The sequence below is a fragment of the Xenopus laevis genome, chromosome 7L (assembly GCF_017654675.1).
Source record: "Xenopus laevis strain J_2021 chromosome 7L, Xenopus_laevis_v10.1, whole genome shotgun sequence".
Taxonomy (NCBI): Eukaryota; Metazoa; Chordata; class Amphibia; order Anura; family Pipidae; genus Xenopus; species Xenopus laevis.
Window position 1 is genome coordinate 38749460 of NC_054383.1, and position 254946 is coordinate 39004405.

Genomic DNA, 254946 nt, shown 5'->3' on the forward strand with positions numbered 1-254946 from the left:
AATCAAGCGTTTGCGATAACTTGCAACGAGTCTTTTACAGCGCTCTGGAGGAATTTTGGCCCACTCATCTTTGCAGAATTGTTGTAATTCAGCTTTATTTGAGGGTTTTCTAGCATAAACCGCCTTTTTAAGGTCATGCCACAATATCTCAATAGGATTCAGGTCAGGACTTTGACTAGGCCACTCCAAACTCTTCATTTTGTTTTTCTTCAGCCATTCAGAGGTGGATTTGCTGGTGTGTTTTGGGTCATTGTCCTGCTGCAGCACCCAAGATCGCTTCAGCTTGAGTTGACGAACAGATGGCCGGACATTCTCCTTCAGGATTTTTTGGTAGACAGTAGAATTTATGGTTCCATCTATCACAGCAAGTCTTCCAGGTCCTGAAGCAGCAAAACAACCCCAAACCATCACACTACCACCACCATATTTTACTGTTGATATGATGTTCTTTTTCTGAAATGCTGTGTTACTTTTACGCCAGATGTAACGGGACGCGCACCTTCCAAAAAGTTCAACTTTTGTCTCGTCGGTCCACAAGGTATTTTCCCAAAAGTCTTGGCAATCATTGAGATGTTTTTTAGCAAAATTGAGACGAGCCTTAATGTTCTTTTTGCTTAAAAGTGGTTTGCGCCTTGGAAATCTGCCATGCAGGCCGTTTTTGCCCAGTCTCTTTCTTATGGTGGATTCGTGAACACTGACCTTAATTGAGGCAAGTGAGGCCTGCAGTTCTTTAGATGTTGTCCTGGGGTCTTTTGTGGCCTCTCGGATGAGTTGTCTCTGCGCTCTTGGGGTAATTATGGTCGGCCGGCCGGCCACTCCTTGGAAGGTTCACCACTGTTCCATGTTTTTGCCATTTGTGGATAATGGCTCTCACTGTGGTTCGCTGGAGTCCCAAAGCTTTAGAAATGGCTTTATAACCTTTATTGAAATTGAACTCAGGTGTGATAAACCACAGTTAAGTTATTTTTTAACACACACTTTTTCACACAGGCCCATGTAGATTTGGAGTTTTTTTTCTCCCTTAATAACGTAAACCTTCATTTAAAAACTGCATTTTGTGTTCAATTATGTTATCTTTGACTAATAGTTAACGGTTTTTGATGAGCAGAAACATTTAAGTGTGACAAACATGCAAAAGAATAAGAAATCAGGAAGGGGGCAAATAGTTTTTCACACCACTGTAGGCAGGTGTTGATTGTATTAGCATGATTGGATTTTGCGGATTATGATAAACATAAAGATTATGCTGATTGGAGCAACAAAACCACAGCAAGTCCAGTTAATTTGTCTTATTTCTACAGATATACCATGACTTGGATGCATCAGAATCTTCATAATCATATTCAACTTGGCATGTTTGATGCAATTCTGCATTTCCCCCCAAATTCCATATGCTCACTAAATTGCACCTGTTGCAAGTAGGGATGGTGTCACTTCCGGGATTGCCTTGTTTTAAGCACCCATTGCACTTGCTGCAAGTCAATAGCACATATTGAGTCAACCCACTAGTGGAACTGCAGGATCCATGCTGGTGGTTATTCCAGTGTTCTTTTGCATCACTGCTGTATTTATCACAGCACTTTCTGTAAGTAAGTACATTTAATTGCAAGGAGCTAGTTTGGGTACAAGAACCTTTCATGAATTTCATCAATGCATGCTCATTGCTGTGTCCATTTTAGTGCCTTGTGCTTGAGATCACAAATTAAGCTAAGGGGAATACTTATTATGCGGTGTACAAAACGGGGATAATACACCGCACATTACGAGACTTCTCTGTGTAAAAAATGGTGTAAAATTTTTACACATTTTGCGTGACTTCCACTGGGAGCAATGTAGAATAATGGCGGTTAAATCTTTCATTTACATGGCATAAAATTGCACGCACCTTAATGTTTTCAATCTTTAGTTAGGGTTAACCGTTTTACTAGATCTTTCTGAAGCAGTTTCTCAAGTTTACCAAGTAAATGAACTAAATGGAACTTTGCCTTTTCTTCTGCAAGTGCAATTCAGCCGACAGCGCAGCTACCCACTCATGCATTTTTAATGCACATTATTTTTTTCATACCCAATTAGTCAGTTTAATTGCCAAAATTAGAGACCGAATAGGCTGCACATTTGAAGCCAGAAGCAAAACAAAAGCAAATTGCTCCACAAGTCCCTATTCAGGATGAAATTAGCTAATGAAAATAGACTAATGGAAAGAGTCCCAATTGCCTGTGTGAATCTTAACGAACGAAGACCAGGTAACCATCCAAACAATTAAAGCTGATTACAGAATTATTGCTAGAAGGTAAATGTAAGAAATCTGATGTTAATTAGATTGGATTTATATTTGGTTTTATATTTTACTGTTGAAGCAGTTGCACCAGTTCTCCACTCTGTTTTGCACTAATTAACTCAAGATAGCTTTAAAAATAATGTCTGACATAATAAACTGTGCCGTAGGAGAATGACTTCATTTTGCTGTTTGCATATTTAGTGGGAGTAGTTTGTGGCAGATCCAGAATGTTAATTGCTTAATAAGGCAGCACAGTTTGCCATTGGCCTAGCTGTAATACAAAAGTTGTTGCAGATGTGACTTTGTAATAACTGGGAAGACACAGCTTTTTATTTTGCTAGCATCCAATGACTTTTTTTCCACTATATTTACTTAATTTGCAGTCAAGAAGCAACTTGCAGCTCTAATTCTAGACAGTGCATCACTGTAGCGAGGATGGCTCAGAATTTAGCTTTGTTGCTTTTAATGGTTCTGCAAAAACAAGCAGTGCATTATGTCTGAGAGCTCATGTTTATGGATTTTACAAGCAGCGTTTTGTATCTGCATCTGGAGGAAAAATACAAACAGAAACATGAGGAAAAAATCATGATTGCCAAATGTCAATGAATAACTTTTTTTTATTTTTTTTAGTTTATGCTATGTTTAATTCCTATAGCAAATGTCAAACTGGTATTCATTCTCCCCCAATTTTTACATTCCATGCTTGTTTGACCTTGTAACCAGTGGAATTGGAAGCATACAGAATTATTCTGATAGATATTGTAGGGTCTGACATTCTGAACAAAATTTGTAATTTCTGGTGCATGATTTATTAAAAAACTATATTTTATTATTTTCTTGTTTAGTCTGCAGCATGTCTAGTGCTTCATTCACCACAGCTAGGCAGAAGTGCATGGTCTAACGTTTGTTAGTTGTCTTGTAACCCATAGCAACCAATTAGCAAGCAGTATGTACTGGTCATAGCTTGAAAATACATATTGGATTTGTTTGTTATGGGTTACTAGAAGAGACATAAAGAGACCTATACACTATGCCCCTAAGTCAATGCCTTGCCAAGTGTGTTCTGCTTTTTGCACCATTGCTATATTGAAAATCAGGTACAAAGCACAGCAATAACAGGGGCAAGGTGGCAAGTACAGGGCTCCATTGCACTTTGTGTATTCTGGTGCCCCTGCCTTGCATGTTCTAAATCAGTGGTCCCAATCAATGGCTCGCAATTAACATGTTGCTCATCAACCCCATGAATGTTGCTTCCAGTGACCTCAAAGCAGATATTTATTTTTTAATTTCTAGCTTGAAGGTGAGTTTCGGTTGTCAAAAACCAGATGTACAGCCAGAAAGATGCTCCTGTGGGCTACCAGACCACATAGGCACTATCAAATAGCCAATCACAGCCCCTTGGCATTGCCAGGGACTTTCATGCTTTTGTTGCTCCCCTACTCTTTTTAGTGTGACTCACGGGTATAATAGGTTGGAGACCCCTGTTCTAAATGATGTGCAAGATAGGAAACCCTTAGGTGTCTCCAGCCTCTCCTGTATTTAGTGGTGCTGGATGCAGGCAGCACTATGTACTATTACGTTTTCGCACATTTTACAACTCTCTTTTTTTGTTTTCTCACCAATTGTAATTCATTTCAGATTTTCCCAAACCTTACCCCTCATTTTCCCACATTAAACATCTAAATTGTGTTCCTCTTATCTTAAAAATGCCTGTTTGCCCCATGAATGTTGTTTCTAGTGAAACTGAATTGTATTGATCTGGGTCCTTATATAAATACTGAATTGTAATTAGTTTGCATGTTTAATGGTCATCCACCAATTATTTATTGCATTAGGATATGCATCTGACTTTCATTCTTATCCTGCAAAGGCTGGCTGTACTAGCTAATGCTTTTTATCTTAAACCTTGTCATTAACATAGTAATGTTTCCAATAAACACTAACTCCTGTTAGTTGGCACCTCCAAGTGATTGTATTTACTTACCTGAAACCCCTAGGCTGGTGCTCCTATCAGCAGAAAACTGCATCAGCCCGGGGTTATTCCAGAGAGCACCATGGAGTGATCGTCTTCCTGCTTCTTCTTTTTTCTCACGGCGGTGCATGAACAGTAGAGCAAAAAGCCGAACTTTAACGAAAAAAATGGCCTTTTTTATGTTAAATGGCTTATTATTTAAAAATATCCCAGCCACTCCCACTCAGTCAGCAACAGCATCCAAAGAAAGCAAAATACTCACAGCTCAGGATCAACCGCACTTTCTCAAAAATCGTAATAAAATATTGCTTCTTTATTTCGTCCATTAAAAAATAGCCCAATCAGTTTTGGTGGTGCTGTAGTTTTGCTGCCTTCAGGATTTAGCTATTTTTCAATAATAGTTTTTGCGCAAAGAATCTCTGTGACCATTTGTTTTGGTTAGTGTCAAAGCTCTGTACAATAACAGGAGGGGATGATATTTTTTCTCAGCCTTAAGCTACCACATATCTGCAATTGCCAGACATCCTCTTCTGCAGATGTTTTAGAATAGCAAACGTACAAAAAGCTTCCAAATGGGCTGTTAGAATACATTTTTGCATAGTGATTTACTACATAGATCCATCTTGTAATATGTAGTAAAATCTTTACTAAGATATAATGTAGAAATAATGATCCCATTTTGAGTGTATTAACCATAAGGAAATTTTACATTGTTACACTCAATTTGCCTTACACATTTATTTCCCATGGTTGCAGGTGTCCCTAACTTGGATATGTTGACAGAAATAGGGTCTGTTTTTTTTTATAGAAGTAAAAGGGATCCCCCACTCAAAAAGAAAATATATTTCTAAGCAACATTCCAATATACATTTGACAAATGTTCAATGGTTTTAAAGTTCTGTGTAAATGTAATTACAACTGACCGCAGTATCTTGACTGGCTGTTTTTCATTCTCTTCTCTCCTGCCTCTGTCTCCTGAAACAATGTTACAAGCCAGTGGATCGAAAAACCTGGAGACCAGGTTACATTTTTGATTCATTACAATTTACAAATAACTTTAAAACAATTGGAAAATTTTAATTAATTCAAGTTGGAAAGTTGCTTACAATTACATTTCTTTCATTATCCAAATAAATCTGTAAAATTCTCTTTACTAGCGTTCATTGACATTTTTTTCCTCTTTCTTTGCTTATGCATTTTTCTGTTTCCATACCTACAATTTGCTTTATGAACTGCTGGATTCTGTAGTCCCTATGACAAGTAACAAGGCAGCAGTTGGAATGGTAGACCTTTTACTATTCAGTATCACAGTGTACCAGTGAAGATTGGATATCCACCTACATAATATAGTAGAGAATATAGCCATACTGTTCTGATCACTATTGAGATGCTCATACAGTTCAGGGATGATTAAATTCTCTACACTTGTGTCAGGTCTAGAGTGGGAAAGGAAGAGCTCTCACACACCCGTACTTACAAATAAGTCTAAAGTTGCTTGGTGCTCAGTGAAAGAGGTAACAGCAACCTCCAAATATCTATAGATAAAAAGCACACTGGCACACAAGGCTGTTGTTGCAGCAGGTAAAACCTTGCAAAATTTTGAATGTGGAAGTACAATGTCTCTTTAGTTGTAGTTTCCAGTGTTATAGTCCAAACTCCAATGGAAAAGTTACAAAGTAACTAAATGATCAAATTTCCAATTGATACAAAGTGAAGCACCTGAAAAAGCACATATTAGACTCATAGTTACATTTTGTTAAAATTAATAATCTTACCCTATATATGAAGGGGAATGAAAGAAGATACCTGTCCCTGTATCAGGATTACATATAGTTTTCTTATCTGAAAGGAAATAAAAAAACTATTAAAGATTTATAAGAAACAAGACATATTGAACTCTTTATTAAAGGAGAAGGAAAGCTATGGAGGGATTTTATTGCCAATAGATTAGCTGCAATAGTGCAAGCTAGAATGCTATATTTATTCTGTAGAATGTTTAACCATACCTGAGTAAAAAGCTCTAGAAACTGTTTGTTTAGGATAGGAGCTGCAGTATTAACATGGTGTGACATCACTTCCTGCCTGAGTCTATCCCTGCTCTGGGCTCAGATTACAGTAGAAAAGGGAGGGGGGTGGGGAAGAGGAACAAACTGAGCATGCTCTTGCCCAGGGCAATGAGGTTTAAGCTGAAGGCAGGAAGTCTGATACAGAAGCCCATGTGTAAACAATAGAAGGAAAGAAATGCTGTGTTTCTTTTGACAGAGGACTCAGAGCAGCATTACTTTGGGGGTTTACTGGTATATTTAGATGGACCTTTCTGATAAGGCTTACTTAGTTTTAACCTTTCCTTCTCCTTTAAGGCCCTTGTGTTATTTAGACTGTAATATCCAGAAGCATTCCAAACAATCTTTTTTTGTCCTGACCAAGTTTCTTTTTTTATATATATATATATATATATATATATATATATATATATATATATATATATATATATATATATATATATATATATATATATATATATATATATTTGCCTGAATCAGTTTTTACTTGTGTATTGTTGATTTATGTTTGTTTAATCTTATTTTAAGTGGTCTGTAAATTTACCCCACATAAGCTAAGCTGCAAGGGCACGTAATAAATAACACGTAGTAAATAACGTCTGAGCTCTCACATGTAAAACATCATGTTATTTCATTTAGTTTAGTACCCTGTTGTGCATGCGGTATGATCCCATTGCAGTGTCCACAGTTTCTGCATGGGAATGTGCCTGTGATATGCACCAGATTCCAAACCTTCAATTTTTGTTTATTAGGTTTTATCAATTGCCCAATATTTCTACCCCGCCTATATGAAAATAGCAGAGGAGCTTGGAACATATGGCCATATTTCGGGTCAATTTTTTATATGTCCCACTGTTTTGTGACGATAATCCTGATGGCTTTAGAATTATCATGACCTTTTTTTTTTCAAAAAGCAATTCATTTTTCGTACCTCTTCAATTTTTTCCTTGGAGGTTGTCCATATTATAACCCTTTTCTCTATATTTAGATATCATTTTAGTTGCTTCCGTTTCTTATAATATATCAGTGGATGCAATGCGCCTGATCCGTAACAATTAACTTTTTGGGAGGCCTTTAACCAAACCAGTGAGTGGGGCATCTTAAAACTGATATTCTTACAGTTTTGTCACAAATGCCACAATTATATGTAAAAACTCTCCTATATGACAGGGTTGTGTAGCTGTTTTGAAGATGAATTATTTGATCCTAGTTGATAAGACTTCTTGTTGCCTGAGAAACTGATATATGTGAAACCTTGGAGACCAATTATTTAACCAATTAAGGGAAAATGTGAGAGCAAGCAAGGCTCCTATTTGTGAGTGGCTGCAAGGTACAAAGCCTGCACAAGCATGGGGTAACGGGTTCCATGGGATTATACTAAAATATGAAAGTGCAAAATGCCATAAATTTGCTAAAATGCCTGCAGACTTGTATAAAAGCCCTATAGGAGTGGTACACTACACAGAACACAAAGATCAGATTTCTGGGGAGCTGAAGAAAACATTAAAAAATAAACTTAACAATCTAAGGGAACCTTTATGCAAGAAATGGTGGAATTAGATTTGAGATGTCACTTTTATGTGGTCTTGTTTGTCTGTTCTCATTCATGTTTGCTACCCTTTATTCTGGAAGCAAATATTTCTGAAAAATATAATGGCACATGTACGTTTTTGCAATTCGGTTGCAATTTGAAGCTAGCCTTTTCAGACTAGGAATTGTGTCACTTCCGGTGTGTGGCATTATAACAACATTAGTATGTGATTTTTTTTCTTACTGTCTAAGGTTCCCCAGCGCTATTAGGTACACATGCACGTATTTGATGCAGAATGGATGGATGGATGCAATGTTGCCTGGCACAAATATATATGGAAGAAATTTCAATGAATGACTTCAAACTGTGCAACTTTTGCATAGAATTTAATGCAGTTGTACTCATAGTCGTAAATGAGGTTTTATGTAAGTGTTCAATCAAGATCTGGGGTTTGGCTGTGTGAATGGTGAAGCCATTTCAGACTGCTTGTTAAGAATATATATCCAGCAGTCAACCTCAGTTTCTTATCTTCCCAGCCATAGTCCCTTCTAATGTTAATAGAGATATATATTCTTTTTAACATAATAGTCCTAGGCTTTCCAGATGTTGTGTACCTGGATGGTTAATAAAATAAGCGCATATTCCTGTAACTATGCATATGCATGATATGTAAATTTATTATATGCTACTTTCTACTTCATCAATTTCCAAGGCTAAAAATCTACAGGCAAATAGCAATGCTGGCCTCTCTTTCTGATCATCCTTCATCAGCCAATACATAAACCTTAATTAAACTGTAAGCTTTTTCAGGTTGGAGATCTGTTTAGGATATTTACTTTGTGAATAATGGACCTAATAACGTAATGGTTGTTATAACGCAGCTGCACTTATAGTTGCTTTTTCATTACAGTAAAACCCATATGCTCCTAGGAAAATATCTGTATTCATTCATGTAGTTAGACGTTAAAGCTGGAACTGCCTACACAATGTTACTGTGTACAATGAACCTTCTTCAAAAAGGTTTATGCACTGAGACCTATTTCAGCTGGTTATACATTCCATCACAAATGTTTTGATAAGATAAAGTGGGAAAATGTTTTTTGTGCCAACTTTTCAAAGTTTATATGCTTTAATAAATCCCAACTATTCAGGGGTTCAGAAAAATACTTGTGCATATTTTCACATTAGTGTTATTTCTCCTCAATATCTGATAAATATGCCCCCCTTGGTTTTGGTGTGTGTTTTATATACAGTTATGGGACCCATTATTTGAAAACCCATACACAATTTCACTCAAATAATCCAAATGATTTCCTTTTTCTCTGATGTAATAAAACAGTACCTCGAACTTACAGGGCCAGATTTTCCCCTGAGGATGCCCAGAGGCCAGTGTCTTGCAGTGCCCCACTCTCCTACAGGTTTTTGACAGTCAAGAGGAGAAGTAGGGGACAGAAGGGTAGGGGGTGGTCTACAGCTCCAAAACAACAGATTCACCATTTTGGGTGAAGATGCTGGGGAGGAGAGCTCTGAACTGGCATGTATGGGGCAGACTGACTCTCAGAGCACCCTGGGAGCCAGTATCTCTTTTATAGATGGTGGGGGGAGTGCAAAGAAGGAAAGGCAGGTTTTAGTTATAGGAAATTCAATTATTAGAAAGGTGGATAGGGTAATTGTAAGGACCCTTCATGCTGAACAGTCTGCTGCTTGCCTGGTGCTAGGGTTCGGCATGTGATGGAACAAGTGGAGAGATTATTGGGGAAGACCCAGCAGTCTTGGTACACATAGGTACCTATGACAAATTTAGAGAGGGGGTGAAGTCTTCAAGAATGATTTTACAAAACTAGGTGAAAAGTTAAGGGCAAGGACGTCCAAGGTAATTTTCTCTGAAGACAGCTGGGTCTTAAGGAGATTAATGCATGGCTGATAGATTGGTGTAGGGAGAATGGTTTTGGGATTCTGGAGAACTAGGCTGATTTCTCAATCGGCTACAGCCAGATGGGCTGCACCTCAATGATGATGGTGCATCTACTTTGGGGGAGAAACATGTTTGAATGATTCGCATGACTGAGCAGTTAATATCAGTGGTTATACTTTGTTTTGGAGGGACATATGCAATAGAAAAGGAGGAGGGGCATGTCTGTTTGTTAGGCAGGATTTAAAAGCTAATATAAAGGATGAGGGGATGTTAGAAAATGAGGGGACTGAAGCCTTATGGGTAGAACTCTTCACAGATTGTAAAGAGTCCAACAAATGCATTTTCGGTATTGTTGAGCAAAATTTTTAACCAAGTTTCACGTGAAAATGACACCCATAGACGCTTCAAAATAAGTTTAGGAGGAATTAAGAAAAGCCATTTAAAAAAAAATACAAGTTTGTGGAGACAGAAGCTGCATTTAACAAATATAACCACTATAATGTGTAAAACCAGAATCTGAAAGGTAAAGATAGGAAATGAGGAGTGCATTGTGGCAGAGCTAAGACTAACACCAAAAAGTTCAAGTATATTATTAGTAAAAAGATGCGGGTTGAGAGTGTTGCACCTTCAAATGATATTGCCAGTATGATTGTAACAGATACAGAAAAGGCAAATGTGATAAATCAGTTCTTTCCTTCAGTGTATACAATTATAGGAGTTCCCAGACCCACCTCATAGTTGCACTCAGCTGCTCAGCTCAATCTAGTCATTGGTTGACTCAGGATATGGTTCATAAAGCTTTACTAAAAATTAATGTGAACAAGGCACCAGAGCCAGATGGAATGCACTCACGGGGTAGTTCAGTTTTAGATCGTCCTCTATTTCTGATTGTTTCAGACTTTCTTTCATCTAGGATGATACCTATGGATTGGAGGAAAGCTGATGTCATTCCTATATTTAAAAAGGGATTAGAATCTCAGCCTGGCAATTATAGACCAGTAAGTTTGACATTCGTGGTGGGCAAATTATTTGAGGGCTTGTTAAGGGATCACATTCAACATAAATGGCATTATGAGCAGCAATCAGCATGGTTTTATGAAGGATTTGTCATGTCAGACAAATTTGACTGCTTTGTATGATGAGGTAAGTAGGATGCTGGACAGCGGGGAGCAGTAGATATGATCGATTTGGATTTTGCCAAAGCGTTTGATACTGTGCCCCACAAATGACGGCTTTCTAAACTAAGGTCTGTTGTGCTTAATAAAGTTGTTTGCACATGGATAAAAAATGGGCTACGGGATAGTGTACAGAGAGTGGTTGTTAATTGTACATTCTCTACTTGGAGTAAGGTTCTTAGTAGGGTCCCTCCGGGCTCTGTATTGGACCCACTTTTATTTCTTTTTCGTAATGACTTTGGGGAGGGTATAGTAAGTAATGTATCAGTGTTTGCAGACGACACAAAACTTTGCAGGCCAATTAATTCCATCCTGGATGTGCCGTCCTTGCAGGAGGATCTGAACAAACTGGTTATCTGGGCGACTAAGTGGCAAATCAGATTCAATGTTGATAAATGTAAAGTGATGCACCTGGGATGTAAAAATATTCAAGCTACTTATACCTTTAATGGGACTGCACTAGGCAATGGAAAATTACCTTGGAGTCCTTGTAGATAATAAACTTGGCTGTAGCAAGCATAGCATGGCAAGCATGGATGGCTTTTTAGCAAGTGAAGAAATACAAGGTTATGGAAGATAGCTTATAGTACAAGTTGATCCAGGGACTGGTCCGATTGTCATCTTGGAGGCAGGAAGGATTTTTTCCCCTGTGAAGCAAATTGGAGAGGCTTCAAATGGTTTTTTTTTTTTTGCCTTCCCCTGGATCAACTAGCAGTTAGGCAGGTTATATACAGACTTAAGGTTGAACTTGAAGGACATGTTGACTTCGCCACTTCAGACCAGATGAAGTGCTTAAAAGAAGCTAGAGCTTCCTCAATCTTCTGTCACTTACATCATATCCTTTGTGCCAAAAAAGCGGAATTGCCTGCAAAAGTCCTGACATGAACTTTTTTTGGGTAACCAGTTTTCTCCAGACATTTCATAACATATGAAACATTCATTTTACAGTGGGCTCAGGTGTCGGGCATTATATTAACTCTCTTGTCTTTATTAAGGTTCCCTGGACATGTATTTGAAAAAGTCGTAGCTTCAAGCATTTGCACCAACATTTATGATAAAGACCTCCATACAACTTTAAATTACCCGCCGTATGCAAATTGACCTAAGCGCAAGATCACAAGCTAATTTTCGCTAGGCACAGACGAACGCGAAAAGTTGCATTTTAGTGAATTAGCTTATTCGTAGAGCATTTGCTATTGGTGCGAAGCTGACGAAAATTCGTCCATTGGTGAATCTGCCCCTAAGTGCTCCAGAATCAAGCAGACTACCTGTGCGGCTTGGTCTATTAGACTTTCATTTATACTTGTATTGTATTGTCCAGGAATCATGAAGGGCAGTTCTGTATAAGATCAATAAAAATGACAACTTTCTGGACAATTTTATTGTCACTGTGAGCATAACTAGGGACAAATTAATAATACATATGTACTGAATTCACCTGCATTCTAAAGGAATAGGATGTTGTAAAAGAGGGAAATATTTTTCAAGGTTACAGCAACGATAAAAGGAAATGTTTTTTTCAATCATTCAGAAGGCAGATAGAACAAACTGAATCATCAACATACCAGTTGCTGCCTGATTTGCATTCGTTTATAAGGAAAAATATGCATTAGTAGCATTTGGACGCCTTCATTGTTATTTTTGCAGTTATGCAAGCAGATGCTTTTGGGTTGTTCATAAAAAAAAAGCAAAAAACAAAAAAACAGCCATGCTATGATTATTTGATTATCTATTAAAGGAGGCAAATTGCTGTTCTATCTTTTCACACAGTATGGAATATTATTAGGTTGTGCAATAGGTTTATGGCTATTTATCATATCAAGAGAGCAGTTCTCCCAGCATGCTTACATTACAGTCTGTCACAATAGGGTCATAGTTGAATCAGCATCTCCAGGAAGCTGTTAAAATGATAAATAAATGACCCATTTAGCTGTAACACATTTTTTTAAAATCTCTAAATTGCAGGGTTGTAATCTTATTTCTCTGTTATATCTATATATATATATAATCAAGCCAACAGCATGGGGCCCACAGCTCTCATGTTCAAAATAATTTCCGCCTATTCTTTTCCTTTCAAAAATGTAGTTTTTCTTCTATTTGTATTTAACAGAGCAAGTAAAAGAAAGATTTGTTTTTAAGCTTTGTTTTAAGCTTTGTTTGCTTTTGTTTTTAAGCTTTTTGATCTGAAATCTGCTACATTGTAAGTTACATGAGCAAAATATAATTTGTTGTCATTGCTGACTGATACAATTTGCTGCCTGTTTGGGACATCACCAATTTAAGAAGCAAATCTGTTCGCGTTTATGTTTTTAGTACAGGTGTGGGATTTATTATCCGGAAACCCATTATCCAGAAAGTTCAGAATCACGGAAATGCTGTCTCTCAGACTCCATTTGATCTAAATAATCAAAATTTGTAAAAACTATTTCCTTTTTCTCTGTAACAATAAAACAGTTCCTTGTACTTGATCCAAACAAAGATATAATCAATCCTTATTGTAAGCAAACAGCCTATTGGGTTTAATTAATGTTTACATGATTTTTTAGTAGATTTACAATATAAAGATCCAAATAATGGAAAGTTCCATTATCTGTAAAAACCCCGGTCCCAAGCATTTTGGATAACAGGTCCCCTACCTGTACTGAGGAAGCATGCAGGTGGCTTTGCCAAATGTCAGGGTTGCAGATAAAATAAGCAACAGAGGTCAGAATGCTACAGGTATGGGCTCTGTTGGGACCTACATTTCCCAGATAATAGATCATTCTATAATTGTGATCAAAAGTCTACTAAAATATTAAAACTGAAAAAAGATAGAATTGTTTTGCCACCAATATGGATGTTTGCAGTTTAACTACTAGTAAGTACAGGGTACTGTTCTATTTTTTTCTGTTTTACAGAGAAAAAGCAACAGTATTCAATTAAAAGGGTGGTTCACCTTTAAGTTAACTTTTAGTATGTTATAGAATGGTTAATTCTTAGCAACTTTTCAATTGAGCTCCATGTTTTCTTTTTGTTTTGTTTTTTTATAGTTTTTTAATTATTTGCCTTCTGACTCTTTCCAACTTTTAAGAATCTGGACAGGCAGTTTGTACCCGGGCAGCCCTCCGCATACCAGCTGTCTGGATGGCAACCCTAATCTGACTCTAATTTCCCCTTCTAAAAAGAAACTCAGAGGCAGGGCTGAGGTTTGTGGGGGGTGTACCTGAAACTCTCGCTCAGCGCATTCGCAGTATACCAGGTTAAACTGTGCATGCGCCGATTGAGAACTGAGGGGTCATGGCATTCTTCCCTCCTATTCTAAACACATCATAACCACTATCTGCCTTCTTCCCACTGACCCCTGTGATTTCTTTGTTTCAGTTGCCCTAAATAATTGACGGCTATGGTTCCCCTTATGAAACTTTGTTCCAATGTGGAGAATAAATTGTAAAATTAAGTTGTGCACATCGGTAACCTGTACCTATATACCAAATGATGATAAATCAGTCCCTCGCTATTCACTTTACTGCCAGTTCTGACTACATATACCTTTGATAAATAAACATAGATTAGATTACATATACATGCACTGACCATTGTTTTCACCAGAAGAAGGGTCTTCTCCCCAAAACGTTTTCTTACAAATAAAAGTGACTATAAGCCTTGCACCTTCCTCACTCGTGGCCCCCAATTCCTATTTTTTTTTTTTTTTTTTTTTTTTTTTACTACGGGGCCCATTTACTTAGCTCGAGTGAAGGATTAGAGGAAAAAATACTTAGAATTTCGAATATGGCTACTTCGACCATCGAATAGGCTACTTCGACCTTCGACTACGACTTCGAATCGAATGATTCGAAGTAAACATCGTTCGGCTATTCGACCATTCGATAGTCGTACTGTCTCTTTAAAAAATACTTTGGCCCCCTAGTTCGCCACCTAAAACCTACCGAGGCCAATGTTAGCCTATGGGGAAGGTCCCCATAGGCTTCTTAACAATTTTCTAATCAAAGGAAAATCCTTAGATTGATGGATTAAAATCCTTGGAATCGTTCGATTCGAAGGATTTAATCGTTCGATCGAACGATTATTCCTTTGATCGTTCGATCGTAGGAATAACGCTAAATCCTTCGACATTCGAAGTCGAAGGATTTACATTTGGCAGTCGAATATCGAGGGTTAATTAACCCTTGATATTCGACCCTATGTAAATCTGCCCCTACATGTACATTTGAAACAGTGTAGAACTCTCCTCTAAAAGAAAAATACGATCCGGAACTTTTTGCTCGTTGACTGTTATTGAAGCAGGCATATCAAAGTTGATGTACTTGGAACTCTTATATTGTATATTGCATATTGCATGCAGATCACACCCAAAATGTCTTTGGTTTTCCACAATTGATTAAAGCATGAAGTCTTTTTATTTATATGGCACTATTTAAAATTTTTTAATAAATGTGTATTTCCTACTACCCTTCATAAATATACCCATTTGCCTAATTACTTTTTGCTAGCAAAGCAGTTAGTCTCACATATAAATCATTAAAGTCTTTTGCCTCTTTTCTTTATTTTCACATATTTTAATATGAGCATAGAATAGACATAACCATTTTCTAATTGTTGAGTGCATGTGGCAAGGAATGGGTGAATACTTCCTATTCATTTAAGTTGATTACATTTCCTGTATGTTTTATTCAGCTTCTTCGTGTGCTCAACAAGTTTACCATCTGGCAGTGTAAGCATTATGATAATGAAATGCATTTTGGATGTGATAAATGCAAAAGAAAACAACATAGTTGGCTCTAATGGTAATCTGAAATGGAATTGCAATTGAAGAATTGAGACCACTTATTAAAAAGGTGCTTAGACTACACAAAGGGGCTTTTGCTTTGTAACATTTTGTGCATTTTATGCGTTTAATTGAAATTTTGGCCATTGGGTTTGTTTGCAATTAATTAGGTTGGCAAAACAGACTGTGTGGCACAATTGTATTAGTTTTATAACATACTTTGTTATGAACATCAGGATGAGAGAGTTAAAGAGCCTTATTAGGTACAGCAGTACTAATACACCCATATTGTAGGTCTTGCTTGTCATCTGGGTGCTCCTTGTCATTTACTGAAACTTGTGGTGACTGTTGTGGTACTGTATTCTTGATTGTGACTCTGCAACTGTCAGGCACATTTATCAAAGACAGAGTACCACCAAATACTCCCATGATTAAAAAAAAATACTTGCAGAGCTGTATTCCAGAAACCAAATGAGACTGCTGAAAATGTGGCTTGTCATATATTTAGGTTCTGGTCAGTTAGGCTTCTGTGGCCCAGTACCTATTTACACAACCAGAGAAAATGTTCACAATATATATATATATATATATATATATATATATTCCAGTAAATGGACCCGCACTCATTCATTCTGGTGAAATAAATGTGCTTTATTCACAAGTTCATCTCCTATATATATATATATATACATATATATATATATATATATATATATATATATATATATATATATATATATATATATATATATATATATATATATATATATAAAGTCAGAAGAATGTGCACTCGCAGGTCTTATAATGCAATAAAAACTTTTATTGTGGGCACAACTAACTCCTATTGAGGACTGCACCCAGGAGTGATTGAACTCTATCGTGAGTCCCGGCATCTCTTCAACTGTTTATGTATGTATGTGTATATATATATATATATATATATATATATATATATATATATATATATATATATATATATATATATATATATATACACATATATATACACATATATATATATATATATATATATATATATATATATATATATATATATATATATATATACACACACACACACACTGTATATATGTGCACACATGGAAACCCGTTATCCAGAAAGCTCCGAATTACGAAATTACACTGTCTCCCAGAGACCTCATTTTATCAATTTTTTAAATAATGATTTCCCTTTACTCTGTAAAGACTATGCCTATTGGGTTTATTTAATGGTTACCTGATTTTCTAGTAGACGTATGGTATGAAGACCCAAATTATGGAAAGATCCATTATACGGAAAACCCAAGGTCCCGTGCATTCTAGGTATATATCTGTAAATATAGATTTTTTTTTCCGCTATCAGTTTTGACCATACAGTCCACCATACCTGTATATATGGGACTGGTAGGAGGCAGATTTAACAGTCCCATCCTCTCAGGTCCATTCATTCTGCCATGTGGGTGATTACATTGGAACATATACTGCTCAATCTCTTAGCCAATTGGTTAGATCACATTGGGCTGTGGATGGCCTTGGCATTAATTCTTTAAAAAGACAATTTTAACGCAAAAACTTCAGATGCACTAACTGAGGTGTGGGGGGGGGTGATGTAATAAATTTGTATAATTAATCCTTGAAGGTGATGGGAAACCGTATGTATAACAACATTGTACACTTCCAACAGCCACATTTGAACTAAAACGTATTCCACTGCAGTGGGAAATAATATGTAGCCTCTCCTATACCTGTGAATGATGGCGGTTGGGGGCTATAACAGGCTTATTCATATACAGAAGGAGCATCAGTATTAACTGCCAGGTAATAATAGATTACTGCTAAATGAATAGTTATAGATTTAATGCCTACATAATGACTATGCGGAATACAAATTGAATGTCTTGCTGCTTGTCCCTTTCGATTAAGATCATAACTCATGAATATTACTGTATAATAAGCTAAGCATAACTTGAGTTGGGCACAGCAGTGTAGCTTTCCAAAGCCAGAAAATACCACATCTTGATGGCGAGAAAACACGACTTATTCTGCATTTTTGTTTTTCTTTGCAAATATATTTGATTTAAAATGTTGCTTAAAGGTAAAACCCAAAATGAAATAATTCACGATAAATGTGAAATTATTACTTCTGTTGTGTTGAAATAGTGGAGACTCTGTGAAATAATTTTCCATGAGCATGAGTTCAATATGACTTTTTTCTTGTAACAAATATGGTTAATAATGTGTGACTTGCCTTTCTTCCTCATGCACCAAATTGGGTAGATATATTGCCCTTAAAGGGTTTTTTTTAGCTTTTTTATTAAAGTGGACCTGTCACCCAGACACAAAAAGCTGTATAATATAAGTCCTTTTCAAATTAAACATGAAGTCCAAATTCTCTTTTTTATTAAAGCATTCATAGTTGTTGTAAACTCTTTTAAAATTCTCAGCTGTCAATCACTGGGGCAGGCAATTACTTTCACTTTCCATTCAGCCCTTCCTAGATGTCACTGCACTCCCCATATTCTTCACCATTTAATTGTGTAGCCAGTGCATGGGGATGGGCATCAGATTCCCCGTTCTGGTGCACAAACAAGATTCTGAGATGACGCAAGGCTTGTCTTAATAACAGTGTCCTCAAAATGGCCTGCCTACTTGCTAGAATTATGAATTCCCAGACCAAAGGAAACAAGATTCAAATAATTTATGTAGTGTAAAGTTTATTTTGCTTGACCTACTTGATAAAATAGGATTTGGAATATTTTTTCCGGGTGACAGGTCCCCTCTAATTTATGAAGTATTTCTTTTAGAAGATGATACAAGTCTGAGAACGAGAAGTCTTCCCAACATTATTCTGCTGCAGACCTCCAAGGCCCAGCTATATAGGTGCAAATATCAGTGCAGACTTGTGACAGTATACCTCTTGTGCCTGCTTTGCAGTATTCAGTACACTCACTTTGGCACAGGTGTGCGCTGTACTTTGCACCTGCCTTGTGCTTGTGATAATTCCAGGGTTCCCTTTAGTGTGTCATGCTAGTCTTCCAGCAGGTCTGCACTGGCCCCTATGTCGATGCAATCTAAGACATGGTACTCAACAATTGGATCAGCTCAATTTAGCAGACAACTTGAATAATCACATTGGGCCAAGATTTTTGTGTATAGCCAGATTTATATTTTTCTTTTTCTACTACTGGAAGCAAGCTTAATTCTTTCTGCAAGTCAGGACACTCAGATGGAACCCAGAAGTGAAGTTAAAATATTTTTTGGACTTCATCATCTTCATGAAAATAAATGACACCCAGGCTTTTGCTAAGTATGTAGGTGACAGCTCTGAGTAATGAACTGTAGGAGATCATTTTCCATCTGGCAGTTATTTCCCTGTTATGAATTTCAGTAATGTGTGTATTTGAGTACATTCACTGAGCTGGTTTGTTGATGAAATCTCATCTGATTTCATTAACAAACATTTGCAAAATTGCACCAATGCAGTAAATGACAGCAACCTATTTGCCTTCATCGTTCAACCTGTAGTGGGCTGATGAAAGGGAATTGATGATTATTTGGTATGAGTAACTACCCTGGGACAAATTTGCCCAAATTTTTTATAAATGAGCCCTGTAACTTTTATAGCATTGCAGCTGAAATTGACTTAATAACAGACAAAGCATTTCACCAAAACTGATTTGCAGTTACAATTGGATATTTTAAGGGGTGGGCCCTGCTCAAGAGAGCTTACATTCTATGAGGGATAGGAAGTAAAACATACAGTAAGGGTAACCAGTGTCAGTTAGGATAGTACGGGTAAGTGCAGAGTGAGAGATGAATACTAGTAGTTAATGTGTGAGCATAAAGTAGAGGGTTTAGTGGGTGATCAAGTTTCTGAAGGCTTAAGTTATAGGCTTGAATGAAAAGGTGTGTTATAAGTGACAGTTTGAAGGCCTGGACGCCCTGAGAGTGTCTAATGGGTCTAATGGGATGGGACAGATGATGAGGGCAGCATGTGAAAAGTACTGGATGTGAGAGTTAAAGGAAGTAACGAGTGAGGTGGAGAGGAGGAGGTAATGTGCAGATCAAAGGTTATGTCTGGGATGTACTTGTTAATTAGGGTGGTGTTTTATATATATATATATATATATATATATATATATATATATATATATATATATATATATATATATTATATATATATATATATATATATATATATATATATATATATATATATATATATATATATATATAAAATGGAGCATCACTGGTGAGTGCTTTGTAAGCGACTACAAGGATCTCAAACTGAATCCTTTATATGATTGGTAGCCAGTGCAGGGACTAGCAAAGAGGGGCCGCACTTGAAAGGTGTATTGGTCTGGCAGTAGTGTTCATGATGAATTGGTGTGGGGTCACTTCAGACAGGGGGAGTCTTGGAGGAGCTTGTGACTTGAGTGGGGCCCCTGGGTAGGGTTGACACCTGGTCAGTATAGATGATGGTTAATACCAATGTTATTAATAAATAAAAAATATATATATATATATTGGAGGGCCAGTATTTTTTTTTCCAGCAAAGGTGGTAACCCTACCACTGGGGGGTGTAGGAGCCCCTAAGGTGGACCTAAGAAACACAGTGGACACAGATTGTTTGAAAGAGCCGTAAAGAAGGATGTTTTTGTTTAGCTGGAAGACACTTCCCATCTGCACCACAATGTGCTGCTTCACCTTACCCTGGCCTGTTCATAACAATTCACACTTCCATCAAGTGACTTGAAAAATGAACTTCTGCCTCAGTGAAGTGTACTATTTGTGACTGGACCATACTTTTCATCTCAGTTAGTTTAATAAGTGAAGTGGAACCCACTGTGATCGCATTTTGATGATTGAATTACCTTTAATGGGGTGGTTCATCTTTAAATTAGCTTTTAGTATACCATAGCATTACCAATTCTTAGAAATTTTTCAATTGGTTTTCATTATTTATTTTTATAGTTGTTGAATTATTTGTCTTCTAACTCTTTTCAGCTTTCAAAAAAAAACAAATGGTAACATTCGCAGTAAATGAAATGCAAGGAAGGTCCATTCAGATTTTACTGGATACCTGCACCTTCTGTAAGGCTACAAATTTATTGTTATTGTGATTACTCATCTTTCTATTCAGACCTCTCATATTCATATTACAATCTCTTATAAAAATTAATGTATGGTTACTAGGGTAATTTGGACCCTAGCAACCAGACTGCTGAAACTGCCAACTGGAGAGCCGCTGAATAAAAAGCTAAATTAATCAAAAAACACAAAGAATAAAACATAAAAACCAATTGCAAATTGTCTCCGAATATCACTCTCTACATAATACTAAAAGTTAGTGAACAACCACTTTCAAACACTTTTTTCAGTTCAGTTGTTTTCAGATTGTTCCCCAGAAATAAAGACTTTTTTAAATTACTTTAAATTATTTATTTTTTTACTGTTTTTCCAAACTCTTAAGTTTTAAGTTGAATGTTCCTGTCTTTGGCGTTACAATCTGGCAGCTCAGTAATTCTGGTGCAGACTCTGAACTGTTACAACTTTGCAACATTTAGTTGATACATTCCTCAGCAGCATTTCTGGTGTATAAGCAACTATTGTATCAATTCTAACTGCTGCCTGCAATGAAACTTAGTGAATCTGCTCAGCAGGGACAAAGATAACAAATCTATCATCAACTAAATGTATCAATTTAGAACAGTTTACAGGGTCGGCAACCCCCCCCCCCCTCCCAGAGCTGCTTTAGAAGGTGAAAAACTATACTTTACACTTAAATATTAGGAAAACAGTGACATATAGAAAATAGAAAGTAATTGGAAAGTCATTATTTCTGGTGATCTATCTGAAAACTACTAGTTGTTTAAAGGTGAACCACCCCTTTAAGAGTTAAAAATGCAAAAATATTGCAAACTCCTCAAATAAGCAGTTTGGAAGATTACTCAGCGAGTCCAATTGCTTTAGACTTATCACTGCTGGATACTGTGTAGACTGTGGCTATAGGATTATAAAGCACATACAGTATAGTAAAATCTAGGGATGCACCGAATCCAGGATTCGGTTCGGGATTCAGCCAGGATTCTGCCTTATTCAGCAGGATTCGGATTTGCCCGAATCCTTCTGGCCGGTCAAACAGAATCCTAATTTGCATATGCAAATTAGAGAGAGGGAGGTAAATCTCGTGACTTTTTGTCACAAAACAATGATGTAAAAATTGTTTTCCTTTCCCACCCCTAATTTGCATATGCAAATTAGGATTCGGTTCGTTATTCGGCCAAATCTTACGCGAAGGATTCGGGGGTTCGGCCGAATCCAAAATAGTGGATTCAGTGCATCCCTAGAAAAATCATTACTGATGAGTACATCTAACAGTGGTCTTTTGTGCATGGGATTTAATGGATGAACTTTAACTGGTTTATGTTTGTCCGTCTAGCTCCACGTCTTTCCTTTCTCAGTACGTTTTAGCCTTCTTTTTTTCTAGTAAGAGACCATGGACCAATATTTTGTTATAACAGTAGAAAGTGAGGTTACATCTGATAAATAAATACATAGATTCTTTTATCCTCAGAAAAAAAAAATAAAGCACCGTGTTTTGTGTTTAGTTCTCCTTTAACCTAATTAGTTGTAATCCAGAGTCCTTTTTTTTACGGAATGCAATAGTAAGATGCAGTATATAATGAGTGTTCTCAACATGCAGCATATATACTGACAAGCATGTCTAAACAAGACATAATAAATGCTTCCCACTGCAGAGCCTGTGGTTGGTAATCATATCCATCTATTATGGACTCTCCGAGACATGTCCAACATGCCCTATATTTTCTGTATTCATCAAATGGTGATTCCCTCGCAGAATTTGACTGTTGTAAAATGTCAGGCAAATAATGTCAGGCAAATGTCCTTGATGAGAAACCATCAAAAATGATAACTGAACTTAGCGACAATCCTGTATAAACAACAATTACTAAAATGGGTTACTGGAAAAAATGTATTCAGTCAGGAATTCTGTATTCCTTCCACACTGAGCATATTGTGCTATTGAAGCAGATCTTAATAACTGTTTAAGAATGTGTTGGTAATTGTGCTCTTTCTACTGGGCCGAGAGGCCAGGGGCTAATGACATGATAATTTATCCACCCTTCTTCAATATGCAGCTCGCTTGGGTCTGTTTTGTAGCATTAATATCCAAGCTCAGTTCCCTGAGGCAAGACAATATTTTCCCCAGGTTTGAAACTGCGCTGAGTCAGATCACTTCTAAAGCCATTCCGTAAAATATGGATTATGATAATATTAGAGGAGACAGGAGAGTCCTATCTAAAAGTTAATGTTAATCTGCCTGGTGTACATTTTGTCCATTTATGGATTTTCCTTCAGTTTCAAATGGCAGTTGAAATCATTGTCTTAATGCCACTCTTTGCAAATGTATTTCAGAGTAAGCAATTCGGTTACTGCATATTTCCCTTCATTAGCGCTCACCAAACCATTATAAGTGTTATTATAGAAAAGATGGGATGTACAGTACTTTAAGAGACTAATTATGCCGGCACATTTCATGTTATTGCATGTCTTACAGATCTATTTGCACAGCGTTTGGTCTAAGTTACTCTTTTATTCTTGAGCAAATCGAGCTGAAAAAATAGCATGTGACGGCCATAAATACTTAATGTGTGAAATGCTTGGCAAAATACCACCGACGATAAAAATGTTCAGTATATTAGTGCAGGTTCATTTTCCAAAGAAACAAACCATTTCCTTTATTATTCAACACTAAGCACAAACTGTTACAAGAGGCAGGGTAAGTCCAACTTCATTGGCACAGGAACAAAGCAGAATTTTGGAGGTTCGGAGAACTGATACGGTTGTCCAGTGGAAACATATTCTGCATTTCAAATAAATGCATGATTTCTCGGCAGGGTTGTTTTTGCCATGAAGCAAGGTTAGAATGTTGCCTCAGATGACACTTTAACATTGGCAGAGAACTAGCCACTTTGCATAATTTTAAGAGAAAATTTGTGTTTTTTAATGTAACTGTTGCTCTTTTATCTGCGCTAGCAATACAGCCCCCCATGAACTGCCCTGAGGGTAAGAGTAGGCTGTAGCCTCCTACATTCCAATCCTGTCTGCAAAAAACAAAATTTTGCAACTGAAGTGGGTAAAGTCATACAAACATTGTAAAAACAAGATATGGGAAGCATTGCCTAGTCCAGTGATCCACAGCCAGTAGCTTGTGAGTAACATGTTGTTCTCTGACCCTTGGGTGTTGCTTTAAGCTGCCTCAAAGCAGGTGCTTATTTTTGAATTCTTGGCTTGGAGCCAAGTTTTGGTTACAAAAAACAAGTGTACTGCCGAAACAGAGGCTCCTGTAGGCTGCCAGTCCACATGGGTGGACCCAATGGACTTTGTCATGCTTATGTTTCTCCTCAACTCTTTTTATATTTGAATGTGACTCGTGGGTAAAAAAGGTTGGGGACCTCTGCTCTAGTGTGATGAATTCAGGTGTTGCTGGCCCATACCGATAAGAGGACCAAGTTAAAGTTAGATCCATTTTACAATATCTTAGCAGCACCAGCTGATATGGGTAAGGTAGTGGTGGGTGGGTTTATTTTGGTCAGATTAGGTCCACATTGTTGATTGCATTATCCTTTGCATTCAGCGGGGCTCATTTATAAACACTGGACAAATTTTCACCCTGGCAATAACCGATAGCAACCAATCAATGATTAGCATTTTAAGCCAGCCTTAGGTTGAACGGTGAAAGCAATCATCTGATTGGTTGCTATGAGTAACTGCCCAGGTGCAAATTTGCCCCAGTGTTTATAAATGAGCCCCACTGTTATCTGAGAAATGACACTCATTGAATTTTCATTGGTCACTCATTGAATATTCAAAATAAGCACCTTTAATAAAGGTAGAGGTGGCTGTGCCTTTTTTTTACGTTGCCTCTGTTTTTCTAACAGAAATATCAAAAACTGAAAGTCTAATTACCTATTTAACGTCCTTCTCTTTAGTTTCTGTACAAGATATATGTTATGATAAATATACAATTATTCTCGGACTGTTCTGAGACAACATCAACCCAGAGTCCTTCTATAGTGTCATAACACCATTAAAATTAGCTTGAAGGCACGGGACTTGTGTTCTGTTGTCATCAATTTGCTGATTTTAACACATGTTCAGTCACTTCTTTCTTTAACCTGTCACCATGAAACAGTTTACTGGACTGAGTGGTTTCCTTTTAATATCATTTCTATAAAGCTGTCAGCTGAGACACTTGTGAATCCAGCTGTGACTAACATCTCAGCCAAACGTGTCAGTCCAAGGGAAAATGCATAGAGAAGAGATCAGCCTGCTTTCTCCACCATGAGACAACACACACATTTTCATGCAAGCCACTTCAATGGGCTAAGCATCCAGTATAGTATACCAAGAGTGCCATCATGGACATCTATAGTTTCACTGCAGTCCATTACATTACAGATGTGTGTTTTAGGTGTAATACAATAAAAAAATAACTATTGAAATATCAAGGATTGGGCATTTTAGTATTCGGTTATATGGGAAAAATTGCTATGTTAGATTATTGGTTCCTGCATTAGTCACCTGTTAGATGTAGTTTAGACCAGAGCATCTTATTGAAGGCCTTATACTGTGTTTGTAACTTTTAATGCATACCCAGCTTGTTTAATTTTACATCGGATCATAAACCAAAGTATAGTCTAGTGACAGAAGACTTCCGAATATGGAAAACAAAAAACATGGGTACTAAAATCCTGAATCCTGGAAGCATAACAAGCTAGCATGATTCTGAACCTAAAAGTAATGCCAAAATGCAATAGCTCAGAAAAGAATAGACCATAAGCATTAGTAGTGATTGTCTAATTTTCAGTTCAGCCTATCACTAATTGTGCCTTTTGGCATGAAACTTGTAAGTCTTATTATTTTCAAAAGCACTGTATAGTGTGAAGATTTTCAACACTTGAAATGTTTACAAATACAGTATATAAATGAGATGAGTTTTTGATCTGACATCCTCAGTGTAGACTATACAGGTATTTTGTATTAATAATAAATATTTGATTCACTGTTCATACTTAGTGGCTGCCTAGAGCAAAGTTGAAACATTTTGCCTCTTAGAGAATCTAAATAATTAATTTCTATCCCCAAAACTGAAAAAAAAATTAAGGGATCTATATGTAGCCAATAAAATGTCTCATTCACTCACTCCATTACTTATGTCGGAAATATCTCTCACTCTCTCTCTCGTTAAGGTATTACTGGTCTGTCCTACACATTGAGTCAAATTTTAGAATGTGCCCTATTGTGGCTGATTCTATATCTTTTCAATGGGCTAGGTCTGCTGGTAGACCCTAGAAAATGACGGTCTAAAGTCACATGATATTAACAAATAATCCACAATCTTGTGTGTATCAGCAGCACTGCCAGGAGAACACAGCCTACTGAACCAACTGAATACCTGTGGGATGTATTGGGACCCTAACTGTGAGACAGGTCAACACCATTGGCCAACCTCACTTAGTAACAAACAGAAATGTAAAAAAATAATTTGCACGGATTAAAGGGGATCTTAATCTAAAATTCATTGGTATAAAAGTATCCAGAATTATCGTCTGTGCACTTTACATTCATTTTCTATTCTTTGATATGAGCGCAATTTTTACTGCCAGGCAGGCTTCGGCTCAACAGCTTCGTAAAGACCGAAAGTGTCAGTGACCCTGTCTGGGCACTTTCTATACATATCCTGGATTGAATGTAAATAGACACTGCAAAAACATATGCCTCATGTGGAAATTTCGGCCGATGCGTATGTTTCCCCAGCATTTGAAGGAGATTAGCCCCCTGCAGAAGAGAGGATTTATCACAGGCAATTAATCTGGTGTGCTATCAGCCATATAGACAGTAGAAATAGTGTTGCCAGTTTAGCAACATGTGGGGCTCATTTATAAACACCGGGCAAATTTACACCTGGGCAGTAACCCATAGTGGCCAATCACTGATTAGCTTTTCTCAACCAGCTGCAGGTAGAACAATTAAAACAAACGTCTGATTGGTTGCCATGAGTTACTGCCCAGGTGCAAATTTGCCCAGTGTATTTAAATGACCACACTTGTCTGCTATACAAAAGGATTGTTGTCATCATACAATGGGCAAAATCAAACCAAAAGAATTTGAGTAAATAAATGGTGTATGAAGAAATGGAAGTGTGCACAAGTACAGAGATTTGAGCTTGTGATGTCAAAATAGAAAAGAGACAGTATCACCACAACACAAGGCTGATTCTTGCTGAGAGCAGAAGTAACAGATTACTTTTGATGAGCAGCCGTTATTGAGAACGATTAGCAAGGATCCATGCGGTGACAAGAAACTTAATAGAGATGTATGGCAAATAAGAGTGAATGTTGATTGCTGGAACACGCTACAAATTAGAGAAGAAAAGTTAAGTCTGGAACAATTAGATTAAAGCAGATGATATCCAGCTTTCTGCTGCGCTGTAGTCTGTTTGTACTTTGTGTGTAAATAGCAATCTAGGCCTTAAAAAATTTCAGTTTGTAGAATTCAATCTTTCATGATTACTTTAATTTATAATGTGTATCCTAAAGGGGATGAAAACCTAAAAATAAAAAAATGCATTAAGCATTTTCAATGGCTCTAAAGTTACTCAGGGCCAGATTTACATAGTGGGCGCCTCTAGGCCCACTGCCATTCGTCGCCCCTGTGCCCTCCCCTTTATTCGTGCAAATTTTCATCATGTGGACCAGAGCAATGGGGATTGGCACATGGGAAATTTAAAAAATGATTGTATCTCCAGCACATACCCATACATTTTTGAACCAATGTGGGCAGGGCGCTCCACCAATGAGCCGAATTGAGCCACTCGCCTCAGGTGGCAGCGCCCCCCCCCCCCGGTTGCATGGGGCGGCAAAAATAAGAACGGAATTTCCGGTTTTGGACCCGGAAATTTGGCTCTTCTAGTGCAGAGAGCGCAATTGCACTAGCGACATGGACCGCCCCCGACCCCCTCCAGCGCTGAAAAGGTGAGCGCCGTGAGGAGGGGTGGGAGGGCAAAGGAAGGCCGTCTCAGGCGGCGAAGAGGCAAGGATCGCTGCTGAATGTGGGAGTGGTTGGCCAGCATGCCTAGAATCCTGCTGCCCTAGGCCCAGGCCTAGGTGGCCTTTCCATAAATCAGGGCCTGAAGTTACTTGTACCTGTAACTGCAACTGAAAGCAGTTTCTGGCTGGCCCTTTCTGTGCACCTGATTCTAACTCTTAAATGGGAACTATCACGAAAAGGACTGAAATAAATAGTTTTCTAATTCTAATCAATTAAAGAAATCTATCAAATAGATATTATGCAGAATGCTCGGGACCTGGGGGTTTCCTGTTCTTCATACCTTAAACATCATGTAAACATTAAATGAACCCAATAGGCGGTTCCAATGAGGACTAATTGTATCTTAGTTTGGATCAAGTACAAGGTACTGTTTTATTATTACAGAGAAAAAGGAAATATTTTTTTAAAATTTGGATTATTTGGATACAATGGAGTCTATGGGAAACTGCCTTTTCATAATTTCTGGATAATGGGTCCCATACCTGTACTGCTCTATACCACGTTAGATGCACTCTATGAAGCTTGTTCCATGTTGTCTCATAATACATCTTTAATTGATGCTAAAACTGTTTGGCAAACTCTGCTCTGATCATTTTACAACAACCAGGGAGAAGACTAGATTACAAGCAGAGCTCACACACTACAGTGGGCGCATCACTTCCTAGTCCTAATTCTACAATCATATTTATAAAGTGTATTTTATTTACTGTTACTGTTAAATAGTAAAATTAATTTACCTTTTGTATTAAAGACTTTACTCAAAACGAAGGTCATCCATTTGGTGCCCCATTCAAATCAGGAAAGTTATCAGGAAAATGTATCCGAATAAAACATTAAATAGCATAATCCTGTTTAATCATATTTGATGCAAGGCTACAAAAAGTAATTGGCGTCTTGGAATTCTTGTTTTCTTTCTTTGTATCATCTGATACAGTATGTAGGGACATCACTGCAATGGCAGATTTGCTATGTTATATGTTTTCTTAAGACACCTGGAAGAAGCAGACTGTGAGATCTGAATTGCAGTTGCTGTGTTAGATTTAAAAGGCATCTGCCTTGGTGTAGTCATAACACATACAAAATTAATTACAATAGCAACAATTGTTCTGTCTGTTAGTGTTTTCTTGTTGCTGTGCCGGATCAGTAGTGCTGGAAGGTGGTTTATTTAGGGGTGCATATTGTAGTGTAAGGATCTTTGGCGGTGGAGATTAAAATGAGCAATCTTGTCCTTTGACATACTGTTTTACATAAACAACATTCATATTTTGCAGCTCTTTATTTGTTTTGCAACTTCATAGAAAACAAGTGTGTCAGTACAGGGGGCCTTGTAGGCATTAGTCTCCTCCTCAGTCTTGCGTCAAATGCTTCGTTTTGGAAGCCTAAATCCAGTGAAAGGTATTAATAGAATAAAAACTGTCCAGATAAGGATAAAAATGTTGTATATGTATACTGGTTCTAATTATGCCTTTTAGGCTAAGGGCAGATTCGGGGAGATTAAGTCACCTGGCGACTAATCGCCTCTTCTGTGGGGCGACAATGTCCTCGAACTGCCTTCTTCCTGCCTTCCGCCTGCTTGAATGAGAAAATGCCAGCACAATGCACTCTCGGCGCCCTGGCGATTTCGGAAATCGAAGTGCCGCGAGTGCATTGCGCTGGCGTTTTCTCATTCAAGCAGGTGGATAGCAGTTCGGGGCTGCCAGGCTGCCCCTACACTAAAGCTCTGCCTTAGTCCAGATAAGGTGAGTCAATCATGTTTCCAAGATAAGGTTGGAGTGTAAAATGAACAACTTCTTGCAGTCAGGGCAAAGAGAGAGATATAGGTCTGAGCTAGCCATGGCACCATCGTTACAATCCTTGCAAGTTATTCTCGAAAATTTGAAAAATTACTTAAAATGTGAAAATACCACTCACACTGACTTGTCCAAGAACTGTGCCAGCTTTAAGATGCCTACATTTTTTTTATTCAAGTTTTTGCTTTTTTTTTTGCCCAAATAAATCTTGAAAATCTGAGAATTGTGTTAAAAACTCAAATTTGCATCTTGATGAATTCTGTCCCTCAAGGGGAAAATCTAGCTCCCTTTTTGACATTCACCTATGTTTATGAGGAAAAGGTGCATAAATAAATACTATCTGAACTTCCTGAAATAAATATGAATATGTTGTTTTTCCATAGAAGCTTACCTGATTTCACAAAAAAACTTGATTCTCATATGAGCAATTTTCCAAAAGCCCATAGACACATTCTGACAGCAGTTAAAAAAACAACTAATAAGACATGTATTTCTGGATTTATGGCAGATCATTAACCTGTTCATTTTTATACTGGTTCAATATACACTCAACAGGACTCGTCCTCAGGGCTCCGTAATACATAGCAATATATATTAGACTAGGTATACATTTGAACAATTAAAATATAATTTTTGAACTGAAAGTAGGCAAAATAAAACCTGTGTTGTGTGCGAATTATAAGAGGGAGAAACAATATTGATATTTAAGAGCTACGTCCATCACTTTAAATTGGTTAAAGGTGATGCTGGGGTTGCATTAATGTCTAAGCTTAAAGGGATTCTGTCATGGTTTTTATGGTGTAATCTTTACTTCTACATTTTTTACATTGCAAATAATTCCCTCTACCATTTCAAATTTTATTCTTCAACCGGCAAATGTAACTTTTTTTAGCTGTAATATTGATGTGGAGGCAGCCATCTTTGAGAAGGAGCTAGCACTTCAGGGTGGAATTGCTATTATTTCTCCACTTTTCATTATACTTCAATACGACCCAAGTCATGCTCTTTTCTAAGTCATTTAAAAACCCTGCTCTCTGGTTACCTTCCAATTGTTCTGTTGATGGGCTGCTGGGGGCAAGTGGGTGATATCACTCCAACTTGCAGTCTAGTAAAAAGTCACATTTTTGGAGGCACCTGGGAAACAGGCATCAGGCCAAAATTCTAAAAAAAAAAAAATGTTTGTTCTTTTAAAAAAATGGAATTCAGTGCAGAATTCTTCTAGAGCAGCACTATTAACTAATGCGTTTTGAAAAAAAACATGTTTTCCTCCTACAGTATACCTTTAAAGGGGATGGGGAAACTGGGCCTGTGAACAGGGACAGACTATCATGATTTCCTTTCAGTCTGTTCAATCAGGTGTAGGTGTAAAATAAATATATTTTCCTTTATTTTTGGAAGTTCAGATAGTGTTTATGCACCTTTTCTATATAAAACTAACTGAATGAGCTTATGTCAAAAAGGGGGGATGTTTTTCTGTTTAATGTGCAGACCTGATCTACCATTAAATTCAACATGTTCCTTATATCATGTACGTGAAACAGGACTACTGTCATGATTTTTATTGTGTAGCTTTTATTTCTAAATTACACTGTTAACACTGCAAATAATTCACTCTACCATGTACAATTTCATTCCTAATCCAACAAGTGTATTTATTTAGTTATATTATTGGTGTGTAGGCAGCCATCTCAGGTCATTTTGCCTGGTCATGTGCTTTCAGAAAGAGACAGGACTTCAGGATGGAACTACTTTCAGGAAGGCTTTTGTTTCTCCTACAAAATGTAACTGAAGGTGTTGTAGTGGGACATGGATTTTTACTATTGAGTGCTGTACTTACATCTACCAAGGAACTGTTATCTGGTTACCTTCCCATTGTTCTACTGATGGGCTGCTGGCGGATGGGGAATGATATCCCATCAACTTGCAGTGCAGCAGTAAAGAGTGACTGAAGTTTATCAGAACACTAGTCAAATGACTGGGGGCACCTGGGAAACTGACAATATGTCTAGCCCCATGTCAGATTTCAAAATTAAATATAAAAAAAATTTGTCTAGCCCCATGTCAGATTTCAAAATTAAATATAAAAAAAATCAATGCAGAAGTCTGCTGGAGCAACACTATTAACTGATGCATTTAGGGAAAAAAAAAAACTTTTTTTTTCCATGACAGTATCCCTTTAAGATCTTTAAATATACAAATCTGTGTACTGCTCTTGGTAAAGGAATTGTGGAGTCTGCAGTCCTCACAAACTCTCGGCGGCTCTTCCGTTAATATTTGATAGCTCATATTGCTGCATAGATATATTCCTTATTATTAGTAGTTTTATAAATTCCACTTGCTGCATTATTCTGATGAATTTAAAGCAATTTCCACACACATTTATACATATGCATGACATTCATCTATATTTTTAAGGCAGAAGGTATCTCTTAAATATCAAAATTGTTCTGAGTTATGATACACACATAACTAACACAGGTTTCATTTTGCCTACTTGCAGTACAAAAATTATATTTTAATTGTTCAAATGTATACCTAGTCTAATATATATTGTTGTAGTTCTTTTACAGAGCCGTCATCTGGGTTCTGCAATAGAGCTGAAATGTTAATTTAATAGCACAATTAATAAATTATTTATTTAGTAATGCAATCAATGAATTCCTGTTCAGTATAGATTGTACCTGGATAAATGAACAGGGTAATGATCTCCCAGGATCGTTCCTGCCATGAGGCAAGGTGAGCACCTTGCCTCAGGCAGGAGTGAACGGGCAGTTACAAGGGGCCGCCTCCTGTAACTTTAAGAGCCGAAAGCGCAGTGCGCGTTCATTGCACTAGCGGTACCGCCCCTTTTGACCCACTCCGATGCTAAATTTTAAGCGCAGAGCGGGAGAGGGGGGCGGCAGCAGCCCACGGATCGCCCCTGTGATCTCCTCTAAAACCAGAAATATGTCTTAGTGTCAGTTGGTTTTTAACTGCTGTCAAAATATTTTTGTTTTACAGTAGAACCCCCATTTTACATCCCCTGATTTTAAGTTTTCCCTCATTTTACATTGTTGTTTTTTGGTCCCACCTATACATTATACATAATACATTTCCCTGATTTTACATTTTCCTGGATTTTACACCATTTGTTTCTGGTCCCCTGAAAAACGTGCTGTTGCGCTGGCTACACTAGAAGAGCCTCTTAAAGTTACCAAGCTTTTTGCCACCCTTGGTAACTGGCCGATCCGTGCCGCCTGAGGCAAGATTCTCACCTTGCCTCATGGCCGGAGCGGCCCTGATTCAATGTCAAATTTTAGTCGTGTTAGAGCTTTTTGAAACCAAGATTAAACGCTCTTTCTCTAAAATCACGAATGCAATGAAAGTTATTAAAAAGTCAGAATATAAAGAGTGTGGACGGGAAACAGTGCTGAACGATCTGTAAGAAATACCAGTATTAGTGATAAGCGAATTTTTCTGGCGAGTTTTGCTGTGGAAATGACGCCCATAGACTCCAATGGGAGAAAAAAAATGTTACATGTCAAAAAACTGCCGTACGTCAAAAAAAATTATCTGCGTGTCAAAAAAATTTGTTGCACATAGAGTTTATTGCATTGTGGCAAATTTTCCCCTGGCGAACAGGTCAAATTTGCCCCTTCCCCAACCAGTATCTCTAAAACTTCTAAAAAAAAAAAAAAAAACTTTGCCCAATTACAAGTGAAAAAAAAATCCAAAAAGTTTGAATGGCTGAAGTTTTCATGGTTTTTACACTTTCTAATTATCAAATTTTTATAGATTTAGAGAAATAATAAAGACACATTTTTAGAGAAAAAAATATATGATTCATGGAAAAAAGGGAAATCTGAATATAAGTAAATAGTAAAAAAAAGAGATTCCATGGAAAATCTGAAAACTATCAAACGTTGTTTACTGCAGGACAAAAAGCTATTAAATCAAATCACATCAATATTTTGTGAAGTTACTTGTGTCTCAATGATCAGCACATTAAATACTCAATGCTGCTCATGTGTGCATTTTTTAGGCTTATTATCTGCCATGTGTGCATAGTGAGAAATTAAATTCAATGGCATCCTGTACTGTAAAGCTGAAGAAAATTCCATGTTGTTTAAATCTTCTGCCACCATGTTCCTACTTTCCCTTAGTTTCTCTTTATAAATATATATATTCTCTTTATATTCTGTTGGCTCCTTTTCTAACACACTTAGGGGCATATTTATTAAAGGTCGAATTTCGAATTGAAAAAACGTTGAAATTCGAATTCAAAAATTCAAAAAGACCAACGTTTATGTATTGCCTATACATAGATATTGTTGGCAATATCTATGTATTGCCAACGTCTTCCTCACTTTGCAGCCATACATTTGTGTGTGTTCTTTTTGCCATTTCTTTTTTATTGTTTCCCTGATTATCGTCTTTGCCTTTTGATCTAGTAAAATAACTTGTTGCCAATTTAATTTTGTCTCCATCTACATGGTGTCATGGAATAATGAGACACGTGACTTATGCTATCTCCTAGCTAGAGATGATATGTGACCTAGAATGAGGAGAGTGTGCTGTAGCTAACACGGTATTCTTAGCTGGCAAATTATAACAGGCAGCAGGTAATCAAGGGTTGATACTGAGTGGGCAGCAAATACATTATTTGAAGAGCGTGCAGCTAATTAGAAGATGGCACGCAGAATACTGAGCAGAGAAGACATTTGTTATCTTAACCGTCATTGTGGATTTTACAAAAGACAAAAAAGATTATTTCTATAATGGCCCACTGTTATCAGTAAACATATGCTAAACATTTTCTGGTGGAAACCACCTCCCCCCTCACATAAAATGCTTACAGATACGTGAAAAAAGACTTAACACTTGGAGGCCTATTTGGCAAAGGTCAGATTTTAGTGGCTTTAAAGGTTTTTGACTAAACTCACAACTAAAAAATATGAATACCACTGAAACCTCTAGTTTTTGGACAATTTCTAGGGGGAAAAAAATCCAAAAACGTCTAAAAGTCCGTATTTATATAAATCGGTCCAATAGGATCATTGCAGCTCTCATTTTGGGGAAAAAAAGCCTGAAAATTGTTGAGCAGTTTGGGGAAAAAAGACCAAAGAATTTTAAGCAATTCAGGAATAAACTCAAAAAATTCGAGCAATTCAGGAAAAATTCCAATAAATTAAAGAGATTTGGGGTTTTGCTCGACTTTGTAGTTTTTTTGTAATTAATAAATAAGTTACAATTAGGCATGGGAGTTTGAGTTTTTTTTTTTTGTTTTTTTCTACAGTAGAACTACACGAGTGCTTTTACCTGTGATAGCATCCGCTCCGACGCACTGAGATTAATTGCATGCGGTACGTCAGATGCCCCGAATCTAAGGTAAGTAATAGGAATGTCGGTCATGACTGTTTGAAGAAGACGCAACATGCAGCATTCGCATCCGACAGTCGCGTCGGATGCATGCAGCAACAACGTCCGACATTCCTATTACTTACCTTAGATTAGGCGCATCCGACGTGACGCCTGCGATTCATCTCAGCGCGTCAGAACGGATGCTATCGCAGGTAAATGCGCTCGTGTAGTTCTACCCTTAATGAGATAAATTCGGATTTTAATAAATTACATATTGTGTGACCTTTATTTTGAAGAATATCTAACATAATGAATTTCAAGGATGTTGATGCTACTTATGTAGTTCCGAAGTCGCCCGAAGTTGCCTCGAGGAAACTTCGGAAAGCCGAAGTGATCCGACGATTCACATTCTAGCCGGCAGGAAGGCATTTCAGGGAGATTATTGCCCCGAAGAAGAGGAGATTTGTCGCTGGGCGGCTAATCTCCCCGAATCTTGACGTGTGCCACCACCCTAAGTGAGGTTTCATCTTGATTTATGATTGATTAGCCAGTCAGCATTGTGTAATATAAATTTTGTGATCACAGTTTCTTAATCTATGTTATATTGAACTTGAATCAACTGGAACTTTAATGTTCTCAGCTCAGATCTGCTGAGATATCATATAATTCAATGGAAACTGGATGGTCTAATTTTAAAATTTAGATATACAGGTATGGGATCTTTTACCCAGAAACCCATTATCCAGAGAGCTCAAAATTATGGGAAGGCCATCTCCTATAGAATCCATTTTAATCAAATACGTTTTTAAAAATGATTTCCTTTTTCTCTGTAATACTAAAATATAAAATATCATTAATCATTATTTGAAGCAACACCATCTTATTGGGTTTATGTAATGTTTACATGATTTTCTAGTAGAGATGAGGTATCCAGAGCCAAATTACGGAAAGATCCATTATTCAGAAAACCCCAGGTCCCGAGCATTCTGGATAATAGGTCCCATACCTGTACCTTGATAACTAAAATATCACTAATCCTTATTAGGGGCACACCAATGGGATTATTGGTGTTAATTAATATCAAAATATTTTTTAGCAGACTTAAAGGGCTAGTTCACCTTTAAGTTAACCTTTAGTATGTTAAAGAATGGCTAATTATAAACAACTTTTCAACTAGCCTTCTTTTTTTTTTTTCATTTTTCTAGTTTTTGAATTATTTGTCTCCTGATTCTTTCAAGCTTTCAAATGGAGGTCACCGACCCCATCTAAAAAACAAATGGTCTGTAAGGCTATACATTTTTAGTTATTGCTTCTTTTATTACTCATCTTTCTATTCAGACCTCTCCTATTCATATTCCAGTCTCTTATTCAAATCATGCATGGTTGCTAGGATAATTTGGACCCTAGCAACTAGATTGCTAAAATGAAAACCAATTGCAAATTGTTTCTGAATATCACTCTATACATAATACTAAAAATTAATTTAGAGGCGAACAACCCCTTTAAGTTACGGTGATCCAAATTAGAGAAAGATCCCTTATCCAGGAAACCACAAGTCCCAAGCATTCTGAATAACAGGTCCCATACCAGTACAAGTTTATTCAACATATCACCTGAGTCATCAAATAGCTGAGGCCACAGATTGCTGTGTATAAGTATAATTTCTTGACTAAACTTAACCCATTCAATCATGGTTAACCCATTGAAGATTCAAGGAAATTCTTGATTAGTATATTGATCAGCTCATTAGAGGTTATGCCAGATAACGCAACATGACCAAATAATACTTGATAAATGTGGTCATGTTCTTAGTTGCTGTGTGTATTCTTTATTGCAGTATTTGCCGACCTATGAACATAATATATAATAATTCAGTTTAATTCTATGATTGAGTGGGAAAATAGTTAATGATTAACATAGCTACTAAACAGTTGATACTAGATGCTTGGGAGATGCAAGTTGCTTTGTTCAGAAATAAAACATTCTTCTGCAAAAACTCTTCATTATGCTTAGGATACTAATAATGCAGTTTTTCATAATACTTTCTCTATTAAAGCTTCCCCCACTCTTCTCTGCTAACATTAAATTGTGCATTTCTATTATTTTTATTTAATACCCTCATAAGTCAGCATTATTCTGTTTTGGTTGTATTGTACTTGTTTTGTTTTTATTTGCACCTTCCTGAATTGAAATTGCTGTACAGTAAAAACATAATAACTCTGTGGGAGTGAGTTTTATTCTTCTTCTAGAAATGGCTTGTGTTTTATGTCCCATGTAGATGCAGCCTAACAAAATGTCACACAACAGAAAGGTACAAAAAAGTAATTTTTGCCATGATTTTTAACATTGTTTTGCATATTTATAATAAAACCCATGACAAATAATCACTGTAAATTTGTTGTGTATATTATCTCACTATAGTACTTACTATAGTATATCTTGTCCTGCACTATTTTCCCCCCAATTACAGTATCAGCTTTTGCCCAAATATTGCCTGCACTAGAGTCCTGCTCTGGTCCATTTTTTGAAACCCATACCCGCAACGTGCAATCCGCAACCCGGACCTGCAACCCGCATTCTTACTTGCTTGGACCCGCAAGTACGTTATCCGCAACCCGGACCCGCTGACCATCACGAATCAGGAAGTGCTGTCATTGTAAACCGGAAGTGCCATCATCGGAAGTAGGCGTGATCAGAAAAAAGGAGTAAAAATCGCTATTGAGAAGACCCATGGCCCGACCCACAGAACCACCGACCTGCGTCTATACCCGCACCTGGAACTTCTACCCGCAACCCGCAGGGTACTGCAGGTTTTTGCGGGTACCCGACCAACTGGAGGACTCTAGCCTGCACTACTTAAGATGACCATAACCTGAATGATCTTCATGGTATCTGCCTGACTGGCCTATAAGCCTAACAGATTGTGTATAATATGTAGCAAAAGCCACCTTAAAACAGACGCTATTGGAATGCCTTATGCTACACATATGGACTGCCTTCAAACTAAAAATAAGAGGCTTTAACCCTCACTTAAGGAATTATGGGCAGAAATTTAAATTACGACTTAATATTCTTGTGGCCAACTATACATCCAGAGCTGCAGGTTTACTAGGAGAAATACAGCCATATATCCAAACTTACCGACAGCTTGTTTTGATCCCCTTAGATTCATTAGCGCAAGATATTGGAACTTGCCTTGGATTTATGGCTCTGAATTATTATGCTTTATCTGTGCTGTTGAACCAGCTGATCTGGATGCATTGTTCTCTACAGGGACATCTTTATTTTAATAAAAAAGTCAGACCAAACTAGAATCCATGATTGGAGCTTATTTATTATATAAAAAGTACTATTCAATCGGATCAGGGACAAACATGAAAAAATTTAGCAAAAATCCGAATTGTATGATTTTTTTTCAGAATTTTTTCCCGAATCGTTAGATTTTTTCCAGAAAAGCCTGATTTTTTTCCTATTTTTGCCCAAAAAATTCAAAATAGTCAGATTTTCGGCCTAATTCCAGCACGGACCACAGAAAATTCCAAATAGAATAGGGACCTCTCCCATTCACTTATATGCAACGTATGAATGTAACTAGTAGAATGAGGAAAGCAATCCAAGGCAGAAGATCTGCAACAATGTAGTTTATTAGCAGCTACAAAACACTACATGTTTCGGGCCTCAAACGCCCTTTATCAAGTGTAACAAAATGGAAACAAAGTGACTTTTTAAACACATCCTGTTTGAATCCCACCCGTTAATTACAAGGTTAAAGTTCAAAACCTCCATGTTTCATGTTAAAGTGTCTATTAACAGTGTTAGTATAAAATACAGCAGTATGTGGAATAAAATATATTAAAATTGTCGACCATACACATAAATTTTTTTTTTATAAAACTTAGTGAAAGTGTACATACAATCCTTCAGAAGTATGCTGGTATTAAGACATAAGTAAGAAAAGAAAAAATATATATCAAAAAAAGTCCAGCATTATACAAAAAATTTTTTTCCCGACGTTAGTCGATTTTTAAAGATTCATGGCATATCCAGTCCATTGTCATATCGCCAATTTCCACCTATAAATAAAATAAAAATTCACTGATATACTGCACATCACAGTGCCTACCTAGGTTTCACGAAACATTCAAAGAACTTTCATAAAGCAGAAACTAGGGTGACCTCTAGTTATACTAAATACAATACAATATTTCTAACCATTCTAGGAACTTACACGGTATTAATTCTGGCAACTTTAAGTGGTAATATTCATTATAATATATTAACTAGATGGCCAAATTCCAGTAAGTAATTAAATCATCTTTCCCTTATTGCGAGTAAGTTGCTAGTATTTCCTATTATCAGGACCTGTAATAGTGGAGACACAAAGTTAAAATCAAAGATATGGTTTTAGGCTCCCGCTATCGTTCATTCCATCCGGGGTGAGAGTGTTCAGCTTTTTGATCCATCCGCCTTCAAGTTGCAGAAGTTTTTTTTAACCTATTCCCACCTCTCTTGTCTAGCACAGCTTCATCTAGAACACACCATTTCAATTGCATAGGATTATATGCAACCTCTGACTTTTCTCATCCTCTAGGTTTAATAAATCGAATCTAAGCAGAAATAACATCACAGTTAGGGGTGAGAAGGGCTAAATGAAACAGAAAAGCACTTCATAATGGCTTTTGCCTAAAGAGAATAATTATTAAAGTCTGAATGCTAAAAACTTGAAAAATCTTCGTTACTATAAAATCTAAAGTTTTAGTGGGGATTTAATAAATAACCCCCTAATTAGTAAGTTGCAAGTTTCATCCAAAGCCTCTTATTTCTGGTTTTAAGTCAGTGTTATGTGGATACCTTCCTTTTTTAAGAAGCCATTATGAAGTGCTTTTCTGCTCCATTTAGCCCTTCTCATCCTAACTGTGATGTTATTTCTGCTTAGATTCAGTATTAGATCAGTATTGTGGTTCTGTGTGAACTAACCGTAGTCTGACTGGCATTCTAGGGCCATCAAGACAACCTGATATCCGGGATCCACATTTAAACCATTAGATATAAAATGTGCTAATTGCTATTGGTATGACTTAGCTAGCTCTGTTGATTGGTTGAAGGTTGATCAGGACTAGTAGGCCAGTCCATTCAATGATAGGGCAAACAGGTTGGCAGGTCAGTAGACCTTGGATGAATTGCATACATTAAATTTATTCAAATACCTTTACAGATCTCAAGAAAATAAAAACATCTTAAACATGAACTACTCTCTAAACCACATTTTCTCAAGTGGAACAGACTCCTTTTCCTTTTTATTGCTGCAACTCTCTCCCTTATGAAAATGCCTGTGAGTGTAATGTGACATCTATTCATCCAATTTGTCCTTCAGGGTCCTTTCCTTATTCCTTATAGCGTTGCCACCTTTTGTCAGGGGCAATACCTGCTGGCAGGGAAAAGGGACTGGTTGATGATATAAATGGCACTGTGCCGTGCCACATTTTGTGAGATGGTAGGTTACAGAGGTGTAGATTGGGTGATGAGGTTGGATCAGAGGTGGGTCAAGAAGGAACAACTGGGGATAACAAATTTATTGGCATGGTCAATGTTTGGGGGAGGTCTGGGCCCACCAGGGCTGCTGCATGAGGGGCTTGTACACACCACCTAGCCCCCCCCCCTCCACTACACCCATGGGACCCAGCCACAAACCCCTCCATATTCCTTCCCCCCCACCAGCTAGTACTTTCTTATCTCTTCATGTGGCCAAAATCAGGGCTGTGGGAGGTCAGGGGGTAGCTCACAGTCTCAGGTGGCCGTGGGGAGCGGGTCTGGGCCCACTGGGTACTTTCCCAGTGTATTGCCGGCCCAGTCTTAGTCTGGGCAAGATACTACATGACTCCTTCCAGGCCTAGAACAAAGTTCTAGCATTCAGGGTAAGGCTAACCACCCATAACCCAATGACAGCCATTGCTTGAAGGTTTAGTTCAACAAAATCTGGAGAATCATAGGCTAAAGAACTCTATCTCATTAGTCATATATTATAAACCACGTCTCAGAAAGGAATTACAAGATTACTATGCATAACTGAATGAAAGAAGCACTTTTGGCACCCACATTTTAGCACTGTTGTACCTATATTAGGGCAGTTTGTGTATATGCTTTTCATTCTGCACATCATACGTTGTTCACTGCTGTTATTAGTATGTGATGATTTCCAACCTTCCCGAACTTGGCTGAGCTCTCAACCCCTTACCACAACCAGGAAAAAGGTTTTCTTTTTGGGCAGTTGCAGTTCTGTCTCACACAATCCAATCAGAAATCAGTCTACATTTGATTTTGCAGTTTCCCTTTGATCTTAGAATATAGCAGCATAGCAACCAAAGAACAATATAAAGGTGAATATATTGCAACTGAAAATGTATTTTAAATGTTTTTTATCCACATTAATTTTTTTCTATGATGTAGCATACCACAACTTGTGATGATTCACATACATGTTACTGAAATCCCTCATATCCAATTTTATATTTGAGTGGCCATTAAAAGTGCTGATATGCAGGAAGATTAAAGGTGTTAGAAAAACTCCTCTTTAGAATTCTACAGATCTTTCTTTGATGATTTTATAGCAGTCAAATATAAGTAAATATTGAAAATCAGCTTTACAGAATGTTTAAAGGGTTCGTTAAATTTTAGGGGCCCATTTACTTAGTTCGAGTGAAGGAATAGAATAAAAAAAACTTCGAATTTCGAATGGTTTTTTTTGGCTACTTCGACCATCGAATGGGCTACTTCTACGACTTCTACTTTGAATCGAACGATTCGAACTAGAAATCATTCGACCATTCGATAGTCAAAATACTGTCTCTTTTAAAAAAACCTACCAAAGTCAATGTTAGCCTATGGGGAAGGTCCCCCATAGGCTTTGCAATGTTTTTTTGGTCAAAGAAAAAACGATCGATCAATGGATTAAAATCCCTCGAATCAAAAGAAGGATTTAATCGTTCGATCGAACGATTTTTAATTCGATCGAATGAATTGCGGTAAATCCTTCGACTTCGATATTCGAAGTCGAAGGATTTAACTTCGACAGTCGAATATCGACCATAAGTAAAGTATTCTAGAGAATGGCTCATTATAAGCAACTTTATTTTGGTCTTCATTTTTTTCTTTTTTATGTTTTTTTTAATTTATTACTTCTTTTATTTCCAGCTTTCAAATGGGGGTCCCTGACCCCATCTAAAAAAAATGTATTGTCATTGCTACTTTTTTTTATTAATCATCTTTCTATTCAGTCCCTCTCCTGTTTATATTCCAGTGTCTCATTCAAATCAGTGCATTGTTGCTAGGGTAATTTGGACCCTAGCAGGCAGATTGCAGGAATTGCAAACTGGAGATCTGCTGAATAAAAAGTGAAATAACTCAAAAACTACAACTAATAAAAAATGAAAACCAAATTGTCTTTGAATATTACTCTCTACATTGTACTAAAAGTTAATTTAAAGGTGCTCAATCCCTTTAAAGGAAAAACCCTTGAAACTGATTGCAATTTACATAAATATTTTTTTCTAGTTTTTAAGGCATTAGCAGTTTTACACAGCTAATATAAATAATTTAAAACTACAGCTCCATCTGCTGTTTATTATGCTGGACACAGTGTTGCTATGCTTAGAAGTGACCAAAGTGTGCACTATTTACAGTTGATATGTTATGGAAATTGGGGCAAATGTGCCGCCAGTCAGAAGATTTATACTGTTCATTCACAGAAGGCGTATCTTATATGTGCCATACTGCAGAATAAGGAGTCTCTGTGCTTAGCAATTATGTTTAATACGTATGGCTCATGGTATCAGAGTGGTATCATTACCTGGGAATATAGAGCTTTAAATATTGCAGCTTATGAGAAGAAAATCGCAGGGTAATCAGACACCTTCATTACTGGCATTAGGATTTCTAATCTGGAATTAGAAGTCGCTTTACAACCTCGTCTAGAATTAGAATGGCTCTATGAAAAGGTACCTTCATTTCCTCTGCATGATTTAGATGTTATTGCGGCAGTACCATAGAGCAAAGAGCCCTCAGGGAATGGGATTTTCCCCGGTCCTAATATAATGCCGTTCCATAACTTGTGATTCAGTTTATTGCAGCTGGCAGCAAAGCTATTACAATATAGACCTTATTACTGTATGTGCAATGTTAATATTGATCTGTTGCGCATTCATATATGGAATATAAAACAAAGCAGTGCAATATACCTCCAAACACACTTTACTACAGTGACATTTTTCCTCCTCTTTTATTCTGTATTAGTAAGATCTTATTCCCCCTGAAGAGACAGAGAACAGCTAGTGTCACCGCAATATTGCACAAATTCCCAGTGAGAAGCACTTGGGAATTTGATGGATTTGGCATTACAGAATGAAGACATTCATAAAGTGTCCTAGGAGGAGTATTATGTAGGTTGAGTTTATTGGAAATGCTCCTGACATGATGTAACAGTATCTTTCCACAGTTTGCTGTATAACTCAAAGACCATAGGTCGTTAAGGGGGGAAAAAACAGATAAATGATATAGTGTAGTATTTAGGAATAAAGTTATTTCACATACATGGTTAGTGAATTTTTGTGCTTAATTACACCCAGGTGTTTGTAGTTACGCTCAAATATTCCGTGCCATCGTAGAAAACATTCATACAGTGAGGAGTATTTCCCTCAGAAACGAAGGGTATTTTTATTTTATGTTTAACATTAAAATGTTAAGTTTACACCTGTGGTGTCTAGTTGTAGTTCGCAAGAAACTCCGGTTCCTAGTGTGTCTGGCAGGCGCTCATACTTACAAAAAGTAAGTTAGTAAAAGCATTGATAGTGGTACAAGCTCCGGTTCACTAAGAATCTTATTGCATCCTTAATGGGTAAAATAAAGCAACATGTGTGGAAGTGTTTACACAATTTTAATAAATAAATAAGATTACACTCACAAATGTTTCTTCAGTAAAATCGTATTCCGTATATTGCTCCGAGTTCTTTAGCGTCTTTATCAATCCAACACGTTTGCCTCCGGTCTCCGGCTGCCGCTTCCACACTCCTGTGTCACTGCTGACGCGTTTTGCCGACTGGCTTCCTCCAATGAGCGATGTCCTTACTTCCGGATAATTGCTTCCTTTACCCACAAAGTTTCAAAACTAAAAACTTTATGATTCCCGAAGTGTTTGTCCTTCACATTAAAGTTGCAACTTTAAAACAGTCAATGTACATTGTTGCAAATGTAGTATCCTAAATCCATAACGTTGTAGCACAATTCTTAACATGATAAAAAAGCCCTAAGATTGAAATCGAAATTTAGGCCGTGGGGGGGACAGGGATTTTAGCCTATGAATCCACCAACTCTCTTTTCACAGTGTATTATTCGCCATGTCACCCCCTCTCCAATTTCTTCTAACTCTTTCAATTCCAAACCACTTCAGGCCCTTTGGATTTTTATGTTTTTCCAAAAAAAACCAGTATACAGGCCTTCATATAATAGTTACCTGCTTAAAAACCCACAAAGGGTCATTTACTACAGACTTGGGGAAGAAGTCCTGAGCAATGTGGGGTATAAGAGCAAATGTTTTCCTTAGTGCTCATTCAAGCAGCACTTCTTCCCCCCAATCTGGCTGCGGTATGTACCTTCTGCCAGATTAAAGGTGAACTGTCGTAAACATTTAAATTTAATATAAGCTTCAGCATACTGAAATAAGAAGTTTTCTAAATATAATCAATTAAAAAATTCTCTACCGTTTCTGAAATAATCAAGTGCATCTTCACTATTCCTCTCTCAGCTTCTGTTTCTCTTCATTCTGTCTTCGTGCAGCAGTTGGGTGTCAGATATTCATTGACAGATAAATTCAATATATTTTATAGGGGGGGTCCTTTTGCCTAGAAGATGTAATAATTTGATGCGCGTCAAAAAAAATTTGACTCGCAAAAGTCTAGGGTTTTTTTTCGAACTTTATTCGGGTTGGGACTATTCGATCAAATTTTAGTCGTTCAAATTTTTCATAAATAACATACTGTACCATTCAAATTGTGAATAAAATCAAATTTATTGGAGTCTTAAAAAATTCACATTACTCTGAAAATCAATCTTTCATAAATAACCCCCTTGATGTTGCCAATTCTAAGCTGTCAACATTTAATTAAACGTTATAAAAGAAGACATCTGGGTCACGAATGATTGGATGCTAAAGCTAATAGACCAACAATCCCTTTCAGTTACCATAGCATCTTGCAAGAGACCTGGCCTTACCATCTGTAATTCTGCTGTACAAGTCATTGCTTTATATCACATCACTTTATACACTTTGAATGTACATAATAAGGATCGATCTTACTTTACCAATAATCGTATACTGTACATGAGCATTCTTAGTGAAGGTTTCAGATTTCCATTGCTTTACAGCTTTTAATAATGTATGCTAGCAAGGCCTTACCATCTGTAATGAGGGATGCAGAGCGGCCCATTATCTCCTGAAGGATGGATATCCGGCTTTGCTTTATAGTCTTAGTAAACAGTGCTCACCAGGCTTTGTATGGCTTCTCTAATAAAGGATGCACGTCTGCCCCTAACTCCTATAATTATTGGAATTTCTTAGCTTAAAAGGGAACACATTCAACCTTGCAGGGGTGTAACTACAGAGGAAGCAGACCCTGTGGCTGCAGGTGGGCCCAGGAGGTATAGGGGCCCCAGGAGGCCCTAATAATGAACAATTTCAACATCTATGGGTAAAACAGGACAACCTCTGGATAAATTGAGGGCCATAAAATGAATTTATTTTTTGCCCAGTAATATATAGATACGCCACTGCAAGCTTGGCTTGAGGATTGACTCCCATTAGCCCTTTTTGCTAATTAAGAATATACCTTCTGTACTTAGAGGAGCTCATTAACTAACATGGCACAAAGTTGCACCAGTGTTGTAACCCCCTACCCTATCAAGGATTTGGTTTCATCATCTGACCTGCAGCAGACTGATCACAGATAACTATAGATTGATTTCTATGTTTTGCCCTGGGCCCAATTAGCTCAGTTTTAGCCATGTGATATAGTTCAGGCCTTAAAGGGGTGGTTAAAAGCTTATTATATTATAGCAAAGCAACTTTGTAATTGCCCTTAATTTTTTATTTTTTTTTAGAGTTTTGGATTATTTCCCCTTTTCTTTCAGTTGTTAATTGGGGATCCCTGACCCCATGTAAGAAGCAAATGCTCTGTAAGGCAACACATGTATTGTTCCTGTTTTGTTTTTTTTTATTCATCTTTCTATTCAGACCCTCTCGTAATCATATTCTAAACTTTCATACAAATCAGTGACTGGTTACTAGTGTAATTTGCACCCTAGTAGCCAGATTTCTGCAATTACATACTAGAGAGCTGCTGAATAAAAAGCTTAATAACTCCAAAACCTTCAATAATAAAAAATGAAAACCAATAGCAAATTGTCTCAAAATATCTCTCCACATCATACTAAAAGTTAACTTAAAACTTAAACCCCTTTAATATACTTTGTTATTACAAAAGATGTACATCTTTAGTATTATTTTCTTTATAGAAATTTGAAGTAACCTCTCCATGGTACAGTCCTTTTTTTTGTATTATCCAAAATAAACCGGCCTTTCTTTGGAGCTTATAGTAGAACAGACAATACCTTCCAAACGCATAAAGCTTTGGCAAAACTGATATTGTCTAATTAAAAGTGTACAATTAAACCTGATGAAGGAGACAGCCTTGATTCCAAGTACTTTCATACAGGAGTAAGCGTCCTTTTTATTAGAGACATTTCCCTGTATTCCCAGTAATTGCCTATTTAAAATTCATATAAACCTGAACAAGAAAGAAAACTTTCCATGTGTTCACCAAAGAAAAAAAGCACACATATATACACCCACTCACATATACACCTGATAATAACAAACACAGCTCTGTGCAGGTCAATCAGATAAAACAATTCACTACAGAAAACATCACATCTGCAGCTTTCTTCTATCTCCTCTGTAGAGACAGATCCACGAGCACACATCACGTCTAGAAACTGTATTTTAATTGGAAATGGACTTATAGAGCCACCAGCAATACTCCTTGGATCTCCGATACAAACTCCCAGGCTGAGCTTCATATAGAACGTGATCGGCTCAGCAGGACGCCAGATATTAATTACCATTCAACAAAATCTCTCTTAAGACAATTCCCATAGTACGTTTTGTAACCGGTTACTAGCAGAATAGAAATTCCAGGGGGCAATAATAATAATAATATTCCTGACTTTTTTCTGCTGAGTTTTATTAAGAAAAGCTGAAATACCATTAATACCATGGAAACTGCAAGACAAATACTTACGTTTTTTGAACTGTTTGTGGGGGGAAAGGCACAGAATCAATTCAGGCGAAACTCGTGTTAATTAAAGTGAAGCCGTTATCACATAATTGCTCTCTTTTATTATAATGCCAGTTCATTTTTTTGTACTTGCTTTAATGGGGTTGTTCACCTTCCTACATTTTTTTCAGTTCAGTTGGTTTCAGATAGTTCACCAGAAATAAAGGCTTTTTTTCAGTTACGTTCTATTTGCGACAGATAGTGGGGCAGATTTATCAAATATTCAAATAAAAAAAGACCAACCATAATTTATTTTAAAAAATCTAAGTTTTTTTTTTTCTTTTTGGTGAATAGGTCGTTTGAATTCGAATCGTATGAATCGAAGTAACATAGTATTCGACTGAATTTGATTCAAAGCTTTTTCTAAAAAAAAAATTTTGATTTTTCACAATCCACCAATTGATTCCAAATAGGTTCTAGTCCAGTGATCCCCAACCAATAGCTCGTGAGCAACATGTTGCTCTCCAACCCCTTGGATTTTGCTCCCAGTGGAGATGGCGTCCGTGAACTCCGATGCCTGAATCTGCACCGAGGGCTAAGTAAGGAGTTAGGTGCATATGCCCAGGGTAACACATAAGCTGGAGGGAGGGGGGTCTATGTAGGGTAGGGGTTTTTAACTTAAGGGTCAGGGCACACAGGCAGATTCGGGGAGATTAGTCGCCTGGCGACAAATCTCCTCTTCTTCGGGGCGACTAATCTCCCCAAACTGCCTTCCTGCCGGCTAAATTCGGGTGACTTCAGATAATTCATCGTTCCTAGTGCCATCCGGCCAGCGATTTACATTTTAGCCAGTGGGGAGGCAGTTCGGGGAGATTAGTCGCCCTGAAGAAGAGGAGATTTGTCGCCAGGCTGTGTGCTCTGACCCTTAGGGTTGAATTCTCCTTTAAAAGTAGAGAGTCAGAAACATTCACACACCACAGACAATATATAAAGAATAAAAAAATATATATATTTTCTTTCATTAGTGATCGTACCTTGCTCTTAGTGCATTCATTTCAGTTTAATTAGCACACGGCTAAGGATTCAGGGTAATATTATGCAAAAGGACAGTTATAACTGCAGAGGGTAAAAGGGAGACAAGATAATGATGATCAAACACAGAGGAAATAAAAGGAAACCAACACACACCAAAGGAAAACTGCCAGCATCAGGAAATGTATTTTTATCCAGAGCATTTATTTATATTCTAGAGATATGAATTATCAATGAAGATCCATGTATGCCAGCAAACATACTCCCTATCATTGGGGGTGGGGGTTTATATTATAAATTGGGTCATAACATACAGAAATATAAATTGGACAGAGAGTTTTGTGAAATCTGGACTGTCCAGTTTAATATAGAATAGATAGCAACCCTATATGTGTTTATCTTTTCTCATTCCCAGCACATGCTCTGGGATCGATTCACACTAGGGTTCTGCTCTGAATCTACCCAAATCCTCCCCCTTGGCGTACCCCAACTCTTCTGCTGCCCACCGAATCCCCCTAATCTGCCTCTTTACATCACCACCCTATCCACATTTACTTTTTTATGAAAAGCTTGCAACTCGCAATATACAGTATAAAAGTCATAGTACAAGGCTGATTGCTTATGTCAAATTCTTATTACATGGCAGCTCAGAAACCAGTGACACATGGGCTTTATTTTCTGTTTGATTTCTGACAACCCCTAAATGTAGCTTCTCCACAGCTACCCAGAGCTCACTGAGCATGTGCAGTGTCACTGACACTTAAAAGATCCAAGATGGTGAGGACCTTTTGTGAGCTGCTGTTATAGCACTGCTGAACCTTTCAGCTATATACAGCATTTCTAGCCATATCACTTTTTTGTCTTAAAAGTAAAATTAGGGAACTGGACAAGGGTCTGAATACTTTTGCAAGACACTTGGGGTTACTATGTCAGCCCTTTAAAAGAGGACACAACTGCAAGTTGGATGTATGGATCAAGGATTTGTGTGCAGCATGTGTATTCAATAAGTGTCCTCTTTTAAAGGGGGTGTTCACCTTCGAGTTATCTTTTAGTATGATGTAGGGAGGGGTATTCTGTATTTTGAGTTACTTAGTTTTTTTATTCAGCATAGGGTTGCCACCTGTCCGGTTTTGAACCGGACAGTCAGGTTTTTACACCTGCTGTCCGGTTCGAAAATACCTGCCTGGTTTTCAGAAGTCTGAAAACCGGGTAAGCCTGTTACGTGCTTCCCGGACACTGTGGCCAATCACGGGCTGCCACGTCACAGGCCCGCCCCTTTGCATCACAGGCCCGTCTCTTTATGTGACAGGCCTGCCCCTTCATGTCACTGGCCCCACCTCTGATGTCACGTGTAACGCCTTTTGCCCGGATTCCGAATATGGGAAAAGTGGCAACCCTAATTCAGCAGTTCTCCATTTATCAGCAATCTGGTTTGAAAGCTGTAAGAAGAAGAAGGCAAATACTTTAAACTCTAAATAATAAAGACCAATTGAAAAGCTGCATAGAATTGACCATTCTAAAACATGCTAAAAGTTAACTTAAAGGTGAGATGGTAACCCTAATGGCACTGTGTGTTGACATATACCCGTTTTTCACTTCAAAGCTTTCTCCTGTAGTGTCAGTGCTCATGATATTTCACAGGGTCATAGCTGCCTTGCCTCTTAATGATCTTTACCTTTCAGCAATGTAAAATCACTTAAAAGATCCATAATTACCAATGCACGCCTTGTGTGAGCACTAATGGTTAATATCCTAATCTAAAAGTATCCCAAAAACATCACCAAATGGAAGCTGCAAGCACTGTGGTGTTTAACATGCAAATAGCCAATTAGTATTTAAAGAATCTAAATTTTCCCACAGGGAAACGATCCCCCAATGTTCTTTGCATACACAAGACTGAACTGAAAAAGCAAAGATTTGAACTAAACTGGCTGCGGGATTTGTACATTATTTAATCTAATTCTTAGGGAGTTTACATGACATTTTCCTTCTTTTTTTTTTTAAAACTAGGAATATTTAAGGTGTTTCATGATGTGAGCTGCCAAGTAATTTTACTGTAAGATCCCCTGAACTGTGTAGGTAACTTACCAACCATGTACTGTATGTGAACTGTAGAATACACACACTCCAACATTTTTGATGAGCTACATGGGTTAAATTCAGAAGAATCTTCACAACAACTTCCCCTTTACTTACTAAGAATTTTTATTCTTTTCCCCATCCATTGTTTTCCGTCTCTTTAACCCGAAATGCTTTCCACTTGCCTGATCATAAGCCAGAACTGGAAAGGTGAAATTCTTATCTTTCTGTTCAGAGTTTCTCCTATTCTTCTAACACTCCAACTTTCCAACACCTTGTTGTTAGGTTGAGTGGGACCCTAACAACCAGATAACCACTTAAATAAGAATTCAACCCTAAAGTTAAAAAAACCCTACCCCCCTACCCTACATAGACCCCCCTCCCTCCTCCAACCCCAGCCTATGTGTTACCCCGGGCACATGCCCCTAACATTTTATGTGAATTGTAGAATACACACACTCCAACAGATACATTTTTGGTGATCTACATGGTTTGAATTCAGTAAAAAGATAAATATATGCTATTCAGCCAGTCCAGCTCATCACCCAGAGTTCTTTAAGGGAGAGGAGATTAGGGATGTAGCGAACGTCGGAAAAAAAGTTCGCGAACATATTCGCGAACTTGCGTCAAAAATGCGAACGGTTCGCGAACGTCGCGAACCCAATAGACTTCAATGGGAAGGCGAATTTTAAAAGCTAGAAAAGACATTTCTGGCCAGAAAAATGATTTTAAAGTTGTTTAAAGGGTGCAACGACCTGGACAGTGCCATGCCAGAGGGGGATCAAGGGCAAAAATGTTTCTAAAAAATCCATTGTTGACACAGCGCTGCGTTTTGTGCTGTAAAGGGCAGAAATCACACTACATTTCTAACCCTGTGTAATAAAATGCTTTAAAACGTCCGGCGTCTACATGCCAATCAAGTCGTGTAAAAGTTACAGCCTGTTCACACGCAAAGACGAAACGCGGTGCTTACTGCAACGCAAAAAGACGCAAAGAGCTTTAATGAATGATACCGTCAAGTGAGCAAATAATAGTTTTTAATTACTAGTTGCTTGTCACCTCCAGGATGTTCGTCCTGTTGGTGGCAATATTTCTGTAGTGGTGTGTTTAGCAGTCACCGTGCTTGTGCGCACGTGCACGGTCAGGCAGAGGTAATTCAATGTACAGTGAAGCGAACCAAAAAAACACTGATTCTGCAGTGTGGGCCCAGTTTTGGTCTACTTTATTGATCACCTGCGGTGACCATAAAAGATGCGATTTTGCCACTTTTGCAGAACCCTGAAAAATTAGGCATGTGTACTTTCCTGAAAAATTATGTTTTTTTTTGTCGCAGCCACTGAACCAGAAGTCCAGAAACAATATGCCATATAAATGCTGAAAATATTAATTTTTTTTTGTGGCAGCCACTGCAGCACAGAGGCCAGAAAAAATATGCCATATAAATGCAAACAATATTAATTTTTTTTTTGTCGCAGCCACTGCAGCACAGAGGCCAGGAAAAATATGCCATATAAATGCTAACAATATAAATTTTTTTGGTCGCAGCCACTGAAGCACAGAGGCCAGGAAAAATATGCCATATAAATGCTGAAAATATTCTGTTTTTTTTAGTCGCAGCCACTGAAGCACAGAGGCCAGAAAAAATATGCCATATAAATGCTGAAAATATTCAATTTTTTTGGTCGCAGCCACTGAAGCACAGAGGCCAGGAAAAATATGCCATATAAATGCTGAAAATATTCTGTTTTTTTTGGTCGCAGCCACTGAAGCACAGAGGCCAGAAAAAATATGCCATATAAATGCTGAAAATATTCTGTTTTTTTTGGTCGCAGCCACTGAAGCACAGAGGCCAGAAAAACTCAGGATTTACCTGGATTCAAATTAAACCAGTAGGGTTTGCACCCTAGTTTGTAACGGTGGTGGAGTGAGGAGGACGCTAAAGGACAGCTGTATGTGGAGTCATGAGGCGTGCAGAGAAGGACAGCTGCATGGGGAGTCAGAATCAGAAACTCAGAACAAGTCTTCCGGCGTGCAGTAACCCTCCGAGATCCACCCCTCATTCATTTTAATAAAGGTCAGGTAATCCACACTTTTGTGACCTAGGCAAGTTCTCTTCTCAGTTACAATCCCTCCTGCTGCACTGAAGGTCCTTTCTGAGAGGACACTTGAGGCGGGGCAAGACAAGAGGTTCATGGCAAATTGTGACAGCTCTGGCCACAGATCAAGCCTGCGCACCCAGTAGTCCAGGGGTTCATCGCTCCTCAGAGTGTCGATATCTGCAGTTAATGCCAGGTAGTCCGCTACCTGCCGGTCGAGGCGTTCTTTGAGGGTGGATCCCGAAGGGTTCTGCCGCTGCCTTGGGCTGAAAAACATTTGCATGTCTGACGTTACAGAGTGGCCAAAGTGCTTTGTCCTTGCAGGTGCGCTCGTGGCAGGATTACTGGCACCTCTGCCCCTGGAATGTTGATGAGTTCCTGAAGTGACATCACCCTTAAAAGCATTGTACAACATGTTTTGCAGGCTGGTTTGTAAATGCAGCATCCTTTCAGACTTGTGGTATGTTGGTAACATTTCTGCCACTTTATGCTTGTACCGAGGGTCTAGTAGAGTCGCGACCCAGTACAGGTCCTTCTCCTTAAGCCTCTTGATACGGGGGTCCTTCAACAGGCATGACAGCATGAAAGACCCCATTCTCACAAGGTTGGATGCAGAGCTATCCATCTCCGCTTCCTCGTTATCAAGGACTGCATCATCCACGGTCTCCTCCCCCCAGCCACGTACAAGACCAGGGGTCCCCAAAAGGTCACCACCAGCCCCCTGGGAAGCCTGCTCCTGTTGGTCCTCCTCCTCCACAAAGCCACCTTCCTCCTCTGACTCCACTTCTGACACCTCTCCCTGCGTTGCAGCAGGTGCCTGGGTTCGTTCTGGTGATTCCGACCAGAAATCGTGCGCTTCCTGCTCCTCGTCACGCTGGTCTACAGCCTCATCTGTCACTCGTCGCACGGCACGCTCCAGGAAGAAAGCAAAGGGTATTAGGTCGCTGATGGTGCCTTCGGTGCGACTGACCATATTTGTAACCTCTTCAAAAGGGCGCATGAGCCTGCAGGCATCGCGCATAAGCACCCAGTAACGGGGGAAAAAAATCCCCAGCTCTGCAGATCCAGTCCTACCACCCAGTTCAAACAGGTATTCGTTGACGGCTCTTTGTTGTTGCAGCAGACGTTCCAACATGAGGAGCGTTGAATTCCAGCGAGTCTGGCTGTCGCAAATCAAACGCCTGACTGGCATGTTGTACCGCTGCTGAATGTCAGCAAGGCGTGCCATGGCTGTATAGGAACGTCTGAAATGGGCCGACACCTTCCTGGACTGCCTGAGAACATCCTGGAATCCTGGGTACTTTGAGACAAAACGTTGTACTATTAAATTCAGAACATGTGCCATGCAGGGCACATGTGTTAAATTGGCCAGTCTCAGTGCTGCCAACAGATTGCTTCCATTGTCACACACCACTTTTCCGATCTTCAGTTGGTGTGGGGTCAGCCACCGATCGGCCTGTGACTGCAGAGATGACAGGAGTACAGATCCGGTATGGTTTTTGCTTTCCAGGCACGTCATCCCCAAGACAGCATGACAACGGCGTACCTGGCACGTCGAATAGCCTAGGGGGAGCTGGGGGTGCACAGGTGTGGAGGAGGAGGAGGACCCAGCAGCAGAGGACGAAGAAGAGGAAGAAGATGAGGTAGAGAGCGAAGGAGGAGTAGAGGTGGTGGCAGAACCGCGTGCAATCCGTGGCGGTGACACCAACTCCACTGTCGTTGTTGAGCCACACATTTCCTGCTTCCCAGCCATGACCAAGTTCACCCAGTGGGCAGTGTAGGTGACATACCTGCCCTGACCATGCTTGGAGGACCATGCGTCAGTAGTCATATGGACCTTTGGCCCAACACTAAGTGACAGAGATGCGGTGACTTGGCTCTGCACATGGTGGTACAGGTGTGGTATTCCCTTTTTTGAAAAAAAATTGCGGCTGGGTACCTTCCACTGCGGTGTCCCAATTGCTACAAATTTGCGGAAGGCCTCAGAGTCCACCAGCTGGTATGGTAAAAGCTGGCGGGCTAAGAGTGCAGACAAGCCAGCTGTCAGACGCCGGGCAAGGGGGTGACTCGCAGACATTGGCTTCTTACGCTCAAACATGGCCCTCACAGAAACTTGGCTGGGGGCAGATGACTGGGAATGGGAACTGGTGGTCAAGGTGGAAGGAGGAGTGGAGGGTGGTTCAGACGGGTCAAGGACAGCAGAGGTAGAGCAGTAAGATGCTGGACCAGAAGGAGGGTGGCTTTTAGTTTGCCTGTTGCCTTTGAGGTGTTGCTCCCAAAGTGCTTTGTGCTTGCTGTTCATGTGCCTTCGCATAGAAGTTGTACCTATGTGGCTGTTGGGCTTCCCAAGACTCAGTTTCTGACTGCACTCATTGCAAATTACAACGCTTTTGTCAGAGGCACACACATTAAAAAAATCCCACACTGCTGACCTTTTTGAGGCTGGCAATCTGGGGGTAAAAGTAGAAGTCGGCGGCGTTGGCGGCAATGGCGGGTGCGTTGGCCGGCTGACCACAGGTGCCGATACATGTTGTTGCCCTACTGTTCCCTGCGAGCTGTCCTCCCTGCTTCTTCTAAGTCTTATTCTCCTCCTGCCTCTCTGACTCTCCGTCTCTCCATCTGAACTATCCTCCTCTTGCTCTCTTCTACTGGGCACCCACAAAACATCAATCTCCTCATCATCATTCTCCTCAGATGCATCAATTTCTTCTAACAGCTCACAGAAGGAAGCAGCAGCGGGGACCTCCTCGTCATCACTCATTATGTCCATCTCTGTTGTGTTCTCTGCCAGAATTAAATCTGGTGTAACGTCCTCATCTCCTTCATCTTCTTCTGCCAATAATGGTTGCGCATCACTCAGTTCAAGAAACTCATGTGAAAATAACTCCTCTGACTCCAGTGAAGAAGGGGCGCCGGTGGTGGAGGAAGTGTTACGTGGGGTGCCCATAGCAGTGGAGGATGAGGATGTTGTGGTAAAGTTAGAAACGGTAGAGGATGGGGTGTGCTGTGTAAGCCAGTCAACTACCTCTTCAGCATTTTGGGAGTTCAGGGTCATTGCCTTTTTAAAACTGGGCAATTTCCAAGGGCCACAGGATAGCATAGCAGCACGGCCCCTAGTGCCTCTGCGTGGCGGCCTGCCTTTGCCTGGCATTATTTTTAAAACAAAAACAACAACAACTCAGGTGGTGTTTCTGGAGACGGTATTATTATTGATATTTAGACAGAATGTGAACAAGCTCACAGAGCTAGATGGGAGTTGTTTGAAAATGAAGAAGAAGAAGAACACACTGGGCAAACAAGGCCTACAAGGTCAACGTATACACTACTACAGCAGTGGATACGGAATATATTATTGCTGCCTGAAAAACGTCACTCGGGTGGTGTTTCTAGAGACGGTATTATTATTGATATTTAGACAAAATGTGAACAAGCTCACACAGCTAGATGGGAGTTGTTTGAAAATGAAGAAGAAGAAGAACACACTGGGCAAACAAGGCCTACAAGGTCAACGTATACACTACTACAGCAGTGGATACGGAATATATTATTGCTGCCTGAAAAACGTCACTCGGGTGGTGTTTCTGGAGACGGTATTATTATTGATATTTAGACAGAATGTGAACAAGCTCACAGAGCTAGATGGCAGTGGTTTGAAAATGAAGAACACACTGGGCAAATAATGCCTACAAGGTCAACGTATACACTACAGCAGTGGTGGATACGGAATATATTATTGCTGCTTGAAAAACGTCACTCAGGTGGTGTTTCTGGAGACGGTATTATTATTGATATTTAGACAGAATGTGAAAAAGCTCACACAGCTAAGTGGCAGTGGTTTGAAAATGAAGAACACACTGGGCAAATAATGCCTACAAGGTCAACGTATACACTACAGCAGTGGTGGATACGGAATATATTATTGCTGCTTGAAAAACGTCACTCAGGTGGTGTTTCTGGAGACGGTATTATTATTGATATTTAGACAGAATGTGAACAAGCTCACACAGCTAGATGGCCACTGGGCAAATAATGCCTGCAAGTGCACTACTATTGGTGCACTACTATGAAGAACAGCAAACAGCACTGGACACCTTAAAGAACAGTAAGATAAGTAAAATAAAAAAAAAATTATATGTATATTAAAAAAAAAAAATATTCTCGGGTTGGTGCTGCTGAACTACTAGGAGCAGCACAGTAGCACACCAGTCCCACTCCCCAACACTGCTAGACTAATAGCACTTGGCTGTTAAAGTAGCAAAGTAAAACAACAAAAAAGAAAATAAAAGCAGTCCTTACAAGGACTATTGGGTTATTACAGCAGTCAGCAGATGAGATCAGAAGAGATCAGTGCCCACAGCAGGCAGCTACATACAGAGCACTGCAGTAGAAGGTAGATTACTAGCCAGCAAAGCTACCCTAAAATGTCCCTCAAATCCCTGCAGACTTCTGTCCCTCCAATACAGAGCAGTATCAAGTAGATTACTAGCCAGCAAACTTACTATCAACTGTCCCTCAAATCAGTGAAATCACTAGCAGCTCTCTCCCTACACTAGCTCTTCCAAGCACACACAGGCAGAATGAAAAAACGCTGCAGGGCTTCAGTTTATATATGGAAGGGGAGTGGTCCAGGGGGTGTGGGGGTGGTCCAGGAGGGAGAGCTTCCTGATTGGCTGCCATGTATCTGCTGGTCTGGGGTGAGAGGTCAAAAAAAAGCGCCAGGTAAGGCGAACCCAAAATGGAGAACGTCGCGCGACGTTCGCGAACTTGCGGCGGACGCGAACAGCCGATGTTCGCGCGAACAAGTTCACCGGCGAACAGTCCGCGACATCCCTAGAGGAGATCCTTATAGGGGTGGTTTAAGATCTTCCGGATAACTTTTAGTATGTTGTAGAATGGCTAATGCTTAGTAACTTTTCAATTGGCCTTCATTCTTTTTTTTAGTCTTTTAATTTTTTGCCTTCTTCTGACTATTTCCAGCTTTCAAATGGGGGTCCCTGACCCCATCTAAAAACAAATGCTCTGTATGGCAACACATTTATTGTTATTGCTACTTTGTATTACTTTATTCATTTTATTCTACTCATGTTTCTTTCTTATTTATATTCCAGACTCTTATTCAAATCAATGAATTGTTGTAATTTGAACCCTAGCAACCATATTGCTGAAATTGCAAGCTGGAGAGCTGCTCAATAAAAAGCTAAATAACTCAAAAAACCACAAATAATAAAAAACTAACTGCAAATTGTCTCAGAATACCATTATACCTTTAAGCATTCTCTCCAACTCCCATATCTTATGTAGAAAATTGGTTTCTTTTGACAGAGGACTTAGAGTAGCATTACTTTGAAGGTTTACTGGTGTATTTATATAGACCTTTCTAATAAAGCTTACTTAGTTTTAGCCTTTCCTTCTCCTTTAAGCATTTTGGGTGCTTCTGCCCTTAATCATAGTCCTGTAATTAAGAGCGGAGGTACTAAAAACACGTAAGGCCCTGAGCAGACCAAATAAAGACTGATTTTATTGGAAGATTATGCTGATTTCCAATTTTCTACTCAATGAATTCAGAAAAATCTTAAAAAGACTTAATTTGTAGAATGAGTGGTGCTTATTACTTCTGAAGGATTGGACTTCCAGGACCTTGCTTTTCAGAGCTTATCATGGATTATCTGAAGAAGGTATTCTTAGGTGCAAACAGCAGAGAGTGTCGTTTTTTCCGTGGGGCAAAACCTTATATTATCCATGTAGTTCATTCCATAAACTAATCGCTGTGTAGACTTTGTGATCAAAAGCTAAATAACTATTTGTAATTGTGTGGGTTATGGAAGCGACTTTGAGCTCACTGCTGGTTAAATGATCTTCTTTACTCCTTTATATGTGTGTTGTTAAGCCCAAATACTAACCGCTTATGATCACTTAACCTGAAATGTTTTTTTTTCTTACAGATTTTTGGAAACTTCTATTTTGGAGATCTCAGTCTGGATACAGTCCATCTGTCACAAAGGTTTTCGGCTGACAGTTCTGGTTACTATGCATCATCTGGTCACGTCTCTTTGTCCTGAGGAACCGGCATCTTCCAGCCTCAGTTGTAGAACATGGTTATGAATTATATTTACTCTTTGAGGCTAATATAACAGAACAAAGGAAAACATATATTACATATAGGTGCCTTCATGACACCAGGAGAGTTCCAAAGCCAAACACAGTTTATAATTCAATCATGATTGAGAGCAACCTCACTTCAGCACAATGTAGCTTTGCAGCCTCCATGTCTGACCATAGCCCATATGCATGCAGACTCCCCAGCATTGATCACTGCCCAGGAGCATGCACAACGGAAACCAAAACCTCATCAGCTTCCATTGTGCATGCTTCTCTTGGTCATCTCTGGAGAGCCTGCTCATGGATTTGAAGCCACCAACCCACTGCACTACTCTTTGTTGCTCCAGGTAGAGGCCAAGGGGTAAACTGTAGGCATTAGATGCAGTTGAGATACTTCTTTTAAACCCTTAAATCTCATATGTAGGTTTACTGCCACCTTTAGGGTTATGTCAAACTGTCAGAGCCAATTCATACAACCTGCCTAACTTTGGAACTGTTTAGATGCCTCCTGACAGTTCTGTAATGTAACCCTGTGCATCACTGTGCAGAAGGCAGCACCATATTGTAAAATACTCATGGACGCATCCATATGTAATAAATATCAATATACTGTAGAGGTCAGTGCAAAAGACAAGCTTATGGTGTAGTATTTCTTAGAGAGTTGTAGTTTAACACCTTCACCCACTTATATACTGCACAATGTTGTGTTTCTATTTTGTAGTCATACACCACCTGTGCTAGTACTCACAAATCTTTCAAATGAAGTTCAGCATATAACAATGAAATACAGATCATTGTGCAGTATATAAGTGGGTGAAGGTGTTGAACTACAACTCTCTAAGAAATACTACACCATAAGCTTTTCCTTTGCTACATTCCAATGTTAGCGCTGACCTCTACAGTATGTTGATATTTGGTTGAACATTAAGCTCGGGGAGAACGAGTATTTTGATTGGATTAAACCGAAAGCTCCAGAGACTTTGGACATTATTGCTTTTAGCATATTTTGGTCTATCCATATGTAATAAGAATGCTTGACACCATCAGAGTAAAATGAATTGACTTACAGTATCTCATTTGACTTAGATTTAACTAGATATCTGTAATTAAATATCACGACTAGTATGCTAAGAACAATATTTGCACACAGTGACCACAATAGTTCCCCTTTAATATTTGGGGTTAATTATTGAAGTCCAAATGCCAAAAACCCAAAAAATTCTTTTTTTTTTACTATAAATCTTATTTTTAGTGGGAAAATAAACCTCAAATTTTCGGGCTATATTATACCCCGAGGATGGAAAAAGTCAGAATCGGGAAAATCCAGCATCTCAGAACTGCTGAGGTTGCATATATGTCAATAGGGTATATTTATCAAAGAGTGAAGTTAGAGATCACCACAGTCCTCTAGAGTGAAATACCGCCTCTGTCCATTCATTTCTATGGGATTTTTAAAGGCGTATTTACAGCGCCGATTCTAATGAAGACGCCGCCTGAGGCGGCTCCTTAAATGCCGCCCCTCGCAGAAACACTAGTGCGGAGAGCGCAACTGCGCTCTCTTGCACTAGTAAAGCCGAATTTCCGGTTTCAAAACCGGAAATTCGGCTCTTTAAAGTGACAGGAGCGGCTTTTTGCCGCCCCTGGAAACTTATCTGGCGCTGCCGCCTGAGGCGAGCGCCTCAGCTCGCCTCATTGGCGGAGCGCACCTGCGTATTTATCAAAGGGTGAAAAAAAGTGTTGCCACATTTTCTTCCGGTGGAGACCGGGCAGGGGGTTCGGCCGTGATACAAAGGGGGCGGCCCATGAGGTCAGGGGGCGTGGTTATGACACAGCGATCGACGTGTCAATCATTGGGAATCCTGCCCGGTTTTCCTAATTTGGAAAACCGGGCAGGAAGTTTTAACCCGGGTAGTCCTTCAAATTACCGGGCATGAATGGAGAGTGCCAGTATACTCTAGTACTGTGGTGATCTCTAACTTCACTCTTTAATAAATATACCCCAAAGGGAGAAGTCCTGAAGATATCTTGATCTGCGCTGGGTTTCGTGCAATTATCCAAAGATTCGGGAAAAAATCTAAAAAAGTAAAAAAATTTGGAAAATTCAAAAAATTCATACAATCCGAATTTTTTACAATTTTTTCGGGTTTATTTCCCCGCACAGGAAATTTTCGGAAAAATCTATTGATAAATAATGGGGAAAGAACCCATGCGGATTTGGTCAGAGTAGTTTTCAGATAATAACGAGATAAATACGGACTGATTAATGGGCCTCCCCGTGTGACAAGATCCTTTGACATCACCATTACTGTTTAGTTTGGGTGAAAGCTTTGGCCACAAGGCAAATTTTATTTTAAATTCTAGGGATGTCAAAAAGTGCCTTACTAGTGGCACCAGCTCCAGTGCATTTCTCACATCTTTTAAATCTTATTAAATGATTGTTCTAGAAACTAAAAACCTCTGTCTGAGGAATGGCAGACTAGAGCAGTTTTGGATAATGGAGAGTAGGAGGCTGTCATGTCTCTGTGCTTGAAAGCTTCCTAGATCAGCCTTTTTACTTGAAAGCTATGGGAAAGAGATTCATGTGCTCATATTAACTGTAACAAGGCAGTTGAGGAAAGACATTCTGTGCATCTTCTAAATGCCACCACTGATCAAAACACAAATTCTTTCACTCGGCATCTGCTTCTGAGGGGTCAGAGTGTAGAAAAAGCTGTTTACTTTTCTTGTTATGTTTGTCATTGCTCTAAAATCTGGGAAAAAGTCACAATACACAATAAAATACTGTCATCTGAATCAGATATAAGTGTTGATGGGACTTTTTTTTTTATTTTTTTTTTATATTCTGAGACCAGCACTCCCTGTTGTAAAAAGCCAATTTCTTTATTATCACATTGTGTCTGTGCCCGACGTATCGGTCCCGATTGGAACCTTTTTCAAGGATAATACAAACACCAAAAAACTCACAATAAATAACATAGTGCTTAATTCTAAACCAATCAGCGTTTTATTTTATTGGCATTTTGTCTTGTATGTTAGAATGCAATACCTACAGTTCTGCCCCAGAATATTTCTACTATTGATTTGACTTCTGTCGTTCTCCTTTATCTGAATATGGTGATATATATATATATATATATATATATATATATATATATATATATATATATATATATATATAGCCTACTTCTATTATACTGACACATACAAGTGCCATTAATAGCCTCTGAAAGATGCAAATAAACGAGGGAATATTGTTATTGCACCCTTTGAAGAATTTTATTGCACTAACTGAAATATACAGTAGCTCCTGCAGAAACTTATTCGTAGTGATTGATAATAAGTAATATAGAGGCCTACTTGAGACCAACAATTTAGTGGTTTTGGATGTTGTGCCCTATATGTGTGGGTTCATTTTAATAGTCAGTCCAATAATGCTGCAGCTCAGGGGGTACCTGAGGGGGTTAGGGGTTAAGACACAAATTACAGGTATAGGATCCGTTATCCAGAAAGCTCTGAATTATGGAAAGGCCATCTCCCATAGATTTTCAATTTTAATAAAATAATTAAAATGTTTTAAAGTGATTCATTTTTTCTATGTAATAATAAAGCAGTAGCTTGTACTTGATCCAAACTAAGATATAATTAATCCTTATTGAAGGTAAAACAGTCCTGTAGGATTTAATTAATGTTTAAATGATTTCCTAGTAGGGATGCACCAAATCCACTATTTTGGGATTCAGCCGGACCCTGAATCCTTTGTGAAAGAGTGGCACGAATAACAAACTGAATCCAAATCCTAATTTGCATATGCAAATTATGGGCAGGAAGGGAAAAAGAGAACCCTGCACCAAATCCTGGATTTGCTGCATCCCTATTTTCTAGTATGATGTTAGAAATTATGGAAAGACCCCTTATCCTGAAAACCCCAGGTCCCGAGCATTCTGGATAATAGATCCCAGACCTGTCCAAGTTTCAGATTATTAAGGAACAATAGGGGAGTAGACTCTGCTCACAATTACATACTAAGATAACGGTCCTTCCTTATGCCTCTGCATTATGTACCTGGAGATGTTCAGCAGTAGGTTTCTGCTTTGTTTATTGTTGTACATGGATTTTTCTAAGTGAAAGGGTCTATTTTGTTTTTCCGTAACCTTATTGAGCTGTAAGATTTGTCTGTACAGCGCAGAGCCATTCAGCTCTCTAGAGAACGGTCAACTGAGCAAAAATATCACCGATGCTAAACCCGGGGATCCTGTTGTAGATGTGCGGCTGTTATATAAATTCTACATAATAAAAGCCGTTTGTCATTGTTAGAGGTAAGGAGAACCTTTTCATTCATTTTTGCTTTTGCATGATGACATGCCCATAGCCAGAAGCACTAAATATGCCTTTTTCTTGTTATTTTTATACAAGTCACCTTAAAAGTTTTCCCTGGCATCTAACCCCCCCAGGTGTCAGAAACTCTCGGCATTCAGGGACAAACATCAAAATGAATAAAAGCATGACACTAGAAATGTAGGACACTCAATTTGCATGGCACTTTAAGGGCTGCGAGGAACATTAACTGCAAACTATCTGCTGGCAGCCTGGTCTGCTGTTCCATTTCTGCTGCTGGGATCAACACATACTGTGCAATGCAATGTAGAACACAGCAGGTACAATAAACCTTTGCTCCTAGGAGCTTACATTCACAGTTTCATTCCTTGGGGAACCTAGCGGTGTGTTTGTTGAGTTCCCTCATTAGTTCCCTTACATTAGTCCCTCATTTTGATCAAGGTTTTGCCCCTGTTCTCACTGTTGGGGGTTCTCAGTGTAGTTACTAATTATGCACAAAATCATTAACTTATAGCATTAGCAAGTTTAACAGGTTTTAGATGTGTGCAAGTGAACCAAGTCCAATTTGTTCAGAATCTTGACCCAACAACACTTCTTTCAAGGTTATGTCCCGAGACTGAATCTTATTTTGAAGGGAACTAAAAATCTACTTTGTGGGTTTTTTTTAAAAAAAAATGTGAATATTTACCAAACTAAAAAGACAGACACATTTATTAGGGGCAAGTGCAGGGGCGGTAGTTAGAAACCCTCACACAAAGCACAATATATTGTTGTTAAGGACAGCACTCTCTAGCTTCCACTATCCAATGTGCCTGTATTTTGCTATTTGATTCTTGAGGCTTTTAGTGTTAGCGGTAACCAGAGCTCTGTATTGCACCTGAGGAAGGGGTTGGTCCCCAAAAGCTTGTGCTACAACATCTGCAATAAAAATAATAAAGGCTTAAGCCAATGTAATCAGTGTTCTTCTTCCCTATCTACAATCTGGATGCTAATTGACCTGGAGGCAGTCAGGGAATTATATGCATGTAAGTAAAGGCCGATAAAAGCTGCTGACAGACCGAGTCGGCATCTTATTGGCCCGTGTGTGGGGCCATCCGACTGGCTTTTCCGATCGATATCTGGCCTCTCGATCGGGCAGGTTAAAAAATCCCAATGCATCATGGCCGCATCTGTGAGTGTATGCGGTTCCGCGATCTGACCGCCCTTATTGTGGATGCATTATGATCCGACCATTGGGCCCTAGGGCCCACGATTGGACCAGCCTTATATTGCCCACTTCAATATGGGCATATCGGGGAGAGATCCACTCAGTGTCGGACTGGGACAACAGGGGCCCACCCAAAAACCTTAGACCAGGGGCCCATTCTTAGTACTATTATTCTTCATCTCCTCAATCAACCTCTATTCTCCTAGTCTCTTTTCTTTACATACTATAATCTATTATTCCATCTATTTAGCCTCTTTGTTCATATGAAATTGGGAATGGCCATGAAATAGGGCAAATGTCAGACACCTGGGCCCACTGGGAGTTTTCCTGGCATCCCAGTGGGCCAGTCCTACACTGGATACGCTCGTTTGGCAACATCAACAAACGAGCGGATCTCTATGTCTATGGCCATCATTAGTAAGTGATGTGCGGCAGATAACTTTTATTCAGTTGGTAACCAGAGCTCAGCATGCTCTTCAGCCTATAACTTTCTCCTTTCACTTGGGGTTGATGTTTCCCAGTTACCTTCAAAACTTACTGCATTAGGTTCCCAGAAGAGTATGTGAGCATGCCAAAAGTATATAGGTGGAGGAGGCTGGAGTGCAAACGAGACTGGAAAGTACAATAGTCAGTGTCAGGCACAAGGAAAATATTAAGTTATCAAATCTACAAAGCAGACACTAAAAAAAAAAAGAACCAGAACCCCAGACAAGGAACCAGACGCAGGCAAGCAAAAGGAACCAGCACATGGAACAGGGCTTTAACAATAGCAAACTCATAGAATAGGCAGAATAGACAAAATAGACAAAAAAGAACTAAAACATTAAAAAAGGGCTTCGTATTTTGTCATGACATGCCTGGAGGGTGGTTCAGTGGTTAATTAATAATACAGGAATACTCTCCAATGAGAAATCTTCTGCTTAAGGTGCCCCCCCTCCTCCTCATCATGGCACTACGTTAGTCTATTGAAGGACAAACTGCCTCCCTGATTGTTGGTGCTACAAGAGTCAAAGCAGGTCTTTGCACTCACTAATGTCACCTCGGCAACTTCACGCACAGTAGTTACTGCCGTAAGGCTTGCACTTTATTAATGATGGTAATTGTAATTTTTCTGGATAGAAATCATAGACTCAAAGTGCATATATGTGTTTCACTGGAAAAAACCCTAGCCTACCAAATGTAATACCTACAAAACCAGTAAATCTGAGTAAAGACAAACGGTTGCAAACTGCCCACATAGTTCAGGACTCCATAACGCTTTCACTATAACTTGTCCATTTGAATTTATAGCAGATTTGAATACAATCAGATTTTATTATTCTATTATTATTATTATGAGCCATGATTTAGAATACATTATGACTACAAATTCATTTAATTAGAGTTGTATAGAACATGGGTTGGCAAGTCTGTGTTCCAAAGCAAATGAACTAGCAGTAAAGCTCAAGGCCATTTTAAGGCCTTGGTGGGCCCTGGTCAAAGAGCCAAATGGTGGGTCCATTTTACTGCAACACAACCCAGATAAACCAGTATAATTACTATACAAATGAATACTGATCATAGTAACCTCAGGCATGCTATTATAAATACTACAAAAAATAAATAATCATCATAATTACCCCCGATGTGCTAGTACAATTACTACAGAAAATGTATGGTCAGCATATTAACCCTAGCTGTGCCAGTATAATCACTGTAGAAATGGCCAAAAGCAAGCCATCAATCCCAGACATGCAAGTAAGATCACAGAAAAATGGCCAATAAGCACGTTAGCTCCACATATTCCAGTAGGATCACTGGAAACTGGCCAATGAGCACTCCATTAACTCCATTTGTACAAGCAGAGTACCAGTAGTGACGTTTTCTTCTTTCCTTGTGCTCCCACAGCTGCTTGGCACGCTCGCTCTCTCTCTCTCTCTCTCTCTCTCTCTCTCTCTCTCTCTCTCTCTCTCTCTCTCTCTCTCTTTCTGCTCAATGCGCTGCAGGATATCCAAGATGGCCGTGTGTTCCACAGTGAAACGCGCATCCCTTCTCAAAGAAGAGCAGCAAGGGTAAACAGAGGGTAGTATGGCTTTAAAAAAAAAAACTTTTCAATAGAAGGGGAGTCTAAACTTTTTTCTAACAGGCTTCCTCAGTAGTGATGGGCGAATAAATTCGTAGCGAATTTCTGCGTTTCGCCGCCAGCGAATATATTTAAAAAATTTGGACACTCGTCGGAAAAGCTGCTCGCATCAAAACCATTGCACGTCAACACTATTCGGGCGCCTATTGACTTTAGCACCAGTGTCAAAATTGACGCAGGCATCAAAATAAGAGTTTCGCTAATTTTTCGCCGTTATGCGGGAAATTCTCACATTTTCTGGCGAAGCAAAACAGGAGACATTTGCCCATCACTACTCCTCATGCCAATCCTGCACAGTAAATTCTATGGGGTGGGACTCATTGCACCTGGATAGCTGTATGCACACATACTATAGAAAAAGCAATATACTGATTATTAGGTTTTGGGTTGTACTGTTACTGGTGCTACACACTGATATCACTACAGTACATGATGGCTATGAAAGACCAGCAATGGCAACTGTCCTCTTCTGATGTTACGCAATGCTATTTAGAGGATCTATAAAAGATTAATTTTGATTGAGTTTCCCAGCGGCCGTTGCATCCCTTTCTGGAAATAAAACGGTTACACTAAATAAAGATTCCGGTTTCCTTTCAGCACATGAATGCAATGAAATCCATCAGCTGCACTAACACCCACACAGCGGGTTTGAGAAAGTGACAATCTCAGCTTGTTTGGCGTGTTGCACATTCTCTCTTTAATGGAAATGTGCTACATCTTGACCACTTTCATTAGGTCAGTAACAAAATGAGCCTGCGCTCGGCTCCTACGACTGTTCCCACAGGAGATGGAAATGATTTGCTATTTCCTCCTTCCTTTGCCCTTAGCTGTCAGTGCTGTGTATTGCCGAGGGTCACAAAAAGCTTTATGGTACGTAGAACTGCATATGTGAGAGCTAGCCAGAAAGACTGGAAGCTTATTGTTATAGCCCTTTTATTGAGAAATTGATATTTTAAAGCTATCTATCTGGCAGACTCGTAGCAGTGTTCATTTGTAAAGGAAAGGAGTTTTATTCCCAGGATTTTAAACACACAGTCTCCCTGACATTACATGTCCTGTAGATAATACACCAAATATCATACAGACATAATATTTCAACTGTGCTGTGCGGCTATAACACAATTCTGTACATATAGTAATGGGATTTTTTAACTTTGAATTAATGTTTATTATGATGTAGAGAGTGATAGTCTAAGACAATTTGCAATTGGTTTTAATTTTTTTTTATCATTTGCCGTTTTTGAGTTATTTAACTTTTTATTCAGCAGCTCTTCAGTTTGCAATTTCAGCAATCTGGTAGCTAGGGTCCAAATTACCCTAGCAGCCATTTATTGATTTGAGACTGAAATATGAATGGTAGAGAGCCTGAATAGAAAGATGAGTAATAAAAAGTGGCAATAACAATAAACTTGTAGCCTTACACAACATTTGTTTTTTGGATGGATCAGTGACCCCCATTTGAAAGCTGGAAAGCGTCAGAATAAGTGCAAATAATTTAAAAACTATAAAGAAAAAATGAAGACTTAGAATTAGCCATTCTATAACATGCTAAAAGTTTACTTAAAGGAACAGTTCAGTGTAAAAATAAAAACTGGCTAAATAAATAGGTTGTGCAAAATAAAAAAATGTTTTTCACTAACATTTTTTATTTTGCACAGCCTATTTATTTACCCAGTTTTTATTTTTACACTGAACTGTTCCTTTAAGTAAACTTTTAGCATGTTATAGAATGGCTAATTCTAAGAAACTGTTTCCATTAGCCTTCATTTATTTTTTATAGATTTTGAATTATTTGCACCTATTTATCTATTTACCCAGTTTTTATTTTTATACTTAACAATTCCTTTAAAGGTGAACCACCCCTTTAAAAGAAAAGTTTAATACAGTAGAACCCCGATTTTATGGTTTTCAGGGAACCAGAAAAAGATGATGTAAAATCCAGGAAAATTGTGTTTCCTTTGTCCTGATCTATATTATAGGTATGTAGTTAATGTAGACCTATTGAAAAATTATAAAGGCAGTAAGTTGTTAGCAATACAGACTCTGCTTAAAGGGCACACAAAACAGTTATTTTTGTCATACAGTGAATAGGAATAAGTACAAAGGCACCATATATATATATATATATATATATATATATATATATATATATATATATATATATATATATATATATACAGGGCCGCCATTAGAAAACATGGGGCCCCGTACAACAACATTTTTGGGGCCCCCTGGGCCCAGCCCACCCCAGATCCCGCCCACCCCAGATCCCGCCCACTTCACACCACAGTTAAAGGAGAAGGAAACCCCAGGCGCAAAAATCCATCCCCTGTATTGCCCCCCTCCCTCCCCCCCCCTGGCCTACCTGTCCTGCCGGGCAAATGCCCCTAACTTGTTACTCACCTCTCTGCGCAGGTCCAGTCCACGGAGTTTACAGGCGCCATCTTCTCCCAAGCGATCTTCTTCCTGCTTTGACCGGCGTTTTTGGCGCATGCGCAGTAGGAGCATTTCTGCGCATGCACCAAAAGTCACAAAGTTTTCCGATTTCAATTCGTGACTTTTGGCGCATGCGCAGTAGATCTGTACCGGCGAAATGCTCCTACTGCGCATGCACCAGAAGCTGCCGATCAAAGCAGGAAGAAGATCGCTTGGGAGAAGATGGTGTCTGTGAGCTCCGTGGACTGGACCTGCGCAGAGAGGTGAGTAACAAGTTAGGGGCATTTGCCTGGCTGGACAGGTAGGCCAGGGGGGAGGAGGGAGGGGGGCAACACAGGGGAGGGGGGAGGGTTTTTGCGCCCAGGGAAGTTAAAGTTGCAAAACAGATATCAGCACTAAAAACGGTAAGCTCCCTCACACACAAGTTATAAAAAGCTATTGATGGCCAGGGCCCCCTTATAAGTTAAAAAAACTGGAGCCAGGGCCCCTCAAAAAAGTTTTTTTTTAATACAAAAAAAAATTGGTGGTCAGGGCCCCCCTACAAGTTAAAAAAAAACTTTTGCGCCAGGGCCTCCCTTACAAGTTAAAGTTACTTTAAGATAAATTAAGTGCTAATCTGACATATAATAGCCTCAAGGAAAATGCTAGGTTAAACACAAAACCAATTTCATGTACAAAACCCTGAGCACATATATCAGGATATTGCACTTTATGAGGCTCCATCTGAATTACCCCAAAACAGTAATAAGTAAAACAAAAATAGAAAATGTATTTAAAAAATTCTTAAAGCACATTTTTAAAAGGAATGGGTTAATTAATTTGCAGGGATAACACTAATGTTAAGACTAATGACAGCAAAAAAACCTTTTATTTCAGTAAGTTACCCTTAGCCCTCAGAATAAATGTAGTACCTCTCCAGAGTGGACTGGATTTGGCTGCAAGCAGATAGGAGTAAATATTTCAGCTCCTTCTTACCAGTCTGACTTCTGTCGATACCTTCAGGCAATAGTTTAGCCAGCCCCGCCTATTTCATCCCCTGATTGGTAAATTTTACTGTCTGTAAGAATAGCTGTGCTCTGATTGGATAAAATGGTGGCAGAAATATCCAATCAGAGTTCAGCTGATCGCCACAGCACAGAGCCTGGAGGCAGAACCGGAGCTTTCCTTCCCTGTTTAAAGGAGCACGCAGTCATCAAGAGAGCAGGTTTTTTTTTTTGTTTTACATTTTCTTTTTTTGTTTTACATTTTCTTTTGCCTTATTGAAAATCTGCCCGTTAAAAGGAAAGCGACGTGCAGACAGTACAACCCCGCCCTTCCTACCAGATTGTGCGGCTCTCTGACAGCCGCAGCAGGGGGCCCTGCCAGAGTGAGTACAGCCACCGGGCCCCCCCCAAAACCCAAAAAGCACCGGGCCCGGGACAAGTGTCCCCCCAGTACCCCCCTGATGGCGGCCCTGTATATATATATATATATATATATATATATATATAATCAAATGTAGAAGGTAGCAGCACTCACAGGATTTGCAACAGGTTCAAAATTGAAAAAATCTTTATTGAAGCTCAACGTTTCGATCCCTCCTGACGAAGATTGCTGTGGGGGATCGAAACATTGAGCTTCAATAAAGATTTTTTCAATTTTGAACCTGTTGCAAATCCTGTGAGTGCTGCTACCTTCTACATTTGATTCTATTATACACCGGCAGGCACCCAGGTTCTTAACAATGGAAACGGTGTGCACCTTGGGACAGTGTGTGTATATATATATATATATATATATATATATATATATATATATATATATATTTCATCACAATTCAACCACCCTAATTTATAGCCTATTTGCACAAAAGTTGGTGCACTAATAGGCGAAATAACCTGAAAATGATCCAGTTTTTGAGTGAAGTAAGCCTATCCTCTCAGCTTTAGTGGTTAATGATCAGCTTCAGACCGTCATGGCTCCTAAACATCATAAATGACCTATTTTACAGGAAAAAACAGCTCACTGGAATTATTTTTTTTTAAACTTCAAGTTTATTTAGATAATAAAATATTATAGAGACTTGGCAATATGTCAGATATGCAGAGACATATGAATGAGTTACAATCTCAAGAAAAAAAGAACAGAAATTAAAAATATGTATGTGGAAATGTAAAAAGAAAATTTAAAGAAGCTAAAGAAGGAAAAAAAACAGTGTGCTATATAGAGTTTCATGACTGAGGCTGGCCATGTAATTCTGTAACTCTGTCCCAGATGTGTGATATTGATCAAGATTGTTTGTCTCCTCCGCTGCCACCTGTTCCATGGTGTCTCGTTGTTAATTTGGGCTATGCAAGATTTCCAGCATATGGAATAATAATTTCCTAGTTGTTTTAGAGCAGTTTGCTGGGTATATTTTTAGCAGAGCTTTTTATGGGTCTTTGGGTAACCACTGTTGTAATAGTTGTGTTGTCATTTGAAGGACATCTTGCCAAAAAGATGATATTATTGGACAGTGCCACCACTTATGGAATAAGGAGCCCTGAAAGCTACATCCTTGACAACAGCTCATTGAGTATTCAGGAATGATTTTAGATTTTAGTCTCTTTGGAGTCAAGGGCCAAGCTTATGTAGGGAATTAGTGCAAAACCATTGCACTTCTCCCTGTAAGAGATCAAGCACAGAGCCTGTGTCTGTGTGCTATAAGCTGTTACCTTGCAACCAGCTGTTCAGTGATCTCAGTGCAGCAGGAAGGGACACAGCAGCTAGTGAGTGGCTGGCAGGAAGAGGAAGTCGCAGATACTGGCAAAAGAGAAAAGCCTGGTAGAGAGAACCACGAAGTGGACAGAGAAAGAGAGCAGAGAGCTGCCGGTGGACCCAGAGAGCAGAGATGTCCCACCAAAAGCAGACATTTGGATTGGGCTGGCACAGAGAAGCCAGATACTGTGCCTGGAGGGACAGAGAGTGTGAAAGGAATACAGACTGGAGGAACAACCAGCAGGAGATTCCCATCTGATTATCCAAAGGGGCTGGTAGTCGCACTGTATGTCTGAATGTGCTGGACTCACCTGAAGAGAAACTGTAAAGCATCCAAAGAGTATTTGGAGTGAGTATTCTGTTTAGAGGGACAGTAACCTAAAGAAGCGCTTGAAGATACAGAGACTGTTTTGTGGAAGGACATTAAAGGACTTTGCCTTCTTTAGTTAACTAGATAGTTAGCGCAAGCAAATTAGTTAGTGAGACTCTAATCCCACCTGGTGAGGTGTGCTAGTTGTACTAGCTGGCCATTTAATTTAAGATAAACAGTTATTCAGTTTAACAAATACTGTGTGTGTTTTATAACTGTATTCCTAGTGAGGCCACCCGTAGGTACATTCCTGGATCCCACTAGGTGGAGGCACTAGTACCAGGTACCCTGTCTCTCCCAATACCACTGCGGAGGGGCTCAGGTTTGTCCCGTACCATCAGGTAAGCACCACACATGAAGTGTAACACCGACAAAGGGTGTCGAAAGGGTTACACTTAGTATGAGCTTCAATATGACTTGTGCATTTTATGCTTCCTAAATAACAGAGATTGTAAAATATGCATATTTGTAACCTGTGAAATCATTTTAATGGGCAACATTTAATTCCATGAATAAATTAAACTGTTAGGGTTAACACTGTGACATGGAAATCCTAGAAAATCAAAAAAATAGCTTTACAAAATTGTGGATGCCGTCAGTATCCTTTGGTGCCATGATCTTGCTTTCTACCAGAAAATCCACATGAAACTAAAGCAACGTGACACATGAGGTTTGTGCAGAACATTTCAGCCAGGACACACGACTAGAATGAAATCATATGGCCATTCTCTGGCAGAAGACGGACAAAGGGAAAACGATTACATTTCTTAGAAAATACCTGTCAGAATAGGTCGGCTCTGCTGAATTAGACATAGACAAGTGTAAATGTCGACTCTTTCCCTGCAAACACAGTAAATCCCATGGTCTGCCTGACATACTGTTGACTAAAACACCTGACAAAACCTAATTTTATTTTCTCCAGTGGATAATAATTTTCAATGTGGATAGTAAACGTAGACAGACTAATCTGCCTCACAGCCATTCTTATAAATGGAAGTCATCCATCTGCCTTTCTATTCATCTTTCACCACTTCTTCCACCAGCTGAGATCTTTTCTCATACGTATATTATCAACAAGGTCAAGCCATAAAAAGCTTGCTTAGGTTTGGCACTAAAACAAAACCAATTGCTGACTGTATTTCTTTCACCACTGCATTTGCAGAAACGAATTTAGAGGTAAATCCTAAAGGGTAAGTAAGGTGCTTACAACCTGCAGTGTTGGTTACAGGGAAGATGGAGACTTAGGGACCCATTTAATAAAGGTCACATTTTTGTTGTATTAGAGCTTTTTAAAACCAAGATTAAACTTTATTTCTGTAAAACCACGAATACCATGAAGTTATTTATTTATTTTATTTTTATTTTGAAAATATTTGATTTGATTTTCCATGAAGTTATTAAAAGATGCGAATATAAAAAAAAAAAAAAAAACACTCAACGATGCACTAAGAAAACTAAAACCCTCTAAAGATTCAAGTTTTTTTGGGCAATTAATAGTGTAAAAAAAAATCCCAAAACCTCTAAAAGGATGAAATGCTAAAAAAGGTCCAATAGTATCAGTGCAGCTTCCATTAACTTCTATTGAACCTCAAAAGCTTTTACTTCGTACTTTTTACACTTAATAAATCTTACATTTGGGAAACAAATAGAATCAGAATCTTTGTAAATCGGGCCATTAAGGTCAAGGACAAAATCATGGAAATTACATGTACAGATATAGAATCAATTTTCTGAAAACCCAGAAAGCTCCAAATTATTGGAAGGTCAACTACCATAGACTCCATTTTAATCAAATAATTAACATTTTAAAAAATGATTTCATCTTTACCTCTGTAATAATAGAACAGTATATTGTACTGGATCCTAACTAAGATATAAATAATCCTTATTGGAGGCAAAACAATCCTATTAGGTTTAGTTAAAGTTTAAATGATTTTTTAGTAGACTTAAGGTATGGAGATCCAAATGACATAAATACCCCATATCTGGAAAACCCCAGCATTCTGGATAACAGTTCCCATACCTGTTAAGTGGCACTAAATTAAGTCTCACTGCAAAATGTAATTGTCCGATAACTAGATAATAGTGTTTTCTGGCAAAACAGCCCCTTTATAACTTCTAAATTTGTGCACCCGCTAAAGCCCCCCATGGATGGCCCATATTGTGTCTAAGCCCCTGCGTTCAACAACATGGAAAACTTGCAAAGTCCCAGATCCCAATATGAGTTTGGACAGAATACAAATATTATTTGTATGAAATATTAATTTATTAATAATTAATATTAATGTATTTCAAGAATTGTGATAATCTGCATACAAATACAAATGTGGGTATCATAATAGGGTCCAGGAGCAGAACTTTATAGCACAGGAATCCAACCTAGTTCTATGAAAAGCCCTGCACTTCCATTTGGTTTTTCTTGTATGTTTTTTGACTTATCCTGCTCCTGATACTAAAAAGTTGACGTTTGTAAAGTCGAAATTGGTTTGGTTTCTGAGATAATATCATAGGTGTAGGCAAGAATATGCAGGACTGGATTTGCTGCAAGATCAAAAAGGCCCGGGCCTAAGGCAGCAAGGGGTTGTCGTCCAGCTGCATCCTATATTTTTCCAATGCACTGGGGATGTGCAGGATATTTGACGGCTCTTTAAATCTCATGTGTGCTAAAGCCTTCAGGCTTTGGGAGAATCCATGCACTAATGGGGGGGGGGGCAAGAAGCAGTCCCAGGAGGTCTGGCCTGGGGGTACCAACATCATTAATCTCTGAGAGGAGACAGTTATTCCTTCTACTCTAAGTTGGGAGCAGGAACATTCAGCAAAGGGAGTGATTGGTTCCCATTAGGCACAACTCTTTTTTGTAGGGTTTAAATCTTAAATATGATAGAAAGCAAAAGGAATGAGTTCTTTTGGAACTATTTCCAATGATGGAAAAGCAATCCAAGTTGGAATAATATTTCCATCTTATTGCTTTAAATACACAGTTTTCTTGCTTTTCTCGGGTTATGCTGGCTACATTCGGAGACTAGAAGTCTCTAATAACTAATTAATTAATTAATCACTAATAAATAGCTTTATACCAAGTGCACCTATAAGAAGAAATGGGATAATGCAATATGTACATTTTGGGAACAACATATTCAAGTTAGGTAGTCAATTATTTTCTCATTTTCTTAAAACAAAGCAAACATATTACAGGATAATCTTCATGCAGTTAACCACTATTTCACTGTTTAAAAGGTTCCATTTAGCTGAGCTGAGATGAGGGACAGTCACTCATCTGGGTACAGGTAAGTGTAGGTACAGTAAGGGGCAGATTTATCAAGGGTCGAATTGAAAAATTTAATTTTTAAATTGGAATTTTGAGATAATTTTAGTGTACTTCAACTAGGGAATAGTCTAAATTTGATTAAAATTTGAAAATTCAAATATCAAAATTTATCATGTACTGCCTCTTTAAAAATTCGACTTCAACTATTTGCCATCTTAATCCTGCCGAATTGCTGTTTTATCCTATGGGGGACCTCCTAGAACCTACTTGGCGTCATTTGGTGGACTTTGAAAAATTAAAGTTTTTGTAGGAAATCCTTCAATTCATATATGATCCGAATAGAATCGAACAATCGAATACAGCATATTCACCTGAAGTTAAAAAAAAAAAAATTTACATAAATTTCGGTTGGTCTATTTATATGCAAATTTCGAGGTGATGGGAGTTTAAAAAAACTCCCATCACCTTGAAATTCGACCCTTGATAAATCTGCCCCTAAGTATTAATACATGTGGAGTGAATGATGTGTGACTGTGTGAGAGAATGTGAGATACGAAAGGAGGCCCTACTAGTTAAATCAGTGGTTTAAGTGTCAGTACTGCAGTTCCTTCACTACAGGCAAGCCGAGCCTGGGGAGAGCTACTCCCTTCTATCCTCCTTGATGGAGCTTAAAGCTGCTCTTGCTAACTAAACTCACCGATTCACTCCTCCTAGAGAGTGCTACACCAGTGACTATCCTGCACACTAGCTATCCTTGTTCACAGGGTCCCTATTCCCTGACTTCTCAAGGCCTAACACTTCTGGGGCTTTGTTGACTCCAGGCTCAATGAACATCCACCAGATCAACTACTGCAGGCCAAAGAGGAAGGACAACCCCATACAAAGTACTGCAGGAAATGGTCATTAACCTATTGGCCAATGAACTAGGTATGTAAATAAGTACACATAGTTACATGGGTTTTAACCCAGCAACAAGGAAATGAGGCACTGGGAATTGAAGACATATGGGTCCCTACAGGTTCTTAATGGGCTGCTGATGTAGAGCAAACTAACAACTAGCTATTGAAAATAGTCTTTTTATTACTTAGCTATTGTTTAAAAATATATTTAAGGTGAGGTTAGGGTCTCTAAAGCTTAAGCAGAATTGATTAACGTGCACTGCTTTGATAAAGTTACATCCCAGCCTCTAATCATAAAATTGTGGGCAGTGCCATGGGAGGCAGTTGTGGGTTAGAAATGTGGGTAATGTCAGTATAGCAAGTTATGAGGGCAACAGTGCAATAACCAGCACCAACAGACAGCCAATATGCAATTAAGTGGGCAGTCTTACTTTATATCTACTGAACCCATTCAAATTATTTTTGACCAAAGCCCAGCCACAAATACAACATCTCTAGGAGAGTACTGACTGGTGGTGAAGGTACCCTGAGCGGGTAACAAAAATTATAAAACGTAAATATCACTACAGAATATGTGCCTTCATGAACCTACAGTAGGTTTACAAAGGAGTGGAACCCTGCTGACAATTGAGGTGACTAAACCCCTGTACTAAGGTTAGTAGCAAGTTTATTCTAAGCATTGGTGGCCTTATAAGTAAATAAGACAAGAAATTGTGCACAATACACCTTTGTGTAACATAAAAATTGCTCATAATAAAGCATTGATATCCAATTATTTTACCGGATTGCCTCCGTATGCAAACCGGATTGCCTCCGTATCAAAGCACGTTCCTCATACTCTTTGAAACGTATTCGGACATCCTATAGCTTCGTAAGTGATATGATGCGGAGGCCTATTTACTAAAAAGTCTTTTTTCTGAATCTTCAATTTTTTTTTTTTCAAATTGAAAAAACACACCAGAGATGGGTGGTGGCTTCATGTTGGGTGACACAATAAAGGGTTGAACTTAATGGATAATAGTTAATTTGGCAAAAAAAAACTATCGAACAAATTAACTATGTCATCACATTCTGCTGTTCAGCCACATCCACCTACTGCTCTACCAAATCTGCATGTCCCTGCGTTACTAGTTAGATTATACAGACGAGGCAGACAGCAACACACCCAAAACTTAGACCATTTGAGCATTTGCAGCATTTTTTATCTGAAGCAGCAAATTCCTCCCAAAACTGATACAAAGAAATCAGGATAAGCCCCATCCCTTCATTTCTGCGCTGTCACTTATAAGGAGGCTGTTAATCAACCTTTCCACATAAGATGCAGACCACTAGTTAGGGAGGTGCTTTATTTTTCACGCTTTCGGGAAAACTGTTTCATGGTATAATCAATCTTATTACAGCATCTCTGGATGCATTACTGATTTATTTTACTTCTTCACATACAAAGATAAAAGTCATCATTTAGACACAGAGATAAATGACTAGCCTTTGTGTAATACAGTATATATATGCTTCAGATAGGTCAATTTTATTTTGACTTTGCATTTCTGTTAGATTGGAACAAAAACTCAGTTTTTTTAAGATGTATGGACTTGCACAAAAGAGAATATATGAATACATGGGGCCAGACTTTGGTATAACTTGGGTTACTGGGCCCCACAGCAAAATCACTTTGGTGCTCCTCAAAACTCGAGACACTTTTCATACAGATATATTAATTCTAAGTCAGCTACTCAGCCCCATACCTCCTGGCCTCCCAGCAGTTGCAGGGTCTGTTAAACCTATAGTTACACCCCTTGGGCTAGAGATAATGCATTGTTTATTTTATTTTGTATTTATTTCCTGCAATTTTAATCATATCAGTAGCATTTCTAAAGTTTTTAAATAAAACTAGATGTGTTTTACCAACCCATATTTATCCCTGTTCTGAAAGGCAGGCTAAACTTCTATCTAGTAACATCTTCCCTTTCTTATCTCTTATATAAAAAGCCTCCCCACTAAAAGGTTGGGTAGAGGATTTGTTGTAGGACCAGGGATTCTCATAAGACATTCTGATTCAGGGACGTGCTAGCAGCAAAAATATGATCAGAGATAAATAATCATGAGACATATGAACATTGGCATTAACATGGTAGCTTAACTTGTTTTATCATAGCTGAAACCCATGTTTTTAAACATGTATGTGTTTGCTGTAACATTTGATAAGCACACACAAGCGGTGTACCAAAAATGTTGGTACTGTGTGTGTGCTTGTCTTAATTGGGCGGGGGCATATAAATAACGTGTATGTGGCCCCAAAACTTCTGATTGGGTAATATGTCAACAGCCTGTGGCTATGAGCCTATGCAGGGCATCACAATGGCATTCCATTAAATGTGCAATCATTCTTTTATTGTGCTTGCCTAATTAGCAACATGTCAGTAATATTTAAATTGAATGAGGATATCCAGAATAGGGTAGAGGTGTTGGGGCCCTAATCTACCTGCCTCACCAGTTGTTCTCCCTTATTTCATAGGGTCATGGTCCCAGAAAACACACTAGAAACACCTCTCATTTTAAGAACATTGGAGCACTTTCTATACTCAAGTATATATTATAAATATGCCTTTGTCTGCTCCCATTATTCCAGAAACACCTGCAGTGTTAAAGGCCATTGGAACAGGAGTTTATACCTGTTCAACTCCATTTTCTTGGTAATATTTGCTTCTTAAGTCTTGGCATATAGTTAAAACACTTGACAAGTGTGGGGGTGAGGCCATTTTTGGGTAGCTGCCATGCCCATTTCTAGAGTGGCCACCAGGGCCTAAGGCAGTCTTAATCCATCATTGGCCCCTGATTTACACACTAGAGATGGCTCATCACACATTTAGTTCATAAGCAAGAGTTACAGCTGATCTTTTTGTATTTCCTATAGTATTGCTATGGCAAGCTGAACAGTCTGGACCCTCCAGGTAAAACGAATATTGCATTGTTTGTTCAAGGGGTAGGGTAATACCTGGCACATGTGCATTTAACAACTTGTAGGTGTCACTAAACAATCCGTTTATTTTTATTCATATGGTTTGCTAGTTGTCTTCGGTGGTACTGGTGATATGTTGTTAATAGCAGTGTGCCAATGGGGAGAAAAACAGGAATACAATACAGCAGGGCCGGAACTAGGGGTAGGCAGAGTAGGCACGTGTCTAGGGTTCAAAGCTGGGGGGTGCCAGGCACGTACCTGCTCTGTCGCCTACCCCATGTCCGGTCCCCTTGCTACCCGTCTTCTTGCGCTTCTGTGTGCACGCCAATTGGCGCTTCTGCGCATGCGTGCCGGTGCTGACATCAACTCAGAGTGGCCCAGCTCGGATTCCAGCGCAGTTCCGGATGTGTGTGTATGTGCAGTCAAGGCCATGCCAGTAAGGGAGAGAAGCAGCTGGCCAGGTTGCCTTGGGTGCCTGACTGGCTTGGCCCGGGCCTGCAATACACCAAAGATGTTAGTAAAACCATGCATGCATTTTCCATCACAAGGAATTGAGAGATTTTGTTGCATGTTCATTTTTATACTCCTCCCCTTTTTAAATCAACTTTTGTTTAATGATGTGCCTGTGTATAAGCTGCAATGACTTATATTTTCTGTAGGGCCCCATAGGGTTAACAATTTCTATGACGTTAAATCCGCTACATGTTCATTTCCCTTAGTTTCTAGGCATGTATATTATTTCTTTAATCTACATGTCAATGTTAGTGGTTCTTGGGGATAGTGACCACTTCCTGTCACACTTCCGCTGCTAACCCAGGTAGATGTGTTTGAGGAGCCTGGGATCAACAAGACCCAGTAAAGAATTCAGTCACAGAACCCTTCTAGTGAAAGTCAGGAACCAAGGACCCTGTGAACAAGGTCAAGTCAGTTGGAAGACTTGTACATACAAGGAACATAAGATAGCAAAAGCTAGGAAGAGCAGCCTGTGCTCCAACAAGGATTGACAGTAGAAGGTAGCTCTCCGTTATGCTCTACTAACCTAAATGAAGGGACTGCAGTACTGAAGAAGGATTGAGGTTATATTGTTTTGGGCAATAAACCCAGTTCTGTTATGTTTGCAAGAACCTCAGGTGCCCTATACTTATATTTATACAGCTGTAAATAGGTGTAGTACAGGCCCGGACTGGCAATCTGTGGGTTCTGGCAAATGCCATAAGATGCCATAGAAAGTCACTATTTAGTGGGCTGGTGAGGAGCTGATTGGGCCTTTCTGTATTGGAATGCCAGGGCCTATTTTGACTCCCAGTCCAGACCTAGTGTAGTTGCACATACAGGGCTGTGTATACAGGTAGTTCTATATACATGAATATAACTAAACATTTTTTTTTCATTACTTTGTTCTTTCCAGAATCTGCATATGACGTTGTCCAGCCTTTGCAATGTGCTTGAAAGAATATTTAAATGTAATATTAAAGTAACTGTGCTTCAGTACACTAGAGACTTACCAGACATCCAGTGGGGAAATAAAGGTTTAAGCTGGTTCTTAATGTATTATAATTGTCTTATTCCTTGTAGGCTGACAATGGATTAGGCACCAAATATTTTCATCTTCCACTGTATCATGAAAGCATTAGGATGGCTGCTTTGCAATCTTTTTTCTATGTTTAATTTATGACCCTCTAAATTCAATCATGCATAGTTAATTGGGAATATGAGTACAGCATCAGAGCGGCTTTAATGACCTGCACTGCTAACACCAAGGGGTCTGTGTAATTGAAAACAAATCCATTTTAACCATGTTTTACTTTTCCATGGAAATAATCCAGTTCTTCTGTCCAGACAGACATCAGATGACATACCTGACCATTTAAGACTGGGAAATAAATATCTGACATCATGAAAATGCAGTTATTGTTCCATTTAAATGGCCTAGAGATAAACTGCGGCAGTACAAGGCTTAATTATACATCTGTTTCTAAATCATTACATAAATAATTGTGTAGGGATTTGGTGAACCAGTCCTTGATCTCTCTGTTAGAGGGCACAGAATGACCTAAACACAGTTTTTACCGTTAATGAAAAACTCTTCTAAGCACAATGCTTATCTTTACCTTTAAACTGTGGCTACAGTAGTGATATGTTAACAGATTTGCTGGTTATTAAAGGAATCAGTGTAAAGTATGTCTACCTTTTCTATCAATTAAATAAGTTCACTGTTTAACAATTCTCATATGGAGGAGCATGATATAACACAGTGACACTAGAGTTGGTGTATAACACTTAGCACATTGCATTGGTTGAACACCAGATTCTTATGGGAAACTAGCATAAGGTGCTCTTGCTAGACTCCCACTAACCCTGCTATCACAATACAACATCTATAATAATTAGCAGAATCAACTATGACAGATAGAGAAGATCTGAAGAGAGGTTGTTTCTGAAGGTTCCTTTCTCAGCGCTACATGTCCCCAGGTCATGAAAGTCCTGGATGGAGAAGTGGCCCGATAAGATATACTGAAATACAAGTAGCTTCTGAAGGATTATTCATTAGACACCTTTAGTTAAAGACCATTCCAAACCTAATAGTAGATTGTGGCATTGATTTTGTTCCACTCTTAGTCTACTGCCACTATGATGGAGGATCCAGCAATAAATAAAATATGACATGATGTGCCCTCAACTATGCATCGTTGGGTTTAATTGTCTTAAAATAGATTAATGTGTTAAGTAATAAAAAAAGCCTATTTCCATTTAAGAAAAAAGCTGATTATAATGAGGGATGCCCATTGCTCGAACATTACCGCAGCTGCAATTTAATAATTTATAAACAATGAATGGCTCAAATGCAACACATTTTTATTGTAAAATAGTTAGATCAGGTGTAGGTAAAAGGCCCTCTTTTTGTCATTATTGTGTTAGGTTCCTCCAACAGAGCATAGGAGCCGCCACTTCTCTTTATCTTCATAAATCCAAATCACCACTCTATCATCAATCAAGTGATTCTTTATTTGGTAGCACTACATGTTTCGGATCTATCTGATCCTTCCTCAGGTGCCAGTGTTCACACCTGAGGAAGGTGTGTATTAGTTCATGGCACAGGAGGTGCAGGGTGTGAGGTATTTAACGTGGGTAAAGCGGAGGCAGAAGGATGTGCCAAAGGAACACAGAAGGCAAATGGAAGTTAAAGGAGTGGTTGTTGGCAACTATAGACTAGAGTTAACAGAGTGTAGTTAAACAATAACTGGGGGTACACATTGGACAGCCCTTATTTATTTGTTTTTTAAAATCCCTTAGACTGGGGACCCCACCCTTCTGCATTTCAAGGGGCACCAGTTATTTAACCTCAGTCATTATCTTGGGTTTATAATTATGTACTTTAAACTTCACTTTGGGGGCTTATGTTTTTAAAGTAACAGTAAAATAGTTGTTGAAACTGAAAAAAAGGATAAAACTACTTCTTTTTATTTTTTACACTTAAAAGGTTTATGTCACAGGAAAACATCAATTAATTGGGCTGTAAAAAAGCAAACATTTTTTTTTACATTTAATTTGGAAACATGACATAGGGCTAGACATGTTGCTAGTTTCCCAGGTGCCCTTAGTCATATGACTATCAATAGAACAATGGGATGTTAACATGATAACAGCTCCCTGACACCTGCATTGCTAAAACTACCCACCTAGTAGTACATGTGAAAACAGCACTCAATGGTAAAAATCCAAGTCCCACCGCAACTCCTTTAGTTACATTGAGTAGGAGAAAAAATAGCTTTTCTGAAAGTAGTTCCATTGTAAAGTGCTGTCTCTTTCTGAAAGCACAGGATCAGTCACAATGACCCAGGATGGCTGCCTACACAACAATATTATAGCTAAAAAATACAAGTCAGTTCAGGAATAACATTTTAAATGGTAGAGTGAATTATTTGTAATATAAACAGTGTAATTTAGAAATAAAGACTATACCATCAATTTCATGACAGAATCCCTTTAAGGACAAGGTTTAAATGATTTTAAGTTATATTTCCCTCTTCAAAAGTTTTTGTAAGTGTTTGCATTGTTTCTAGAAACATCTTTTCTCTCTCTTTTATTGTGTTTCTTGACTTCAGAAATTATTTTTACCATTACCCTGTCCTGTGATGATTAGAAGATTTTTCCCTTATAAATGTATCTGGCACTTCTGTCTATGGGCTTCTGTTCAATATATCACAAATGTGCTGTTTCAGCAGATATAAAGAGCAAATGTTTTCCAGATCAGTTTTATTTGATAATATCACCAAATAAGCACTAAGTATTCTGAGTTATCCTTCCATATCTGCACTCGTGTCCTCTGCACTCCTCAGCAAATTCCACCCATCCCCTTGCATGTCTAATTGCTTTGTCTCACCTGAAATCATTCGCAGTCACACCACAATGGATCTCAACTTCTACCTCTCAGCATTCTCTTTTTATATTTTTTTTGCAGGACAGATTGGGAACAGAGCTTTTTGTCTCAATTTGCAAAATATGGTATCACCATCTGTATCAGTGTATTTGTTTCAACAAAACTTCTTTCTTATACCACGTTAAAACTTTCTATGATCTTTAACTGTCCCTATACCATCAACATTGGATTGAAGATGGATTTCTGGGCATGTATAAGGAAATATGCCCAGCCCACTCCACATTCTCTTTGCTTCTAGATAGTACTGAATATCTCCCACTTTTATTTTATTATTATTAAATCATTTTTAATTTTATTTATGAAAACAAGCACTGTGATAGGCTTTTTCACAATCCCAAATCTTGCAATCTTTGTGATTTATATACAATGAATGCAAAGCTACAAGAAGTTTAATGGGGCTAACTCAGAATTACCATGATTTAATAGAAATCAGTGGGAAGTTATTTTCTATAGAAAATGTGAAAATTGTGAAAAAATTAAAAAATCACATTTTCAATTATATGAAAAAAAGACGTCACTTTTTATAACAGAGATTAGCTGTGCTTATTCCTCATTTTCTTTCCATAATTTTTATCCACCCCTGTTCTAATACAGGAGCTAGATGTATTAAAGCCTTATTCATTGAGTCCTCTTTCTAAACTTTCACTTGGATGTTGGCCTACCTTAGAATTCTCCAACCTAGGGCCTCCCATGCATCCATCCACACTCTCCAACAATATCGACAAATACAAGAGGTCCTCTGCACTCAACCCATTATCAATCTATTTAAGATATTGAGACATTTTGTGCATACAGCTACTAAAAAATGCCTTACCCTTTAAAGGAGAACTAAACCCTAAAATGAATATGGCTAAAAATGCCATATTTTATATACTGAACTTATTACACCAGCCTAAAGTTTCAGCTTCTCAATAGCAGCAATGATCCAGGACTTCAAACTTGTCACATGGGGTCACCATCTTGGAAAGTGTCTGTGACGCTCACATGCTCATTGCTTAGGGCCGTCACTAATTATCCAGCAGAAAATGAGGTTGGTCTGTAATATAAAATGATGCCACAGGGCTGATTATTAAATTCTGATGCTAATTGCACTGGTTTCTGTACTGGCTCTGTGCTGTCATGTAGTAATTATCTGTTTTAATTACTAATTAGCCTTATATTGTGACATTTCTATACTATGTGTACTGTATATTGTGAGTGGGTCCCTAAGCTCAGTAAGTGACAGCAGCACAGAACATGTGCCGTGAATCAGCAGAAAAGAAGATGGGGAGCTACTGGGGCATCTTTGGAGACAGCTCTTTACTGCTTAAGGGTTGTGGTTGCCTTGGGCTGGTACAGAAGCACAAAACATAATGTACATGTACAACATGTCTACCTAATTCTTTAGTTAAGCTTTAATTTTCCTTTAAACAAAACAGGGATTGTTTGACCATATATTGCAATATTTTTAAGCTGGCCAACTACGTCACAGTCATCCCATATCTGGCCAGTCCTTCACTCAATTTTCATCTGATTCATTAAGAATTCTATTGCTTCATTATACATTTTACACAGGAACTAAGTTTTACCTGCAACTTACTTGCTGCTTTCAAGGTTAAAACTCCCAAACATGGCTGCCCTTTTATTGGCCACCACTGGCATCACCTGACTGTATGCACAAAATGTCTTGAATATATTGATAATGGGTTGAGTGCAGAGGACCTTTTGTATTTGTCTATATGTATTTTGTGGTCACAGCCTCATTGCACCCCCACCTAAAGGTCTCCAACAATATCCACCCCTCCATAAAGTTCCAAAGGAAGAACTATGGGACTCCTCCCCTTTCTTTTTTATAGACTGGGAATACCCATAATACACCTGGCTAATGGCAATTAATATTCATTGTTTGTATTGATTCTATAGTTATAGTATTCTAGCTGTCCAGCTTTTTATGGTTTTAATAGGATAAATTGGTTGTTGATAATTTATTAGTGTTATTAATGCTGTCTTGGGGCAATAAAATGTGAAATAATGGTCAGATTTTTTTCCATTAACTAATGGGAAAACCTCCCTCACACAGGCCATAATTTCCTTGGGGCTTCCTGAATCTGAACCCTGCATTTGCAAATGAGCAACATTTCCCCAAAAATCTGCACTTTGCATAAAAAACTGTCATCTTCAGTTGTCCAGCAGTGTAAAGTCACAGGGGTTGGGTTTGGTTTTCCTGTAAAAATGGCTAATATTGGGCCGAATCCTGAACCAAATCCTGGATTTGGTGTATCTTAAATTGTTAAAAATGTGTGTAAAATTTACAAATAATACATATTCTCTGTGGCACTACATTTTCCATGAAGTCAAAATATAAAAATCAGGGTTTAAATGGATGGATTACACTTTATTTCTGCCAACAGAGTTGGGTAGTTCCATTTGGAATGTAGTAAATGGTTAGTGGCTCATGAAACGTGTGTTTTTTATTAGACTTCGAGCTCTGTGGGAGAAGAAAAAAACAACATACTTCATTTGTATAAACTCCTGCCGGTACCTGTAAAGGACTAAAGGGCATTGGTTTGCTGGGAAGCTATTTTTAAAATTAGTTTCTTATTAGCTGGAGATTTAAGATAATGTTCCAGCCAGTAACCAATGATAGCCTATGCCAGCTCAGTACGTGATTTCAGAAAAACATCTAGGAACTCCAGAAAGCCAACAAGCATCCATTCATTCTTCCTTTTCTATTCTTAGTATTACTGAATGGGAACCTCTTCATCAGCTTCTTCTGGCTTCCTGACATACAGGTTTCTAAAGTCCAAGCTGTTTTGCATGGACCAAGCCTAAAGACCTATTAGGATATGGAATTATACTTTTCTATATACTGCTTAAAGTGATACTGACACTAAGGGGCAGATTTATCAAGGGTCGAATTTCGAAGGTAAAAATACTTCGAAATTCGACCATCGAATTGGAATACTTCGAATTTGAGCGTTTTGCGGTCGAAGTAAAATCGTTCAAATTGAACGATTCGAAGGATTTCAGAGATCAATCGAACGATTTTACTTTGACTTCAAAAAACTTCGAAAACTGCTCTACAAGGTCCCCATAGGCTAACATAGCAATTCGGCAGGTTTAATTTTATGAAGTATTGAAGTTGAAGTTTTTTTTAAAGAAACAATACTTCGATTATCGAATGGTCGAATATTGGAACTATTTTACTTCAAATCTAATTCGAAGTCATAGTATCCTATTCGATGGTCGAAGTATCCAAAAAAAACCTTCAAATTTTTTAACTTCGAAAATTCCCTCAAATTCACTTCGACCCTTGATAAATCTGCCTCTTAAAATATTCTTGAAAATATTGATCTACATTAAGGGGCAAATTCATCAAGGGTCGAATATCGAGGGTTAATTAACCCTCGATATTCGTCTGGGAATGAAAATCCTTAGATTTTGGTCGAAGGATAATCCTTTGATCGTTGGATTGAAATCCTTCGAATCGTTTGATTCAAAGGATTTTGCGCAATTCGTTCGATCGAACGATCGAAGGAATAATCGTTCGATCGAACAATTAAATCCTTCGAATCGAACGATTCGAAGGATTTCAATCCAACGATCGAAGGATTATCCTTCGACCAAAAAAACTTAGCCAAGCCTATGGGGACCTTCCCCATAGGCTAACATTGGGTTCGGTAGCTTTTAGGTGGCGAACTAGGGGGTTGAAGTTTTTTCTTAAAGAGACAGTACTTCGACAATCGAATTGTCGAATAGTTGAATGATTTTTATTTCGAATCATTCGATTCGAAGTCGAAGTCGAAGGTCGAAGTAACCCATTCAATGGTCGAAGTAGCTAAAAAAACACTTTGAAATTTGAAGTTTTTTTTACTTAGAATCCTTCACTCGAAGTTAATGAATTGGCCCCTAAGAGTTACCTATAGGTCATGTTGATCGTTTTTCGCTGATAGTTTTGCTTTTGTAAGAAATTGTTACTTAAAGTTCCTAAACCTGACAGTTTTGCCAACCTGACTGTCCCTTCTCAGCTTGTTAGTTAGAGTTTCTAATGCTAACAGACTCCTGCTGCACAAATATGGCAGCCCTCTCATAGAGGAACATGGGGCATCAGAAAGGTAATGTAAAAGCATTGTGCAAATACTTTTATGGCAAAACTTTAAATAGCATTCAAAGACAATGTTATGATAGATAATAAAAAAGGTTATTTTCTGATGTCAGTATCTCTTTAAGTATCTATTTATAGATACTACTAGTGCTGGTGTAAACTGGCGGGTGGGGGGGGGGTGTCGGAAATAGTAAAATTATGCACAAATCTTGGATTTTTAATTTGGACTTCATTAAAGGAGAAGGAAAGCTACGGAGGCATTTTATTGCCAATAGATTAGCTGCAATAGTGCAAGCTAGAATGCTATATTTATTCTGTAGAATGTTTTACCATACCTGAGTAAACAGCTCTAGAAACTCTCTGTTTGTTTAGAATAGGAGCTGCAGTATTAATGTGGTGTGACATCACTTCCTGCCTGAGTCTCTCTCTGCTCTGGGCTCAGATTACAGTAAAGAAGGGAGGGGGGTGGGGAAGAGGAGCAAACTGAGCATGCTCTTGCCCAGGGCAATGAGGTTTAAGCTGAAGGCAGGAAGTCTGATACAGAAGCCCATGTGTACACAATAGAAGGAAAGAAATTCAGTGTTTCTTTTGACAGGGGACTCAGAGCAGCACTACTTTGGGGGTTTACTGGTATATTTAGATGGACCTTTCTGATAAGGCTTACTTAATTTTAACCTTTCCTTCTCCTTTAAGGACTCATCCATGCTGTGATTCCCTGCTATGAATGTTGTGCAGCTTTCTATTTATATGCAACTCATTAGGCAGTAGGCAGACATCAGGAACAATGTTATGGCAGTTGCAATGGTACCTACAGAATATAATGTATAGATAATGCATGCATTCTTATGTATACCAGATCAACCACATGTATGTGGAAAGGGTTGCCAGTGATAACCCAGTGATTACCCTTTATCTATGAATAACACCAAGTTGTAAAAAAGTTACTACCGCTTTAGTATTGAACAATATCATTTTCCTGCTGGAGCGACTCATTCATGTAAAGCTCTATCACCCCATAGAGAAAGCTGCTGGACTGTAGTGCCAATGTGCTGCAGAAAGTCCCACCCATGGATACCAGTATTCCATTGATGCGGCTTATTCATTCCTACTAATGAAAGCATTAAATGCATGCATATGCTTGCTGATAGAACAACTTCCAGCTGATTTAAACATACATAATTCAAATGTGTGAAATAATGATATCGGAATGGTTTAACATGTTAAATTATTTAGCTAACAGGATATTGAAAATTATCTTTGTTAGCAGCAAGTCATTTGTTCTATTGCAATTGAGAAAGAATTTATCAATGATCTCTGTGTTTTAGTGCTGCAGCTCATTTTTCCCTAAAAATAATCTATATATTGAGCAAACTAAACTTTAAAGCTTTCACTGAAATATTTAAGTAACCGGTTCATGTAAGTTGTCCTATAAGTTTACATTTTGTATATCGGCCGCTTTTTATCAAATGGTACTATCCCAGCTTAACAACGAAAGTTGGATGGTACGGTACAGAGAGAGATGCAAGGTTTACTAGCATTTATAAGAAATAGGTAGAATTGAGAAATGACCCTTTAAAAAGAATTTACAGCAGTGTCGGACTGGGCCGGCGGGACACCGGGAAAAAACTCAGTGGGCCCCGGGCTCTTGTGGGCCCAGCCGGCCCAGATCCGCTACTTAGTGTGGCGGCGCGACCCCACTTTGTCCGAGGTCGCGGTAGAATAGAAGATCTGCGCATATGGCACGAACGTGGCGCCACGCGCATGTGCACTAGCCAATTGCAGCACTCCGGAGCGGCAGCCGGAGGGGGGCCCTGGGGCAGTAGCCCCGGTGGGCCCCAAGCCCCCCAGTCCGACCCTGATTTACAGTGAGCAGGAAATATGTTATAATGCAAAAATAAATAAATACATTTTAAAGCCACACAATATACTATATCTGACTTAAAAGGATCAGGCCTACCTAAATGAACATTTAAAGGGGATCTCCATCCAATAACAGTTTTTTGCATAATAAAAGAAAATATAAATCTAAACAAGTATTCATTTTAAATTTCCAGTGGTTTTCAAGTTATTTGCTAATGAAACTGGAGTTGAAAGCTGCATTATTTAAAGGGGATGTTCAATTGTAAACAAGCTTTTAGTACGATGTAGATAGTGATATTCTGAGGCAATTTGCAATTCGTTTTCATTTTTCATTACTTGTGGTTTTTGAGTTATTTCGTTTTTTATTCAGCAGCTCTCCAGTTTGCAACTTCAGCAATTCTTCTTCAGACTCTATCAAATGGGAGTTGCTGAAAACGATTCGAACGATTTAATCGATCAAACGAACGATTTTCAAAAAAAAAACCTTTGACTTCTAAAAACTTAGCCAAATACCGACTGTAGGTTCTAGGAGGTCCCCATAGGCTAACATAGCAATTCGGCAGGTTTAAGGTGTCGAAGTGTTGAATTCGAAGTTTTTTAAAGAGATTTTCAAATGGTCCAATATTCGTAGTTTTTTCAATTCGAATTGAATTTTGGCCTATTTGATCGGCGAAATTCGAAAATTCACTTCGACCCGAAGGGGGTTATTTACTAAGCTCCGAATACCTGAAATTCCCCGAAATCCAAAAAATTCATGAATTTTTTTATAAAATCGGACTTTTAAAAAAATCACGAATTTTTCGGAATTTATGAAACCCCGAGGGCTAAAAAGCCAGAATATAAAAATACGGCATCTCAAACCTGTCGAGGTTGCATAAAAGTCAATGGGAACAGTCCCATTGATTTTTGGTTGTGTCTGGGGTTTCAGGCAATTTCACGATGTTTTCGGGTAAAAACTCACAAAAATGCAGAGATTTCGGGGAAAATTCACGAAAAAATTTTGAAAATCTGAGCTTTTCCCGCAAAGCAAATTTTCGGGGAAATGTAATAATAAATAAGCTTTAAAAACCCGAGCGGGTTAGATCGGAGTTTGTAGCAGCCGATATTGAATTCAATTCGGACCTTGATAAATAACCCCCTAAGTAAATGGGCCCCAAAGGCTGGAGGGTATGCCTGATGAATCATGTGACAATAATAGCATGTTACTGAATCTCTAGGTGTCATTATTTCTTATAATACTGTATAGGCTCAATTGTAATTAAGACGCCACTAGTGCCTGCTTTGTCATTAATAACAGTTTCTAATGAAACCTTATGAAAATCACACAGACCTATTGCGGCAAGTACAAAGGTGCACCTGTCCTTGCCCTATTATAATGCCACTGGACTGACAGCGATCCCTTACTGGATATTAGAATTTTGCCATTTGTTATATTAAAGGAAAACTATACCCCCCAAACAATGTACATCTCTATAAAAAGATATTGCATAAAACAGCTCATATGTAAAACCCTGCTTCATGCAAATAAACCATTTTCATAATATACTTTTTTAATTGTATGTGCAATTGCGTAATCATAAATAGAAAATTGCAATTTTAAAAAATAAGGGCCACCCCCTGGGATCGTACGATTTACTGTGCACACAAATATACCAAACAAACCATACTTGTTAGGTCACATGAGCCAATTAACAGACAGAGTTGTTTCATTTGCTCCCACACTTCTTCCTGTTACAGTTAGAGTTGTAGTATTTCTGGTCAGGTGATCTCTGAGGCAGCACACAGACCATCACAAAATGGTGGCTCAAGGCAAGAGATGTAAAAGGGCAATATTTACTTAAATATATAGACCAGTTTGGTAAGATTCTTTAATATGCCACTTAATATGATATAAACTGTCGCTTATTCTGTTTCTTAAGTGTTCATTTTGGGGGTATAGTTTTCCTTTAAATAACGAGGTCTGCTAGGCAACCAGCAATAACATTGTAGTTCTGTACCAGTTGCATAGTAACTGATGCTGGAAAAAGCATCAACCCAGTGAATAGCTTGTAGTTTATGCAGAGGACGATACAAAAAAAAAAAAACTACATGTGAAACTATCTCCAGTTTACTACAGAAGGGGAAAATTCTTTCCTGAGTAAACTGACCAGTCCCTGGATTAATACTTTACCAAGGCTATATGTAATCTTATAATTTCTCACTTGCTAAAACAGCATCCAACCAAGGAATCCCACAATAATTTTACTATAACATTAAAACTGTATGCACCTTAAAGGAGAATTCAACCCGTACTGTAAAAAACTCCTCCCCCCCACACTGCTTAAACGCCCCTCCTCATTAGGCGGGTGTGCAATGAGGCTGTGACCACAAAATATATATAGAAAAATACAAGAGTCCTCTGCACTCAACCCATTATCAATATATTTAAGACAGAGACATTTTGTATATACTGCTACTGAAAAATGCCTTACCCTTTAAACAAAACAGGAATTGTTTGTCCATATATTGCAATATATTTAAGCTGGCCAACTACGTCAAAGTCATCCCATATCTGGCCAGTCCTATGCTCAATTTTATCTGATTCATTAAGAATTCTATTGCTTCATTATACATTTTACAAAGGCACCCCCGCCTAATGATTTTAAAAACTAGTGGTGAGCACAACTTTCCCTTGTTTGTTATAGTTTATACAGGAGCAGTGACCAGCTCCATGTTGTAGCTCCCACCCTTCCCAGCTATAGTCAGGTGATCCCACTGGTGTCTAATAAAAGGGCAGCCAAGTTTGGGAGTTTTACTTTGAAAGCAGCTAGTAAGTTGCAGGTAAAACTTAGTCCCTTTGTAAAATGTATAATGAAGCAATAGAATTCTTAATGAATCAGATGAAAATTAAGCGTAGGACTGGCCAGATATGGGATGACTTTGACGTAGTTGGCCATTGCAATGTATGGACAAACAATCCCTGATTTGTTTAAAGGGTAAGGCATTTTTCTGTAGCAGTATGCACAAAATGTCTGTCTTAAATATATTGATAATGGGTTGAGTGCTGAGGACTCTTGTATTTGTCTATATGTATTTTGTGGTCACACCCTCATTGCACCCCCGCCTAATGATTTTAAAAATTAGTGGTGAGCACAACTTTCCCTTGTTTGTCATACACCTCAGCAACTGCTCCTCCTCTGCCTCGCCATTCTGTCAATCCCTGCACTGGCTTCCACTACCTCTCAGAATTAAATTCAAATTAATTACCCTGACATTCAAAGCACTTCATAACTCTGCCCCACCCTACATCTCTGAACTCATCTCTATATACTCACCCAACCACTTACTACGCTCCTCTACTGACCTGTTACTCATCACCTCCTCACATGCTCGCATTCAAGACTTTGCAAGGGCTGCACCCCTCCTCTGGAACTCTCCCATGGTCTGTCTGACTTTCTCCCATTCTTTCTGCTTTCAAGAAATCTCTTAAAACGCACTTCTTTCGAGAAGCCTACCCTCACTCTGCTTAACTACCAAATGCAACACCACATACAGTACCACATTTCTCATCCACTTAATTCGATCTTGCCCACTCCCACACCTTGTGTACTACTCCCTTCCCTTTAGAGTGTAAGCTCTTTCTGCATAGGGCCTTCCTCACCTTTTGTACCGGTATTGATTGTGATGTATGTAACTCCATATGTTCTATGTATAGAGTTCATGTGATTTAATTGTATAATCACATTTACTTTACAGCACTGCAAAATATGTTGGCGCTATATAAATACATGTTAATAATAAATAATAAAAAGAGTCCATTATCTCCGCAGTTCTGTTAGAGACAATAATGAAATAAAATATAGATTCCATTGCCATCTGTTTTCTTCCCTTTTGGCAGACTGAACAAAATAGTGCCATGTAGCTGTAATGCAACTTATACTATGTATCCATTATCTGATGAGCACATTTCACTGTTCATCTTTATCTATTGAAGGTAAAAACCTCCCATTAAACACAATATTGCCTAGTTGGCAGCCATATGATAATAGACTGATAATAGATATCTATCAGTGGTTTTATATGTACGAAATAATACAATTAATGGTGAAAATGTCACCTATTCATTTCAGGTTACCAAAAAAATAAAAGGCCATCATATGTGTAAATTAAATATTATTATCCTAAAAAAGCAGTTTTAGTAAGGATATGGTAGAAATACACTGACAAATATTACAGAATAATTTGTATGGGCACAGAACGGACACCCTGGGACTATAAATTAGACATGTTTTACACTACATCCATTTTGGTACAGGTATAGGATCCATTAGCCAGAAACCTGTTATCCAAATTACGGAAAGGTCATCTCCCAAAGACTCCATTTTATCCAAATAATCCAAATTTTAAAAAGTTATTTCCCTTTTCTCTTTAATAATAAAACTGTACGTTGTACTTGAACCAAACTAAATTATAATTAATTCTTATTGGAACAAGTCAAGCATATTGGGTTTAATGTTACATGATTTTCTAGTAGACTTAGAGGCACATTTATCAAAGGTCGAATTTCAAATTCATGTGAGTTTTTAAAAACTCTAAATCCTAAACCCTAAACTCACAAATTAGAAATTTGACCAAAAATTTATTAAAAAATGTATTTTAAAAAATCTATTTTTTTTATACTCAGATGAATGGAATGGACCTGAAAACTCCAATCGAATTCAAAAGGAATTTTATTCAAATTTTAAAAACTCGATTCGCGCTTCTCTGAAAACAACTTGAATGTCAGAAAGGCTGCAAACAACATTGACTTAAACAGCAGGTTTTAGGTGGCGAATATTCAAATTTGAGTTCTTAAAGGGCCAGCATATGATAAATCTCGAAAATCAAATCCAATTTTTTTTTAAACTTAAATTTTAATAACTCCCTTGTCGAATTCAAAAAACTGAATTGTCAATTTGACCCTTGATAAATCTTCCCCTAAGGTAAGAAGATCCGAATTACAGAAAGATCTGTTATCCGGAAAACCCCAGGTCCCAAGCATTCTGGAAAGCAGGTCTCATTCCTGTATTTACTATTAACAACATGGAGGTTTTTAAGTAAATAGCAGATACAGGTATGGGATCCATTATTCGGAAATATCCAGAAACTCCGAATAATGGGAAGGCTGTCTCCCATCAATTCCAATTTTTCCAAATAATCCAAATTTTTTAAAATTATTTCCTTTCTCTCTGTAATAATAAAACAGTACCTTGTACTTGATCTAAACTAAGATATTATTAATCTTTATTGGAGGCAAAACAAGCCTGTTGGGTTTATTTAATCTTGATTTAATCCGGAAAACACCAGGTCCCATATCTGTACAGAGTGTAGAACAGACTGGAGCAAAACAGAGTCGGCATAGAACAGGACAAACTGGAACTGAGTGGTGTGAGCATTGAACAGTTTCGGACTGAGGTGTGTGGGGCCCACTGGGGCTACCAACTCAGGGCTACCCCCACTGGTTGAGGGACTCCTACCCGTTGTAGAACAGGAAAGACTGAAGCAGGATGGAGTGGATGTAGATGAAGACAAACTGGAGCAGGATGGAGAAAGCATATAATAGAGCAAGACAATAATAGGGCCCAATAAAGCAAGATGCAGCCAGGGCATAAAAATGGCTAGGTTGCAGCAGGCAGGAGCAAGCATAGAACAATGTTCTGGACAGCAACTGGTAGTACCCTGGTTCAAATCCCTGCAGATCACCAGCAGTACAGAAACTGCAGTATTGTATTGTATTGAGATATGTGCTGGATGGGGTGAATGCATTGTTTGGCACAATCTGCCCACCAGAGAAATCAGTGTGGGGAAGACCCTATGTGTAAATCGTTAGTGGTGCAGCTATGTTATTCATACATACAGTACATACAGTGACATAGAAGTATGTATGATGTACTGCATTCCCCACCCACGAGATCCAAATAAAATCCATAGAGCTTCAGTGATCAAAATAAACAGAGCATAACTATAGAGACTTGGTATGATTCAGTAGTAGCAAAGCAAACTCGTTACATTGTATGTTGAGGAAACAAGTAGATTGATACAGTATGTCTTAATTGTAGTAACATGATATACAAATCGTTACATGATATATCACTGGTGTAAGAGCCTATGGTAGAGAGGAAACATTTTTAAATCAGAGCCACTATCAGATGATATTGAAAAAATAACCCCCTTAAGCTTTTAGTCAGTATGTGGGCAATGATTTATTTACAGTATAAACACAGTAAGTGGTGATTTAACCACACGACCATGAACGTAGGTCAGGTTTACCTCTCGCCACAGGTAAAATCCAGCCATTACTGACCTTTAGTAGGATGCCGCTGTGGATGCCTGACTGTGTTTTTATCTAAGTATACTATAAATAAATCATTGCCCACACACTGACTAAATGTCTTTGGGGGTTAATTATTTAATATTTATATAAAAGGAGGCCTTTCATGTCACTTTTGGATTCGCCTTTTAATTTGTTGCACCGATGCAGACCAACCTTATTAATGACAGAAATCACTTTAGGTGGGGATGCCAAGACATGGCACATCTTTTTCCATGGAATATTAGCACTTTATTGAGTGTTTTGCACCATGTTGCGATAACGTTGAATAGCTTTTTATGAAATTGTGAGCATCAAAACCAAAGGATTACTCATATAGTATATTTTAAGTTTTACAATTAATTAATCATATTGTGTAGAGGTATATTTACTAAACAACAATTATCTAAGAACAGACAGTAGTAACCCCACACTATCTGATTATTTTATTATTCCAGAATTGATTTAAAGTTTAAGTTACCCTTAAAGTGCATCAATTAGTGAAAGTGCTTAGTGCTTGGTAATTTGTGCAATCAATTCAGTGCTAGCACGACAACTAATTAATTTATCAGTATAACCAACACTTAAATTATGAATTCATGTAACCATCAACTATAGTTCATTAATTAAAGTGCCAGTGCTTCAATATAATATCAAGTAATTATGGATTCATTTAAAACCATCAATTAATTATAGTGCCAGTGCTAAAAAATATCAGATTATTTAAAAGTCATGAGCACAGATTATTTAAAAACAAAATAATCCATTAGCTAGCAATTCATGAAAAAAAGAGATTGAAATGGAAAATAGAATAGAGGTGGAGCTGTCCCAATATCTCCTAAGTAAAACTTTTTTTCTATCTAGGCCCTGGGACACGACACGAGGTGAAAGGCTGGGGACTGTGGTCTCACTTTTTAACTAATCTGTGGAAGAACTAACTAAAAAACCTCAAATCCTCAGAGTCATAGAGTAAAAGAGAATTGGAGAATGAAGAGCTGCTTTAATATTAACCCAAACCCTTGTGCGGATATCAAGAGCAGTGATCAGTGCTGAAGGCTTTTTTTTTAAAATTATTTAAATTATAAAGAGCAGAAGTTTTGCCGACGCACGTTTCGCGTTTGCTTTGTCTTTCTTTTAAAATTATTTTTATTGAAATGAAAATACAATGAATTGAATATATGAACAATCATATTATGGAATAAAAGAATAATTCATAGGAGTAAAGTTGAAGAAATGTTTTCATGTAAACTAAACCATGAGATAACCAAAAACAAATCAAAACAAAACAAAAAACAAAAAGACCCGTACTTTTATTTTTTTAAAGTAATTAAGACATGGGAAGTCAGTACAAATAATTTTAACACACTTTCAAATAATAATGACAAATGATTTGTTATGTGAGTGAAACGAAAATATAAAATTACCAAATTCATTCATTAACGATCATCTTGTCCCATCAGTTTTAGAATAAAATCTTTTTTAGAAACATCTAAAGATGAAATATACAGGGACCATCTGTTTTTAACTTTATTTCTTTGAATAGAATCATCCATCCTAAATCTAATAGCCTCCTGCATACATAACTTATGTAGATATGAAATTACATCTTTCAAAGAAGGGGGTTTATCTTTAATCCAAAACAAAAAAATAGACTTTCGAGTAGCAGCCATAACCAGCCAGCAAAAAGACAATATTTCATCTGTAATCTTCCCAGAAGAACCATTCTGTGATAACTGAAGTGAATCCTTAAGATCTAACAGTGCATATTGGGGTTTAAACAATATATCTAAATTGACCACTCCTTTAATGTAACGCGTAATTTTCTCCCATAGAGTTGTGATAAGTGGACATACCCACATATAATGAAAAAAATCCACATTTTGCTCTTTACATTTCGGACAGTAAGAGCGTTTGCTTTGTCAAGGCAGAAGAATAGCATTTTTTGTATTTAGACCCTTATATCTTGTTACAAAAGTGGAATTATACAAACATGTAAGCAGATTTAGAAATCCCAGGTTATGATGAAATAAAGGATCTATAATTTTCCTAGGTAAAATAAACCCCTCCCCAAAAAATTCCAATTTGATGGCTGACAGGTGTAGTAAGAGCTAAAGACAAATTCAGAAAAAATGTCTATAAAGTGTTGTGCAAAAGACAAAATCTGAAAACTATCTGTTTAAAAGACAAATTCACAAAAGTGGAGATAGAGGTTTGTGAATTTGGTGGGAAATCCAACATTTTTATCTCCACATTTATTTAGTCTCAATATCATCACTTTTGTGAATTCCCCCCCAAAGACCCCTTTAGTTATTTGATCATAACAAAAAGCGTTTTGCATGGAGAAGAAGAACATTGAATTCTAAGAAAAACACCTGCTACCTACTGTTACATTTGGTGGAGGTTCCATCATGCTGTGGGTCTGTGTGACTAGTTCAGGGACTGGGGCCATTGTTAAAGTCGAGGGTCAGAGGAATTCAACCCAGTATCAACAAATTCTTCAGGATAATGTTCAAGCATCAGTCACAAAGTTGAAGTTACACAGGGGTTGGATATTCCAACAAGACAATGACCCTAAACACACTTCAAAATCTACAAAGGCATTTATGCAGAGGGAGAAGTACAATATTCTGGAATGGCCATCACAGTCCCCCGACTTGAATATCATCGAAAATCTATGGGATGATTTGAAGCAGGCTGTCCATGCTCAGCAGCCATCAAATTTAACTGAACTGGAGAGATTGTGTATGGACGAATGGTCAAAAATATTGCCATCCAGAATCCAGACACTTATCAAAGGCTATAGGAGGCGTCTAGAGGTTGTTACATTTACATTTTATGTCACTGCTGAAATACTACTGTTTCCATAAGGCATGTTATGTATTAAAAGCAAGTTGCTACTTTAAAAGCTCAGCCAATGATAAACAAAACTCCAAAGAATTAAAAGGGGTTCCCAAACTTTTTCATATGACTGTATATATCAGTACACTTATGGGACCCGTTATTCAGAAACCTGTTATCCAGAAAGCTCCAAATTATGGAAAGGCTGTCTCCCAAAGACTCCATTTTATTAGTGATGGGCGAATTTGCGAAACGGCGCTGGCGCCCGTTTGTGACGCCGGCGCCCGTTTGTGACGCCGGCGCCCGTTTTTGACGCTGGCGTCCGTTTTTTCGGAAAAAGTTTTTTTGACGCCGGCGAATTTTTGCCGCGAATTTTCGCGGGCGTTTTGCGAATTTGTTCGCTGGTGGCGAATCGCGCAGATTCGCCGCGAATTCGCGCCTGGTAAATAAAATCGCCCATCACTACATTTTATCCAAATAATCAAAATTGTTAAAAATGATTCTCCTTTTCACTGTAAAAATAAAACAGTACCTTGTACTTGCTCCAAACTAAGATATAATTAATGCTTGTCGGACGCTAAACAAGCTTTTTGGGTTCATTTAATGGTTAAATGATTTTTTAGTGGACTTAAGGCATGAAGATCCAAATTACGGAAAGATCCTTTATTCGGGAAAACTCCAGGTCCCGAGCATTCTGGATAATAGATCTCATACCTATATATATATTAGGGCAATCTTTTTTAATATTGGAATGATTGGAAACTTTCAATAGCATATGAAACCAGGGAATGGAAAGAGCAGGAAAGCATACAAGTATATTTTTCTTCTGGGCAGTTAATGGGATACTTATTCTGTCTTTTTCCCTTTGATCTTGGATATAGTTTCCATGCACTTATCTGTTCTTATGGTTCTAGAATTTTTTACCTAGATTGCTGCTCAGCTATTTTATAAAAATATAATTTAAACCAATTTATGCCTAAAATGTGCTATGTACTGTACAGGTTAATATCATTATGCCTTCCTGAGCACTTAGAACTGAAAAGAGCATCATTATCTCCCAGCTCTTTCAGAAGAGGGGCAATAGTCCACTATTAAACCAAATAACCCCAGGGTAATTTTCTCTAAATATACATTTTCTTTGTTCATTTTCTGTTTCATATAGTGCATTTGATCTGCAGTAGCCACTTCATAAGTTTCAAGACAAGAAAAAAGCTCTTTGTAAAGGCTCCCAGTAAGAGGAAGGCAAAACAGCGTTTTTTCAGGGAAAAGATTACAGTGCTGGTTTGTTTACAGGGCCAACCTTCCTTCATTAGACAAACCAGATGCAAAATTCAAAGTGCGTTTTCATTGAGATTCAGAACTAATAGCAAGCATTCTGCCTTTTCTGAGAGCACACATCAGTGAAAAGAAGGTGCAAAAAGAGCCTTTTCTAGTCCCAGCCCTCAGGAGCCAGCAGGATATGGAACATAACTACAACTAATAGAGAGCTTAGAATTTCATTTGCTGTTTGTAATATAATTCTGTGAAGCAGCATCGGATGTTATAATACATTAATACTGTTTAGAGTTATTGTATCTTTACATTTCAAGATGAATACTTTGTTCATAAAGGTTTATGTATTACAGTACTTTATTTTCAGCTTCTAGAACATTGTAACCTAAACGAAATCAAAAGTCAGTCAATAAATAAGGGATACTGCCTGGTAACCAGAGAAAGGAACATGTTCTGAAGGGGAAGACTTTATATTAAAGAAGATTAATCAGCCTTTATCTAGGATTATATTTTTCCAGACAATGTTTTCTTTGGTGCATAAATTGTTTCTATCAGAATAGGGAAAAACATTCTAGAAGATCGCTTCAAATTAAGTGAAATTGCTGTCCAACACAATACAGTCATCGGATGTGATTCATTGATATGGAAAGTTGCTCTCTTGTATATTAGGGCTAGTCCACACGAGGAGTTTCGGGGAGATTTTGTCGCCTGGCGACTTATCGCCTCGTCTTTTGCGCGACTATCTCCCCGAACTGCCTCAGCGTTTTTCCCCATAGGCTGCAACACAAAGTCGCCTGTGCTAATGCACACGCGGCAATGCGTTTTCAATAGTCGCCCAAAGTTGCCTCAGTGAGGCAACCGGGCGATTATAGAAAACGCATCGCCGCGTTTTCGCGTTGCAGCCTATGTGGAAAAACGCTGAGGCAGTTCGGGGAGATAGTCGCGCAAAAGACGAGGCGATAAGTCACCAGGCGACAAAATCTCCCCGAAACTCCTCGTGTGGACTAGCCCTAATATACAAGAGAGCAACTTTCCATATCAATGAATCACATCCGATGACTGTATTGTGTTGGACAGCAATTTCACTTAATTTGAAGCGGCAGTTTCAAACTGCTGAGGCAGTTCGGGGAGATAGTCGCGCAAAAGACGAGGCGATTAGTCGCCAGGCGACTAATCTCCCTGAATCTCCTCGTGTGGCCTTACCCTACAGTGCTCACCACTGAGAGTATTTGCAACACTATAAATGACTCCTGTGTAAAGGTGTCATGTAGTGAGCTTGTTCTTTCCTAAAATGTCCGTTTGGAAAACATTATGGGCTTAATCAATTCTGCTTGATAAATGCATTTTCAGTCAATATTACTATTTCTGTCTGTAGACCATTGTCTAAAAAGTCCTAGTTCTTACAGGACAATTCAATTTTCCCATGGACAAAAGGATATTGTACAAGAATGAGAAAGTGACCAAGGGGAATTGTGGGTTTAGCTTTGGCAGATATGAACTTTGAGCAGATCCCAATCCTGAAAAAATGTGTATTTTTGGAGGTATCCAGTAGACTCCATTATTTTTTTACTTGGACATCTGTTATATCTTTTAATGTAATTCTCCCCAAGTGAATGATCAAAAGTAAATCTCGACCAGTATTCTAGCTAAATAAAGAGAGTCAATAATAAAGTATAAAAATATTTTAGACATTCAAAGGATATCATTTTAATACTAAATTGCAAATAATGTGTATCCAGAGATAGAATGTAGAACATTTTTTTCAATGTCACAACTACAAAAATGGTATAGAATGTCTAGTGTCAGTCAGAGGGCAAAAGGGGTCCATAAAGTGGGGGTAACCAGCGTTATAGAAGGACGGGATGTAACAATGCTAAACATGTGCCAAATCTTTTGGAAGAAACAATATGTTTCCAAAATTTCATTTTCCCAATATGTATGATATTTGTTTGGTTTCCTTCAGAAAACTATTATAAAACCATCATAATCAAATTGCAGCATGTTTTCGAGAATCTTGATCTGAAATCTCACCAAAACATTTTTGGCAACTGTTCAATCTTTTTTTATAACCCTACAATGGAAAATAATTTGCAGAAAATAGTCATGACCGTTCCCTGAATGTTAGAAGAACTGCCCAATAGTCTGTGATGCAGCGTGCCATGCTAAAACCCCAAGTAGCTGCCATGGAAATTGGAGTAGAATTTCATACAGTCAAGTTTTTCCCCTCTTTTTCCAACTACAACCTGCCTACGCTTCTATAAATCTATTATATTTTGTGTTGTCTCTTGTGGCCAATAAAAACAGAGAAAACTATCTATGGCCAAAGACACTCAAAGCTCCATAAAAATTGTTGATCATAACATAAGTTTTCCAAAAGAGTGATTATTTATGGGTTAAAGACAGAAGGTAGAATCAAACGCAGATTAAATCCCCCCAATGCAATGAAATGCAGGTCCTGACAATGCTGGCAGAATAAATAAAGGCTGACGTCTCAGTGAAAAATGATGAGTATGCCAGAGGCAAGTAAAATTAAGAAGACATTGCAAATACTTTCTGGCTTTTCAGAAAGGGAGTTTATTTTCCACTTTACTCAATCAATCATGCCTCTTTGGCAGTGTTATTTCTTTTTCTCTCTTTCTTATTCCTTATGTACAGTGGTCAATGTGTAGCTGGAGAAGAACAGAGCTGCCACTATTTTGCAGTGAAGTTGCTTGGAAGTATTATGTGCACTGAGAGCCGGAAGGCATGGATATTGTTTTTACTGGCAACAAAGGGTATAGACTGAAGTGAACATTCAGTTCGCTTCACTTCCTTTATAAGGATCCAAAAACATCTGTGCAGATATTTTTTTCTGGAGAATTATATGGAGACTTTTCTTTGTTTCGGTTGGAATATGCCTGTAAGAGTTACTTAATTATACTTCACACTTTAATAATTCATCTCTGTAGTTACTGGACTGGGGTGATCAGGGTCCACCATGGTTCTCAACTCAGAGTACCGCCCCGTTTTTATCCTGGTGTCCGACCGGCCCAGTTCAACCCTGACAATTGCCATTATGAGTTAACCCTAAATGTTGGAAGATGTAGTCCAGCAACATTTGAGTGAAGTAACACTGCTATGAAAGTTATACATCCCCTTTCAAGAAAATACGCTCATAAATGTGTTTGCACCTTTGTAATGCATTTCAATGGGTCTCTAAACCTCCAAAAAATGACCCACTACAGTCAGTTCTAGGTTCCTAAAGTAGACAACCAAACCATCAACAGATGAAGCAGAATTCACCAGCACTGCAGAGCTATGCAAGGGTGCAATTTTCACTTGTGCCTGGGCATTTCTACATGACTCCTACTGTTTTTGGAATGCAGTCTCCCCTCATTGATTAATGAATGGGATGCAGGGAATAAACTCATATAGAGAACAAAGATATACAAAATCAATTTCTTCGTAAAGTTCATTTTCATTGCATATAATGTATATAATAATTATGGGCAGTGTACTTGCTTTTTTTACTCGTTTGCAATAAATTAATTCTAACATAATGCTAGTAGAACATCTACGCATGATTATGATATTTCTTTCATCTGTACCACAAACAATGGGCAGCAGCTTTTCCCCTTTCTTTTCAAAGATTGTATTAATGAGATACTTAGGGGGTTATTTTAATGCAAAAAATCACACAAAAAAAAAAATCTGGAATCTGGTAAAAAATCCGAAAAAATCATGAAAATTGGACGAAAAAGCCGAAAAATCCTGGAAATCAGTTTTTTTACATTTTTTTTCCAGCAAACAATATTTTCTGGAAACTGTATTAATGAATAAGCCGAAAACATGTGCGGATTTGGTCAGAGTTTTTTCAGAAAATATTGAGATAAATTCGGACTTTGATAAATAACCCCTAAGACTATGTCAGGCATTAGCAATAATGTGCTATGCAATGACTTTTTGCAAAGAAACTACAGGAAACCTTGAGCCACTAGAAAGGGTGTGATTTATCAGTACAGGCTGACATGGTGATATCTAGGGATTATTTAGACTCTTGAGGAGTAACATACAAAGTTGCACCATAATGCTTACCAACTAATCACATCATGTATATTGATAAGTCAATAGGCAGGTATGGGACCTGTTAATCAGAATGTGCACAACCTTTAGTCTACTAGACTATCATGTAAACATTAAGTAAATCCAATAGGCTGGTTTTGCTTCCAATAAGGATTAATTACATCTTAATTTGGATCAACTTCAAGGTACTTTTTTATTATTACAGAGAAAAAGGAAATCATTTTTTAAAATTTGGATTAATTGGATAAAATGGAGTCTCTGCAAGACGGCCTTTCCGAAATTCAGAGCATTCTGGATAACAGGTTTCTGACTAACAGATCCCATACCTGTACTACTTACTGAGTTGTTGCTATAGGCAAATTTTGCCCCATAAAATAAGAAGATTTCCAAGGTTGGCCTTAGACAATGCTAAAATTACTAACATATTGTAAAATTTCTGTACCAGTGCAACCACACTTACAAATGAGGCTAGTTGGGTCATGTAATAAAAGTGGTGAAGCTAGAACCAGGTCTTGAAACCCATATGAATCTATTTACTGGTCACCTGCTTGAAGGTATGATGTGGTGCAATTTGTGCAACGTTTATTGCATTACTCTATAAGTCTAAATGATCTCTAGATATCAACTTGTCAGATCCCACTCATTAATCACATTCCTTCGTGGCGTCTTTGGGTTAGACAACAGGAGCACATGATCTTACCTATTGTTTCTCACCTTGCCTCAGGCAGCAGAGAGCAACCTGTTACCAGGGGTGGCAAAAAGCCACTTTAAAATCAGAATTCACGTTTTTTACTATGGGAATACGGTTCTGCTAGTGCCTTGACCTACTCAGATTCCCCTAATTATGGCATTTACATAAGGGTAATCCAGGCATTCATCTGGAGCCTTAATTACATAGGCTCAATACCAGGAACAGGAATCATGGGTGGGGCAGATCATAACATGGCTGGGGTGGATTGGGGGAACCGTTGCTGAGTATTTCCACAATATACTGTATATGTAGACTTTCTGCTCTTGCAGCACCTTGCATACTGAAGGTATCTTATTTTCCTATTAATGTTTCATCATCTTGATATTAATAATAATAATAATTAATTGAATGTAATAACTGAGGATATTGCATTGCGGGATAGATCAAATATTCCACCCTAGATTATCCTACCATAAAAAACTGCTCTAGTTCCTTAACTCATGGAAACATCAATAAAACATTTTTTCCAGCTTATCCCATTCACATATATTTCTTATGCATTACTTGTAAATTGTGAATGCATTGCAGAAATATATCATGTTAAATGCATTACTGTTGTCAGTGTAAGCCCAATGGCTGCGTGAGATGGCTTTTCCTAATGAGAATATCATTTCACTCTTCTCTTTATGTCTGTTCACTTCACTAATTATAAATCCATTAAATTACTTGGCGTCGCAAGCACAGCATGAAAAATGATGTATTGTGTACATTGCGCCTGTCTGCTGTGTTCTCCTTTCGCAAAATGTATTTTAAACTGGTTTAATGCCTTAAAAAAACAATAGGTCACTGTCATTCCCGATACACAAAATTGGATTTTGAAAGGCAAAAAATGTAGGTAAGTGCTACTTGTGTCTGGACTAAACAGAAATCTCGTTTCAAAGTATTTTTTTAATATAGAGCAGATTTATGCTTATTTTGAAGTGGCATTATAAGGAACAAGCACATATTTTATTGGTAAACTTAGATGTTAGCCAGGATTCATCATTCATGTTTTCTGTTTATCAAGTTTATGCTATTTCCTGTGCAGCTTGTAGCTCTGGTAATTCATGAACTTGCCGGGGTTAATTTATTAACACTTGGGAAATAATATCTCATAATATACTCATCACATATAATATATTTGCTTTCATTATTTTTCATCAACAAAAGCCATCGGCTACTGCGATGGGGCAAATATGCCCAGTGTTATTAGATGAGCCCCACTGCTATGATTTCTGTTAAAGTGGACCTGTCATCCAGACATAAAAAAAACTGTATAATAAAAGTATTTTTCAAAGTAAACATGAAATCCAAATTCTTTTTTTATTAAAGCATCCATAGCTGTTGTAAACACATTTCAAAATCTCAGCCGTCAATCAAATCTTGTCTGCCCCTCCTCTATGCCTTAAGCTCCCCATAGACGCGCCGATTCTTCTTGCCGAACGACCGATTTTAGGGAAGCCTGACCAATCCTTCGAAATTATCGCCCGGTTAGTGGTATTCGAACGATCTTACGATTTTTCGGCCGACATCTGTTGGGAAATTGATCGGCCAGGTCAAAAAATCTTTGTCGGTCCCAGTGCAATCTATCTATGTTTGCAGGGACAAGCCGGCAGCTCCCCTTTGTTTTCCTGGCAAATTGGTCTTTTTAGTTGATGGTAAATTCGTAGGATCGTAGGATCGTTCTGAGACGATCGTGGTCTCACGATCAGGATCTGAACTTTTAAAAATCTCAACGTCTATGGCCAGCTTAAGGCATATCACTTATCACTTTCCTTTCAGCACTTCCTAAATGTCACTGTTCTCCACACATCCCCCCTCTGTTCACCTTTTAATTGTGTAGCCAGTGCATGGGGATGGACATCAGGTCCCCCATTCTGGTGCACAAACAAAATTTTGAAAATTTTGCCTTAATAACAGGCTCCACAAAATGGTGCCTGCCTGCTTGCTATAATTATGAATTCCCAGACGGAAGGAAACAAGATTAAAATTATTTAAATAGTGTAGTTAAAGTTTATTTTGCATGACTAACATGATAAAATATGATTTGGAATTAATTATTAGGGTGACAGGTCCCCTTTAAAGGGCTAGTAGCTTAAAATCAGATGTAGAATATACATTTTGTGTCACTTTAGGCCACTTTTGGGATGTTATCCCCACACCCTGTGTCTCCGTTTCACCTTTCAGATTTTTATATATTTTAGGCAAAACACTCTTTACCCCTTTTATTGGCAATTGGCAGCATTGTGGAACCGGTTGGTACTTTGTAAATACATGATAATAATAAAATATTCTTCTGCCCTGGGTAACCAATTACATTGTTATATTATACTGAATGCTCTGGCATTAGAGGTAGTAGCTCTATAATACAGAAACATATTATCCAAAAAGCTCTAAAATACGACAATGCAGTGTCCGATAGAGACTTAGCTAAGCAAACTATCCTTCATTTATTTGGCCACCCATGTTCTAGGCCATATTGACCAACACATATAGAGACAGATTATTTGGTTCCTGATAGTGACCATAGTGTGTTAATGTATAAAGGTCCTTAGATTGTAAGGTCCACTGGAACAGGGACTGATGTGAATGATTAATATATGTACAACGCTGCAGAATATGTTGGTGCTATATAAATGAATAATAAAACTTTGCTGTAAGTTTTCCATTAACAGGTACTGTATTTCAGAAGCAGCACTGGAGATCCACATCTATTGGCACATCCTAATTGCACCACAGCAAGGAGCCATTATATGGCAGCACACAAGGGAGCTCCGCGGGAGATTCAAAAAGCTCGATGGCTGAGTGCTTTTATACAGGTCATGGAGCTCCAAAGTTACCTCTAATGTCCTCATATTTTCCAACAATGGGTCCTTTATTTTTTATAATACACAAGTTTTAGGAGTCATGTGACATAAATGACATAACTATTCACCGTTTATAACCGATGACATCACTAGTCACCGTTTATAAGGATATCATTTACAGGATATTCATGGCTCTTGTGTATTATATAGTGAATAAAGTACCCCCTCTTGTAAAATATAAGGATATTATATATATACTACCGAGGAGTTTCATAACCATATAAAGACATGAGGTTTTTATACAGGTCATGGAACTCCGAAGTAACTTCTAATATAATATTTTCCAACGGGGTACTTTATTTATTATAATACACAGGTTTTAGTGAGCTATGTGACAAAAATGACATCACTACTCACCGTTTATAACTGATGACATCACTAGTCACCGTTTATAAGGATATTATTTACAAGATATTCATGTATTGCAAGATATTTGTGTATTATAATAAGATAAAAGAAAGAAGTAAGATAAAGTATCATGCAAGAGGTACAGAAAAAGAAAACACAGAAGAAACAATTGAAGAGTGGATACACGTATAGGAAAAGGTGAGAGGGGCAAGCAGATGGTAACACATACTTGGAGAGGTAAAATAACTCACCCCATTTTGCCAGATAGTTCACCCTATAAATATGTCCATAAAATCCCACAAAAGTGAACAAAAAGTGACAGAATTTCCCCTCTTGTGACCTGTGGTGTTCTATTTCCCCTTGTGATAAATATGTCCCGTAGACTTGTCATCCAGCCAGATATCTATTGAACAGGTTTGAAAGAGGCATTCCCAACTTTAAAAAGATCTAAAAAGCATCATTTGGGAACAATAAAATCCGACTAAAGAGAAATATAAACAGATGCAAAGAAGTTTGCTTAAAATTGCTGCAGAAATTTAGCATACTACGGTAAATAAAAAACAGTTCTAAGCAACTATCCACTGTATGTGAAACATTTTCAATGGCTTTAAAGTTATCTGTAAATGCAATTGCACTTGCAAGTAGTACCTGAATGTCTCTTTCTGCACTGCTGGTTCCGTCTCTTGAAACAATGTGTCAGAAGTCAGCCTTGCATGCTTCTTCACAGGTCTATTAATCAGCTGCTGCATTGTTTCTAAAGTCAGAGCCACTAGTGCAGAGAAAAGAAAGGGACCGATGCTGCTTTTAATAACAATTAAATGTAATATGTTTAAAACCACTGTAACTTTGTAAATAACATACATTGAAAAGTTGCTTCGAATGGCAATTACTTTCATTAAGCAAAATGTTATTTTTTCTTTTTAAGTCTGGAAAGTCAGTAACTTCTCATTGTGGTAAAATACGCATGCACAAAGTGGAATAAAGATGTATTTGATCTGCTCTCTAACAATATGTGTTGTAATGAAAGGAAGAGAAAACTGTGGAGGATGTGGTGTGTTATGTCTGCAGATACCTCTTCTCCTTCATAAGAAAACAGGATGCTATATGAGTTGGAGGCAGTCCCTCAATACACAGATCCTTAAAAGGCTTGAGTTAGTATTTGCAATTTTTCCACATACATTTACCAGAATGATCCAATTAAAGGGACACTGTTTCCAACAGTCCTGCACTGTAATTTATTTCTCATACCATGAGTTTCACCTGCTATACAACCTCCCTATAGGATATAGGCTAGCTCTCAGCAGCAAAACACCAAATATCATTTGTATTGTTGACATTTTTACGTCAGTCCTTTTGTATTCCTATGTCCCCAAATGCACAGTGTAACAGAAAATGTTAGGATTTTATTTTAATTGACTGGTACTATATGAGAAAATTAATGCTTTGCTTGCAGAAAAGGTGCTAATGTTATTCTAACAGTGTAGTGTCTTATTGAATATTGTTTAAACTAAATACCCCACCCCATTACTCATTGTGCCCCAGCAGTGATGTAACCAAAGGGGCTACAGGGGATGTGACTGAAGTGGGGCCTCGGGACATCAAAGGCACAACAAATGTATTATTTTCCATTAGAAGTTTAATATAAGTGCAATATAATGTGGCCAATCCACAATTTGACATATGAAAACAATATCAAGTGGTCAAGTCACACAGGAGATAAGGGATATGAGTGTATAGGAGTGGTTCACCTTTGAGTTAACTTTTAGTATGTTATAAAATTACCAATTCTAAGCAACTTTTCAGTTGGTCTTTGTTATTTCTTTTTTTTTTTTTTTTTTTTTTAATTATTTAAATACTTCTACTGACATTTTCCGGTTTTCAAATGGGGAGTAATTGCCCCTATCTAAAAACGAATGCTCTGTACGCGCAGCTCCCCAGTGCTCCGGTGCGCCTGTGCTCGCTATAGTGGTGAGGACTGTGGGCGCTAGGACCACAAGCACGACCCGGCGCTAGCACCACACAGCCTAGGGGCACCCACCACTGAAATCCGGCCCTGCAATCAGTGACAGCACAAGAGTCTGCCCCACTGATGTGGTCTGCTCAGGCTTGGATTTGAGCGTTGGGGGCCCATCAGGGCTGTAAAATGAAGGGCCCTCCTGGCAGTCCCCAGGTCCCCCCTCTCAAGCTCTAAACACAGCATGCATGCTCAAAAAACACTACACGCATGCGAAAAAAGCGCCGCTCCTCACGCATGTGTGAAAAACAATGCACAGCAGGATGTCAGACGGGATATTTTTTCCCGGTGTCCCTCCAGCCCAGTCCGCCCATGGGTCTGCTAACATCAGCAGCACTGCCCTGTCTTCTTCAACAAATCACAGACAGATCCCAGTTGCAAAATTTATACTGTGGCCCGTAGGTCTCTAATACCACTCCCCATCTGCACCCCCACCCATCTATTCCTGTATGTTATTCACAGCCCTTCTGCTACTATGCTGTATATATTTCTCACATCTTGCTGCTTCTTCAGTGACAGGTAGCAATTGGTGTTATCTGTTTGGCTGAATTCTGCTCCATGTATATAAAATAATGAACCCCCAATGTAAACAATATATATAACTATATAAAGGCACGAGGAAGCAGACCATATAAAACTCCTCAGTGACTTCTAGTATACATTACCTTGTTTTTATAATGCAGAAAATGTTAAATCTCCAACTTCCTGAGGATTACAGCACTAGCTCCTTGATGGTGACATAGTAAGTTAGTTTGAAAAAAGACACACGTCCATCAAGTTCAACCTTTTAACTCTTTTTTTTAACCTGCTTAACTGCCAGTTGATCCAGAGGAAGGCAAAAAAACCCATCTGAAGCCTCTCCGATTTGCCTCAGAGGGGGAAAAATTCCTTCCTGACTCCAAAATGGCAATCGGACTAGTCCCTGGATCAATTGGTACTATTAGCTATCTTCCATAACCCTGTATTCCCTCACTTGCTAAAAAGCCATCCAACCCCTACTTAAAGCTATCTAAAATATCAGCCAGTACAACTGAGAATTCCACATCATCACAGCTCTTACTGTAAAAAAACCCTTCCAAATATTTAGGTTGAACCAGTGGCGTTATTACCAGGGACGCAGGGGGTGTGAATGCACCCTGGCCTGTACCCCCTTGGGGACCGCGACAATGAACTCTGCTCCAGTAAGGTAGTGCTACCAATCTCCTCCTGTGCGTCGCTGTAGTCAGGTGGCACTAGCTCGCTGCGCTGTTAGGTGCTATATGTAAGAATAGGAAAATATCGGCTGCACAACGGAATTGAAGGGAAGGCTGCACAACAGAGCTCGGTAGACAGGTGGCGCTAGAGCACATTCATTATGGGTTTATGGGTACAAGGTCACTGAAGAGAGACTCCAGCACAAGGGCAACATGGCAGCTCCACCCTGGGATGGTCCGCCTCCTCCAGGTCTTTATTTGCCGGAAGTTGACTGTTGCTTGGCTTTAACCCCTGCTTCCCGGGATAGAAGTAGCTCCTAGCTGCAGAAGTAGCTCCTGCTGCAGAACCTCTTGTGGAAAAACTGTGTGAGTCTCCTTGAGCCTGTAACAGCATCAAGTAGCACCATCTCTCCTCTCAGCTGTGTGGTTAACCCTTTGTGTGCCGGGCTGCCCACTAATACATGGCATGGAGCAAAGTGAATTGGTGCTGGTGAGTCTGTGTCAGTCCAACTAGTTATAAGTTCCCTGGCCAGTAAAGGGCAAATGGGCCCGGGGGATGTACAGTGCTGTGTATAAAGTAGCCCTATAATGAAAACCAACAGCAACTTCCTGATGCAACAATTATATACATCTGTTGCTATGGCTACTGACCATAGCAGCCAGGGAGTAGTTCAAATTCCAAGATGAAGGCCAACTAACTTGCAGCAAGATGTTCTGCAGCAGTGGGCACCTGGGCATAGGGAGGAATAACTAAGAAAGTAGGAGTTGTCAGGGTGAATGGGCTAAATAATAGAAGAGGGGCGGGAATAGAGTGGGGTGGGAGGGGCAAGACATGGAGTTGCAGTTATCGCGGGCGGCTGGGCAGAGGGAGATTTTACAGTGCACCAGCAGCACTCCGGCGTGCCATTCATAGGGGGGGGGGACCTGACAGGGGGTCCGGGTGCTCATACTGTACCAGTGCCCACCAGTGAGTAATTACACCACTAGGTGAACCTCTTTTCTTCTAATAGGAATGGGTGACCTTGCATCAGCTGGATAGACCTACTGGTAAATAAAGCATTAGAGAGATTATTATATGATCCCCTTATGTATTTATACATAGTTTTCATAATACCCCTTAAGTGCTTCTTGTGCAGTGTGAACATCCCCAAATTGGCCAGTCTTTCCTCACAGTTAAGATTTTCCATACCTTTTACCAGTTTTGTTGCCCTTCTCTGTACCCTCTCTAATACAATAATGTCCTGTTTGTGTACTGGAGACCAAACTGAACGGTAGTGATGTGCGGGCCAGCCCAAAACCAGAGGCAACCGTGGATTCGGACCCACTCCTGCACAAAATCTTCGGGTTGCAGGTGGGTCCGGGTTGAGTTCTTCTCCTGCTCTCCCGCCCTGACCTAGCAGTGCGGATTTGGAGGGGGCGGTTAGGGTCGGTTGCGGCTGAGATAATCTCGACCCGCGCATCACTACTGTACGGCATATTCTAGATGCGGCCTTACCAATGCTCTATACAAGAATGACCCCCTCCTCCCATGAATCAATGCCCCTTTTAATTCAATGCCTTTTCTGTATCTGTTACAACCAACACTCTCAACCTGCATCTTTTTACTATTAATATACTTAAAAAACTTTTTGGGGCTTGTCTTAGCCTCAGCTGCAATGCACTCTTCATTTCCTTTCTTTGCCTTCAGGATTGCTGTTTTACAACATGGGCAATAGGACCCGCCCAGCGATTCCGGCGCTGCAAACAATTACAAATTGATTGTAGGAAGTCCCCCATAGGCCAAAACACCAATTCGGCTGGTTTCAAACCTGGAATTCCTGACAGTGTCATTCTGTGGCCACTAAAGCAAATACAGTACTGCATATAAAAAGGCATTAACTCAAGGGAAGAAAACATAATTATGCCTCTTTATACAGTAGGTCCCTGGTAATCCCTCATCTGGAGAATGCAGTGCAGTTTTTGGACTCCAGTCCTTAAGAGGGATATAAATGAGCTGGAGAGAGTGCAGAGACGTGCAACTAAACTGGTTAGAGGGATGTAAGACTTAAATTAGGAGGGAAGACTGTTAAGGTTGGGGTTATTTTCTCTTGAAAAAAGGCGCTTGCGAGGGGACATGATTACGCTTTACAAGTATATTAGAGCACATTATAGACAAATAGAAGGGGACCTTTTTACCTATAACGAGGATCACCGTACCAGAGGCCACCCCTTCAGACTAGAGAAAAAAAAATTAATTTGAAGCAACGTAGGTGGTTCTTCACAGGGAGGACAGTGAGGCTGTGGAATGCCCTGCCAGTGATATTGTGATGGCTGATTCTCTTAATGTCTTTAAGTGTGGCTTGGATTATTTATTGGACAGACAGAATATCCAAGGCTATTGTGATACTAAACTGTAAGTTAGCATGGGGGTCCACAGAATTTTTTTCAGGGTGGGGCAAGTAGCTAAAAGCATCTCAAGCAAACTGTCTACAAATATTTTCATGGCAAAGACACAAATCTAGGAATGGAATTGTTAATACACTTGAAAGAGAGAACTATTGGTCAGCTAGAATTTTAAATAACCTGATAGTAAAAAAATATGGTGCAGAGGAAATAATATAAGAGTCATAACTCTGAGCCAATGTGGCCATCTTTATCCACTTTACAAGCAAATCCTGCCTTGGGCACACACATATACAGTAAGCAGGTGAATCAGTGCATCAGATGCAATGGTCAGTAACTGTAGTTTTTCTTACTTACACACTTGCATTGACTCACACACTTGCACTTACAGTCTCAGACTAATGAGAATCAACTGATCTGCTGGAACCCACTCACTTTTGCCTCTTCTTTGACAGGCACAGTGTGCAGATTTTGGCGTGAAACCCATTCTGTGTATATTTACCCAGGCTGAAACAGTGCCCTCTCATTGCAGAGACATAAGTAAGTGGGTTAAAGCCAATAAATCAGGTGTGGCACTAACATGAGATGGACACACATGTGAAAGGAAAATCCTGCATTATTCAGAGAAGACATTCATTTGATCCTTTACACACTAGTGGTGCTGGGAGCTCTAGTAGTAGTGCAGGCACAGGCAGAGGGTGCCTGGTTAATTACATCTATAAACTCAATTGGTTGTTTCATAGTCAAATGGCACTTCATGCAAGCACATACAGTGCCAATCTGATACATAATGCCCCAGAATAGAGTTTCAGTGCCAATATCATGCAAATTGTCTCCATGTGTTAATAGAACCAGCTCTGTGTATAATAGACCTAAATACCTCACAGTGTAAACATGGTCTCAATTTAATAAAGAATCCCCCAGAACACAGTGCAGATTCATTTTTATAACAAACCAGAAAACACACCAGAATTAATAAAGTGCCAATAACAATGGTGCCAGTTCCATTAATAATGCCCCTAGAAGACAAGGCTGGATAGATACACAGTGTCAGTTCTAAAGCTGATAACTCAGATCACATGGAAGAATAAATAGCACATGTAATAGGCACAGTTGTACAAGTAGACAATACTTAGCAAACACACACAATAATACACAATTCATTAGCAGCAGCACAAAGATATCTGGGTCAGGTTCAAACACACAAATGCAGAATCAGATATACAAAGTAAAACACACACAATCTGCACGGAGGGAGGGGTAAGTAAAAAGTTAGGGGCATTTGCCCTGGGTACCAGGTAGGCTTGGGGGGAGGGGGGAGGAGGGAGGGGGGTTTAGGTAGGGTTGAGGGGTAGGAGGTTTTTAAGGTTTGGGTTCGATTCTCCATTAATTATGCACCCAAGAGGGTGTCAGGTGCTTAAACTGGATGACCTTTGCCTGCCCTTCAGGTCTTGCATTCCATGTAAAATAAAACCAGTAGCACTCTGATAAAAGTAAAAAAGTGAATCTATAATTTATAACGGATTGACTTTTTCACTTTTATCAGAGTGCTACCAGCAGATAATCATCACATTAATACATGTCCCTCAGAGACAGCACAGTGTCATACCAGGATAGATACACCCTCAGGATCTCAGCACCGTGACCTGGATCCTCACACGTTGCATCAGGGAACTCACTAACCCTAATTCCCTATTAGGCTGTGTCCCTATACTACAGGCCAGTCTTGCCTGAGGAGAGAGCTACCTCCTAGCTATCCCTCCTAGTTGGAGTCAAGCTGCTCTTGCTACTTAACCTGCCTATCTTAAGGTGGCCAGTCCGATCGACATTTGGCTGACTTTCGGTCAGATATCGATTGGGGAAGCCCGTCAGAGGGCCCCATTACTCTCCTAGAGAGTACTATTACAGGTAGTATCTTATCTCTAGCTGGCCTCATTCACGGAATCCCTGCTCCCCGACTTATCTCTCTCTAAAGGTTCTGGTCAATCTAGGGCAAACAGGCTTTACTGGGCCTCCCTGGAAACATCCAGCTAGGTCAGCAACCAGAAGCCAAAGAGGAAGATCCTCTCCTTCTCACTCACTATACCAAAGTGTGACAGGAAGTGGTCAGAACACCTCTAGGCCAATAACTGGGATATGTAAATTACAACTAGCTACATGGGCATCTGCCCAGCAAGTAGGGAGAACATGAAGTGTAGGGATTTAAAGGCACATTAACCCTATGGGTCCCTACATTTGTCTGGAGGCTGGTGACACATGAGGGGGAATCAAATTGGGGGGTGGTTGGGTGGGTAAGGGTAGGGGTCTAGGTCTAGGAGTGCAGGCCCGGACTGACAATCTTTTGGGTTCTGGTAAATGCTAGAGGGGCTGCTGTTAGATACCATAGACAGTCACTATTTATTGGGCTGGTGGCGGCTGCTTGGGACTCTGTGTACCTGAAATGCCAGGGCCTATTTTGAGTTCCAGTCCAGACGGTGATTGTTAAGCTGGGAGAGGGCATTGGGGCTAATAGGGTGTAAATAGACATGATGCTGGGGCTGACATATAAAGAAATACAAATTATTGGCAGTAACACCACCAGCCCTGCCATTGGCAAAACAATCCTATTGGATTTTCTAATATATAAATGCTTATTAGCTTTATAAAACTGCTGCTCCAAACCACAGAAAGACTCCTCGGGAAGAAAACTCCAGGACCCAAGTATTCTGCACGATGGATCCCTCACATGTTTCTATGAATGTACTGGCGGAGAGTCAAATCCTTATTACGGGTTATTCTTACTCCATGTGCTCCGGCAGTAACCTCCTCCCCATACCCCTGTCTGTCGGTACAAACACAAATGTGTGTCATGTCTATATGTCATGTCTATATATGGGGGATTTGGGTAATTAGGCAGAAAACAATAGCAAAGCCATTTCCTGTTGTGTTTCAGGTGTCACTAGTCTCCCCCTCCCTCCTGCTCTGGCGCAGTCTCCCTGCTCTCCCTGTAGTCTCAGTCAGTGCTGGAAGCTCTCGGGCTCTCTCCAAGGCGGCTCAGTTGCAGCAGGTCTCCTCCTCCTCCCTCTCCTCAGCATCCCTCCATCCATCCGAGCCATTGCTTGCAGCAGGCAGACCGCTATCCGGCTACTCAGCGCTACACTCAGCGCTACACTCAGCGGATCATGTGGAACCCGGGGGGCGCCTGTCTCATCCTCCTGCCCCTTTTGCTCCCCATCGCCTGGGCACAGGGAGAAGGCAAGGAGGTGGAAAATACCGGCAATTTCATGGAGGATGAGCAATGGCTGTCCTCTATCAACCAGTACAGCGGCAAGATCAAGCACTGGAACCGCTTCAGAGATGTAAGTGGCGCTGGGCGGGGGTAGTAGCTAAACACAAGGCTGACAAGGAGGCTCGAGGTTAAACTGAGGCAAGTGCATAGGCAATACACAGGGGACAAGACGAGGAGTTAGAGGGAGCCAGGGATACACCTGATAGGGTTAAAGACTGGGTGCAAGGAATAAGTGCAGGGAGACTTGTATTAAATACAGCGACCCCACAGATGGGTAAGAATGAGAACGTGAAGGGGATATTCAGGGATTATATAGGGTGTGTCTAACAGGGGCTGTTTGGCCTTGGGGGAAAGGAAGGTTAGTGTAAGGTTGCTGGTAGGAAGCAATAGGGTTAAAAATATGTATCATTTGGGGCACAAGGATGAAGCAGATCAGAGGGACAAATGGTTCCTTCATAGAGAATACCTGCTGCAAGACTGGGGCATAAGCGCGTGTGTAAGTGTGTGTAAATGTGTGTGTGTGTGTGTAAGTGTGTGTGTAAATGTATATATATATGTGTGTGTGTGTGTGTGTGTGTAAGTGTGTGTGTGTATAGTGTGTGTGTAAATGTATATATGTGTGTGTCTGTGTAAGTTTGTGTATATGTGTGTGTGTTTGGGGCTGGGAGTTGATTACACATATATGCACTAGTGCAAGACTGGATAGGAATGAAAAGGAATAGAACACGGGCACTAGTGCAAGACTATGTTATGAGTGTGAGCAGGTGTTGTGGTTATGGGTCTGTGCACTAGTGTCAGGCTGGGTAGATGGGAGGGTGAAAACACTACCTTAAAATGAAATACAGATTAAAAGGCTTGGCTATACGTGTGAATGTGTGTGTGTGGGTTAAGATTAATGCACTAGTTCAGGGCTGAGTACATGAAAGGGAGAAAACACATTCTGAACAGACAGCTGGTGGTGTAAGGGTGCAGGGACAAATATGTAGTAGTGCAAGGTAGAATGGTGAGGACTAATATCAATATATAGGGCTGCAAAGCTGCGGTAGAAAGAAGGAGAAACAGCTGCAGAGTGAATAGAGTCAAGTCTGGACTAGGAAAGAAAAGGCTAACATATAATATACAATTAGTAGAGTAGTGGGGTATAGTGCTGGGCTAGACACATATGTGTACATATAATACAGGGTGCAAAGTTTAGAATGGGCAAATAATATCGGCAGTTAGAATCTAGGGGTGCAGGAATATGGTCAATAAGGGAGGAGATTATCAGCAGACTGAATACAGGGAATGCAAGACTTGGGTAGATAAATGTGTGGGTGTCTGGCCATACAGTACAGCGTAAGGGTTAATGTGATGGAATGCGATGGATAATGAGTTAACTATACGTTGAAAAGAAAATAGAGGTAGATCACTGGCATAGATAATAAAACATCATTAGGTGACTGTAGATTGAATAAAAGGATAGATGAGTCATGTTATGTGCAGGTATATTACTGGAATAAAAATGTCTTATTTTTGTGTTTGTAGGTAAACTGTAGGGGTACTAAAATTTAATAAGGGACTATATTAATGGAAGAGAGTATCAGCAGATGAGTAGTAGAGTACACATAGATTTAGTGTGCTAGGCTTGGGGGAGGGGTACAGGTTTATGACAGAGGACAAGCCTACTAGGCTAGAAGTATACAATATATGTAAAGACATATATCTCTATTACCGAGGAGAGATACTACTGCACTGATATAGGGAGAATATGCAGTGGTAGAGTTTATATGTAGTAAGATATAGCAGTTATAGTTTGGAGGTTGATAAGATGTGAGGGTTCACAACAGACTGGGCTTGGGATGTATGTGCAGAGTTAAGGTCTTGAATTAATAGAATAAATGGTTAGAAGTGTATGTGTTTAGTGACACTAGTGTTAGGCAGAAGGACAGTGGTTTTAATGGTGTTAGGCAGAAGCTGGAAGACTGGACTAGCAGTGTATATGTAGGTAGAGGTAGTAGTACTACAATGGGGAGTAGAAGGCATTGGGCTGATAGAAAAGATAGCTAGCATAATGTATAGACATATTAGTATTGGTGTGGGGCATGCTACTGTGCTGGTAGAGTAGAAGGCAAAATGACTGGGCAAGAGATTTACTGTATGTGCAGATAGATGTATTGGTACTAGATCTGTGGAGAATGGTAATGGAGGGTGGTAGAGTGCACAAGACTAGGATATAAGGTATTGTGCTGACACAACAGAGGGAGAGAAGAGTTGTGTAGAGATGGTGGTCATGGGCTGGGGGGAAGAGAAGAGATTGTGCTTATTGACAGCTAAAAGAATAGGCTATAGGTGATGCTAGTTTAGATAAGTAGGTGAAGGTCATACTTGATGCAGCATCCATCTAAATGCTTGTCACTTAGTACACACATAATATAGAGGTGGAATGCTGCTATTATTTTTATAGAAGTGCAGTGCATGAGAGGGGATTTGGGAAGGATGTACAAGAGTGCATGAGCTCAATGGAGAACTGCACAGAGAGTACCACAGAGTACACCATATGAGCATTTGATAAAATGGAACTTGCTTTTGATTAAAGGCAGTGGAAATGGGGTTATAAATATGTAAAACATGGGGTACCAGTTGAGAAAACTAGAAGAGGTATTTCACTAGAATAAATGGGAGGTGGTTGGGTTTGAGGGAGTGAGAGGACTATAGTAGGTCAATAACTTGCTGGAATTCAGAGTAAGTGAGACTCCACTAATGACATTTACAAACATGTGATGTGATGAATGGAGAATAAACCGAATAAATTTCCAGACATGGCAGGGTGGGTAGAGAATTGGAGGAGGGGACACGGTAAAGCATCTTGGGGAAGGTATAAGTCGTTAGTTAGATGATGGAAAATCTTGGGTAATGTACTCCTATGTGAGAACAATATCTGATAATAAATTCCCTATCCAAAGAGAACAGAGAAGACATACAGTATAGAGCATAATATGTCAGGGCTGGTGAATTTGCTAATTGGCTAGGAATTTTTAAGGAATAGTTTTGCTTCAGGATAGGCACTTCCATGGAAGGGATAGACGGGCCTGCTTATAATTATGATAATAGAGAGAATTATAATTTAGGAAGATGTTGATTAAATGGGATAAAATGAAACAGATTAGAAGTAGGAATTGGAATGATTTTTCTTGGGGGTGGTAATAAACAGCATCAATAAAGTTTTGCACAATGTTATTCATTACTTATCTTGATAATACATATGCCCAATACCTTATATTACATCATATTTGTTCTGTGTTACATGTTCCTCTCTAACAATATGAATGTCCTGGATGTAACGGGTCTGTAACACGTGGGATGCAGAGTGCAATAGGCTTCATGTTGGTGGCATATCACACTGTATCCAATCCACTGTGTGGCAAGGTGTATAGTCACAAATACAACGAATTAGGCTCATACCTAGAGAACTCAGATAATGAAAAATAGGAGACATAGATGATATAGGACAATTTGATAAGGGATCCAGTGCACAGACTACTATGCTAGAGACTTGTTAAGGTGGAATGTACTGTAAGGTCACTTTATCTATATTGAATACAGTAATTATGGGTGTGGTGCACTGCAGCTCGGGGCCCCGAATGTCTCTATTTATTATCATGAGATCAGTTAGAGAAGATGAGGATAAAGGTAACACAATTATGCTGTGAAGCTTTGAACCTCTGATTTTGAACAACGTCCAGCAACCCACCCATGCAGATAGTAAAGGATGTCTTACATAGTGACGGGCGAATAAATTCACCAGGCATGGGAATTCCCACGTTTCGTGGCCTGCAAATAAATTTGCAAAAATCCGCTGCAACAAAAAAAATTTGGCGCACGTCAAATTGCCGCTTGCATAAAATTTCGCACGTCTAAATTATTCGGACGCCCATTGACTTTAATGCATTTGGACAAAATAGTAATTAAAAATAGTATAATTTTGACACCCATTGACGTCAATGCGTTTCACTCATTTTTTGCCCATCACTGGTCTTACAATTATTAAAAAAAAATGAAAATGACATTTTAACAGTAACATATACTTGTCAAGGTGGCCCACTCACTCCCTGTGTAAATAGCCTCTGTATTCTAGGCATCTAGAACTGGTTCCTTATCAGTAAAGGTTACTTATATAGGAAAACGAGGAACATAGATGTGCAGCAGTTCAATATTACTACAGATGATTTTTTTTTTTTAGCAATACGCCCGCTCCAAATCTATGGAACTGTAGGTTCTACTTTAATTGCAATTATACTGTATGTGTCTGTATCAGTCTGCATTGAGCATTAACTGCATCCAGGTTTTGCTTTGGATCTGGCTGTAACCTATACAAGTTTTCCTTTGGGACAAATTAGAATTTGCAAAAAGAAATGTAGCCTTTTGTCATTGTGTCATTTTGCTGCTAAGTCAACAGAAGAGGCACACATTGGTGCTCAAACAAGCTTCAGCTAGGACAGTGGGCCTCAAATTTGAATATGCAAATTAGGCCCCTGTTTGCGATGAAGCAAAATCATTTGTATCCGATGTATTGTTTGTGAATGCAGACATTTATGGATTCTGTGCATCCCTAGTTTTTATACATACATAAACCAAGCTTGCTTTGTTAGGGTGTGTTTTGGGAGAGTTTATAAAAAGCTCAATAGGACTGCAATGCATGACATGTTAAAGGACAACTAAAGCCCTAAGCAAGTTGTGCTGTTTAATTCCTCTCATGCCAAATAAGTGAAGCCCTACTTACCTGCTAGGTTTCAGCTGTGCATGCAAAATTCACTGTATCAGGGCATGGGAGTACTCTATGTGTATGTGGTGATGAACCCCGATGGTCTACATCCTGGAAATACTTGACATGGAAGACTGTGCTGGCAGAACCCAAAAGTTAAATTAAGCTTAATGGGGGGGGGGGGGGGGGGGGGGGATTTAATAAACAACATAGAGCTGTGTCTGAAATCAGCACAGAAAGCTGCTACCATTGTTTCTTTCAGACTGTAGTTGCCCTTTAAATTGCAGATAAAACTATAACAACGTATGAACAGCTCCCTGCAGCACCAGATATTCAACCTCAATTGAATTCTTGCAGTGTTGTGGGATCAGATTTTTATAAGGGAATTTTCCATTTGTATCCAGTTACATATCTCTGGGAAGTGTGAATTTCTTAGCACCGTGAAGCCTAACGAGGCAGAAGATATAGACTTTTCTTTCCTTTATTGTCAGATTCTGTGAATATATAATGCTGGCATCTATCCTCAGGAGACATTTGATTTCAGTCTAAACAGCTGGCGCTGCATCATCACATATCATTATAATATTACATTGTTTCTCATCATACGCAGGCTGGATGGATGCAGGAGCTGAGTGTGGCGCAGCAGAGTAAATATTAATAACAACATGGGTAGGATCTTGTCCCGAGTGGCTAAACCAACCAACTTGGCAGTATAGGGGTTAATGAGCTGTTATACTTTGATTTTCAGTTCTCATCACGTAACATCAGAATGTGTCAAAGAAACAGACAGCAGCAAATTGTACACATATATTATTAGTATTCACAGAGATGTAAATAACACTTCATGTGTGTATAGGACACAGCTGCAAAACCTGTAAGGTGTTTGGAACTACATTTCCCATCATCCCGTTCAGTGGGTGTTGAGAGTTGTAGTTCTCTGTAGCCTTACCATGCCCATCCATGGTATAGACAGATACATAGCACATTGCTGTTAGTAGGACAGACAGGTTCTCATTTAGAGACAGACAGGCATTTTCTGTCCCCTTTAGCAATTTATTGAGATAATTACTGCAGCACTTAGCTCTTTCCTTTGCACCATTTCTCTTAATAACCTCCTGCTTTCTGATCAATACTGTATTATCCGTCTTTGCTTTAACTCATAAGCAGAGACGTTCTCCACTCCCCGACCCAAAAGCTTTCAGGTATGACATAGGGTTGTCCTGTCTGCAATTATTACTTTCTACATTAACACAAAGGGATGATAGCCATTATTTAAATGCATATTGCATGATGATCTTTAACTGTTTAAATAGCCTTTATTTGACGTTTGTCCTTTCAAAGTGCAGTAATGTTGAGCAGCCCCTCCATACAGTTCATAACCGCACAATACTCTGTAATAAGGAAGATTGGCTCCTGCTTGTTTTCACTTAGCAGCATAATTACCCGAGGAGTCAATACACTCAACGGAGGAACTAATAGGTAGTATTCCTGCTGCAACTTAAAAAAAGCACCTCTGTCTAGCTCCAGGGGCATAACTACAGAGGAAGCAGACCCTGCGGCTGCAGGGGGCCCAAGGAGGTATAGGTGGGCCCATGAGTAATTTTAATATATATATTGGTAAATAGGGATGCACTGAATCCAGGATTCGATTCGGGATCCGGCCTTTTTCAGCAGGATTCAGATTCAGCCAAATCCTTCTGCCTGGCCAAACTGAATCCGAATCCTAATTTGCATATGCAAATTAGGGGTGGGGAGGGAAATCACGTGACTTTTTGGTCACAAAACAAGGAAGTAAAATAGTTTTCCCCTTCCCACCCCTAATTTGAATATGCAAATTAGGGTTCGGTTCGGTATTCGGCCGAATCCTTCACAAAGGATTTGGTGGTTCGGCCGAATACAAAATAGTGGATTCGGTGCATCCCTATTGGTAAAACAGGATAACCTCTGAATATTTTGTGGGCCCTAAAACGATTTTGTTGTGGGGCCCAGTAACATCTAGTTACACCACTGCCTAGCTCCACACTTTGTACATACGTACAACAAGTAGATTACAGTAATTCATATATTCACAGCTCCTGTAAAAAGGCTTTGTAATACATAATAACCTACATGCAAAATAATTGGTTTCTTTGTGACATACAGTTGTTCTTTATTAGCTTTAAATGGCAAAATTCTAGTTGATGTTTTAATTAATCCATTTCACAATAAATCATTGATTATTGTCTTCTCATAGTTCTGTAAATATTTAGCCCTTAATGCCCTTAATTCCTTTCTGCTACCCTCAGGATGCTGGTGTTTATTAAATAAAGCTGGTTATGCTCAGGCAGACAGGCAAGTTTATGTTTATTTGTGCCACAAACACACACACACACACACACAGATCAGACTATAAGGAAAGCGCAGATGAATGTATTACCAGGTCAGCAAACAATCCTGGGCACATTGATTGGGGTCACAGCAGGATTTACAGCTATAAGTTATCAAATCATATCTGATTGATGGACATTGCAAGTGTGGTGCCAGTCTTAGTGCCAGTTATAGTGGTAATATAATGATTTCCCATATGATATTCTCTTATCGCCTGACTATTTTAGAGGCAGCCAATTCATTTCTTATTTTCCATTTAAAAGCATGTTCATTCAGCCCTAGCCATGGGGTCCCATCCGAGAAAAGCATAATTATGGACTAAAAGCACTGCTAGCATTGCAGCGTCTGGCAATTTCCCTGCTTAAGTACAGATGGATCAATAAGGAGAATTAGACTTTTTCCCATTAAATTCTTGAGTCTGGTTATCCCTGGACACAGACTTTTGTGAAAAAATAATTCCTTTGAGATAATCAATTTTTGCCCAAGGACTGCCATTAAGGTGGGACAGCCAGGACTGTTTTTGGAGCTGATGAATGTTAGGCCTGAATGGGCCCAGATATCAAAACAATTCTTGGCCCCAACCATCAGGGGGATCTGGATCAATATTTGCCACTTACCTTCTACAGGCAAGGCAGTATCTGGACCCTCATGATGATTACATTCATGCATGGAAGATTTTCTTTAAAGCATTTAAGGACTGGCCTTGTCTTTGCTGTATTTTAGAAGTTTATTGGATAATGGAATTTGTATTGTCCTTGTGCATTATATATTTACTTCCTGGTGAAGGTCTTCGCCTTTAACAGCACTAATACAGAGATATTCACCATTTAAAGGGTTAGTTCACCTTTATATTCATTTTTGTTTTGTATGATCTGGACAGTGATATTCCGAGACAATTTGCAGTTGGTCTTCATTTGTTATTTTGTGTGTTTTTTCATAATTCAGCTTTTTGTTCGGCATCACTCCAGTTTGGAATTTCAGAATTTGTCAGCAGAGGTGAATAGAAAGATTAAGTCATAAAAAGTAACAGTAACAATAAAACTGTGGCCTTGCAAAACAATTGTGTTTAGCCTATGAGTAAGTGCCCCAATAGGCACGAAACGCGTTAGGTTTCTACTTTTTACATTTGTTTCCTTATTTTTGGAGACCCTCACATCCCTTTTGGACACAGTTATTTTGATTTTGCACCTTGGGACTGAGGTGAACTGTGAGTGTTTTCTCCTTTATTCTTTACTTTATTTTGTATTATTGATCTAATATTCATTTATTGAGTGGTACCATAGTTATTTGTTATGATGTGGCAGTAGCACAAACCTTGTTTCTTTAGTCTCAGTGAGCCTCATTTAAAAGCTGATACTTATATGCCTCCTCCAGCTTGACTCTCCTGAATACAGTGCTGCCAAATGTCAGAAGGTCTGTATTCACGGGGAACAGAGAAACCTGAAAGGGCCTCTAGAGCAACATATTCCACCGCTCTATATTCTATAGAATCTTCGCTAACGTTACACACATTCTGTTATACAGCCATTTCCTTTGAAAAATGTGACATTTGAGAAGGAATGTATAAGAATAAGTATAAGAACACCTTTGAGGAGACAGTAAAGAAGGATGCCATATTTCCCTGTGGAGCTATAGCCAAGTGAACTACAGGTCCCTTCCTTGGTATAGCAGATAAGACCATACAGAATTCTTTTGCAGTTGGACCTAGCGTTATGGTGTTACTTGTTATATACAGGTCCATATCAATTTGTACTCTTCACATTGACTTCCCAGTTAAAAAAAGAGTTGCAACTTAACATTCTGCAGGTAGCTTAGAGATGTCTGTGTGTACAAAACTTAAAGAAAGCCTGTACAAATGAAGGTCTTGGGACTGTCTCCAAAATGATTGTTATGGCCCAGCCTGCCCAAGAGCACCACAGATATTTTATTGTACCTAGAACATGGGGTTAGGGCACACATATAAGTATATGAAAGTTCAAGGGAATCTTTTGTAGAATTGAGGGCCTGGTGGAGAATACAGTCCCCCAAAGGATTGGATAGTCTTCAGCCTGCTCATTTTGTATAACTAGAATCTTTTTAGTAGGTCCTATCTCTAGTGTTGCCACCTAAAATCGAACACATATGGAATGCACAGCCTGCATGGCTAATTAGCATCTAAATGAATTGCTAATTAGCCGTGCAGGCTGTGCATTCTATATGTGTTCAGTCCAAAAGCAAGCCAATAAAATAGAAGAGGGTACTAGATACAGTCTTCCAAATGTTTCTGGTACTTAGCCTGTTCAAGAACATTTAATAAAACAGGTAGGCAGGTATAACAAAAGAAAAAAATAGCTCATCCTGCATAAGGAAATTTCTCAACACTATGACCCAGATAACCAATGTTCTAACTAACGTTTTTTTTACATTTGTTTGTTTTATAAGCAGATTAAATAATTACACCAGAAACTGGGTTTATCTGAGTTTATCTTAGTGACATAACATAGGATCTTGGCCGCTGGAACAAACTCAGAACACAAATTATTGTTTAAACCCCTTGCTAAATATTTTATGCACTTTTTATTATACAGAGTCCCTGCACCTGTTCCAGCAATTAAACAAATATAAGCAGAGAAATGGGATGCCCATTGTACTGATTACAGCCCCTTATTCAGTTGGCCAGGCAACAGAACAGAACTGGGTTCAGGTGTCTCGCGATTCTCTTTTGCTTGTTAACACGCCAGAGGGAGATGTATTCAAATATATGGAAGAAATTACCTGAAGCTTCTTAATATACATTATTTGTATTTTGCATTCAGCGCAGTTTACATATTTGGGATTTAAAGTGGACCTGTCAGCTACACATAAAAAGCTGCATAATGAAAGTTTTTGCAAATTAAACATGGAACACAAATATTTTTTTTTCATTAAAACATCCATACCTGTTTTAATTAAAAAAAAACATCCATACCTGTTATAAAGGTGTTTAAATATCTGAGCTGTCAATCAAATATTATGTGCCCCCCTCTCTATGCCTAAAGCTGGCCATAGACGCAAAGATCAGATCGTACGAATCGAGGATTCGTACGATTTTCAGACCTTGACGTGGAGACTGCCGACATTTTTCGTACGGCGAAGATTGGTCGTTTGGGCGTTCGCATGTATTACTGATCATACGATTTTCAGAGGGAGACTGTTACTAGCTTCGGTCGGACAAAACTTTCGTACGATTGCTGTCAGGGGCAGAACATCGGCTGATCTGTTCTATTTGATCTGAATGGTTAGTGGCAGGTCGGGAGATGGGAAAGTCCGATCGTACGATGATTCGGACGATCGGATCTCTGCGTCTATGGCCAGATCAAGGTATAGAGGTGAGGCAGTAAATTGCTTTCACTTTCCACTCAGTACTTCCTACATATCACTGCACTTCTCACATTGTCCCTTCCCACCTTAGGCTCTATAATTATGTAGGGCACTGTGCATGGGTATTAGCTCCCCCATTCTGGTGCTTACACAAGATTTTGGGGTGATACACAAAATGGCTCCTGCCTGCTTGCTGTGATTGTGTAATTTTAAGACTGAAGGAATCAAAATTTAAATAATAAATATCGTTTTAGTAACGTTTATTTTATTCAACTAACACGATAGAATATAATTTGGAATTATTTTTTAGGGTGACTGGTCCCCTTTAAAGCCAGTTAATAATAGGGGCATTTTGGTCAATTTGTGATCCACCCAGGCAACCAACTTGATTATTTCTTAAAGCTCTGGTTCATAGTCTTTATGCACTGTATAAAAATAAAGTTAATATTTTTTGTGAACTTGACTTGCATGAATAGGTCTGCTTTTCTGCAAAACAACACCTGACAGAGTGATACTACAACCATATGCGACTTTGAGTTGCGGCTAAACTAATGAATGGAAAGTGATATATGGGATATTTAATTTGCACTTTAGCCCTTGAAACCAGAGAAATGATTCAAAATGTACCTAATGTAACAGAACGGAATGCTTAGTAACTAAAGTGGAAATACATGCATCATTTTGTCAATAGTTTTTTTTAGATTTTTATAACAGCAGTGATTTTCAGTTAGTGCTTAGATAATGACTTATTGGTTTATAGTGCTGAATAGTACCAATTACAATACACATACAATGGATAGATTCATTAATATTTCAAATTGCATTTTTTATTCGTTCCTAGCAGTGTGCCTTTAGGGATTACTATTCCTGACAAATAGTATACAAGTTTGATTTATATATATTCACATACATATTTATATAAACACACACACACATGTGTATATATACGTATATTAAAGCCGGATATCAGTGACTGATAAATCATTAGGGTTAAGAGGATAAGAAAAATCTCTTGCCTGGGTGTATTTTGATTACTGTGATCTACTGGATGAGTTTAGGTAGTTACGGTACAAAGCATTAGGTAACTGGTAATAGCAGGAATGGAATAGAGCCCCCATGGTAATGAGTTTGAGTTTGCTCAAATGTAGTACAGGTATAGGATCCCTTATCCGTAAACCCGATAGCCAGAAAGCTCCAAATTACGTCTCCAATAGACTCCATTTTATCCAAATAATCCAAATTTTTAAAAATGATTTCCTTTTTCTCTGTAATAATAAAACAGTAGCTTGTACTTGATCCCAACTAAGGTATAATTAATCCTTATTGAAAGCAAAACCAGCCTATTGGGTTTATTTAATGTTTACATTAATTTCTAGTAGACTTAAGGCATGAAGACCCAAATTACGGAAAGATCCGTTATCCGGAAAATCCCAGGTCCTGAGCATTCTGGATAACAGGTCCCATACCTGTACAGTCATTTCTAGGCTGACAACATTTTTGGGATCAACCATGCTCTTTGTCCTCCCCCCTATGTTCCATTCATCTACTGCAGTAACTGGCCAGTCTCCCACTCCCTGTTATTTGCATCCAAATCAATGATAAAGCAACAATTTAAAAAACCCTAAATCTCCCTCTAAAAACATATGGTCTGAACAGATTAGGAGGAGACATTTTAGTTTCATAAAAGAGTGGCATGCATTATCTCTTTGCCATATAGTTTCTGTTGTCCTGTAGGTGTCCAACAGCTAACAGGACAGGAAGGTTAATAGGTTAATACAATGTACTAATGGAAGAACTTTGTTATTTCTACTTTCATTACAGTCCATTGCCACTGACTTCCTGTTATAAAGATGGTGTAAAACACAGCAAGGTACGACTGTGAACGCGTTACAGTTACCTGCCCAAGATAAGGTTCCAATAATAAAACAACTCATGTTTTTCAAATATCTTCTTTTCTGCGGCAGAAATACAGATTGTTCAAAGTTACTTCTGAATTTTACAAAATTGTATTTCATGTGCAGTAGAAACAAGATATACTTGAAAGGGCACCATACACTTACACTGCAGACATGTACCGGCATCAAAGCTGGCATCATTTTAAAGCATCACTTTGTACGAGATGTAAAATAACCATAAGGTGATCTTCCTATGGAGTTTTCTATGTTTGGCCTACCATGAGTCATACTAATGTCAACAAAGACTGCCCGGATCACTACGCTCTTTGCTGTGACCCAACTGGCTTATTTAACCTAATAGTTTGAGTAAGGGAGGTTCTAAGAAGGAAATGACCACCCAGCCCAGTGGCTGCTTATTCATAATTGTGCAGTTAGTAACGCCTTTAGATAAACTGGGGAAAATAAACCATTGGGGATAATAATTATAAATAGCTTTTTGCACTTAAGTTGCAAAAAATCCAAAAGCTTTATTAAAAAATGAATAATGCCCCTTTAAAATGATGGGTTTAAAAACAAAACTTTTTATTGCTCATTTTACCATCCTGCCAACATCCCAGAAGTGGTACATGTCCCAGGTCCAACTTGGTCACACCCAGTTATGTTCAGACAATGCTAAATACAACTGAAAGACCATCCACACTTGGATACTTCTATCTCTTTTAGGGGTCCATGAATAGACTGTTGGGACTGAGTTTCTTCAACAAAAACCAACAGGCATTTTACACTTGATAATTTGGCTTCTGGAGACCACTCTTACATTAAAGTATACAGATAATGTTCTACTTTTAGTAATGTTGTCCCATTATGATCTGCATCCATTATGATAGAATTCTGTTCCATGGAAAATACTACTTTAATACTGCTTTATAAGAAAATGTATATTGCTATATTTAATAAACATCTATTTCTTATGTAACTGTTGCATAATAAAAATCTGAATGAAAAGCATGAAATTGTAGGGTGATTTAGACAAGCTGTTTGTTGACAGTTTCTTGAGATCTACTGATCACCAGTTAAAGGTCAACTGGTAGATCCCAATCTACCTTTTGGTCACCCCTGTTTTAAAGGTTATTAAATGAAGGTTATTGCAAATTTAGGAATTGGATATATATGCCTTTTATATTTAGTGTAGCAGGAAGTGTAATTCCATGAGGATCTTCAAAACAATTTTCAAAAGCTGTTAGAGATCTCTAGTGGTAAGGTAATTACTAGCATTTAAAATGTCTAAAATATGAAGCTATCCTAGTTAACCTTCAAGCTGTCCCAGCTGTTCTGACTTTGATACCCATCATACTTCTATTACTGAAGCTTCTAATAATTTAATCTGCTCAGAGACTGATTCTTAAATCTCCACTCAAAATCATGACTTTGTACAGAATTGCTTATGACACCCGTCTGAAGCTTGCTGTCACTCAGAAAGTCCCTCTTGAGCCCAACGAACACAATAGTCTCAGCCATCTAAAATGAAAGAGGTTGGCACCAAAAAAACATCAGGTCCAAGCCTTTGGCATATCTGAAATTAAATAGAGTGGAATCAAACTTGTTTTTTTTACAGATCTTTAATCTTACTATGACTATTTTTCTATAAATGATTACATCTATTATACATTTCTATATTCTTAAAGGAAAACTATACCCCAAAATAAACACTTAAGCAACAGCTAGTTTACATCATATTAAGTGGCATATTAAAGAATCTTACCAAACTGGTCAATATATTTAAGTAAATATTGCCCTTTTACATCTCTTGCCTTGAACCACCATTTCGTGTGCTGCCTCAGAGAGAACCTGACCAGAAATATTGCATCTCTAACTGTAACAGGAAGAGTGTTGAAGCAACAGAACTCTGTCTGTTAATTGGCTCATGTGACCTAACAAGTATGTTTTGTTGGTATGTTTGTGTGCACAGTGAATCGTGCGATCCCATGAGCTGTTTTATGCAATATCTTTTTATAGAGACCGACATTGTTTGGAGGTATAGTTTTCCTTTAAATAATCTAAACCATGACTTAATTTTTTTGTTTTCATCGTTTTTATTGGGGTTTACAAAGCATACATGATTTACAATGTAACAGATTATGGTAAACACGATAACATGGCATATATGCCCACGTCATGCAATTTACAATTCAGTATATAATAATTATATAAAAATGAACATGATAATTATAATATCTAAAGATAATGAGCCAATAAACCCATAAAGTATTATTAAATAATTACTTTTTATTCAATGTATTTAATTCTTCTATGTTCTAAAAAATTCCAGGAAAATTCATTCCAGTCATGGCAGCCTTCTCAGTACACCTATACCCCCTTTCAAGATAAACTAATGTGCAGCACATTGTCCCCAGAGCATTGGCACACATGGCATTTACACTGCTGTTTTTGGCGGCTGGCTTGAATAGATCATTTTGTGGGTCACATGGCAGCTGTGAGTATTGCTTTTGGCAATAAATTTGGCTTTAATAACATCATGCTCAACTAGTGGAAACACTGGGGGTATTTACAAAAGTTGAGTTATTTGGTCTTAAAGGTGAACTAAACCCTAACGTTAAAAAACTCCTATCCCCCTACCCTACATAGACCCTCCCCCCCCAGCCTAGTCTTTACTTACCCTTCTGTGCAGATTCTGTCCAGCAGAGTTCACAGCAGCCATCTTCTTCTCTTCGGTAATCTTCGGAATGAGACAGGCATATCGGCACATGCGCAGTTGGAGCAATTTTCAGTTTCGCAACAACTGCGCATGCACCCAAACGAAAATTGCAGAAGCGCTGGTCTCATTCTGAAAATTACCAAAGCGGGTACAGATGGTGCCTGTGAACTTCGCTGGACAGAAACCTCATGGAGGGGTAAGTAAAGACTTAGGGCATTTGCCTGGTGTAGCAGCTAGGCAGGAGGGAGGGGGGGGGGTCTATGTAGGGTAGGGGCTTTTTAACATTAGGGTTTAGTTCTCCTTTAAGTGAATTTCAGAACTTTTTATACTACCCTATGCCAAAAATTTCTCAAATATTAAAAAAGTTCAAGGAACTGTGTTTTTATCATTTTCAAGGTCAAGGATCACTAAATTACAAGCAGCCAAAATATTATTTGTCTCATTATAACTCAAGGCACAGCACAAGTTTGACTTTTTTCGCTCAGTTTGCTTCATCTATTGCCTTTGAAGTAGGGTGATATGATATCACTGTAATTCCACCCTGCATGTGTATGTCTTCTAACCAAGCAGTTTTGCATACTTGTCCATCTTTTAGATTCATGAGAAGGAATCATGAGAAGGAACTAAGCACTCATACAAAGATCACGTTTTAGACCTAGGAAATTTATGCAATGGATTACCAACATGGCAGCCACGAAAAGAAGTTGAAACTCTGCAAGCTTACTTAGTGTAGTGCCAGTGAGGCTTTTTAATTTTCCAGGGAAATAAGTGATTCACCTTACCTCAGTGAGCACTATTGAAAAAATACCCCTGCCATGCCTCCTGTGATATGCTTGAAGCAGCTCTGGCAGAATGCAAGGAGATTTTGGTCTAGGTGTGATTGTACCCTGGTAGTTACTGCACTGCATGTACATGCTCAGTGTGTTCTAAGATGCTGTTGGAATAGTAAATAATCTACACAACACAGCAGTAAGTCAGGTAACATTTGTCGTAGAAGCTGGTGCTACAGGGCTGATTAATAATCAACTGAAGCTGAGGTGGATTTTATAGGTTTTTTTGTTAAAGTACTAATAACTTCAATATTTATTTTAAAAAAAACTTTATTTGTACAGAACAAAATAAAAACACCAAGCCATATGTAACTTTAAAATCGCAAAGTCTTTATTAAAAAATAACTTACAGAAACTCCACTTGCACTCCTCTTCAGAAAAGCCGACAGGGTGACGATCCATCATGCAGTGCTCGAGGAGAAATCGAACGCCGCACAATGGATCGTCGCCCTGTCGCCTTTTCAGAAGAGGAGTGCAAGCGGAGTTTCGGTAAGTTATTTTTTTTAATAAAGACTTTGCGATTTTAAAGTTACATATGTCTTGGTGTTTTTTTTTCGTTCTATACAAACAAATTTTTTTCAAAAAATTGACGTTACTGGTCCTTGGTTGGTTGCCAGCAATTTTCCCTTTAATTTCTATTTGGATGTGTGCTCAAAAAATTCTTATACAGTCACCATAAAAGTCACTATTCTATAGTACATCTAAATCCTTTCTCCCGTTCTGATTTCAGGGATTAAGGATTCCGATGGGAGATATTCCTCAGCACTGTTGCTGAGCAGAGCTACAACCCCATTGAACAGAATGGAGTTGACATAGATTTCTTCTTTGACATGTTGCTTAATTATCCATTTTATTCATCACCTTGTATCTGAATTTCATTTAAGAAAGAAGTAACCCAATAACAATAAAACAAAGCCTGTCCTAGGTTGATCTTCTAAGCTAATAAGCTCTAGGCACTCTCTCTGGTTAGTTTAAATCTCAAATTCAGTTAGTCTATTTATCCTTGTCAGAGTGTTCCATACAATAGAGTCATGGATAAAGAATTCTTTTTTGTCTGCCAGCTTGATCATTTTCATCTAAACCGCCACTGGGATCATTCAACCTATATTCTCATCTGCAAATGTATTCTGAACTTCATATGAGGAGACTGTAGGACTTTAGGACCTAATATACTCCAAAAGAAAACTCAACCCCCTAAATATATATATATATCTATATCTATATCTATATCTATATCTATATCTATATCTATATCTATATATATATATATATATATATATATATATATATATATATATATATATATATATATATGAAATTACAGTACAAAGATATAGGTTTAAAGTGTAGCACAATTATTGTCAAACAATAACATGAACACAACAAGGTTGTAGAGCATTAATGTTCACCACTTACAAATGTATCTCTGAATTGGGTTTCAGTATGAAAAGTACACTGAGAACTGCCGGCTAGATCTCAAAAGATCAATTTCATGCGACCAGAGAGATAGAAACGATAAAATACAATTTAAACCCCTAGTGAAGGAGCATATTGCAGCATTCCAAAATAAATATGGAAAATGTTCCATTCTTTGAAAAACTTAATTTCATTTTCTTTTTCAGTAATTGTAGAAGATAGCTGAGTAAGTGCTCAAGAATTACACAGTTAGGGGTGCAGTGGAAAATTGCTTCCTGTTGCAATTTCCATTTTAATATGTTTGTTAATGCTGCATCGGAGACTACTTATGACTCTAGGCAGGCCTTACGACATACTGTACATCCATTTTAAAGGGATGTCAACTACAGTGACTCACTAGGGAGATAATGATCCAGTTCTGTTTATCACCTTTTGATTTAGAAGAAAATCTAAATCAGGGATCCTGTCATCGGAAAACATGTTTTTTTTCAAAACACATCAGTTAATAGTGCTACTCCAGCAGAATTCTGCACTGAAATCCATTTCTCAAAGGAGAAAACAGATTTATTTATATTCAATTTTGAAATCTGACATGGGGCTAGACATTTTTCAATTTCCCAGCTGTCCCATGTCATGTGACTTGTGCCTGCACTTTAGGAGAGAAATGCTTTCTGGCAGGCTGCTGTTTTTCCTTCTCAATGTAACTGAATGTGTCTCAGTGAGACATGGGTTTTTACTATTGAGTGTTGTTCTTAGATCTACCAGGCAGCTGTTATCTTGTGGTAGGGAGCTGCTATCTGGTTACCTTCCCATTGTTCTTTTTTTTGGCTGCTGGGGTGGAAAAGGGACGGGGTGATATCACTCCAACTTGCAGTACAGCAGTAAAGAGTGATTGAAGTTTATCAGAGCACAAGTCACATGACTTGGGGCAGCTGGGAAATTGACAATATGTCTAGCCCCATGTCAGATTTCAAAATTGAATATAAAAAAATCTGTTTGCTCTTTTGAGAAATGGATTTCAGTGCAGAATTCTGCTGGATCAGCACTATTAACTGATTCATTTTGAAAAATGTTTTTTTTCCATGACAGTATCCCTTTAAAGACAAGAATATGGTTTGGTCAGACCTAAACGTGATCATCCATGGGATGACAAGGAGTCATTAAATAGATGTTCATGTATTTACCTTCATACAACAGCATGTTCAATTATCTTGGATCAAAAGCATTGCATGTCTTTGCCCACTCCTATCCTTCCCTCAGTCCCAGCCCTACTTATACGACTGTGGGTGGAAAAATGGAGGATGACCTAAAGGTTAAATGCTTTGTCTCTGATTCTAATTCACTGATAATGGGATTGCTCTTCGAAATCTCAGTGTCAATTGCTTTTGACTTTAAACAGGTCCCAACACATTGTTTCCCACCAGTCAGTTCACCCATCATGTCTGCCGTGTCAGCCTCAATATTTACATATAAAAAGGGAATACATGGAAATTTTATTTAGAATTTTAAAACTTATTGGCATACATTATCCCTCTAATTTAAAGCAGCCCCTGTGTGCAAAAATCATCTTTTGTTAGGGTTACCACTAGGCTGGTATTTTATTGCCTGGCAAGTACAAATTATGCCTAATATCAACATTACTAATAGAGAAACATGATAAAAATATGGAAAGGCCAGTATGTTTTCCAGATAAGGTGGCAACTGGCAACCTCATGTATTTTACATAACTTTGGATGGGTTTAAGCAAACAGAAAATGACAGTATGTGGGCAAAGCAAATATTCTTTGATTGTGTTGTGTGTGTTAGGTTATAATTTGTGTGCATGGACGTAAGTGCAAACCTTAGAAGAACCATTTGGCAAGGTCCCTAGCCTTATTTATCTCCTGTAATGTATTTATTTATAAGAGTAGGAACTGCCATATTACTCCTGAAAAGAAAATCTCTTAAAATTGCATAGAGTCTAATAAAACAGTGACCTTTTGTGGCTAAAGTGTCATGGTGGGATGTTTGTTACTAAGTGATAATATTTCAATAAAAATATGAGCTAGAAAAGCTATATAAAAGTGTTGTTTTCAAAAATTTGAAATTGATAGGTTGAATGACCAACTGAATCAGACAAGTCTCAGGTTTGAATAATAGGCCTTATAGCCCTTATCACAAATGGATGTCGAAGCCAGTGGCACCTCAGTAACACATCATCTTGTTATGTCTTTACATTGCCATTGTATGACTTTATCTATTGTGATTCATGGTTTCTTTTTTGTGTTCCAGAATATTTATACACATGAGATGTCTATCTCAGCATATCTTCTCCCTTGATAAAGCAAATGTCTCGCTGTTTTCTGTCAGTGATCTTTGCTCAAAAAAAATCCTATGGTGCAGTATTTAGGTAAAATACTTTATAGTAACAATAAACATAGATTTCATGTGCCTTACTTTGTGCCTTGGCTGTGCTTTTAAGATGCAGAGAGGTCTGCTGTATGGCTGAATACAAAAGCCACTTTAGAATTGGACAAATACAGGTATGGGATCCATTATCCGGAAATTAGCTCCAAATTACAGGAAGGCCATCTCCCACAGACTCCATTTTATCCAAATAATTAAATTTTTTAAATACTATTTCCTTTTTTCCTGTAATAAACAGTACCTTATACTTGATCCAAACTAAGTTATAAGTAATCGTTAGTGGAGGCCTATTGGGTTTATTTAATGTTTAAATTATTTTCTAGTAGACTTAAGCTATGAAGATCCATTCTGGATAACAGGTCCCATGCCTGCACATTGATTCTATCACTTGACCCATAAGCTGCACACATATTATCTGCCATATTATATATCAACCGAGTAGTTTGGCCTTTAGGAAAATCAAATAAAATGTGTAGCAGATTGCAGGTAAAATTTTAGCCACTTCTGATACTACCAATATTTCCCATAGCTACTAGAGCATTGGTAAAAACCAACTGAATTGCCAGATTCTGCCATCCCATGTATAGCTAGCTTGACCTGTCAGTGTCGGAATCTGATTAGCAACATAACACATTGAAAGCTTGCAAGTACTTGTAGAATAAACAGTCTGTTTTGTCTATCTTCTTTAAAGGGTGGTTCACCTTTAAGTTAACTTTTAGTATGTTATTGAATGGCCATTTCTAAGCAAATTTTTAATTGGTCTTCATTTATTTTAATAGTTTTTGAATTATTTACCTTTTTCTTCTGACTCTTTACATATTTCAAATGATGGTCAATGATCCCCCATCTAAAAAAACAACGGCTTTGTAAGGCTGAAAATATATTGTACTTTTTATTACTTGTCTTTCTATTTCGGCCCTCTCCTATTCACATTTCATTCTCTTATTCAAATCAATGCATGGTTGCTAGGGTAATTTGAACCCTATCAACCAAATTGTTGAAATTGCAAACTAGAGAACTGCTGAATAAAAAGGCAAAATAACTCGGAAACCACAAATGATAAAAAATGAAAACCACTGCATATTGTCTCTGAATATCACTCTCTACATCATACTAAAAGTTAACTCAAAAGTGAACAACCACTTTAATAGAATAGTCATTACTGAGTGTAGATACAGATAGGGTTCCATTCAGGTCGTAGTCTGCAGCAGAGACTTGTGGCTATTTAAATAATGCCCCCTGCAGTGGGCAAAGGACTGGCCAATTACAGCATTTTTGTGCACGTTGCACACTGCGTAAGGCATTGTAAATGACCCCTTATGTCTTTTTTCTCCAGCAAGGTAACTTTTGCCACTTTAAGCTGCTCTACTTATTCCTTGCATGGCTTTTATCATCACAGACCTGTTTGTGTAGAATATGGACTGCAGCTGGCTGGGTACAGGTGGCAGAATTGGAAGGGAGATTGTATAATCTTTGTTATTAGGGAATGTGAGGTTATATATTTCAGTAAAAAGTTACATATATACCTACCGAAATATACTAAAAACTGTGTCTGGGGATGTCAAGCCAATTTAATTCTTTGACCTTCAGAAAGTTAAATTACCTAAACTGCTTACCAAACAAAAGCCCAGGGTGAATTGATTTAAAATGCAAACATTCATTTCCTTGCTGTTTTCAGTAGCATTCATGCTTATTAAGCACTTATTCCTCCTATTAATATGTTTATGTTTAATGAAGATTTTCATTCTGGAAAATGTAATCATGGAAGATTTGCAAGATCAGGAAAACATAAGTTCTAGCAAAGTATGTATTGGTTCAGCATTGTTCCCACTAAGTGATGTCCTTGTACATGCAGAAGCAATAATGGAGTGCATGTAAAATTTGATGTGCCCATACACATTTATTGAACCTATTCTTGAACCTATTAACCATGTTCTATTTTTAATGAAAGTATTTGTAAGCATACAGCCTTCAAAAATTGAGAGGAACTTCAAAACTCACCCACCTCACAGCACCATACTGTGGTATTAAATTTTATAGAGCAAATGAAGATGGAAATGCATGAAATCCAGTGACCTGATTCATAAATAACTCATATAATTTTCTCTCTATGTTATTTATTTATAATACACAAAAGCCATGAATATCCTGTAAATTATATCCTTATAAACGGTGAGTTCTGATGTCATCAGTTATAAACGGTGAGTAGTGATGTCATTTCTGTCACATGACTCACTAAATTTTGTGTATTATAATAAATAAAGTACCCCCAGTTGTAAAATATGAGGATATTAGAAGTTACCTCGGAGTTCCATGACCTGTATAAAAACACTCGGCCTTTGGCCTCGTGTTTTTATATGGTCATGAAACTCCTCGGTAACTAATAATATCCTTATATTTTACAAGAGGGGGTACTTTATTCACTATATATATGAAGCTGCGCTGGGCTAATGCCACCACAAAACTGTAGACAATCTGCTTCCCTGTTTGTATGGTGAAAAAGCCAACCATACCCACGGTCTTCTCAATACTCTGTTAGTCTTGGAAGAAGAGATTGGCAGAAGCTTTACAAATCCTTCATAACAAGTAGAAATGGAGAGAAAGCATCTGGTGCATGTATCTGCACAGATTGCACAATTTATATATGCACAAAAAAATAAGAGATTCGTTTCAATTGCTGGCTTCCAAAAAGATTTCTCAGTCTTTGTTTTTTTAAAAAAAAGTTATTAAAATGTTTGGCATATATTTTAAAGGACAAATTACACTGATCAAAGGATCACCCTGGAGGCCAGTGTGGACCAAACAATGATTTGGTATATGGATTGAACAGTGTCATCATTTCATGTTGACAGTCATACAGTTTGGTAGAAAGCAAAATTGCTTGAAAAGTCAGTTCTTGTGGTTCTCACTTGGTCAACACACCATAAAAAATCTTCTCAGTAGAATGATGGAAAGGAAGGTCATCAATATTATGGGGCAGGAGAACACTTAATTCAACGTTTAATCTCTAATCTCCCACACTCTGGTACAATGGCACTTTAGTTATCTCTACAAAATTAAAGAGGCCCAACTGGGCAAATTTTATACGCCAAACACTTTGCACATATGAGGATCATAAGGCTCCTCATTCCTTCCCCAAAATAGTGACAATGGCATTAGTTTGATACACTGAAAATTCATTCATGCCAGTGATGGAGGGTGCCGAAAAACTTGGAACTCCACGTTGTTTTAACTTTGGTTAAAGTGAAGCAGAACATCAAAAATATGACATGTTTTCTGTTATGATGTAAATGGATACTTTAAACCTTTTAGAAAAACTATTATTGGAACATTGCCCTTTTTATACTTAAATGTCAGAGCCCTTTACATTTTGCTGATGCTAAAGTAATGGATGGAGTAAGTGCTTATCTACACTTATAGAAAGATTAGAAAAATGAGTTTAGGGTGACCTGTCCTCTGTGAAACCTATACTTTTATGCTAAAAAAATATCCCCTACTCTTAGTGGCAGGAATCGCACTCACGTATTAAAGTGAATGGGAACAATTAAGTTAAACTCATTCTTTAATACTTCACTGCCCTAACTGTACAGTTTTTCTCTTGGGTGCACAGAAACCTTTTAAGAAACTTGTAAAAGGGTATATAACCTTTGAATGTATGACTCTACTTTCCATTTTTTCCATAAAAAATAACCTTGTAAAATTGCCACTTGGCACAGGTATAATAACAATTATTTATTCATGTAGCACCAACATAGAGAGCTTGTTCATCATTCCCAATAGTACCCCAGTGGAATTTACGATCTAAGGTCCAATCACATTCACTATGGTCAGTTGCATAAGGAGCCATTTTACCCATTTATATGTTTTTGGAATGTAGAAGGAAACCCATGCAGAAGTGGGTAGAAACGCCTTACAGATGCCCAGTTTGGAATCAAACTTAGTACCCAGCACTGCAATGCAGAAGAAATTCCCTTTGGACACCTTATCACTGGTATACACACACATATATGTATATGATGTATTATATATATATATATATATATATGTATATATATGTATAAAGAAGAACGGTAGCGCACTCCTGGGACTTGAATTAAAATGTACTTTATTTCAGCATGGTAAAAAATCGACGTTTCGTCTCCCCTCAAGTCTTGATAAAGGCTCTAGAGGGGAGCGAAACGTAGATTTTTTACCATGCTGAAATAAAGTACATTTTTATTCAAGTCCCAGGAGTGCGCTACCGTTCTTCTTTATACATATCCAGATCCCAGGAGCGGCACCCGGGCGAACCTCGTAAGGGTTAACTAGGAGAGTGCGGATCTGCTTGGCTGATATATATATATATGTATGTGCATAAATATATCTTACTTCAGTACAAGATATTCTCGAAGGAGAAGTATACGTATATAAAACTTGACCACTGGGGTGAGTTTGCATGCGTAAGGTGAATTTAAAGGAAGGTAAACATTACAATTTTTCTTCTACAAACATACATTCATTTGTCAAATAAACCTACAGTGTCTATTTTTTTCAGGCATGAAATATGACCTGATTACTATTATAGCCCGGTGGGACATGGCTACATGATTAATACAAGGCTGGATTCTCGAGGGAAACAAACCTTGGATATGAATAGCAGCTTTTTCGTCACAGTATCCCTAAATAGTCTTCAAGGAAGTATAGTAGTGCCAGAAAGTGATTATGGTATATTATGGTAAATGCCCAATAGTCAAAGACAGAGCTGCTGGTACAGCTACAATGGGTTTGACCGCTTAGCTGTTATCTAGGCCCAATCTGAAAAAAAGAGTTTTTTTAAATTTGTTCTAGATGAAGGTCAGTCTGAAGGTCAGTTAGAATAGGATTTGGGGGTGAACATGTATTATCTCTATTAGATATTCTTGGAACTAAACTCAGTGGCTAGTACACAACAATGTTTTATGTACAGGTATATGTATAATCCATAATAAGCAAAACCAGCCTGTTGGGTTTATTTAATGTTTAAATGATTTTCTAGTAGACTTAAGGTACGAAGATCCAAATTATGGAAAGAACCATTATCTGGAAACCCCCAGGCCCTGAGTATTCTGGATAACAGATCCCATACCTGCATCTGTAATCTTGTCATGAGCTGAGGGAGATCCTGCTGAAAAATGCCAAAAACAGAACTTTAAATATTAAGGGGGTTAATTATTAAAGGTCGAGTTGATCTTTACCTGAAAAATTCAAAAAAAGGAATTTTTTGAAATATATTATATCCCCCGAAGCTGTAAATAGCTAGAGTCTGAAAATACTCCAAAACCTGTTGAGGTCATGTAGAAGTCAATGGCAGAGGCAGAGTCAAAACAAGAGCTTTCCTGGCCCCCCTGCCAGAAAAACTTTCAGAGGGCCCCCCATGCACAGCTGCTCCTGCCCGCAACCTACCCCCATTGGCAACCCCCTCCCCCGCTGTAAGGTTGCACAGGGGCGAGCGCATCAATTATAAGATGAAAAAAAAGGGTGGCGGGGAGGGGGATTCAAACCCTTTTCCCCAGGCCCCCCCACGCAACTGCGGGGTCTGCTTCCTCTATAGTAACACCACTGGGCAGAGTTCCCTTGAAACATTTTAAGATGTTTGTAGCCTTCATGATACTCCATCAATTTGAGTATTCGAGTTTTTCACCCCAAATTCACTGATTTGAGTTTTTTTCATAAATCAAAAAACATTCCAGTTGTGAGTTTATTCAAGGTATAAAAAATCCACAAACCTCAAAAATTCCACCTTTGATAAATAACCTCCTAAATCTTATGAGATTTCCCTTAAATTGATTACTGAAAATAATGTCTAAGCAAACTGCATAAAATCCTGAACCCATCAGTTCTGGGCATGTAGATCTTCCTACAATGGACTGTATTATAATCACATTGATCTCTGCTGTTTTTTACAGAGCGCTCTTTCTGCTTAATTTGGTAGTTTATAGCTTAGATTTGATTAAAAAGCTGCTTAGAAGAAAGGCATATTTCAGTTGGGAACAAGTATGTAAGGGATTCTGTTTTAGAGGATATAAAATCTATCCGCTTAAAGACAGCCATATATACTGTAGAAGATAAGGGTCTGTATTTCTTTGAACTGTCACTATATGCTGAAAAGTGTTGTCCTCGCTTTAACTTAAAAGTGACATAAAAACATACATTTTTTGATTTATGGTGAAGGCAGTTTGTAGTGTTTATTGTTCTTGCTTTTGGTCATATTCAATGTGTCCTGGAAAAACAAGAGATAAGTTGAATGAGTGTCTGTACAGACAAGTAGCTTCATCACCATTTCTGATGTCTCGTATGAAGAACCTCTGAGTTTCCTTCTAACATATAAAGTATCTCGTTTGTGCAGCCTGAAAAGTGATTAGCTTTACTTGTAACAAAGAATTAAAGGAGAAGCAAACAATAAAAATGAATATGGCTAAAAATGCCAGATTTTATATACTGAACTTATTGCACCAGCCTAAAGTTTCAGCTTCTCAATATCAGCAATAATCCAGGACTTCAAACTTGTCACAGGGGGTCACCATCTTGGAAAGTGTCTGTGACACTCACATGCTCAGTGGGCTCTGAGCAACTAAGAAGCTAATCTTAGGGGTTGTCGTAAATTATCAAGCAGAAAATGAGGTTTGTCTGTAATATAAACTGATGCTACAAGGCTGATTATTAGATTGGCATGCTAGTTGCACTGGTTTCTGTGCTGCCATGTAGTAATTATCTGCATTAATTACTAATCAGCTTTACATTGTAGTTATGTTCTATATGTACTGTATATTTTGAGTGGATCCCTAAGTTCAGTAAGTGAAAGCAGCACAGAGCATGTGCAGTGAATCCACAGAAAAGAAGATGGGGAGCTACTGGGGCATCTTTAGAGGCACATATCTTTACTGCTAAAGGGCTTCGGTTGCCTTGGTCTGGTACAGAAGCCCAAAACATAACCTGCAACATTTCTAGCCTTCTTCCTTAGTTAGGCTTTAGTTCTCCTTTAAGAGGTTAAGGAACACCCCAACCTACATTACAGGTCAAATAAGAAATTTTAATTGTAGGTTTTGTTGATAATATACATTTCTTATAGGAACTCAGATTACTCTTAGGTTTGATGGTTACCCCAACCACCTTAGATGGCAATCGAATTGGTCTATGGCTGTGCAGTGGAGGTGAGTATACATGGCACGAAAGGGTGGCATCACATTTAGGTAACAGAATGAATAAACGTAGAGTGATTATTGTTTTTATCCCCTTTAAGTGTGTGTGTTTGGTAATGAGGCTGCTGAAAAGGCAACCAATTATTGACATAGAATCATAACAAGAGCTTTGCTTATAGTAATGGACAATCTTGCACAAGAGGTAGTCACATACCTTATCCCAGGGCTTGTAAAACCATCTTTGCTCCGTATTCTTATTAATATGTATACCATGTCTGCTCACGCTAAACAGGAGAGGGTTTCTCCTTCTGTGGGGGTTTGAAATGATTAATGGCCTGAACATCCCAAACACTGTCAAAGGTTTTAGTGAGAAGTGGGAAGTGAAGTAGCAGTGATGGATGCTTACGGAAGGAATATCCATATTTCACTAGGCACCATGTTTTAAGGAGCTTTGCAATATTACATCATGAAATACTTTAAATTAAATGAGAGGAGAGTTGTAGTATAAAAGCCATTTGAGCTTCCTGTATAGTTCTAAAGTTGTAAAGCTTTATGGGAAATGGAGCTTTTTCATGGCTTTGATTAACAACTTGAGTGCATGTGAAAGTAGCAATCAAAGAAATGAGAAGGAGACCAAATGATACGAGTTCAATATTTTCCTTGAGGCTATTGATTGCCTTCTCCCAGTGATTCCAAATTGTTTTCTATTAGCCAGTCTAATAATAGGATATCTGATTCCCACTATATAAAATAAGTATCTTTGCTCCTGTTTGTCCAGGGCTGAACAACTTTTTTTCCCCCTATGTCGTTTCATCATCAAAGGCACATGAAACTGATTCGGTGATGTTGGCAGATTCATCATTTTTGTGATGCTTTTTAATGGGGCGACAATAAATAGGCATTATAGTGTATAAAGGGCTTGTGAAATCTCACAGTTCATCTTTATGAGGATACATGAAAAAGGCCTTTTGGGATCTGAATCTGTTCACTCTATTAAATCTATAGAAAAAACACACACAGCTGTTGGTCTATTAAATGCACCATAGGCTATACTTCCTTGCAGAATTATTATTAGAACATAGTGTGTACTGCACAGGAAATAGAATGTGAAAACCAAGAGGCATCACAATAGCGTTTATTATTGAAATTAACCAAATTATGTAGCTGGAATGACAAATAAAAGTATGGGACCTGTTAATTAGAATACTTGGGACCTGGGGTTTTCCAGATAATGGATCTTTACGTAATTTAGATCTTCACAGCTTAAGTCTACTAGAAAACTTAGAAATTTAGAAAAATGTAAACATTAAATAAACCCAATAGGCTGGTTTTACTTCCAATAAAGATTAATTATATCTTAGTGAATCAAGTACAAGGTACTGTTGTATTATTAGAGATAAAAATTAAATATTTTTTAAAAAATTGGATAATTTGCATAAAATTGGGTATATGGGAGGCAGCCTTCTTGTAATTCAGAGCTTTCTGGATAACAGGTCCAATACCTGTTCCAATAAAACAGTGTTTCTCCAGTATTAAGTTACCTTGACCGTCTTACCATACTGTTTTGCTGCTGAGTATAAACTGGGTACTGTTTATTTTGTTTTTGGTTTGCTTGCTTCTTCTATGGGGCTGTGGAATACAATAATAGGAATGATTGCATTATGACCAACCTTTGAAAACAATTCCAAGAACAATTTGCAGTTGGGTTGTTGCAGTGTGCAAGATTTGTGCAGGAAGGAAGCAACATGTGATAAATCCTAGTGTTACTGGTCATAGCAATAACTATTCAGTTGTGCCATAAGCATCCTTTTACAATAATTATTGCTAGGAAGGAGATAAACACTTTGGTAGTATAGAATACCTCTGTAGATGTTGATGTTCAGTTTTAAAAAACAGGAAAATTTCCAGGGATGGATATTCAGAACCAGGGACTGGTCCTGGAAAGTTGGGACTGTTGAAAACTAGCGGAATTGAAGTTTATACAAGGTAAAACTAAAAGCTTGGTCATTAGCACTTTCACACAAGCTGGAGAACATTAAGAAAAGTGTGAAAATATTATATAGTCAACTCCTAACACCTTCATTAAATAAATACAAAGGGTAATTAAATCAATGTAGTTGACTCTTTAATACACCAAATGTACATAGAAGTCCAAATTTTATTGTGCCAGTCATTTTAAGGTTTATTGCTGCTGTATGAGTTGCCCCAGTGAAGTACAGGTATGGAATCTGTTATCCAAATGTTAGGCACCCACAAGTGAATATATTTACTTACCTGAAACCCCGGGCTGGTGCTCCTATCAGCAGCAATCTGCACCGGCCTGGGGTTATTCCAGTGAGCACCACGGAGCGCTTCTCTACTGCTTCTTCTGTCTTCTCACGGCTGCGCACACACATTAGAGTGAAAAGCCAAACTTTAACTAAAAATTCGGATTTTTCATTCTACTGCGCATGCGTCTGCCAGGGAAAGTTGAAGACAGAAGAAGCTGGAAGAGAACGCTCCGTGGTGCTCAATTGAATAACCCTGGGCAGTTTTCTGCTGATAGGAGCACCGGTCCGGGGTTTCAGGTAAGTAAATACATTCACTTGGGAGTGCCTAACATTTGGCACTCCAAGTGGTTAACAAATTTCCTTCTCCTTTAAAGTATAGAGATCCAAATTACAGAATGATCCCTTATCCAGACCCCAAGCATTTCATTATTTGCCTTTTTCTTCTGACTTTTTCCAGCTTTGAAATGGGGTCACTGACCCCATCTAAATACAAATGTTCTGTAAAACTACAAATGTATTACTACTTTTTATTACTCATCTTTTATTCAGGCTTTCTCCTATTCATATCCCAGTATCTTATTCAAATCAGTGCATGGTTGCTATGGTAATTTGTACCCTAGCAACCAGATTGCTAACATTGCAACTTGAGAGCTGCTGAAAATAAAAGAAATAACTCAAAAACCACAAATAATATAAAATGAAAACCAACTGGAAATTGTCTCAGAATATCACTCTCTACGTCATACTAAAAGTTAACTCAAAGGTGAACAACCCCTTTAACAAGTTATATCCATATAATGGACCAATTACCTTTACATCAGTGTGTTCCTGGACTGGAACTGACATTATAGGATAGGATATAAAATGTGGAATACTTGTTGAGGCAAGTTACAGCAAATCACCCGTCTAATAGTCCTTTAATACAGATGTACAATTATAATACTCTACAAGCTTCCTTCAAATAGGTTTGTGGGCATCCTCAACCCCTGCTGATATACTAAACATCTTTGTAGATCTGTTCTGCTGTTCACAATTATGGCAGTGTATAGTGTCATGGACCCATGTAGTACCTATAAAGATTTTGGGGTTTGGTTCCCCTTTTTACCATGGGCTTTCAGAAAATATTAAATGTTTTTATGTAATTCTCATGTGCAGTGGGATATTCATCACGAAATACCTTAAAACAACAGTGATAAAAATGTTCTTGCAGTGTCTTAGATTTACCATTCATTCTCTAAGCACTTGTCAACACCAAGCTAGAATAATCAGTCGGTTGTCTGCGGCGATGTAAGTGTTTAGACATTTTGGTTTATTTTTGTGGCACCAGCTTCTGTAATGACATGTTAATTCAGCTGAACATGGGTAGGCTGCTTACTGTATCTTAGCATCCTTTTATAATGCCGACCAGGGATTGTGGGTTTATTGAAAGTGGTTTTATGTTGGACATATGGTGGTTGCTTTCTGAGCAGACTGAATTACATTTTCAACATTAGTACAGAATTAGTCTATCTAGGATTATCACTGCAAAAAAAACATAAAGCAAGCTAGATTTTAAATATAAGTGGAACTGGAAATGAGTATTATATCATTAAGTAAATGCACTCTTGGATGAATGAGATTTAGACAGACAGCTGTTTTGTTGTGGATATTTTTTTTGTTTCCTGACACTACACTTGGTTGCAGCCGGAAGAAGAGAGGCGTTCAGCTTTGAAACGCGATGTGTCATAATTTATGGTTCTCAATAACTCCAGCAGAATAGATCTACCTTCTGCTGGAGAAAGAGAAAAAAATATTTAGCTGCTTTACTTTGTATTTTTTCTTTGTATTTTTATCTTTTCTCTGTTCAGCAAACTGTGCAATTATACTGACGTTTACAAGCGTACCCACTGACGTAATGGAACTATTTTGCCAGCCTGATGTCACCCACCTCAAAGTGGACATATCAGTGAAAGGTCTTTACTGCTAGAATGAGAGTGAAGATGTGCCATCATGTTAACTTTATATCACTTGCATCCTAGTTATAAACTATCACAGCCACGCTATAGAGCGTGAATCTCTATAGTCATTTTTCTTGAATTACATAACTTTTACGTTGTGCCGATTTTGTGCAAAAATGGCTATGGCTGCACATCACAGTGGCAACAGTTATATATATCACACTGCCTATATTTAATTGGGGAGTACATGTGCAGTAATTTTGTATTGTGGCTGGCTGGACTACAGCACAACTGTACTACGTTAAAAAGTACCTCCCATAAAATCAGCCATTGTTAAAATTAGCCAGTTTTGTGTGCACTTTATTAAGGGATGCATCAAGTTTTGGTACTTAACAGGATTCAGATTGGCCGAATCCTCATGCCTGGCCAAACTGAATCCTTAAAATGACTTTTTGTCACACAGGCAGGAAGTAAGAAGGTTTTTAATTGCCCCTTCTACGTGCGGTTTTCTTGGCATATGCAAATTAGGATTCAGTTTGGCATTCTGCTGAATCTTTCCTGAAGGATTCAGCTGAATCCCAAAATAGTGCATTTGCAGCATCTCTACTTTATCTACTGGTATCAGTTGGACAACTGTGTTTCACTGGGGATCTTTTATCAACACTGGGCAAATTTGTCCATGAGCAGTAACCCATTGCAACCAATCAAATTGCTGCATTCATTGTTGTACTTGCAGCTGGCTTCAAAAAGCTAATCACTGATTGGTTGCTATAGGTAACTGCTCATGGACAAATTTGCCCAGTGTTGATAAATGAGCCCCAGTGTCTAATGTCTAAATAATGTCTAATGTATTGTATTTGGCTATACGTTTTTATAATTGCACTAACATGTGGCACAAGTAGAACGGTGACATTTTATGACCATGCCCATTTTTGTGGCCATGCCCCCTAATTATCGTGTTCATTTTACAAAAATTTTTTTTCCAGTTATTACAGTTTTGTTAATGAAGGTGAATTGTCCTTTAAGCTGTGAGTCTAACTTTTCCAAAGGGACCTCCTTATCTACAATTACTTATTTGCTTATCTCAAAATTGTTACAAAAGTATCTTATTTGCTGCTGTGGCTGTTCTGGGCTCTCTGCCAAAAGCCAATTACGTTAGAAACATTGTTTCTTTTTCTGACTGAAAATCTGGACTTTCTTGTACATACGAGGGACTGCGGGTTGAGCTGTAAAAAGTGGACTGTCCCTCTAAAAATGGGACAGGTGGGGGGTATGCACTAATACATTTGATTATTTTTAGTTAGGGAGGTTTAAGTGCAATATTGTGTAGCTTTATGATATAGAATTATCCCCTATACCCAGGCCCGGATTTGTGGAAAGGCCACATAGGCCCCGGCATAGGGTGGCAGAATTTTAGGGGGATGGCATGCCGCCCAACCATACCCATATTGGTTGGGAAGCACTGGGGATTTGCAGGAGATACAATAGTTTTTAAAATTTTCTGTGCACCAATCCCCAGTACTTAAGACTTGATGCTGAAAATTTGTGCATGTGCAAAAAAGAAGAGGAGGGAATGGGGGCAATGAACGGCAGCCGGGCATAGGGGCACCTGCTATGTAAACCCGGCCTTGCCTATACCCCTTCAACCTGATCACTAATTGGCAAACAGTAATTCAAAGAGGAGTTTTAATCATTGCAGCTCCATCAAAAGATAATGAATACCCTTCTACCTCATACGGAAAGTCCACTTTAAGGTAAACATCTCAATTGATCTGCTGCTGACAGTACAGTCGCGCCAATAACAGGAAGGAGCTGGCCCGGTGTTTGAGTTCATGTGAGGAGAAGCACAAGCTGTGGTAATAAATGGTGGCGTTGTCTTAAAATCAGATGCTTTATTTGTGTTTATTATTTTATAAACTGAATGAGAACAATGTCTATTTTTCTAATCCATTCCCAATGCTTTGTATTCTGTCATATCTCTCCCTTTTTTGTAATGCATGTGAGTAAAGATTGAAGATGTATTTTCCCCTGTCTGTCTGCCTGTGAGAAACACCTGCCCACTGGGCCTCAATGCGGCAGCATTAGTAACCATGACATGTGTACGGATGGTTATTGATTGTAATGAAAATGCCACTTCAGACAGAGATAATTCATTGTTGTATTCTTAGTGCTGGGACTCTTGCTGCAGTGCATATCTATAATTTGTCATTCCCCAGATGGATGGACCTAGCAACAAAGATGCAGACAGTCCGTAGGAATGGGCCTGCTGACTAGTGTCTGTGTTCTGAAATGCACAGTAGGCATGTCTGGGTATTTTACACTCATTTCATTTCATTTGTCATATACAGAAATGAGACACGTTATCCAAAATGCTTGCGACCTGGGGCTTTCAGGATCACAGATCTTTTCATAATTTGGATCTTCATACCCTAGGCTACTAGAAAATCATGTAAACATTAAATAAACCCAATGGGCTGGTTCTGCTTTCAGTGAGGATTAATTATATGTTAGTTTGAATCAAGTACAAGTTACTGTTTTATTATTACAGAGAAAAAGGAAATCATTTTAAAAAAATTGTATTATTTTATTTTGATAAAATGGAGTCTAAGGAGACAGCTTTTCTGTAATTTGGAGCATTCTGGATAACGGGTTTCTGGATAACGGATCCCATACCTGTATGTTATTTATTAGCTGCCACCTATTATTACCTAGCCATAAAGGTATGAGACCTGTTAACCAGAATGCTCGGGACCTGAGATTTTCCAGGTAATGAATCTTTCAAAAATTAAGATTTATACCTTAAGTCTACTAGAAAATAATTTAAACATTAAGTATACCCAATAGACTGGTTTTGCTTTCAATAATGATTAATTATATCTTAGTTTGGATCAAGTACAAGGTACTGTTTTATTATTACAGGGAAAAAGACAATCATTTTTAAAAATGTGGGTTATTTGTATAAAATGTAGTCTATGGGAGACAACCTTCCCATAATTCGGAGAGCTTTCTGGGTACAGGTTTCTGGATAATAGATCCTATACATATATATATATATATATATATATATATATATATATATATATTTACAGTCCCAAAGGTGCACACCATTTACAGGATAGAGTACCTGGGTGCCCGAGCCAGCAGGGTAAATGTATAGGTGAAAAATGGTGGCACTAACAGGATTTTCAGGCAAAATAAAGAAAAACTTTTTATTTAACTCGACGTTTCGATCCCTCACAGGGATCTTTCTCAAGAGTATACAAACATATATATATATATATATAGAGAGAGAGAGAGAGAGAGAGAGAGAGAGAGAGAGAGAGAGAAGAAAATCTTTAACAATATTATAATACAATATATTGTTATATATTTTGTCCAGCAGTGTCAGGAGGCACCTCAGCACCCTGTCCTTACTTCTTGCCATGAAGAGGGGTGCTGATGTCAGGCAGCCCTCTATTTAAGTGACAGGTCTGTGAAAATTCAGGAAATGAATAATGCATGTGCAAATTATGGCCAACTTTTTGCGGTTTGCACACTTGGTTTGGCTCATGTGGGTTTCCTCAGGGTACTCCAGTTTCCTCGCCGGTCAAATGGCTCCTAAAAAAAAATACCACATTGTTGGCATGAGGCAAGTTTAAACTCTTGTCTGATGCTGCAGCTCCCAGCAGGTTAAAAGGGTCATCAAAAAGCTTTACCGTTAGAGCCAAAATAAGTTTTTTCTTCTAGTGCAGAATTAGTGCAATTACACCATCTACACCAATGATGCAGCCATCCCTTTGATCTGCTAAAAAATTAAGTTGGGAAAGCTGCCCCAGGGCAGCACAGGAACCAGAATTGTCTATGTGTGAATGTGATGGGGACCTTATTACTGTATGTACACTGGGGCAGGGACCAATGTTTGTTTCTAAACTTCTATGCAAACAAGTTTTTATAAGAGAGTAAAAAAAAGTAAAGGGAGCGCGCAAGATCGCTAGATAATGTCTTTGAAATTGGCCAGGACTGTGGAAATAATAAAATAAATATAGCAGCCTAAAACATAGGGTGGAAAGTCCCATGTTTAATGGGTCTATGGATTATACCAAAGAACAAAATGACTACACAAAAATGCAAGTTTAAGTAGATTAAATAAGATTCTTATGAAAATTGTAATGTCAGCTTCACATTTAAAATTTCCTGTTTGCCAGTTCCCATTGCTCTGGTCCCAATGAAAATTTGATTGAATAAAAAGGAGGGGATGGGGTGACAAATGACAGCGGACCTAGGGGTGCCTCCTATGTAAATCCGGCTCTGAGTGCAGGAGTACATTTAGGTACATATACCTTTATGCATTGCATCAAATATGTCTCAATTGCATCAATTTTTGATGCGGGTTTGTTTGTAAATGACCCTTAATAGTGTTGCTTTAGCATCAGCTTTATATTTCCCCATGCAGTAGGGAAAAGTGCATTTGAACATGACAGCATGTGAAATTAGAATCTGGGTACTTCAAGCTATCTTGAGTTAAACATTTCAAACAGTGTGGGATCAGATTGGCTTCTAGGCATTTATTATGGCTCACTGTAGCCTATCTGCTGTTAAATGCCATTTATTGGCTACTCAAGCCTAATTAGAACTGTATCATTATTGCTGTTTAACTAGATGCAAGGTCTGTATTGTAACAGTTCCAGGGCTAATATCTGTGCTTGCCAATATCATTCAGATGTCCCAGACAGCGGGTAGAGCTTATTAATTCTTTATGCATCTGTTACTCTATTTCAGGAAATTTAATGAATAGACTTTATATTGTCAATGTGTTTTTATAATTTTATGTGACTTTGAGTTAGACAAAACTGTCATGTATTGTTTACAGATTGCCTTGCCAGTTTGTCATAAATCTGTCCGAATTAATAAATTACATTGTATTTGGTAAATTCAACAGCTAATTTATAGGGTGAATTTTGGAGACTTTTTATACATGTTCATTTGATGGAAGTAGCTCTTAAATGAAACAGATTTACCTACATTCCCTAAGCATTCAGCCAGTATTCTTTTCAGAGGTCTTTTCAGCCAATCCTAAATCATCATTTGGAGAGATGAGGATAAAAGAAAGGTGGCAGTATGGTGACTGCTTAGAGTTGGAGCATCTCCTTAAATTGTATAAACTTACTCAAAGTGCTCCTCTGAGCACTTTTGAAATTTACATTAATTTTCTATTTTTTGCTGGTTTCTGAGATATTGGCAGCTTTAGAATGCCTTTGGCTCACCAGTTTTCTTTCAGTCAGAGTTGCAGTGATTCTGTGGTCAGTAAACCATAGGGTCACTGACACTCTGACTTTTAAAGATAGCTGGTATTAGCATTCTAACACTGCTAATATATCAGAAATAGTGGTCAGACATTAGAGTTTAGATCCCCTTTACATATACTATCCACACATCTCTCCTATGGATGTTGTTAGCTGTAGGGAAGATGTGTGGATAGGGTAGAAATAAAGTTTGCCAAGGGATTTCAGTATGCAAAGGGGCATTGTGCTCAGTGTAGTCTTTGTAGAATAACAGCCTACAGCAAAATCTATATAGACCTCCTCCTGGCTCCTTATATTAATCATTGGGAGAAGGTGTTGTCACACTCACATATTGAAACTGATTCAGGTCCCTCGATGTACTCTACATACCCCTATGCCTCAGTAGCTGCAGGGTCAACTGTCCTTATTGTTAGGTTCTTGAAGTGACTAAATCAGGGGTGCCCAAACTTTTTGCAACGAGGGCCAGATTTGGTGAGGTGAAAATGTATGGGGGCCAACCATTCAGCCTGACATTCTTTGAACCATTAACATTAAATTACAGGAATCGAGTAATCGTAGCAGTAATATTTGGGCACATTAGTGAAATGATCTGCCACTTGGTCTATACTGCTGCCTGTGTGCTGAAGGTGTTAGCAATAGACACGTAACGGCACATAGTGTAGCCATACTTCTTTAGTTTACTGTACTGGCACGTCAGTACGTCTATTGACACCTTCAGCCCTAAAGAAGTATGTGAAAACAGTGCGTCTATACGTGCCAGTAAGTGTCTATTGCTAACACCTTCAGCACACAGGCAGCAGTATAGACCAAGTGGCAGATCATTTCACTAAAGTGCCTTAATATTACTGCTATGGGATTCCTGATCGCACTTGCTGGGGGGGGCTCATTATTATTAATTTCCTGATGAAGGCCAGTGTAAATTTGAAAATAGACCGCAATTAGCCCCCGGGCCGCACTTTGGACATGCCTGGACTAAATATAAACATGTAAAAACTAAACTTGAACTACAGAAATAATATTAGATGAACATATAAAAAGGAGTTTTGTGTAAGGATCAAGTGACATTTCCTACCTATGTGCTAATTGTGAGTTATACACTAAATGGTAGAGTGTTGGGGGCAGCCTTAATTGAGAAGGATTTTGGGATTTCGTGGCTAACGTAGGTGTCATAAGGTATGTAACTCTAAGCAGTGTGGCTCAGTTGGTACTAAGGCAAAAAGTAGTACTGTCTTGCATAAAGGCTATTAACTTAAAGGAGAAACAAACCCTTAATAAAAAAAAACCCCACCCCCCATCCTTCATAGAACCCCCTCCCCACCAGCCTAGCTGCCCCACGGGCAAATGCCCCTAACTCTTTACTTATCCCTCCGTGCAAATTCTGTCCAGCTGAGTTCACAGGCGCCATCTTCAGCCGCTTTGGTAATCTTCGGAATGAGACTGGCGCTTCTGCAATTTTCTTGAGTTTTGTTGCGAGACAGAAAATTACTAAAACTGCACATGCACCGCTTCATCGGACTCATTCCAAAGATTCCCGAAGAGAAGAAGATGCTGCCCATGAACTCCGCTGGACAGAATCAGCACGGAGGGGTAAGTAAATAGTTAGGGGTATTTGTCCGGGGGGAGGGGGTCTATGTAGGGTATAGTTTTTTTTAATTAAGGGTCTGTTTCTCCTTTAAGGGATGAAAACATAATTGTACCTCTTAGATTCCTGGTAAGCCCTTACCTTGAGTATGCAGTGCAGTTTTGGGCTCCAGTCCATAAGACATTCATAAACTAAAAAGAGTGCATAGACATACAACTAGACTGGTAAAAGGAAGGGGTCAATTAAATTAGGAGGACAGACTATCAAGGTTGGGGTTCTCTGAAGAAGAGGCACATGTGTTAAAGTACATTAGAGGACATTATAGACATATAGCAGGGGATATTGTTTTCCCATCGAAAAGATCAACAAACTAGTGGCCACCCATTTGTACTTGAGGTACTGAAGCAGCAAAGGTGGTGATTCATGATGTTGTGAAGGCCCATTTTATTTTTTTGAACAAGCATATCTAAAACTTAAATTTAGTTTAGAAAAGGTACAGGTATGGGACCTGTTTTCCAGAATGCACGGGACTTTGGGTTTCCTGGATAAGGGGTCTTTCTAATTTGGATCTCCATACCTTATGTCTCTAAAAATCATTTAAACATTTACTAAACCCAATAGTATTGTTTTTTTTTTGTTTTTTTACCAATAAGGATTAATTATATCTTGGTTGTATCTTGGTTGTGATCAAGTACAAGGTACTGTATTGGTACTGCCGAGAAAAAGGAAATATGTTTTAAAATTTTTAATTATTTCAGAAATATGTCTATTGGAGATAACTTTCCCATAATTCAGAGCTTTCTGGATAAAAACTTTCTGGATAACGGATCCTATACCTGTATAGTTTATATATGTGAGTGTATAAAAGGTGTGAATATGTGTGTGTACTGGGGTTTGTTTGGAGGGTTGGAACTTGATTGACTTTTAATCAACCCAAATTAACTATGTTCTACCTTCTCTTGTAAAATATAAGGATATTATAAGTTACCAAGGAGTTCCTTGACCATATAAAAACATGAGGCCGAAGGTCATGGGACTCCGAGGTGACTTCTAATATCCTCATATTTTGCAACAGGGGGTACTTTATTATAATACACAAGTTTCAGTGAGTCATGTGACAAATGACATCACTAAGCTCTGATTATAACCAATGACATCACTAAGCACCGTTTATAAGGATATCCTTTCCTGGATATTGTGTATTAAATGTAGATAAAGAACAACAAATACAATATACTTTAGACATTCCAACTGATCAGATATCTGCCTGATATTTAAGGAATAACTGGATGTGCTGGGATAGCTGGTGTCCAATCCCTATAGAAGACATGCACCTATCTTGTTAACTACAACATGGCCTTAGTATGCATTTGCTAAAGAGAACCTGCTCCAGAATGCAACCACCACGCCCCTTGTCATAATTAGGTTTTCCCCCAGAGGACAAAGTTCATTTTAAATTTTAAAAAGCAGTTCCTGGTTTTAACTATTTTTCAATATACATTGTGCCTAACTTTACTGACGTTGCAGTTGATGCCTTGTATTGATTGTCTTCTCCCGGGGCTATATATCAAACCCCTAAGTAAATTAGGTTGTTCTTACGTGATAAAAACAACATGATAATATATCTGGCTTACACTTTTTATTACTTAGTCAACGCTGATGCTATTAAACTCCCCTCATTTTCTTCCAAAGCCCTCTGTTCAGTTATGGGACATAGAATGAGAAATTAAGGAAGTAAGGAACAATTATATGATTAAAACAGGCATTGGATACGTAGACAAATTCCCTCTACACAACACAAAGCTAAAAAAATTTTGAGGTTCGAACACCTTTAGAGCTGCCATTGAAATACAGACATCTTTGTTGTACCTTAAAGCGTCGCAGGGCTTCTTTCACTAGCCTTCAAAGCCACTCCGATTTAATGTAATGTCTTCATCCAGCCATCCAAATAAACATGAATCAAACACGATGAAGCACTCAGAATTCATTGATCTAACGAGCATGATGAGAAGTAAGAACAAAATGTGAACGAACACAGTTAACTTTGATTTTTTTTTTTGGCTGACATTTTTATCTGGAACATTGCCCGCGTCTAGACATCAAGGTCAGAAAAAGTAGGAGAAAACATTTAATTGTTTCTTAGCACAGGATAGTGGCACTGAGGATAACTGTACTATACAGAAAATAATCTTACCCTTTAATTCACTCTCTTACATGGCGTCAAGCTGAGATATACTGTTTTTTTACATTTTTTAAAGATCATTTTTGTTATGGATCATTTGATTATAATTTAAAATAAATTTGATAAAAAAATGTATCCTGGAATAATTATTTTATTAAAAGTATCAAATATTTGTTTATTAATTGAATAAGGACATGCCAGTAAAGTGGAGAAGCTGAAAGGGGAACTATGGAGAAAATGATAATGTATAGTAAATTATCCTCCTCTCTGCAGTCTGTCTCTCTACATGCTACTTGGTGTATGAGCTGGTTATTTTGAAAGACCATTACCTCCAACAGTGCCGGGCCAAGTGCTGTTTATGCCCAAAGCCTGGCACCCAGCCATCCAGACTCTCACCTGCAGCGGTCGCTTGCCAACCCCCAAGGTTGCCAATTGTTTGCATTTCCCATGCTGCCTTTCACTTGCAAATCTAACCCCTAACCCACTGCCACAGCTGATGTCTTGCAACTCTCCACCCAGTTGTGCCCTAGGCAGCTACCTATGTTGCCAACCCTTAGTTCCAGCTCTAACCTCTAATAAGTTGTACATTGTTTTATGCAAAGTAGCATACTTTAATATACAGTAGAACCCCCATTTTACATTTTTTTCAGGGGACCAGAAAAAATTATGTAAAATCCAGGAAAATGTAAAATCAGGGAAATGTTTTGTCTAAATGTAAAGTCTAAACAGTTCAGAGAGAGAAAAACTGTTGATCAGTGGATTGACATCATGGGTAATGACACCAAAGAAAGAACTGAAGATTGAAGTTAGTGAAAGATCTTCATACCCAATAAACAGGCAAATAAATGTATTTTTGTCTCCAAGATAATGAACATTAAGGTGGTCAGCTATACCGTCATATCATAGACATAGAGGAGTTAGAACAGCTGCTTTGGAAGATAAGTCTATAGTCAATATCTCATTGCTGTAATTTTGTCCAGCCATTGTGCATATTAATAGAATAGAATTAGTAACACCTTGCTCAAGCAATATTAATTATGCTTCACGAAGGATCATTACTGCATCCCTAATAGTTGACCAAACAAATCATCTCTGCAAATCTGGCGTATAATAATTATACCTTGGGTTCCCTGAGTTCAGAGACAGGTTAATTATACATTTACATTAAATATGAGGCTTTCCAAATGGGCAAGCTGTTCGATGTGCAGCTGGTACCTACAAAGAAAAGCACATTCTTGGTGGTTTATACGTTTCCAGAGTTTAAGCTTAGTGTACTGGTGTCTAGACATGCTACACACAGTAGACTATTTTTATTTTATGTTTTAGTTCTCCTTTACTAGCCGTACTAGCCAAAGAGTACTAGCCAAAGAGACCTGGAACCATTGGCGTAACTACATATACACCTCCTGGGCTGGCACTGCGACGCTATTTTAAAGGTAAAAATGTAGCAGAGAGTTGGGCCCGACACTACCAAGTTATGCCACTGTCTGTAACAGTGCCATGATTTATCTATATACTAACAACTTGCTTTATAACATTAATATCTTCCTAGATTTCCCTTTTGGCTTCATAACAGTGGAATTTCACAAATTCAGATCTGTCCACTTGCAGCAAACTAACTAATAAAGCCCACATGGAAACATAAGAGTTTAAATCTGACAATAATAATTGGCATAAGAATATTTTATATGTATCGATTTTTTTTCTACACCCAGCTTCCTTGAGAGCCCTGAGTGATAAGAAATTGGAATTGGCTTTCTGAATTCCAACTGAGATAAATAAAAGGCATTAAATAGTCTGTCCATTTACAGTCAGACAGTTGCTCTGGGTCTGTTCCAGTCTGTCAAACATGGCACTGTGTCGAAAATGCACATTTCAGCTTTCTGGGCAGTGACCAATGAACCAGAGAACACAAAAAAGCCGACACTTTAGCACAATTGCTCAGCAGTGCTAAATATAATGTGTAATGAAGGAGTGATGCACCGTCTGTGGTCCTCCTGCTGATCTTGCAACTTTCATGCAGTTCTTCTAATAATCTTTTCACATGAGTGATGCGTCTCATGCTGAAAGGCGTGTAGTCCACATTTGACATCCATATGGTCATTCATTTGCCCCTGCAATACCTTTATTATGATATCATGTGGCATATAATATATATACAGGTATGGGATTCGTTATACTGAAGCCCATTATCAAGAAAGCTCTGAATTACAGAAAGGCCATCTTCCATTGACTCTGTTTTATCCAAATAATTCACATTTTTAAAACTAATTTTTTTCTCTGTGATAAAACAGTACCTTATACCGTACTGTACCATGATCCAAACTAATATATCATGAATCCTTACTGGAAGAAAAACCAGCCTATTGGGTTTATTTTACCTAATTTTCTAGTAGACTTAAGGTATGTAGATCTAAATTACATATATATGTGTGTATATATATATATATATATATATATATATATATATATATATATATATATATATAATGCTAATTAAGCCTGAACTTAAACCACTTACAGCTGAAAATAAAGGGTAAGTAATACAAAAACATGTATTATGTGAGTCAGTATAGCTCCTACAGTCATAAGGTATGCAAAACTGTTTTAAATAATTGGTCAGTGCTAGCCTCTGATGAAAGTTTGCCATTTGGGAATCTAAGCAGACCAAGGTTTGGTTATCGAAAGAGCAGTTAAGCCCAAGTGACCCAGTAGGCAAATATGTAAAGTCACCTGTCAGTAATTTCATTCCATTTAAACAAGGAGTATTTAGATGTACAGGCTGTGTTATGTGTAACGCACTAATATTGGGGACACAATTCGTTCATTCATGCTGGTAAGAAGTATAAAATAAAGCACAGAATGACGTGTACCACGAGTATGGTGTTATACATAACAAAATTCCTGTGCTGGTATTGTGGAAAAACTAGCAGGCAGTTAAATGAGAGAATAGCCATGTATAGGGTCAGCATAAGAGCTGCTTTAGATTCTGATAGGTAAAAAACAGGATATCTCACAACAAGCAGTCGACAGAAATTGGTTAAGCAGCTAAACATGACCATCATGTTGTGTGTGTGGAGTATGTTATTTTTTTTATAATACAGTGCCATGTTGCAACACAAGTGATACCACTAAGCATTGTTAATAACTGATGACATCACTGACTATCATTTATGAAAGTACACATGAAGTCATAAATAACCTGTAAAATATATCCTAACGATTGCTGCTTAATGATGTCATCTGTTACATTTTTTGTTTCACAGAAGTATGTGTATTATAAGAAATAATGTACTGTCTTATATATATATATATATATATATATATATATATATATATATATATATATATATATATATATATATATATATATATATATATAAGTCACTGAGGAGTTTCATGGCTAGTATACAAATTCAAGATTGATCAACATTCATTAGAGCTGGCTGAACTGGTGTATTATTGCTTACTGCAAGATACTAATAAGTGTGTGTATAAAGTTGTGCATTTGAGTGTGTTGCACATTGCATTTATATTTATAAATGAGCCTTTCTGTCTCTAATTGGCAAGTTCTCAGCAAGACGTTCTGAATTCTTCCTTCATAAGCTTGGCGCATTAGCTAATGTGCAGACAAATGAGTGTGTCTATACAACAGTACATAGCATTGTCACTCATTTTTAAGGAGCCTACCACAAATTAATTCAGATGAAGAAGATCTGATACAGTCATACTAATAATCAGCTAATAGCTCCACATTGCACTTTAGTCCAGAGGGTTAAGTTTATTTGTTTTGCTTAGAAACTGAAATACAGTTCTAATATTCAAACTGACAAGCAACTTGCACCCAGAAACTTCACGGAATTCATTTACTAAGTGCAAGGGAGGGTACAATGTGCAAAAAATCCAATGCAAACAATTTTATAAGCACCCTCTGTGTTAGTCTAAGGGGTAAATTTATCAAAGAGTGAAGTTCCGCCACTAGAGTGAAATTCCGCAGCTCTCCATTCATTTCTATGGGATTTTGAAAGGCGTATTTTATCAATGGGTGAAAGTGAAATTTCGCCTTTAAAAACCCCATAGAAATGATTGGGAAGTTGCGGAATTTCACTCTAGTGGCGGAACTTCACTATTAACTTCACTCTTTGATAAATATACCCCTAAGTGCTAGGCAGACCTGCAAATCTCTCTTGAATATAGCACTGCATTATGCTCTTTTAAATATAAAAAAGTAGTGTTGTGGGCTGATTTATTGAAAATTTCTGCAATTAACATACTAGTCCCACCCATCTGTTCCACTTCCTGCTGCCTCTTTTTTCCAGGATGTGCAGAGGAGCCGGCGGCACTCAGCACACTGCATTGCAGCATAGGAACCAATCAGCAGCTATGCTGACCTGATAGGGAACTGAAGCCTATCTTTGCTTGTGTGACTGCAGGGCTGTGATTGGGTACTCCTCTTCTACTGTGCTTCTGGCAGGGATCGTTACACCCCTCTTTTGAAACTCAGACAGGGACCAGAGAGCTCATATAAAGAGGTCATTTTTAAAGATACTATTACTTTTTGGCAGAAAGTAAAAGCAACACCATATATTATTGCCTACAAGAGTGAAGATTTTTTTTAAGTTATGCTATAAGTCTCCTTTCACTTGTGCATCATTCAGACACACATGTTAGGGAACACTACATTGCACTTTGCACCAGATTTTTAATCCAGTGTGAGGCTAGGGTACTCTTGTACTTCCACCTGGAGTGTCAGTAAATGGTGAATGTCATCTTGCCTGGGGAATAACCTTAGTAACATAATCCACTGGGGGGTGCCTAATATATTGACACCTCCAAGTTAATTAAGTTTTCCTTTTTTTTAAATGACAAACTAATCCCCCTAAACCATATGTTAACAATTAGTTGCCCCCCTTAGCTTTCCACAATCACTAATTTTATATTGCTCAATGTGTCTTACATTATTTGAAATTTCTTTTCAAACTTCTGCAGCTTCCTTGATTGCGACCGGCATTTTCTCCCTTTCTATGTCACAAAGATGCCTGTCAAATTACAGCGCAAGAGCCAACTTTTTCCTGCTTGCAAACAAATGGCTTTTATAAAAACAGCACAGTGTAAGTAATTAAATGTGACAATTGCAAAAAAAAAAAAAATGTTTTACGAAACTCCAGAGCAGGTGTTGCCACTAATCTTTGCTTAGCGATAATGAGTGATGTAATATGCATCAGCGAATGATTTTACGCTGTGAGCATCGCTACATCTTTGCAAAAATGTGATTTTAAACATCACTTGCAATTTTAATTACATTCCCCTTTGTAATGGACAGTCCTGTTCAAAATTTTGCACAATCTAGAGTCCTGGCTCAATTCCCAACCAAACACCCAATAAAATGTACAAAATGTCATCAATTAGCGGATAGGTCTTCTGACAAGGTATAGATAGTAGCCAGTATAAGTAATAGCAGATATGATTCCCCCTCTCTCCACACATGGTGAGTACACTGCATGAGTGGGCACTTGATAGAGTTTAGAAGCAACTATTTTCTTGGGGAATCATGTATTTCAGGGAATCAATCAATATAAGAATTGCCCTAGTGTTAAGTGATTTGTGTGCCACTTTTTTAATGAAACAAAGGGCTGAAAGTTAAGATCAGGGAATGAAAGTGTGAGACACGGCAATTGCTAAGCAGGAGGAAGCTTGACTTAAGTAATTATATCTTTTTAGAGCTCCTTTTTTTCTTTCATATTCAAAGAAATTCAAGCACTCTTTGAACATATTTTATAAGATACAATTTATAATGAAAGTCAGCCTCTAATGATACAGTACCTTTCCTTCATATTTCCATCTTGATCATTCCTATGTCAACACTTCAGTACGGAAAGCAATTTTGTGGAGGGATTAAATCACGTATTTTTCGCCCCTGTATCTCTCCGTTGCTTTTCCTTGCCCCTTTCATTTCCTGATATCTCTTTCAGTTGGGCTATTTAGGAAGCAGTCAGTGTGTCAGATGTAATAGGTTTTCTGTCCTCTTCAGCTGAGTGTGACAGCAGATCTCACAGAGGTCCTCCACTAAAAATGCCAGCACCAGTCAAACCTGAAATTACATCAGCTATGGGTACCTGGCCTCTTCCCAGGCTGTGCTGCCTTTTCCAATATAAATCCATTGCAGTGTGAATCTTTATGATGCTGGAATTGTTATAGATCCTGCAGCAGTTTAGATTTGTTTGTTGTGTCATGCTCACCTAAGCATCCTAAATTAAATGTGCTAACTTGAGTGATATGAGCATGCTGAGCCATTCGTTTGTTTAAAAATTACTGATGCTATGAGAGTATTCCTGGGCTTCTGAGGACTCACTGACTGCTGAGTTAAAGCTGGTGCATGAGACAGCTGGTTATTTTTTAATCTTGTCTCTTTTGGCATGCAACAGGTTGATCCGTATATGCAAAATAAGGAGGTAGAAGATGCTTACTGTACATGCTTAGTAGACGTATGTTACATTGTGTCCCTCCTGGAGAATTATTTTCCACATGAGCCTGTTTTCTGTAGATCCATGTAACCAGCATGTTTTTTTTTCATTTGGACTGTTGCTGCATATACAGGTATGGTATCCAACCCATTATCCAGAAAGCTCTGAATTAAGGGAAGGCCATCTCCAATAGACTCCATTTTAATCAAATAATTCTAGTTTTAAAAAAAGTATTTCCTTTTCTCTGTAATATTAAAACAGTGCCTTGTACTTGAGTACAACTAAGATATAATTAAAGGGATCATCGGAAAACATGTTTTTTTTTAAATGCATCAGTTAATAGTTCTGCTCCAGCAGAATTCTGCAATGAAATATATTTCTCAAAAGAGAAGAAGATTTTTTAATATTTAATTTTGAAATCTGACATGGGGCTAGGCATATTGTCAGATTCCCAGCTGCCCCCAGTCATGTGACTCGTGCTCTGATAAACTTCAGTCACTCTTTACTGCTGTACTGAAAGATGGTATCACCCCCTCCCTTCCCCCACCCCAGCAGCAGCCCATCAGTAGAACAATGGGAAGTTTAGCAGATAACAGCTCCACAATACAAGAAAACAGCTCCCTGGTAGATATAAGAACAGCATTCAATAGTAAAAATCCAGGTCCCACTGAGACACATTCAGTTACATTGAGTAGAAACAGCCTGCCAGAAAGCAGTTCCATCCTAAAGTGCTGGCTCTTTCTGAAAGCACATGACCAGACAAAATGACCAGAGATAGCTGCCTACACACCAATATTATATATTAAAAAAAAATACACTTGCTGGTTCAGGAATGAAATTTTATATTGTAGAGTGAATTTAGAAATTAGAAATAGAAATTAGAAATAGTGTAATTTAGAAATTAAAACTACAAAATACAAATCATGACACAATCCCTTTAATTAGCCATATTGGAGACCAAAGAAACATATTGGGTTTAATGAATGTTTAAATGTTTTTTTAGTAGACTTAAGATATAGAGATCCAAATTATGGAAAGATCCCTTATCCGGAAAACCCCAGGTCCCAAGCATTCTGGATAACAGGTCCCATAGCGGTACTATGTCTATGAGAAATATGGTATGCCATCTTAATATTTCTATGAACATTTCAAGCATCCAGATGTCTTTCATTCTGGCAGAGAGCTGGCAGGATAATTATACAATAATAACACATGTAAAAATGATTTGTGTAGAAAATGTAAAAAATGCTTTCTTTCTAAAAGGTCAGATAATTTTAGTAAAATTAGAAAAGAATTTAGCAACATAGCAGTGTTATTTTAGATTATTCCTTATTGTTATGCATTCAGCATTGGGAAATATGGAAATCAGCATTCCCTTAATGACACTGTTCTTTGCCATAAGAAAACCCATTTGCCACTCATTACAAAGCAGAGCAGCTGTTGGTTGGGAGGGCACATTGAGTGCAGTGGTTCTGCCTGAAAGAACTGGGACATCAAAGTAAGTAGTGTGGGATTGTCCTAATAGAAGGAAGGAAGGATTTATGCATTTATTGGTACAGGTATAGAATCTGGAAACCTGTTATCTAGAAAGCTCCAAATTACAGGAAGGTTGTCTCCCATAGACTCCATTTTATCCAAGTAATCCAGATTTTTTTTTTAATTATTTCCTTTTTTATCTGTAATAATAATTGTACCTTGTACCTGATCAGACCAAGATATAATTAATCCTTATTTGAGGCAAAACCAGCCTATTGGGTTTATTTCAATTAAATGATTTTCTAGTAGGTCAGGGCTGGAACTAGTGGAAGCAGATGATGTGCCCATCGTTGGTGCACATAATTGTGCTCATCTGTGTACATATGCTCACATATGTGTGCACACAGGGGGTGGGGTGATGCGGCTGGCCAGACATCCAGCAGGCCTGGACCAGCCCTGCTTAAGGCAGGGAGATCCAAAAAATGAAAATCCCAAGTCCAGAGCATTCTGGATAACAGGTCCCATACCTGTATGTAAAATAAGGTATCCACATGCTGCTCCCCACCCATGAAGCAGACAAACTCCCTGTGTTTTTAATAATTCACAAATCACTGCTAAAAACAATGGCAATGAGGACTAGCTGCCTAGTAGTTCTTATAGAAACTGTAGCTTTTGCTTTCTGCTTGCTTCCTATTCACGTGACATGGAAACAAGCTGTCCTGTATCATTAAAAACATATAAATATAAATGGAAATGGCTGCCAGTGGGCACAGGCAGTTCTCCCTGACAGAACTGCAGAGATCTAAAACTCTCATTTGCCCTAGGACTGATGTCAGAATATTTATAATCTCAGCATTATGCTTGTTTTAAGATTTTAAAGAGCTATTATGCCCTTAAACTTTGTGGCAGAATTGTGACACTGGCATGGATTTATTTTGTCTCTCATTAGAGTTAAAGGAAGTGCCATTTGTGGCCCTTGTTGGCTGCATGAACCCAATTGTGCAAGCTAGCAATTACAGTAAATGGAAAATAAATGTACGTTAATTTATCTTTTAAGGGGGTTGTGCGCCTTTGAATTAACCTTTGGTCTGACGCAGGCCTGGACTGGGAGTCAATATAGGCCCTGTCATTTCAAGTACACAAAGGCCCAAACAGCCTCCTACCAGCCCACTATATGGTAACTTTCCATGGAGCCGTATAGCAGCCCCTCTGGCATTTGCCAGAACCCACAGATTGACAGTCCGGGCCTGGTCTGACGTAGAGAGTGACAATTTGCAATTGGTTTTCATTTTTTATTAATTGTGTTTTTTCAATTATTTAGCTTTTTATTCAGCAGCTCCCCAGTTTGCAGCTTCAACAATCTAGTTGCTATGGTTCAAACTACGCTGGCAACCATGCATTGATTAGAATTAGAGACTGGAATATAAATAGGAGAGGACCTGAATAGAAAGAAGAGTAATAAAAAGTAACAATAACTATGAAATTTGTAGACTTACAGAGCACTTGTTTCTAGATGGGGTCAGTGACCTACATTTGAAAGCTGGAAAGAGTCAGAAGAAAAAGGCAAATCATTCAAAAACTATAAAAAAAAGATAAAATGAAGACCAATTGAAAAGTTGCTTAGAATGAGTCATTCTATAACATACTAAACATTAAATTAAATGTGAACTACCCCTTTAATATTCCCGTTGGTCAAATTAATTGAGGCCTGAATGCCAATTATACAGTTCTGTAGATCCAATTACACAGAAAGTTATCTGATAGGAAACAGTGAGTCCCAAAAATAAGAACGTGTTTTGTTTTTACGGCCACGCAATAGAGCAACATTTTAGGGAAACTTTATGCAAAAGTAATTACTTTAGCCACATTCAATTTTCTGTTCGACAAAGCATAGAATGATCTACTTTGGTAGATGGAGCCTAGATTCTTATCTGCGTGTCTGTTAAATTCTGGAAGACTGAATGCAATTTGAGTAGAATATAAGACTCTGCTCTGTTTGTTGTCATGGGGACTCTCAGGCTATTTGAAGCACTGTACCATTGTGCCAATGCCGGCTGCACTGTGGGTTGTCTCAACCTCTACATCTCAGTTAATAGAAATAGCCGGAGGCAAAGCCTTCGGCTCCCTGCGTCTTTAGATACAGGGGATAGCAAATGCAAATGTATTTAACAGCAAGTTCAGGTGAGATGTATTTAGTATCTCTACTCATATTACAAAACAGAAATAATAGTCCTGACTCCTGAGATTTATTTTAGCCTATATAGGTGTTTAGTGATATACACTATTTACACACTGCACTTATATAAGCTGACGGAGAAAATATTTGTATGTCATGTGGGTCTTTTAATGAAAAAGCAACATTACATTGTAATACCTTCCTATACTGTAGGCAATAATGAAAGGTGAGAAAAAAGGGCTTAGTGCATGGTGACACAGTACTAAGGCAGCCAGTAGTAATAGGAGGAGGGCCTTGCTGGAGGAACCCTAGAAAGTAAGATTAGGGGGCTATAGATGACATGGGCTACTGGCCTTGGGTAATGGCACAGCAAACCTGTGCTGGAATTAAAAATAAGCTATATGGATAACAAACTACTTTCCCTTTAAATGAAAACAACAGTAATAAATAATAAAGGCAGCTTTTTTAGGGATCAATACTTTTTAAAGGTCTGTTTTCAGTATAAATGAAGCAAACAAAGCTAGAATAAAGTACACAAGTATGCTCTTTTATTGTAACCATATGCTGCTTATGCACAGCGGAACCTATTAAAGTAAATGGGCTAATCAGCAGCTTATTTTTTAGGTTTATTTCAGAGGAAACCTTCACAAGAAGAACCACATATCATCTCAATCAATGTTGATCTTAGTAGTTTCAATTAAATTATGGCTTCCATTGCGGTTGTGTACATGTATAATTCACAAAAAGTGGTATTGTGCAAGTACTCCAAACCTACATAAAATACATAAGTACAATGGAACTTTGGAATGGAATTTTAAATGACCAATGAGATAGCTCTCCCTAAATGTCATTATTATAAAGGCATTTGGTTGGCATTACAATGATGGACTTCTTCTTGGGTTATGACAATTCGTTTATAAGGTTATATTAGTTATAAGGGCAAAAGATGCACCCCTGTCTAACAACCAATAAAGTGGTAGTTTTCATTATTCTATCTACAGTAGACAATTAAAAAGTAATTTATAGCTGCAAAACAAAACAAGCCGTTGCCCATTTTTCTAAATACCAATATTAATAGTTTACATTAAAATTCTTCTAAATACATAATAAAGCAGATGTTAAACCTGGGGTAGAGTCCTGCACGCAACCAATTTTTGAAACCCGAGCCAGACCCGCATTCTTACCTGCTTGGACCCACTATGCAACCCAACCTGCAAGTGGCTTATCTGCAACCCGATCCGCGACCTGCTGACCATCAAGAAACAGGATGTGCTGTCATTGTAAAACGGAAGTGATATCATTAGAAGTAGGCATGATCAGAAAACAAGTTTTTAAAACATATGTTAAGGAGTAAAACACGCTATTAAGAAGACCTGCGACCTGCAGAACCGCTGGACCTCAGCTATACCCGCACGAAAAAGTTCTAAGTTCTACCCGGAACCCGAAGGTTACTTGCTTCTTTACGGGTAACCCGGGGGTATCCAACCCACGGCAAGACTCTAACCTGGGGCACCTTCAGTTGTTATAAACAGCTGTGTGCAACCGATGGCCTTTATGAGCCTGGCATATCCTACGTATTTTAGATGCTTCAGTTTTCCAAACACATGTTTCCTAGTGATCTCTTTTATTTTAATCCAAGCATGTGTTACTTATTTAGCAGCAAATGAGAAGATTTAAATTGAGTGGCAAAACAGAATCTTCTGAACCATACCAGGATAATGTAGAATAAAGCTGGCCATAGATGTTGAGATTTTTAAAAGATCGTGAGACCACGATTATCTCGGAACGATCGTACGATCGTACGAATTGTCCATCAACTAAAAAGACCAATTTGCCAGGAAAACAAAGGGGAGCTGCCTGCTTGGCCCTGCAAACATAGATAGATTGCACTGGGACCGAGATTTTTTAACCTGGCCGATCATAAGATGTTCGATCGTTCGAATCCCACTAACCGCACGATAATTTCAAAGGATTGGTCGGACTTCGCTAAAATTGGTCGTTCGGCAAGAGAAATCTTTGCTTTTATGGGGGCCTTAAGGCAATTTCTTCGTCTCATCTAAGCCTTCTCATTTCTGCAAGATTATTCTTTTTCCTGGATCTTGCACCAGTTGTGTAAAAGCATTCAGTGAAACATTATTTCTGTGTGAATGGAAAAAGCAGGAATCCTGGTGTGGAGCATAATTAGCATAGTTTGCCCATTGGCCCCCTTCTAATCAATCATTACAATGAACAGCATGAGGTCCAACAAGAAAAGGCTTCATGGCTCTGTGTGCACTATGCATGGATTGCAAGAGGCAGAGATGGAGCAGAGCAAAAGAGCTGAGGTTTTCAGGGAGGAGAGATGTAGACTAAGCTATAAAAAGGATCAATATCAGAGACAAATTGGATCCTTTGATGAGCTGACTGCACAATATGGTAGATTCTGTCTCTTTGCCTTGCTTTTTAATCTCGTTACTGCCAAAGATTACATATCCTAACATTCGCTTGGCCCAGCAAACACCCGCTTTCAAATGAAAGATGATAGGACTTTATTCTTGAACATTGCAATAAATAGCACAGCCAGATAAAAAATTATATTTAAAACAATCAGATATGAAAAATCTAGCCTTGGGCATTGGCTTTGAGCCACTGAAAAGCATGACCTTAGCTAAATGAAGTTCTGGTGCTTTCTATCATAAGCCATACTAAAACCTTATTTATTCTAGAAACCACAAATAGAATGCTGTTTTAACCATCTAGGTAGGAGTGCAATGGTGCCTCATTGATGTGCTTGACATATTACACAGAATAACTTTCCAAAAATGTACAGGTGAAATATCTGAATATTCCCCCCTGTAGAATGCCTCTAGTCCACCCCCTTGTAGGGTTACCACCTGGCCGGTATTTTACCGGCCTGGCCGGTAAAAATGATGGTTGATCCCAATGTTATTAAGAGGGAAAAAAGATAAATATATAGGTAGGCCGGGGCCCATTAGGTGTCCCATCAGCCCAGTCCAACCCTTCCCACTATGGAAAGCAGGATGACTTCAAGTCCCAGAATACCTCACTTATAGAAGGTGGTAAACAAGGTAAGGTAGGGTTTGTGTTACACTGTGAGCCTAAGGGTGGTCTAGGAAATTGTTCTTACAAGTAACATGGCTTTCTTTCAATGTAAGGAATTGGGTATTTATACGGTCTTTTTAAAATTTTGCAAATTCAGATAGAAAGCTCATGTCAAAAGGAGAGTATATTTTCCTTTAAGTATGATTAAGAAGTCTATACTAACTTTGTTAGAGAAAAAGTTTCTAAAATATATACAGTATATTAATGATATATATATTAATATATATGTAACATTTTTAAAAATAAAGATTGTATTTACTGCAAAAGAATGCTGGCTATTTGTGTAGTAGGTGGGCATTTGGCTAATCCTTCCCCTAAAAAGGATACCATCAAACAGGATCAATTTCATGGTATGAGAACTATAATGTGCAGGTAATCTTTGGAGAACAGTAGAAGAACAAAGTTAGAGAGGCGAATCCAGTTTAATAGGAAATCTAAATAATTTGCAAAAACAGAAACAACATTTGGAGTTCACTGATTCTGAAAATGAGTTTGTCTTTTCAGCTTGAAAAATGCATCACAAGACAAAAAAGTTTGTAAAGGTTTATTGGCATTAACATAAGAAAGAAGAATACAAATATTTTTGTAGATAGGGCAATGGTTTTCCTTTTAGTTTTACTGTAGGCACACGCAGGCATAATCCTCTCATTTGGCACGGTTGTTTGCTGAGCAAACAAATCAGGCCCCCAGGCCAACAATCAAATGGAATCAAATTTTAACCATAATCCCTTTACAGGTTAAAGTTGGAACATATGTATTGTATTCTGCACTAACAAGAATACTGGTATAATGATGGGGGCTCTTGTAGCTCTTAAGCTCAGTTGTATATTTTCTTTGTTCATTTCATTTATGATTAATTTAGCACATTCAGCTTTCCAAGTAGTGTTCTTGTAGTGCTTTCCATAACGTGCCACTTGGAGGCACCTGATTGCTTAGCTACATGTTTTGGTGTCAGTTTTGTTCAGCCAACAGTAGCGTTCCATTGCCAGGAACCACAAACATCTGTTTGGCAGCAGTCAAGTGGTGACAAGACATAAATTTACTGTATTTGTAGAAACTAAGAGATAAAAAGCATAATAACAGGAAGGTGTCTGTTTTGCAGTGTGTGCCATTTAGATGCATGACTAGAATTGAAAGGACAAATGCAGCAGAACAAGCTTTCTCTCTAATGTAAAGGTGTAAGCAGAGGTGGATTTGCAGATATACAATTGAACAATAAAAACTTAGTACCTTTGTTCATACACAATCATGGTTTTTATCATTCCCTTACCCTCACAAGGATAAGGGGAATGGCTGTAATAGAAAATTCTCATCATACACTTTATGTGACATCATCACAGGTCCTTATAATTTGCAGCTTCAATACTAGATGTTTAAAACATTTCAAATAATAGGTGAAATTAGTTGGATGTAAATAAGGAGGGATATAAAATAGAGGCAACGTGGTCTGCATTCATATACATAACAGTGAACGGTACGGTTGGTCTATTCATCACAGGTAACGTACAAAGTCTCAATTATTAGATATCGCTTTTGCTCTCTGTCTGCTCCACTAGAAAGCTACATAGTCTGCCCTTTTAGTGTTTTTCAAAACTATGCTATGGAACTATAGTTGCATGATAATTAATTATACATTTATAAGACAACCATCCAATAAACTCTCCCATGCCTTGTATACCAGTAGATACTTCCAGAGGGTGTAAGGGTTCACTTTTAAAATGTGTAGTGGTAGACACATCTAAGGCAAATTGAAGACAACTATAGTTTAAGTTATTCCGCTGGATCAACTAGAAATTAGAAAGGTTTCACTTGGAGAAAAGGCTGGACTTGATGGATGGCTTTCATTATCATCATACATCACCTACTATGCAACTACATATTTGAACTAAAAAAATATAGAATGCACTATTTTTTTATTGGCTTGGGAAAATGTATTGGTTGAGGCCACCAATTTGGCACCTACACTGATATGTCTAAGAATAAGTAACCAGTGTTTATTCTACAATAAACAAGATTGTTGAAGACGATGCATCTCATACATGGGGTAAGTTTCATATAGATACATATACAGAGAGGATACATAGATGGATAGATAGATAGAATATAACGGATAAATATAAAATCAGAGCCATCTGCAATGATCCAGACCACTTTGGGTTCACACCAGAAAACTGTGCTGATTTTCTCAGTATAAGCAATTCATTTCTGCTGTTACCCTTTGCTGGGTACAGCTATAGATCATTGTGACACTGTAATTTGACATAACGACCAATGTTAGCACACAGACTGGAATTGAGAAAGGGCAAATAAGGCAACAGTATACTTTATAATGGCAGACTACCAGACCCAGTGATTATTCCATCACGTTTCACTTCACAGTGAATTTGAGTTTTGACTTTGTTATCAGACACACCCCAAGGGAAAGTCTCATTAAATCTTAATCCCCCAACTGGCCTCTGTGAGCTGCAAGAGAAAATTTTCTAAAGGAATGTATAAGGACATAATGTTCCTCTGCAAAGTGCTGTAAATTAAGTTGCAGGCTCTTGATTTAAAGCATGCTTTATAATAATATTTTCCCTTTCAATAAATACACTTCGCAGTAAATTCTCCTTCCTAATCTATATCTGTCTTCATTCATAACAGTAATGTGGACATATTTGTTTATACCATTATTATAATTTACTTGAAAAAAGATCTAGAACAGCAGACGGTCAAGCACCCTCTTTAAAGAGATACTGACGCCAGAAATTAAACCTTTTTTACATCTATCATAACATTGTCTTTGCATGCTATTTATAATTTTGCCATAAAAGTATTTGCCCAATGTTTTTACATTACCTATCGGATCCCCCATGTTCATCTATGGGGGCTGCCATATTTGTGCAGCAGTAGTCTTTTTAGCATTAGAAACTCTGATGAGGTTGAGAAGGGACAGTCAGGTTGGCAAACCATCAGGTTTCAAGTAGGGTTGCCACCTGGCCGGTAATTTACCGGCCTGGCCGGTAAAAGTGATGGTTGATCCCAATGTTATTAATAGGGAAAAAAGATAAATATATAGGAAGGCCGGTATTTTTTTCCAGAAAAGGTGGTAACCCTAGTTTCAAGTAAAAATAACTTCAGCAACATAACTAGAGGGGGACAGACCCTGGCGCAGGACGTGCAGCCTGCCCCCCTCCATATGTCCCGGAATCCGCCCAGAATCAGCAGCATGCGAGCTGCTGGGGGGGCCCTGAGGGGGTGCGGGCCCTGGCCCAATTGCTCCCCCCGTAGTTATGCCACTGAATAACTTTAAAAGTAGACTATCAGCAAAAAAATGATCAAAATGACCTATGGGTAAATTTTAATGCTCTTTAATATTTTGAAGATTAGTATTTTAGTGTCAGTATACAGTATCTATAAGAGTTAATTCAAAATCAACTGGACTTTCTGAGTTTTCTTGAAAACCTTTCACTTCTTCAGTTCAAGTAGTAGTGAAATTCTTGGCATTTAAACCTTTAAAGGTAATAAGTTGGAGTTGGCTGAAACTCTCAGATTTGTGAAAATGTAATCTAGTAACTATAGTACACTGGTCCTCCTAGATTCAGCTGTCCATTTTTCAATGAACATGACGGGAAATATTAATTGTTGTGAAGCCACCGGGATAAGGATCTCAAAGCGACATTGTATGTATCATCCTCTCTTCAGGGATGGTTTTTCCATTTTGGCATAAATGGCCTCCTTCACACCTCTTTCAAACCATCTGTCTTCTCATTTGGATGAGTGGTGAAACGTTTTTAAGAAAACATTTCACCACTCATCCAAGTGAGAAGACAGATGGTTTGAAACGTTTTCAAGAAAACTCAGAAAGTCCAGTTGCTTTAGACTTAACTCTACAAGATACTATATATCACAACCTGGATGAAGGAACAATCTCCATAGACATAATGACAGTATCACTTGAACCTTCAGACAGGGCTTCCAGAAGTATTCTGGTAAGGAAAATGGGATTCTCCCCATATTTCACCATAACTGCTATTCAGGTTGCCTCTGCCATCCATTGCCATGGGTCCTCTATAATTTTAAACAACCTCTATTGTCCATGTATGTTGATTTTTAAATACATGAAAAGGGAAGAAACTGCCCTTACTGGGCTACCTAGTAAATAAATGATCATAACATGGTCTCCTTTGAGATTCTGTTGCAGAAGCAATTCTATAAGGGAGTAACTAAAACACTAAATTTCAGACGTGCAAACTTTGACAGTATAAGGGCATCTCTGCAACATATTAAGTGGGAAATGCTTTTCACAGGGTTAAACACAGAACAAAAATGGGAAGTCTTTAAAATGCTGCTTAATAAATATACTTGTCAGTATATTCCACTTGTAAGCAAGGAACGTCGTTGCAAAGCAAAACCCTTTTGGTTCAATAGAAGCGTTGGTGTTGAGGTGGGTAAGAAAAGACGTGCTTTTAAGGCTTTCAAGTTAGCTGGTACAGCCGAAACATTTATAAGGTACAAGGAGGCCAATAAATCATGCAAAGAAGCTATAAGGCAAGCTAAAATTGCTATAGAAAAGGATATTGCAGCAAGCAGTAAAAAAAATCCAAAATTATTTTTTAAATATGTCAATAGTAAAAAAATGAAGCAGGAAGGGGTGGGACCCTTACTATCAGAGGGGGGTCAGCTGGTTGATGAAAACAAAATAAAAGCGCAGATTCTGAACTCGTATTTTTTATCTGTCTACACAAATGAAGAACCAGTAAGTGAAGGTTTCCTTCTTAACACTCCCAATTCTAGTAATACAACTAATGATGCATGGTTCACACATGATGAAATTCAAAAGAGACTTGAACATGTTAAGATTAACAAAGGTCCAGGGCCAGATGGTATTCATCCCAGGGTAATTAGCGAGCTTAGCTCTGTGATTGCCAAACCTCTTTACTTAATTTTTCAGGATTCATTGAGATCTGGCATAGTGCCGAGAGACTGGCGAATTGCTAATGTGGTGCCTCTATTCAAAAAAGGATCCCGTTCTCAGCCTCAAAACTATAGGCCAGTTAGTCTGACGTCAGTATTAGGAAAGCTTTTCGAAGGGTTAATAAAGGATAAGATACTGGACTTCATAACAAATCATAATACTATGAGTTTGTGCCAGCATGGTTTTATGCGTAATAGATCTTGCCAGACTAACTTAATTTCTTTTTACGAGAATGTAAGTAGAGACCTCGATTCTGGGATGGCAGTGGATGTGATTTACTTAGACTTTGCTAAAGCATTTGATACAGTGCCACACAAAAGGTTACTGGTTAAATTAAGGAATGTTGGCCTGGAACATAGTATTTGTACCTGGATAGAGAACTGGCTAAAAGATAGACTACAAAGAGTGGTGGTAAATGGAACATTTTCTAATTGGACCAGTGTTGTTAGTGGAGTACCGCAGGGCTCTGTACTAGGTCCCTTGCTTTTCAACTTGTTTAATAATGACCTGGAGGTGGGCATTGAAAGTACTGTTTCTATTTTTGCAGATGATACTAAATTGTGCAGAACTATAGGTTCCATGCAGGATGCTGCCACTTTGCAAAGTGATATGTCTAAACTGGAAAACTGGGCAGCAAACTGGAAAATGAGGTTCAACGTTGATAAATGCAAGGTTATGCACTTTGGCAAAAATAATATAAATGCAAGTTATACACTAAATGGCAATGTGTTGGGAGTTTCCTTAAATGAAAAGGATCTAGGGGTCTTTGTAGATAACACGTTGTCTAATTCTGGGCAGTGTCATTCTGTGACTACTAAAGCAAATAAAGTTCTGTCTTGCATAAAAAAGGGCATTAACTCAAGGGATGAAAACATAATTATGCCTCTTTATAGGTCCCTGGTAAGGCCTCATCTGGAGTATGCAGTGCAGTTTTGGACTCCAGTCCTTAAGAGAGATATAAATGAGCTGGAGAGAGTGCAGAGACGTGCAACTAAATTGGTTAGAGGGACGGAAGACTTAAATTATGAGGGTAGACTGTCAAGGTTGGGGTTGTTTTCTCTGGAAAAAAGGCGCTTGCGAGGGGACATGATTACACTTTACAAGTACATTAGAGGACATTATAGACAAATGGCAGGGGACCTTTTTACCCATAAAGTGGATCACCGTACCAGAGGCCACCCCTTTAGACTAGAAGAAAAGAACTTTCATTTGAAGCAACGTAGAGGGTTCTTCACAGTCAGGACAGTGAGGTTATGGAATGCACTGCCGGGTGATGTTGTGATGGCTGATTCGGTTAATGCCTTTAAGAATGGCTTGGATGATTTTTTGGACAGACATAATATCAAAGGCTATTGTGATACTAAACTCTATAGTTAGTATAGGTATGGGTATATAGAATTTTAATTAAAAGTAGGGAGGGGTGTGTGTATGGATGCTGGGTTTTCATTTGGAGGGGTTGAACTTGATGGACTTTGTCTTTTTTCAACCCAATTTAACTATGTAACTATGTAACTATGTAACTATGTAAAGAAAATATATAGAATATAAAGAAAGTTCTGGCCATAAATGGTACTAGCTGACCTTGCTGACCATGTTAAGTATAAATTGCCTACCAACAAAATAGAATGATGCTGTAACACCTCTTCATCTCCTTGAGACTTGCTTAATTGAATTTTTTGAAAGCCTGTTTTCTTGTGCAATAAGTTCTGTCCACCCGCAGCTTTGCATGGGCTGTGACATTACAAATATAAAAAGCACCATCAGAATGATATTATCCTTCACCCCTTAGTGGGGGAGAGCCAAGAGTATTGATTGGATAGAGCTCTAGACCTTAAGGTGGCCATTCATGGGCCGAGAAAAGCTGCCTACAATCAAAATCGACAGCTTAATGGCCAATGTATGTAGCTCTCCGACAGACTTCACCGATTGATAGCTGGTCGAAAATCTGCCAGATGCTGGTTTAAAATTCCAGTTGGATTGAGGACTGCATTGGTTCGTTGATGCGCCCTTCAATCCCACCACCAGCATTCCTGGCCTTGTGATCCCAGGCCCAATATCACCCACTCAAGGTAGGCATATTGGGGCCAGATCTGCTTTTTTGGCAATCTCCCCAAACTAGCAGTTCTGCCCATGTATGGCCACCTTTATAATAGCATTGTCTTTGACCTACAATTCTTTGGCTATTGAAACAGGACCATCCTACTCCTTGTTTAAAAAAAATAAAAGAACAAATAGCATGTTGTTCTTAATCAATAAAACAAATTAAAGTAAGATGTTTGTAGTTTTCTTTTATAATGATCACGTTTTTACTGACAATGTGAAGTAGGAGACAATCTGGTTTGTGTATATAGGGAATTTGTGAGCTAACACTTAATTGAAATTGAGAAATAAAGATGTGAGAAGCTATTCTAAGGATAACATAAGCCTGTAAAGGGATGCTGAGATCAAAGGTTCGTATTTCACCACTCCACTGAGAAGAAGTATCTATAGATGGAAACTGGCAGTGAGTGTAGGAATATACCTGATACCTCTACAGATTCAAATTATTGATCTTAAATCTAAATATGCAATATGGTTCATAAGAACTGCCACTGGATATTTCGATATCTACCTTTATTTATGACAGGGATGTTAAACTTGTTTGGCACGCCTGTGCTTTGAAGACATTGTAATTTAAAGATGATGGGATGCGAGGAAACAAATCTCATGCTGTTTTCAGCCAGCCCCAACCTCTCTTGCTGTCTTTGATTTACAAAGTCTTGTTACTTTTACCCGGGCTTGTCTACCTGGCAAATTTGACCTGTTCATTTGTGAGCTCTGGAAACCTTGTGCCTTTAAATTATGTGGTATCTGAGGAGTACCTGAGATCCAAGTTAGCTGTTATAAACATAGCAGCAAGTCAAAACTAGATTTCCAAAGTTCCCTCTGGGTTTGGATTGCCAGGAGACAGCCCCACATTTATAAATTAGTCCCTTGTGTCTTAACTGTTCCCTAGTCCCTGTAGCTTACATATCCAGGGTCATCATTATAACCTGTATCTGTTATTATAATAAACACAGTCTATTACACAATGCTCTGTAGATTATTAAAAAAGTAATAATCATCATACAACGAATTCTGTGTTTCTGCTATTGTTTGGTGAAATCTTGATATACAGTCTAGGATACCTAAAACGTCATTGTTGGCCATTATTTTAGCTTCTGTTATGTCCCCAAGCATTGCAATAACTATTGCCTAAATGGCTTGTTAAAGGAGAAGGAAAGTCTTCGTGCACTTGGGGGTGCCAAATGTAAAGCACCCCCAAGTGATTGTATTGACTTACCTAAAACCCTGGACCAGTGCTTCTACCAGCAGAAAACTGCACTGGCCCGGGGTTATACCAGTGAGCACCACGGAGCGCTTCTCTTCCGGCTTCTTCATTCTTCGCACGGCTGCGCATTCGCAGTAGAACGAAAAGCCGACCTTTATTTTGTTCTACGCTTGCGTTTGCCCTGGGGAAATTTGAAGAAAGAAGAAGCCGGAAGAGGATCGCTCCGTGGTGCTTGCTGGAATAACCCAGGGCTAGTGCAGTTTTCTGCTGATACAGTTTCAGGTAAGTAAATTCACGTTGGGGTGCCTAACATTTGGCATCCCCAAGTGCAAGATGACTTTCCTTCTCCTTTAAAGGGTAGTTCACCTTTAAATTAACTTTTAGTATGTTGTAGACATTGTTATTCCATTTCCAAATGGTTTTCATTTTTTACTTCCTGTAGTTTTTCAGTTATTTAGGTTTTTGTTCAGCAGTCCTCCAGTTTGATATTTCAGAAGCTACCTGGTTGCTAGGGTCTTATTTACCCTAGCAATCAGGTAGTGGTTTGAATAAGTGACTGAAATTCTAATAGGAGAAGGACTGAATAGCAAGATATGTAATACAAAGCAGCAATAATAATAAAATTGTAGTCTCGCAGTGCAGTCGTTTTTTGGATGCTGGAGTCAGTGATCCCCATTTAAAAACAGAAGACGAAGTCAATTAATTAAAAAAAACTATAAAAAACCAAATAGTGACGATCAATTGCTAAATTGCTACATGTAGAATCTACTAAAACATACTAAAAGTTAACTTGAAGGGGATCACTAATTGAATGCCAAAGAACTGTAGATTGAGCATTTGCAAGCTGTTTTAAATAAATCATTTTTTATGAGTGCTAAAGTTGCTACTGGTGTGTTCAAAATAATGATAGCTTCCTCAATACTGTACATGAAAGTCTTTCCGTGGAATTTAATAGAAACACCAACAATTTACTGTATTTGACACTGTAGCCGTTAATGCTTCCCAACATGCATTTCCCGTGCCCTTTTCTGAACTGCCATCAGCTATTGAATTTTAGAGAGGATTTTATCTGGAGTATGCCCAGACTTATTCATGCAGTGCTAACATGAATATTTGTGTTTTTTTCTGTGTTTTTATTCTAGAAAGCTGCTGCTTTTGCAACCTTTACTTCTGAAAAATACATTTTGGGGGATTCAAAGGCCCAGTACTGTATTAGCTATACAGTTTGCTGGATAAAAAATAAACAATCAAAATGCTTTCTTCAGGGAAGATAAAATATGGCAAAACCCCCTTGATGAGTGGCATTGCTGCACCACAGAACTCAATTATATTTATTCTACAATATCTTACATTTTGCTTTTGTTAAAAATGGAACAAATAAGCAGAATCCCTGAAGATTTTGTGAGCCATGTTTTCAGCTGCCTCCTGAAGGTCATTAACGTCTATCCATCTCTATCTCCTTTCCTGGTAGCACATGCTTTCTAGAACCTTGACCTCTCTTGTCAAATCTTCTTTGCGGTATTTCCTATTTGTAGACACAATTGCATTTTCTACATTCCATCTGCCACCTCCCTCCACATTATATCTGTCCTCTGTAATATTTGCTTAGCTTTTCAACCCCACGCTGAAACTGCTTTCACGAACTGTTGTCAATGATCTGAGAGATTGTAAATATAGAAAATAGGATTTGTGCAGATTTTTGATGAATCTAATACATACCTCCCAACTGTCCCATTTTGAGTGGGACAGTCCGATTTTGACAGCTCAACCTGCAGTCCCAGATTGTTCCTAAAATGTCCCGACTTTGTCTTTGATCTCCTGCACTAAACAGCCAGAAAAAGATACAAAGTTTCTAAAACTCAATTGGCTTTTGGCAGAGAACCCAAAATACCTGGCAGGTGCACTTAGATACATTTGTTACAAATTAAAATAAGCAAAGAAACAATTATAACAATTCAAGATAAGCGGGTCTCTTGGGGAAATTGTGACTTGCAGCTTAAAGGGCAATTTACCTTCATTAGCAAAACTGTATTAACACATAAAAACCACAGAAATGTGTTCAAACTTTCATAACCTGCCAAATGTTATAAAATGGACATGGTAACTAGGGGGTGTGGCCACAAAATGGGATGGGTCAAAAAATGTCACCGCGCTACACTCTGCAAATCTTTTTGTCCCTCTTTCTATTTCCAAAATGTTGGGAGGTATGCTAATTGATGATTATTTGTTATTGATGTGTCACGGCCGGCAACCAATACCAGAACAGGTGCCAAGTACCCTGGTCTCGGCTCGGCTTCACCAGTAGTGTGACCACCGTTGGGCTTCGGGAGGAGCCCTCAGCTTACTTGGGTGCCACCTGGATTTAACGAGGGGTACAAGGCGAGATGTTCTGGCTAGCAGAGGGGCACGGCAGGTATATAGTCTTTTGGGCCGAAGGTCACGGTACAAATGGAGCAGGTAGGAGAATCGTCAGACAGGCTGGGTCGAGGCAGGCAGATATCAAGAATTGTCAGGCAGGCAAGGGTCAAAACCGGGTAATCAAACAGATGGTGTCAGGCAGAAAGAGTAGTCGAGATGCAGGCAAAAGTCAGGATTCGGATATCAGAATTGTCAGGAACAGGCAGGGATCAAAAACCAGATTAACAGACTAAAGTTACACAGAAACAGACAGCACAAGGCTTCAGGAACCACAGAATCAAGATTCTATCACGGGCACTGGCTGGGAGACAGAATGGGCCTTATATAGGTTCAAATTTCGCGCCAAACGGGCGTCAAAAACGTGCTGGCGCAAATGCCCCAGCGTGCCTGCGCCAGAGCCGGCTCATGGACCATGCGGCGGGTGTCCCCGCCGCACAGGTATTGTTACATGATGATTGTCTAATGGCAGAAGGGCAGTGCTCTTAAACTAAGGAACATTTCATGACGTATTTATAAAACCATGAAAACACATATACAGGATTATGTTACAACAATATATGACAAGAAGACATGGCACCTTTGTTACCCAGGTTGAAAGTGTTTCTTTAATAATTAGAGCCAGTCCCTGATTAAGTGTATAGGAGGGCAAAAAGGAGAAAGCAAAAAAAGAGAATAGTAATTGGTATTGGTAGGTATAGAGAAAGGGCAAAATAAGGGGCAAAGGGGCCATCATAAGAAAATTAGTATTTGGATTTGGGACAATATTACGGTCAGATCTTTAGTGGAGATTGTGATATATGATTCACTGATTTAGTGCATCCCTAATTAAGACCAGTTCTTACAAAACCCATGTTAATAGTTGTGATATGCTTGCCAATTGCAAGAATGGTTTATAGAAATACTGCATTAGACACTGATTTTAGTATCTGAAACAGCCATTTCCTGTTGTAGGAGGATGGAGACATCAGATCTGTCTAAATTTACACTCCTATCAATATTATTGACACATTTATTTAAACACTAGTGTATTCTTTTGCAAATTGTATAGATTTAACCTAATCAGACATAAAAGTAATGTTTAAATACACATCATATATGTACCAGTGGCATAACTAGATATTACTAGAGGTTGATTTGTTTAATCAATATGTATTGAAATTGTATAGGAATATAATATATATGACCCCCACAGCTGCAGGGTCTGCTTCCTCTGTATGTGTATATGTGCACCAAACTACCTGCCTGGAAGGTCAAGTGAATAACAGTAATCTATTGCAGATCTTTAATGCCATTAATTTCAGACCAGCGTTAGTAACAGTAACTGGCTTGGTAAAAGCTTGAATTACCGTTAAAGGTAAAATAGCCCACATGCAGAAAGAAGAAGGCTGGCAAAGCATGTAGTGTTCTCTGAATACAGAAATGATATAATGACCCTTTAAACACCTGCACACAACTCCACAATTGAAGGTGGTTGGTGAATTCTCCTTGCCCAAGGGAATGGGCCTGTAATTCATATAAACCAGCTGGATCTGCACACTCTTGTTAGTGTACAATATCATTTATCGACTGTCCTTGTGAATTGCCAATTACCTATCCCATCCCCCTATTTGTATCGAGTGTCTATTATTTTATAGAATACCTGGAATAACTATTCTAGATATTGACTTGTTTTAATTGTTTTAATTTTTCTAAATGATGTATACATATTTAGTTTAGATACTTTAAAGGAACAGTTCAGTGTGAAAATAAAAACTGTGTAAATAGATAGGCTGTGCAAAATAAAAAATGTTTCTAATATAGTTAGTTGGCCAAATATGTAATATATAAAGGCTGGAGTGAACAGATGTCTAATAAAACAGCCAGAATCCAACTTCCTGCTTTTCAGCTCTATAACTCTGAGCTAGTCAGCGACTTGAAGGGGGGCCACATGGTACATTTCTGTTCAGTGAGTTTGTAATTGATCCTCAAAATTCAGCTCAGATTCAAAAGCAACAGAAATGTCCCATGTAGCCCCCCCTCAAGTCTCTGATTGATTACTGCCTGGTAACCAGGGTAACCAGTCAGTGTAAACCAAGAGAGCTGAAAAGCAGGAAGTAGAGTCCTGACTGACATGTTATACATCAAATCACTCCAGCCTTTATACATTACATTTTTGGTTAACTAACTATATTAGATTTTTTTTCTATTTTTCACAGCCTATCTATTTACCCAGTTTTTATTTTTACACTGTACAATTCCTTTAAGGCAGAGGTTACTCACCTGTGGCTTTTAGCACCCTGGGGGGTAAAGCATTGGTTGGGGTGTTCCAGAGTGCAGACAGATTTGTGGGTTATGACCATGATGGGTATAGAATTATAATAATGCCATTCACATGGAAACATTGAAAATACCGGATTATCTCTCCCATTTCTTATGTGTTTTTACATGTTGTGTCAGTCAATGTTATTTAGTTACAATTTTACAATAGGAAATGTATGTTATACAGAATGCCTGTCATGTTTCTCTAAAACTATAATACCTACAATTTCTCAGTATAATTTGTCTCTGGGGGCACTGTTTCATTGGAGTCTATAGAAACCATTCTATGCAAAGTAATAGATGCCTATACAGGTATGGGATCCGTTATCTGGAAACCCATTATCCAGAAAGCTCCGAATTATGGAATGGCCATCTCCCATAGACTCCATTATAATCAAATAATCCAAATGTTTTAAAATGATTTCCTTTTTATCTGTAGTAATAAAACAGTACATTGTACTTGATTCAAACCAAGATATAAGTAATCCTTATTGGAAGCAAAACCAGCTTATTGGGTTTATTTTTTGTTTACAAGATTTTGTAGTAGACTTAATCTATGAAGAGATATATATATATATATATATATATATATATATATATATATATATATATATATATATATATATATATATATATATATATAGTTCATCGTGAAGCCGGCACTCTCGACACATGGTTTCAGATGCCTGGGTGCAGTATCATACTGTATATGTATGTATGTATGTATATATATATATATATATATATATATATATATATATATATATATATATATATAAAAGGATATATTTTATGTTTCACCTATTGTCTCAAATTCAATAAATATCTGTGAACTTGTAGGATATGTTCCAAATCTAAAGAACATTATTTTGCAGCTGTAATGTATGCAGCATTGCATATTTTGTTACATACAGTATATATATGAATTCCGATAAAATTCAAGGAGCTAATTTGCCAAATTATGAGCACCAAATGGTGGTTTACAGAGGATGTTATAATAGTTTCCTTGTGAAGTCATAACCATTTCCATGCATGGAAAGTTTTTTAATTACATATGTTTATGGAGTGCAGGCTCTTTCACCAGAATGTAAGGGCACTCCTTGATTTTATATCACTATCAGCGCTAAAGCAGAACCAGCATTGGGATCTGTGCTCCTTCTGGCCTGCTGGACGCAATATGGCAAATACAGATAAAGCACTAATACATCAACATGAGTAACAGCAGGGATTTTCTGTGTGATGCTGAATAAGGCTGTGGTCAGAATTTGTGACTGTGTGAAATATGAAGTCAAAGCTGAATTACATTTGCATATTTTTATTTCCCATGATAGGAGGCTACTTGTGATGCTGCAAATATTAACTCGTCTAAAAAGCATTAGCTATTGCCTTTGTACTTGCAAGAACCTGTAAAATATATATCTAATGTTCACATGGAAGAATTGTAAGCTTTCACATTACTGTAATTGCTCATCAGGTCTGGGAAATCTAGCTATGGTAGAAAAGCTGGCAGCTGGGATACATACTGCCACAGTGGTCAGGTGACCATTAGCTTGGGACCATTTATTTTAAAATGTGTTGCTCACATTGAGAAAGAATAGTACCCAGCTTTCACGGAACTACTGGAAACCATGATGCCAACTAGGATGGATGTTGCAGTTACATGTAGAAATGCACCAAATACAGGATTTTGTTTGGGATTTGGCCTTTTTCAGCAGAATTTGGATTCGACCGAATCCAAGTGCCTGGCCAAACTGAACCCAAACCCTTAAAAGCACAAATTTGCATATGTAAATTAGGGTTTGAATTTGTTTTGGTTGTCGGGTGAATCATTCACAATGTATTCTTGGTTTGACCGAATCCCAAAATAGTGAATAGGGAGCATCCCTAGATACATGCCAAAGGCTGGTTTTCTTAGTCATCGGAAAACCCTGTACCTCTCGGAACATATTCAGCAAACATAACACACAGATTCCCCCGGGTGAGCACTGTAAGTTCTTTATTAGTTGATGCCATTAAAGAACATCAATATGGCTTCTGGGTTTGGGGCTTGTGACAGATGTCTACTAGATAAACGTGCAAACTAAGAAACATAGGGGCTCATATTTGTAGGAGCAATTTAGGAGGAATAGGAGAAATGTAAAAAATGGTAAGACTAGGAGAAGACGGTCTCATATCCAAAAATATAATGTTTGTATGGAGAGCAATTATAGGATATGTCTTTTCACAGTACTTATTGCATGAGGGGATAGTGTTCCATGTATTCATGATGATGGCATTTAATATAGCATTTTGTAATTACTTATACTGCACTTCAGGGGCCAGCTGACAAAAAAAATAACCACAGATAAATAGGTAAGTTTGCAGTGCCATAATATGTTGGCTTGGCAACTTATAAAATCATTAAAGCTCAGTCTTTTGCTTTGTAAATGTACTGTAGCTAATTTACTGCTAAGAATCTAGCTATCATTATAACACACTTCTGTTGAAAGGAATCTATTATTTATGGCACTGCCACTTGGTATATATATTTTATTAATAGTGGTTGAAGCAAAAAAAGAAAGTTAAAGAACCCAGAAATTCTGTATTTATTTGGTTATCTTTCTTTGCAATGGCATATCTTTAATGAATCACGAAGCACTAGTTTAATATATGTGTAGTAACTAGGAATGTGATATGTATCTATTTAGACTATCTTTATAAGTGTTTGTGTGTGTTATATGTGTTTTATTCTGTATACTAAATAACAGTGTGCTGTTGTTTAAAACAATTAACTAAGATGTTTTTTTTCTTTTTGCTTTCATTTCATGCTTTGCCCTTCAGGAGGTAGAGGTGAGTAGTTCAAATTACGTTCTTTTTTTAATACATCTATAAAAAAAATATTTTTAAATTGTGTTTGTCAGATATTGTTGAGCCATTCCTCTGTTATTGTGCCTTGTGTTTGGGATTACTTTCCTGATCAAAGATGAAATTTTGCCTCATGCTCAGCTTTTTGCAGATCAGTTGCTCTTGCAGTATTTCCCTGCATTTAGCACAATTAAATGTTCCTTCTGTTTCAACAAGACGCCCAATCCCTGTTGATGAAGAGCAACACACACAATGATTCTACCACCACTTTACTTTTCTGTATATATATATATATATATATATATATATATATATATATATATATATATATATATATATATATATATATATATATATATATATATACTATATATATATATATTTATATATTTATGTTGCTAGTCTTCTTGGAGAATATATGGAAATTTAACTTGCACCTGGGCAAAAAGTGGAAGTGGAATATATATATATATATATATATATAGCAAGAAAACTTTTTTGTTTTTTAACCTAATGGTTTATTTTGTGCCATCCTCCCATAAATGCCAGTGTTAGACAGAGTTCTACATATGGTCAACAAATATCTAGAGTGACTTACAGTTTTTCATCAGCAGGCCATCTTGTTAAGCTAGAAGGAAGAATGGATGGTGTAAAATACAGGGAAATGCTGAACAGAAAACATGCTTCTGATTAAGGAACAATTGAGTTCTTTAGTTCAAGAACAACAAGCTAAATGTCCTACAATGACCCTGACCTTAATCCAACTGAGAATTTGTGACACTGTTAGAAAACTAAAATGTGCAAGCGCAAGCACAATTCCTACCCGCTGTACATACAATGGAGCTGTCCATTCAGCACCACACATGAACATTCTTTTCAGCTGCAGCTGACAACTGCACAACCTGGTTTTTATTTCTGCGAATTTGCTTCCCCTTACTGTACTACAGGAATTTGTTGTTTAATATAGATTTATAGTATGTAATAATTTCCCAATCCACATTCAAATTTACATCACAAAAGGGGTTGATTGGAAAATGAATACAATTACCCAAAACTTCAAATAGCAGAGACATGCTGAAGGTAAAATCCAAAATAATCCATTAACAAGGTCATGTAAGGTGTTATTATTATGCCCCCACCCTCATGCTTAAGTCTACCATCTCCAGCAAGACCGTAATACATAATTCAGTTGAGAATGGACAAAAGGCTTTTGCATTACATAGCAGGAGCGGGTGATCTCTGTGCTTCAGTGTAAAGAATATAATAATAATTTTCATTATGTGCAACTTTTCTTGCTTGTCTTTATTTGATTTAAAATTAAACCAAATATATTACATACAAATACACCTATTCTATAAATGCCTATCGTGTCAACTGCAAAACATTTTATACTCATTTTGTACTCATGCAAATAAAACCTTCACACCTACTACCCTAGCGCTAGTAACAACTTGTTCTCCAGCATCTGAATCAGTATAGTGATTGCAGACAGGCTTCAAGGCTTCATCTGCCTTTTTATATACTGTTAAATATATAAGTTTAAATAGGAAGTCATTACTTATTGTCTATGATTACATGAAGAGTATCTTCGTAATTGTCTATTGACTATCTGCATATTTGAAGTTATAGTTATATCTTTTATTATTTAAATCGTAATAGAGAACACGGCTTAGCAAAGGTAACACAAATTTTCTTCATATCCACCATAGCAACAGCTTCCTTAGTAGCCAAAATTATTTTTTAAATAGATGTTGGTATTGATGTCTATTTCATAATAGGCATGCAATATGACAGCTCTCCGTCATGTGTATAAACCCAAAAAAATGTATATAGAGATGGCTCTTTGCATACAGTAATTGTGACTTTTTTACTCTTTGAGCACAATTCTTTTTAAGCCTAAAACTTAGGGGCAGATTTACATATGGTCGAATATCGATCGTTTATTAACCCTCGAAATTTGACTATCGAATGTAAATCCTTCGACTTCGAATATCGAAGTCGAAGGATTTACCGCAAATAGTTTGATGGAACGATCGAATGAAAAATCGAACGATTAAATCCTTCAGATCGTTCGATTCGAAGGATTTAAATCCAACAATTTTTCTTCTACCAAAAAATAGTTAGAAAGCCTATGGGGACCTTCCCCATAGGCTTGCATTGCCCCTCGGTAGGTTTTAGGTGGCGAAGTAGGGGGTCGAAGTTTTTTTAAAAGAGACAGTACTTCGACTATCGAATGGTCGAATATTCAAACGATTTTTAGTTCGAATCATTCGATTCAAAGTCGAAGTCGTAGTAAGTCGAAGTAGCCAATTCGATGGTCGAAGTAGTCAAAAAAAACATTCGAAATTCAACGTTTTTTTTATTCTATTCCTTCACTCGAGCAAAGTAAATGGGCCCCTTAGTCATTTAGCAGGGCAAAATCTGTGTGTAAGCATTTGAATAGTAACCAAAAAAGATTGTTCATAACTAAAATGTTCTAATACCAAGCTAAAAGGATGAACATGTAGCCAGTATAAATAGAAATAACATTCATTTAGTCCAGTGGCCCTCTAGCTATAACCCCTGTATCACACAGGAGTATTCGGCTGTCAAGTGATACTGGAGTTTTCAACTTCACAACAGCCGAAGAGCTGAAAGTTGTATAATTAGGTGACAGATTTTTGGGTCAATTAATCAGTTACTGGCCCATGTTTTAAGTCCCATGTCTGAGTTTAAGTAAATCTGATGCTAATAATCAACATTCTCTTGTATATTGGCTTTCCTGTACCTGTATAAAGGCACGCTATTAAAATTGTCAATGGAGCAATGCTAGGATATTGCCAGAAGGTGGAAATTATATAGTGAATAAAGTAAAATAAAAGGATATTATAAGTTACCGAGGTGTTCCATAACCATATAAGAGCATGAGGCTGAAGTCTGTTTTTATACAGGTCATGGAACTCCAAGGTGACTTCTAATATCCTTATATTTTGCAACAGGGGGTACTTTATTTATTATAATACACAAGTTTCAGTGAGTCATGTGACAGAAATGATATCACTGAGCTCCAATTATTACCGATGACATCACTAAGCACAGTTTATAAGGATATAATTTACAGGATATTCATCGCTCTTGTTGATTATAGGGGAAATAAAAACCTTTCACAGATGGAAAACAGTAAACCACTAAGTAACAATGTTTTCATAATTTTGAAAAATGAACCCAGAAAACAATCTGCAGACTAATTAAAGTAGAGTTTTATGGTGAGATTTCATTATGACAGTGATTGTTTTATATGTATATCAATCTGTTATAGGGTTTTGAGAGCTCTGTGGGAATTTCCATTATTATGTTTCTATCATGTCTATAAACCGGAGACAAATCATTTCATAACCTCTTACTCAAGACCTGACATTGAGATATGTTCAGTTAAATGTTACAGCCAATATGAAACACGTGCTTGGGTTATATCTCCTTGATTGTTCCTATAAGGAACGAAGTAAGTAAGAATTGTGTTTCTTTTTCTAATAAAATACATAGATAGTAACACAAGGGAATATAGAGAATCCTATAGATATGATAGAATTTATTTCACCCTTTGGCAAAAACTCAATAATATGCTTTCTTCTCTTTCACTAATAAATCCAATGTGTTCACATGGCTCCCCGGGGAGAGAGAGAGCAATATTTTATGGATGAACAGGTTGACATTGTAACAGCTGTGCTGTGGCCAATCAATAACTTATCTTGCTATGATCTTACCAGTGTTTAAGTGTGCCGCTACAGCAATAACAAGCTGGGGCAAGAGTTCAACAATTAATGGAGTATTTTGGCCCAAAAACTAGCAGGTAGGTTTACGTAATCACAGCAGAAGTGGAACTGAGGTTCTGCTGCAGTCATTTCTTATTGGTTTAGCAGATAATGTATCAATATATCAGAGGTTTTATACAGAGGTAATACTGCTGTCTTAACTGGTTTTTGATTCCAAGCCTGTACATTTGATCAAAAATAAATATAGTATACTGGACTATCAAATAAAGGAGTAGCTGAAATGTATATTTAGGTTTTTTTATGAAATGACACCTGTAGTCTTTATTGACTTTATATTAAAAAAATCATTTCCTAAAGAACTGAGATGTGTTCTTTTCTGGAAATCCATACGGCAGCATGGAAACAGCTGTAGCACAAGGATATTTATCCGTTTTACTCATTCGCTTTACAAAAATGTGTCAGTATCGATTCTTCTACCTTATTCTCTGCCATTTCTTTCTGTTCTAATTTCCATTTCATTAATCTGTCTTCGTTGCTCTTTCTTTCTCAATACTCCACATATTTCTTCTCCATATATACTTTTTTCTCACCTTCTTTTTTCACCCTCATCCTTCTCTTCATTCTTGATTCTCTCTCCTTTTCTGCATTTTATTTCTGCTCCTTTCTCTCCCTTTTCATTTGCTGTCCTCTTCTATAGTGTTCTCCCTATTTTATCTCCCCTTCCTTTCTGTTCCTCCATATGCCATTCCCTTTTCTTTATTTTGACTTTTCTGCCCTTACCCTTCTATTCTCCATTCTCATATAATTCCCTTTTATATGATTTTATATGATAATCCTCAATGCTCTTTCTTATAGTTAAAAAGTGGGGTTGAAAAAAGACAAATGTCCAAATTCAACCCCTCCAAATGAAACCCAGCATCCAAACACACTGACACTGACCCCTCCATACACTCACACAAACTATATATATATTCATACACTAACTATAGATTTTAGTATCACAATAGCCTTGGATAATCTGCTTGTCCAAGAAATCATCCAAGCCCCTGATTAACAGAATCAGCCATCACAACATCGCCAGGCAGTACATTTCACAACCTCATTGTCCTCACTGTGAAGAACCACCTACACTGCTTCAAATGAAAGTTATTTTCCTCTAGTCTGAAGGGGTGGCCTCTGGTGCAGTGGCTATGGGTAAAAAGGTCCCCTGCTATTTATCTATAATGTCCTCTAATGTACTTGTAAAGTGTAATCATGTCCCCTCGCAAGCGCCTTTTTTCCAAAGAAAACAACCCCAACCTTGACAGTCTATCCTCATAATTTAAGTCTTCCATCCCTCTAACCAGTTTAGGTGCACGTCTCTGCACTCTCTCCAGCTCATTTATATCCCTCTTAAGGACTAAAATCCAAATCTGCACTGCATACTCCAGATGAGGCCTTACCAGGGACCTATAAAGGGGCAAAATTGTATTTTCATCCCTTCAGTTTATGCCTTTCTCATGCAAGACAGTACGTTATAATCCAACAATAGATGTGGCTGAAACATCTATTCAGTACAAAGATTGGGTGAATTGGGAACTGTGCAGTTCATAGATTTGTCTGGTCTCTAAAAAGTCATGGTGGAGCACTCCCACCAGAGCTTTCACTCATTTCATATTATCACATACAGATACACCTGTGTATATACAAAGCATACTGTGCATACTAGTACAAGCACACAATACTATGCTTGCATAAATGGTTAGAATTATAACAAATACGTAATTATAACAAAAACTTATATAACAGTGTAACAAACTATAACCTACAGCACCTTAATACCCCTCCGAATTGTGTCTGTATGTTGCCCTCCCATTTAGACTGTAAGCCCTTCGGGGTAGGGTCCTCTAGCCTTTTGTTATCTTGACACTGAGCACTTAATCTGTATTGTAATTATATTTTATATTTATGTGAATAAATAATAATGCACCTATGGTACTGTTTTAATTCAATGACCCCTTGTTTGTTACTACTAATTTATTGTTTTGTTGTACAGTGCTTTGCCTTCAAGGAGCGCTATACAAATAAAAATATACATACATACATACAAATAATTTTTTCCTCTAAAAAACTGAAGTTACAGAAGCATTATATTTGCCTTGGTTAAATCCAGATTCACTCTCAGTAGACCCTCCAGAATCTCCTCCTACCATTCTTATTCCCTGTAATCAGAACACTATCAGCCATTCCCTGCTATAGCTACTGTAGTTCTGCTTGGTATATGCCCTTATACTTAGTACCTACCATGACAGGGGCTTCCTAAATAAAGTCACACACAGAACCTTTCCCTGATGTTAGAAATACCTACCTGAGCCCCAATAAAATAAGAAATGGTGATTGGCAGAAGCAGAAAAGGCAAAGGTAAAATGTAAATATTAGTCAGGCACAACTATGGCACATGGTTTAAAAGTGTGCAACTATAATACATGGGAGAGTATCTGTAGGATTAAAGGCTCAGAGCTAGCTTGATATCTTATCTGCTTTAATTTTAATGGAAAGGGAAGCCATTTTTCATGTCACACACTGTCATTTTGCAGCTACCATGTTTCCTGCCCACTTTTTTTCTGAGCATCATAAATCCTCATAAATGCTAGGTTTGGGGCAAAACACGTCTAAATAATGTACAGTAGAACCCCCATTTACATTTTTCATGGGACCAGAAAAAAATGGTGTCAAATCCAGTAATATGTAAAATCAGGGAAATTTATTATGCATAATATATCGGTGGGACCACAAAACAGGGGATGTAAAATGGGGGTTCTACTGTATTTGTCTTCTTTTACATGCCTCTAAAGGTGGCAGCTATGTAGATTTATCTGGCAGCCCCCAATTTGTTTATGGAATCTGACAAATATTGATGACGAAAATTCCATTAAGCTATTCTTACTAAGATGCTGACATTTGAATTTAGCGAATAAAATATTGATGATGCTCACTGCTTACTACTGTACCAGAGCAATATTGTTTTGACAGTAACTGAGTATTTTCATGCAGATTTCCCCTGATCTACCCTCCGCCACCATTCCTGATCTCATTTTTCTGCTCTACCCCTTCCCCATGGGTTTAAACTTGTTTTATTGAGCATTTGACATTTGTTAAAAGTCACCCATCAGCAGAAGAATGTAAAGTAGCTACGGTCTGAATATACAGCCAATCAAACTCAACTCAGGCAGTAGAACAAATCAAATTTTCATGAGCTAAAACAAATATGCGTATTGTATTAATATTATTACCTTTTATTGTTGTGAGAACCATCACATACAAAACACTCTGAGGAACAATATGTTCCCTTCCTCCAAGGATTAAGGTCTAATATGAAAAGCAAAACATGGATTTTTCAGTTCTTATAAGAAGATGGAATTTAAATGTCTTTATAGCAGCCACAAAGCCAGTAAAGCCGCCTGTTACATTCAAAGCTGCAAACCCAGACAAACTACATTGTGTGATTTTCCCACTGTCGCTTCATAATAGACACAATCCAGTCTGACCCAGATCAGGCTAATTCTGTAAATGTTGGTACTGGGCACTTAACAAAAAACCTGCTATTCGATTTAATTTGCTAAATTCCAATCTCCACACATGAAAGGGCAAAACTTGGTGAATGGAATCACATTAATCCTGCATTATTCCCAGTGAAACTCAGAATAAGATTGTGCAATGGTTTAATTCAGTTTGATCTGGGTTCTAAATTTTGTTATGGAATGAAGATACCTACTCACACTTTTATCAGTTCAGGAAATAAAACTGCAGTTTCTACAGCACCACTTCTATAAAGGAGAGGCAACTAGAATGCAAAGTGTCTTGGGGGTGCATTTTGTTTGACAGCTGCAAAAGTGGTTCCGATCTGTAGCCAAACACAATAAACCTGTAAATGACCTCTGCTAGGCTTTACATTTCTAAGACTAGATTCTAGAAAACATATTGTTATATATAAAATCTTATAGTTCATTGGTTTTATTTTGACAGTTTTATAGGCATTAGGTTAGTGGCCACTGACATGATCGTTCAAAAACCACTCAGTGTTGCAAATTGGTAAGGACAACATGTCTATATGATCTCTTTGCTAAGCGCTGTGCAGCTTAATCCAGAAGCAGGAAATTTGCTTGATATTTTAATAACCTTTGGACTTTTGGCTCATGTATTTGATCTTCCCTACGTTGATCAGCATCAGCATCCCGTGACTGCCAGCTCTGGCATTAGAGAAATGTTCAGAATTTGCATAGCCATCGTTTCTTAGTTACTGTAAAAGTCTTTTTTTCTGATTCTGAAGATGAATGCAATGCACAGTGAAAATTTCATGGCAAGTGAAATTTATTATAGAAGAACAGCTATTGGAGCTGTCCAATCAATCAAGCACTGTCTCTTTTTGCATCATTTTTGCAGCCTTTGGCCTTACAGCATAGAGGATTATTAATTTACCTGGGAGAATAAAAGCTTAAATGGCTTGTTCACCTTCTAAACACTTTTTCAGATTGTTCGCCAGAAATAAATTAAACTTTCCACTTCAAAACAGTCACAAATAGAAAATTGAAAGTAATTGGAAAAAGTCTTTACTTCTGGTGAACTACCTGAAAACTGAAAAAACAAAGAACTAGGGTAGAAATGCTAAACATTCAGTTTGGTGTTCTATACTAGACTATGGCCACCACAGCCCCTTAATAGTGAAGATCTGTGCCTTTGAAGACGCCCACAGTCGCTCCCCGTCTTATTTTCTGCTGATTTAAAACACATGCTCTGGGCTGCTGTCAGTTACCTGAGCTTAGGGACTGACTAACAATATACTATATATATAGAATGTAAATGTCACAAAAAAAGTCACGATTAGAAATCAATTCAGATTCTTGTTATACAGGAACTCAGAAACCAGTGCAATAAGCATCAGAATTTAATAATCAGCCCTGAATGGTAGGCAAAACTAATTTTCTGCTTTATGATTTGCAACAGCCCCTAAGCTTAGCTCTTCAAGTAGGGATGCCCTGAATCCAATATTTTGGATTCGACCAAACCCTTGAATCCGTCACGAAAGATTTGGCCGAATACCAAACCGAATCCTAATCCTAATATGCATATGCAAATGCATATGCAAATTAGGGGTAGGAAGGGGAAAACATTTTTTACTTTCTTGTTTTGTGACGAAAAGTCATGCAATTTCCCTCCCCACCCCTAATTTGGATATTCAAATTAGGATTTGGATTCGGTTCAGCCATGCAGAAGGATTCAGCCAAATCCTGCAAAAAAAGGCCCAATCCCGAACCGTATCCTGGATTCAGTGCACTCCTATTTTCAAGTGTCCCAGATCTCACTGAGCATGTGCAGTGTCACTGGCACTCCTAACAAAATCCAAGATGGGAAACGCCTGTGACCACTTTCAAGGTCTGGATCATTGCTGTTATGGAAATGTTTAGCCTTTAGGTTGGTGCACTAAGTTTAGTATATAAAATAAAAAAAATTATAGCCATATTCGTTTTTATGGTTTAGTTCTTTAATAATAAAAAGAACTGGAAATGTTGGTAGGCTATAGAACCTTGATATAATAGACCTGACACTAAACAAATTATAACAGTCTGCTTTGTTGCTTTTACAGGATGACTATATCAAAAGTTGGGAGGATAATCAGCCAGGAGATGAAGGTAATATAGCAAGCGTTATTCTATATTCTGTGTCACTGAATCACTTGGATTAATGTGTATAGTCAACAATACACATCTTGTAGTATCAGCCAGTGCTTCTTATTAACTATTCTAAACAGGGTAATATTTTACTTGCTATAAATGTCTAGCACACTTTGTGGAGAAAACTAGTTCTCACCTGCAGCAGTGCAAGCAGACAAGCACAAGCGATTACGGAATACTTGAAAGAAATCAATTGTGGCTATTTGGTGTCCATAAAATATAGTTGTTTCCAAAGATTTAGATTTAGAGTAGGGAATGGCCATCAGTCAGTCTAGTAGCAGCTTGAATTTGCTTATTCAGGTACTGGTTGTACTGGTTGTAGTCCAGAACACATCAGAAGCCTCCTGTAGAATGTACGATTTTTCTTTTCTTAAATATGGACCAGTAATGTATAGATTTTGATGAACTGTCAAACTGTGACTTTCTGGGTTGTCTCAGAGAGCATCTCTTATTCATCACTGACTTTATTATATAAATGAATGGCCATCCCAAATACAAGTGGATCATTCACAATTTTCAGTTACCTAAATACCCAGCAGACAGTGCACCTCACTGAAACTGCATCACTGGATGAATTATGACACATTCTGGTAAAATATTGGATGACCTGACCAAGCGTAAACCCTGTTGATCTTATGTCTTATAAGGTATCCATGAAAAACCTACCCGTAATCATTATATATATATATATATATATATATATATATATATATATATATATATATATATATATACTACAGTTTATAGTAGAAATGGTTTATGTTAAAATGAGCCCTCATTCAAAATCATTGGGACAACAGGTTGCACCTTTAAGCCACTTGATGTTAGCTGGTAAATCATGAAAGACAGGGTAAAAGCGTATAACCGCCAAAAGGGTTGTAGTGGTGACGCTACATCCATCTTAAAATTTCTAAAAAGGGTTAATGGTGCTCTGTGCGGTCCAGCTACATTTATGTATAGCAGAGGTCTGACATAGTGTTCAGGATTTTGATAAAAACAAAGAGCCTTAATTTATTCCAGATCACGATCCAAATATGGGTACTATATGCACAGACTGCCTCCACCCAATAATTCACAATAAAAAGCCTAAAGAAGCCATTTTTACAGCACCATACCAGGTCCATATTAAAATGCTGTTTTAAAGTCAAATGTAACCTCTGTGCTACTTGAGGGACATGCAGTGCTGTGCTGGTCTCCTTGCCAATTAAGTGGTTAATTTCTGTCCTTTTCCTGTGCAATCATTAATACATTGTCAGCACACATCTGCTGAATAAAATATTAAGCCTTTCATCCTTGCTTAATTTATGTTGTCAATAGCCGTCCTGTGTCCTTTTTTTATTACCTTAAATACTCTTCGTGCCGCCATAAATGTAATCTCTAACCAGCAGAGCAGGAGGGAAGATGAAAAATCATTTCAGCTTCAGTCGGCTGTGGCTGAGCACAAAAAAGCCAGGCATTATATAAAGGGCTAATTAGTGACTCACAGCGCCAGGGATTCAGCCGTGCACAGAACTGGTGGTGGCACACAACTCAGGGACAATGTGGGAAAGGAACTGCATTTAATTCCATTCCAAGTATATAGACTTCATGAAAACACTATTTAAGCCCAACTTCTTACATGTAAATAGTGCTATGTTAAAAACAGGGCTTCTTGGCTGAGGGGGGCAGGACACTGAGGGCATTTACCTTATGATTCCTATTGCTGAGGGCCATTAGGTAAATAATAAATAAATTACATACTATTACACTGTATATGGGGGGGTTATTACTAAAACTCAAATTGATCTCATATTTTTATTTAACCAAGCTCTACCAAACTCCCATCCACAATTTTATCTTATATATGAATAAAATAACTTGAAAAAGTCGGGTTGAGAAAAATCTTAATAAAATCGAGCGAAAACCCAAATCGCTCATAATTTTCAAGTTATCGCCCGAAAACCCTGAATTTTTAAGATTATCGGACAAAATCCAGAACAGACGAAATTTATAAATAGTAAAAGGGACGTCTGAAATTGACTTCTACATGACCTTGGCAGGTTTGAGATGGCGGAATTTGGGATTCTGACTTTTTGCAGCTTCAGGGTATAATACATTTTGAAAATTTCAAAATGTTTTTTTTCAAAAAGTTTTTTTTCGCACACTAAAAATTCAAGTTTTTCTCAAAAAACCCAGACCAGAAAAAATCATGGTATAGTAAATAACCTCCTAAATGTTAGAAATTTGAAAAATGAAACTCAGGGTGGTCCACCTTCTGGCTTTCAAGTATTAATAAATTCACAGCATTACCTCGAATTTGTCAGTGCTAAACTCAAACTGGAAACTACTTTCTAATTTCTATTAAAGTGCTACAATCCCCAGTTTTTTTGCAGCTGGAAATTGTACAAGGGGCCACCTATTATGGAATATTATTTGGTATGGCTCATTATATGCTTTGAAAAACCATAGGGAATTATCTAGCTATGGAGAGTTCAGTTTACATCCTTGTTTGTCTGGCCATACCATTTTAGGTCTTCCTGTTAAGGGATAAAAACACAGTAGGAGAAGTTTGGGCTGTGGGTGGGGATAAGGAAGGGCATGACCAGTCAGCTTTGACCATAGGGTCATTTACTACAATCCTGTATGCAAATGCTAGAGCACTAAGGGGCTCCAATAGGCCTGTGCTTGTACATGTGAAAGAAGCATACTAAGGTATGAGTAGGGACCATGAGAGGGGTCACCTACTTGCCCCCTTGCCCAACTCTAATGAAGGCCCCATAAGAAGATGTTTATGTAGCCACAGTAATGCCCTGCTCTTTTGCTGGAAGTGGCATCCTCCAGTGTCAATCACATTCTTTGGCTACAGAGGGGAAGAGAAGATACTATGGGCATCATGACCGGACTGCAGGTCATAACAAATGCTATTAGTTAATTTAAAAACCTGCAAAAGAAAATGATGCATCTTATGTGTATGGCATGTTGATTTCACATTAGTATGCAGGTCATAACAGTGTCATAGTCACTTAAAGGGAATCTGTCATTCATGTAAACATGCAACTAAACTATACAGGATGCTTATTGATTATTATTTCAATATTTTGTAAATGGTGCATCATTGAGTACAGTTAGAGCAGTGAAATATTAGGTTGAGGAAATCACAAGCTTAGAAAAAAATGACAAGGATTGTTTGTGAAACAGCATTGCAGGCTTTAAATCACACTAGGCTATCACTGTTTTAGTTAATAAAATTCAAAATATTCAGTCTCTGACCTCTGTCGATAGAATGATGTTTTCCCGTTATTCTCATGGGATACCTTCAGCAGCCTTACCAGTCTTATCTACTTGAGATTTATTATTGTATATAAGGATTGAGTTCTTACTGATCCAAATAGTTCATGCTAAGAGCTTGTGTAAATGTGATTGTGGAACCGGGATGGCTGAATGGACAGGATATATAAATCATCCCATGGCATATGTTCTGTTATACTGATACATCTCACTTAAACTGGCATTCTTATAGCTTAGGCGATTTATTAAACATTGTTACTGCCCTAAAGCCAGCCTCCTACCTAGTTATTATTGTCACTCAGAAACTATTCTGTATTAAATGTGTTTGTTTGAAATCTGTTTTATAAATTGAAGAAGATGGGAATGTAATATGCTAACTTTATTTATTAAACATAAGAATAAAATGGTCATATATAAATGAAAGGCCACAAAGAAAAAAACATAGGGACTAGGGCTATAGAGAAAGCACCCTCCTGCAATATTATATAAGAGGTGAAATGTGGTTGCACTATATATATATATATATATATATATATATATATATATATATATATATATATATATATATATATACCTGAACAAGCAGGAACGCACGACCATAAACAATCCAAGGGCCGGGTGCCAGTCTGTAAAACAATGCAAAATCCCTCCAATGACGGCACTCCAGAATCAGTCACGCTTGAGTCAGTAGTTATCGATCAAACAGGTTTATTAAAGTGGACCACTTTAATAAACCTGTTTGATCGATAACTACTGACTCAAGCGTGACTGATTCTGGAGTGCCGTCATTGGAGGGATTTTATATATATATATATATATATATATATATATATATATATATATATATATATATATATATATATATATATATATATATATATATATAACACAGGGATATTTTTCAAAATAAAAAAGTGTATTTAGTGAAGCATGTTCCAGCCAACTATACCACTATACCACTATATATAAATATATATACCACTATATATAAATATATTTATATATATATATATATATATATATATATATATATATATATATATATATATATATATATATATATATATAGCTTGAAGGGAGTGCTATCCAACTGAAGGCCCAAAGGCTGTATCTGGCGCCAACAAGCAAGTTTTTTAAACAGCTGCATTGGATGTATACGTGACAACCATGTTGTGATTTTGTAAACACACAATGTTTTATTGGTAAAAAAAGAAATGAACTGTAATAGTGGAGTTAGAACTTAATTAGGGTCTTGCAAATATGAAATCACGATGAGGGTAGTTCATTTTCTCATAAAAAAATAATTATTAGGGCCACCATTCCCACCAATTCACTCTCCAGAGAAAGCTGTTGTAGGCAGCACTGCAGCAGTATAATGTGGTCTCTTCCTGGAGCCTAGCTAGTCTTTATGACCTAGGGGCTGGCATCCCTTGTGGCCCTTGGTCTAACTATATATATTTTTTGTTCTGTTTTGAGATATGTTTATGTAAATTCCTTGCAGCTGTATTTATAAACAAAGCCCAGACAGTGCCATACATCCCAAGAAATATAAATATCACACCAGTTTCTACCGGAATAGAACATTGTAGCTCAACAAAACATTCCCAGAATGCGATCAACCTTCAAAAACGTATTGTCTTGCGCTTACAGTTAAATATTTCTTTCCAGCTCTGGACACTACAAAGGATCCTTGCCAGAAAGTGAAATGCAGCCGACACAAAGTTTGCATTGCGCATGGTTACCAAAAAGCAATGTGTATTAGCCGTAAGAAGTTGGAGCACAGGTGAGAACTAAATGGTCTTACATTCTAAAGAGATATTCTTTCTGGAGACAGAGCCATCCATCTATAGAAACGTTGGGTAACTTGGAAGACATTATACAGTTATGGAGAAAAAATTTCAAGGATTTATTTTAATTAACAATATAACATATGGGTACTATATTAGAACATTGGCACACTTTGCTTCTGGCCCTGTAACATAAAGCTAACAATTAAATGTTTAATGTCATTGCTCCAACCACTGCTATGCTAATTTGTAACATCTATTTACAATACAAGTGCAAAGTCCACTGACACTAATGCTGTTAATAACACAGCACACCAGCTGCAACTTGTACATGGTTTGCCAAAAATCTGCTTCCATATCGGCACCCAATGCCCCTTGAGGTGGGTGCCACTTAGTGAGCATTTTAGGGAAAAATGCTGCATTGTGGAAAAAAACATGAATAACTACATTTGAAAAGTGCAGTTGACAAGATACAAGTGAGGGGTACTCTGAAGTTACTGACAGGTCTATGCTGCTGGTAACTAATGCACTGAAATATGTGCAATTCATTATGGCAGGGTAAATTAATTTAATGGCACTTGCCACAGGTTGCTGGGAGCATGTATGGACCAAGTGCCAAATTAGAGACTTATAGATGATAAAGATCTATAGGTAATGTAGGCCTCTAGTCTGCTAATGTAGATCTGTGGTAACTGCAGTAGTGATGACCGAATCGTTCCCATTTCGCTTCTCCAAAAAAATTGCAAAACCGCTGAAAAATTTGTGAAACAGTGAAAAATATGCGAATACTGCACGAGTTTCTGACAGGGCCGCACCTTTTCTACCGTGTGTCTTATTTTAATGCAGCAAATTTTTTTTCATGATCGGATGGGTTGCCAAGATTACAGCATTGGTATGTTTGTGACATTCTCCTAGTTTTATTCAAAATCCTCATTATTCAGTTTCTTTGACAAGAGATAAAAAATATGGAAACCTGTACTCAAGTTTCTCAGGGAATCCTCCATTCTGTTCTCACAATTTCTCCCACTTCATTTTCCCTGGACAGAATTAAACAGCCCACCATGAAGATTCATGGAAACAAAGACAGTCTTTGCAAGCCGTGCCATGCGACCCAGCCTGCTGCAGTCTGTGGTTCTGATGGACACACGTACAGCTCTGTGGTAAGGAGTCAACTGGAATTCATGGTTTACAGGCCAAAGCACTCTCAGCATAAATGCTGACTATAGTTAATTCTTTAGCAGGTTCTTTATATTATATATATATATATATATATATATATATATATATATATATATATATATATATATATCTGTAAATTTTTGTGTATACTGATAAAGTCTTTGGATATGTCGATTATTCCAAACTGGTGTCCACTGTGCCATAGTAGAGGCATCTAGCTACAGACTTGGATAAAACAGCACCATCTATTGATAAATGCTACAGGTGCACCTCTAGGACAGGCTATACATGTTCCTACTTGTCCCCTATGTAAAAAAAAAGTCCAGTGGTACAACCAGGTTGCTAATTCTGTTTGTTACTCACGTTTAGAATGCAGCTGGCATAATAGAGTGACTTATACAGCATGAGTCATATTTTATACCAGGGAATTCACAGAATGACTCAAGCTTTCTCATCTTAACACATATTCCATAGAGTCAAACAGATTATGCAAGTTTATCAAGCTCATCTGGCTAGAATAAAATAATGCAAATGAATGCATTTGTGCAGTAACATGGAGAACTTTGTACTGGTATAGCGCTAGCAATCAGTCTGTACTTGCTTTAGTGCAGTTAAAATAATGTGAGCAAATATTTGATTATTTTAAAGTTAGCTGTTGGTGTCGGGCAGATGTCCACGATGTCAATAAAAAGTAAAGAAAAATCAATAATGTATAATTTAGGAAACATCAATTATGGTGGCATTATTCAAAATCTATATTGTATCAATAAAGGCATGTCCTTGATCAAAATCCTTATCTATACCTTATATCAGGGGTGCCCAAAAGGTAGATCGGTGATCAGTAGATCTCAAGACAATGTCAACAATGTCAACAAACAGCTTGACTACAGTATATCACCCTCCTGTTTCATGCCTTTCAATCAGATATCTATTATGTTAAGGTTACATAAGACATATATATATATAGCAATATACTTTTTCCCATTAATCAGTATTTAAGTAATATTTTCCATGGAACAGAATGCTAACAATGCTTTTATGGATGTAGATTATAATGGGACAACATTACTAAAAGCAGACCTCACATTAGTAAAGTATGTGCACTCCTGCCTTATATACTTTATTTGCAGCATTTTGTAGGGGCATATACTTTTTCAATTAAAAAAAGGATTTTATTTGTTAGGAATTGCTATCTGATCATGTTTCTCTTTCTGACATCAGTGTAAACTGGAGCAACAAGCGTGCCTCAATAGCAAACAGCTGACTGTTAAATGCCAAGGGTCATGCCCTTGTGCAACAGAACAAACTCCTACCACTACCACAGAGGCTGGCAAACAAGGTAAGTCTTTAATGCTCCAAGGTTATTATTTGAAGCTCCCCTCTACCACATGAGTAGTAAAAGACAAAGTTAACATATGCTTGAAGACACCGTACACTACATAGACTCATAATGGAATTTTTCAATTTCCACCATGACCACTATTCCTTAGAAATAGGTAAAAAAAAGTAACAAAACTATAAGAAATTCACTATATTTTGGTGTAAGGGAATTCTATCTTGTCCATCCTTAGCAGATTGTTGGATCAATTGACAGCTGAGAGTAAAACTGACATTTCTCCGGACGTAAGCAGTGCCCTTATTGTAAAGTGTTGCTATTGTTTTTGTTATTTGATATGTACTAGAGATCCACTCAACCATTCTCTAGCAAAAAATCCTTTCCAAACAGCATTAGTTTAAAAGCCCTGCCATGGATGATAGAGTTTCAGAAGGATTGGCCATGCCATTATTAGCTCAATGCAACATTAATATTTAATATTTAGTTATGGTGCTTGAAAATAATACACGTATCCATCTACAGCAGCTCAGAGCTTTAATGATATTTCTACCTATAGATAGTTGAGAAGGTTAAAATGAAAATTTATTAGTTTCCTATATTCCTCTTTGCACATTAAATGCATAAAGATAGGCTGTAGCTCTACTTTACAGGTATGGGACTTGTTGTTTTCCAGAATGGTTGGGACCTGGGGGTATTTGGTTAAAGGATTTTTCCATAATTTGGATCTCTATACCTTAAGGGGGTTATTTATCAAAGTACGAATTTATCTCAATATTTTCTGAAAAAAACCCAACCAAATCTGCACAGGTTTTTTCGGCTTATTTATTAATGTACGTACCCGAAAATTTTGTTTGCTGGAAAAAATACGAAAAAAATCATGAAAAATACGAATTGTACAAATTTTTTGGAATTTCCTCCCGAAAACTCAGAATTTCACCAATTTTTCGGAAATTTCCCCCGAAAACTTTGTATTATTGCACAAAATGCAGCGCTGATCAAAATATGTTTTTGACTTCTCCATTGACTTATAATAATATATCCTCGGGGTATAATAAATTCCGGAAAAAATTTGGGTTTTTGGCATTCAGAGTTCAGTAAATTATCCCCTTAGTCTACTGAATAATAGTTTAAACATGTATTAAACCAATAGGACTAATTTGCCTCGAATAGGGACTCATTATATCTTAGTTGGGACCCAGTACAATGTATTGTTTTCTCATTGCAGATAAAATGGAAATAATTTTTAAAAATTTGAAATATTTGATTTAAATGGAATCTATGGGAGATGGCCTTCCTGGAGCTTTCTGGATAATGGATTCCATACCTGTACTGTATTTTGAAGTGATTTTGTAGCGTGAGAGTTTAAATCACTCATTAACCACACAAATGGCAAAACATGTTCAGCATAGAAATACATACACTAAGCAGAACTGGCTTTTATATTCCTATATGTAGTAGCTTGTAATACAAATACTGAAAGTTGCCAAGAACAGAAAGCAGGGCATAAATCCAGTGAGATAACAGGCGATGGCTCTCATCTGTGTAATTGCTCAATCCTGTGCACAGGCTTTGTCATTTTAGCTATAAGAAAGGCAAGAAGCAGTCCCAAGTTCTATACAACTGATGCTGTTCAATAATTTGTTGGTAAATAGGGTTTTAATTGCAATTTTTTATAGAAGCCTATTCAAGTTAAGGCTGGGTAGTGCCAACTTCAGCCTTTCAAATCTTGCAACCACCAGCAGCTCTGTGGATCTAGTGGTAATGGGAGCTGTAAATAGGAGCTTTCCTACCCTAGGACTGATCAGATTAATAATTCTTCCATATTCTTAGAGAGTTTCAGTCAGAGCAGTTTCATTTAAAACAGAAAGGGTAAGTTCTGTATCTACTTATTACATTTTTATCAATGTGATCTATTACCTAATTTGATTTTGTTAACATCAACACCATATGCAGAAATAATATAGAAGATGTGGCCTTTAGTAGCATTTTACAGTCCCCTGTACACCTTTGGGCCCCAAAGCCTTTTTGACATGACATCACTATTTTTTAAGCGCATCTGGGGGCAACTATTTTCCTAAAAATGCCTCTCCATTGCTGTAATAGAAATCGCTGGTGGAATGTCCAACTGATGGCTAAATCGCCCGAAGTTTCCTCTTCTGCCGATTTAGCGATCAGTTGGACATACCGACTTCGATTTCTATTACCGGCAATGGAGAGGCATTTTCGGAAGAGATTCGTCACTCGGAGCAGTGTCTAAAAATCGAGGGCGACAAATCTGACCATTATATCTTGCCCACTAATGGGAAAATGTTGGACAACATTGTTAAAGGTCCAAAAAATGTATGTTGTTAAACTTGGAATGCAAAAATGAAAAGAGTGAGGGCTTTATAAAGAACACGTTCTGCATCTCTTTCATCACATATATTGCAATATACTAGCCAATCATCCAAAAAGTTTCATTTATATATATGTTTGATTTATACAGGAGAGACATGTACAGGTCAGGATCTAGCTGATCTCGGGGATCGTTTACGGGACTGGTTCCAGCTTCTTCATGAGAATTCCAAACAAAATAACACATTAAACCCTGGAAGCAAACAAGTGAATGGTATGATACATCTTATTTACCTAGAGGAACAGCTGAACAACAATAACTGGTGGCATTGTCAACATTCAGGTTAATGATCTGTGACTGGAGCCTAGTGTTTTTAACCTGCGCTAGTGGAGTACAAATATTTTAATTGTTATGATGATTTATGTCTTAATCCTAATTCAAATTTTCTGCTCTTGTGGAGCCCCCATGATTCAGCACCTCATTTAAATGATTGTCATTTTTTAAATTTAAACTTTTTGTGCAATTTGTGATTGTTGTGTACCTCATAGTTAGTCAATACTACTTGTTTAAGTATAATGCTTGAGACCCTTGTAGTTTCCAGGGTTTTGAACAGTTTTGAATGAATACATAAATACCCTGCTCTCTTGGTACAAATGAATAGCTATGGGAGAGTTTTATGGTCAGGGAACACAGGCAGATTCGGCTGGGTTTAGTCGCCCGGCGACAAATCTCCTTTTCTTCGGGCGACTAATCCCCCCAAACTGCCTCCCCTGCCTTCCTGCCGGGATGGCACTCAGTACGATTCATTTTCCAAAGTCGCCCGAAGTTGCTTCACTTCATTTGTCGTTGGGCTAATTATCTCCCTGAATCTGCCTGTGTGTCCTGACCCTTAGGGAGTATCTCTGTACAAGCTATGGAAAAACCTTGGCAGACCAATAATGTCCGACTACACACATTGCTAGTTTTTGCTTCATGTTAGGGGATTATAAATAATGGAGGGCTGTGGGAGGTGATAATGAAATTTACAGTCAGCCAAACAAATTAAAATCTGTCTATACATGAAAAGATCCCTTTTGGTAGGCTATTTTGGGCAGATCCAATTATTTGACACCAGGGGAGAGGACTAGTGATGAGCGAATTTATTTGTCAGGCGCGAATTTGCGGCAAATTTGGCTGATTCGCCGATGGTGAATAAATTCTCAAAACAGCTGTGAAAATTCGCTGGCATAAAAAAACAGACGCTCTTTCGCGAAGTTTTCGGTGAAGCAAACGGCGCAAATTCACCCATCCTAGAGAGGACTACATTCCCAGCTCCTCAGATTGATATTGGTTTAGGAGAACATCAATATGCCTCCCGCTTATATGAACCAGTAAGCTACCGGCCAGTCAGCAGTTGTGTATGACAACTTTAGGAAAATAATTACAAATTACAGATTTAGCTCCAACATTTCCAATTTTTTGTCAATTGTATCAATCCAGTTCTATTTTAGTGATCCTTATTTAATTAACAGGGTGCAGACACTTTATCAGCATAAACCTCACTCTTTATAAATAGGTTTAATGAATGCATCTGGTACTGTATGAAGAATCAAGGAAACGCTGGTCGATGATTTATTGGAACATTCTGCATTCCACAAAAGCGTGATTCGTGCTTGTGAGAAATGAGTCACTGCTAAATTAGCACCTCATTAGCAGAGCAAAACATTTTAGAAGTTAATTATCACAATCTCCTTGTGGAAGAGAGGGCACATCTACAGCTGTGGGTCTTTAATAGAAAGAACATCTTTGGTTTTCTCTAAAATAATATGTAAACAACATGAATGTAAACATTTTAGCTGGAAAAAGACAGGATAATCCCAGAAAAAATTATAATCTTGTGCAGATTAAGGTCAGAATAAATATTATAATTACAGTGCTGTCAGATTTATTTAGTCTTTTCATATAGAAATTTCCTTTGCACTGGAAAATGCCTGGTTTGGTTGAAATAAAAAAAAAAAAAAAGAGTAGCATATTAAAACTAGTTTTTGTTATCTCCAACAACTTTACTGGTATGTGTGATGCTTAATACTGGCTATGGCTACATCCATTATGATTATTATGTTATTCAGTGATCTTTACAGTGCACAAAATATTATTTTCATAGTGTCGAATGCCCCTTTCACATGTTGTTCATATTAAACTGAGTAGCTTTTCTTTTATTTTACAATTCACCAAGCTTATCTATAGTAATAAGTGAAATCAACTAGACTTTTTCATTTTCACTTAAAGACGTTTTGCTAGTCATCTGACTGGCTTTGGATGACTAGCGAGATGTCTTCAGGACAAAAAAAAATATGGCAAGTCCATTTGATTTGACTTATTACTATAGATATACCATGACTTGGATGAATGAGAACCTTCACAGACATAGTCACCAAGCTTGTTTTCTACAGTAACATTAGAAAGGCAGTTGACTTGCAAGTGAATAAACACACCAAAATAAAATTGATCGTGTTATACAGACTTGTACTACTTGGTCAAATGCCACCTAAGAGATGTACTTTTAGCTAAGAACATTTTTCCCATAGCACTGGGATATTGCTGAAAGCTTTATCTGAAATATACCAGAATTGGTCTTACAGGCCAAACATGAGTTGTAATCGACTGCACTCCAGGTATTGGATTCTATTGCATTGACCCTGTCGATTGATGGGGCAGCAGTAGATATATTTATGCAGCATCTGTTATGAGCTCCTGGGACATCTTTGCTGATATCTAGTTGCTGATTGATTGATTCATTAATTAAATCAACTCACCAGAGTCAATCAAATTTATAATTATAAAAAGGTTTTGGCTGAGTACCTCTGTTGGCATGTGTGTTATCAGTGACAGACATTGAAGAGGTGCCACAATTACCACTGAAACATCTTTTTGGATGTTCAGCCACTCTTAGAGCATTTTAAAGGCAGAAAAGTTTAAGTCTGAGCCAACCCAATGAATATATTACCAATTAGTTAAGAGATGTGTATATATGACCCAAGGTCTGTTCTCTCTTCCCAGTGTTGGATAAGAGCCTAGTGGCTGGCTGCAAGGATTCCATTGGATGGATGTTTTCAAAGCTGGACTCCAACAATGATCTTTTCCTGGACGAAGCAGAGCTGGCAGCCATCAACCTGGATAAATATGAGATCTGTATTCGGCCATTCTTCAATTCCTGTGACACTTATAAGGATGGGCGCGTTTCCACCGCAGAGTGGTGCTTCTGCTTCTGGAGAGAGAGTAAGAGAGTTAAAAGCAAGAAAACAGTAAAGGCTAGGAAGTGATATATAATCTACAGTTTGCCCTTTTCCCTATGGACCAAATTGTAAATTATATCTTTATAAACACCCTTATGTCAGAGTGTTCTGTTTATAAATGAAAGAGACATGCAAGCTATCTGACATATCTCTCCATGATCATCATCTGCCGTCAGTTGGACAGCACTATTCTAGCTTATCCATTATGTAAGCTAGGCAAGCATCTATGTTTAGTATGTTTGCCTTACACTTTAGAAGTATAGACTGTATGATATGGTATATATTTTTCTCACATTTGTATCACACATTACACATAGCACACCATTCATTTCAAAGGCAATAAGTAAAACTAGAGTCTGTCTTAGTAAAACTTTGATATATGCTGGTGATTTTAAAAGAAAACTACTGATTATTTGAGGCACATTATATAGTAAAACCTATTTATGTAAAGCAGCATAATACCAACAGGCAACTAGTATCGTACATAGTATCGAGTACATCTGTTAATATGCCTACACATTAAAAATCCTTCAATGATCTTTTTTCCAGAGCCACCATGTCTTGTGGAGCTTGAGAAGGTTCAGATGCAGGACGCAGCTAAGAGAAAGCCAGGTTGGTTTGAAACTTGAAATAAATTTTCTCTGGGTAGTGTCTGCCACATCCTCGACAATATTTTTCAGTGTTTAATGCAAAAAAATTGAAAAAATTATTTTTTTTTCAGTGTTGCATTATAAGTTGTTGATGATGTTGCAGGTGTGTTCATTCCCAGCTGTGATGAGGATGGCTACTACAGAAAGATGCAGTGTGATCAGGCCAGTGGAGAATGCTGGTGCGTGGATCAGCATGGCTCAGAACTGACAGGAACACGGATACATGGCAACCCAGACTGTGGTAAGAGTCGCATGAGGCATTTACATTGTAAATAACTGTGAAGCATTAAAGGAGAAGGAAAGGTTAAAACTAAGTAAGCCTTATCAGAAAGGTCCATCTAAATATACCAGTAAACCCGCAAAGTAGTGCTGCTCTGAGTCCTCTGTCATAAGAAACACTGCATTTCTTTCCTTCTATTGTGTACACATGGGCTTCTGTATCTGACTTCCTGCCTTCAGCTTAAACCTCCTTGCCCCGGGCGTGAGCATGCTCAGTTTGCTTCTCTTCCCCCCCCTCTCTGCTATAATCTGAGCCCAGAGCTATAAGTGAGCAGGGAGTGACTCAGACAGGAAGTGATGTCACACCAAGCTAATACTGCAGCTGCTATCCTAAACAAACAGAGATCTTCTAGAGCTTTTTACTCAGGTATGGTAAAACATTCTACAGAATAAATATAGTGTTATAGCTTGCACTATTGCAGCTAATCTATTGGCAATAAAATGCCTCCGTAGCTTTCCTTCTCCTTTAAGCAATAAACCTTATTAAAGACTGATCCGTTTTGTTGTATAGAGCCCATGTTACAACCAAAGTGGCATGACATGTATATAGAATTATGTCTGTCTTACTATAACTGAAACATTTAAATTCTGCAAGCATTTGCTATGCATCTAGCCACCTATTGCGACCTGTAAATTAATATTGTTTTGTACAGTTGTATGATGTCACATCTATAGGATTGCAGCAATGTCATTTATAACTTTATAATACACAAAAGCCATGAATATCTTGTAAATCTTATATCCTTATAAACGGTGAGTTCTGATGTCATCAGTTATAACCGGTGAGTTCTGATGTCATTTCTGTCACAGAAATGCAAAATATGAGGATAAATATGAGGATATAAGAAGTTACCTGGGAATTCCATGACCTGTATAAAAACACTCGGCCTTCAGCCTCGTGTTTTTATATGGTCATGAAACTCCTCTGTGACTTATAATATCCTTATATTTTACAAAAAGGGGTACATTATTCCCTATATAATAAGCAAGAGCCATGAGTATATGTATGGAACCTGTTATGCATAATGCTTGGGACCTGAGTTTTTCCAGATAAGGGATCTTTCTGTAATTTGGAGCTCCATACCTTAAGCCTACTAAAAAGTCCTAAACATTCATTAAACCCAATTGGCTTATTTTGCTTCCAGTAAGGGTTAAAGGGATCCTGTCATCGGAAAACATGTTTTTTTAAAAACGCATCAGTTAATAGTGCTACTCCAGCAGTATATTGCACTGAAATCCATTTCTCAAAAGAGCAAACAGATTTTTTTAAATTCAATTTTGAAATCTGACATGGGGCTAGACATTTTGTCAATTTCCCAGCTGCCCCCAGTCATGTGACTTGTGCCTGCACTTTAGGAGAGAAATGCTTTCTGGCAGGCTGCTGTTTTTCCTTCTCAATGTAACTGAATGTGTCTCAGTGAGACATGGGTTTTTACTATTGAGTGTTGTTCTTAGATCTACCAGGCAGCTGTTATCTTGTGTAAAGGTGGCCATACATGGATAGATCCGCTCGTTTGGCGATGTCGCCAAACAAGCAGATCTCCCTCCGATATGCCCACCTTGAGGTGGGCAATATCGGGCAGATCCGATCGTGGGCCCTAGGGCCCAACGATCGGATCCTAGCATTCGGCAAACGGGCGGTCGGATCGCGGGACCGCATCAACGAACAGATGCGGCCGCGATCCGACGGGATTTTTAAACCCATCCGATCGAAGTCGGCCAGATCTCGATCGGGGAAGCCCGTCGGGGGCCCCCATACATGGGCCAATAAGCTGCCGACACAGTCTGTCGGCAGCTTTTATCGGCCCGTGTATGGCCACCTTTAGGGAGCTGTTATCTGGTTACCTTCCCATTGTTCTTTTGTTTGGCTGCTGGGGGAAAAGGGGAGGGGGTGATATCACTCCAACTTGCAGTACAGCAGTAAAGAGTGATTGAAGTTTATCAGAGCACAAGTCACATGACTTGGGGCAGCTGGGAAATTGACAATATGTCTAGCCCCATGTCAGATTTCAAAATTGAATATAAAAAAATCTGTTTGCTCTTTTGAGAAATGGATTTCAGTGCAGAATTTGGCTGGAGCAGCACTATTAACTGATTCATTTAGAAAAAAATGTTTTTTCCCATGACAGTATCCCTTTAATTATATCTTAGTTGGGGTCAAGTACAAGGTACTGTTTTATTAATACATAAAATACAGAAAAAGGAAATCATTTTAAAACATTTTCATTATTTGATTAAAATGGAATTTATGGGAGACAGCCTTGCCGTAAATCAGAACTTTCTGGATAGCAGGTTTCCGGATCCCATACATGTATTATTAAAAATAATGTACCCTCTGTTAAAAATATAAGGAAATTAGAAATCATCTCGGAGTTTCATGACCTGTAAATGATCATGGAACTCATCAGTGACCATAAATATTTTATATTTTACACTAGGGGGGACATTATTCCCTATATTAATGTATTATATAACTTAGAGAGCACAGTAAGGGGATTACAACATTTGTTGTTAAGAACAAAATGTTCCTGAAATAATGTACCTTATCACTAGTCTACTGTAGGTAAGACTGATAATCTTGATAATCATTTTTAGATGACATGGTTGGATTTTCTGGAGATTTTGGAAGTGGTGTGGGTTGGGAAGATGAAGAGGAAAAAGAGACAGAAGATGCTGGCGAAGAGGCCGAGGAAGAAGAAGGAGAGACAGGCGAGGCAGATGATGGAGGATATATCTGGTAGACACGCAGAGTCCTGTTTAGGCCTTGCGGCAATGTTGGGCGTTTGCAGTAAATAGTGATCTGATGCCACAGTGATCAGGAAACACAGCTGAATGTACATTAGACTTCAACAGAAATTGTGTGTGTGTGAGCATGCATGTGTGCCTGTTGATTGATTGCTTTGAGATTCCAGCTCATTTTCCCATGACATCAGTAAGCTGTCTCACATTAAATTAGGCATTTTATTCCTTTCATTATTATTTCATCTTTATTTCTGACTCCAGAATCAAACTCACACCTCTGAGACATTTTTTGTTGCCACTCAACTAAGAAAGGGTTTACAGCCAGATAGATACTCGATACTCTCAAATACAGATGGACATTAATGAGATTGATAACCTCAAACAAGGTATGATCAGTTCACTAGTGTTCAAAAAGATCCCTGAACTCATTTAGCTGTCAAAGTTAGTACCTTTAACTATAGATGTATGAAAAGAACCTATTCCCGCTGCTTGATACAGAACAGAAAGTCACATCTTTGGTCTGCAGGTGGCCATTTATATAATGCTAAAGTCAGGTATGTTATTTATATAAAAAAACAAAAATAGGTGAACGCTTGGAATACATATACATTTGGAGGTGGGTATTACTCTGCATGTAAAATCTTCTGCCACAATTGAATCACCTTGACCATAGCTGAAATGCTTATAGGCATCTTGTATTGCTCATGAAAGATTAAAAGATAGCTCTTTCCATTGTATTTTTGTTTTTTGATGTTGCATGTTTTCTACCTGCCATAGAGGACTGGAGGTTGATTTTGGCCATCAATCGAATCCTACTGTGTTTGAAAATAACTCTCTACGTGCACCCTCTGTGCTGGTGGCATTGTGTTCTGCTTTGTGTAATTGATAATGTAAGATACAGAAATACTGCCCATTATATTTTATATTCCCTTAATGGAGGGTAAACTTTGGGATTCTGGCATTCATTAAAAGTATGCTGCCATAGCTTAAAATGCTGCTTTCAAAGCTAATCAATGAATAGTGTTGCTCACGTGTTTCTGCACTCATGATTGATTAATAAAAGAGCAAATCAATTGTATTATAAATAACTTTACAAATCAAGATGTTCCAATTCTTTAACAGGAACTGCAGTCTTTCCTTATTGCTGCCCTGCCAAAGGAACCTGTATGCGCTATCCCTAAAATGTAACCTGTTATCTAATGCTACGATCAGCTCCATTTATTTCAGAAATTTCTGAGACTATAAATCTCACACTGTAAATAAGAGCATGCACACATTACTATGGATCTGATCTAGAGACGCTTTTATAGACTGCCTTGTCCATCTATTTCTTAACAATCTATTCAGACTGTCTGACACCCCAAAAGTTATTAAACAAGGGCTTGAACATTGTAAAAAATACACATTGTTGCAGAGATTATAAATTATGGTTTTCCAATTCTATACATAGCAGTATGTTTTTATTGGCTAATTAAAAATGATTTGGAAAAACATCAATGATAAGTTGTGAAAGCTGGGAGCATCCCTGATAGAGGATATAAAAATCCAAGCAGACAACAAGGATACATTATCTTGCCCAGCAGAACAGATACACAACTAAATGCAATTTTGCAGCCATCCATAGACACAGATATATGTTTTGAGCTATTTTGGCCATTTGCTGTGTTCTAAATTAATGCTCATTTAAAAATGAAATCAGTTATTGATCTGAATCTAATGGGGATTGTGTTTATGGCTGCAGAACTTTGATCTATTATAAGGCACAGAACAGGAAATTGCTGCTGCAGTAAATAATCAATAACTTTCCTTCAAAGACAATGCAAACAAAGCCATGGACATTCATGGTCTATCTTTAGTTTACAGCAAGTATGGAAAACCTGCATCCTCCAGGCATCATCAGAGATTAGCCACAGAACAGGGGCTTTTTTAATGCTTGCTATTTAGGTGAGTCAGTTTATTGGTTAGAAAATAAACCTCATTTAATCAGTAAGAAACTGTTTAGTATTTGGGGTTCCAGGTCTGAAATGTTCATATTTCCTGAACTAAATATAAAAACAAATATGTATCTTAGAAATTCCCATTACCTAGTATTTTAGGTTGTTTTTGCATCAGGCATCATTTAACTACCATGACTTGCTGATATTGTGCCTATGGGGACTTAAAGCGGCAGTGAGATATTTATGATTATACAGTGACAAAAGCGAATCTCTCTGTGTCATCTCACCAGAACTGATGATGGTAAAATAAAGGCTATACACAAACTCACCCGTGTGCACAGAGAGGTCCAGTTGCTCATGACTTTTCAGTATATAAATACAGAAAAAAAATAATTCAAAGGAATAACATCTTACATAAAACAGTTCACGAATTCGGTGGGGAAAAGGTTAATCCCGTGAAAAGTCATTTTGAGATGCAATTCAATTCAGAAAATGTATCTCACTGTTTATCATGTGAAAACTCTATTGAAGTATGGGGAAAAAGTGGAAGTAAATTAGGAGAAAAGGTTTTTTCTCCTTGAATTGAATCTCTTCCATGACTTTTCATGTGACAAAGCAAGCGATAACTTTTTCTCATTGAAATAAATCTTTCCCAAAATGTCCAACATGTAAGGCTTTTTATGGGAGATGTTAGTCCTTTGGATAACTTTTTCCCTGCCTTTATTTCCCATGTGGTCCAGCTTTGTGTCTGGTTGTTCTATTTCCCAGTTGCAGAAAACTACTATGACGACACTAGAAAATGATTCCATTTATTTAATTGGCTACTAGAAAGTTATAAATCTTGGATCTTCAAACTATGGCTTCCCTATTGTACAGAGACCTTGACAAACAATACAGCTGAAGTGCTGAATTGCATTTGGACAAAATATAAACTTAATTCAGAGTCACATAACATTTGGTTAGTTAACTGGCAAAACGTTGACCTCCAGCCCCATCTAATCATGAGGGATAAAGAAAGGACAAATACATTAGGTCCAAATGTTTTTGTATAATACTGAGTTAATGCTATTTGCAGTTGTACATCTTCCCCATAGCACTAGAAATCCCTATTAAACCAAATGAGCAAATACAAGTATTATAATGACCTGCCCATAAATATTGAAAATATTGAAAATATCTCTTATTTCTTTTTCTCTACAGCACAAATCTCTCCCATATACACATTTAAGCCTTAAATGCCTACTTACAATTAATATATTTGTTCTTTCATCCATTCCAATAAACATGCAGAGCTCAATGCAGCACATTAGAATTGTTTCCTATGTTCACAGCAGGAAGAAAAGGCAAATTATTGAGCAAATGATCATTTACAGTTGGAGGCTTAATCTTTTGCAAATTTTAAAAAAAAAAGACAAACATGAGAGTCAGTTTCTGGCTGGTTTCTGTTAAATTCCTGTATATCATTTACATAGCAAGTAGCTTACAAATCCAATAGGTTATAACAGTTGTGGCCAACGTGATAAAAGTCTCTTTTGTATTAATATGTTATTAGAATTTAATAGTCAACTCAGACATTACCCATGCTAAATTATGAGCATGGAGTCTGGGCAGAAAACACACCAAACAAGAACCAGAGTGCACGGGATATTCACCTACAGGAATACTTATACACAGGTAGAGGTATACTTTCCATTTATGTTGGGACTACTCTGCTTTGTAAAACAATACATAACAGTATCATATGTACAGTACAGTATGCTTTGACTGCCTGTTAGAAATATCCCAACAAGAGCAAGGGTATTTAATGGCATGTTGTCCTGCTCTGAATTCTTTCTTCTGTGCTAAAAACAAGGTCATAGTTGCAGAGTGATCACTGATCAAAATAGGAAAGTGTAGACTAAAGGTGGCCATACACGGTGGCTTTGTAGATAAGAAATTTCTAGCTTTTGGCACTGCTTAGGTCTCTTCTGCGTATATGTTGATCTGATATTAGGGTCCCTGGGTGTGAGCACCATGTACAGACACCCTACTATTATATCAGTAGTTATATAATTGTATTGTATTTTATCCTATGATATTTAGCAGACTTTAGTGCAAAGCCTATTATGTTATCAAATAGATGCTGCAGGTAAAAGCAGTTTTAGGATACATAAGTGATGCACCAAACCCTATTATTTGCGATTCAGCTGAACTGCAAATCTTCCTAGATCAGGCCAAAACCCCAACCGAATCTGATCCTGAGCAGAAAACGACTAGGTGTGTGCGAATATTTTTGGGGATTAGTAAGGTTTGGATTCAGAAAAGGCTTGGACTTGGGCAAATCTCCAGCTGAATCTGGGATTCGGTGCATCCCTAGTATACACCTCCCTTTATCCTAGAAAACGTTTTACCAACATGCAACATGTATGTGTCTGTATGTGTACATCATTTCCAAACTGCAATATGTATGGAAGAGGATATCTAATATGTTTGTATATATTGGGCTTCTCTAGGTCCAAGCTGGAGTCTTGAATCTGGAGTTGGCAGCCTTTATGTAAAAGCATGTAAAAAGAAGTACTACACTCATGTCGGATATAGAAGGGGTGTAGATATGTAGGAAGTGGACCTTGTTACTGCTGGTGGCACCAGGAGGAGAAATGGGGCACTGACTTATAAGAAGTTTCACTATATGTTTAAGAAAAATATATTTTACCCAAAGATTAGGGGGTCCTGTGGGGCCTAATAATTTACCGCTTTATTATTTTAAAGATTGGCATGTACTTTGGAAAGAATGCTGGTGAGTGTAAGAGCCTGATTGCTGGTGTGGTAGACTCTACTCTATAACTCACTGTACTCTTCACATAATATCACTGTGTCAGAGACTATAATAGTCATCAATCTGTTTTTTCCCTGAACGGCAAGTGATTCAGCACCTCTCATTTATCTCTGTGTCCAGTTCATCCAGCTGTAGCAGTCTTCTTGCATTCTCTGACGCAGGCTATACTGTCCCTTTCCTTCAAAGAATAGTAACTGAATAAAACTGTTTTCAATCTACTTGAAGATAAAATGTAATGGAGTCATTCAGATGTCTGTGTAAATATACGTTTGGTCTCTGGAGTCTTTACATTCTTCATTTACATCATTGTGTTAAATGATGTTTGTTATCCATGTTGCACAATAAAAAACCAAGCACATTCGGCTAATGAACAAAGCTTGCCCAACCTAATGTGTTTTTGGAAAGCAAACCTAACCCTCTGCCTGCCTAAACGGGCAGCAAAAAAAAGCTGCTGCCCGCTCTACTGGCAGAGTAGGTGTTAATATTATTCTAGAAGCTGAGCACAGAATTGTATTTTTATGGTATAAAATGAATGTCTGTTATCACATGTGCTTGAACCTACATTTTAAAGTATATCCACCTACTGACCTGTTAGGTATGTCTATGAGGGTTACAACCGACTGCATGCATGTATTCATGTAAGCCTTTAATATACTTGTGTATCTTGAAGGTATTAAAAAAAATCTTTTACAACATTTCTTTAATTCTGTGCTTACAACAAACTAACGGCCGCAAAGAACAAACTACTAAGCCGGAGAAGACAAAAAATGTCTTATCACGTGCAATAACTTTTAAAGTTAGTTTCGACAACCCACGTGCAAGTGCTAGGACTTTGGTTTGTATATTTATCAAGTGCTGACATTGTATCTCGGTAATTTTAGATGTAAGAATAATTAATCAAAAAGTGTTAGAATGTATATGTACAAACAGGGCGCCATGTTTAAAGCTGAAATCTGACCTGCTCGCCAGTATATTTCACCACAGTTCCAGGCGACCCTGACAGTGTCTATAGCTGCCTATTACTTATGATTCCGTGAAACAGATATACACGCGCAAAAAGTTCAGACATATTTTTAAGAAAATAAATAAAAAACTATAAACAAATCTAAGTGTTTCTGCTTTTCTGGGGGAGGTTTCCATTTTTGACAGTTCCCCAAGGTAAGCAAGGAAGGGGAGTTTTATTACTTTATTTTTAGGGGGTTTATTCCATATAAAGATAAAATCAGTTTGTACTTGGGAATTTGTCTAGTGTAGGTAAACCTAAAAACAACTGGACTTGCTGAGTAATCATTGAAGACGTTTCACTACTCATATAAACTCTTCTACTAATCCAATCACAATGGCACATTGTAACTCTTCAAGGGGTGAAATCTGAAATTCAAATAGGTGTTGATTCTGTGTAGTTACTGTGATAGGATTATCCAATGTGTCATGCAACTCCTAGAAAGTTGTGAGAGTTGCATGAATGGATGTGTGATGTGTTCTGAAGCCGCCGGGGTACAGATGTTAGAACAGCATTGTATGTAGCAGACAGGTGGTGTTAAAGGCCCCCGCCTCTGTTCAGGGATGGTTTCTCCACCTTGACATGTCTCGCCTCTTTCACGCCTCGTTCAAACCAGCTTCTTTATCCAAGATTTGGACATTGTTATCTTTAAAGGAGTGTCCCTTGTCTTTTAGGTGTAGAAAGACAGCTGAGTTTTGCCCTGTAGAGTTCTCCCTCCTGTGCTGAGCCATTCGCTTGGTGAGCAGTTGTTTTGTCGCCCCAATGTATAGATCTGTGCACTCCTCGCTACACTGGACTCCGTATACCACATTGCTTTGTTTTTCTTTTGGTGTTGGATCCTTTGGGTGTACCAGTTTTTTGTCTCAGTGTGTTGCTAGGTTTGAAAAACACAGGGACATGGTGTTTGTTGAAAATCCTCCTGAGTTTCTCTGACACTCCAGCTACATATGGGATGAATATGTTTCGCCTACTATGTGTCTCCGGGCGGTTATTTCTATTGGTGTTCCTGTTGGGCTTGGTTGCTGCTGTTTTGACAAAGGCCCAGTCTGGGTAGCCACACACTTTCAAAGCTCCTCTGAGATGTTTTTGCTCTTTGTCTTTGGACTCTGTATCAGTTGCCACACATTCCACCCTATGGTGCAGAGTTCTAATGACACCCAGTTTGTGTTCCAGTGGATGGTGGGAGTCAAACAACAGTTATTGATCCGTATGAGCGAGTTTCCTGTATACTTCCGTTTTTAAGTTACCCCCCTCTTGGATGCATATCAAACAGTCCAAAAAGACAAGTTTGTTCTCGTGGACATCTTCCCTTGTACACTTGATTAACTGAGTTAATGTGTTCGGGAAAGGCCACCACTTCATTGGATCTGATTTTAACCCAAGTGTCATCCACATATCTGAACCAGTGGCGGAACTACCGGGGGAGCAGGGGGTGCGAGCGGGCCCGCACTCCCTCATGGCCCCCCCTGACAGCCCGTGCGCCACTGAAAATGTGGCCATATGGAGGGGGCGGGGCCCAGCTGCGCGTCACGCACCAGGGCCCACCCCCCTCTAGTGACGCTACTGATCTGAACCAGTGACTCAGTGTAGTTCCCTGGAATGTAAGTAAGGCCCTCCTTTCCACTTCCTCCATGTACAAGTTTGCTACAATGGGAGAGACTGGAGAACCCATTGCACAGCCATGTTTCTGTCTATAAAAAAGTTTCTTGTACTTGTTAAGGCACAAATCTAGCAACAAACATACTTGGTTGGGACTGAGCTTCGTTCTGCTGCTGAGGGTGTTATCTTGTTGCAGTCGATTTCTTACAGGTCTCAATTGCCTCTGTAGTAGGTATACATGTGAACAATGAAGTGACATCATATGATACCATTGTTTCTTCTGCCTCTAGTGTAACACCGTGAATCTTGGTTACAAACTCTTTGGCATTCTGGATGATGTTAGCCAAGAATTTTACAATGCTGTATGTCACTGAATTTATGCTGCTGACAGTGGGTCTTAGTGGGGCTCCTTCTTTGTGTATCTTGGGGAGTCTGTATAAGCATGGTGTGACTTCTCTGGGGTACAGGCGGTGGTAAAAAACTTGGCTGGTTGGGTCTTTCCTTAAGGGTTCATATGTATTGCTATCACTAGCATATGTAGAGTGGTTATCTTGCAGTGGAAGTCAGTTGTGTTGAGCACAACTGTGCATCGCCCTTTATCTGCTGGCAGGATTGTGATGTTCGGGTCCTTACTCAGAATGCTGAGTGCTCTCCTCTCTTGTTTAGTAAGGTTAGAGGGAGGTGTTCTGGCACTTGACAAGGCAGCTGACACTTTTAGCCGGAGTTGCTCCGGTTCTTCCTTTTTCATGTGATTATTATTGATAGCAGATTCTGTGGCTGTGATGAGTTCAACTACTGGGATAGTACCGTATCTGATAGGTTCCTAACCCATGTGTCTTTGGTGTTCTTTGGTGTCTCATCTTTCTGCCTCCAGGTTAGTTCTTCAGTCCTTTTCCAACTGCTGCTTCGTGACAGTAATGTGGTGAATTTGCTTATTTGTCTCTCCTTACTCTTAATTTGTTGGGCAATCTGTGCATGTTCAACAAACACAACCACCCTTTCCAGAGTTCCATCAGGCAGTTCTTTTGCCAGACTCAGTCTCACATGTTCAACCTTCTGCTTAAGAGCATCAATGGTAAAGTTGATCTGTCTGATCCATTCATTTAGTAGATGTTTTTGGGCTTTTTGTAAAATCTTGATGGCTCATGTCCAAATCTTGGCTATGAAGACTGCTGGTTTGAAAGAGGTGTGAAAGAGGCGATTCATGTCAAGGTGGAGAAACCATCCCTGTACAGAGGGGGGTGGTTATTAAGTGGGGGGTGGTTAAAATCAGTCAAACCAGGTCACACGAATATCTTGTTGTAGTTTATTTTTTTTGCAGAGAACAACAAAAAAGCAGAAACTGAACCCAGATTTCATGGGATATAATTTAGATTACTGACCTAAATCCATCCAATCAAAATGTCATAATCACACTCAGCATTTAATCACCCATGTGGGTACTCAGCACTTAACATGCAGAAGGCAGTAACACATTTCCCAACATTTTGGAAATAGAAAGAGGGACAAAAAGTGTTGCTGCACGGAGCCTGGCAAAAATGTTCCACCCCCTAATTACCATGTTCATTTTACAAAATGTGTCAGGTTCTGAAAGTTTGAACACATTTCTGTGGTTTTTATGTGTTATTACAGTTTTGCTAATTAAGCTGCAAATCACAGTTTTTCCAAGTGACCTGCTTATCTTAAATTGTTAAGAAAGTATCTAAGTGCACCTGTTAAGTGTAGGAGATCAAATCAATCTGGGACTGTGGGTTGAGCTGTCAAAATCGGGACTGCCCCGTGAACAACTGGACAGTTGGGAGGGATGGGCAGTAAGGACAGGGCCTGCATGCTGTGTTTGGGTGTACAAATAAACCCATAGGAAACAGGGACAATGTGAGAGAAGGGGTGGCATGGGAACCGGACAGGGGCATACACTTACCTGCTCTCCAATGGTGCAGAAATACAGTACCTGTAGCTTCAACAAGCAGAGCCAGCTGTGTTCTAACCATCTAGTTAATAAGGACACATGGCACTGGTAATAATAACAAGTAGGTGCCAGTACATTAAGTATAGCATTTTGATGGATGCCACACGGAGTCATTTTAGCACCTAGCAATCAGAAATAAACACAGTTCTGGCATACAGTCAAACAGTTCTGGCATAACATCAAATTAAATTAATTTCAGACCATCCCTTTCCATTATCAAAGGACCATGATCCCATAATATGTCAAGTAGGTGTGGTCATTCCCCTGAATGAACATTTTCTGGCACATATTGTGTCTGCTTGTGATACTACCACTAGTAATAGGAAACAATATGTTGTCCCTGCAACCTTTACCCTGCCTGTGACCTTTAATATGTACTTATAGCTTTCAGTAGAACTATATACACTATAATCCAATGTATCCTGCAGTCCCTTCCATTAATACACCACAGTATTTAGTTAATGGAATGGGACTGTGAGCACACACCAAGTTTAAATACTCACCAAGGACTTCACTATTAAGACTAGAATGGAGGGGTGATCCCTAATGTAGTCAGTACAGCAGAGAGAATGGTGCAATGATCCCCTTGAGCACAAATACCTTGCAGCTCCCCTATGGTTTTTATGCTAAGGTATGTCCTAGAAATACAGCCTAATAGAGAGTGCAGAATGGCTAGTGCTATCTAGTGCTAAAAAACAAAGCAATAATTGCACTTGAAAACACATAATGCCCTCGGTTTTCAACAATGCTGCTCCTAAAATGCATTCTAAATAGATATTAATGCAATAAAGAGCTTTCTCCCGAATGTTATTCTATTGGTAATTACTTCTTTACTGCTTATGGGCCTCCTGAGATGGAAACAACGATTCTTTAACTATTAGTATCATCACAATGAAACGTACCAGGAGCCCTTGTCGTTAATAAAGTGCAGCTAAATTCTAATTGTTTTCCTAGAGAAATAACAAGAAAGAAAATCACATAAAAACAAAGGAGCGCACTTTTAAATATGAGTGCCTGTGTCAGCCAAAGAATATTTAACCTGGAGTGTACTGTAAACAAGTATATGAAACGTTTTCGATAGCCAGGAGCATTTTGTATTATATTTACACCCAGCCACACATCATATAAACCTATGGATCATGGTGCAGTCTCTAGGTAATGTGGCCCCATCTGCAGCTTGCATTCCATTCCAATACACTAGGGATGCCCACCATTAAAAATTAAGACAAAGAGCATATTTGGGCAGACACCGTGTTCTACAAAATATAGTCTGGGTTTGCCCCTTGTTCATGAGAATCTGAACCCCCTGTCCGACTACAAAGTAGAGGCCTACTGTTTTCTAATTACTGTATGTACACACAACCAACCTGCTCAACACGATCTCTACTGCTGCCTATGAGAAAAACTGATCATAAAACTGCTGTCATCATAGAACCGGAAGGCGTCACTTGACGGTAAAAGCAAGATGGAAGATACCGACCCAAAACATATAGGGGCAAATTCACTAAGCGCCGAATCGCCTAACGCTAGCGTCAATTCGCTAGCGTTGGGCATTTTCGTTACTTTGCAGATTCACTAACGAACGCTGGCGTAAATTCGCTAGTGTTACTTCGCACCCTTACGCCTGGCGAATTTGCGCAACGGACGTAACTACGCAAATTCACTAACGCGCGCATTGTACTGAACGCTACCTTTTACGCTAGACTTCCTTCGCCACCTCAGACCAGGCCAAGCGCAATAGAGTAGATAGGGATTGCTTCAAAAAAAGTTCAAATTTTTTCTAAGTCCCAAAAAACGCTGGCATTTTTTCTATATTATGGGTGATAGGCTGAAAAAGATCGAAAAAATTTTTGGGGCTCCCCTCCTTCCCCCCCTACATTTCCTAACTCATGGCAACTTAACTATACAGTGGGCACATGTGTAGGGCAAAATAAAAATTTTATTTGATGTTTTGAAGGTTTCCCAGGCATTTGTAGTGCTGCTACATATTCCTCCATTGAAATTTGAATTTGGCGCGTATGCAAATTAACCATCGCTAGCGTAACTTCGCTTCGCTTAGCGAATCAACGCTAGCGCAACTTCGCAACCTTACGCTACCCCTGAGCGCAACTTCGGATTTTAGTGAATTTGCGGAGCGCTGGCGAAACTACTCCTGGCGAAGTGTGGCGAAGTGCGGTGAAGTGCGGCGAAGTTACACCTGGCGCAACTACGTATCTTAGTGAATTTGCCCCATAGTATATAAGAATAAGGACTCCAGCACTCCATCGTCTAATGGAAAAACCTTGCCATAAAAGTATCAGCAACAAAGGGAGTAGTAACTTATATTAATACCCTTCGTTTCAGAATGTTATATTGTGGATATTTTCTGCAATATAGTGTATAAAGGGTTCTGCTACATAACAGGGACCCCAACTCCATTCTCATTTCATATTACTTGTGCTCTTCTACTTCTAGGCATTGGCTTTCAAAATATTTAAATGACTCACTGGGCAAAGACTTATGATGGAAACATTTAATAACAGACTATATTTAAACTGCCAGAAAAAAAATGAATGTATTTTAGGATTTACAAAATCAAAGCATTTGTTTAGTAGGCATGAAACATCAGTAAGCAGCCCGGCTCCCTTTATGTGAGTCTTTGTTTGTTGTCTTCACTTTAAAATTGGGTAGGTTTTTTAAAGGTATAACCTAATGTGCTCATTGTGTTACTAAGTATTTATACTGTTAAATAACACTCTAATTTGGCATGCAAAGGTATTGGCAATATTTGCCACGAATCTGTGAGACTGACGTCTAGTTTCCTTGGAATTAATCATTTCTACCATTCGTCATTCACTGCAGTTTTGCCTCTGAGTTTAAGGAAGCAAAATACAAGTGTAGAAAACAGGGAAAAAAAGCCAATGGGATTATCAGCAAAGGCGTGAAGCATGAGAAGATGGAGATCCACTTGATGTAATTTTCTCTAACACATCTCCCAACACTTAGCAGCCTTGACACTGAAACGGCAGGGAATTCTCAAATCAAGTTCCATTCAGGTGCATTAGCCAAGCTGGGTGGAGGTTTTAAGCCTAGAATAAAAACCACAGGAAGATCTTGGTAGGGAATTAGATGAATTAGAAGAAGTGCGACGTGTAAAGCTTTCACACACTTGACTGTCAGCATTAAACCACAGGGAACTGGCTTCTTCCATCAGCTGAGTTTGTTCAAAGATATTTCATACAAAGCAGAAAGAAGAAGAGGAGGATTCTGGAATTGGGAGTTCAGTGGTACAGTGCTGAAATGGTTTGAGTGGCTATGAAGACTGGTGGGTTTCAGTAGTCCTATAATGTATGTATATGTATAAACTCACTGCTTTCTGGCCACGGTTGGTGATACTGTACTTTGTGCTTGTAACAGTAATGTTTTTATGTTCCCTTTACCGGCCATAAAGATATTTTACAGTAAAGCCTCCTTTTTTGTAGCTATAGTTTCTATTTTTATTATAGATGGTTGGTAGACCAGACAGACAACTGATAGAGGATATAAATAGGTCATAGATAATAACCTTAGATAGCCAGCTAGATAGAGATACTTTGATTCCCTACTTAAATATTTATTTTAATTTTTTTTAAATAATTTGTTTTAAAATAAATATTAAAAATAAACGGACATGCCATATATCTGTATTAAAGGGCACCTGTTGGGCAAAAATATTGTCTCCAACCAAAGGAGCATTCTAATAGAGCCCACACTCCTGTTGGGGGTAACCACCAGCACTAGACCACCTGCACCGGGAGCTCCTGGTATGAGCAGCCATGTTGAGGCACACGCCTGCGCATAATGAGTGAATGGCGTGACTTGCTCAATATGCGCATGACGTCAAAAGCGCATGCACTATGTATGACATGCCCGCTCGCACCGGGAGCTCCATCCAGGTGTTAATGTCTTAGCGCTGGCCGGGAGTTAATTTTTTTTAAAAAAGCCACTGTTACCCCGTGCCCCAACCAGAATGTGAGCTCTATTAGCCCGCACTTTTGGTTGGGGATAATATTTTTGCCCAACAGGTACAAGTTGCAAAATAAGCTTACAGTAGTTGGTTCTGCAATGGTCTGCCAATGATATGACACATGCAACCATGCACAACTGCAACAATTTGGTTTTGTTTATTTATAATATCTACTTACTACTCCAATAAGTATATAAAATACCGAACATTTATAAATCATGAACATTCATCTATTTCCTTCTTATTCAAGGGGTGGTTGACTTTTAAATGGAACTTATCACCTAAAGAAATAATTCTAAATCCTATTTTATGTCTTGAAAGCTTTGCATCATGCCAAAATCTTGTTTATGCACCAGAATGGGGCACCTCATGCCCTACCCATACACTGGCTTCACAATTAGATGGTGAGGAGGGAGGGGGAATGTGGGGAGAGCAGTGACATCTACGAAGAGCAGAATGGAAAGAGAAAGTAATTGCCTGGCCTGCCTCTATGCCTCAGGTATATAGGAGGGGAAGGCAAAATATGATTGACAACTGAGACCTGTTTGTAATGGGATGAATGTTTCCAAATAAAGAAAAAAAAAAAAAAAAAAAGAATTTGAGTTTCATGTTTAATTCAGACCTCCCAACTGTCCAGTTTTTCGTTGGACAGTCTAGATTTTGACAGCCGGCAGTCCCGGATTGTTACTGAAATGTCCCGTGTTTCATTTTGATCTCCTGCACTGACGCCAGATAAAGATACAAAGGGCCAGATTCAATTCAGTGAGAAAACGTGAAAACTCATGGACGAGATCCCATTTAAGATGCAATTCAGACAAACATATCTCAATGTTTTTCACGTGAAAACTCTATTGAAGTCTATGGGAAAAAAACTGGAACTGAATTAAGAGAAAATTTGTTTCTCCTTGAATTGAATAGCAACTATGAGTGTTCTGTGATAAACCATGAGATGCACTTTTCTCACTGAATTGAATCTGGCCCAAAGTTTCTAAAACTAAAGCTGGCCATAGACTCAAAGATCCGCTCGTTTGGTGACATCGCCAAACGAGCGGATCTTTCCCCGATATGCCACTAACGGCAGGGCTATATCGTGGGTAATCCAAACGTTCGGCCATATGGTTGAATGATCGGATTACGATACGCCAAGGGGCTCCGACAGGTCGGTCGGGTAAAAATCAAACCTTCCCGATCGATGGCCAGATATCGATTGGGAAGAGTCGTCAGAAGCCCCTATACACGGGCAGATAAGATGTAAAATTGGTCTAAACGACCGATATCGGCAGCTTTATCTGCCCATGTATGGCCACCTTTAATTAAATTAGAACTTTTTGGCAGAGAGCACAGAATACTAAGCACTTACACTTAGATACATTTGTAACTGTTTAAGATAAGCGGGTCTCTTGTGGAGACTGCGACTTGCAGCTATTCACCTTCATTAGCAAAACTATAATAACACATAAAACATGGCCCTGAATTAAGGGGTGTGGCCACCAAATGGTCATGGTCAAAATATATTCCTCTCTCTACCTCTGTGGTGCAAATGGGACGTTAAAGGGGTGGTTCAACTTTTAATTACCTTTAAGTATGTTATAGAATGATCGAATTGGGCTTCATTATTTAGTTTTTTAATTATTTGCCTTTTTCTTCTGACTCTTTCCAGCTTTCAAATGGGGGGGGTCACTGACCCCATCTAAAAAAACAAATGCTCTGTTAGACTGCAAATTTATTGTTATTTGTACTTTTTATAACTCATATTTCTATCCAAGCCCTCTGTTATTCATATTCATGTCTCTTATGCAAATCAATGCATAGTTGCTAGGGTAATTTGGACCCTACCAACTAACTTGCTTAAATAGCAATCTGGAAAGCTGTTGCATAAAAAGCTAAAGAACTCAAAAACCAAAAGCAATAAAAAATGAAAACCAATTGCAAATTGTCTCAGAATATCACTCTCTACGTTGTACTAAAAGTTAACTCAAAAGTGAATGACCCCTTTAATAGTTAAAATACTAGTGAGAGCTGCTGCTGAATCCTAGAGAAATAAGTGTATTGATGCAGCAGCGCAGCCAAGCAGTGCCGGCTTCCAGCTGTATGTCAGGAGCTGTAAATGTGCTTAGAGAAAAATAGGAAATCAGCAGGAGAAAATCAGCTGGTCACAGCTTCTGCCTCCCTGCGGCACTGACAGCTTGTCAGGCCCTGAAATCGGTGTATGGATGACATGAGCGCTAACTCTCATTGCTGTTTGGCTGCCACTTCATACTAAATGCCTAAATAGTAACACCCAGCACCCAAGAGCAACCAGATGATGTCTTCCTTAAGAGTAATGAAATAACCCCTTGCCAAAAGGTTTAGGTTAATGATGTTGGCCGGAGCAGTAATCACTGCAATATCATCAAAAATACATGAATTGCACTTGGGAAGGGTCTGAGATGTACCCCTAAAGCTGTATGTCTAAATACAATGCTTTTTGATTTATACTTGAATTGACTACAGAGAGATATTCAGAGCTACCAGTGGGGGACCTGTTATCCAGAATGCTCAGGATACGGGATCTTTTCATAATTTGCATCACCAACCTTAAATCTACTATACAATTTAGCAATTGTATTGCTTTGCCTCCAATAAGGATTAATTATAGTTTCGTTAGGATCAAGTACAGGGTACTGTTTTATTATTAGAGACAAAAAGGAAATCATTTATAAAAAGTAGAATTATATGATTAAAATGGAGTCTATGGGAGATGGCCTTCCTGGAGCTTTCTGAATAATGGGTGTCCGGATACAGATCCGGATACATGATCCCTAATTTAAATGTCTAGACCAAGGGGCCGATTCACTAACCTGCGAAAAGTTGCCGCAAACGCTTTGCACCCATCGACACACTTCGTCAGATGAAAATTCACTCAGACAATGCTAATTCGATAAAATGTGGAGTTACGCCGTGGGCGCCGAACGCTGGTGACTTTTCGCATTTCTGCCTAGCGCAAATTGGCTAGAGGTCTTGTGCTCACGGTTCATTTGCATACGGCGGGAAATTTAAAGTAGAATGAACGTCTTTATGTTATTTGTTGGAGCAAATACATTTCCACTGTTAATTAAACAAGTCCAGGGAACCTTAATAAAGACATTAGAGTAGTTATAATGCCCTACACATGAGCCCACTGTATAGTTAATGTTCCATATGTTAGAAAATGTATGGGGGAAACCAGTTACCCAAAAACAAATTTTTAAGGACTTTTGCACGCTATCACTATGAAAAAAGGAAAAGACCACAGTGTTTTTTGAACTTTGATGCTTTTTCCACTAAAGAATATACCATATATACTCAAGTATAAGCCGAAGTACCTAATTTTACTTACGAAAACTGGGAAAACTTATTGACTAGAGTATAAGCCTAGACACAACTAAGACCGTTAGACAAGCAGGTATAGACAGTAATTTTTGGCAAAATTAAACTACACTTCATTCCTTTTATTAACAGAAAGTTTCCATTTATAACCCTTTATGCTGCAATCACTACAGCGCAAAACTAAATCACTGAAAATTTGTCCACCCAGTGGATTTATATTACAGACATTTTTCAGCTGAGACAAAATATACTTTCCACTAGCAATTATACACACATAGACACACACATATACTATACACACACACACTCTGCCCACACAATAATCACACACGCACATACTATACACATAAACTCCCCACACACATATACTATATACACACACACACACATATACTATATACACACATACTCGCTACCCACACCATACACAGACACACACCATACACAGACACACACATATACTATATACACACACTCTCTACCCACACCATACACAGACACACACATATACTATATACACACACACTCCCCACACAATAATGACAAGGCACAGAGGAGGCAGAAAGCATGCACTGGTCTCTGTCAAACTCTGATAACATATGTTAATGCAGAGCCAAGGTGTCCAATCTGTAGACTTCCAGCTGCACTTTAGGAAATGCACAACACAGGGAAGCAGGTACAACGAGTGCAACAATAACTGGAGGGACACACACGCCCGGGTTGGGTGACAGGGAAAGCCTGGAGGGTTGCTCGGGCCTGCAAGTGAGGGAGGATCCATGGCCTGTAGTGGTTGTTTCTACTGCCACATTCCTTTAAGCCGTTCCCTGTACTGTGAGCTTGTTTGGAAAGAAAAGGCCCCAGTCATAGGACTTTGCTGCGCTGGGTTTGATCCCGGCGGCGCTCCTTTCGTAGGCCCAGGCCGCGGGGGACGCAGGAGCCAGCGGGTCGGTAAAGGTGGGGGTCGGGTAGTTTCTGTCCATATTTACAAACTGACGCCATTGTTAGCGGCAGTGCGGTTGTGAAGAAGGTTAAGGCGCACACACCGGTCCATGCACGTGGTCTTGTATGTGCTTGCGCAAGCTCAGTGGCGTGCACAGAAACCCAGCTCATGATCCGGTCACTGAGGTGAGAGGTAGTGGCTCGTTTCTTAGTATCATGTAACAGGACGCAATCGCGGTTTCCTGGGGGTTATCTGCTCTGGGTTAAAGTGTATTGACTGCAGCGCCGGTAGCTGGCAGTCAGGCATTGTAGACCGTCTGTGTATGTACCGTATGTACGTTATGTATGTGTGTTGCACGGATGAGGGGGGTCTTTTTAATATATCTATTTCATCTACCAGAGGTTTTTTTTATCACCTACTCAAGTATAAGCCGAGGTAGACTTTTTCAGCTCATTTTGAGTGCTGAAAAACTCTTATACTCGAGTATATTTGGTAATGTAAATAACAGAAGATTGAGGAAGAACTATGCACTCCAGTGCACTTTGCCTGGTCTGAGCTGGTGAAGGCAAGTCTGGTGAAAGAGGTAAAGTTCAGTAAAATCCGCATTTTAGTGAATTTGCGGAGTAACGTCCATTCAACAGAGCAAATTGTTGCCTGGCAATAGAGTGCGAATGAGCGAAAGTCTATCTCTTAGCCTATCTCGCTAGCGAATTGGCACCTGCGCCCCTTAGTAAATCGGCAATGTCCCTGCGGGCGGTAATGATGGCGAATTGTTGCCACCATTTGCCACTTCGCTCTTTAGTAAATCTGCCCCCAAGTGCTGAACCAACCTTCAATCCTGAGCAGGTCTGCAGTGCCATCACTTCTGGTCTGTGTGATTCAGTCAACTCTCATTTATGGTGACCAGCGTTTAGTGGTTCATGATGCGGATGAAGCAGTTGCAATTTGTATTGGGCAGCAGGTTCGAGTTCAGAATTGAATTCGATCAAACTCGATTTGAGTTTTTTCTCTGAAAAAAAAAATCGAATGTCAGGAAGGCTGCAAACATCTCCAAATTGATCCCTGGACCTCTCCCATTGACTTGGCAATTCGTCAGGTTTTAGGTGGCAAATATTCGAGTTCAAATTCTTAAAGGGCCAGAGATTGATAAATCTTGAAAATCAAATTTAATTTTTTTTAAAAACTCGAATTGAATTTGTATAACTCTCTAGTCAAATTTGACAAATTTTTAACATAAAAAAGATTTGAAAATTGATAAATCTGCCCCTAATTGCAACTTTTTATTACTCGTATATTTATTCAAGCCCTCTCCTATTCATATTTCATTCTTTCATTTAAATCAATGCATCGTTGCTATGGTAATTTGGATCCTAGCAACCAGATTTCTGACATTACAAACTAAAAAGCTGCAGAATAAAAAGCTAAATAACTCAAAAACCCATGCAGTTGTTTAGGGTACAGCAGGGGCATAAGAATAGTGTCCCATGCTAATTACTGCTTCAAGGCACTTTAAATTCTTTCTATCTTTATATATACAAAACAGACGCCAATATTGTGCCACCTCTATTCCTTTAAATCCAGTGCATGCTTTCTTGAGAGGAGAGAATGATATCAGCAGCCTTAATAAGTATGCAAATGAATCTGGAGTATCTCCTATTGATTTACAAGCATAATATATACAGTATAGTCTTGAGCTACATATATTCAATAACAGATGCCATAAATCAAGGTAATTATATAAGTAAATTCAGTTTAGATTCGGCTGGGTTTAACTCACCACCTTCCTGGGTGTTTAGTGAAATGATTTTATACATTTATGGGAGCTGCTGATAATGGATCATTAAAGGATCTCTCATGAATATGATTTATTGCGCTAAACAAATACTTAATATAACATAATTACTTGTCATTGCCAAGGGCCTTTGTTGGGATTTCTTATTAAAATATATGCCCAAAAAGAAATGTAATTTCCTTCCCATAAATATATTCCTACAAGAGAAAATGTTTTTATTCTCCTTTCTTTTTATGGTCATTTTCTATTACCTTGATAATCTCTTCTGTATTCTTGTATCTTCAGGACGTTTGAATTGTACTCACAGAGGGTTATTAACTTAAATCGGAATATTTCTGATTATTTAAATAAAAAAAAAGTCTCACCAAACTAAAATCCTCTAATTGACCTTATTTATTATTAAAAAAGCTCGATTTAATCGGTTTGGGTAAAAAATCGAGTGAAACCCCAGATTGTACGTTTTTTTCCCAAATCGCTTTTCGGGCTTTTTCCCAAAAAGCCCATGTTTTTCGGATTTTTGCCTGAAACCCCAGAAAAGGTTGGATTTTCAGGCTAATTCCAGAGCAGACCACCGAAACTTCAAAAAGTTTAAAAAATTTAATTAATTGCAGATTCAGAATATCACTCTTTACATCATACTAAAAGTTAAATTAGGTAAACAACCCCTTTAATGTTATATGGGGTGGCTTTTTGCTTGAGAGTTTGACTTTGGAGTGAAAAAGATAATAAAGATAATTTACAACTGCAATTGCAGTTTACAAAGTGCAATTTCGGATACAAATCTGCATAGTTTTCACTCATAAAGCAGTATTTTGTCTGATAATTCAGGCATAATTGAATTTATACAAGAAATTTTGCCTGCTGCCTGGGGCACCCGAAGTCCCAAATGAATGGAATTTCATGTGTGGGGTAGCAGATTGGATGCAAGCTGAAGGCTAATATTTTCAGAGTTAGGCGTGTGCCACTTCCGGCACTCATCGTTAAAATGACATTTGTAAGTGATTCTCTTTGGGTAAATTTGCTTTGCCTGTTGACACAAACACTGTGAGAATCCTGAGATAATTGCCTCTTTGGGTTGAGGTAGTAGCATTTATAAGGACTCCACACCCTTCGGAATAAGAGCAGAGTAACATGGTGCAATGATACATAATTTACAGAAGCGTGTTTGGACACCAGTTCTTTCAATAAATGCATCCAGTTAAGTATGACCGCATTTTGGCTGCATTTGCAAATGACCCCTAGGGGCTCTAATGATATTCAGTTTCAGTATATGTTCAGTAGAATATTTGTTGACAAAAGAGTGGCCATAAAACAACTTTGCTGTATAGCCCAAAAAGTTCTAGTTAAGCCATGGGTGGCCCAGAATGGCTTGTTGTTACGGCTGTGACGTTTCTTTACATGTTATGGAGGCAGTGTCTGGACACAGTACATTTTCCAGATTTGCATCATTCTGCCCAAAACCATTCCATGGATGTTCATTCTATTAATAGTTCCTTAGCATAACTGGTGGGAAATACAGCAGAACACTGTTGCGAATGGAAAGGCATTTAGCAGACCAGTGAAATGGATGCAGATATTAGTTTGCACCTCTATAGTAGTAAGTCTGGTTGAAAAAGACACAAAAGATGCATCAGCCCAGCTCAGTGTCAGGCACACAGCAAGAATCCTCTTAGAATCACATTAGCAGTTTTACTTGTCGGCAGCTAAGTAAGAAGCTAACAGATGATTCCACATAAAACAACAAATAAAGCATATTCCACAGAGAAAAATTGTTTGCAAGAACAAAAAGCCCCCCTAGCGCAGATTCATAATAGAAGCTTGGTGTTCTCTTTGTACTGTAACAGAGTGCTAAATCAAACTGTCTTTTTTGTCATTAGTGATTTCAATAAAACTTCCCACAAGCTGGTGAAATTGACCCGTCGCCTTTAAATCATTTTTATCTTTGACCAGTGGGAGCGAAATTCATGCGGAAGGACATATATGGCCTCCTTTTACTTTCTCATTACTTCTGTAATCCACAGTCCCAGTAACATTTCCACAGGCATATTCACTACCAGGAGAGAGCAGAAAAGAAACGGCTAGATTATAACACTATGGTATACAGTATATAACACAGCGTATGTGTGCATGAGCCACAATTGGTGCTATACTCTTCACATCATGATGAAGGGCTGCATTATAATCATATTGTAAAAAAATAACATAGTGCTCATGCTTAGTAAAGGTGCTAGTAAAGGGGTACTACATTACAGCTACTCTTAAAGGAGAACTCCCCATGTTGATAAGTCCCCACTGGCCCCCCTCCGATGGCCCCCCACCCTGCATCCCCTGCATAGAGTGAGCACAGCGGAGATCACAGGTGCCATCTTCTTCTCTTCGGTAATCTTTGTGAAGTGAGCGGCGTAATAGCGCATGTGCAGTTGGGGTAATTTTCCGGTTCGGGACAACTGCGCATGTGCCGAAAGAGATGGAAATTGCAAAGGGGAGGAAGAAGACACGAAGATTCCTGAAGAGAAGAAGATGGTGCCTGTGAGCTCCGCTGCATGTGCAGTCGCTATTTCTAGAGGGGACAGAATTCAGCAGCAGCCTGATTGGTTGCAGTCAGCCAATCAGGGCTGACTCTGCCCTATTTAGGGCCAGCCCTCCAAACACCCTTTGCCGGAGCATTATATGGCCTCCCTAGTACTGTGGCAGCGCCCCTAGCTAGGTTGTTCCAGCTCTATCCCCTTTCCCTTGATGCTACCTTGCCCTGATCTGCCTTGTTCTTCCCTGCCTTGTCTTGCCTTGCTTTACCCTGTCTTGTTTTTCCTTGCCTTGACCTGACATTGAACCAAACTTGCCTTGCCTGTTTCTGATTCCTGCTTCCCGTTCTGCCTTGCACCTAACCTATCTTTTATCAAGTCTGCTCGCTATCCAGTCCTCTCACTGTCCAGTCCTCTCGCAATCCAGTCCTCGTGCTATCCAGTCCTCTCGCTATTCACTCCTCTCGCTTTATTGCTTTCCAGACCTCTTCTGCTCCAGCTCTCTTACAACTCTATCCCCATCCTTTAAGTCTGTTCCCAATCTATGCCCGCACCGTCCTGCCCCATCCTTTCAGTCTGCTCCCAATATATGCGCGCACCATCTTGTCCCATCCAGTCTGTTCCTGTCCTGACCTTTGCCCTCTTCATCCTGTCTAGTCCAGTCCTGATCTTCACCCTCATATAATATACAGCACATACAGCTCCTGCCTCAAGGACTAAAGTTTGGGAGTAAAACTCCCATACTTGGCTGCCCTTTTATTAGACACCAGTGGGATCACCTGACTATGGCTGGGAAGGGTGGGAGCTACAACATGGAGCTGGTCACTGCTCCTGTATCCTGATCCCACTGGTGTCTAATAAAAGGGCAGCCAAGTTTGGGAGTTTTACTTTGAAAGCAGCTAGTAAGTTGCAGGTAAAACTTAGTCTCTTTGTAAAATGTATAATTAAGCAATTGAATTCTTAATGAATCAGATGAAAATTAAGCGTAGGACTGGCCGGATATGGGATGACTTTGACGTAGTTGGCCAGCTTAAATATATTGCAATATATGGACAAACAATCCCTGTGTTGTTTAAAGGGTAAGGCATTTTTTAGTAGCAGTATGCACAAAATGTCGCTGTCTTAAATATATTGATAATGGGTTGAGTGCAGAGGACCTCTTGTAGTTGACTCTATCTATCTGAGGCCCTTAAGTTTATCCACACCTATCTTGTGATCCCTCGTTTCTGATAGACGATGGATCTCCCATAATCCCCATGGCCAATGGAAATATATCCATACAGCAGGCTTAATGTTACACCTTTTCATCCCCTACATTCATTCCTCTCTGAAAGCAGGCTTAAACAACACAGAAGTTAGCCTTTGTGCTAAATATGGGGTTTTTGTTAATTTTTTAAATTAAATATTGCAAACGGCTCATTAATGCATTTGAAACTACCTCTTTCTTTAACCTCCTATAGCCTAAACTGCTTCAGTTTTTCTGAAGTTTGCATGGCCAAAAGTGGTGTGGCTGAGAGAAACAGGCAGAATTGGGTTGTATAGGGGTGCTTATGTACTGTAGATCAAGGCTTAGGTCATACTCGATGGGGTGTGGTGAATATTCCCATTTTTTTTTAAATAGGGGGGAATTCTCCTTGTTTCTTAGAATCGCTGTAGAAGCAGAGGCAGTGGTTTAGCCAATGTCTGGAATCAGTGCAACTCATAAGTTTTGGGAAGAACTCATTATACCACATTTTAGCACTGTAGTACCACTTCATGGAGGGGGTAGTCACCATAATCAGACTTTGTACTTTATTTATACTATCTTCTATCTATCTATCTATCTATCTATCTATCTATCTATCTATCTATCTATCTATCTATCTATCTATCATCTATCTACCATCTATCTACATATACAGTATATTTAGGTCACATTTTCAGTATTAGGCCTATTTACTGCTCTGGTGTTGAACATAGATATCCCTTTCGGCCATGAAAGATACACATCTCATTAAAGTGGACCTGTCATCCAGACACAAAAATCTGTATAATAAAAGTCCTTTTCAAATTAAACATGAAATCCAATTTCTATTTTTTATTAAAGCATTCATAGCTAAGCTCATTTTAAAGTCTCAGCTGTCAATCAAATATTGTCTGCCCCTCCTCTATGCCATGGGCATAGAGGCGGGGCAGAAAATTACTTTCCCTTTCCATTCAGCACTTCTTAGATGTCACTGCTCTCCCCACATTCCCCCATTCTCTTTACCATTTAATTGTGTAGCCAGTGCACGGGGATGGAGATCAGGTCCCACATTCTGGTGCACAAACAAGATTCTGAGATGATACAAGGCTTGTCTTAATAACAGTGTCCACAAAATGGCTCCTGCCTGCTTGCTATAATTAGGAATTCCCAGACTGAAGGAAACAAGATTCAAATAATTTATATTGCGTAATTAAAGTTCATTTTGCTTGACTAATGTGATAAAATAGGATTTTGAATAATTTTTTTGGGTGACGGGTCCCCTTTAAAGGGGTTGTTCATCTGCCAAACACTTTTTTCAGTTCAATTGTTTTCAGATTGTTTACCAGAAATAAAGACTTTTTTCCTTACCATTGCCTTCAATTTTTTTTATCGTTTTTCCAAAATCTAAGTTTAAAGGGGAACTCCACAGAAACTTGAGCTTTTTGAAAAGTAAACATAATTTCCAGCAACATTGCAATATACATCATTTTAAAAATATGCAAACTTTTCATGATTTTTAATGGTTTCTGACAGTTCCATAAGCCCAGCCCCCTGCTCTCCTGTTGATCTGTCTGACTACTTTGCTGAGCTGGCTGATTACTGTTACTTTGTATCAACAGCCTTCATCCTCCAAACCCCACAATTCCCAGCACACGTGATTTCAATAAGGAACAGAACATCACAGTGAAATGCATTGTGGGTAATGTAGTTCCTGCATGCTGTCTGTAAGCTGTGGAGAAATTGTTACAATATGTAACATCAGTGTTTAGTCCCTCCTTCCCTGCCAGGATTTCAAATGATGCAGAAAGAGAACTGTTAATCAGCTGGATTTCAGCATAGAAAATGCCATTTATTCATACTTTTTGAAGAAACAGGTAACTGTGATGGGTATATTAGGGGTTTCTGTGTTATGTGGACCTCTTTATCAAATTTTGGTTTGGAAGCCGGAGTTCCCCTTTAAAGTTTATTGTTCCTGTCTCTGATATTTGGGTCTGTCAGGTGTAAACTCTAAACTGTTACAATTTGCTATATTTAGTTCATACAATTTTTAATACATTTCTCAGCAGCATCTGTAGAATACTAACAACTATTGTATTAATTCTAACAGCTGCCTTTAATGAAACTCAGTGATTCTGCTCAGAGATTAGAAATGTATCAACTAAATGCATCAATTTAGAACAGTGTACAGGGTCGGCGACCCCCCACCTTAGAGCTACTTTAGAAGGTGAAATAAAATGATACACATCAATATTAGAAAAACAATCACACATATAAAATAGTCATTGGAAAAAGTCTTTATTTTTGGTGAACTATCTGAAACCAACTGAATTGAAAAAAGTGTTGGAAGGTGAACGACCCACAGGTCACCTTTTATTTAAGAAAATACATTTTAGAACATTTCTAATTAATACAGATTGCTACGTCCAGTAATTCATAGGAAGGAAAAAATGTCCTTCCCATTGGCCTCTGCCTATGTACCATTAAAGTCACGATCGCATTTACTAGATAACATCCAGCATCTGCTTGGGGCTGATTGATCAGGCTGTGAATCTCAAGGAAAAGAACAAAAAAAAGATCATTCGTAGGAAGTCAAAGATAAATTGAAACTAACGATTAGATGGTGAAATTTACAGTGATGTGAAAAAGGAAAGTACATGTCATCACCAGATAAATCTTAACGCCTGTGAAGGATAAGAAATCAATTGCCAGGAATCCCAGTCGGTTCTCTCATAAATATTCACTGGGAATAACTGTCATTTAACTGTTGCATCATCAGGATGACATCAGAGTTCTCTACAGAAATAAATGGGCATATATATATATACGTATATATATATACTGTATATATATATATATATATATATATATATATATATATATATATATATATATATATATATATATATATAATATATATATATATATTACACAAATACAACAGTTATTTAGGGCAGGTTTTTAGGAGAAGGAAGGCAGCATGATATATACAAGCCGAGATAGAGGCAGGTAGGTTTGTGAGAATAAGCTTATAAATATTGCAACTAAATCAATTTGTTTTGCTGCTCATTTAGCAAGGCGACAAGGCTGCCTTAATGCACCCGAACAACACCGCTTTTTTCCATTCCTGCCTCCTGTGTTTGTGTTGCCATAGAAACAAGATCATAGCTTAACCCTTTTGTCGATCACTAGACCACTGTGAATCTTCCAGTAGGTTTTTCTCAAATCGTTTTTTTTTTATATCAGCTTATTGTAGTTCTGGAAAAAGTTGGTCCCTGTGACAGGTGTCTATGAATACCTTATAAGCAATTGTTTAAAAAGAGGAATTAGTGAATGTTAAGACTATTGTCTGTTTCATGATCCCCAGTGGCTGCAGTCGTCCTCTCTCTTTCTTGCTCAGTTGCTTTCTTTCCAATCTACATATAAATGTTCTGTGCGTCTTTTTAATTTACTATGAAATTATTTTACACAGACAATTTATTTCATTTTCTAGTGTGTTACCTTTCATAAATATATTATCCAAGAGTTAGAGTTATTCAAGTGTGCCCCCTGGTGGCAGCTCATGCAAGTCAACAGCAGCAGTACAATACTGAGATCTAGTTTTCCTAAAAGCCCAGTATTATGTGTATCTATTCACATAAACACAATGAGAGTGCCACAGTTAATAAGGACATTTTTGGGGGGTAAATTAAAACTGCCCATACCTAAAGGGGTGTAGTAGGAATAAGCCAGACCCTGCAGAGTCATGCCTTTATCCTCTATCTAGCAATCGGTTTTCCTTTTGCGTCTAAGCCATACTCCAGCTGGTGGGTCTGAGATTTCCTATATGATTGATGGTCAGACTTGGAATACCCATTTGAATGAACCATTCTGATGTACAGAGCTGCAGAATATGATGATGTATTATATTATGTGATGCCCCATTCATTGCCTCTACCTTGATCAGTTTTAAGAGGCTGACCAGAAACCTGCAGGTATATCCTCACATTGGGAAAGTTCAGGTTACATTTAGAATAGTAGAGCTTCATCTGCACCCAATAGCATCATCCTACCTAAGTTGGCATGGGGTCATCAGGGTCGCCATCAGAAATCACAGGGCCTTGTACAACAAAATGTTCTGGGCCCCCTGGTCCCCACCCACCCCAGCCTGGCCTGGCCCCTCAAGCCCCACCACAGTAAAAAGACTACACATACATTAGAGCTAAAAACGGGAAACACACACACAGGTGATAAAAGCCATTGGTGGTCAGGGCCCCCCTACAAGTTAAAAAAGAATCATTGGTGGTCAGGGCCCACCTACAATTAAAAAAAACATTGGAGCCAGGGTCCCCCATAAAAGTTTAAAAAAAAACATTGGAGGTCAGGCCCCCCTACAAGTTGAAAAAAATCATTGGTGGTCAGGGCCCCCCTATAAGTAAAAAAATTTGGCGGCCAGTTTCTCCCATAAAAGATTTATAAAACCATTAGTGCCCAGGGTTTAAAAAAAATAAATAAATTCAAAAAGGACCATTGGTGTTTAGTGTATTTTACCTTTAAAGGTCTTCTTCATTCTCCTCTTCTTTGGGTCCAATCAGAGGTTTTCAGCTTTTTTTGCAGCTCTTTTTGATTGGTGGCTTTTGGCTCTATTTGCAGCTTTAGAATTCAGACGGCGGGTTTTGCCTCTTTTTGAGGCTTTCGGAGTTTGTTGGCTTTCGGAAGCAAGGGGGGCCCGGCTAATCCAGGAAGTGTGGATCACTTCCTGGAAGCCCCCCTTAAAGCACTGGGCCCTGTACAGTTGTGCCCCCTGTTGACAGCCCTGGGGGTCATTCATGGAAGAGATAATGACTTAATTTAACCAGGATGTCTCATTGGTTACAACTCAAGCCCTAAAGATCTTGCTCTGTATGCAATAAAATATGTGGTAACCCTAGCAAGAAGCCCTGGCCTACATTATGTTCAGTATTATGCCACCGGATCATTAAAGAATAGACAAAAACTGTTTGAATGCAAGTTGTATGTAGATCCTGCAAATCCTCATTGATGAAGTAACTAGAAGGAAAATTACAAGCACAGGGCTAGAAGTAATAAAATATAAACTTCTTCCTACCTAGTTTCAGATGGAGTCATTAATAGAAGAGATGATCAATTAAGGAAAAATCTCATTGGTTACAACTCAAGCCCTAATGATTTTGCTCTGCATGCACTATACAACTTGTGGTAACCCTAGCAAGAAACCTTTGGCCTGTGTCCAGTATTCTGCCACAGGATCATTAAAAATACATGTAGAGTGCATCAAGAACAGGCACAACTATAAGTATATACATGACACTAGCATTAAGTTTACCAAAGAAAGAGCCCTCAGTGTATATTAAAAGAAATAAAATTGTGTCAAGGCATATTTTGCCCAAACGGTGAAGGCAAAAAAACTTGTGATTCCACCAGTAGCATATGGACCACTTTAGAACATACTGTCCCTGCAGCACATTGAACAAAATGGCTATAGTATGGCTCAATGGAAATCTGGCTATGTGAATTTTAACTGAAATGTAACCTGCTCTTCACGAAATCAGCTTCATTATTATGTATTCTACAGTTATCTCAAGGTTAGCAGGAGGATAGCACACCCTTTGCTTGCCAAAGAAGGAATGTGCAGCTGGGAGCCTTGGTAGTTTTTCTCTACATTTCTTATGCATCTCTATGTAGAACTCTGGGAAAACGACCCCCACCCAGTGTCGGACTGGCCCACCGGGATACCAGGAAAACTCCCGGTGGGCCCAGATGTCAGTGGGCCCTTGTGCTGCTAAAGATTTGTCTTATTTCATGGCCATTACCTATTTCTTTGAGAAAAAAAGAGGCTAAATAAATGGAATAATAGATTCTAGCATGTAAAAATAGAGACTAGGAGAATAGAGGTTGAGTGAGGAGAAGAGGAATAATAGTACAGAGAGTGGGCCTCAGGTTTATGGTTCTTAGGTGGGCCCCTAGTCTAAGGTTTTTGGTTGGGCCTTGGTGTCCCAGTCCGACACTGCCCCCACCTCCCTTAATCTGAGGGTATAAAACTCCAGGCAAAGTAAAATTTCTTTGAATGTCTCTTTGCATCACTACCTGTTCCCGCACTGAACCCTTCAAGCCTGCTCATACCCAGTCACCAGACGGTCCCTGAGGTTTAGGGCTCTGCTGTTGCTGTAATCGTGTATACATCAAATAAAGCTAAGTAGAATCTGATATATTGCTGTTGTGTAGTCTCTGTACACATAGCTGGAAAACGCAAAGAACTGTCAGCTGTGTCCAGCGCAGATCACCCCTTCCCATTCACTCTTCTGTAATATTAGGTGTGGGTCAGAAAAATGTACTGAAAAATGACTGACCAGACAATGTATACCAGTCCTATAGATTGATAAGGCTAATGTTTGGGTTTTATTATTTTTATATATTCATAAGTAAGCAGTAAATGGTTGACACTCGTGTATCCAACACTGAGGGCCTCATTTATCTGAGTTTTTAAATAAAAAAAAGTCTGAGCAAACTAGAATCCATGATTTGGCCTTATTTAATAATAAAAAAAGCATGATTTAATTGAATCGGGGACAAACTCGATAAAATCAAGCAAAAATCCGAATCACTTGATTTTTTTCGGCTTTTTCCTGAAAAGTCTGAAATAGTTGGATTTTCAGGCTAATTTCACCGCAAACCACAGAAACTTCCAAATAGGAAGTTGACTTACACTGTATACAACCTCAGCAGTAGGGATGGGCGAATTTGTTTGCCTTGTTTCGCCGCAAAAATGACGCCCATAGACTTGCATGGCGTCATGCGTAAAAAAAAAGACACCTATCAAAAAAATTTTGCTGCGCGACAAATTTTTTTTGACGCCCATAGACTTTAATGGATGTCAGCGACATTTTGCTGGCCAATTTTTTTGCAAAACTAATCAAATTCGCCCATCCCTTCTCAGCAGGTCTGAGATGCTGTTTTTTCGTATTTCCACTTTTTCCATCCTCGAGGGTACAATAAATCTTGAAAAATTCTATTTTTTTTCCACTAAAAATTCAGCTTTTATAGTATAAAAACTGGATTTTTTTTGAGTTTTTGGCATTTGGACTTTAATAAATAGCCACCATAGTCAATAAAGGGGAAGTCAGTTTATTGAAGGAACATGTCAAAAAGAGAAATCCTGTGTGTTAAGTGCTTGGAGACACACGCCTATGCTTCCAAGCACAAAATGTGTGGGTTTTTTTTATGTGCTTCAAGAATAAATGGACTTTTCCTTTATTAAACCAGTGCAAGTTTCATGACTATTGTACACCAAGGTGGGGAGCAGATGCACCCCAACATCATTTGTCACTTGGTGACTCTCTGCCTGTTGTGTTACCATTTATTTATTTTGATTTCATATATATTCTTCACATCAATAGTGTAAAAAGCTCCAACCTTGGAGTAATGACGCCACTAATAGGACGTGCAAACTTTGACAGTATAAGGGCATCTCTGCAACATATTAAGTGGGAAATGCTTTTCACAGGGTTAAACACAGAACAAAAATGGGAAGTCTTTAAAATGCTGCTTAATAAATATACTTGTCAGTATATTCCACTTGTAAGCAAGGAACGTCGTTGCAAAGCAAAACCTTTTTGGTTCAATAGAAGCGTTGGTGTTGAGGTGGGTAAGAAAAGACGTGCTTTTAAGGCTTTCAAGTTAGCTGGTACAGCCGAAACATTTATAAGGTACAAGGAGGCCAATAAATCATGCAAAGAAGCTATAAGGCAAGCTAAAATTGCTATAGAAAAGGATATTGCAGCAAGCAGTAAAAAAAATCCCAAATTATTTTTTAAATATGTCAATAGTAAAAAAATGAAGCAGGAAGGGGTGGGACCCTTACTATCAGAGGGGGATCAGCTGGTTGATGAAAACAAAATAAAAGCGCAGATTCTGAACTCGTATTTTTCATCTGTTTACACAAATGAAGAACCAGTAAGTGAAGGTTTCCTTCTTAACACTCCCAATTCTAGTAATACAACTAATGATGCATGGTTCACACAAGAAGAAATTCAAAAGAGACTTGAACAGGTTAAGATTAACAAAGGTCCAGGGCCAGATGGTATTCATCCCAGGGTAATTAGCGAGCTTAGCTCTGTGATTGCCAAACCTCTTTACTTAATTTTTCAGGATTCATTGAGATCTGGTATTGTGCCAAGAGACTGGCGAATTGCTAATGTGGTGCCTCTATTCAAAAAAGGATCCCGTTCTCAGCCTCAAAACTATAGGCCAGTTAGTCTGACGTCAGTATTAGGAAAGCTTTTCGAAGGGTTAATAAAGGATAAGATACTGGACTTCATAGCAAATCATAATACTATGAGTTTGTGCCAGCATGGTTTTATGCGTAATAGATCTTGCCAGACTAACTTAATTTCTTTTTACGAGAATGTAAGTAGAGACCTCGATTCTGGGATGGCAGTGGATGTGATTTACTTAGACTTTGCTAAAGCATTTGATACAGTGCCACACAAAAGGTTACTGGTTAAATTAAGGAATGTTGGCCTGGAACATAGTATTTGTACCTGGATAGCGAACTGGCTAAAAGATAGACTACAAAGAGTGGTGGTAAATGGAACATTTTCTAATTGGACCAGTGTTGTTAGTGGAGTACCGCAGGGCTCTGTACTAGGTCCCTTGCTTTTCAACTTGTTTATTAATGACCTGGAGGTGGGCATTGAAAGTACTGTTTCTATTTTTGCAGATGATACTAAATTGTGCAGAACTATAGGTTCCATGCAGGATGCTGCCACTTTGCAAAGTGATCTGTCTAAACTGGAAAACTGGGCAGCAAACTGGAAAATGAGGTTCAATGTTGATAAATGCAAGGTTATGCACTTTGGCAAAAATAATATAAATGCAAGTTATACACTAAATGGCAATGTGTTGGGAGTTTCCTTAAATGAAAAGGATCTAGGGGTCTTTGTAGATAACACGTTGTCTAATTCTGGGCAGTGTCATTCTGTGGCTACTAAAGCAAATAAAGTTCTGTCTTGCATAAAAAAGGGCATTAACTCAAGGGATGAAAACATAATTATGCCTCTTTATAGGTCCCTGGTAAGGCCTCATCTGGAGTATGCAGTTCAGTTTTGGACTCCAGTCCTTAAGAGGGATATAAATGAGCTGGAGAGAGTGCAGAGACGTGCAACTAAATTGGTTAGAGGGACGGAAGACTTAAATTATGAGGGTAGACTGTCAAGGTTGGGGTTGTTTTCTCTGGAAAAAAGGCGCTTGCGAGGGGACATGATTACACTTTACAAGTACATTAGAGGACATTATAGACAAATGGCAGGGGACCTTTTTACCCATAAAGTGGATCACCGTACCAGAGGCCACCCCTTTAGACTAGAAGAAAAGAACTTTCATTTGAAGCAACGTAGAGGGTTCTTCACAGTCAGGACAGTGAGGTTGTGGAATGCACTGCCGGGTGATGTTGTGATGGCTGATTCAGTTAATGCCTTTAAGAATGGCTTGGATGATTTTTTGGACAGACATAATATTAAAGGCTATTGTGATACTAAACTCTATAGTTAATATAGGTATGGGTATATAGAATTTTAATTAAAAGTAGGGAGGGGTGTGTGTATGGATGCTGGGTTTTCATTTGGAGGGGTTGAACTTGATGGACTTTGTCTTTTTTCAACCCAATTTAACTAACTATGTAACAAGGCTGTTTCTCAGTCTGTGTAGAAATGCAGGTAGTAAAACAGCCTTGTGTGCCATTGTCTTAAGAGTATGTGGGAACATAAAGAACACAACAGCACTAGGCACAGCCCAGGGATTCTTTCACAATTAAAAAAGGCAGCGACCATTGATAAGTATGCTCCTATTCCTCACTTTCTTCTCTTTGGACAGTATTTTCTGCACCTGATTCCCAAATGTGCATACATCTGAACCATCATGTCTCTGTAGTGAACAAGTCTTAAATGGTTCCACAGACTACCTGTATACTGGGGAAAGAGCTTTTTTTCTGTTTCTATGCATTACTTTCTAAAGGTGTCCTGTTTTGTCAAATATTTTCACTTATTTTCATTAAAATATCCCATGGATGAAGTGGCACCACTAGGCACCTGTTACTAGTGGTTTCTGCTCGGTCAAATGCAGAGTCAGACGTTGTGTGTCCTACCAGGTGGTGAGGTTTAAATGAATGAGAGCATCTGTGTGCCCATATGGTACAAAACTGTACTGTAGTAGGGTTTCATGCTACAACACTGGATATTTTGAATTTAGAACGATACATAAATAAATGTGCACATTTATTTTACTACTCTGACCCATTATCCTGAATATACTTTTCCTTCAGCCCCATGCCCCAAAAAAAGTAAAATGGGGACTCGATTGGAAAGGTCTATGCCTATGATTAAGGGAGTGTTTCCCGAAATGCGTAAGGCGATACTGTTACCCTAATGTTGCAATAAACTTCTTCAAACACTTTTGCCTATGATTAAGGGAGTGTTTCCCGAAATGCATAAGGCGATGCGGTTACCCTAATGTTGCAATAAACTTCTTCAAACTTTTCCGTTGTGCCACCTGAATTGCTCATGTGGACCTGTGTTTTTATTGTGTTGTATTGTGTTGAATTTTCAATGAGCGTCAAACACAAGGAAATGCAGCAACTTATAACAAACAAGGGAAACTTGTGCAGCAACTTGCAATCAAACACAAATACAATGAAACAGAACTCTGAACACTCATGAGTACAACTAGGCATAATATCATGGAATCAATTCAGGCGTGCTCAAACCTGTTTGGAATATACGACAAACACATAAAAAAGCACCCGTGCTTAAGATTGCTAAGATGTGATTTTTTAGGCATTACATTATCCCTTTAAAGGGGACCTGTCGCCCAAAAAAATTATTCAAAATCTTTTATCACATTAGTTAAGCAAAATGAACTTTAATTATGCAATATACATTATTTGAATCTTGTTTCCTTCAGTCTGGGTATTCATAATTATAGCAAGAAGGCAGGAGCCATTTTGTACACACTGTTATTAAGACAGGCCTTGTATCATCTCAGAATCTTGTTTGTGCACCAGAATAGGGGACCTGATGTCCATCCCCATGCACTGGCTACACAATTAAATGGTGAAGAGAACGGGGGAATGTGGGAAGAGCAGTGACATCTAGGAAGTGCTGAATGGAAAGTGAAAGTAATGTCTGCCCCAGTGGGGCAGGCAATATTTGAGATTTAAAACAGCTATGAATGATTTAACCCTTTAAGTGCCAGCAGAATTTCACATTTTGGTTACGCGAAATGCCAGCCGTTTTTGAAACATTTTGTGCTCTCTCACTTTAGGGGCATATTCTGAGGGGAAACCTATAGTTTACCTAGGAAAACTATACATTGTTTTTTTCGGTAGAAACTGAGCTTTCTAAATCTGCCTGAGTTTTCATGTATTTCCACCTGTGCAAAAAAAATTATAGTGCTAAATACCAAAAAAAAATGAAAAATTACCATTTTTCATCGTATATCAATTTATACCAGAAAAATATTTCATTTTAGGGATGAAAATCCAACTGATTTGGAAAGCCTTATGTCTCTCGAACGTGCCAATACCAGATATGTATAGTTTTAGGGAGATTTAGGATTTCTGTACAGCAAAAACTCCCGGCAGTATATTACCGAATTTTGAAAGCACTAAGGCAGAAAACGGCATGCTTTAGATTCCAAGGCAAAAAATCCTGAAACCGTAGGTTTACCCCAGAAAACCATACATTTTTGAAAAGTACACATTCTGCCGATTACAAAATGGGTAACTATGTCTCTCTACTCCCAACTACCAAACATAAAAGCTTGTCTGAACATAGCGGTTTTTCAACAAAAAATTCAAAATTCTGAAAAATCATTTCAAAGGTTTTATTTTGCTGCTCCGCATATCCCAAACTATATTAGGTACCAAGAAAAAGCACCTGAAATATGATTGCCAGGGGTCCACTGAACAGTTTGATACCCATTATGCATAGGTTTACCAAAGTATCTGGCATTTAGAGACACCAATATGAAGTTAGCACATCCAAATTGTTCAGGACTTTACTTCAGCTACTGAGAAATCAACACATTGACTGCATTTTTTGTGGGGTTAAAACACAGAAATATATGTTTACCCCCCAAACCCATATATTTTTGGAAAGTACACATTCTACTGAATCTAAAATGGGTACCCATGCCTTTCTGCTCCAAACTACTGAGTCGCAAGGCTTTCCCAAAATTGTCGGTTTTGGTGAAATATCTGAAAATTTCCTTAAACCTTCAACTTCCCAGCACCATATCGCCCATTTATCATTACGTACTAAGAAAAAGCACCCTAAATATGATTGCCAGGGTTCCTCTGAACATTTTGGTGGTCATTGTTCATAAGTTTACCAAAGTATCTGGCATTTAGAGGCCCCAAAATGAAGTTAGCGCATACAAACAGTCCCGTGGGTAACTTCAAGATCAACACATTGACTGCAGTTTTGTGGGGTAAAAACACAGAAATATATGTTTACCCCCCAAAACCCATATATTTTTGGAAAGTACACATTCTACCGAATCTAAAATGGGTACCCATGCCTTTCTGCTCCAAACTACTGAGTCGCAAGGCTTTCCCACAATTGTCGGTTTTGGTTAAATATCTGAAAATTGCCTCAAAGCTCCAACTTCCCAGCACCATATCACCCATGTATCGTTATGCACCAAGAAAAAGCACCCTAAATATGATTGCCAGGGTTCCTCCAAACAGTTTGGTGGCCATTGTTCATAGGTTTACCAAAGTATCTGGCATTTAGAGGCCCCAAAATGAAGTTAGCGCATACAAACAGTCCCGTGGGTAACTTCATCTAATGAAAAATCAACACATTGACTGCATTTTTGTGGGGTAAAAACACAGAAATATATGTTTACCCCCCAAACCCATATATTTTTGGAAAGTACACATTCTACTGAATCTAAAATGGGTACCCATGCCTTTCTGCTCCAAACTACTGAGTCGCAAGGCTTTGCCAAAGTTGTCGGTTTTGGTGAAATATCTGAAAATTGCCTCAAAGCTTCAACTTCCCAGCACCATATCACCCATGTGTCATTACGTACTAAGAAAAAGCACCCTAAATATGATTGCCAGGGTTCCTCTGAACATTTTGGTGGCCATTGTTCATAAGTTTACCAAAGTATCTGGCATTTAGAGGCCCCAAAATGAAGTTAGCGCATACAAACAGTCCTGTGGGTAACTTCAGCTAATGAAAGATCAACACATTGACTGCATTTTTGTGGGGTAAAAACACAGAAATATATGTTTACCCCCCAAAACCCATATATTTTTGGAAAGTACACATTCTACAGAATCTAAAATGGGTACCCATGCCTTTCTGCTCCAAACTACTGAGTCGCAAGGCTTTCCCACAATTGTCGGTTTTGGTGAAATATCTGAAAATTGCCTCAAAGCTTCAACTTCCCAGCACCATATCACCCATGTATCGTTATGCACCAAGAAAAAGCACCCTAAATATGATTGCCAGGGTTCCTCCAAACAGTTTGGTGGCCATTGTTCATAGGTTTACCAAAGTATCTGGCATTTAGAGGCCTCAAAATGAAGTTAGCGCATACAAATAGTCCTATGGGTAACTTCATCTAATGAAAAATCAACACATTGACTACATTTTTGTGGGGTAAAAACACAGAAATATATGTTTACCCCCCAAACCCATATATTTTTGGAAAGTACACATTCTACAGAATCTAAAATGGGTACCCATGCCTTTCTGCTCCAAACTACTGAGTCGCAAGGCTTTCCCACAATTGTCGGTTTTGGTGAAATATCTGAAAATTGCCTCAAAGCTTCAACTTCCCAGCACCATATCACCCATGTATCGTTATGCACCAAGAAAAAGCACCCTAAATATGATTGCCAGGGTTCCTCCGAACAGTTTGGTGGCCATTGTTCATAGGTTTACCAAAGTATCTGGCATTTAGAGGCCTCAAAATGAAGTTAGCGCATACAAATAGTCCTGTGGGTAACTTCATCTAATGAAAAATCAACACATTGACTGCATTTTTGTGGGGTAAAAACACAGAAATATATGTTTACCCCCCATACCCATACATTTTTGGAAAGTACACATTCTACTGAATCTAAAATGGGTACCCATGCCTTATTGCTCCAAACTACTGAGTCGCAAGGCTTTCCCAAAGTTGTCGGTTTTGGTGAAATATCTGAAAATTGCCTCAGAGCTTCAACTTCCCAGCACCATATCACCCATGTGTCATTACGTACTAAGAAAAAGCACCCTAAATATGATTGCCAGGGTTCCTTTGAACATTTTGGTGGCCATTGTTCATAAGTTTACCAAAGTATCTGGCATTTAGAGGCCCCAAAATGAAGTTAGCGCATACAAACAGTCCCGTGGGTAACTTCAGCTAATGAAAAATCAACACATTGACTGCATTTTTTTGGGGTAAAAACACAGAAATATATGTTTACTCCCCAAAACCCATATATTTTTGGAAAGTACACATTCTACAGAATCTAAAATGGGTACCCATGCCTTTCTGCTCCAAACTACTAAGTCGCAAGGCTTTCCCACAATTGTCGGTTTTGGTGAAATATCTGAAAATTGCCTCAAAGCTTCAACTTCTCAGCACCATATCACCCATGTATCGTTATGCACCAAGAAAAAGCACCCTAAATATGATTGCCAGGGTTCCTCTGAACAGTTTGGTGGCCATTGTTCATAAGTTTACCAAAGTATCTGGCATATAGAGGCCCCAAAATGAAGTTAGCGCATACAAACAGTCCCGTGGGTAACTTCAGCTAATGAAAAATCAACACATTGACTGCATTTTTGTGGGGTAAAAACACAGAAATACATGTTGACCCCCCAAACCCATACATTTTTGGAAAGTACACATTCTACAGAATCTAAAATGAGTACCCATGCCTTATTGCTCCAAACTACTGAGTCGCAAGGCTTTCCCAAAGTTGTCGGTTTTGGTGAAATATCTGAAAATTGCCTCAAAGCTTCAACTTCCCAGCACCATATCACCCATGTGTCATTACGTACTAAGAAAAAGCACCCTAAATATGATTGCCAGGGTTCCTCTGAACATTTTGGTGGCCATTGTTCATAAGTTTACCAAAGTATATGGCATTTAGAGGCCCCAAAATGAAGTTAGCACATACAAATTGTCCTGTGGGTAACTTTATCTAATGAAAAATCAACACATTGACTGCATTTTTGTGGGGTAAAAACACAGAAATATATGTTTACCCCCCAACCCCATATATTTTTGGAAAGTACACATTCTACAGAATCTAAAATGGGTACCCATGCCTTTCCGCTCCAAACTACTGAGTCGCAAGGCTTTGCCAAATTTGGCGGTTTTGGTGAAATATCTGGAAATTGCCTCAAAGCTTCAACTTTCCAGCATCGTATTGTCCATGTATCATTACCAGCATAAAGCATCCTAAATATAAACATATGGGTCTACTTAACAGTTTGATGCCCAATGTGCATAGATATACCAAACTTTGTGGCGCACAGAGACCCCCAAATGACAATATGTATAGACATTTTCACGGCTGACGCGCTGGCTGCTTCAATATAACCACCTGGTGTGTGTATTATGCGACATTAGACCACCTAACAGTACAGAGACCCCAGAAAACCATATATTTTCAGAAAGTACACATTCTGACGAATCCAATATGGGTAAATAAGTGTTTCTACTGCAAACTGCCAAACTGCAAAGCAATGCTGAACATAACGGTTTTTATCAAATTTCGGAAAATCGTCACAAAGCTTGAATTCTACCCCATTATATGTCAGACATTTCGTAACTTATCAGCATAAAACATCCTAAATATGAACGCCAGGGGTCTACTGAACACTTTGATGCCCAATATGCATAGATATACCAAACTATGTGGCGCACAGAGACCCCCAAATGACAATAGTGTATATACATTTTCACGGCTGACGCGCTGGCTGCTGCAATATGAGCACCTGGTGTGTGTATTATGTGACATTAGACCCCCTAACAGTACAGAGACCCCAGAAAACCATATATTTTCAGAAAGTACACATTCTGACGAATCCAATATGGGTAAATAAGTGTTTCTACTGCAAACTGCCAAACTGCAAAGCAATGCTGAACATAACGGTTTTTATCAAATTTCGGAAAATCGTCACAAAGCTTGAATTCTACCCCATTATATGCCACACATTTCGTAACTTATCAGCATAAAACATCCTAAATATGAACGCCAGGGGTCTACTGAACACTTTGATGCCCAATATGCCTAGATATACCAAACTATGTGGCGCACAATGACCCCCAAATGACAATAGTGTATATACATTTTCACGGCTGACGCGCTGGCTGCTGCAATATGAGCACCTGGTGTGTGTATTATGCGAAATTAGACCCCCCTAACAGTACAGAGACCCCAGAAAACCATATATTTTCAGAAAGTACACGTTCTGACGAATCCAATATGGGTAAATAAGTGTTTCTACTGCAAACTGCCAAACTGCAAAGCAATGCTGAACATAACGGTTTTTATCAAATTTCTGAAAATCGTCACAAAGCTTGAATTCTACCCCATTATATGCCACACATTTCGTAACTTATCAGCATAAAACATCCTAAATATGAACGCCAGGGGTCTACTGAACACTTTGATGCCCAATATGCCTAGATATACCAAACTATGTGGCGCACAATGACCCCCAAATGACAATAGTGTATATACATTTTCACGGCTGACGCGCTGGCTGCTGCAATATGAGCACCTGGTGTGTGTATTATGCGAAATTAGACCCCCCTAACAGTACAGAGACCCCAGAAAACCATATATTTTCAGAAAGTACACGTTCTGACGAATCCAATATGGGTAAATAAGTGTTTCTACTGCAAACTGCCAAACTGCAAAGCAATGCTGAACATAACGGTTTTTATCAAATTTCTGAAAATCGTCACAAAGCTTGAATTTTACCCCATTATATGCCACACATTTCGTAACGTATCAGCATAAAACATCCTAAATATGAACGCCAGGGGTCTACTGAACACTTTGATGCCCAATATGCATAGATATACCAAACTATGTGGCGCACAGAGACCCCCAAATGGATATATAGTAGATAAAATTTACAAGGCAAAACAAAATAAGGCAGTAAAGAGTGAAATGCAAAAAAATCCAATAAAACCACAAAAATCAATGTTTTTTTTTCCAGACTAGTGTTATCGGCCGTCAGAATCACAGTTTGAATATTTTAGCTGGGCCAAACAGGTTATACGGCTAGAAACAAGTGAACACAACATACGCAGAGCTGAAAATGCAATAAAATGGCTAAAAATTCAATAAAATGGCTAAAAATGCACCAAAATACCCAAAATTGCAATATTATCACCGAAATAACATACAAAAGATATTGCACAGTACGTTTAGCGAATACGCTATTCGTAATGGCAATAAAACATTTTTTTCAGCCAAAAAAAGAGACGATGCGATAAGAAAAAAAAAAAAAAGCCACAATGCCATGTATGTGCGTGTGCGTGTGTACAAATGGTAAATTACATGTTATGTGCGCGTGTGTGCGTGTGCACGTGTGTGTAAGTGCAGTGAGTGTAAGTGACCCCCCCAATCCCCAAAAATGTATGTGTAAGTGTGTGTAAGTGTGAATCTAAGTGTATATTACTGTAATAAGTGTGTGTTGGTGTGTTTGTGTGTGTAATTGTTGCACTAACCTGAAAAAGTCGCTGGAGACTGTTGCAGGCGATCAGGAAGAGCCCCTGGAAGACATCTGCGACGTGGTTCCTGTCTCTGTGCTGTGGGGGCGGAGATCGACGGCGCGGTGTAGGCTGCAGCAGCAGGACACGTAAGTAACACGTGCCTGCTGCTGTTTTTGGGCCCCTGGGCGATCGCGCCCCAGGGGCCACTCGATCCCCTGCTCTGCTCGTTGCCTAGGGGCAGGGGATCGTGGAGGAGCGGAGCGAGCGGCTCTAACAGCCGCTCCTCCGCTCGCAAACCCGGAAGTGCTGCAGAACGTAGAATCTACGATCTGTGGCACTTTGGTCCTTTGATCCACAGAACGTAGATTCTACGTTCTGTGGCACTTAAAGGGTTAAAGGGGTTGTTCACCTTCCAAACACACTTTTTCAATTCAGTTGTTTTTGAATTGTTCCCCAGAAATAAAGACTTTTTTCAATTACTTTCCATTATTTATTTTTTTTACGTTTTTTCCAAAATCTAAGTTTAAAGTTGAATGTTCGTGTCTCTGCTGTTTGAGTCTGGCAGCTCAGTAATTCAGGTGCAGACTCTAAACTGTTACAATTTTGCAACATTGAGTTGATACATTTCTCAGCAGCAACTCTGGAGTATTAGCAACTATTGTATCAATTCTACCAGCTGCCTGTAATGAAACCCAGAGATTCTGCTCAGCAGGGACAAAGATAAGAAATGTATCAACTAAATGTATCAATTTAGAACAGTTTACAGGATCGGCGACCCCCCTCCCAGAGCTGCTTCAGAAGGAGAGAAATGACACTTTACACTTCAATATTAGAAAAACAGTCACACATAGAAAATAGAAAGTCATTGGAAAAAGTTGTTATTTCTGGTGATCTATCTGAAACCAACTAGTAGTTTGAAGGTGAACCACCCCTTTAATAAAAAACAGAAATTGGATTTCATGTTTAATTTTAAAAGGACTTTTATTATACAGATTTTTGTGTCTGGGTGACAGGTCCACTTTAAGATAGTTTGTTAAGATATAAACCTACCTTTGGGAAACGGCTAATAAAGGTCAATGGTGATGACGTGGGAGCACTGACACCTACCTTGCCACCACAGAGGTCCCAGTACAATGATACACAAACAATTACCTTGCTTGATCTTGCTCTATGGACCTCTTATTTGGTATCTTGGCCTCTGATTAACTTGTCTTATCTGGTTTTGACCTCTGCCTGCTGACCACTGCCTCTTGTACTTCACCTGCTATCAGTGCTACTGCCTGTTTGAGAGCCTCAGTCCAGTCTGGTTCTTTGTACATTTTGTAGAAGGTAGCCTCATACCAGCTCATCACCAGAGAGACACTAAATGAATAATTGCCTTAAGGATAACGTTATATTCTGTATCTCTACAGCTTGCAATTTTAAATGCCATCTGGATTTGGTGTCACTGACCCCACCAATGAAAAATACATTCTCTGTCTGAGGGCTCATTAGGAAGGGAATAAGTAAAGTCCAAATAAAGCTGGTAGCATTTTGGTTTGTATGACTTGGCAGACATAATATGAAACACAGGGATGTCAGGTCCATCCTGCAAAAAAGGGATCTGTTGGAGAGAAGAACCCCTACTAGTTTAGGTGCTTACACAAAGGTCAAGGAAAGAAATTTATGGCAGACGCACTTGGAAATAATGTTTCCCTAAAGCTAAACAGCCAGCTATACATAGTTACCTCAGGTAGAAGGAGAAGGACATGATAAAAGACAAGGTGCACAAAATATCTGAACTGTTCATCTACTTTATTAATACTTTTCAAGTCTACAGCCATTGCTTTTACATAAACAAAATAAAAATGATGTTCACAGAGAGCAAAGCAGTCATCAATCCTGCCAGACAAGATAATGAATTCTCCTAAAGAAGTAGGCTGGGTATTACATTTCTAACTCATGTTTCACATGATAAATGAGACCCTGGAACTTCACTTTTTCACATTGTTGTA

The 254946-nt window shown here is 38.3% G+C and overlaps 2 protein-coding genes and 1 long non-coding RNA gene across 3 annotated transcripts in view; 2 read left to right on the plus strand and 1 right to left on the minus strand.

The window, feature by feature from the left end:
* Positions 1-59848, plus strand: part of ascc1.L (activating signal cointegrator 1 complex subunit 1 L homeolog) — a 139863-nt gene extending 80015 nt beyond the window's left edge. Inside the window, exon 10 of the mRNA XM_018225393.2 lies at positions 58440-59848. Within this exon, the coding sequence (XP_018080882.1) occupies positions 58440-58556 (117 nt within the window). The 3' untranslated portion in view covers positions 58557-59848. The remainder of the gene's footprint in view (positions 1-58439) is intronic.
* LOC121395397 lies at positions 38594-44063 on the minus strand. The gene is made up of 2 exons (XR_005962452.1): positions 43924-44063; positions 38594-39040 (listed from the first exon to the last, which is right to left on the minus strand). It is a non-coding gene; the product is annotated as an uncharacterized LOC121395397 (long non-coding RNA).
* A 56385-nt stretch (positions 59849-116233) lies between the features above and the next one.
* On the plus strand, positions 116234-217949 carry spock2.L (SPARC (osteonectin), cwcv and kazal like domains proteoglycan 2 L homeolog). The gene is made up of 11 exons (XM_018225395.2): positions 116234-116685; positions 185757-185765; positions 195156-195201; positions 200179-200293; positions 201343-201457; positions 202698-202815; positions 205298-205420; positions 208187-208405; positions 208972-209034; positions 209176-209313; positions 211947-217949. The coding sequence occupies exons 1-11, from the start codon at positions 116509-116511 to the stop codon at positions 212090-212092; spliced, it is 1269 nt and encodes a 422-aa protein (XP_018080884.1). The 5' UTR covers positions 116234-116508; the 3' UTR covers positions 212093-217949.
* Positions 217950-254946: the final 36997 nt, after the last annotated feature.

What these genes read in the sequence shown, in the direction of transcription:
- spock2.L (XM_018225395.2), top strand. Translation starts at nt 116,509, where the DNA reads ATGTGGAACCCGGGGGGCGCCTGTCTCATCCTCCTGCCCCTTTTGCTC. An exon ending in GACACACGTACAGCTCTGTG is followed by an intron (nt 201,458 to 202,697) that starts GTAAGGAGTCAA and finishes TTCTGACATCAG; the next exon opens with TGTAAACTGGAGCAACAAGC. An exon ending in TGGAAGCAAACAAGTGAATG is followed by an intron (nt 205,421 to 208,186) that starts GTATGATACATC and finishes CTCTCTTCCCAG; the next exon opens with TGTTGGATAAGAGCCTAGTG.